Raw genomic sequence first — 288,358 nt, 5'->3', positions numbered from 1 at the left:
ACGAACTATGAACAATGTCGCGAGAGCCGAGGCACCGTCGGGCCCATCAATGTGTCATCGGTCTTTTCAAGTGCATAGTTTCGCGGAAAAGACCTACGTGACCCTGGCTACGAGCGTCTGCAGAACACGTGTGCGGTGGGCCTAGGAAAAGGACAACAGAATGGGACAACGGCCAGAGAGTGTTAGTCGAGAAACAGTGTGCGAGTCGAGAAACAGTGTGCGAGTCGAGAAACAGAGCGCGAGTCGAGCGGAGACGGAGGTTGCGAGTGGCGTTGCCGAGAGAGTGTGGATTGCGCTGTTTTCTGTACGTTTGGTATGAATAGTTCAAGTTAAGCCACAATCGTCTTTTCTGTCTGATTAACATCTCTATTGTCCACTTTTTGTAAACATATTACATCACGATATTACATCAATGTTAAAGCTACTTCGCTGTAATAAATAGAAAATGCGACTTGCCATGTTTCTCCTCCGTAGAGCATAATCGTATATGGTAATATCGTAAATGAAAGCAAAAATAAAAATATGAGCCGCCCGAAGGGCAAAATGATTATCTCCGTTTGACGAACTTTTTTTAAATCTTGGCATCGATAAAGTCCAGCGGTAATTTTAGCATCGGTAAAATTCATCAATGTACAAATGTGTCATAAAATTTTAGCGTTCTTATAATAGTTTATCGACTCTCTACAACTTTGATTTCTATAACTTCTCGTTCAAATGATACGAGTTTAACTTTCATTGTCTACCATGCTATATGTTGAAAGAGAATCAGTGGCAGACTATACTCTGCACATTTACCCTGACATTTGTCAGTCTGTGTTTTCGTTACTTAGTTATTTATCGTTAATTTTACGCGATTCTACTCGATTTTACGGTTACGTGTTTTTCCTTTTGTATCGTTAAAAGTATATCTTACCAAGCAATTTTCATATAAAACACAAGCAATAATTAAGTATTTGAACGATCGAAAATTGAAGTAAATCTTATTCGACTATCAGAAAAGTACAAATAGACACGATAATTTCCCTCGAAAACAGCTATAATATATATAAAATATAAAACTTTATGAATATCGATAATTGCGTGAAATTGATTACAACGTGTTCGCATCTAGCATAATATTTACATAACGACTTGATCGATTTACGGGTTACTATACTTATACCGTGAAAGTTGCGGTTGGAAAATTACCGCTTGGAAAGCAACCAACTCGCATATACCATACGCGATATACGTGTGTAGGTGTTAACAACGCATTAAATGAGTTAGGAACATTTCTCTGTACCTGTCAAATTATATCGCGACTAGTTACAATAATTATTGATTGCGCGAACATTATCCGAATAGAAGAATTTCAAGTATAATTTAAATGTCTTCGAGTCAGATTTGTTTAAGTTAGGCATTTCAGACTTTTACACGAAGTGTCCCTAGCTTTAATTAAAAATATCTCACGAATTGTCCATTTTTTATAACATTTTACCTCAACATCTTTCGACGTGGAACGTTCCAAAGAATCCACATATGTAAAAAAATATATATCGTTTCGTTAAAAAGAACAAAGTTCGTCTTCGTATGTCGTCTATTCCTCTGATAAAAAAGCTAATCACGTCAAATTATGTTCTCCCTCGGAACGATCCAAATTTTATTTGAAATATATCTCGTTAAGTCATTGTTTGCGCGATAACCAAAGTGGCTGCAATTACGTGACCCACCCTGTATACGATATATACGATGGGTTCGTTCGTAGTTGCATCTGATTATTGTCAACAGCACAATAGCAATGTCGTCTTTGGTCTCGTTTTGATCAGGAAAATCGCATCGATGCGTTATTGGAATCTTTGTTCACGGAAGATTTCAAATAAAGAAGTTTCGTCGTTGCATTAATGTCGTTGTCTCGCTGATACGAAAGCGAGAGCGAAAGCGAAAGCGGAAGCGGACCCCACTGTGGGGTTACTGGGTAACTGGAAATACTTTTGAAAGAAATTTCTTTGACGAGTATGCGATGATTATTACTACGATCATCGAACGATATTATACATACTTGTACGAAAGAATATGAAAACTTAGATTTCGAAAATTCAGAACGATGATTAAATTCTCGATAATTTACGGTTCGGTGCGCGTTTACGTGCACGCTACTGTTCTTTCTGACCTACTAAACAAGAAACTTGATAATTTATTAGAACGTTTCGATTATTAGCACTGTTATTTGAAAAATGAAAAGGAATAGAGCGAAGACGGTTGAATAAAACATTAGAAAAATAATTTCACGAAATTGTAGTTTGTCACGATGAGGTAAAATTAAATAAACTGCAATAGCGGAGATGTTAGAGAGCCGCGTTGACTCGGTCGACTGGGGTTCGGATTCGTGGCCAAAGGGCTCACGGCACGGTTCAAGTTCCGGTTGATCATCGGCCGGCATTTCTGCAACTCGATTTATTCGCAATTACGTTGTACTTATTTCAGCGTGGTTCTGGTGGTTCGGAACCCATCTAAAGCTGTAGCTCCCACATGTTTAACCATTTACAAGCTCGTCTTTACTCGCTCCACGTGTGAACGTTTACATTCATACTGGCATACTTAAAGAGACTAAAACCTCCGGCAAAAATGAAAGTATGGACGTACAAGTTGCAAAAAGTAGTTACAAATAATCCTGACAGTCGATGCGACTTTAGATAATATAAAAGAAACTAAGATATTCGCGATACCGACGATGACGTCTTTGTCAATTTATATTCTATACGGTTAATGAATTGAATATCAATAAATTCCACCACTGACGAATCGGTGGTACTTTACGATCGCTCGATCAACCAGAAGAGAAAGTAAAATTTTGTTCCGTGTTCTATGACACGTAGTTGACTCGAACCAAACGTTGTTGGAACAAACAAGTAATAATTATTTATCGCCATTCGAATTACAATTATATTACTTGCTTTTGATGCTACGCACAATTACCCATCGACGATGAGAAGGCGATGTTTAATTCTCCCTGTTCCTTACAAACCAAACTAAATCTACGCGAACCGTGCAAGATCGAGCTGCGAAACTAACATTGAATCAGGAAACAGCCAAAGGGAGTCTCGTCAAAAAGTTCGATCTCGCATTCGACGATTACGCCAGTTTATTTCTTATCATACAAGTCGTACAGTTTCACGAAAAGCAGTTTGAGCGATGTACACGACATGACGTGAACGATTTCACGAGGAAGATAAAGTTCTATAAGTAGTTGGTCCGTCGTAGCCAGCACGCAGACGATCTCGTAGCTCGAATATGGCTCGCATTTCCGAAGGGGGAACCGACTAAAAGGAGGAGAGAATGAAAGAGAGAGAGAGAGAGAAAGAGAGAGAAAGAGCAGAAGACTCGTAGAATTATATTGCCGTAGATAGGATGCAAGAGACCGCCGCATCTCGAGAATACCAATTTGATTTCGCTAGAAACGCCGGAAACGCAGCCGAAAGCTCGTAAAGTATACAAGCAACGTGGTCAACGAACCTTACGTCTTGCCGCTGCAGACTACCGGAAGTACTGTCCGTTACGAAAGGGTCGAGTCGGAGGCGAAGGTACTTAAGGAACGAACGATGACGCATCCCGAGTCCTTTTTCAGGCACTGATGTGGTCGTAAGAAGGATCATGCACGTTGCTCGACTTTTTGTCCCGACTCGAGCATTTTACTAGAATTCGCTAATGAATGCTGACCTTATTACCAACTTATACAAGGTTCCCTTTGTCTACCAAGTAATAGTTTGGTCGATTTTGGAATTCAGCAACTTTTGTGCTCGTTGGTTCGATTAGTTGTAATTTGAGAGTAATTAATACAGAGTTAGTTTAGTTCCGAACTTACAAGTTTGATTATTATTGGCAAATGTTACAACATCGAATTGCTTGCGCGAGAGCCTTTCAGAAGTCAGACTATAAATTAACTTTACTTTTTGTTAATTTCGTTACACGAAAAAAGCCAATCGACGCTTATTATAGTACGAGGTGTGGAGAAACAAACGACTCGATTCCGCAAGTCCATTTATTGCACAGAAATGACACAAACAATAACAAATTTTAAGGTATAAGTTTGAACGAATAGAATCGTTCAAAATGGTCCTTGAACGGCTCATATTATAGCGATATAATGGATTTTGTAATACATAGGCTTTCGAGAATAGAAACTTTGTTTCAGAATAAATATATCTTCGTAATTGCGTAACGCTTGCTTTAGTGAATTTTTCATCGGCATATGTTTGAAACGAAATTGATATAAGAACGAATAGCTCGTCGAGTTCTTTACGTTAAACGGAAAATAAGCGTGCATGTATATTTCTGTTCGGCAACCAACCTCGGCCCCTGTTCCTCGAGAAACACGTACAACCGCAATTTCTCTCGAGCTTCGTTAACAAACGTTGAGTCGTAGTATTTGTCGAGGAGCAAATCACTCGAAATTTTTCATTTCCGTAACATTCGTATTTTTGGCTCGTAAGATGCGTGGCAAATAAATATCCTGAATTGAGTTTACCTAATCGAATCGCATCCGCCCTGGTTATGCGATCGTTCGTAAGTCTAAAAACAAATATCAAGTAATTTGGTTAAATTTCTCTCGCGTCTCGTCGTTCGTTTGAAGATAAAAATAAGAACGTTGTCGGCAAATGTTTGACCAAAAATCGTGTTACGCGTGTACGGGTCGTTAACTTTATTCGCTTTAAATATCTTGCTCTCTAGCCATAACAAAATCATTAGCGTTGCATCGTAGCCCCCTTTATGGGATAGAATTCTGCAAAATGAAAACAACCATTTAGTCAAACAATGTTCAAACGTTGATACGTCCAAGATCCTCGTTACCTATCGAGTCGTCTATTAATCCGACGGTGTTATACCCTGAGCTTCGTAAACGATAAATGTCAAATGTTCTCTCTATGTTCAGCTATAACGTTATGACATCATTCGTTACATACGGTGTACCTTAAGAACGGAAATTTCTATCTGTATAAATAACGCCGAAACGGCGCGAGCGGAGAATTTAGACGAATGATCCGAAGGAGCCATGCAAACCGGAACTTTTCGTCGCCTCCATTTTCCACCGAGAGTTCGATTTAAATCCTTCCTTAGTATACTTAAAACCACATTCGTAACGTTTCGCTGAAACTCGTTACACGCGATAGACAGAAGTAAGTCATTTACATTAGTGAAACAGAAAATCGGTTTCCACTTTAACGGGATTGATTTGCAGTTTGATGTTGGTCGAGCATTTTTAAATCGTTTCGTTTAACGCTACGAATTTAGATGTTTGCACGTTTTAAATACAAGAATTTGGTATATTCAATTTTTCCAGTCATCTTAATTTATGTGCTTCGATGATCGATCTCCGTGTTTTTCTATTTATATGAACGTCTGTTTTCACATTCGGTTAGTAGTTACTTAGAAAGATTGAAATTCGAGAAACTATAGCGTTCTCTTTATAATAAATATATGTATACAATTGCAATTGTCATTCGCAAAGTACTTTATATTTTCATTGAACAACGAAGTATCTATGTTCTACTACCTCCGTTCGTTTTTTTTTCTTTTCTTTGGTATTTCGAACATCGCATAATGTATGCCAGGTATGTAAATATCAAACCGGAATTTGTGTATAGAAAATACACGTTTATTGTATGAAAAATAATTAAAAATATTTTACTCGAAGTATTGCCCATCGCTAGCGATACATTTTTCCCACCTGTCTGGCAATTGGTGGATGCCACGCCAAAAAAACTGTCGCCCTTTTGAGGCAAACCAGTCATCCAGCCATTTTCGTATATTTTCGTAAGAAGCGAAGTGCTGGTCAGAAAGTGCGTGTCCCATCGATGCAAATAAATAGTAATCGGACGGAGCCAAGGTTGGTGAGTAAGCCGCGTGCGAAAGTATTTCCCAACTGAACGCTTCGATCGTTTCCTTGACCGGTTTTGCTGTATGTGATGGTGCATTATCACGAATGCAAAATTACTTTGTGTTGCCTTTTTTGATATTCTGGTCGTTTTTCACGCAAAGCTTCATTCAAATCGATCATTTGTTGTCGGTAGCGCTCGGTATTAACGGTTTCGCCAGGTTTTAACAGCTCATAATAGATCACACCCTTTTGAGCCCACCAAACACAGAGCATTGTCTTACGCCCATAGCGATTTGGTCTTGTAGTCGATGTCGGTGGTTCGCCTGGAGCTACCCATGATCTTTTACGCTTAGGATTCTCAAAATATATCCTTCGATATAGATCGCGACGTTGCGTCGCCTCGCGTGGTTTGTGTTTTAGAAACGCAGTCGCGCACGAGCGTCATGGCACCATTTAGCGTTGCGTGAAATGGTCGACTAAAATTGTGTCTTACGTTTCTTTCTTATCTATGTTAACATAATAATACAAACGCGATTAAAAGTAATCGATTTCTATCGAAATTATTACATTTTTATGACCAATTTCAACGGAAGAATCAACGGAAACTTAAAAATGAAAAAACTCACGATTCAATTAGGAATGGGAGGAAGTTAGCCGGTCGAAGTGAACAAAATATCGATTATGATTCGATAATTCTTTACGATCTGCCAATAGTAAGAATGGTACGTGTTTATGCCAGCAGAATTAACTGAATCGCGTTTAATTAAGGTGCGTCTCCCAACAACGTCGATAACTCGATGACTCGACGGAAAATGTTTTCAAATTCCAATTATTGGATCTCGTTGAAGTTCTGTTTACGAGCACACGCTTAACATTATGTACTCGAATTCGTGTATAATCTGCGACTTCATAGACATATCCAACCCCCGTGATTGTAATTTCCCGTAAATGCTCTTAAACCACTTAATTTGTGGCTTTTCACTTTTCGAATAGCAGTTGTAACATAGAAACGTTATTGTATTATTTTAGACAGTTTGTTCTCTATTGCGATAACTAGCGTCTATGTTATTTAAGCTGCTTTCGAACGAATTAAACTTTGAACGAATTCTCGAAATAAATCTCTATTTAGGTTCCGTTTCTCTAGGTGTATTTAGAAAAAATATAAATTTAGATAAACATCGATACGATACATTAAAAGTTCCATTGTATTTTTTACCAACACCGTTATATCTATAAACTATAGATCCATAGATAACGTCACAGTTACTTCAAAATTATAGGTAAATATTTCTACACCTGCACTCTAATCTAATCTAATAATCGAATCTAATACGTCGAGAATCCTATGTTATATCTTTTCCGTCGCTAATATATCGATTTCATTAGCGGTAATTTGAGAAGAACGTGATTCTAGAACGTGTCCCTGGATACGTTTTCGGTCGAAGGAGCTTCCGGTAGACTCGCGGTCTAGTCAGGCGAAAAAATTTGCAGCACCAAAGAAAAGTAAATATTCTGCTTGTTGGCTGCACTTTGGCGCTGGTCGGCAAAGAAACGGCGAAAAAGAAGAGAGGGGCGGGGAATGGGAACGCTAAAAAGGCTACGCGCGAGCGCATGCAGCTGCAAAAGCGTAACCGTTGGCTCGCAGTAAATCAACCTGTTAAGAAAATGTGATCTGTTTGTAAAAAAGGGCAAGATACGGGAAGACCATTCACAACGGGGACCGACACCCCGTTGAAGTTATATTCCGGCTGTGAAGGGTTGAATCGTCCGTACGCGTACCTGTATTTTCGATTCACCCCTTTGTGCTACGATTACCAACATGCAATCACGCTTATTTCCACGCTTATGTGCACACGAGCTTTACTATTGGCTCGGGCAATATTTTCGTTTACGGCGCGTTCATTCGCCTTCAAAGGCGAAGGATAATGGAATTGCTGTTTCGTCGGGTAAACATTTATCCGGCGGGATATCTCTTGGTCCTGTAATTTTTACAGCGACGTGCCTCTGACTTTGCCTATGGCACGCAACTGCCACGCTTGCCAACTCTTTCTGTTTTCCTCCGGAAATATCGCGGCTTTCTTACCTCCGGAGTAATGTTTGTTCGAGAATGAGCCGTTTCTATGGTAATTTTGCGAATATCAAATAGTCACAATTTTTTAGAAGCGGCTTAGTAACGAGTACTGTATATTCCGTGTCACGCGAGTACTTACAATCATTTAAGTATAATTTTTACAAATCCTGTTAAGTAAATATAATTATCGTTGATCGACAGATAAACAAAGAATCGAAATAAACGATAACGTCGCACGTAAACTATTTTTTGGCTAAAACTTCGCACTACACGTTTATTGGGAATTTTACATATCGTTTCGATATATTTTGTAGCAAATGCCTATGAAAATACGTAGAATATAAAGAAAGACGTTAAACGGTAATCTGCAGCGTATATGTTCCTTGCCTTGCATTTGTAAGGTTTACAACGATCGAAATCAGAATACTTTTTAAATGAATTACCTTCAGACTCAAATACGTAATACGCACGAGCGGAAAGTTGGCTAACGAAACAGTCAACGAGAGACGTACCGTATTTGTTCCTGTTCCGTGATCTATAGATTCAGACGATCGGCGGACGATTCTGTTATACATACTATAAACCAAATAGATCCGAATTTAGCAAATTTTCGAACCTCGGTGATCAAGTACTCGCTTTAATAGTTTTTTTTAAGAAAAAAAAAAAGAAACGCATCGATCGATATTAGTATACAAACATTAGTATATAAACATAGATCGTTTTTAAATTAAGCTGCATGTATATCTCTTCGCGTACATCTCGTACACAGCTTAATTTAAACAAAGAAGAAAAATAGAGGTCACCTTTAAACGTTTCCACTGCCATAGCAACCGCATAATACCATAATACCGTACGATGCACTACTCGAAACCGCTCAATTTTGCCTCATAAAATTTTCCACCATCTATCATTTTGAAGCTATGGTTTGGCCCAGTTGTGAGAAACGCTGTATATTCGACTGCATTGAAAGGGAATTATTTATTTTAAATTTCTGCTGAATAATGGAATGCTGAATTCATTATCTGGACGATTATTGCTCTTAGTCCGACATTAATTGCAGCAATTGAATGGAACATTCGTAAATGGTCAATAAAGAAAGGTATCGTTCATCGATAAAACAGTATTAGCCCTCGTGTATCGACAAAGAGTCTGCAGACACTATTGGTCTTTAACTGAAACGTTTTGTTCCATCTGTTTCATTCAGTGGACACAGTATCGTTCAATTATCATTTCTGCTAGTACTTAACAAAATCGTTCAACACGATCATTGTTAATCGAACGTTCTCATCGTTTATTGTACGTTAATTGCTAAATAATTTTCATGCGAAATTAATTTTTATCGTGTGAATTATTACAAAAAGCCATAAAAAATTTTGCGATCCATTTAATAAATTTTCCATTTATTAGGATTTAGCGAATAAATATCTTGACTTTAAAAAATTTTTAATTATATGGATATATGAAACAGGTTACGCTTATTGATAACATTTATCCTGAAACGACATCTAATTACACAACGAATTAATAAAAAGTGGGTGATATTCATGTCGGAACGCAAGTAACTTTATTAAAAAGAATCGATAGTTTCAAGTTAGCTTCGAATAAATCGCTAATAACGTCTAATAATAATAAGATTTTTAATAAATGAAACATTTCCTTTTAGCATTGGATAAATGTGCGAGATTCGCAACGGTAATCTTAAACGTGACGAATGATACTAAACGTTCAAATAGACTATTTCGTGTCGAATATTGCGCGAATACTTTATCCCGAATATCTTTAAATACGTGTTGAAAGTTTCATCGATCGAACGAAGCAAACAAGGCGAACAAAGCAAACAAGGCGAACAAAGCAAACAAGGCGAACAAAGCAAATCGATTTTAATTTTTCATTTCATTTGTTTATATCCGTCGAAGAGCAAATTTTATTTCTATAACCAAAGTTTATATAATAGTTCGCTAATTCTTCGTGCCGACTAGAATTTCTCGTTCGTATAATAGGAGTTTGCGTTCAGATAAGTAGATTCAATTGGCAGAAGCGCAGTTAATCAAGCATTAATTAGAATTTCCTAATAAATAGAGATTAGATAAATGAAATTCTATCGTATCTCTGATGCTTTTCCTCGGTATGTTCGTTTATTATGATTCTACGTGAAGTACTTGAAATATTCATTTACGAAATTATCGTTTAAGAATTACTTTTTATTAAACCTATTGGAAATAAAACCTATTTAAAACCTTAAAAAATTGTTACGTATCTTCAAAGATAAACCGAATATAAGGATCACCGAACGATGCAAATCGTTTCTTACGCAAACGTTAATGCCAATTTTTTCTTAAAAGCGTTACATGTATATGCCATCCTCTCTACTGTATCTTAAATAATACATCTCCACCCATTGTGTCGACATTTTGTGCTTCTACATGAAATATTTAACGCTTCGATACAGGGCTCCTATTTCGTTCGATTTATGTACATTTACTTGATAACGCTTGTAATAACACGTGTCATTCGCTTAATTCGTTTCTTGACTCGTCGATGTAAAATTGAAATATCGATGTATTCGAAGTGTCGTTTCATTTTGAGAGTGAATTTGTCGTTGATTCGCTATTCGTAAAACCTGTCATTCTCGATATATACGTAAAATTTTTATAGTAACAAGCATTAAAGGTTCAAGATATCCGATAGTTGTCGCGCATATGGCGAAAATCTGTTTTGCGCGATAGCATACCTGGACGAAGAGCTATTAAACTAGCGAAACAAACATTCGGTTTCTCGTCGCTCGACTTCAACAGTGTGTGCGTTATTTGCAGGGGCGAAGCCCGCGTTGGAAAGAGGCTGCAGCAAGTGGCGAGCATTAAAAATAACAATGACGCATAGTTGTAGACGGTGGAGGACGGTGGAGGACGGTTGTCTCCGTAAATTACAGAAATTCGCAAGAGAAGCCGTAAATACTTGGTTATCATACTTGGCGGAAGCATGCAGGGGTATTATACCTACATTCGCGTACATCGTGGCCAGAGATGGCGCCAAGCGTGGATATGGCTTCACCGTTTCCATTCATCGGCCTGGATATCAAATGCAATAGTTCATGCCGCGCTTCCGACTAGGTGGTCGACCAGTCCTCGACCTCTACCTCCTAATCCAGCCACCCACCGTTTCACACCGGTCTCTGGCAGATTTACAGGCGGAGAGGTTTGATATCTGCATCCAAGAGTCCTGGACTAGTTCCACCTGTCTTGGATCTCTGTATACTTTCCGTCAACTTGCGTTTCCGTGAGGGCACCGTTCGAGATGAATCAGCCTCCACTAATCGGACGGATCTTTCGCTCCGTGTTTTCGCTTCTACAACGTAGCGTGGTACGTTTGACAAACGATGTCCTGTTCGACCTTGTCGAAGCGCGGTATCTCGACGCGTAAATAAACAAACGAGTAACGATACAGTACAACGGTACAGTTTTGAGATTACTCGTTCGAGGACAGGTTGTAACACCGAGTTATTTAATATTTCTTACTATTACTAGAAACGTACAGGTGCCGCTGGTGAAATTAATGCGTTATTAATAGTTATTTTATCGAATTTATGTGATAATATTCTCTCGTCCATATGTTTATGATACCGCTTTAATCCCAGTTCTCTATTATAGTTCTAGCAATAGCAGCGGTTTCGATAATACGCTTCCACCAGTGTTCAATTCGCTTATTATACGAATTTTCATACAAGTAAATATATTGTAAGGTGAACGCTGCTCGAAATTAATTTTACAATTGTACAACGTACGTACGACGAAGAAGAAAGAATAAAAAGAGAAAATTCTCTGTCAGAACATAGTTGGGACATACAGGACAAGTTTCTGAACTTTCGTGACGTTTACAACTTTAAGAGAATGACGTACCTTCGTTACCAGATTATAACTTAGACATTGTCTAACATCTGTTTTAATATAGATATTCAATACGTGTAGATGCCATGGTTGCATAAATTCGATTTTGCACTTAATTAATGCTTGAGAGAAACATTAATCCTTAACCTATAGAGATTCGTATTTTTAATATCGTCACGGACAATTGCGATCCTTCAAATTCCTTCATATTCTATTTATCGAATCACCGTGTCATAAAAGTTAATTGAACTGTATGATTTGCGGAGTTTATTTGTTTACCATAGAAGACACACAAATACCGAAGCTTATAATATTCTCGATTACATCGTGGCAGTGAAATAAGAATTCTGTTCACGAATGATCTCACGGATTTTTCGTAATTTTCGTTTACATCGTTACATTTGTAAAATAATTAAATATAAAATAATTTTCTCTATAATATAATACGATACGTAACATCTGTCAAGCATTGGGAAATAAATATCGTTAACACTCGACCATTTCTTGGCTTATTACACCGATGAAATATAGGGGCAATGTGTGCTTGTTATACCCCGGGACAGCCTCCGTACAGGTTCGCAACGTAAGATACCAGGTAGAATAAAATTTGTTATAGATTCGTGGTAAACGTAGCGAATAACGAGCGCTGTAATACAATGTCAATGATCGACTGTGTAGGCACTAAAATTAACCGAGATGCGCCGTTCGTTCGTATCGAAGATCTTTAATTCTGCCAGTTACATCGTTTACCATTTCAACTACTCATTTCCACGGGACACAGAAGCGTGTCGTAGCCGACGACTTCCACTCCGCGAGTCTTTCGAGCTTTCTCGGCGTCCGGAACACAGATCGCGAGACATTCGCCTCAATTTCCACTTCTCAATTTCCGTTTCTCGTTCGAACTTCTTGATTGGTCACTTGGCCGTCGATAGATAAGTAACAGCGGTGGAAGACAAGGGCCAACTTCGATCGACGGCCAGATCACAGCTTCGAATTTCTGCGCCTTCGTGATTATGCCCTTTCCCTTAACCCTCCAACATCATCAAACTAGCTTCGACCAGTAAAACTAATTTTTTGAAAACGTGGCCGACTAGTTTTAGAACTGTGGCTTCGATCGCTTCAACGCGAGTCGTATCTTTTGTTCGAAGGGAATTCGACAAATTCGTGTACCAGGGAATGAGAAATATAAAATATAGATCGAGAATGTGACGTACGTTACCGTGAGTAACCTTAAAGGCACCTCGAGTTTTCGCGTAGAATCACCCCCTTTCCGCTTGTACCACCAGTTACCAACCGCCCTGTACACTGCGTCTCGTTACTTCTCGTAAGGATTCGAACCTTCTACGACTACTTCGGTAAATGAAAAACGATACTTCCAATAACTAATTGTTTCGTTGTAAAACAGTAAAAGTTGATAAAATAATTTCAATCTCGAAGCGACTTTAGAGAGATTATTATCGTACAGTGAACTAGAAAATTATTCGCAAATTCAGGATTTTACAAAAGGTATCGTTCTAGCAAAATTAATATTCGATAGAACAGCCTTTTCGCTTTGTAACTCCAGCATAGTTTTAGTGTAATTCGTTGCTTCGTAAGTACAAATCATCGTTTTCTTTATGATATCTATGCAGGTTTCCTTTACGATTCGGTTTGTTCGGAATCTTAATTATCTCTTTCTAAATAACAACTATTAAAAAGTCCTTTGTGTCGTTTTATTACTTAAACAATTTCTAATATATCTTCGAAAATAATTCTGCGCAAATAATTTTGTAACTCAATGTACGTATATCGCGCTGCATATCGCTATATACTGTCATAGTCATTATTCTTATCGCGTCGTAATTTTCGCTGTACGACGATTTGTTCCTTTCGTATTCTCGAGTAACGTTTCGAGTGCGAGCTATTCGTTTACATGTCCGTTCGATATGAGTAAGAAAATCGAGTTGACGTTTAAGAATGAAACGTCCTGTGCATCGAAACAGCAGTTTGAGTGGCAGAAACGAATTTTGAATCGAAGCTTTCATCAGACTAGTAAACGTTTCACTTCGTTCCGTCTGTATTGAAATAAAGTTAGCAAAACCCTAACCGCCGAGCGAGCTGTCCCAGCCTTCCCGCCCTCAACTTTTCCAGGGTCGATTCGCGTTCACGGGAACCACTCTTAAGTTGTTCGATAACTATACCGAGCTACTTTGAAACTTGCCGCTGCCGTAACTTCATTAACGACAGGTAAATGCTTCGTATTGCTTGGTTACATTTTCAAATATTAAAAGGAAAACGGAGGGAAAAGGGGGGAAGAAAATATGAAATTTCTCTTCCTTAGATCCTGCGGAGATTAAAATACGTGTTTTTAATCTGTACGGTCTCTATCGGTTGAATTGACTTTAGTTCATGGAATCGATAATGGTCAAAATAACGCTGATGATAGAATAAAATTTCTGCCGGTAAGGGAAAGGCGAAGAAGGAAGTATCCGTTCTAACCTACGTGTAATTTCGCGTACTTTGAGAACTATACGTTGTAATTTAAATCAATCATTAGATCTCTCCAATAGTATATTCTAAATAAACAGATCTATATACTTCGATGGAAAGGATTGTAAATATGGTAGGAATATTAAAATACGATTCAGAGTAATCGGGAATAATTTGAAACAATTGAAACGATAGGACCATCGTCGTACAATTAAAATGTAACAACTTTGAATTTTATAGTCGAGTAAGAAAGATCGAGACAACGCTTATTTTCGCCATGTTAAGATTATGTTAAGATTTTATGATAATTCATCAAACGAAGCGTTATTGGTTCACTCGTGCAACGATACAAGGAAAATAATCCGAACGAACGTTGCTTCGGAAAGAATCGATTTTCCATGAAATTTACAGTTTCTAGAATTATTTCGTATTTCACGCGTTGATATGTTATAATGTCGATATGTTCGCTATGTCTGTGATAAACGTAGTATCTCTTACGTTACGCACGATCAGTTCGATCGCATAAACAGAATCACTAGAGATCGTAAAACACGAATGAAAATTTGAAGAGCAGTAAAAGGAAGAGTGGTGGCATTCGAAATGTTTGTCGTGCAATTAATCAGAATGGATAATACGCGAGATCCACTGTAACTTGTCATAATGACGAGCATATTAAGTTAATTATGGTCTTCAAAGTAATCTACGGCTGGCAGAGCATTAACCACGATCCCGGGGGAATCTCCCGAAATGTCAGTACGAAATGTCATACAAGTGTGGCGTTGGTAATCCTCGTCACCGCTTATCCTTTGCCTCTTCAACAAACCCCGAGTCAAAGGTTCCTTTACGTATTCCCGTTCCAGTTATGCACAAAACGATGAAGATCAAATAGAGACGATGTACCGATTCATGATCCGAACGCACGACATTTACGTTGCGCGAATCGCCGTCGAAATCGTAAGGCATTTAGAATATAAGCTGATTAAACGTATATTATAAAATTGTGATCGCTAAGTAGGTCGCCGAATAAAAGCAGCGAAATTTAACGTTTTATCGATGAATTTCGTTAGATCGATGAATTTATTAAAACGTGGTTACAGAATTTATATCTTATTTCTATCTTTATATCGTAATTATCATAGTTGTCGTAATTTTACTACCGTTAAATTCGTCTAGGTTCGATAACTATTCGGGAATTGGAAAAATTACCGATAAAATGTACAGCTTCGTTAGAATCTCCATTTAGATTCGCCATCTGCTGGTAGATTCGGCACCAAAGTTTCCTTCCCATTCTCTCGCTCCAATTGTACACGAAAGAATAGAGATCGAACTTGGTCCGTTACATAAATACTAGCATACTGAAACGTAGAATTCTAGAGGACTACGTTTCAAACAAATTTATTATTCGCGGCTGAAGATCTCCGTACCAAATGATGAACGAACGTTTACTTTGAAATTCATTTCTCGGGACGTGGTTCAAATCAAATATATTTTATGCGTGCAGCACGCTAGATATTCCAACGTACGTGGTACACAATAAATGAAGGTAATTCTTCTCCGAAAGCTAAATAAAAGAGGCAGAGAGGCAAAAATTTTCTGCGCGAACCGTTGTCTCGAAGAAGATCAATTTTTAAGATTTATAGAAGACGCCGTATTCTATCTTTAACTTTGCAGACTGTTTTTAAGCTAAGTGTACGATAGAATATCGAGTACGATAGCAACGATATTGGTTTATAAACTCCCGTCAATTTTAGCATAAGCCTTTTCGAATCTTTTCGAACTGTTTGGTAAAATTAAAAGAAAGGAAAAAAGGAAAAATAAAGAAAATTACAAAATTTACGTAGAAACATATTTACCGTATAAAAATTTACCTTACGCTTAAACAGATGTAGATATATTTAAAATATATTCAAAAAGAACGTATAAGCAAAAGCTCTTTTATTATTACCGTCTTACTATGCGTTATTATGCATAAAACAATGTACCTATATCGAGCAAAGTAATTTTTCTTCCCTCGAGACATTCGCGTTTTACTTTAAAAAAATTTCCCGTTGGTTTACTCTTTGTTCGGAAATCTGTTAAAACGTATCTTTTACGGTGTTTCTGTATTTAATTCGATCCGTAGTTGCGAATACTTTACTTTTAACACAAGATACATTTCCTGGTCTTTGCGATTGTCGGTAATCACATTTACGATCGATGATGAAACGTTCCCAGGAATGCACACTAAAAATCCAAGTAAGTAAGAAAGTGATTCAAGTGCATCGTACGAGCCAATATTCTGTCCAGTTTGTACCGTCTTATGTGCGGTAATGTGCACGGTCTTGGATCTACGGCTTAACTGCTACACGTAGAAGGAAAGTCGTAAAAAATGTTATCTCGGTAAACGAGATAGTAAAGCACTACCGTCGTGTATTTAATGTTTTTGTTATTTTACATCATCTTTATGTCCCCTCTCCCCTTAACTTTACGTCGCGTAATTGCTTCGTTTCTTTGAATAGAAAGAACAGAGAGCAAGTAATTTTCGATCGAACCGAACGAAATGACGAAACGGTCACCAGGCTCCAACACGCGACGAGACAATAAGCAAGCTGCTTCGAGTTTTGTATTAAATTTATTATCACTTTAGTGTACCATTTTTTATCATTATTATTTATCGTTATTCCCGATAACAGATTGTAATTTAACAGCGTATGACATTAGAAACAAAAATTTTGTCCTATAAAAATGAAATGTAGGGCCTGATAGTTTTTGCGATCATCGTACGCCACTTTTGTACCTTAGAAGTCGACGAGCTATGACTTCTATTACGAAAGTATGCATTCTGGACGAGCAAGAAATACGAAGTTGCTTTAGGACGCGGCCATAGATCACGGTTTGTTTGTTGTGGCGTAGTGTGGTGTCGATCGGTTTTGTCGCTGTACATGCAGCTAGGCCGTAGCTTGTACAACGAAAAACCAGTACAAAAGACAGGGTTAAATCGCAAAGATCGATAAAATTGTGAGTATACTATTGTTACTGGTATTAGATCGACGAGAGAGAGATATAGTTGAAGCGCGTTCGTCTTGATTAAATTAATAATCTTCCGTCGCGATGCGCGTACAGGTATGTGTCTGTAGGCATTGGCGTTTTACACCGTATTCGTTAAGTGGTCGCAACGATATAATATTATTTTATCTCTTTATTTGGTACTAAACTGCATCCTTGTTCAGAAGAAAAATTTGCCCCATTCTGGAGAGTTTAATTAACTCGCTTTTATTTCATGTAATAAAATACGCAGACAAGTACATATACTTCTCTTGATGAGATTATCATATTAGAGTTATTTTTCAGCCTCCTAGTGTAAAAATTTTACATCAGGTTGCTTATTTAGTTCGTATTTACTACGTACCGCTAAATATCTCTGCCAACGTAGAAATGTCGTTTAACCGTTCGTACCGTTTACGTTATTTACTATTATTTGTATATAAGCACGTATATACATATATCAGTGTAACGACATTTACGTATTTTGATTTTACTAAATTTTTCTAAATTCTATATTTTACGTAATTGCTTAGCTTTATATGCATTTTCATACAGTGCTCCGCCCCAAGGAACAAAAACGCCAGGTTTTCCATAGGTAGCTTTATAACGCTCTCGTGTGTAACGCACTAGAAGATGCTAGCTGCGAGTTTACTCATCGCCTGTAACAATGCCCTTTTTATTTCCTTTATTCATCGCGTTCTCGATAAATTTATCGCGAATAAGTTACTCCGGGTTAACTCGGACGAGAACAAAGTGCAGTATAATTGCCTAACACATGGCAAACGCGTTCAGTGGATAGAAACTCGTTACGTACACGAAACATCGTGAAATCTTATCGGTACCGTAACGAGACACGATCGTCTTGATTATATTGGCAAAGTTTGAAACGAATCTGAAAATATATATTATACAAGTTATAAAATATTCATCGGAAGCATACACTTGGCAAGATCGCCAAATCATTTCAACGGACGATTATTTATTACTTATTGTCACTGACCATCGATCGTTTGCAGACACGTGTCACAGACAGTGCGCATTTGTCTTTCGTGGAAAATCTGTAGACAACGCGAGACAAAATCCGATTCCACACTCCGCGGATGAAAACCTAATTCTGCGCTGACGGAAAATTGTCCGTAGACGTATATCCGCAGTTAATGGAAAGACATCCAAGGATGGAAAATAAGAGACAACGTCTGGGGATATATGTTGGAAGAACGTAGCGATCGGACAACACACGCAGTTCGATTTAATCTTTAATCGTTTTTACGCTGACAGATTCCTTTTGCTGTGATTTTCTCTTCTTTTGCCGACCTTTCTTTCCTTTCGGCAACGATTCTCGCGTTTCTTTTCATTTTTGGGTCAATTTTTTCTAATAAAATTTCAAAATCACTTTTCACCATCCTTACAAAATTCCTAAATCCTCTTCCAGATTTATCTTAAGACTGTCTTCTAGATTTATTTCTCGTGGCATCACGGCGCACTTCCACGAGTATATACTAGACTAAACGACATTGTTTTCAGATAACCTGCGTACGTTGTCTATCGACTGTCGGCGTACAACAATATACGTAGACTGTCTGCTGACAATGTCCGTCGGCGTGGACGAGGCTCGAGGCTTTAGGTTACGGTTATACTCGATGCGTATTATCTTGGAAATTACAGCCGCACCATTGTAACGCGTATAGGTAAAAGTTGTTCGGAGTGTTAGCGACGATATGTTCAAAGTTATTGAAATCGTCGAACTGTTCTCCACTATCTGTATAATTATTGCCGAACAAATAATTACTGCTGACGAATAGCGTACTAAAATATAAGAATAACGAGTTCGTGCAACCGATATCATATATCATATCGTATTATATCATACCTTAGTACACAGCCATAGAATGACTGTTAAGTATTTAATCTTGTTACGGGTTTTCGTTGCAAATAAATAACGTAAAAATAACTTGTACGGTCTCATACATTTTATGCCGCGATGCGCACACGCATCTTCATCTCCTAAAAACTCAGGGTAAAAAGAAAAATAGAAGAAGAAGGAAAGAACGAATTAAATAATCAAACGGAAGACGATAAAGATTTCTCGGAACGTTGTCCTATTATTGCCACGCCGTTTTTAATACAAATATTGTTATTAAACGCTGTAAAACGAATGATATTGTCATTAGCATAGCAGAAAGAAAGTGAAACTATTCGATCTTTTACCTACTTTATACGCTTCTTTCTTTATTCGCTTTCGATAAACACCTCTTCGATAAATATTCGCGTTATTCCGCTTATACGCCATTCTAGAAAGGATAAGGATCAGCTAATTTCTCCGCTAATGTTCGATCTAAATGCATATTTGTCCCACGAGACTCGAAACAAAATTCCATTGTATTCGTAATTACCGCTACTACAGAATACTACAGAATATATCCTTTTTCTGTATTTCTACGATAACTACGGTTTGGCGAACCACGCTGTACGACGACGAACGAACAAAGCGAAACGATTTTCGTCGTTTCTTCCTCTTCCCTTAATTTGCCTTTTTGCGAAAAGGGAGTAAAAAGGCAGAAAAGGGATAGAAATTGAACGATAGAAGGAATGCAACGATTTAGCTGGTTGATTCGAAGTTTTAAACGTTTTAAATTTATACGTGGTATTTTTATTCGACTAGAACTATTCCAGTAGAACTATTTCAGGGTCATTTTCCTTGTCGCTTAAACACTTTACATTTTTTAAATAATTATCTAAAAATCTAATTGCTCTAGAAGCGATTTTTATTACGATATCGTACGAATCATACGTACTTGCACAACAGCGATCCCCTAATTGTTCCGAGCAATGTGTACGCTATACTTTTTGTTGGGTAAAATTGCTCAGGACGTTCTTCTTTGTCTTTATAGCAGCTGCGCTCTGGAAAAGTTCGTCGCACATTGACTCGTTAGTTCCCTCTTCCTTCTTTCTTCTCTTTTTTCTTCTTTCTTATCGTCGTTTAATCGAAAGAAAGATTATAAATAATTTCTGTAAAAGTCGTTTTCAACGCTAGATTTGTCCCGATCCAGTTAACTACCGGTTACTCGAATACTTTCAAAAATTTCTATTTCTATGGGACGCGATCGCTTCGCAAAAACGCAGAATGCGAGATTTCCCAAGTTTCCATCAATTATTACACGAGTTTTAATTACACTAAGCGAATCGTGACACTGAGGTTCCAAGTATCTTTCGCTCGATATTCGCCAGGACGACTTTTACAGCGACGGGTAAAGGCGATATTCTGCGAGTATTAGACGTTTCAAATATTTACTTTTCTGGCCGCCAGTGGAGCGTGTCACGATTACGGTATTAATCTTCCGTTTATCGCGTGGCACGTCAAAGCGTTCAACGAATTCTCGGTAATTTTTTTGTTTCGCCTGGCTGCGCCTCAATCGCTTGGAAATTAGCGAGTTGAATTACGCGTTCACGAGGCGAACCTCTCGACGTTACGTAAAACTCGCGTTAGTCCGATGGAGCTTACTCGTCCCAAAGAAACTCGCTGCGGAGAACTTTCGAGTTCGTTAGCAACCGACTAGCCGGCATCCCGGTTACATTCTAGCAGTTTGCATAGTTTATGTCTTAACATCCCGTTAACGACCATATTATTGATACATTTTTTCTCATTTCTCGATGAAATAGTTTAAAACGCGAGAAAGTTTCGACCTCACTGTTGATGCTCGTACTTCTGAGAATCCATGTTTCACGTTGAAGTAAAAATTTACACAATTCTACGCCAACTATAGATACTCGTTCGGTTTTCTCGGAGAATGAATCTCGCGAAGAAAGACAGATACATGTACCACCAGTTGATTATACAGAATGACACATTGAAACATTCTATTAAGATCTATTTGCAAGTGTTCTTCCTTTTATAAGGAATAACAAACTTGCTACTTGATCGAATAATATATTCAAAAGATAATAATTATTCAGTCTGCCCTAGTAGATTATACAGAAATAGTTAATCGATCCGAAATACACGGTAGATCCAATAATATTTAAGTAGTAACGATAAGTAAACTGTACGACAAATACAAAGTGAAGGAACATTTTTTCTTATATAATCGACGAGATCTTTATTAGGATATTGAACGTATAAACTGTTTATACGTAGAGATCTAATCTAAGATCTTTACTTCGTTTTTCTTCGAATGTTTCATATTTACATACGAACGGAGATAGAAATAGAAAGTGTTCTGGTGATCGGCGTCACGCTTGATCCGTTAATTGTCTTTCAAACCGGGTGAAAAATTTAAGTTAATCTTCGGCTCGACGGGACCTTTCTGCCGTTTTTACCGTAACCGAATCGATTTTGCAAAACGGAAATCTTGAATCAACGAGCTCCGAGAGTGGAGACGCGTTGGATAACAAGCAGTGTTTTCTTCGATGCTTCGGGTACGTGTATGTATTGTGGCGGAGTAAGTACCGGTATTGCCAGACCAAGGAGACTTTGTTCCTACTGCGAGGTATAACGGGCAACCGGTTGGTCATAGGTTCTGCCAGGGTTTACGTTTCCGCCAGAGAGGTATCGTCGTGCTTTGAATTTTAATTGCCAAGCGTAGGGCTGTCTGTGGATCCGCACGTTCGGCGAACAGAGAGCGTTAACTACGGTCTTGCTTAATTCAGGAACGTTCAGCGATTCTATTCCGTAGAAGTTGGTTCCTTGGTCGTCGTTTGCTTATCGTTTGCTAATCGTTCGCCGTTCCAAGTTGTTTCGTCCCGAGACTTTCCAACGGATTCCGTTCGCTCCCACGATGCTTTCTTCCGATCATGACTATCAAGCGGATAGAAGCAATTTTTTGTTATTCTCTCTCTCTTTGGAACCCTCTCAAGTACTGATTTTTCTAATTTATGTTTTTAATATTTACTTATATTTATCTGTATTTATTCGTAGGGTATCCATTATCTATTCAGCATATTTAGCTATGATACTTTTTAAGTTATTTCAGTTGGTTTTGCGTGATTTTTGGCAGCGATTAATACAAAGATAAATAACCTATGGACGAGTATTCGACGATTGTTGGATTCATGGTAGTTATCTGTAACTCGTTTTAAAGTTTTATCCTATTTACATTTATTGTTATATGCGACGTAAATGATGAAACTGAAACGATCTACACGAAACGCTTGACCGTTATCGCAATACATCGGAGGATTTAGAGATTAAACAAGAATTTAGTTGATTTACCGCTATTTATCGTTCTTATATCGTTTCCATTATTTTATTTTTCTAATAAAGTCTAAAGAGCGAGTGTTTTTAATTGTTTCTCGTGTAACCTGCTTTAACCTGGATTAACCTTGAAGAAATTTTACCATTAAAACGACGTTTAAACTGGTGGAAAATTTATAGTTGTGGTCAATGGAAATATATCGAGCGAAACGATTAAAAATCAGTCTAATGGGAGAATCGATATTTATAACCGTAATCTAACGGTAGAAAAGTGATGTATCACTTTGTAAGTGTCATAGTTATTTTTCTCTGATATTTTGGTTACGAATCGAGCGGAAAGAAAATAAGTTGAAAAGCTTTGGTAAAATAATCGAGGCTATATTTAAAAGTTGTGCGTGCGTTTGCGATCGAAAGGAATTTGATATTTAAGATACTTCGCTTGAAATTCAACCAACTCGATAGCGACAATTTCGCGAAAACGAGCGTTTCAGTAGGGAATAAATTTTCAATTATTGAAAATTAAAGTTTCAATTTAAATTCCCAAATACAATTGGCTTGTTTTTCTATTTTTATTCGGTCGAATCACTACCGTATATGCGGTCAAATTGTCAGAAGGAGTCACATTTCCTTTTACAATTGTGCGTAACGTTTGTGCAACGGTGGTAGTGTGCGGATTTTTTTTCGATGTTTGGTTAATTCGATTGTAATCGATTGAGAACTAGATTTGTACCGTAGATTCTATCGTCGGTTTACGACGCATCAGATTGCCCCAAATCAATCCCTATTTGCAAACATCGTCTTCGTTCTAGCTCACCCTGAAGGCCATTCGATTCATTGGTTTTCGGGCCACGGATTAATCCTGGCTCTCTGTAAGCAGTGATGCATCTGTTAATCCGAGACCCTCTCACTCAATTCAATCATTTCTCTAGCTCGATCCTATCGTGCCGTTATATAATGACACTCCTCCGCCTCTGCTGGATTAAACGCACAAACTGTTAAACCGGATAACCGTTTAAAATAGTTTCCGGTCAACTTGAACGCATATATCCCGATTTCGATTATAGCGTCCGTATTTGATGGAAACGGCGCACTAACGAAATAACCGACTTTCATTTTAATTGCGTTTTCGATTTTCATTTAACAATCGTTGTATTTCTGAGTTATCCTGCCTCTGTGTACATATTTATACACCTATCGTATTCTTTTCTCTGATTTTCCGTATATCAAACGTTTGAAAATAACGGGTGTATAAATAGGAGAATATCAGATTCAATTTCATCGAATTTTTAGTCATGTACCGATCGAGATAAAAATTTCGCAAGCCTGTAATCGTTAACCACCTATTTTCTAAGAGAAGCACAGCTGCAGACTCTGTTGTCGAAAGAAGACCTTGCTGTACGAAGGCGAATTAGAGAGTTTCCGGAATGACGATAACAATAACAAACAGAGCAACTCTTAGTGTACGAAAGTACACGTCACACGATGTTTGATCGCGTACGATGAAGTAAACACGCCAATTATCGTATTTCGTACATTTTGTTTTCCCACGTAATAAACATTTTCAGTACAAAATGGCATGGAAACGATTTATCGAGTGAAATGTTTTTTCGATTTGACAAAAGAGTAATCGAATTGTAGAGTTTTCATTGTCGACGGATGATATTTCCGCTGTCATTATATAGTAGTATAAAGAATTGGGAAAAATATGATTTTCGTTGATTTTCGTTGATTTCCGACGTTGGTTTTTCTGTCACTTGGTGGCTGAAACGAAGTGAATTTAATACGAAATAGTCGAAGAAGAAAATAAGCGATGGATAGATTCAAAGATATAGATATAAATCTTTACTTGATATTAGTTAATATTAGTTACTTGTAATGTTCAAAACACATATTTAATAATAATGTCAAATGCAAAGACAGTTTCGGTATGCGACTGATCGACGACCTATGGAATTTTGAAATTGTTCTTCTACAAAAGACGGGAAAGGAGACTTATCGTGTGTTTCTTACCTAGATAGTCGTTAAATCTGTAGGTATACGTACTAGGTTTTGATTTGGTATTCGTTAGTTTAAATTTCTACAATTCAAAAGGAAAGCAAAAATAAATTGTTGGAAGAAACAGTTCGATAAATACATTTATACGCTATGCAAACGTTATTGGAGCGGAATCTCTGACGACATTTACCATGTTAAATGTTTCGAAATTGAAAATGTCGGATTACGATTGAACGCGTGCCGATATTTTCCAATTTTCACACGGACGCGACTTTAAACGGACATAGTTTTTAAATTTCAGATAAAAATAGAGAACGAAATCGTGCTTGCTTGCGAACGTACACCTACAAGGAAACAAGATGCGTTAAAGTTTATTTGGACACAGCAGCTTCTTCTGCTTTTTGATTTACAGAATTCACATTTATTTGAGACAATTACGACGTTCGAATTTTCTAAATCCGACGTAGTATGAAATAACTTATTCGAATGCAAAAACGAATAACACCGAAATCGATTTCCAAATCGTTCTTCGATATATTTCGAATAATTTGAAGACTATTTGGAGAAGGACGATTACACAGCCTGCTACGAGGTTCCATCGTACACCGTGTTTCGTCGATAAATGACTGCTTATGAGCGAACCATTCGGGAACCTAGTGTTAGAGAAAAAGAGTAGTTTGGTCTGTATGCATCGAAGCTCTTTCGTTAGATGAAATAAAAATTTTTTCCATTTCAAACGCATGAATTGCGCTCGAACCACTGTGTGAATGCATTTTCACGTGATTGGGGAGAAAAATGTAGGTAGAATCCAATCTGAAACGTATTCTGCTGCATCGAAGAGTGAAAAGCTAAAAAATCACGCACCATTGACACCGAGAACATTTAAAAGCAATTATTTCTCGAATAGAGAAATTACGATGAAATAATTTGTAAAAAATGACACCCTGTCACACGAATATGTATATCGTCGTTCTCCAAATAGCGAGTCACCAAAGAGTCGAAATATTATAATTTCAGTTGAAATACTTTCGATACCGTTGATTCTGTCGGCAAATGTTCCAGTCGAATAAAAGTTGAATGGCTCGAGGGCGGGGAGGAGGGGCTGGAGTCATATTTCGATGTTGTTAGTTTTTCTGTAAGGGAGCACGTAAAGATCGCTCTTTGTCTTTTTTTAATGGAATAATATATTTTTTAATACGTCGGTCGATGCAACTTGACATCCTTTATAAAACGAAGAAGAGAATTTTAGGTCCGCGCTATTATTTGTTTCGTTCCGAAGATGATGTACAGCGATCGTTTATGAAAATCCATAAATATTAATATCGTGGATATGGGAATGTACGATTTAAAGTTTAAATACGGTTAACGCGATGTTAACTAGTTAAAATGTTATCATATTTCCAATACTTTAGTTTTTCATTTGCGTTATCGATTAGAGGCGACTGTGATCGATGTTTAATTGAAATCGCTAACATTTTCACCACGTATTGCACCTATATGTATATATGGACGAAATGATACCAGAGAGGCGTTGTTATCTGTAGATCGTGATGCTGCCAGATTTCCGGCATTATCCGGCAACCGTTATCCGTCATCTTAATGCATAACCGGAAGACCGAGGGATGCACCGGCGCGGCTTATAAACGGCGCGATTATTCCTAGCTTCCAACCTAGCTTCTCCACCCCTTTACGATGTCTCATCCCTTAGCCACGATAACCTATTCCTCTCGTCCAGAAGAATGTAACGCCGTTTGCAGGTTAGACTGCCGACCTTTCTAAATACATTCGTTTGAATTTCATGGAACACGACCCGATCGGACGAATACCCTTCGATATCTTTCCCTCTTACTATAATCTACCAAATGAAACCGACGTGCAATGACGTACGTCAAGTGGAATTAATCATTCGATGAACAAAAATCAACGATACTTTCTAGTCTAGTTTCGGAAAAGCTAACGTATATGAAACGAGTTTATTGGCGCGCTCGAATATTACGATAGAAGCTGAACTCGCTAGATGGAATAGTTTATTACGAGTTATTCGATTCAAATGCAACTATCGTTTGCGATCTGTATTGACAATTAAGCAAGTATCAGCAGCCACTGTGCAAGCACATCGAGACAGTTTCTCAAATATTCACGATAATGCAAAGATCGTACGTGATAAAACGCGATAGATAATGATGCGGAAGAGAAGGAAAATGTCGGAACTGTAGTGGAAACTTATTCGTCGCGTTCTGTGTCAGATTTTCACTTTCTTTCGATTACCGAGATACGCTATTTACACGGAAAACGCCTAAACTATTTCGAAATTGTACAAAATGCGATAAAATTGCTTTCCTATTTTTAATAATATATCGAAAAATTTATTCGAAGAGACGCGCAACGACTTCTATATACTATAGTGCTGTACGAAGGAAGATACTACATCGTTTGGAAGAATAGAAGCTGTTTTCAAAAAGCGAATTTGTGCGAGACTCGTTTCGTACCATGAATTTAACGTGTCTGCTTTAAACGTGAAAACGCGATGATGGAGCTTTCGTACAATATGCGAAACTAGTTGAAACAGCTGGAGATCGTATTAGTCGGCTTTATAGCATCTGGTGTAAAAGGCAAGTTAGTTAGTAGTGGTTGGGCTCTTACTTTGCGCGACCAAGCAAAAAAAAAAAAGAAACGCGATAAAAAAAAGAGGTATTCAACGGGTCAAACATTTCTTGGAACGGAGTTTTCCTTAAATTAACTGAACCTCTTTTACAGCATGCCCGGCGTGTCTGACGCTTTATAGCGTTACCAAAGGAAGCCAAGCATTTGTAATTTTCCATCCGGACTCTCCTTTCGCCGAACGAGATTCATCGCGAGGAAACTTTTTCTTGTCCCCTTTAAAATAAAGCCAATTAACGTTTTACATTGAAAGTCGATGTGATTTTTAAAAAGAAACGTTCCGACTCTTTATGAAACGTAATTGTTTCTGGAAGCGACTCCATCGGTGTCGACCGGGGAAAGGAATCGGCCAAGAGCCAAGACAAGAAATCGAGAAGACTTGGAGGTAACGGATCCTCGCCATTTCCTTCATATTTCATCTCGCTCGAATCGAAGTCCGTTACTTAAAACTGGCTACTGATATTTTCAAACGTAGTCGGCACTCGTCTGGCCAGCGGATGGTCGAGATAGGTACGAGATAGGATATTACTAAAAGTACTCGGAAGCAAAAAGCAATCTAGAGCATAGACATCCAGAAAGGTTGTTTAACCCGTTGACCTCGTTAAACGGCCACGAAAAAGTTAAGTGAATTTCTCCCTGTTTCTTCGTCGCTTTTTCCACCTTCTCCCCTCCCTTCTTTCCATTTCTTTCTCCTCTCTTGTCCTTCTATCTCCGACTATCTTTCAAGCTTCAAGGGTCTGCCTCTCGCCCACCAAAGCGAAGCAGTTAGTTAATTAATTAACAAAATTACGCGGACGAATAAAAACGAATACTCGTCGTTGTCGTCGTCGCCGTCGGTTGGAAAATTGCAGGTAGGCAGGCAGACGTCGATCTCGCTCGGTCTATATCGTATGGAATTTCGAGGGCCGATCGAATCGACTCGAACGAGCCGAAGTGGCTCGAACGAAAATGTTCGTCGGCAGTAACGGCTGCTAATTATAAGATGGGATACGAAAGGGCAAGAATACCGTCTCGATGGAAGCCGATAAGATTCGAGTGTTTGCCGTTTCGGGAACACAACTAGTCGATCTTAGTTAACCCGAGCCTGGCTGAGACTGCCAATCCGGATTAACGACCATCTATAAATTACGGATCTTCGAATATCTTTGGCAATGATAGGTTGGCGCCGCCATTAACGCGAACGGGCCGACAGTTCAACTCGACGGAGTTGCGGTTCCCGCTTAATTTCCATGGCCGCTTGAAACTTGGATTGCTCTTTGCTAGATTACGGAAGTTTAGCTGCATTGTTGCACCGTTCCTTCTTATTTTAGCTCGCGCTACAAATTTTCCGTCGAACAATACGGTATGTATAAGTTAGACACTGGCAGAAATTTAATTTTCCTAAGTAGTCGATCGAAATTCATGAAACGGCTAAAGTTTCTTTTATTATCTAAAAGAACCATGGGTTGATAACCATTACCAAAATGAAAAAACAAATGTAAAAAATTTAGATCTTTATTCTTAAATGGATGGTTATCAAGCTAGTTGGGTCCGTTTTGACCGTAGTGACAGTTTTTAGCCTCGTTGACAATTTTTCAAGTGGCAGTTGGTCGATAAAAGGCATTATCAGCGCCGAAACTACGCTGCCATTTAAGGTAATTTAAAGCGATTTAGATATCCGTTTTCTCGAAGGACATACGCGGAGACAAAACGGCCAGCCAAAAATTTCGCGGCAATTTTTGTCGTACATATTCGTGAGTCGTTCGCCCAAGCTTGCTATAAGATGCGCGTGCATGCAACGAGAAACAAAGCAGCATTCCGAACAAATTTTAGTAAATTTTAGTATCGATTTGCTATCAAATTCAAAAGATCGAAAAGTTGTAACGTTATGTTATAGAAAATTACGTAAATTTCCCTTCTGTTGATAATCGATATTGTTGTGAATGTGCTAGCGCTTAAAAAAACAAATTTCATCATCGACACTTTAATAACTAACATTACGATACACGCTAGAGAATAAATTTGATAAATTTCTCAAAACAATCTTCAAAACGATTGTCTTGTTTAGTACAAATTCGTTATAAAGTAATATGAGAATGCGTAGAATCAATCGTATTTAGAGACTCACTTTGTATTCTGCTAAATCTTGAACCACGCAAGATAAAATTGCTTCCCTTCCAACCGGTGCAGTTACATTGGTAATTGGTTCCTTGAAATTCGGATGTAAAAAATAAGAAAATTCAAAGGATTAACGTTTCGATAAAGCAACGATTGGAATAAAATATAGATCAAAATCAACAGAAATTACTGATATATCGATACATTCTCATTCTAATAAGCTACGTATTTGTCGCATTTTGCGGCAAATTAATTATATTTTCGACTAAAAACTAAATAGATATTTAGCTGGAAAATTTGTATACAAATTGGGTTATTTAAAAATAAGGCATTTAAAAATAAGGTAATTTAAAAATAAAAAAAAATAAGGCATCTTTTATCCAAGGAAATGTAGTATGAAAACAACTGCAAAATCTTACTTACGTGTACCTGAGTTTCAAGAACAAAGCTCTTTTTCGTAAAATTTCATCTTCTGAAAATAGTAAAACCCGCTCATCTTATGAAATATTTCAGCGTTTGCGTAATTTGCATATTAGTCGAACATGACATTTTATAAAATAACTAGCGCGATAGAGAAACAGCTGTTTAATGAATTTGGCTAGTTATCAAGGTACATTAAGGGATGAATGAAAATTCCGTAAAGTAAAAGCCGCTTGCAATCGTTACTCGATATTTAAGGGGTTTCGTGTAAAATCGTGTTATACTTTCCATTTTAAATATTTATCGAGTAAATATAAGATCATCCTACGTACAGAACTTCTTCCACAAAGAAAATAAAAACGACGAAGATAAAATTGGATCGCGAGGCTTCCAGTTTTGGTGCAGAAATTCTATTCAATTTACGCAGAATCTTCATCTGGTTACGACTCCTTATTTGACACCCACAAGGTTTTCTTTAGCAAAATAAGAAAACGAATCTTCGACGTTCCACTCAACGTCTGCACTTTGATATCTGTTACGACCGTTCGCGGAGAGACGCGGTCGCGAGGAAAACGCGTCAGCGAGAGGCGTAAATTCTCGCTACGATTCGGTGAATCGACGCCGCGAAGTAGTCGTTCCCCTGTTTCGGTTAAGATAACAGAGGTGGTTGAATGAATATGACACAGTATAGTAAGTTATATTTCACCGTTTATTCCACAACTTATAACGAGGATAGTTACACTGGTGCGTATGTACGAGATGAGTGAGTGACTGATCTGCGGGAGTGTATACCCGCTCGAAGGATGTTGACCGTTCGAAGGATGTAGAATCAGTACTGTACTGGGAGACGATGATGTGTCGGAGGAAAGCTAAGGATGGGTGTGTCTAGCGCACGGGACCATCGGATTTGTTGGAGCCGATGTTATTTAGGAGAGTGAGGGAATAGGCTTCGTTTTTAATTGGTTAAACGAAGGGTCTTAACTGCCCTCGAGAGAAAGTGATTAATGGGGGGAAAGTTGCCGCGTGCGTGACAAAAAAAACAACTTTCCCTTGTCCTGCCGTGATAGACAATAGTGTTTAGAAATTCCTCGGAAACAGATGTTTGTTTGAAGGACCTTAGCAGGCAAGTGACTCGGGTTTATGACGGATGCTTAAGGCTATTGAGGGGTACGCCGTACGGAAGAGCGGACATCTGGTGTCCGTCTGGCCCGCGGTGTGTGACCTGGGCCAGGCAGAGAGTCGCCCGGCGTAACAATATCTACAAAAGAAAAACAAAAAAGAAAATGTGTCGATAGTAGAGTTCGACTGTATGTCTACCATTTTCTAATATCTATGTTATAATTATAACTTATAATTCGTTCGACGATATAGGTGTAATATTCGTGGGCATTCGAATCGCCTCGAATCGTATGAAAAAAGAAATCAAAGTTACGACCTGCTATCTTCATTTATGTGAAGTGAAGTCACTGAAAAAAATAAAATTATATACGCGATCGAATAAAGGAACGTCATGGATGTGATGGAGAAAATGTATGGATCAGAAATAAGCCGGTCATCGCTGCTCGGTTAGTTTGCCATTCGATACCTACCTAAACATGCAAAGCTTTTCAGTTATGTTAGGGAAGTGATACATTTACACTGTACATGAGAGTGTGTGTGTAAGGGTTAGAGGGCGTCAAGGACTCAGTGGAGACAAAAGACTGTTGCCAGATGTTAGAAGAATCTAGGCTAGTCGGTTGGCAACCAGCGTGCGTGCAAGACGTTCTTAGAGAGGAATATAGGTGTACAACTGTTGTATGGGAAATATAGTCAATAATTTGTATTCCCAAATCCTCGAATTTCCTTAACATGGTAGCAGAGCGTGGTTACTAGCTTTGCAAGATATTTAGTGCGTGGTTACTATCTTGCGAGTGAGTTTTCAGTAAAGAAAAAAAACTTTCAGAAAAAAAATATACTTCGAGCACGTAGGAACGCTTGAGTAAGAAAAGAAAAAAAAAGGAATCAATTAAAATGGAGAGATCGGAAATCATGATACCTATATTCGATGGTGAGGATTATGGAATGTGGAAGCAAAGAATCACGATGTTTCTCAAATATAAGGAATGCGAGGTTGTTACAACTAGAATGAAGAACGAAAGAGACGATGAAGACTGGGACAAAAAGGATTTGAAGGCGATTAATATAATTTATAGTGCAATATCGAACAGACAATTGGAGTATGTTAGGGAAGGAAAAACGGCGTATGATATAATAAAAAGGTTCGATGAAATGTACTTGAAAGAGTCGACGGCACTGCAGATCGTATGCAGAAGGAGATTGGAAAACATAAGACTGGAGAACTACAGTGATTCAGCATCATTCTTTAACGATTTCGAAAAATTAATCAATGAATTAAAAAGTGCGGGCGCACAAGTAAGTGAGAGGGAAAAGCTGAATTACATGCTGAATACGTTACCCGAAGAATACAGCTACATAGCGGACATAATAGACGCATTGAAAGAAGAGGATCAAACGGTAGCGTATGTAAAAAATAAAATAGAGGTAGCAGAGAAGAAAAATAAATCCAATCGAGGAGAAAGGCAAACCAACGCCTTTTCTGCAAAAAAGGAAGGATGCTTCAGATGTGGAAGATTAGGACACTTTGCGAGAGAGTGTCAAAATGGCGTCCAAGCGGAAAGCAGTAACGGCTATTGGCATGGGCCAACACGTGGTCGAAACAGAGGAAGAGGGAACAAAGGCAATACGAGCAGAGGACGTGGAAACTTTCATCGTCGATCAACAACCGGCACGGGCGAGCATGGAAACTCAAGAGCAGGCATATGGATAGCAACGGCGCACGCAGCAAACAGCAGTGAGACGAATGAGATAAGTAAGAACGAAATAGTGTGGCTATTAGATAGCGGTTGTACTGATCACATAATTAATAATATAAATTATTTCGATAAATCTATCGACCTAAAAGAACCGGTAAATATATATTTAGGCGATAATAGACCGATAAAAGCGACAAAAGTTGGGAATGTTATAAGTTATTTTGAAGCATTCGGAAAACAAAATGAAATAAATATGAGGAAAGTATTTTACGCGAAAGAAATGTCCGCAAATTTGATTAGTTTAGGTAAACTAACAGACAATAAGAATACGGTTATTTCCAAAGGAAATATTGCGAAAGTAATAGATGAGGATAATAAACTTACAGCTGTAGCGTTCAAAGAAAATGGGACATATAGAATAAAAAGTATATTGAAAGGGAAGAAGCACTTAGTAAACAGCGCCGAACGTAGTGGTATGAGTAAAAAGGAAAGATGGCATAGGATGCTAGGACACGTAAATTTTAAATATTTAGAGATTTTGGGTAAAGAGCAACTAGTGACTGGCATACCGAATGAATTTGAAAAGGAACTTTTGAAATGTAGGGTGTGTATAGAAAGCAAAATGCATAACTTACCTTTCAAAAATAATCGAACTAAGGCTAGGGAAATAATGGAAATTATTCATACGGACGTATGTGGTCCTTTTAAGACCACCGGATTCAATGGAGAAAAATATTTCATTTCATTTATCGATGATTATAGTAAAATAGCTAGGATCTATTGTATAAAATCAAAAGATGAGGTCTTTGATTCTTTCGTACAGTTCGTAAATGAAGCCGAAAATTTAACGGGCAAGAGGTTAAAAATATTAAGATGCGATAATGGTAAAGAATATTTAAATAATCGAATTTATAAGTTTGCTAGGGATAAAGGTATAAGAATAAATAATTGACCAACATACGTACATGAATTAAACGGGACAGCGGAAAGGTATAATAGAACAGTGATGGACATGGCGCGTTGCTTGTTAGCGGAAGCGAAAGTACATAAAAGGTACTGGCCGGAAATAGTTTGTACAGCGGCATACTTGAAAAATCGAATATTAGCGAATACTATAGAAAGAAAGACACCTTTTGAAATATTCTTCGGGAGAAAACCAAGTGTTAAAAATCTACATCTATATGGAAGTAAAGTTTTTGTAAGAAGGCCAGAACAAAAAAGAGTTTCCAAATGGGACAAGAAGGCAGATATGGGAATTCTATTAGGATATAGTGAAGTAGGATACAGAGTCTTATTAGGTGGAAAAATAACAATAGCTAGACATGTAGAGGTCATTGAGACAGACACTAAATGTATCGGTTTTGAGGAAAATTCATTAGAGGCAGATAGAAATGATAGCGAAGATAACTATTCATTGGATGGTATGGATAAGGAAGAGTTAGAAGGTAGGAAAGATGAAAATAATAGTAGTATTGAAAGCTCAAACACTCCTAGGAGATCTACAGGTATTAAGAAAACTCCAGTAAGGTATCCAGAAAAGGAAAATATTTGCGAGATTCATGCAAATTATTGTAAAGTAGATATCCCTCGTACATTTGAGGAGGCGATTGGTTGCGAAAATAATGAAGTTTGGAAACAGGCTATGGATAAGGAAATAGAATGTCTCTATAAGAATAAAACTTGGAAATTGGTAGAAAGGGTAAAAGGCAAAGAAGTATTAGATGTAAAATGGGTTTACACGAAAAAATCAGAGGACAGGTATAAGGCTAGATTAGTGGTAAGGGGATTTCAACAAAGAAACGTAGCCGATGACATATATTCTCCAGTGGCGAGTAATCAGACCTTTAAGATATTGCTATCATATTGTTGTCAAAATGGATTAATAATTGAGCAAATGGATGTAGAAACTGCCTTTTTAAATGGTGAAGTAACCTCGGAGGTATATGTAAATCAACCAAAGGGATATGCGGACGGAACGAATAGAGTTTGTAAATTATCGAAAGCGCTTTATGGGTTAAAAGAAAGTCCGAGGGACTGGTATGAGTGTTTTGATAAGTATGTGACGAGATTAGGTTTTAAAAAGAACAATATAGAGCTGTGCCTATATACTTATGGAGAGGGAGAAAATGTTGTTTATTTGTTAATATACGTAGACGATTTGTTGATTTGTAGTAAAAACAAAGGGAAGATACAAAGTGTAAAAAAAATTATTAACTGATAAATTTGAAATGAAAGATTTAGGTGAAGTAAAAGAATATCTTGGAATAAATATAGAGTATGATTATTTAAAAAAATGAAATGAGATTAAGCCAAAAGAAATACATAGAATCATTAGCAAACAAATATAAATTACATAACAGCAAATTGTACTGTACACCTATGGAGACCAACTTAAAAATTGAAAAAGCTGAGATAAATAGAGAGGACATTGGTTACAAGAATTTAATTGGCGCATTGCTGTATATTAGTGTAAATACCAGACCCGATATAAGTTATAGTGTGAATTATCTGAGTAGATTTCAAGATTGTTGTAACGAGAAACATTTTAAATATGCCTTGCGAATATTGAAATATTTGTACCGGACTAGAGATTTAGGGCTACATTATAAAAGAAATGAAAAATGCAAAACGACAGATTGTTACGTGGACGCTGATTGGGCAGGAGATCATATAGATAGGAAATCGACTTCTGGGTATGTAATTAGATTGTATGGAAATGTAATTGGATGGAAGTCTAAAAAACAAAGGTGTGTGACAAAAGCCTCGACGTATGCAGAGTATGTAGCTCTATCGGAAGCGGTGAGCGAAGTAATGACTATCAGAGAACTAATGAAAATCTTCGATGTAAATGTAGACGATAACCCTGTAAAAATCTATGAGGATAACTCTGGAGTAATGAGTATAGCAAAATACTATACTCTTTTACAAAAAATTCTAAACACATCGAAGTTCATTACCACTACGTTCACGAGTACGTAAAGGAAAATAAGATAAACATAATAAAAGTAAGTACAGAAGAAAACACTGCGGATATTTTTACGAAGGCACTGTGTAGAGAGAAATTTGAAAGGTTTAGGTCATGGATGAATGTAAAATAAGAGAAATGTAAAGAAAGCGATAAATGTAAAATATTTTGTTAATTCGACAAGTATGTAAATAAAATTAAGTGTACAGTATAAATGTAAGGAGGCGTGTTAGGGAAGTGATACATTTACACTGTACATGAGAGTGTGTGTGTAAGGGTTAGAGGGCGTCAAGGACTCAGTGGAGACAAAAGACTGTTGCCAGATGTTAGAAGAATCTAGGCTAGTCGGTTGGCAACCAGCGTGCGTGCAAGACGTTCTTAGAGAGGAATATAGGTGTACAACTGTTGTATGGGAAATATAGTCAATAATTTGTATTCCCAAATCCTCGAATTTCCTTAACATGGTAGCAGAGCGTGGTTACTAGTTTTGCAAGATATTTAGTGCGTGGTTACTATCTTGCGAGTGAGTTTTCAGTAAAGAAAAAAAACTTTCAGAAAAAAAATATACTTCGAGCACGTAGGAACGCTTGAGTAAGAAAAGAAAAAAAAAGGAATCAATTAAAATGGAGAGATCGGAAATCATGATACCTATATTCGATGGTGAGGATTATGGAATGTGGAAGCAAAGAATCACGATGTTTCTCAAATATAAGGAATGCGAGGTTGTTACAACTAGAATGAAGAACGAAAGAGACGATGAAGACTGGGACAAAAAGGATTTGAAGGCGATTAATATAATTTATAGTGCAATATCGAACAGACAATTGGAGTATGTTAGGGAAGGAAAAACGGCGTATGATATAATAAAAAGGTTCGATCAAATGTACTTGAAAGAGTCGACGGCACTGCAGATCGTATGCAGAAGGAGATTGGAAAACATAAGACTGGAGAACTACAGTGATTCAGCATCATTCTTTAACGATTTCGAAAAATTAATCAATGAATTAAAAAGTGCGGGCGCACAAGTAAGTGAGAGAGAAAAGCTGAATTACATGCTGAATACGTTACCCGAAGAATACAGCTACATAGCGGACATAATAGACGCATTGAAAGAAGAGGATCAAACGGTAGCGTATGTAAAAAATAAAATAGAGGTAGCAGAGAAGAAAAATAAATCCAATCGAGGAGAAAGGCAAACCAACGCCTTTTCTGCAAAAAAGGATGCTTCAGATGTGGAAGATTAGGACACTTTGCGAGAGAGTGTCAAAATGGCGTCCAAGCGGAAAGCAGTAACGGCTATTGGCATGGGCCAACACGTGGTCGAAACAGAGGAAGAGGGAACAAAGGCAATACGAGCAGAGGACATGGAAACTTTCATCGTCGATCAACAACCGGCACGGGCGAGCATGGAAACTCAAGAGCAGGCATATGGATAGCAACGGCGCACGCAGCAAACAGCAGTGAGACGAATGAGATAAGTAAGAACGAAATAGTGTGGCTATTAGATAGCGGTTGTACTGATCACATAATTAATAATATAAATTATTTCGATAAATCTATCGACCTAAAAGAACCGGTAAATATATATTTAGGCGATAATAGACCGATAAAAGCGACAAAAGTTGGGAATGTTATAAGTTATTTTGAAGCATTCGGAAAACAAAATGAAATAAATATGAGGAAAGTATTTTACGCGAAAGAAATGTCCGCAAATTTGATTAGTTTAGGTAAACTAACAGACAATAAGAATACGGTTATTTCCAAAGGAAATATTGCGAAAGTAATAGATGAGGATAATAAACTTACAGCTGTAGCGTTCAAAGAAAATGGGACATATAGAATAAAAAGTATATTGAAAGGGAAGAAGCACTTAGTAAACAGCGCCGAACGTAGTGGTATGAGTAAAAAGGAAAGATGGCATAGGATGCTAGGACACGTAAATTTTAAATATTTAGAGATTTTGGGTAAAGAGCAACTAGTGACTGGCATACCGAATGAATTTGAAAAGGAACTTTTGAAATGTAGGGTGTGTATAGAAAGCAAAATGCATAACTTACCTTTCAAAAATAATCGAACTAAGGCTAGGGAAATAATGGAAATTATTCATACGGACGTATGTGGTCCTTTTAAGACCACCGGATTCAATGGAGAAAAATATTTCATTTCATTTATCGATGATTATAGTAAAATAGCTAGGATCTATTGTATAAAATCAAAAGATGAGGTCTTTGATTCTTTCGTACAGTTCGTAAATGAAGCCGAAAATTTAACGGGCAAGAGGTTAAAAATATTAAGATGCGATAATGGTAAAGAATATTTAAATAATCGAATTTATAAGTTTGCTAGGGATAAAGGTATAAGAATAAATAATTGACCAACATACGTACATGAATTAAACGGGACAGCGGAAAGGTATAATAGAACAGTGATGGACATGGCGCGTTGCTTGTTAGCGGAAGCGAAAGTACATAAAAGGTACTGGCCGGAAATAGTTTGTACAGCGGCATACTTGAAAAATCGAATATTAGCGAATACTATAGAAAGAAAGACACCTTTTGAAATATTCTTCGGGAGAAAACCAAGTGTTAAAAATCTACATCTATATGGAAGTAAAGTTTTTGTAAGAAGGCCAGAACAAAAAAGAGTTTCCAAATGGGACAAGAAGGCAGATATGGGAATTCTATTAGGATATAGTGAATTAGGATACAGAGTCTTATTAGGTGGAAAAATAACAATAGCTAGACATGTAGAGGTCATTGAGACAGACACTAAATGTATCGGTTTTGAGGAAAATTCATTAGAGGCAGATAGAAATGATAGCGAAGATAACTATTCATTGGATGGTATGGATAAGGAAGAGTTAGAAGGTAGGAAAGATGAAAATAATAGTAGTATTGAAAGCTCAAACACTCCTAGGAGATCTACAGGTATTAAGAAAACTCCAGTAAGGTATCCAGAAAAGGAAAATATTTGCGAGATTCATGCAAATTATTGTAAAGTAGATATCCCTCGTACATTTGAGGAGGCGATTGGTTGCGAAAATAATGAAGTTTGGAAACAGGCTATGGATAAGGAAATAGAATGTCTCTATAAGAATAAAACTTGGAAATTGGTAGAAAGGGTAAAAGGCAAAGAAGTATTAGATGTAAAATGGGTTTACACGAAAAAATCAGAGGACAGGTATAAGGCTAGATTAGTGGTAAGGGGATTTCAACAAAGAAACGTAGCCGATGACATATATTCTCCAGTGGCGAGTAATCAGACCTTTAAGATATTGCTATCATATTGTTGTCAAAATGGATTAATAATTGAGCAAATGGATGTAGAAACTGCCTTTTTAAATGGTGAAGTAACCTCGGAGGTATATGTAAATCAACCAAAGGGATATGCGGACGGAACGAATAGAGTTTGTAAATTATCGAAAGCGCTTTATGGGTTAAAAGAAAGTCCGAGGGACTGGTATGAGTGTTTTGATAAGTATGTGACGAGATTAGGTTTTAAAAAGAACAATATAGAGCTGTGCCTATATACTTATGGAGAGGGAGAAAATGTTGTTTATTTGTTAATATACGTAGACGATTTGTTGATTTGTAGTAAAAACAAAGGGAAGATACAAAGTGTAAAAAAAATTATTAACTGATAAATTTGAAATGAAAGATTTAGGTGAAGTAAAAGAATATCTTGGAATAAATATAGAGTATGATTATTTAAAAAAATGAAATGAGATTAAGCCAAAAGAAATACATAGAATCATTAGCAAACAAATATAAATTACATAACAGCAAATTGTACTGTACACCTATGGAGACCAACTTAAAAATTGAAAAAGCTGAGATAAATAGAGAGGACATTGGTTACAAGAATTTAATTGGCGCATTGCTGTATATTAGTGTAAATACCAGACCCGATATAAGTTATAGTGTGAATTATCTGAGTAGATTTCAAGATTGTTGTAACGAGAAACATTTTAAATATGCCTTGCGAATATTGAAATATTTGTACCGGACTAGAGATTTAGGGCTACATTATAAAAGAAATGAAAAATGCAAAACGACAGATTGTTACGTGGACGCTGATTGGGCAGGAGATCATATAGATAGGAAATCGACTTCTGGGTATGTAATTAGATTGTATGGAAATGTAATTGGATGGAAGTCTAAAAAACAAAGGTGTGTGACAAAAGCCTCGACGTATGCAGAGTATGTAGCTCTATCGGAAGCGGTGAGCGAAGTAATGACTATCAGAGAACTAATGAAAATCTTCGATGTAAATGTAGACGATAACCCTGTAAAAATCTATGAGGATAACTCTGGAGTAATGAGTATAGCAAAATACTATACTCTTTTACAAAAAATTCTAAACACATCGAAGTTCATTACCACTACGTTCACGAGTACGTAAAGGAAAATAAGATAAACATAATAAAAGTAAGTACAGAAGAAAACACTGCGGATATTTTTACGAAGGCACTGTGTAGAGAGAAATTTGAAAGGTTTAGGTCATGGATGAATGTAAAATAAGAGAAATGTAAAGAAAGCGATAAATGTAAAATATTTTGTTAATTCGACAAGTATGTAAATAAAATTAAGTGTACAGTATAAATGTAAGGAGGCGTGTTAGGGAAGTGATACATTTACACTGTACATGAGAGTGTGTGTGTAAGGGTTAGAGGGCGTCAAGGACTCAGTGGAGACAAAAGACTGTTGCCAGATGTTAGAAGAATCTAGGCTAGTCGGTTGGCAACCAGCGTGCGTGCAAGACGTTCTTAGAGAGGAATATAGGTGTACAACTGTTGTATGGGAAATATAGTCAATAATTTGTATTCCCAAATCCTCGAATTTCCTTAACATGGTAGCAGAGCGTGGTTACTAGTTTTGCAAGATATTTAGTGCGTGGTTACTATCTTGCGAGTGAGTTTTCAGTAAAGAAAAAAAACTTTCAGAAAAAAAATATACTTCGAGCACGTAGGAACGCTTGAGTAAGAAAAGAAAAAAAAAGGAATCAATTAAAATGGAGAGATCGGAAATCATGATACCTATATTCGATGGTGAGGATTATGGAATGTGGAAGCAAAGAATCACGATGTTTCTCAAATATAAGGAATGCGAGGTTGTTACAACTAGAATGAAGAACGAAAGAGACGATGAAGACTGGGACAAAAAGGATTTGAAGGCGATTAATATAATTTATAGTGCAATATCGAACAGACAATTGGAGTATGTTAGGGAAGGAAAAACGGCGTATGATATAATAAAAAGGTTCGATCAAATGTACTTGAAAGAGTCGACGGCACTGCAGATCGTATGCAGAAGGAGATTGGAAAACATAAGACTGGAGAACTACAGTGATTCAGCATCATTCTTTAACGATTTCGAAAAATTAATCAATGAATTAAAAAGTGCGGGCGCACAAGTAAGTGAGAGAGAAAAGCTGAATTACATGCTGAATACGTTACCCGAAGAATACAGCTACATAGCGGACATAATAGACGCATTGAAAGAAGAGGATCAAACGGTAGCGTATGTAAAAAATAAAATAGAGGTAGCAGAGAAGAAAAATAAATCCAATCGAGGAGAAAGGCAAACCAACGCCTTTTCTGCAAAAAAGGATGCTTCAGATGTGGAAGATTAGGACACTTTGCGAGAGAGTGTCAAAATGGCGTCCAAGCGGAAAGCAGTAACGGCTATTGGCATGGGCCAACACGTGGTCGAAACAGAGGAAGAGGGAACAAAGGCAATACGAGCAGAGGACGTGGAAACTTTCATCGTCGATCAACAACCGGCACGGGCGAGCATGGAAACTCAAGAGCAGGCATATGGATAGCAACGGCGCACGCAGCAAACAGCAGTGAGACGAATGAGATAAGTAAGAACGAAATAGTGTGGCTATTAGATAGCGGTTGTACTGATCACATAATTAATAATATAAATTATTTCGATAAATCTATCGACCTAAAAGAACCGGTAAATATATATTTAGGCGATAATAGACCGATAAAAGCGACAAAAGTTGGGAATGTTATAAGTTATTTTGAAGCATTCGGAAAACAAAATGAAATAAATATGAGGAAAGTATTTTACGCGAAAGAAATGTCCGCAAATTTGATTAGTTTAGGTAAACTAACAGACAATAAGAATACGGTTATTTCCAAAGGAAATATTGCGAAAGTAATAGATGAGGATAATAAACTTACAGCTGTAGCGTTCAAAGAAAATGGGACATATAGAATAAAAAGTATATTGAAAGGGAAGAAGCACTTAGTAAACAGCGCCGAACGTAGTGGTATGAGTAAAAAGGAAAGATGGCATAGGATGCTAGGACACGTAAATTTTAAATATTTAGAGATTTTGGGTAAAGAGCAACTAGTGACTGGCATACCGAATGAATTTGAAAAGGAACTTTTGAAATGTAGGGTGTGTATAGAAAGCAAAATGCATAACTTACCTTTCAAAAATAATCGAACTAAGGCTAGGGAAATAATGGAAATTATTCATACGGACGTATGTGGTCCTTTTAAGACCACCGGATTCAATGGAGAAAAATATTTCATTTCATTTATCGATGATTATAGTAAAATAGCTAGGATCTATTGTATAAAATCAAAAGATGAGGTCTTTGATTCTTTCGTACAGTTCGTAAATGAAGCCGAAAATTTAACGGGCAAGAGGTTAAAAATATTAAGATGCGATAATGGTAAAGAATATTTAAATAATCGAATTTATAAGTTTGCTAGGGATAAAGGTATAAGAATAAATAATTGACCAACATACGTACATGAATTAAACGGGACAGCGGAAAGGTATAATAGAACAGTGATGGACATGGCGCGTTGCTTGTTAGCGGAAGCGAAAGTACATAAAAGGTACTGGCCGGAAATAGTTTGTACAGCGGCATACTTGAAAAATCGAATATTAGCGAATACTATAGAAAGAAAGACACCTTTTGAAATATTCTTCGGGAGAAAACCAAGTGTTAAAAATCTACATCTATATGGAAGTAAAGTTTTTGTAAGAAGGCCAGAACAAAAAAGAGTTTCCAAATGGGACAAGAAGGCAGATATGGGAATTCTATTAGGATATAGTGAAGTAGGATACAGAGTCTTATTAGGTGGAAAAATAACAATAGCTAGACATGTAGAGGTCATTGAGACAGACACTAAATGTATCGGTTTTGAGGAAAATTCATTAGAGGCAGATAGAAATGATAGCGAAGATAACTATTCATTGGATGGTATGGATAAGGAAGAGTTAGAAGGTAGGAAAGATGAAAATAATAGTAGTATTGAAAGCTCAAACACTCCTAGGAGATCTACAGGTATTAAGAAAACTCCAGTAAGGTATCCAGAAAAGGAAAATATTTGCGAGATTCATGCAAATTATTGTAAAGTAGATATCCCTCGTACATTTGAGGAGGCGATTGGTTGCGAAAATAATGAAGTTTGGAAACAGGCTATGGATAAGGAAATAGAATGTCTCTATAAGAATAAAACTTGGAAATTGGTAGAAAGGGTAAAAGGCAAAGAAGTATTAGATGTAAAATGGGTTTACACGAAAAAATCAGAGGACAGGTATAAGGCTAGATTAGTGGTAAGGGGATTTCAACAAAGAAACGTAGCCGATGACATATATTCTCCAGTGGCGAGTAATCAGACCTTTAAGATATTGCTATCATATTGTTGTCAAAATGGATTAATAATTGAGCAAATGGATGTAGAAACTGCCTTTTTAAATGGTGAAGTAACCTCGGAGGTATATGTAAATCAACCAAAGGGATATGCGGACGGAACGAATAGAGTTTGTAAATTATCGAAAGCGCTTTATGGGTTAAAAGAAAGTCCGAGGGACTGGTATGAGTGTTTTGATAAGTATGTGACGAGATTAGGTTTTAAAAAGAACAATATAGAGCTGTGCCTATATACTTATGGAGAGGGAGAAAATGTTGTTTATTTGTTAATATACGTAGACGATTTGTTGATTTGTAGTAAAAACAAAGGGAAGATACAAAGTGTAAAAAAAATTATTAACTGATAAATTTGAAATGAAAGATTTAGGTGAAGTAAAAGAATATCTTGGAATAAATATAGAGTATGATTATTTAAAAAAATGAAATGAGATTAAGCCAAAAGAAATACATAGAATCATTAGCAAACAAATATAAATTACATAACAGCAAATTGTACTGTACACCTATGGAGACCAACTTAAAAATTGAAAAAGCTGAGATAAATAGAGAGGACATTGGTTACAAGAATTTAATTGGCGCATTGCTGTATATTAGTGTAAATACCAGACCCGATATAAGTTATAGTGTGAATTATCTGAGTAGATTTCAAGATTGTTGTAACGAGAAACATTTTAAATATGCCTTGCGAATATTGAAATATTTGTACCGGACTAGAGATTTAGGGCTACATTATAAAAGAAATGAAAAATGCAAAACGACAGATTGTTACGTGGACGCTGATTGGGCAGGAGATCATATAGATAGGAAATCGACTTCTGGGTATGTAATTAGATTGTATGGAAATGTAATTGGATGGAAGTCTAAAAAACAAAGGTGTGTGACAAAAGCCTCGACGTATGCAGAGTATGTAGCTCTATCGGAAGCGGTGAGCGAAGTAATGACTATCAGAGAACTAATGAAAATCTTCGATGTAAATGTAGACGATAACCCTGTAAAAATCTATGAGGATAACTCTGGAGTAATGAGTATAGCAAAATACTATACTCTTTTACAAAAAATTCTAAACACATCGAAGTTCATTACCACTACGTTCACGAGTACGTAAAGGAAAATAAGATAAACATAATAAAAGTAAGTACAGAAGAAAACACTGCGGATATTTTTACGAAGGCACTGTGTAGAGAGAAATTTGAAAGGTTTAGGTCATGGATGAATGTAAAATAAGAGAAATGTAAAGAAAGCGATAAATGTAAAATATTTTGTTAATTCGACAAGTATGTAAATAAAATTAAGTGTACAGTATAAATGTAAGGAGGCGTGTTAGGGAAGTGATACATTTACACTGTACATGAGAGTGTGTGTGTAAGGGTTAGAGGGCGTCAAGGACTCAGTGGAGACAAAAGACTGTTGCCAGATGTTAGAAGAATCTAGGCTAGTCGGTTGGCAACCAGCGTGCGTGCAAGACGTTCTTAGAGAGGAATATAGGTGTACAACTGTTGTATGGGAAATATAGTCAATAATTTGTATTCCCAAATCCTCGAATTTCCTTAACATGGTAGCAGAGCGTGGTTACTAGTTTTGCAAGATATTTAGTGCGTGGTTACTATCTTGCGAGTGAGTTTTCAGTAAAGAAAAAAAACTTTCAGAAAAAAAATATACTTCGAGCACGTAGGAACGCTTGAGTAAGAAAAGAAAAAAAAAGGAATCAATTAAAATGGAGAGATCGGAAATCATGATACCTATATTCGATGGTGAGGATTATGGAATGTGGAAGCAAAGAATCACGATGTTTCTCAAATATAAGGAATGCGAGGTTGTTACAACTAGAATGAAGAACGAAAGAGACGATGAAGACTGGGACAAAAAGGATTTGAAGGCGATTAATATAATTTATAGTGCAATATCGAACAGACAATTGGAGTATGTTAGGGAAGGAAAAACGGCGTATGATATAATAAAAAGGTTCGATCAAATGTACTTGAAAGAGTCGACGGCACTGCAGATCGTATGCAGAAGGAGATTGGAAAACATAAGACTGGAGAACTACAGTGATTCAGCATCATTCTTTAACGATTTCGAAAAATTAATCAATGAATTAAAAAGTGCGGGCGCACAAGTAAGTGAGAGAGAAAAGCTGAATTACATGCTGAATACGTTACCCGAAGAATACAGCTACATAGCGGACATAATAGACGCATTGAAAGAAGAGGATCAAACGGTAGCGTATGTAAAAAATAAAATAGAGGTAGCAGAGAAGAAAAATAAATCCAATCGAGGAGAAAGGCAAACCAACGCCTTTTCTGCAAAAAAGGATGCTTCAGATGTGGAAGATTAGGACACTTTGCGAGAGAGTGTCAAAATGGCGTCCAAGCGGAAAGCAGTAACGGCTATTGGCATGGGCCAACACGTGGTCGAAACAGAGGAAGAGGGAACAAAGGCAATACGAGCAGAGGACATGGAAACTTTCATCGTCGATCAACAACCGGCACGGGCGAGCATGGAAACTCAAGAGCAGGCATATGGATAGCAACGGCGCACGCAGCAAACAGCAGTGAGACGAATGAGATAAGTAAGAACGAAATAGTGTGGCTATTAGATAGCGGTTGTACTGATCACATAATTAATAATATAAATTATTTCGATAAATCTATCGACCTAAAAGAACCGGTAAATATATATTTAGGCGATAATAGACCGATAAAAGCGACAAAAGTTGGGAATGTTATAAGTTATTTTGAAGCATTCGGAAAACAAAATGAAATAAATATGAGGAAAGTATTTTACGCGAAAGAAATGTCCGCAAATTTGATTAGTTTAGGTAAACTAACAGACAATAAGAATACGGTTATTTCCAAAGGAAATATTGCGAAAGTAATAGATGAGGATAATAAACTTACAGCTGTAGCGTTCAAAGAAAATGGGACATATAGAATAAAAAGTATATTGAAAGGGAAGAAGCACTTAGTAAACAGCGCCGAACGTAGTGGTATGAGTAAAAAGGAAAGATGGCATAGGATGCTAGGACACGTAAATTTTAAATATTTAGAGATTTTGGGTAAAGAGCAACTAGTGACTGGCATACCGAATGAATTTGAAAAGGAACTTTTGAAATGTAGGGTGTGTATAGAAAGCAAAATGCATAACTTACCTTTCAAAAATAATCGAACTAAGGCTAGGGAAATAATGGAAATTATTCATACGGACGTATGTGGTCCTTTTAAGACCACCGGATTCAATGGAGAAAAATATTTCATTTCATTTATCGATGATTATAGTAAAATAGCTAGGATCTATTGTATAAAATCAAAAGATGAGGTCTTTGATTCTTTCGTACAGTTCGTAAATGAAGCCGAAAATTTAACGGGCAAGAGGTTAAAAATATTAAGATGCGATAATGGTAAAGAATATTTAAATAATCGAATTTATAAGTTTGCTAGGGATAAAGGTATAAGAATAAATAATTGACCAACATACGTACATGAATTAAACGGGACAGCGGAAAGGTATAATAGAACAGTGATGGACATGGCGCGTTGCTTGTTAGCGGAAGCGAAAGTACATAAAAGGTACTGGCCGGAAATAGTTTGTACAGCGGCATACTTGAAAAATCGAATATTAGCGAATACTATAGAAAGAAAGACACCTTTTGAAATATTCTTCGGGAGAAAACCAAGTGTTAAAAATCTACATCTATATGGAAGTAAAGTTTTTGTAAGAAGGCCAGAACAAAAAAGAGTTTCCAAATGGGACAAGAAGGCAGATATGGGAATTCTATTAGGATATAGTGAAGTAGGATACAGAGTCTTATTAGGTGGAAAAATAACAATAGCTAGACATGTAGAGGTCATTGAGACAGACACTAAATGTATCGGTTTTGAGGAAAATTCATTAGAGGCAGATAGAAATGATAGCGAAGATAACTATTCATTGGATGGTATGGATAAGGAAGAGTTAGAAGGTAGGAAAGATGAAAATAATAGTAGTATTGAAAGCTCAAACACTCCTAGGAGATCTACAGGTATTAAGAAAACTCCAGTAAGGTATCCAGAAAAGGAAAATATTTGCGAGATTCATGCAAATTATTGTAAAGTAGATATCCCTCGTACATTTGAGGAGGCGATTGGTTGCGAAAATAATGAAGTTTGGAAACAGGCTATGGATAAGGAAATAGAATGTCTCTATAAGAATAAAACTTGGAAATTGGTAGAAAGGGTAAAAGGCAAAGAAGTATTAGATGTAAAATGGGTTTACACGAAAAAATCAGAGGACAGGTATAAGGCTAGATTAGTGGTAAGGGGATTTCAACAAAGAAACGTAGCCGATGACATATATTCTCCAGTGGCGAGTAATCAGACCTTTAAGATATTGCTATCATATTGTTGTCAAAATGGATTAATAATTGAGCAAATGGATGTAGAAACTGCCTTTTTAAATGGTGAAGTAACCTCGGAGGTATATGTAAATCAACCAAAGGGATATGCGGACGGAACGAATAGAGTTTGTAAATTATCGAAAGCGCTTTATGGGTTAAAAGAAAGTCCGAGGGACTGGTATGAGTGTTTTGATAAGTATGTGACGAGATTAGGTTTTAAAAAGAACAATATAGAGCTGTGCCTATATACTTATGGAGAGGGAGAAAATGTTGTTTATTTGTTAATATACGTAGACGATTTGTTGATTTGTAGTAAAAACAAAGGGAAGATACAAAGTGTAAAAAAAATTATTAACTGATAAATTTGAAATGAAAGATTTAGGTGAAGTAAAAGAATATCTTGGAATAAATATAGAGTATGATTATTTAAAAAAATGAAATGAGATTAAGCCAAAAGAAATACATAGAATCATTAGCAAACAAATATAAATTACATAACAGCAAATTGTACTGTACACCTATGGAGACCAACTTAAAAATTGAAAAAGCTGAGATAAATAGAGAGGACATTGGTTACAAGAATTTAATTGGCGCATTGCTGTATATTAGTGTAAATACCAGACCCGATATAAGTTATAGTGTGAATTATCTGAGTAGATTTCAAGATTGTTGTAACGAGAAACATTTTAAATATGCCTTGCGAATATTGAAATATTTGTACCGGACTAGAGATTTAGGGCTACATTATAAAAGAAATGAAAAATGCAAAACGACAGATTGTTACGTGGACGCTGATTGGGCAGGAGATCATATAGATAGGAAATCGACTTCTGGGTATGTAATTAGATTGTATGGAAATGTAATTGGATGGAAGTCTAAAAAACAAAGGTGTGTGACAAAAGCCTCGACGTATGCAGAGTATGTAGCTCTATCGGAAGCGGTGAGCGAAGTAATGACTATCAGAGAACTAATGAAAATCTTCGATGTAAATGTAGACGATAACCCTGTAAAAATCTATGAGGATAACTCTGGAGTAATGAGTATAGCAAAATACTATACTCTTTTACAAAAAATTCTAAACACATCGAAGTTCATTACCACTACGTTCACGAGTACGTAAAGGAAAATAAGATAAACATAATAAAAGTAAGTACAGAAGAAAACACTGCGGATATTTTTACGAAGGCACTGTGTAGAGAGAAATTTGAAAGGTTTAGGTCATGGATGAATGTAAAATAAGAGAAATGTAAAGAAAGCGATAAATGTAAAATATTTTGTTAATTCGACAAGTATGTAAATAAAATTAAGTGTACAGTATAAATGTAAGGAGGCGTGTTAGGGAAGTGATACATTTACACTGTACATGAGAGTGTGTGTGTAAGGGTTAGAGGGCGTCAAGGACTCAGTGGAGACAAAAGACTGTTGCCAGATGTTAGAAGAATCTAGGCTAGTCGGTTGGCAACCAGCGTGCGTGCAAGACGTTCTTAGAGAGGAATATAGGTGTACAACTGTTGTATGGGAAATATAGTCAATAATTTGTATTCCCAAATCCTCGAATTTCCTTAACATGGTAGCAGAGCGTGGTTACTAGTTTTGCAAGATATTTAGTGCGTGGTTACTATCTTGCGAGTGAGTTTTCAGTAAAGAAAAAAAACTTTCAGAAAAAAAATATACTTCGAGCACGTAGGAACGCTTGAGTAAGAAAAGAAAAAAAAAGGAATCAATTAAAATGGAGAGATCGGAAATCATGATACCTATATTCGATGGTGAGGATTATGGAATGTGGAAGCAAAGAATCACGATGTTTCTCAAATATAAGGAATGCGAGGTTGTTACAACTAGAATGAAGAACGAAAGAGACGATGAAGACTGGGACAAAAAGGATTTGAAGGCGATTAATATAATTTATAGTGCAATATCGAACAGACAATTGGAGTATGTTAGGGAAGGAAAAACGGCGTATGATATAATAAAAAGGTTCGATCAAATGTACTTGAAAGAGTCGACGGCACTGCAGATCGTATGCAGAAGGAGATTGGAAAACATAAGACTGGAGAACTACAGTGATTCAGCATCATTCTTTAACGATTTCGAAAAATTAATCAATGAATTAAAAAGTGCGGGCGCACAAGTAAGTGAGAGAGAAAAGCTGAATTACATGCTGAATACGTTACCCGAAGAATACAGCTACATAGCGGACATAATAGACGCATTGAAAGAAGAGGATCAAACGGTAGCGTATGTAAAAAATAAAATAGAGGTAGCAGAGAAGAAAAATAAATCCAATCGAGGAGAAAGGCAAACCAACGCCTTTTCTGCAAAAAAGGATGCTTCAGATGTGGAAGATTAGGACACTTTGCGAGAGAGTGTCAAAATGGCGTCCAAGCGGAAAGCAGTAACGGCTATTGGCATGGGCCAACACGTGGTCGAAACAGAGGAAGAGGGAACAAAGGCAATACGAGCAGAGGACGTGGAAACTTTCATCGTCGATCAACAACCGGCACGGGCGAGCATGGAAACTCAAGAGCAGGCATATGGATAGCAACGGCGCACGCAGCAAACAGCAGTGAGACGAATGAGATAAGTAAGAACGAAATAGTGTGGCTATTAGATAGCGGTTGTACTGATCACATAATTAATAATATAAATTATTTCGATAAATCTATCGACCTAAAAGAACCGGTAAATATATATTTAGGCGATAATAGACCGATAAAAGCGACAAAAGTTGGGAATGTTATAAGTTATTTTGAAGCATTCGGAAAACAAAATGAAATAAATATGAGGAAAGTATTTTACGCGAAAGAAATGTCCGCAAATTTGATTAGTTTAGGTAAACTAACAGACAATAAGAATACGGTTATTTCCAAAGGAAATATTGCGAAAGTAATAGATGAGGATAATAAACTTACAGCTGTAGCGTTCAAAGAAAATGGGACATATAGAATAAAAAGTATATTGAAAGGGAAGAAGCACTTAGTAAACAGCGCCGAACGTAGTGGTATGAGTAAAAAGGAAAGATGGCATAGGATGCTAGGACACGTAAATTTTAAATATTTAGAGATTTTGGGTAAAGAGCAACTAGTGACTGGCATACCGAATGAATTTGAAAAGGAACTTTTGAAATGTAGGGTGTGTATAGAAAGCAAAATGCATAACTTACCTTTCAAAAATAATCGAACTAAGGCTAGGGAAATAATGGAAATTATTCATACGGACGTATGTGGTCCTTTTAAGACCACCGGATTCAATGGAGAAAAATATTTCATTTCATTTATCGATGATTATAGTAAAATAGCTAGGATCTATTGTATAAAATCAAAAGATGAGGTCTTTGATTCTTTCGTACAGTTCGTAAATGAAGCCGAAAATTTAACGGGCAAGAGGTTAAAAATATTAAGATGCGATAATGGTAAAGAATATTTAAATAATCGAATTTATAAGTTTGCTAGGGATAAAGGTATAAGAATAAATAATTGACCAACATACGTACATGAATTAAACGGGACAGCGGAAAGGTATAATAGAACAGTGATGGACATGGCGCGTTGCTTGTTAGCGGAAGCGAAAGTACATAAAAGGTACTGGCCGGAAATAGTTTGTACAGCGGCATACTTGAAAAATCGAATATTAGCGAATACTATAGAAAGAAAGACACCTTTTGAAATATTCTTCGGGAGAAAACCAAGTGTTAAAAATCTACATCTATATGGAAGTAAAGTTTTTGTAAGAAGGCCAGAACAAAAAAGAGTTTCCAAATGGGACAAGAAGGCAGATATGGGAATTCTATTAGGATATAGTGAAGTAGGATACAGAGTCTTATTAGGTGGAAAAATAACAATAGCTAGACATGTAGAGGTCATTGAGACAGACACTAAATGTATCGGTTTTGAGGAAAATTCATTAGAGGCAGATAGAAATGATAGCGAAGATAACTATTCATTGGATGGTATGGATAAGGAAGAGTTAGAAGGTAGGAAAGATGAAAATAATAGTAGTATTGAAAGCTCAAACACTCCTAGGAGATCTACAGGTATTAAGAAAACTCCAGTAAGGTATCCAGAAAAGGAAAATATTTGCGAGATTCATGCAAATTATTGTAAAGTAGATATCCCTCGTACATTTGAGGAGGCGATTGGTTGCGAAAATAATGAAGTTTGGAAACAGGCTATGGATAAGGAAATAGAATGTCTCTATAAGAATAAAACTTGGAAATTGGTAGAAAGGGTAAAAGGCAAAGAAGTATTAGATGTAAAATGGGTTTACACGAAAAAATCAGAGGACAGGTATAAGGCTAGATTAGTGGTAAGGGGATTTCAACAAAGAAACGTAGCCGATGACATATATTCTCCAGTGGCGAGTAATCAGACCTTTAAGATATTGCTATCATATTGTTGTCAAAATGGATTAATAATTGAGCAAATGGATGTAGAAACTGCCTTTTTAAATGGTGAAGTAACCTCGGAGGTATATGTAAATCAACCAAAGGGATATGCGGACGGAACGAATAGAGTTTGTAAATTATCGAAAGCGCTTTATGGGTTAAAAGAAAGTCCGAGGGACTGGTATGAGTGTTTTGATAAGTATGTGACGAGATTAGGTTTTAAAAAGAACAATATAGAGCTGTGCCTATATACTTATGGAGAGGGAGAAAATGTTGTTTATTTGTTAATATACGTAGACGATTTGTTGATTTGTAGTAAAAACAAAGGGAAGATACAAAGTGTAAAAAAAATTATTAACTGATAAATTTGAAATGAAAGATTTAGGTGAAGTAAAAGAATATCTTGGAATAAATATAGAGTATGATTATTTAAAAAAATGAAATGAGATTAAGCCAAAAGAAATACATAGAATCATTAGCAAACAAATATAAATTACATAACAGCAAATTGTACTGTACACCTATGGAGACCAACTTAAAAATTGAAAAAGCTGAGATAAATAGAGAGGACATTGGTTACAAGAATTTAATTGGCGCATTGCTGTATATTAGTGTAAATACCAGACCCGATATAAGTTATAGTGTGAATTATCTGAGTAGATTTCAAGATTGTTGTAACGAGAAACATTTTAAATATGCCTTGCGAATATTGAAATATTTGTACCGGACTAGAGATTTAGGGCTACATTATAAAAGAAATGAAAAATGCAAAACGACAGATTGTTACGTGGACGCTGATTGGGCAGGAGATCATATAGATAGGAAATCGACTTCTGGGTATGTAATTAGATTGTATGGAAATGTAATTGGATGGAAGTCTAAAAAACAAAGGTGTGTGACAAAAGCCTCGACGTATGCAGAGTATGTAGCTCTATCGGAAGCGGTGAGCGAAGTAATGACTATCAGAGAACTAATGAAAATCTTCGATGTAAATGTAGACGATAACCCTGTAAAAATCTATGAGGATAACTCTGGAGTAATGAGTATAGCAAAATACTATACTCTTTTACAAAAAATTCTAAACACATCGAAGTTCATTACCACTACGTTCACGAGTACGTAAAGGAAAATAAGATAAACATAATAAAAGTAAGTACAGAAGAAAACACTGCGGATATTTTTACGAAGGCACTGTGTAGAGAGAAATTTGAAAGGTTTAGGTCATGGATGAATGTAAAATAAGAGAAATGTAAAGAAAGCGATAAATGTCAAATATTTTGTTAATTCGACAAGTATGTAAATAAAATTAAGTGTACAGTATAAATGTAAGGAGGCGTGTTAGGGAAGTGATACATTTACACTGTACATGAGAGTGTGTGTGTAAGGGTTAGAGGGCGTCAAGGACTCAGTGGAGACAAAAGACTGTTGCCAGATGTTAGAAGAATCTAGGCTAGTCGGTTGGCAACCAGCGTGCGTGCAAGACGTTCTTAGAGAGGAATATAGGTGTACAACTGTTGTATGGGAAATATAGTCAATAATTTGTATTCCCAAATCCTCGAATTTCCTTAACATGGTAGCAGAGCGTGGTTACTAGTTTTGCAAGATATTTAGTGCGTGGTTACTATCTTGCGAGTGAGTTTTCAGTAAAGAAAAAAAACTTTCAGAAAAAAAATATACTTCGAGCACGTAGGAACGCTTGAGTAAGAAAAGAAAAAAAAAGGAATCAATTAAAATGGAGAGATCGGAAATCATGATACCTATATTCGATGGTGAGGATTATGGAATGTGGAAGCAAAGAATCACGATGTTTCTCAAATATAAGGAATGCGAGGTTGTTACAACTAGAATGAAGAACGAAAGAGACGATGAAGACTGGGACAAAAAGGATTTGAAGGCGATTAATATAATTTATAGTGCAATATCGAACAGACAATTGGAGTATGTTAGGGAAGGAAAAACGGCGTATGATATAATAAAAAGGTTCGATCAAATGTACTTGAAAGAGTCGACGGCACTGCAGATCGTATGCAGAAGGAGATTGGAAAACATAAGACTGGAGAACTACAGTGATTCAGCATCATTCTTTAACGATTTCGAAAAATTAATCAATGAATTAAAAAGTGCGGGCGCACAAGTAAGTGAGAGAGAAAAGCTGAATTACATGCTGAATACGTTACCCGAAGAATACAGCTACATAGCGGACATAATAGACGCATTGAAAGAAGAGGATCAAACGGTAGCGTATGTAAAAAATAAAATAGAGGTAGCAGAGAAGAAAAATAAATCCAATCGAGGAGAAAGGCAAACCAACGCCTTTTCTGCAAAAAAGGATGCTTCAGATGTGGAAGATTAGGACACTTTGCGAGAGAGTGTCAAAATGGCGTCCAAGCGGAAAGCAGTAACGGCTATTGGCATGGGCCAACACGTGGTCGAAACAGAGGAAGAGGGAACAAAGGCAATACGAGCAGAGGACATGGAAACTTTCATCGTCGATCAACAACCGGCACGGGCGAGCATGGAAACTCAAGAGCAGGCATATGGATAGCAACGGCGCACGCAGCAAACAGCAGTGAGACGAATGAGATAAGTAAGAACGAAATAGTGTGGCTATTAGATAGCGGTTGTACTGATCACATAATTAATAATATAAATTATTTCGATAAATCTATCGACCTAAAAGAACCGGTAAATATATATTTAGGCGATAATAGACCGATAAAAGCGACAAAAGTTGGGAATGTTATAAGTTATTTTGAAGCATTCGGAAAACAAAATGAAATAAATATGAGGAAAGTATTTTACGCGAAAGAAATGTCCGCAAATTTGATTAGTTTAGGTAAACTAACAGACAATAAGAATACGGTTATTTCCAAAGGAAATATTGCGAAAGTAATAGATGAGGATAATAAACTTACAGCTGTAGCGTTCAAAGAAAATGGGACATATAGAATAAAAAGTATATTGAAAGGGAAGAAGCACTTAGTAAACAGCGCCGAACGTAGTGGTATGAGTAAAAAGGAAAGATGGCATAGGATGCTAGGACACGTAAATTTTAAATATTTAGAGATTTTGGGTAAAGAGCAACTAGTGACTGGCATACCGAATGAATTTGAAAAGGAACTTTTGAAATGTAGGGTGTGTATAGAAAGCAAAATGCATAACTTACCTTTCAAAAATAATCGAACTAAGGCTAGGGAAATAATGGAAATTATTCATACGGACGTATGTGGTCCTTTTAAGACCACCGGATTCAATGGAGAAAAATATTTCATTTCATTTATCGATGATTATAGTAAAATAGCTAGGATCTATTGTATAAAATCAAAAGATGAGGTCTTTGATTCTTTCGTACAGTTCGTAAATGAAGCCGAAAATTTAACGGGCAAGAGGTTAAAAATATTAAGATGCGATAATGGTAAAGAATATTTAAATAATCGAATTTATAAGTTTGCTAGGGATAAAGGTATAAGAATAAATAATTGACCAACATACGTACATGAATTAAACGGGACAGCGGAAAGGTATAATAGAACAGTGATGGACATGGCGCGTTGCTTGTTAGCGGAAGCGAAAGTACATAAAAGGTACTGGCCGGAAATAGTTTGTACAGCGGCATACTTGAAAAATCGAATATTAGCGAATACTATAGAAAGAAAGACACCTTTTGAAATATTCTTCGGGAGAAAACCAAGTGTTAAAAATCTACATCTATATGGAAGTAAAGTTTTTGTAAGAAGGCCAGAACAAAAAAGAGTTTCCAAATGGGACAAGAAGGCAGATATGGGAATTCTATTAGGATATAGTGAAGTAGGATACAGAGTCTTATTAGGTGGAAAAATAACAATAGCTAGACATGTAGAGGTCATTGAGACAGACACTAAATGTATCGGTTTTGAGGAAAATTCATTAGAGGCAGATAGAAATGATAGCGAAGATAACTATTCATTGGATGGTATGGATAAGGAAGAGTTAGAAGGTAGGAAAGATGAAAATAATAGTAGTATTGAAAGCTCAAACACTCCTAGGAGATCTACAGGTATTAAGAAAACTCCAGTAAGGTATCCAGAAAAGGAAAATATTTGCGAGATTCATGCAAATTATTGTAAAGTAGATATCCCTCGTACATTTGAGGAGGCGATTGGTTGCGAAAATAATGAAGTTTGGAAACAGGCTATGGATAAGGAAATAGAATGTCTCTATAAGAATAAAACTTGGAAATTGGTAGAAAGGGTAAAAGGCAAAGAAGTATTAGATGTAAAATGGGTTTACACGAAAAAATCAGAGGACAGGTATAAGGCTAGATTAGTGGTAAGGGGATTTCAACAAAGAAACGTAGCCGATGACATATATTCTCCAGTGGCGAGTAATCAGACCTTTAAGATATTGCTATCATATTGTTGTCAAAATGGATTAATAATTGAGCAAATGGATGTAGAAACTGCCTTTTTAAATGGTGAAGTAACCTCGGAGGTATATGTAAATCAACCAAAGGGATATGCGGACGGAACGAATAGAGTTTGTAAATTATCGAAAGCGCTTTATGGGTTAAAAGAAAGTCCGAGGGACTGGTATGAGTGTTTTGATAAGTATGTGACGAGATTAGGTTTTAAAAAGAACAATATAGAGCTGTGCCTATATACTTATGGAGAGGGAGAAAATGTTGTTTATTTGTTAATATACGTAGACGATTTGTTGATTTGTAGTAAAAACAAAGGGAAGATACAAAGTGTAAAAAAAATTATTAACTGATAAATTTGAAATGAAAGATTTAGGTGAAGTAAAAGAATATCTTGGAATAAATATAGAGTATGATTATTTAAAAAAATGAAATGAGATTAAGCCAAAAGAAATACATAGAATCATTAGCAAACAAATATAAATTACATAACAGCAAATTGTACTGTACACCTATGGAGACCAACTTAAAAATTGAAAAAGCTGAGATAAATAGAGAGGACATTGGTTACAAGAATTTAATTGGCGCATTGCTGTATATTAGTGTAAATACCAGACCCGATATAAGTTATAGTGTGAATTATCTGAGTAGATTTCAAGATTGTTGTAACGAGAAACATTTTAAATATGCCTTGCGAATATTGAAATATTTGTACCGGACTAGAGATTTAGGGCTACATTATAAAAGAAATGAAAAATGCAAAACGACAGATTGTTACGTGGACGCTGATTGGGCAGGAGATCATATAGATAGGAAATCGACTTCTGGGTATGTAATTAGATTGTATGGAAATGTAATTGGATGGAAGTCTAAAAAACAAAGGTGTGTGACAAAAGCCTCGACGTATGCAGAGTATGTAGCTCTATCGGAAGCGGTGAGCGAAGTAATGACTATCAGAGAACTAATGAAAATCTTCGATGTAAATGTAGACGATAACCCTGTAAAAATCTATGAGGATAACTCTGGAGTAATGAGTATAGCAAAATACTATACTCTTTTACAAAAAATTCTAAACACATCGAAGTTCATTACCACTACGTTCACGAGTACGTAAAGGAAAATAAGATAAACATAATAAAAGTAAGTACAGAAGAAAACACTGCGGATATTTTTACGAAGGCACTGTGTAGAGAGAAATTTGAAAGGTTTAGGTCATGGATGAATGTAAAATAAGAGAAATGTAAAGAAAGCGATAAATGTAAAATATTTTGTTAATTCGACAAGTATGTAAATAAAATTAAGTGTACAGTATAAATGTAAGGAGGCGTGTTAGGGAAGTGATACATTTACACTGTACATGAGAGTGTGTGTGTAAGGGTTAGAGGGCGTCAAGGACTCAGTGGAGACAAAAGACTGTTGCCAGATGTTAGAAGAATCTAGGCTAGTCGGTTGGCAACCAGCGTGCGTGCAAGACGTTCTTAGAGAGGAATATAGGTGTACAACTGTTGTATGGGAAATATAGTCAATAATTTGTATTCCCAAATCCTCGAATTTCCTTAACAAGTTAAGTACTTTTTTTTTCGTGGAGGAAACCTTCATAGGCGCCCCGCGCCCTCCGGGGAGAGGGCGCTGGGTAGTGCCGGATTCGTACCGGCTAAAACCTCCACGGTGGCCTGTCCTGACGCCTGAGTCGAGATGCACCCGGGATCTCTCCCGAATTACTACCGGTTACCCCCGGGCGACTATCTCTCCTTTTTTTTGTCGAAGGGAGGCGTCCTGCTCTTCTTGGACCGCTGGGGGGGACCACGCCCCCTAGCGCCTCGCTCCTGCTGCGTCATCCTGGGGACCCCGTCCCCTGACGCCTCTTCCTGGTTCTTTCGCGCTCCTATGGTGGCCGCGGCGGCGCCGGTGGCGGCGTCGCGCCCCTGCGGCGCGTTGTGTTCCTCGGGCGCTGCGATTTCCTGGACGGATCGCGAGCTCGCTCCCGGTTTCTTTCCGCCCGCTCCTTCGCCAGCATGACCTGCTCGCAGTAGGTGCGGATGGCGGCGAACTCCTGGCGCCCTCTGAGCATGGCCGCGACGACCGCTTCGGGGGCTAAGCTCTCGCCGATTTCGAGCCATAGGACGCGTCGTGGTTCCGCCCATGCCGGACAGAACTCCAGCGTGTGTTGCGCCGTGTCCTCCTCTTCCTTGCAGTGGTGACAGACGGATGTCGCCTCTCGCCGAATCCTTAGCAGGTACTCGCCGAACACTCCGTGGCCGGTGAGCACCTGCGTCATCCTGAAGGTCAGCGGCGCTCCGCCTCGATCCCTCCAGGCCTCCCAGTTGGGAAGCACGGCGCGAACGGCCCGGTGCGGCCGCACGGCGTCCTCCTGGATCAGCTGCGAGCGCCATCGTTCCCACGTCTCCTTCTTCGCCTCCTCCCGGATGTTCGGGGCCGGCTGGCTGGCGGTCGATGGCGTCGGGCCCCTCTGGTGTTCGTACACGCGTTCGAGCGCCAGGGCTTACAGCTCGAACGGGGGGATGCCGCCAGCACGGTCGCCGACGCGTACGACGTCGTCCTGTAGCCTCTCGCTATGCGGATAGCGGTCGTCCTCTGCAGTCTCCGCAGCAAGGTCAGGCTGCGGCGACTGGCCGTCAAGCTTCTGGCCCAGACGGGTGCCCCGTAGAGGACTCGGGACCGAACCACTCCCTCGTAGAGTCGGCGGATTCTCGATCCTGCTCCGCCGATGTTCGGTAGGAGGTCGCACAGGGCGTTGGCTGCGGCCGTCGCCTTCGGGACCAGTTGCTCGAAGTGCGGTCCGAAGGTCCATCTGCTGTCGATCGTGAGACCCAGGTACTTCATCTGGCGTTTCACCGGGACCTCTTCTCCGCGGATGTTCGCCGACAGTCCGGGAGGAGGTGTTCCTCTTCGTCGCTGGTCGAAGAACCACAGTGCCTCGGATTTGGCCGGCGACACCGTCAGGCCGAGCCTTCGAATGGCGCGCACCGCGCACCGCGCACGCCACGGCGTCCTCCGTGCGATTCGCCGTGTCGTGCCACCACCGTCCCCCGGCCAGGACCAGGGTGTCGTCGGCGTAGCACACCATGCCTGCTCCCGGGGGCATCGGACATCGGAGGACGGAGTCGTAGGCCGTGATCCAGAGTATCGGTCCCAACACCGACCCCTGCGGAACGCCGCGCTCGATCCCTCTTCTTTCCTCCCCGTTCTTCCCGGCGTAAACGATGTATCTGTCTGTCAGGTACGCTCGGATGATCCCTACCAGGTACGCCGGGACCTCGAAGTGTCACAGGGCTTCCACGATCCTGGCCCAGGGGATCGAGTTGAAGGCGTTGGTGACGTCGAGTGATACCGCTACTGCCACCCCTTCTCGAGAGACCTTGTCCTCGGCCATGGTCTTCACCTTCTTCACCGCGTCCACGGTCGAGCGGCCGCGGCGGAATCCGTATTGGCTGTCGTGCCATCCGGGCGCCCTCTCGGTCATGTGAGCCTCCAGCCGGGCGGCGATGATCCGTTCGAGCATCTTTCCCACCTCGTTTCAGTTAAGTACTGCTTGGAAATCGATGGTTGTCGTCGATCTATGCGAGCATGCAACAGACGTGAAATATAATGCAAAAAAAAATCAGTGAGCAACCTTCGGTCAAAATAGAATCGTCAAAGATGCAATAAGCTTTCATAAAGTTAATGCGACTACCCGTTCTAAAGTTACTGCTGGATTGTTTCCAGAGAATATGAAATAGGACAGTCTGTCATGTTCTTCCGTCAATTAATCTTAAAGCCTTCATTAGAATTTCATGGAAACACAAATATCAGGCCGTGCGTCTACAACCTAGTTGTACAATTTGCAAATTACGTTCCACGGTATGATATTAACGATTTTTGTGGCATCAATCATATTACGGTTAGATTTAGTTTAAACCTAAGACTATATATATGTTTTAATTATAAACTCGTCAATAATACATTTCGCTACATCGCGTTCCAGCTTGAGGAAAGAAAAGGGTGAAATATCGTAATAAATTTTTGTATTCGATACTCTAACTTTAATTACAAGGAACACTCGGATCAATTAATTAAATACAACTACTATAAAATTGACATATTTTCTTCCAAATATCTACCTAGATAAAAATCGATCAAGGATCTAACTAAACTAACGACGCGTTTATCAATAAATATCGCATTGACGGTACATACTGATCCTTTTGGTTGAGAAATTGATCAAACTTGAAATATCAACGGTAGGTATATCGTAGCGACGATCCGAGGACGCCCTTAGATATCATAATATTTTTACTTATTCTTTTACGCGTTTTCTTCTTCTTACTAAGGATAAAATATCACATTTACATTGGCAAGGATCAAATTGACGTCAATTTCTTTTTCGTTGATTCGATGATCGTGAAAATTTTTACTTGACATACAGTACACTAATGATGTTGAAATTTTTCTTTAAATCGAACAACGCGCTAAAATTGGGCAAAATCGATTGAAATCCCTGTACGAAGCGAACGCTATAAAGTTCATAGAAAGTTAATAAGGGTTTGGAATAACGCTAACAAAATGGACTGTGAACTCGAGCACGCCCTACGCGATTCATTCGTATCGTGCATTAGGAGGAAATATCGTCGATCAAAGGTCATTCACTCCGTAGGCGGATACACGGTCAGATACACGGAGATTATTTGCGAAGGGCATAAAACAGCGAAGGGCGTCGTTAAGGGCATCGAAAGGAGAGCAACCACAACCATAGAACGCATAACGTAGATGGCATAGTAATGGGAACATAGGGGAACCATAATTCCATTGTACGTGCCTATCCATCCAAGCTGCTTGCGGGGGGTAACTCTCGCGGGAAATTCGAGCGTATTAAAAGTCTCGATCTAGGCCGGTTTGATAGATCGGCTGTCTCGAAATGGTTACCGACGCCAGTGTCACAGACGAAATTCGAGCAACTGTATATAACAAACCGAAATTCCGAACGCCTTATCGCGTGTAACCGTCCGGTCAGCATCTGTTCTCAGCCGCCTGAGTGGCATTCGATCACTCCAGCCGTTCTCCGAATTTTACACTAAGTATAAACAAAACCTTCTCCCACTCCAACGAATGGAAGAATATAAATGCTCCCTTCAAAATCATCCAGTCAGTCTAATAAAAAAATTCTTAACTAATCCAAGTATCGAAAGTGTATCATCGCGAACCGAAAAAATTGTATAAATTGAGTAAAAAATAAAAAGAACTTAATCTCCTTTTCGGAAATTAACAAGTTCCTTATTTTTACCTTAATTTTACACGACATTTTTGGCGATCCGTGCCAGGATCTATTCACTTCAGTGCAAACGAAATTACGATTTCGGCGTACGCGCATCATTGAAGATCGAAGGATCAACGGACCCAGTGCGAATCTTTGCTACTACGAGGCCCTGCAGCAACTTTCAACGTTCCATTACGGTGAAACTAGACGAGAGGACTACGGTCAGCGCAGAGCAAGCCTACGAATAAGATTCGGAATCTAAAACCAACCAGAGAGGAAACATCCCTGAGACTCCTCAACGGTCATAACTACTACGGTAAGCTGAAAAATCTGGATTCATTTTCACGATACCGTGTGAGAAAACCCAGTTTCTCAAGCGCTTCGAGTCCAAATAGCAACAGTAGTTCAGACTCAATAAGCTCAATTAGAATCATGCCCACATCACGAAAAGACAAAGTCGAAACTATTGAAACCGTTTCTACAAACGGAAGTACGGACAATTCGATTCGTGCCATACTCGACGTAATTCAAAAACAAATTGAAATTCTTGCGCAACGTGTAGAAGAGACACAACGGACGGCCGACAGTGAAAATAAGAAGCGTGCAGCGGAAATAGAACTATTAGGCAAAAATATCTCTAAAATAAAAATAGGACGCGACGCTACTACAGAACTAGGCTCCCTTATTACTATGGACGAATCTGTTGCCGCGAGAGATAGAACTTCCCCACCATGCGTTCCAATTCGAACAGAAGAAGACAACCATCCCTCTTACGAAGACCGTCCACCGCAATTCGCCTCTCCGAGCTTACGGGCCAAAGACGCGATAGTATGTATTCCGCAATTAAACGGCGAAGACAATATCGGAGTAGAAGAATTCATACGCGAAGTACGCGAATTACGAGCCATGTGTAGCGAACCCACGTTACTATTAAAAATGATTAAAATCGGGAAAATCACGGGTAAAGCCGCAATGGCCATCTGCAATATATCGATATACGAATACGGACACCTGTACGATGCCCTAAGACGAAACGTAGCCACCCAAGACTCTGTTAGAGAACATCAAGACCAGCTACGCGAAACGAGACAGCGTCACGACGAAAGTGTGCAAAGTTATATCATCAGGTTCCGCAGAGCACTCAATAAGTTACAATACAGTATAACGAACGAATACCGTGACGAAATTACTAGACGAGCTATGAACGACAGGATTTTAAAAGACTCCGTGATCGATTTTATCCGAGGCCTGAAAGGCGAAATAGGACAATTACTACTCGCCAATCCACCATACAATATCCTTGAAGCCGAAAAGAAAGCCACCGACATCGAGCGATTCTTCAGGGAAGATCGAAATCGACGACTAAAACCAATAGAACGATTACGACTTCCTGAGCAGCAACGACTAACAACCAATAATCCTAATCCGATCACTAAAAAACCAACTCCAACACCCAATCCAATGCCAAGAAGCTTCCGACAAACCGAACAAATACCACTTGCCCAAAGGACACAATTAAAATGCTTCAAATGCAACCAAATCGGACATGTCTCCAGTCAATGTAAAAATTTTCGAACACCCAGCCAATTTCCGAGACCACCAGCAGTCCACAATCTCGAGACACACAAGGAAGAAATAGAGGAACCAATAGACCAGACCTACGAATTAACGCCACAACAGGAAGACTACCCACAGTACTTTTACGATCCGACGGACAGCGACATAAATTCCTCATTGACAGCGGAGCAGGAATTAATATACTCAAGCGAAGATGCGTATTACGACCAAGAATAACAAAAGAACGGAAATTCTCGATGGGACACTCTAAATTTAAAACCAACGAACACGCTTTGATAAAACTATTTGGCAAAACTCTAGAATTATTTGTGGTAGAAGACAACTTTCCAATTATAGAAGACGGCATACTCGGTTTGCCAGCCCTATCTAAATTCAAATTTGAACTCTCGAATCAACAATTAAAACTTGACAATAATATACTTTTATTGCAACAGGAAAACGACGTACCTCCAAAACAAGCAGTGTCAAAAACAGTCTACCTGGAAGGAAAACCGACAACGATATGCTTTATCAATGGTGGTGAGTGCCCAGCCAAAATGACTAATTTTATCGAAAATTCAAATACGTATGATCAAGTCTCCACGTTTAAAGATTTAGTTAGACTTTCGCATATAGAGAAAACCCTCCGTGAACCAATCGAAAAGATATTGCTGTTCTACCTTGACGTATTCAATCTAGAGACCGACTTATTACCATGCACTAATCTTGCTAAACACACAATAACGTTAAAAGAAAATAAAATCATTAACACAAAATCTTACCGACCGCCTGAATGCCATAAAGAAGAAATCAAACGACAAATGGACGAAATGCTACAAAAGAACATTATAGAACCATCTGATTCTCCTTACAATTCACCAGTCTGGGTAGTACCAAAAAAGGCAGACGCCTCAGGGAAACAGAAATGGCGAATTGTAATAGACTTCAGAAAAATAAACGAACTAACTGACCAGGACGCATATCCATTACCTGACATAGACGACATACTATCTCAACTAGGCAACGCAAAATTCTTCTCAGCCCTCGATTTATCCTCCGGATTTCACCAAATCCCAATGGACATAGACTCTAAAAAGTACACAGCATTCTCCACACCACAAGGACACTATCATTACAATAGGATGCCATTCGGTTTAAAGAATGCACCTGCAACATTTCAACGCATGATGGATACCGCGCTAAGAGGACTCATAAATAAACATTGCTTCGTATATTTAGACGACATTATAATATTCGGACAGTCGATTGAAGAGCACAATAGCAACCTCGCGATAGTATTGCAACACCTACGCGAACTCGGACTCAAAATACAGCCGGACAAGTGCGAATTTCTCAAACCAGAATTAGAATATCTTGGACATATAGTAACCGCCGAAGGTGTAAAGCCAAATCCCAAAAAATTAGAAGCCGTTAGCAATTTCAAACAGCCACGTAATCCCACAGACATCAAATCGTTCTTAGGACTAGCAGGTTATTACCGTAAGTTCATCAGAAACTTTTCTAAGATCGCGAAACCATTGACCGAACTTACAAAAAAGGAGACACCATTTCATTGGACAGATAAAACCCAGGAAGCATTCCAGACATTAAAAGACAAACTCTGTTCATCACCCGTACTAAAATTCCCAGACTTTGCGAAACCATTCACATTAACGACTGACGCCAGTAACGAAGGTATAGGTGCAATCTTATCACAGGACGGACATCCATGTTGTTATATCTCGCGAACTCTAAACCCACCGGAACGAAATTATTCCACTACAGAAAAAGAACTTTTAGCAATAGTATGGGCCGTGAAACGCCTCCGACAATATCTGTTAGGACGGAAATTCCTCATCCGAACCGATCACCAAGCACTAAAATGGTTACAGAATTGCAAAGACCCCTCATCACGCTTGATGAGATGGCGATTAAAACTAAAAGAATACGAATACGACATAGGATACACGAAAGGAAAAGATAATACTGCAGCCGACGCACTATCTAGAATACATGTTCTGACCAGACGACGCGAAAATTTGAACATAGAACTCGATAAAAAATATCACGATTGGGAAAAATCTACCGACGCGTTACCCAAAATTCTCAAAATGACTCCGAACCGTAAATCTTTCTATCAATTATCCAAAACAGAGCTAGGAAATTACGACAGAATCGAATGGTTAACTAAATTAAACGAAATTATTCATATAAACGAAAAGATAGGTATAGGCGACGACAGTTTCACAGAGACCGAAAAGAACGCGATCAAACAAATTTTACTATTCCTGAACGACACCGTAAAAGAATTAAATTTTGCATGGGAACCAATTCAAACATATAGCGACGAAGAAATAGACGAATTATTGAAAGAAAATCACGATTTAGTAGGACACCCCGGTATACAAAAGACATACGATCGCATTCGTGAACGGCACAGAGTACCAGATTTGATGAAACGTATACAACAACATATAGAATCATGCGACACCTGTCAAACATCTAAAACTACACGTATCAGACCGCGCGAAGAACCTTGTATCACCGACACACCCCTCGAACCAAACGATAAAATTGCTATGGACTTATTAGGCCCACTGAAAAAGACGAAAAAAGGCAATCAGTACATTCTATCCATACATGACGAATTGACAAAATACTTAATACTCGTACCACTAAAAACTCAGCAAACGGAAACAATTTGGAACGCACTCTTGAATCATTACATTTACATCTTTTCCGCTCCAAAAAAGATATTAACTGACCGCGGACAGAATTTTATATCTAGTTTAATGCAACAGTACGAAGACGCGTTTAAAATCAAACATATCAAAACGACATCCTTGCACCCACAAAGTAACGGATCTTTAGAACGGACACACGCAGTAATAACAGACATGTTAAAATCGATACAGCGAAATTCGGATGAAGAATGGGACGATCAACTTAACTTTGTATGCCTTGCATATAACACAATGATACACGACTCTACTGGTTACACGCCATTCGAACTCACATTCGGACACCAAGCCAATCTTCCCTCCACAATATCCAAGAATCCCCAACGCACATACGCAGACGAAGTCACGTTCCGCAAAAAGGAATGGGACTCTAGACTCCGACACGCTCGCGAAACATTGATCAAAAGTAAACAGCGATATCAGCGCGATCAAAAACGTAAAATTATAAAACCTCAATCAGTTTTCAAAGAAGGAGACTCTGTTTTAATACATAACGATCATAAAAGGCATAAACTTGATGTGGAATGGTTAGGACCGTACACGATTGATAAAGTATGTACTCCATACTATCTGATTCAAGACAAAAAGATACACGGTAATCGTTTAAAACCTTACTTTCCAGGTCGACGCTCCTCTTTGCCGGAATAGTATCCGCGCAAATAAATATTACACCATTAGAAGGAAACTCTGTATTCGTAGAAAACATAGGAAAAGGATATTTATACAGCGACACTGCCAATGTAATAGTAGGATTAGACACTAGCGACATATACGAACAGATAAGCGCAATAGAATCATATAAATTAACAATAGACTCACGTGCAATCAGCAAACAATACGTCGAAGAGTTAGGCGGATTACAAAATCGCATCAATAACCTAAAACAACTCGCAAAACACTTGAAAGCGTTAACACATACCCGGAGCACACGAGGTTTGCTTAACATCATAGGTTCCGTATCGAAAAGTCTGTTCGGGACTCTCGACGATGATGATCTTACGCTCATAAACAAAAATATGGACAAACTATTCGATGATAATAATAAAATCAAGACCATAATAGCTAATCAAACAGCACTTATTAGAAAAATTGTAAACTCAGAAAACCTAAACCACTTAGAGAGATCATATAGTGATATATTAAAATTACAACAGCAGGCAAATATCGATAGATCTATGCTTAAGATGATCATGAAAGTCGACACCGCGATGCAAACTTTACACTTCCAATTAGATGAAATACTTAACGTCATGATATTAGGCAAACAAGGAATAATTAGTCCACAAATACTTGACCCCAATGAATTCATAGAAAATTACGCCAAGGCAATAGGTAGCCAGATGTACAACACCGCGATTTCTGCCAAAACCGAACATTTTCAATTCATACTCGACATCAGTGATCTTAAAATCTTCACAATAGATGACAAAATATTTTTCAAAATCATAGTACCTTTAGTCTCTAACACAGAATGGAACATATTACAGATATATCCTATCCCGAGTAAAAGAAATGGAGTATTTTTGGCTCCAGTAGTCGAACATCAGATATATTTAATCTCAGGTCTTTCATTTATAAACGCTGATATCGAGTATTTCAACAAACTTTGTAAGAATCGAGCCGGAACCACTATATGCAAACAAACACTACCAATCCATGACAGAAATTCAAAAACCGATTGTCGCAGCGAAATAATAAATTTCAAACCACACATTGAACATTGTCAAATAACTGTACTTAAGATTCAAGACATTAGCTTTATACCGCTCAAAACTAGCAACTGTTACATTGCGATACCAGCAAATCCGATAGAAATAGACACAATTTGCCAAACGAAACATACCTTACAAAAACTTGACAAGCCTTCCATCATAAGAGCTAACACTTCTTGCGATATATTGTACAAAGACGAACACATGCGTATAGGCGAAACAAAAAACGAAGTCATATACGAAATCAAAACAAAAACCCTAGCGCTCAAAACAAACGATAGTTTCACTCATCTATTAGATAAACTCGAGCGAGCACCGAAAATAATAGATAATTTACAAGGCTATAAAACAACGATCGATAAAATAGGCGACGAGATAGAAACTCTTAATTTCGAACACAGAATTAAAAATATACAGTATTGGGGACTAACCACGCTCCAGATATTAGGGTACATAGCATTAGGCATACTAGGTATATATGGATTAAACAAAATAGGGGTATTCAAATGCATCAGGAAATGTATACAGAACAAATTATGTATCAATTTATTTTGTTGCCGAAATGAAACTGTAATCAACAGCCACAATGCGACAGCCCCACCAGTACCACTCACCCTGGGCTCAACACCCAACATCTATATTCCAACCAACACATACCACTCAGATGGAGAGGAGGAATCAGCTGTAATTTTCAAGCCACGTCAAGTCCGATTCCACAAAAGTCTTCTGAAGAAAACTTGAGGGATCAAGTTCAATCTAAGAAGGGGGGAATGTCACAGACGAAATTCGAGCAACTGTATATAACAAACCGAAATTCCGAACGCCTTATCGCGTGTGACCGTCCGGTCAGCATCTGTTCTCAGTCGCCTGAGTGGCATTCGATCACTCCAGCCGTTCTCCGAATTTTACACTAAGTATAAACAAAACCTTCTCCCACTCCAACGAATGGAAGAATATAAATGCTCCCTTCAAAATCATCCAGTCAGTCTAATAAAAAAATTCTTAACTAATCCAAGTATCGAAAGTGTATCATCGCGAACCGAAAAAATTGTATAAATTGAGTAAAAAATAAAAAGAACTTAATCTTCTTTTCGGAAATTAACAAGTTCCTTATTTTTACCTTAATTTTACACGACACCAGCGTCGTTTTAGACCGCATCCCCTAAAGAATTCGTTCATGTAGTTGGAAATCGGCTCTTTTTCTTGCTTTTCACTTATTTTTATCAATCAGGTTATTTCCTTTACAGAGACTACTTGGAATTCTGCTTTTTCTACCAGATGGAGCATGAAACACGAGTAAACGTCGAGTAATCACGTAGAATAGAGTAGACTTTACGAGTTTGCTGGTGATTCAGAAAAGTAATTTGTCAAGAACAACGTCTCGAGTTCGTTTCATACACTTTCGTTCACGAGTCGATCGATACATCGAAACATACGTTAGATAAAACAGGATAGTAATAAAATATCGCAAACGATTAATACGATTTTTCCCTATTTTCCTTACAATACAGACAATTGATAAGTATCGATATCATTTCGTACGTAAAATACACGTGAAATATACTAAAATGTGTTTATCCTAGGTGCGCTGAGAAGAAGTCTCCAATGACATATGGACAGTAGTGTAAAAAATATCAGTGATATTACCTTTAACGGTATGCGGATACTTTCTCGTAACATGACAAAGTCGTATCTCTCGAAACGATAAGAAATACAGGAAAATTTTATTTAATAAAATTCGATGGTTTCGAAGTGGCGCATCGTGTGGTATGAAAGTAGGAGGAGCGTTGTAAACATTTCACTTGTATCATTTTGCGTTCCAAACGTTCTTTTTCGTCTGTATAAATAAAAAGGTACCGAGAATCTTTTGTTAATATTTAACACGCATATATTTAACAAAAAATGTCAATGTCAATTAAGTTTTGTTTTATAAAAAAATGTCTTATTCGAAAAGTTGGATATTACTGTATTGATAAATTCAACAAAAAGATCTCGCTGGTTTTCTATAAAATAGCGAATATGACCACATCGATACGAACGAACTACCGCTACGTGTCACGCGTGTGAAGTAATTTAACATATTTTCGGTGCCGGTGATGTACAGACTTTGTTAACTGACAAGTGAATAAGTGTTCTAGTTAAAGTGCAGAAAATGTAATAAACTAGCTTCGTATATCTCACGGGAGAAACGTTTTTGCCTATATCAGAGCGAAACAATGAAAGCTTTTAACGCGTCAAAATATGCAAAATTATTGTTAAAGATACGATATCTCGTTCAAAACACACAATATTTTGTACAATAAATTTCAATTTTACACGTCACTTTATTTAAAACCAAAGAATTTCCAAAAATTAATTTTAGATTATGTTTGGCTATGCAATTTGCGATATGAAAGACATAAAGCAGAAATATATAACATAAATGACTTTTACTAAATATTTTAACAAATTTTATTTTAAAAATTACTCGATTCGTTCGTTTCTAGAACAAGAATATTTAATATAATATCGCGCAATGAAGTTTACATTCTCAATACCAATATAAATAGTTGTTGTAACATTTCTGTAATATCGTGATGTAATATGTTCACAAAGAGTGGACAATAGAGATGTTAATCAGACAGAAAAGACGATTGTGGCTTAACTTGAACTATTCATACCAAACGTACAGAAAACAGCGCAATCCACACTCTCTCGGCAACGCCACTCGCAACCTCCGTCTCCGCTCGACTCGCGCTCTGTTTCTCGACTCGCACACTGTTTCTCGACTAACACTCTCTGGCCGTTGTCCCATTCTGTTGTCCTTTTCCTAGGCCCACCGCACACGTGTTCCGCAGACGCTCGTGGCCAGGGTCACGTAGGTCTTTTCCACGAAACTATGCACTTGAAAAGACCGATGACACATTGATGGGCCCGACGGCGCCTCGGCTCTCGCGACACTGTTCATAGTTCGTCCGATATTTCCCAGGCCTTTCGTCCACGATACTACATTTCTGATATATATTTCATTGTAATTTAATAAAACATATATCGATTATGTTTATAATAACAGCCAGTTGTCATTTTTTATAGAATTTTCGTTCTCATTGAGCGAAATATCAATGAAACGCTTGTACGTTTATTGAGCGCGGAAAGAAAAAGCGGAACAAGGCGACGGTAGTGACTAATGATAAAAGTGCTATTTAAATCGCCGTCAATGCTATGAATCGTTTACATTACTTTCGAGGCGTGTATTTCGTTTTCTAATTTGTATTACATTTAAAGCGTTAATCGAATAAAAGCGGTGCAGCGTGTTCGTTGCAAATGACGTTTCTTCTCCTTCGTCGTTCTCTTCTGCAAAGTCATCAACGGTTGCTTGTTCGTACGAAAAGATTTACGTAATTTGCACACACGTTGATGCTCCCTTTGCAATTACGGAAGATGTGGTTTTCCATCCGTGTTTACGTCTCTATACATATTTCTATGTACACGTATACAGAAGAGTCGATGAATTTTTTAAGATCTAAGATTCACGGTACGTACACGGCAATCACATCTTAACATACACGAGCTGAAACAGAAAGCATCAGATTTCACGGAAACAAGGTGTTATTAACCCCTTCGGACTCTTTCGAAAGTTTCCGCAAACAGTTCACGTAACGTTAATTGCGTCAGAAACATTTCCATTGCCGATTGTGTTTAGTCAATGGCTTTTCGCTTAATTGGAAAACGTACTTCCGAGTGAAGCAATTAATGCCCGTAAATGGGAAAAGTAATCGACCGAGCGAAGGTCGACGTTAAATATTCGTCACTTATTCAATCCCATTGGCTTTCGCATTCTTGCTCGTTCTTTCCCGTTCTTGCCCGTTTTTCCCCTTCTTTCTCCTCGGTGCAATGAACTTTGCCATGTAAATCGAGAGAAACAGATATGAAATAGAAATAAACTCGCCCTTTTGTCAAAAGTATATGGAAAGATTTATGGTCGAAGGTGATTTATCTCGAGATGTACTTTAGGTGGATGGTTTTATTTTTGGTAAATTATTTTCAAGTCCATGAATCAAAGAACGATTCCATGAATCGAATAACAGAGAAAAAAAGCGACGATGAATGTTTCGTTTAATACCTAGCGTGAAAAAGAACGTGTGGTGAATTATTAATAAAACTAATCGCATAAATTACTTCGCGCCCAAAAATAAAAAATCGAACGTTAACGGTCTGACAATTTGATAAAACGTTTTCTATTCGATTTTTCACGATTAACAGTAAAAATAGCAAAAGCTAACGGAGTAAGATTAACGGAAAGAATTTCAGTTTTTTCCTAGTTAAATTAATTTGTAGAAAATTAACTTATATTTGTATTATCGATAATTATTTCATAATCACTCGATGAAATATTTAAATATTATTATCTGTATCTGATTTGAAATTTGATCGATTTTGTTTAGGGGAATTCCATACGTTAAGAAAATTAATTACAATTGCTCCAATAAGGTTGAAAAGCACGTGAAACTAAACGACAGCCTAAATTCTTGCGAAACGTTTAATAGATGTTCGTACGAATCGGTAAATATGTTGGATCTCGCGCTAACGAGCGAAATAAACCAAGAGAAGATAAGGAGAAAGCTCGGAAATTTTAGGGAAGGGAATGCAAGAAAATCAGATTTGCGTGCTTCCGCGAGATTATTTTCGTGGGAATGGGTAGAAATCAGCGGAGTGCCGACGTCGACGTCGACGTCGCGCTTCCTTCCCCTTTATAATGCCGCAAAATAATAAGAATTTCGTCTGCTTAGTCCCGTGGGTGCTTACATTCCTATTTATGACGACAGTATCTCGGCCTCTTTATGCCAGCTACTAGCAAATATGCACGGCTCGATCCCCGAGTTGTCGAGTATTTTCTTCTTCGGACTTCCTTGTCCAACCTTGCGGCAGAGCAACGATAATGGAGACAAAGTTACGCATTCTCCAGTCGATTCGCCCATTCTCGTCTTTTTCATTTTCCGCTTAGCAATGATAGAGGCGCAAACTGCGTAATCACTGTTGGAATACAACGATATCAGTCGCATGCGGATAGAGTGTCTGATCGTACAGATTCTTCCATTCGTTGCCCAGCGCCATCCCCACCAGCGTGCGTTCGTGAGATGCACCACGGCAGTTAGCACGCTTTTTCAAAAGGACGCCGGAAGAAGCGTGAGGATATGGATGGAACATTCTAGACGGGCACGTCGAGAAGCTACTAGAAGGTTCTGTGCCACATGTGACGCCACACAGACACCCACACAGGTCACACTCATTACTGCATAGAGAGTGGGGCTCTAAACCTTTTCAAGGGCCATGGGTCACTAAGCCAGTCTGTGAATAACTAGCCAACTGTCTACATTCCAGAACGCACATTTATAACTCTCGAAATAATTGTTTAATAAATATCACATTGTATTATTTCAACATAAACATTGTGTCTTCCACAGAATATTAATCCTAATTCCAAGATTAAATTCTAACAATCACTCGGGCCGATTTCCTCGGCAAATCACCGTAAAGTACCGAGTCTTTTAAACTTTCAACGGCCTTTAAGGTATTTCGAAAGCTATCCATATACATTTCGCACGCGTTGCTACATCATACACAGTTACGATATATCGCGCGCTCGCTTCGCAAATATTCATTTCTTTCGAAAAGGAAAACGGTCGTCGAGTTTTCGTTCTTCCGTTCTGAATTTATTTACGACATTATCGCGTATTCGATGGATATAGTATAAATATCATTAGTAGTAGGAGTATACTTTTACCATCGCGTATATAAATTTCCTTCAAGACTCGTAAGGTTGAATAACGTATACGTATAGTTGAAGAACTGAATGGTAAATATTGGATATTCCAAAGGCGAAGAAGCTTTCCACCAGAGAAAAAAATAAACTACATTTCCCTTAATATCAACACTTTCGTCATTTATCATTTTTAATATCATGTTCTTTCAATCGCGATCGTGTTTTGTTCGCACGCTACTTTCAACTCGTTCGATTTTATCCAATGTGTACTTCGATAAATTCCCTGTTACATCTCGTTGTCACGTGACTTGAACAGCGTTTAAAGCTTCGTTTGGTTGGCCGTATCGCAACAACAGCGTCCCTTTCATCCTCGCATTTATCTTCCTTGCTCGTAAGTTCGCCGGCGAGCTGCGCGCCTCGCCGCGTCGTCTCTCTTCACATTTCCATTACGATAAGGACCTTAGTAGCTGCGAGGACATGGCATATAGCATAATAACTAGCCATGAACAGCACAACACGCGGCCGCTTTATTTCACCGTTCCTGCAGCCTGAAATATCTCGACCCCCTGAAATCACTTCACACTCGCTTCCAGTAACTCGCGTCCCTCCGGCTTCTCTCTTCACCGGCGGTTCTCCATCCGCCTCTCTCCTATCCGTAGCGGGCTTAATGCGCGTAACGATAACTCATTCGAAACTCGTTCCGTCCGGAGAATGGCTCGCCGGATCGTACAGCCAAACATGAAAATAGAATCTCTGCTCGATTTGTTGTCAACGCGATACCCAGGACACGTGCGTGTTACCGTAAGGTAACGATCGGCGTGAGTTACGCGGCTAGCAACGGACTTACCAGCAAACTTTCACTTACCAGCTTAACAACGACAATCGTTTACACGCTGAAATATCCGCTTCAAATTTTATAAATATACGCTATATCTCAATCTCGATTAATATATGACGCTAGATGCCTTGGTAGTACGGTAAACACGAAAGCGTAAGATCGGCGTGGGACGAGCGTTTTCTTTCTCTTTTCGTATCACGTTCGCTTAACGTATGACACGCGTACTCTATCTTTGTGTTTCTATGTTTACAAACGAGCCACGTAACGATTAATCGATGTGATAGCTCGCAGTAAATACAAAATGCAACTTCTGTTTAATGATAGAAGCGGAAACGAAGCGATTCAGAATCTGATCGAATTCACCGAAGAAAGTAAAATACACGATTGACAAAGTAACACAACGCTCTTAATTAAAACGCGCGGTTGACACGCCGGTAACTTTCGTTTTAAATATAATACGTACCTTCGATTACATCGGGGCAATTATAACTTGTAAATAGTTTATGTTAGATTCTTCGTGAAAGTATTTTAAGATCTCGGCATAGATTCCATTAATGTATTTCCATTCCAGCTTAATAGTTAAGTAGAAGGTTAACGGGTCCTCGAGCCAATTGTGCTCTTCCGAGGGGAAAAGAACTAATACGGAGAAAAATAACGTGGAAGGAGATAACGCGTGGAATTAAAAATTTCTCTCTGTTGTTTCAAAAATTGGGAAATCTTCTAAAGAAACGCTGTGTCGGAAGGGACTCAAAGGTGGTGACTAGGTTAAGTGAAACACTTTGAAGCAAACCGTTTACCTTAGACTAGACCTGGCCAAACTGTGGTCTCCAAAACGATTTTTAGAAACTGGTATGCGAGCAAAATACGAATTTACAAAAATTCAACGATAATACCAAAAATAGATACCTTATTAGCGTAAATTAACTGAATATTATGATTATATCTTAAATATCGTTTTATTCGAAGCGAGACTAACGGGAAATCAGAAATTTTCTTCGATGATCCTCGTATTAAGTATAAATATTATTAATTTTTGAACAGAGAAGAAACGTTCCGTGGAAAAGAATGCCGTTGCCAAATATTTCGCCTTCTTTTTATTTTCAAGCTACGCAAATCGTAATTATGTGTTATTTCGCTTTTCGCGTTAAAAACAAAAATTAAAATCAAAAGAGATAGGATAGGCATGTTACGTGGGATAAAAAATTACTTAAACCATAAGCAACGAGAGAATTTCGTTTGATTTTAAGGAACATTATACGCACTGTTACGAGGCCAGATATATATTAGTCCAAATACGATTGTATTGTACAATTACTAGTAGGTTGAATACATTAGATAAGTAAAAAGAACGACAAGTAAAGAATGCGTAAAATTAAATCATGGAAATTCATCTAATTTTTAACATTGTTCCCTTCGTCCCTCCGCTATATGACACGAGGAATTCGTGTAAAAATTCGTCTTGCGGGATAGAATTACATCGATTTGAGTGCGTTTTGCCCCGATCCTTTTGGCAATCGTCGGGCACACATAGGTACAAGATTTCTTTCTGCCGTTAAGTACGTGAGCAGACGGAACACGCGGAACGCTACACGTGACACGTTATGTTCTCCCGCGTTTCTTCAGCGCACATTCGTACAATACGTTATATGTTCCTCGCTGGCAAATCCTGCTCGGTCGAACGATTTTCATATCGAGGGAAATCGTTTCTTTCACGAATTCCTTTCCGGCTAATGCACCTTTTACAGCTTAAGGGACGACGCGGTGCAGTTAAAGTTCACGACTGAAGCAACTATTCGAGGGTGGCTTCTGCGTGAAACCGAAATCATTAACGGTTAATCGGGCAATATTTCTCTGGACGGTGATTTTCCATCGATCGCGTTCAATTTCGTCGCAACCGATAGAATTCTTTCCTCTTTTACCACTCTTCTTCCGCTTCCCCCAAGGACAGCCCCCTCCCCCCGCCCTCTTTACTCTCTTTCAGAGTGATACACGAAGCGATTTTGGGAAGGGAGACGTGACAAAAAGTTTTAGCTCTGAAAACTGATGCTATATGTATCGGTGAAATTGGATACCGTTATAGTTTTCAATCGAATTAATCACGAGTTAATTTTGGCCATACTATATTTTCCATACATCGGTTGGTATTCTTATATTCACACAAGAGTTCTCTGCATTCGTATCTTTTAGCTGGAAAGCATTAATTCTCGGTATTACGAAATCATAATTTGCGTTCGAAAAAGATATTTCGATTGTAAGTTTTAAAAACCTATCGTACGAAAGACAAAGAAATCGTAAATAGGGCAAGCACGATAAAGTACGAGGCACGTGACATTAGGAGGATATAGATCATCGTTTTGCTAGTTTCGAAATTTGTTGAAAAATACGGAGTTGCTAAATCACGAAATCGTGAACTGTATTTATGAATTTTGATGTCACAGTTGCGTACTATTTGTCAGATTCGGTTCACTTTTGTCGTCGTTAATATTATTTCAGTACAGAAGATTTCGTTCATTCAATTTTTGTGTTTATGCGACTATTGATTTGCATTTTGTATTTGGCAAGATAAATGTTAAGACCGAATTGCTCGGATAAAATAAACAGAGGCGAAGACTTTATTGTATACGCAAACAGCATTTAATTCCAGACTGAACAAACGCTAGATACGAATATACACGTATAAATGTGAAAACACGATAAGAAAATAATGTCACTGAAGAAAAAACGTTAAGTATGATAAGAATCAATGTCTAGTTATATGTATAGGTAATTTTGACTTGAGAACTAGGCGAGATTACGCGGTGGAGTTTTGGTCTTGTAGAAATAGGTAATGGAATAGGGATATGGTATATGTATATACATGCATGCCTAGGTAGATATTACATGATCAATACAGCAGAGTGGGAACTAGTAGTAAGAGGAAAATCATGTAAGACATAGCACATTTCAGAAAAAAAGAGACGAAAATGTAAGAACCGAAGAATGTGTAACGTGATTTTAAAAATTAGAATCCGTAATAACTTACTATTGATCATCGAATGTACAATAATTATTGGCAAGATCAGGACGGTACTATTACTTTCGCTAAGAAAGAAACCAACATCTCCTAGAACATATAAATATTATAGTTGCAAGCTTTAATCGACGAAACGAATGCTGTACTCGTGTATTTGTTCGTTTCTACGGTAAAAGCACAAATGCTTTGTGTCGCTTAATGCGGACCGTTTGCTTTGAAAGTCAGCTTTTATCATTAAAAGAGAGCAAATAATTACTTGAAAATTAGCAGAACATTTCTATATAATGATATTTCAATTCCTTAAATTATCTACGAAATCTTGCAACTGTAATATGATTAATATTAAAAATATTCGAAACTTATCTTATACGCGGATAACGCTAATTATCCGGCTTACAAAGTACCACTTACAAAATATCGATAGATGTATCTAAACCACTCGAAAGTTTTCCACTCGTTCTATCAATCTTCGTATATCTTATCGGAAATCATTTCATTTCTGAATCGCATTAAAAATTCTCCGACTTTCGTGTCAGATATAAAATTCTTAAACGTTTGCGTCGGACAAGTATCTGGCGTATGAATTTTTATCTTATTCGTTCATAATTTATCCAGCAGCACGTTAATTTTTCAATGACACGGCTGCTGCTATACTCGTATGCTGATTATAGAGAAAATGCCGACAGACTGAAATTCGTTCGCTAAGTAACGAGGCTAACTCAAATTTTCCGGAAAGCTCGCAGCTCTGACACAGAGTAACAAGATCGAGTGTAACCAAGTCGAAATCTCTTCATCTGCCGTGTCGACACGCGCTGTCAGTCGTTCCGTTTCGATGCCTCGCCGCTATATATGGAACGAGAAGTTGCCAGACTATCACCAACCCCATCACCTACATCCTCTTCGCGTAGTAAGGATCCTCTTAATTGCATGCGGTAATTATTGTTTACGTGGCAAATACATCAGTGAGCCTCTATATCACAGATGTTTCGCGTAGAATCTTCCTAACTAGTTTTGCCTTTTAATCTCGCCAACAGCCATCTTTCAAATTCTAACCAATTCGATTTTCGCGTAAATCAAATTGCGAAATATGAGGAAATAATGAACGTTAAACGATCATATATATACAGGGTGGTTGGTAACTGGTGGTACAAGCGGAAAGGGGGCGATTCTATGCGAAAAAAGAAGTCGAAAATATAGAATAACAATTTTTCGTTCGAGGCTTCGTTTTCGAGAAAATCGACTTTGAATTTTCGCTCGGCACGCGTGCACTTTATCGCGTCTCGTTATAACGGATCTCACTGTAGATTTTTACAAAAATTTAAAAAAAGAAAAATTAAAAAAAAATTTTTATTCTATATTTTTGAGTTCTTTTTCGCGTAGAATCGCCCCCTTTCCGCTTGTACCACCAGATACCAACCATCCTGCATATTTCGTAAGGCTTGTTTAAATAGCGTATACGGTAGAATTTCGTTTATACCAACACCAATTTTTTCTAATTACCTATGATTCTTCGTTTACAATAGTTCAGATAAATGAACTCAGTTGACAGAAATTCGTTTAATTCTGTTAATTAATTACTAGCTAACTAATTTCGTCCAAATAAATGGAATTCGTATAGACGGAGTTGTAACGCGATAAGAAACAAAGAAAAGAGCTCCTCTGGACCAGCAAATAGCAGACTATAAAAAATGAAAAAGCTCGCTCTCTAAAATAATAATAGTTTTGAAATATCCGAGCGATGCACGTGAAAGCATCGTTTATCGGTGGACATTAAAAGGTACATAAACGCGAAAAAAAAAGAAATAGCGCGATAGGTAAGGTAAGTAGCGATATGGGGATAGCTGCGTCAACGGGAAGAAAAGACACAGAGCCACGTAGAGTAATAAAACGTGCGCCGGAACGACCCCTGGGCTTTCAGCAACACATCTTTATCGGTCTCGCTGGCCGTTCGTGTTCCTTATTCCATCGGTGTTAGCTCGGTTAGCATCATTAGTGACATTAGTGTCTGTTTTGTTGACGCAGTCGGTGTTGGTATTGGCGTACACCTGACGGTTGTGTTCCGAAGCGACGAGTGACCTGTGCAGGTTCGCGGCAATGTAATGGAATAAAAGTGATAGACGAAACGAGATACGACGCGTCCAGAAAGGGAAGAAATTCCAAGCGAAACGACTGCTTTCCAACGATCTACCGACAATGTTAAAAGAGTAGCTATCCTTGACTTATGAGAACACCATTTCCTTCGTCTTACAGAGTTATCGGAGGAATTGAAAGTGCCATATTTTCATCGGTTTCTATGGCTTTTTGACGGAAAGCTTCGAGATCCGGGTATGAAAGAAATATACTTAGAATATCGAAGAATTTCTTGTATCGATCACACATTGCTAGATAAGAAACAGTCACTGTCATGGTTTGATAGTGGAGGCATTTGTTGTATCGTTCGATTTCTTTGAGAAAATTTATGCAGCCGATATTTTATGTACTCAATTCGATAAACGCACAAGTTCGGTCTATTTAATGATCGAACGGTTTAAAAAGTGTTTATTAATCGATATATGTATAGCGAAAACGTTAGATCCCTATTTTTCACATTTTTTTACATAACGGCAAACGATAAGGAAATTAAACGATTGACAGAGTAGCCATAGAAATGGTGTTGACGTTTAAGAAGACGCTCCCGATATTGTGAACGTGAAATCAACAATTTGTCTCCGTTAATAAACAAGTCTGAAGATTAACATAGAAGCGAATTACAGGCGACCGATAACGAAATAAAGCTAAAACAGCAGAAATCATATTTTCTTGGAGCACCGACAGCGAAAGTCAAAGAAAAGAAAGTCTAAGTTTCCTTAGAATCTATAATTTTGTCATCGACATACATACACATATACACAATGGCTTGAGTACAGTTTTCATAAAAAATATTTTTCTTGTGGATTTTATAAAATATTTATAGATGTATTCCGTTGTTGGCTGACTCGCAGCCTCGCGATTACAACGTAATATTTCCTAGCGATATAATTGTACGAACGACAGACGGTATCACGGACATAGAACGCTGCTCGATAACGTATAAAGTGGCACTCATCGAATTCTATAATCGGATATAATCCAAATCAATTACGTAAAATTGCATCCCATTCCTTCCAATAGATTTTATTCCAACTAAGAAATCAATCTGATTTCGAAGATAATATGTCACTGTACGATTTTCGATATGATGGATAATGTTCCATCCTACTTTGAATTCCGTCGTTCGACTGTCGCCCTATATTCCGATTTAGCGTTAATCGTCGCGTTTAAAAACAGCATTCAGATTATAGAACGATACGACATATTTATTCCTAGCTGTTCGGTAACGCCGTCTCTGGAATATAACGAGCATAATATCGAAAGCAACGATGAAAGGGTACGACGCTAAACACTTCAAACTTCGATTAGTATAGTATAAACCAAGGTACTGCTATCGCTTGTTTATACGAATCGAGCATCGTTAACGATGCCACAAATTCGTAATGCGTTAACATATGATGTATGTAAACGATTCAAACGTTCGTATTTTAAAACAGATATATCTATCGCTTATCTCGTAAATTTATGAAAATGATACAAATGCTGAGTTAATCGCTTGTAATTAGGATATATAAACGATTATAGTTTTTTAGTTTCCGACTTGAAAGTGGAAAAGCAATAGTTGCAAAATAGTTGCAGAAAGAAAGATCGTCCTAATGAATTGAAAGATCATTTGCCAGAAAAATAAATGATTTGAAATGAGAATGTAGAACAATTGTCACAAGGTCTGAATATACACTTTAATATAGGACAGATAAATAAACATCCGAGTCACGTATAATTATAGATATCGTTCAAACGTTGCAACGAAATGAATAAAGTTACGATTTCTGAAGCTTGGACGTAGAAACGCGAACAAGTTAGTTTCTCACGAATAATCAGGGAAATAAGTGTGAAAATAAGAACGGTGAGGTAGCGGAAAAAGCGCATGGAAAAAATTTGGAACGTAAGGCCATAAAGTTTTGAGACGTTATAATACGTGCGTTGAGCATTACTGTTAAAGAGCTATAAGGCAGCTCGTCCTGCACCTGCTATGTTGAACGTTATACTTTGTACCATCCTCCCAGTAGTTGACAAGTTATTACACCTACGTTGTATACAAAGTATTATCTCGTATCGTACTTGTAAAATATGGCCTTCCATTATATTAAGAATTTTCCAGCAAGCACTGCTATATACTTGTTTTCCAGTTTGCTGAAATAAAACAATTTAAGTCAGCGAAGAAGACCGAGCTATCGTAGGCTTTCGCGAAATTTATTGCGTAACCATCGACAAAATTTCGTGGAATCTCAGTGTCCTAACTGATGCTAACGATGACGGAAGACCTAAGCGATGTTAACGTTAATTTAACTATCAGAAAACGTATAAAGATTCGCTGTCCAATAATCAAGGATAGATCAAGAAATTGTAATAAATATATAGCGTTGTTGGTAGTAAAATGTCATTTTAACTTTCCAAGATCGTCTGTTCAAAGTTAATGTACGAAATTCGAACAAATTTTGCTTGTTCCAGATAACGGGTAAAATATTTGCATCTTGAAATTTCTAGTGTTTAACGAATATCTAATGACACTTTTAGTATTGCGAAGATTTAATCCTAAATAACGATGCATGAATAAAGGAAAGCTAATTCTTTATAAGGTATATGTCGTAGGAATTTATACCACGTATGTACATGCTTTCCAGACTAATTTAAATTTAGATTAGCAACGAAACTAAACAAGTTTTAGGTATGAGGAAAACGTAAGCCAAGTATACATTTCTTTGAAAATATTCTTGTACGATGTTTTTTTACGAGAAGATACAATTAAATATTCGTACGTGGTTGTAAAGATTAGATAAATATTATATGGACACCTCCACCCCTGCCCTCCCCATAATACTCTTATAGTACTCTTACGACACAAATTCACCCTCTGATACCGTTTGAGAATTCCCCATGCAAGAGAAATTTCCCATACAAGAATTTTTAGATCAGATTCAGTCATTTTTTCTACGGTCAGAAGCTCGGAGCTTAGACCGACGAGCAAAGAATTCTGAAAAAGTTTGAACAAGAAAAATAAATGGTGAAACTGTAGAAACATTGTATCCACGGATTCGATAATTTTTGCATACGTTATATGTAGAATTCGATATTTTCAACGATCTCTTCTATACACATAGAGGGTGGACTAGCTTAGTTTCCGAGATATTGGGGAGAAAGTGCCACTACAGTGTGTTTCTGCCTGTAGCTTGTGCGTGTGTGATAGCATATACGTCAGTATTAGTCGCTGGCGATAAACGAATGATAAAAACTTGAATACATTATCTTATTGTTTAATCGTCGAATTTTATATTATATAATTGATTATAAGATAGAAAGTAATTCGTATATGTTTGCTCTCTTCCATAATATCAGTTTCTGGTTGAAGCTTTATGTATTATTTCTAGACAATTTAGTTTGCCAAATTTTCGCAATTGTATCGAGACAAGACTTGTAAATTAGTATAAACTAACGTAAAGTGAAATAATATTATTTACGATATATGATTTTAATAGGAACGAAAAATAATTTCACGCGTGGCCATTATATCTTTAGAATAATCGTGACAGTTATGCTTAGCTTAATGCATTAATTTCCACTACAATTTAACAACAATAAAATATCGAGCTACGTAAAACGTAAATGTACTTTTTTTTTAAAGAGAATGATAGATATATTAGGCCCCGTATGAGTCATGGTATTTATCTATGTTATTCCAACAATTGAATGCGGATAATCGCTTAAGCACGCTGAGGAAAGGTCTATTAACTTAGACAGTTTGATCGATGGAAAGAGTTAATTGAAAAGATCCTAGAACGAATTTCATTTTAGCAAGTGATATATTTTCTAGCATATATCTTCTATTAAAACAATTGTTCCTTAATTATGTTACTTTTACTTATTACTTAATTGCTTATTGTTATTGTTACTGTTACTTATTGTTATTGTTATTGTTATTATTATTGTTACTTAATTATAGATAAAAGACACCTGTTAATAAATTTGTATATTAAACAGAAAAAACAAACACGGAAAGCGGATCGTGGGAAATTTCAATCTGATCTTCCCTATGAAAATTAAATCGTAATTTCGTAGCTTTCAAAGATAAACGAAGAAATTAGTTTTCAAGTTGGCATATTTACAGGTTAGAATTCTGTGATTGAGAGAAATGTGCCGGAAACACAAAGTGTCGTCGCGACTATCCACTGTTCATCGGATAATGGTAAACATAAAACTAATAAACATCGGCGAGTACGAGGTGGATCAGTTTACGGCTCTCAGAGATGCAATGCATAGCGCAAAAGTCATGCACACGGGATTGCTTGCGGGCTATTGTGTCATACAAGGTGACGTTAACCAGCTTCGTGATTTCCTTGAATATTCATTCGTTCCATACCAAACTAAGCTAGGTACAATGCTTTGATGAATATTGTAAGTGTTTATGCTTTCACTTCAATATTTAAATGATACTGTAACATTTTAACACTAGTATAAATTCATCGACGGTGACAAAAGTTACCTTTCAAGAGCAAGGGCATGTATCGCTTACGTATAAATTAATATTACAATAGGCTATGTATTTTTATCTCGGTGTGTGCGTGCCGAGTAATTTTCGATATTGGATACTTTGTTCTTATTCGGCCTTCGATTAGCTAAGTGTTTTATAATCGATATTTTGAAAGTAAGATAAAACTAAGATAACAGTGCAAAAATTTGTAGAAACTGCTTGCGAGGATCACAAAAAGGGAACGCGATCGATCGCGCATCTAGCCCACCACTTAATCTTCTCCCCTAACACGCATAACTCGGAATCAAGATCTGGAATTAGATAGGAGTAAATGTAATAAAAAAAAAAGAAACACTGGTATCATAATTTGTGAAAGCGATATAAATAGAACGTTGTTATACAGGAAAATAAGATAACTAAGATAACTACAATCTCTATAGGTTTCAAATCAAACGATAATTTTATAACGAAGATTTTAATAATTTCCCGATCGTTCCTCAGATTTGCCGCATTTTATATATGTCGGAGATGAAATAAAAACCGGAGCCTTCCCTATGCAATTTTGAGGAAGCCTTTTAATGCTTTAGCCCAGATTTTATCATCACTGTAATTAAGTAATTGTCATCTGTAATTGTTTGACATTTGTGAAAAGCGAAAGTGGGTTCGAGGTGACAACTGGTCGCTGAACGTAGCCACGGTCACGGGATAAACGTTTTGCCTGACGAAGGTGTGGATCGGTTGTATTGTTCTCCCTAGAAATCACATAGAATTGTACTTTAGAGATGTCGATATAATGGGACACACGTTGTATGAGGAATCAATCTCCAGACAGAAACTGCCTAGCAACGGCGTTTGGATCTTTCTCGATGTTTCCAAGGAGTATATAACAAACTTTTGACAGATATTGCCTAGCAACAACGATTGGAACCTTCTCGATGTTTCCAGCGAGAATATAACAAACAAATGCAGTCGTATTACGAAAAAGATTTTAATCAGGGAGGGATTCGTGTGATCGCCTTGGAAAGTGATACATCGAGTAATTTTTTCCGAGTGATTCAGCAAACGTATTTTTTTTGTGTTATAAAAATTGTTTAAAGTTTTCCCGTTGACCGTGGATTCGTTTGAACCCCGGATCATTGTTTATAGCGTAAATTAAATTCAATATTTGTAAATTTATCAATCGTTAATTTTCATTATTCGTTAAATTAGTAAATCGTAAGATATATTATTCGTTTCTTTTATTGTTCGATAAAACTTATTATTCTTTAATCTAATTAATAATTTAATTTATCATTTGTTAATCAATCATATCATTTACAAAATTCATTATTCATAATATTTGTAAAACCTTGTTTATTCGTGTAAATATATTCTCTGTTTTGTAAAACAATGGCTAATTCAAACGAAGAATCGTTACGCGCCTTAAATCCTAATGTTAACCCGACATCAGAAGTGGGATCAAGCCCAAGTGTCACTTTGGAACAACTCATGAAAATCATGAACCAGATGACTCAGCCTAGGGAGCAAAAGTCGAGTATGGAACCTAAGGATGTAACGTTGTCACGTTTTGATCCTGAAGGCACGGGCGCTGATCCATTCGCGTGGTGCTCGTACACAGATGTGATTTTGAAAGACTATCCGATGCAAGATAGTGTGTTACTTTCTGCTTTAAATCGTGCCCTAAAGGGATCTGCTGCACATTGGCTTTCACAAATAGTGCGCGGTGGAAAACTTTCCTGGCCAACGTTTAAGGAACAATTCCTTTCGCGTTTTGGTGGCACAGAGACAGCCGCCACGGCATTAATAAGGATGTCCAGAGAACGACCGACGGAGACCGAAACTCTAGGAGCTTACGGTAGTCGCCTCCGTTCCATGTTGCAGATAAAGATGCAAGATCTAACGATGCCCGAAGTACTCAATGCCTTAACTCTTTATATGCTAAACTTACAAGATCAACGCTTTCATCGATTAACGCTCGCAAATAATATCAAGACGGAGGAACAATTTTATGCTGAAATGAGAGCTTATCCTTACAACGATCTGCCGGCAACTTTGTTAGGAAATACATCGGAGGAACCTGAAGTTAAACGACGCAAGTTATCGCATTACCGGGTGAAGTGTCATTATTGTGGTACTCTTGGACACAAAATAACGGAGTGTCGCAAGAGGATGCGTAGTGAACAGCGGAAGGATACAAAGGATACAAAGGATACACAACACCAGGAAAGAAACCGTCCAGCTTCATCGTCCAAGGTGGTTTGCTTCAAGTGTCGTGCGGAGGGTCATATCGCACCTGATTGTCCACAACTGCAGAACAGAAAATCCGGCTTCAAGAATGAACGTCGAATCGACTCCTGTGTGGTAGAGCCTCCAGCTGGTAAATTAAGTCATCTGGGTGAGTCGTACCCATTTTATTTCGATTCCGGAGCCGAATGCTCATTAATCAAAGAATCCGTAGCTTCGAAATTTTCTGGCAAACGAACGACTGATGTAGTAATAATGCGAGGCATAGGGAATACTTGTTAACAGTACATCTCAGATTTTATCCACTGTATGTATTAACGGTTTTACATTGGAGATAACTTTTCATGCCCTTTCTGATAATTACTTAAAATACGATATCATGATTGGTCGTGAAATTTTGAGCCAAGGTTTTGACGTGAATGTTACACGAAACAGTGTCGATATTTGTAAGACAAAAATAGTTAACGCTTGTAGCAGAGTCGCGGAAGATGTGATCAACATTAATGAGGTCGACACTGATGTAGTTGGTAACGATAAAGATCGATTGATTTCTGTTCTCGAGAAATACAAAGAGTCATTTATTACGGGTTTTCCGCGGAATCGTGTAAATACGGGTCAATTAGAAATTCGTTTAATTGATCCCAACGTTACCGTGCAACGAAGTCCTTATAGACTCAGTGAGGAGGAGCGGGGAATAGTTCGAGAGAGGATAGGTGAACTGATCCGAGCAAAAATCATAAGACCGAGTAATTCACCATTCGCAAGCCCTTTATTACTTGTTAAAAAAAAGAACGGTTCAGATAGATTATGTGTAGATTACCGAGCATTAAATAAAAACACCGTCGCAGATCGGTACCCTCATCCTCTCATAGCTGATCAGATCGCGAGACTGAGAGGGGCGAAATACTTTATAAGCCTGGATATGGCCAGCGGGTTTCATCAAATTCCTATTCACCCGAATTCGACTGAATATACCGCGTTCGTTACTCCTGATGGTCAATATGAATACATGACGATGCCGTTTGGATTGAAGAATGCACCATCTGTTTTTCAGAGGGCCATTTTCAATGCCTTAGGTGATCTTGCTTATTCATATGTTGTCGTTTATTTGGATGATGTTTTAATTATTGCCGATACGATAGATCAGGCGTTAGAAAGATTAAACACCGTCCTAGATACCCTCGTAAACGCCGGATTCTCTTTCAACTTTTCTAAATGTTCTTTCTTGAAGACGTCAGTACTTTATCTGGGTTATGTGATTCATAACGGAGAAGTCCGACCAAACCCAGGTAAAGTACAAGCCTTGAGCTCTTTGCCCGCACCAACGACTGTTACACAGCTCCGGCAATTCATTGGTTTAGCTTCTTACTTTCGAAAATTTGTTCCTAAATTCTCACAATGAATATTTGTATGCTCTCACTTCCGGTAGCAAGAACATAAATTGGACGGATAAACATGAAAAAATTAGGCAAAAAGTAATTTCTATTCTGACCAATGAGCCGGTGCTAATGATTTTTGACCCCAAATATCCAATAGAACTACATACGGATGCTAGTTCCGAAGGATTTGGGGCTATCCTAATGCATAGGGTCGAAGGTAAAAATAGAGTAGTTGAGTATTAATAGCAAGCGGACTAGCCCTGCGGAATCTAGATATCATTCTTATGAGTTAGAAACGCTGGCAGTGGTAAACGCCATCAAGCATTCTCGTCACTATCTGCACGGTCGGGAATTTCTTGTTGTCACTGATTGTAATTCTCTGAAGGCATCCAGTGACAAGGTACATTTAAATGACAGGGTTTACAGATGGTGGGCTTACCTGCAAACTTTTACCTTTGACATTATGTATCGGGAAGGCAAACGAATGGCTCATGTAGATTTCTTTTCGAGAAATCCCGTAGATCTGCATCATCGTACGATCAACAAAATTGTAGAGAAAGAAATCAATCTATCTGAAATCTCCGATGATTGGTTGTTAGCAGAACAACGTCGCGACCCACAAATCTCTGAGATCGTCCGTAAGTTGCAAAATGAGGAGCTCGCGGAAGATATTGCGAATACGTATGAATTACGGTCTGGTACACTCCATCGGAAAATACAGAGAAAAGGTAGAACTCTTTGCTTGCCCATTGTCCCAAGGGGTTTCAGGTGGTCCGTCATTAATCATGTGCATCAGTCCATTATGCACTTAGGTTGGGATAAAACGCTTGAGAAACTATACGAGTATTACTGGTTTGAAGGAATGGCGAAATATGTTCGCAAATTCGTTGAGAACTGTCATGCTTGTCGAGTTTCGAAGGCTAGTTCAGGTAAAGTACAAGCTGAACTACATCCCATACCTAAGACCAGCATACCCTGGCATACGGTACACATGGATATAACGGGTAAATTAAGTGGTAAGAGTGACTCGAAAGAGTATATCATTGTTTTAGTTGATGCTTTCACGAAATTTGTATACCTGTATCATACTCGTAAATTAGATTCCTTTAATACCATTATAGCACTTAAGTCCGCTATATTTTTATTCGGCAATCCCTGCCGGGTAATTGCAGACCAAGGAAGGTGTTTTACAGGTAAAGATTTCCAAAATTTCTGCCAGAATAGACATATTAGACTTCACTTAATAGCAACTGGTGCGAGTAGGGCCAATGGACAGGTAGAGCGTGTTATGAGTACGCTGAAAAATATGTTAACGACGGTGGAAACGACCGGGCGATCTTGGCAAGACGCGATTGGGGAGATACAACTGGCCTTGAATTGCACTACCAATCGTGTAACCAAATCAAGTCCTCTGGAATTATTAATTGGGAAGGCAGCTAGGCCCTACGGTTTATTGTTGCCTGATAATATTGAGGAAAAGGAAGTAGACATCTTCAATGTAAGGCAACAAGCGATACGGAACATAGAGACTTGCGCCAGTTGTGATAAAGACCGGTTTGACAAAACGAAAGCGAAGATAGTTAGGTTTAATCTCGGTGACTTTGTGTTACGTAAGAACGAGGAGAGAAACCAAACAAAGCTAGATCCGAAATTCAAGGGTCCATTCGTGATAACGGAAGTTTTAGAGGGGGATAGATATATTTTAAAAACTCTAGATGGCAAACGGTCATATAAGGATAGACACGACAAGTTGAGGAAGAGGCCAGATGGTTGTATTCCTGCTGAGTTGGATGTCTGCGGTGATGACAGCGACGGTGATAATAACGATGCGAGCACATTGATCTCTGGGAATCATTAACGCCGCATTGTGGTCATAGTAATATACCCAGTGTAGTGTATGCGCCTTTTTATAATACTCCCAGTGTAGTGTATGCGCCTTTTATAATTCTCCCAGTGTAGTGTGTGCGCCTTTTATAATTCTCTCAGTGTAGTGTATGCGCCTTTTATAATACTCCCAGTGTAGTGCTTGTATTTTTATAATATCCTCACTGGTGCCCTGCGCTTTCTATAATATCCTCACTGGTGCCCTGCGCTTATTATAATATCCTCAATGGTGCCCTGTGCTTTCTATAATATCCTCACTGGTGTCTTGTGCTTTTTGTTATGCATTCAACGTGGTTATGTGATTCAACAAACTGAGATCTTTGTGTGGAGTCGAAAATGATCTGTCGTGTCATTGCGGTCTGACTGGTGATTTACGGAGTGCAACTGGTACTTTAAATACAAACTATAACACTAATTTGAGTTCTTTTTCATTTCCTTGCTTGTCAAATTTTTGAACAGAGCTTGTTGCTGAATTGGACCCTTGACTTATTTGGAACATCTAATCGAATGGTAAATAATATCAGTTACACCGAGTCTAATGTTAAAACTCTGTATTTTAGCTGCACACGAGGACGTGTGATAGTCAGTATGGCCGTGTCGGAGATGAAATAAAAACCGGAGCCTTCCCTATGCAATTTTGAGGAAGCCTTTTAATGCTTTAGCCCAGATTTTATCATAACTGTAATTAAGTAATTGTCATCTGTAATTGTTTGACATTTGTGAAAAGCGAAAGTGGGTTCGAGGTGACAACTGGTCGCTGAACGTAGCCACGGTCACGGGATAAACGTTTTGCCTGACGAAGGTGTGGATCGGTTGTATTGTTCTCCCTAGAAATCACATAGAATTGTACTTTAGAGATGTCGATATAATGGGACACACGTTGTATGAGGAATCAATCTCCAGACAGAAACTGCCTAGCAACGGCGTTTGGACCTTTCTCGATGTTTCCAAGGAGTATATAACAAACTTCTGACAGATATTGCCTAGCAACAACGATTGGAACCTTCTCGATGTTTCCAGCGAGAATATAACAAACAAATGCAGTCGGATTACGAAAAAGATTTTAATCAGAGAGGCATTCGTGTGATCGCCTTGGAAAGTGATACATCGAGTAATTTTTTTTCCGAGTGATTCAGCAAACGTATTTTTTTGTGTTATAAAAATTGTTTAAAGTTTTCCCGTTGACCGTGGATTCGTTTGAACCCCGGATCATTGTTTATAGCGTAAATTAAATTCAATATTTGTAAATTTATCAATCGTTAATTTTCATTATTCGTTAAAATTAGTAAATCGTAAGATATATTATTCGTTTCCTTTATTGTTCGATAAAACTTATTATTCTTTAATCTAATTAATAATTTAATTTATCATTTGTTAATCAATCATATCATTTACAAAATTCATTATTCATAATATTTGTAAAACCTTGTTTATTCGTGTAAATATATTCTCTGTTTTGTAAAACAATGGCTAATTCAAACGAAGAATCGTTACGCGCCTTAAATCCTAATGTTAACCCGACATATAGATATCCCAATACTTATAAACAGAAGTGCAATAAAAAGATAATAGCAAAGAAACGGGTATATAATAAGCAGGTGATTAGATATGTTTGAAAAAATGTAAAATTGCTTAATATCGTAAAGAAATTGCAATCTCAGCTACGACAATTTCAAACTACACAACGTAACAAATCGTTACGAATTGTTATTTTTACAACCGAGTTCGACGCTACTTTCATCAGAGATAAAAATGAATGGATTTTTATTTATTTGAAGCGTGTCTGTCATCTATGCACTTTCTAAATTTATCTGTTAAAACTGAAAATTGCCTGTAGTCATCGGCCTGTAAAACATCGCGAGATAAATTATCATACAACGTATAAATATTTTAAAAAGGCGTATTTCATAGCCATCGACTGATACGAATTTCACACAATAAATTCTCAGCCGTCGACGGCAAATATTTCATGCTACGATTAAGCACGGAGGAAGTTACTTATTTAGTTATTTGGGCGATATAGGGAGGATATTGGCGGTGGATTATAATGGCAATTGATAGCTTTGAAATCTCATTATCAACGTAATAGAATAGCTTTTCCAGGGAAGAATGGTGGATCGTAGACGCGAAGGTGAGGGAGAAAGGAATCCGGTAGAAGGATTTCCTCTATGAATATCTGTGAAAATAGATATTTCAACTATTTAACTATACTTGTTAGTAAACGATATTTTGCACATGGCGATTTTCAACGTTATATACGTTCTTGTATGTTAGAATTGAAAGAATCTATGATCAGATTGAAGATTAACCATAACAAAATAAAAGATTTCGATAAAATAATACGAGACTAAATTATTAATCGCTGCTAGTTTTACTATATCGTTATTGCAACAAGTAATTTGATCGTGTCACTTCTTTCAAATATACAAGGAACGATAACAACTCGTACTTTTCTAAAAAAATATATATATATATATATATATAAGATACATAAAATATACAAAATATAAGTAATGTATATCGTAAAATATATCGATAAGTAAAAATAGAAAGGAAGAAAACAAATACGAAATTTCTCGCATCGAGATATGTACTTACTCGGAACGAACAAGAAGTTGTTGTTGTTACGAGCACGCAGAATGAATCGTCACGAAACACAGTATGCATGCAGAAACGCAATATAACGCAGTTTTCTACCGCGACGCTCGGTAAGGGAACGCGAAGGTAAGAAATGGAGAAGATTATCTTGCGGTTGCGATTACTTTGGCTTCCTTCCGACGTATCGTGTTGTACGTACGGGACACGAAGGAGATGCGACTGTTCGTCGATCAATGCAAAACGTTCTGCGTCGTTTCAAACATTATTGCCAGTCTTTCAAAAATTAACGTCTCCCTAGGGAGAATATTCGAGTAAGAAACGCAACTTCATCCATACCAAATTATCGATCCGTTTCGTGCTTTTACATCGCCGTTTATTTAAAGGACTCGAAGAAAATATGATGCTTCAACGTGATATATTAGTAAGAATTTTTTAGCTTAAAAGAAACATTATATAATAAATATGGCGCATTCGTTATTCCGAAGCGTGTATTCTTATTAAGTCGTTTTCTAGAGACTTAGGTTCGTGTATTTTTCTCGTTGCCTCAGTTTTTACAAAACAGAGAAGAATACATCTACTGCAATTTTTCAATAAAAGAGGCGTCCCCTTTTTGCGTCAATAACATATTTCCTTCTTTAAGTAAAATTGACTACAACGAAAAATTCAAATATCGACCATGTAATAAAGTATGTAATTTACTGCAAAATAACGGAGTTTCTAAATCGTCGAATAACTTGATAGTATATATTTCGCACGACTTTGAAAATTGAAAACAGTTTTTACTTAAATCCTTTACTTTTTCGGTATACGTATATACGTATACGTTTGGCGATTTATGCAACGGTCAGAAACGTGGTTTGATGGCATTTTACGGACTTCTTAGAATTTTACCTTAGCGTCTTTTCCAGACTTTTAAGTTTCAGATATACATATGTATGCCTTTGAACCGAAATAGTCCGAGTTCCGAACTGATCCTTCCCAATCTCTTCAAGTTGCCTGTTTGTCTCAAATTCCGTATCGCGTAGGAACCGCTTTAAACGTGCAAAAAAAAGGAAACGCAAATGAAATCGCATTTTCTGTTATTTCGAGTATGCTTTTCCCATCTATTATAAATAACGAAATACGTTTCTCTGATGAACGAGAAATATTCCACTAAATAAATACCCTATCGATAACCGTGTTTCACGGTGTTATTTCGTACAATACAGAAATCACATTGCATTATCGGTACTTGTTAAAATTTCTCCTTCGAGAATATTCGACTCTTTACACTTGAAATTCTATCCACTCGAGAAAGAACGTCGTAATCGATTGTAATTTCTCAATATCAGGAATTTGAAAATCAGTAACTAACAATTCGTATAGATTATTCGCGTTACGATGAGATACGAATAAAACTATACGAATAAAAGGAGAATAAAAATGTACACGCGTAACTTTTAAATAATACAACGCAAAAGAGCGTGAAAACAGTTTTATTTCTAGCCACACTGTTGGAATACCGGATGCAAAAGTCCCATCAACTGATACGCACATACATGTACAAGCTACTAACTACTAAAAGCGTACTACGTATTCAGAGTATAAAGAGATAAACATCCGTGCTCTCGACCCGCAAACAAAACTTTTACGATAATTCCATGGAGAATTAGTGGTCAAAGAGTCGCGCTACGTTTCCAAGGCTATCGCCTTTACTTAACGTACGTATCTTTGGTAACCCTGCTGCCACATCCCGCTCCTTGGTACTTCCGCTGGCTGTACGCTACACATCCGTTTCCTCGGCGTCATACATACGGCGTCCGCCGCCCTCCCCGGAATCAATGGCAGGTAACTATAACGTTGCGTTACGATCGCGTGATTAATTGAAAATTTAATTAGATGGCGCGGCGATCGGCGATATTCGCGTGGCCGAGTATTCAAATTGAAACGTAGGTTGAAGCGCCGCCATCGAACTTATATTCGACGTTCGCCTTTTCCCAGAGCGCGAGGGATCCGCAAACACAAAGCAGCAGCGGCTGCAGAAAACGTGGAAGCGACGGCCGGTAATGCCAGAGCCGCACTTATTTGTCGGTTTAATTAAACGCACTTCTTTTTCGTTCGACGAGTATTTTCGTTTTCGTTCGACGTTCGGTCCCCTCCTCCTTCTCTCTCTCTCTCTCTCTGTCTGTCTCTCTCCATCTCTCTCCCTCTCTTGGCTTTCGCTGCCTCGTTATCCTTCCTACCCTATTTCATCTCTCCGCCTTCTTACCGTTCGACCCTCTCAAATTCTCCGCCCGTACTGGATTTATATCCCCGTCGGTCGCGGTATTCGTTAGAAGCATTAAGCTTTAATTTCGCTGAGAACTCGTGCCTTCTTTGCTCTTTCTATCTCCTTCCTTCTTTCTCCTCTGCTTTTTCTCTTCGTCATTTCTCTCACTCGTTACCACTCTAGGAATCTACTCGTACCGTATTTTCTTTCCGACGTACATAATCATTTCAGCGTCGCTGTTTACAATATATGGGACCCGTTTGACCAAACTTTGGTTTCCACCTATGTATTCCTAAGTTAACGATAAAACTCGGTTACGAGTAAAGCGTTGCGGTAGACGTTCGAAACGACATAAATTGTAATATATACGTATATCAGTATTTTTCAGGTCAGGTCTTATTATATTTTCTCGAATCTCTCGGAAACTATAGGAGATAGAGAAAGGAATGCCGTCGATGAACAAATTTCGTGCTTTTGAGCGAGAGATATAACCGTGTAACCAGATGTTAAAAAATATCACTTGTCCGAATAACGTATTAAATTCATTCGTCATCCACGAGTCATCCAGGTTTTCCGAAAGATACCTGTCATATAAATTCCATTATGCCCTTTTTCCTCTCTCCCTTTTATGTCTGATTAGAATATCAAAAACTTAATATCGTGGTGAATACAATTGTATTCGGCAAATTGTGTCTTCTTATTGGTCGACCAAAGTACACCGAGGAATAAATTTCTTTATAAAACTATCTCGTGATATATACTTTATTCGCCCTCTTACGCTGTACCGTAAGCATGCTTCATCTGCATGCAGATTAAAAACCTGAAACGAAATAACGTGGTGATGGTTCTAATTTTGTCGTCTGTAAGGACGCCGCATCAGAAAATGTTAAGTAGGAATTGGATTTGTTTCGCGAAGAGGGTGAACATTTCAAGAATGTCGAAAAGAGAGAACAAGGAAATTAAGTAACTGGGTCAAACCCGATAGCGAATGCGTCGTTAACGAGCAGCCAATCGATAACAAGGAAATGTCAAAAAGGTGAAAACGTCTGTCACCTAGTTCTGCACAGGCTGTCATTACTTTTCAGCTGGATAATCCTACGCAATTACTGGCGACGCGGCGGTTCTTCGAAAATACTCGATTCGGAGCGTATCAGTAACTAATTGCATCGAACGATATATCTGATAAAAATAGAAAGCTGACAGGCTGCAGTTTATACAAATCTGAAAAGCCAGATTTATACGTTATTTTCGTATTGGGTTAAGTGTTTTAATATTTAATTGATACAACGATGAAAGGAAAAAAATAAATAAATATTTAAATAAACCGACTAATTATTATTTATTAATTACTTGTTAAAAAATAGTTACATAAATCATTAGGATGGATTGTTGTATCACAATCGATGAAACAATTGTAACAATTGATCGACGATTAATATAGCGTAAATTATTTAATCATAAGTTGTCGATCGCTATTCTTGATATTATGATCGAACGATCGTTTATCGAACAGGTTAATTTGATTTAAACGTGTCAGAATTTGCAACTGTATTCTGTTAAGAAGGAAATCCAAGTATAATCTGTTGGCGGTGATTCGTTGGAATGCAAAATAAGTCCACGACGACTGTATCGTATTCGTGTATTCGTTGATCTAATAATTAGGCGTTGGGAGGAGAATCGGAGAAACGAACGTTGGCACATTAAAACACTGTGATTACGGTAAAGATGGAATAGGAAAAGAGGAGGGGCAGGGAAGGTAGAGAGGGAAAACGAAGAAGAGCAGGTAGGTAAGTAGTTATCACGGTTCCGTGATAAGTGGTAGTCGTCAGACTGCACGGTGCTCGCGCTTTCATAATAATCAAGTCCCTAGAAATGAAAGTACCAACTGCGTTTTCCCGATGCGTCGTACATTTTTGTCACTTTCTCACGAGATCTTCGAGAGAGCTACGGGCAGTCGTATGTCATTCCTCTTTCTCAGTTAATTTTTGGTTGATCGTATTATCTATATAACAACTCGATTTCCCTGACAAGTTTCAAATACGTAAAATGATCTGATAAATCAATTTCTGCGTAGTCCGAATATCAACAAAGATATACGCGAAGATAAATAAAAACTTATTCTCTTAACACGGTTAACCTGGTTTGGCGTTGCCGCTATTATACCTTCGAAAGAAACGCAAAGCGGAAATTTAAGAAAATTTAACACTGAAATATTCACATTTATCAGTTATTTAAAACGAAGAGTTGCTTCACTTTGACGAATAGCGAATACCGTTGAGTCGAAGATGTTCGAATGTTTTATAGATTTTATCTTATTAAATCGACTATGAGTGTCTTTGATATTTATTATATATATATATTATTATTCGATACAATACAAATTCTAAAGTAATTTTTACTTTAGCCGTTTAAACGAAGAATTAGGTATTCTCTCATGGTAGATAGTCGCACCTTTCTTGTAAATGTCAATTTCATAAGACGAAATATTTTTCTAAAAATTTATGCACGGATGCGACGCATCGAAATAACAAACGTACTTTTTTCTCAATTATTCGAATCTATAAATTAAAATGTTAAATATTATTGAATATTATAAATAGAAAATAGTACCGAAGAATGTACGATAAAATATCCAAAGCATAGTAGTAACGATGTCTAGTGATGTAAAATATATCATTATTACGTAAACACGAACTGCATATTCCGAATATTTAACATACAACTAGGGTCTTCAAAAATGTATAGCACTGCATTGTAGACAGTCTAATAAGAATAATGTAGTATCTTATTTCGCGGTGCACTCGACGTATTATATAATTATGTCGATTGCTGATTCTTATACAGATTGACCATAATTTGCAATTATCGATGGTGAAATCGATAAAGCGTGAAATTGAAATTTCAATTCGACCCGATGTTGAACCCTCCTGTACAGATCAGTGCATCGAGAAACTGCGTGAAATTATACGCAGGGTTTTTACGACGGGACCCTGACCCGGCTAGAAAGAAAAAATTAATCTTCTTCCAAGTTGTAAAAATAAAATAGCTTCGCGATCGGCCAGGCAACTAATTTGAAAATGTAACAGCGACGGTGCCAGAACTTTTGTCGGGATCGTAAGATAATTGGGCAGGTTTTCTACGCTTTGGCAAATGAAAATTTCATTCTCGTTCCATGGAAGAATAAAGGTTGACTTTAATTCCCGTAGAAGCGCGTGTGTACGGGCCGCTTAATTATAGCTTGATTAACGTAATCAAAATTGTCGAAGAAAATTCACGTTGAACGATATTTAAAGTAAAATCGAACGTCGATTAATATTTAATATTTATTAATATTATGCAATTAAAATAAAGCTATCACACGTGTGCGACATGTAATACCGTTCTTTATAATGGGCATAACGAACATCGACGATTTAAGACTCGCACGAGCACCGATTTTAGTTCACGTCATACAATTACACTGTACTTCTCCGGCAGAGTTTAAAGATACAGTTCAATTAATTAAACCAAGTCTAATTTAGCTTGATTAAGCTAACGATGTCTAATGTAGTTTAACGTAATTGCTCGAGCAACGGAGACTTCGCTGTCTTTTATTCTATCGATCTTTCATCTCGCACCTCGACCTCCTTCGTGCCAGTCTTCGAACGGTTCCCTAGTAAAATGCGAAAGCCTTATTTGAATATGTATTATCACATTAGCGACGTAGGTCTTCGAAACCCGAATATAATATGTTAATTGACGTTTAAGCGATCTCCGGAACACCACTACTTTGTTCGACTCTCCTTAAATGCTACCAGACTTCTTTCATTTGCTTCAGATGCCACAGGTCTTGGTTACAAATTACAACCTTACTTTAATTACTTTAATTACTTTAATTATCTGCTCTCGTACTCGAAGCACATGTCTACTTTTAAACATCATTTAGTTCCTTCTCAAACGTTTCTCGCGTATTCGTATGATAACGAAATGCTCGAAAACCGACTACGAAATAATTCCTATGACTGTAAACGTTGCTATACACGATTCAAAGATGAACATAGCAGTAGACGAAAGTTATGTAACAACTTTATACGTTTGATGCTGATATTTTAACGGCGGTATACATCCTATATGAGCTGGAATCCTATATGAAATAATCGGAGGTTATAATTTATCTTATCTATCTTATCCATCGAATTATGCGATCTACGAATCTAAAACGGAAGCACTTTTTGACAAGACGTGCAAAAGGCATATTAATGAGCTTGACTGAACGCAGGTCAACCTATCGCGCACCTAGAAGGATATTCGTATCAATCTATATGCATAGATCGTATAAGTACTTGTTCCGTGGAAAACAGTACGCGAATACCCCACAGCTGTGCTCTTCGTATTCGAAGAATATTTTTAATCCGAACGAATTATCAAATTCGTAATGCACATGGTAATAAAACGTATATATTTTTTCTGAATTTTAACTATATACTATTTCCAGTTGATTTGTGACACATCAAACGAGAAGTTTTCTTTAATTCGTAAAAACGTGATGCAACGTTAAGTGAAATGAGTTGTAATATCGAATCGAGTAACCTTGTGCTTTATTAAAAGCCGCGATGTATAACGCAGAAGATAAAGTAAAATGGCCGAGATGCGATATAAAATCTATACATAAAATTCTAGGAAATGTGACATGAATCCAGAAATAAAAAGAATTCGGAGTCTGAAAAGTTGAAGAAAGGTAATGGTAGATACGCTACACGTGCTACTTACGCTTCACTAGGTTTCCGCTTTTCGACCTAATCATTTTGTAAAATGTTGCATATCGCTTGTATAGTAAACACAGAAAATGTAAAGTTCACGAGACATACGACAAAGAGATTAGAGCAAGAGATTGAAATTTGTGCTGTCTTTGGTTGGGCAAAATCATAGAACGTCTGACTCGTTTTCCATTCTCACTATCGTTATCGGTAGTTATTCGACTATCTAATTTAATTTACTTGTATTAGCGCATTTAATGCATTTGATTCAAAGGATAGCATTAATAAAATAGCGAAATCACCGAATAATATTGAATATTTAATTGAAAAAATAATTAGTTGTGTCGTATGTAATGGAAAATGTAGTTGAAAAATACAACGTTGAACGAAGATCGATTCGATGACTATATATTTTATACTTTTTCGTACTTTGAATTCATTCAGAAAACTGAAAACTTGTCTACCATCGCAAAATATACCTACCTTCCTTTAGACGAAACGATAATTTTTCATCCGCCTTGATGGCAATTATGCCGGCAAAAAGGAAAGGCCATATGTATGCGTAATAAAAATTGTACGAAAGAGTAGAGAATGGGGTGGCTGTTGTATCAATGGACTATATCGAATGTACGCCTGCAAGCTGTAGGAAATGAATGGCGAAACGCGAATACAAGATGAATTTCGAAAGATTCGGTCTTAAAAATTGATAGGTTTCAATCACGTACTGTATTTCACAGAGTGTTCTGTCGCTATTGGAGATTGCTTCGCTCGACTACACAGTAACAAAAGATACAGTTATAAAATTTTATTTCTCTGAATATTGGAGAGTGGAGCTATCGAGATAGGAAAATTCCGATGAAAATACTCGATCTTCAAAATCTAATAGATCGATAATTAAGTCGATCGAACGTCCTGTTTTATTTTTTATATTTATCCCATCCTATAAACTCTTTGACCATTTTAAATATCCTGCAACGAATCTAAATTATCGAAAGAGAATATAAACTAACGATAAGATCGGTTGTCGATAAATGCCATTAACTTTTTGGGATATAATAATAAGAGGATTCTTACGTTTCGACCGGTTCGAAACTTTTTCGTAGAACTGCTCGATGAAACCGTTTAATTAGCTTCGAATGCGCGTTTCTTTCAAGGAGAGAGCGAAGAAAATCATAATCGTTTCCTTGCTAATCAATATAGTATACTTGACACTCTCTCGCCAACTAATCGCGAGTAATTATTTTCGTTGCAATTAAAATCGCTTGCCCCGCTGAAATCCAACGTGACTGGTTCTGACAACAACTATTTCGCTGGAACAATATCGATAACTCGCTTAGATCGGTAGAGCGCGAAAGGGAAACGTATTGTTGAAATTTAATTAAAACCAATTTCGAGCACCACTCAAAGGCGAGTGGTCTTACATTGACTCTAACCATATTCGGCCAAGAGCCTCTGTTGTCCGCTAACGATGGCAAAAAACGAGATCTAGTGGCTAATTAGCAGACCTTCGGTCGTTCGGAAAAAACCGATGTATAAGCCGGATTTCTCGTGTAAACTTTAATATTTCTCCAGGTCAAGAAGAATAAAACCGATATTCTCTCTGAAAAATTATAGGGGACGTCGAATATTTCATTTAACACGATCTTCCATTTAATACGCGTCGCTTAAAATATTATTTGCTGCGCGCTACTAATTAACCGCTAACTGAATCAATCGAAATAATTTAGGGTAGGCGAAATTTCGAAGAAGTAGAATTATACCGATGCTGACACGAGAAATGCGATTAAATAGAAATAAATAGAAAAATAATAGACACGAATTCAATAGGTATAGTAATCATTTTATGCGAATTTCGTCTATAGAGCATTGTGCTTTACAGCTTTGTCTTTAAAATAATGGAGCTCGCGGCAGCTACGTAAGAAATCTTCCAATTAGTTTGAGTGGCACATGCAGGCCTAAATTCTTGACGATTAAACGTGAAAGATTAATTCGATGAAAATAAAGATAAATCTTTCCGTTGTTATTTTTTGAAAAGAGAAATTTAGCTTCCTAAAAGACTTTCCCACAAATTTCTAAATATTTTCTCCAAAGTACTGCTTTTCTCTACACATATATACTTAATGGTATATTATTAATAATTATTTCAAATAATTTATTCGAATGTGAAACACAGTGAAGTTACTTTCTCTATGTTATTGTTACAATCAGAATAATCGATTAATTGAAACGATTAATTGTTTCAAATTGCTATTTTTTTGCTTTATTTCAAATAAAATGTGCCCGAACATGGTTACATCGTATCCCGATTCATATCATTTTCAACAACGCTATGAACATCGACGTTCTCGTTAAAAATGCAGCCGATTCAACTGCAACGGTACAAATAACGTATAAAAGTTTCCATCGTTTCCACGAAGAGCGTTCTAAACTTTAGAGCCACAATGTACACGTATAATACCGCGAGAAATTAACTCGCGAAGCTCCTACAGTATTTTCAGCGAACTAACAAACAGCGAGCTTAAACCGAAATCGAAACAAATCATTCGCCAATTTGTATCGACGCTCGACCATGAAACGCCAATTTTCGTGGTTACGCAAGTAGTTACTTGCCCGCCCTTTCGCGTCTAAGCTACACGCGAATGCGTGTCATGCACCTGTACGAGAGAATTTCGGTGAACAGCGCATTTTTTTTTTTTTTTTTTTGTTGGAAAGTATTAGCAACGGCCTGTTTTTCGAACGACCATCGATCCGGGGCGTCGAAGCTGCGTCGAAGCTGCGTCGAAGCTGCGTCGAACAGAATGAGGCAGGCACAGTCTTGCGTAACGAACTGAGCCACGCCGGCACAAATAATGGAGGTTTTGTTTGGCGAACGGGGTAATTCGTTTATCTCCTTTTTCCAGCAATCCAGCGGCCGAACAACGCTGGGCTCCGGTACAGAAACAGAGCAGGGGGATTGTCCAGCTTCGAATCAAACGGAATTACGTGCATTCGTTTCATCTGATCGTAAACAGTTACGTGTTAACAACGCATGTTTGTCGGAAGCGGCGGAAGAGAAAAAGATAAAGATGAAAGGAGAGATCCGGAGAATCGATAGATAGTTGAGCCAATTGAACAAAGAAATGAACGATCGACGAAGAGAATCGTTCGCGAGAAGGGAAAAAGTAATGGATTGATAAAGCAAAGATAGGAACGTTGGAAGGAAAAATGAGGTAGAGATATATTGTATAAATTGTTGCGAGCAGCTACGCGACGATTCAATCGGGATACGATTAGTTTTATTTTAAATAAATTTTTTACGCATCGATCGTTTCAACCGGAAGTTAAATATACAGTCACGTTCGTTCAAGTCTTCGTAGACTTAAAAGAAGAGTCACTTTTTATTTAAATAAAGAATATATAACATACAATATGTTTATATATATAAACAATATATATAACAATAATATGTTTATTTCCTAACGTATGCAGGAATAATAAAGCCATTGTTAAAATGTTCCAACGTTGAAGAGAAATTTTGTAGCCTTTTATTTTAATAAAGGCAGTCTTTTGTACGCTCAAAAGTTCTACTTTTTTGTTCCATGTTTTAAAATTATAAACGACGAAAGTTAATCCTGTTTTTCTTAAATAAGAAGACTAATAGACAGAACAAAAGTGTCTGTTGACTAATAACAAAGGTTTGAAGAATCGAATAATTATTAGAATAACGTGTACGAATACTTTTGGAGAAAGAAATAATACGAAGTTTAAAATATAGAATTTAATCGTCTCTTATTTCTCTTCCTTCGAGTAAATTTATTGGAAAGAAGAAAGATACGCTTTGCGTATAGAAGAGATTCGGCGAAATAATTGTAAACTTAAGAAACAACAGGTCAATGGTAACATTTACAGATAGAAATATACCAATGACAAATACTTGGTGTACGATACTACGTTGATGAAGAAAATACTGTTATACATTTAGTTAAGTCCTACATATTTTATTTAATATCACTGCCTTTTATCTGTATATCCTATTTTATAATAAAACGATGAAAGAATAATAATACACGTTATAAAATCACTTTGTTAGACAAAATCAATGCTTTTATTTCTATTTTGTGATAGTAACAAATATATAGCGTATACTTATAATTTCGTTATACTTTAAAGTATAATCTTCGTTGTAATATATATAATTTTGTATACAACGGAAACAAACGATTATTATTTATGAATATTATAAAAAACAGATCGGCGTGCTTAACGGTACAAGTTCTTGAAAATTAAATAAAATTATTGAAAAAGAATAGTTGAAATGTAAATTTATAGCGTCGTTTAAAATAAAATTTTCCGTTAGTCCAGAAATAATTTGAAATAACATTGTAAATTAAATTTTCTATAGAAATTTCTTTGAGTCTTGTATTGTACATTAACGAGTTTTCATCTTGAATCAACAAGCGAACCTTCACGGCGTGCTACATATTAACGTGTTCGATATTATACGTAAGTGCTCCAACTATTCGCAACCATCAAAGATACTATCAAAGTTATTGGTATTCTATTATGGTCGTGACAGCAGTTTCATTACAAAGCTTACCAAACTCGAATATTTCCATTGATATTAGCGATTGTTACACAAACTAAGCTTTAAATTACATATATTTTGCATCGGTATATATCACACACATTTTCGGCGTAATTATTTCATAAAGCTAAGATTGTATTAATAAAACACAGGCTCGTGAACATGTTCGGACATTTGTTCCGAAATACCTTTAAAGAATAACCCGTATAACGTCCGATAATAAGGAAAATAGTAATTAAACGATAGAAAATCACAAAACACAGAAACATTTACTCGTTCGTTCGTTAATAAATATACGAACCTTGCTAACGATAAGACTAAGACTCGCTAACCGAAGAATCATCGCACAACATCTAAGACGTTCGCAATCGCTCGTCGCATCGTATCATCCAGCGCGTACGTCGTAATTTCATAGAAACGAAGTCCTTGACGACGACGGTTACGAAGCGATAAGAATATCGCTAATCCTTTTATTCCGGAGAAGACCGTTTTATATTATAATCTGTACGCGTTTCACTATGTAGTCGACGGTGCTTCACAAAATGTCACTCTGCAGCTGTGATTAATATGCGGTTTATTGGTGAATTGCAGTCATGTGTGCGCCCTTGGTAGCATATTCATGCACCCGTGACTGTGAGGTAGTTGCAAAGCGGTTCGAATTTCTCTCTCCATCTCTCTCCCTTTCGTTTTGTCCCTGGCTCCTTCCTCGCTCTGTCATCCGACTGTCTCTCTTTCCGTTTTCTACATACACGAGGGCACTGGTGTGTGTACGCGTACGTCGCGTCGTATCGTTTTGGACGTAGCACGGACATTTGCTGACTGGCGTTTGGTCGAGATTACCCGGTCCAAACCCACGGTTTTCCTCTCTCTCTCTTCTCTCTCTCTCTCTCTCTCTCTCTTTGAATTACAGCAAGTCCAATTTACAAGCATCGGTACGAAACGAATGCAAAAATGAATTGGACGTCATGAGCGACTGACCAGCCGAGGACCGATGCGAAAAAAGGGACACAATGCGGCGCGCGAGCAGTCCGAGAGAGAATCCTGGCCACGTACTACCCGCTAGTTTCTAGATTGGCATATGTATATCGTTAACGTCTTCTTCGCTTTAGTACTATTTGAGAGGATAATATCGTTGCTTACGCATTATTACGTCATCTTTGTTGAAGAATGTTGGAAATAATTATTATCGTTGAGATAACCAAGATATTCATGCTACATACGAAGGAAAAGATAATTGAGACACGTTGATTGCTAAAATGGTGTTAAATTCAAATCTTTAACAATGTCGTCTTGTTTCGTTGATAATGAATTATCAGGCGATACTATGAAATTTATGAGTTCATATTGGTAAGAGTTAGTAGCGACTGTTGAGCGTTATATCCGGAAACTCAGAGGGTTTCGTTTATGCCACGGTCAAGAACAGTCGCTGTTTTTGAGAAATAAAATTTTAACTCGGACGGTACGTGAGAAATTTAACCTATTTTCAACAGTATGTTTTTTCAACTTCTTCGCCTCACTTTGTCCATAGTTTAATAGCCGAAACCTTGTCATAACAGCCCGTTTCATTAACTTTGTAAAGCTGTTTTTCCGTAGCGAGCGTGTCCTCTTATATTCATTTCAAGATAACGTCTCTGGCCGAAATCATTAAAGAAGACATTTCCTTTTTATGAATTACGGACACCGCGAAACGTGCGGAAAAGGCGGTCTGCTGTCTTATCTGCGAGACAAAATAGGTCTGTGAGCCATTCGAAAGGATGGATACGTTAGCGCGTCGCGAATTACGAGCACTATGAACAGCGTGCCGAATTCTTTCTAATTTAGAGTCAGCAGCTATTACACGAGTCTCGAGGATCGAACCTTTATAATAGTTTACTTCGATCAGTTGCATAGGAATTTGTTGCCTATTTGAATATAGATTTGTTCCTTAATTGGCAATTAGTTCTTTGTCTTGCGTTCGAAGGATTGTACGTAATTCGCACTCTATTTCAATTGTCTCAAGTTTTCAGCGAAAATAATTTAATTTTCTTTCTTTAATGAAATTTATATCCGACATTTTGTACTATGCATGAGGAAAGTTTTTCTTATACCTGCTTTTAATTAAAATTATACTTACAGTCTATCCAAGTGCGTATAATAACATAACACGCTCCTTTTTCGTATTTATATGAAATATAACATGTACATATATCCTCGCATTTATATGAAAAATAGTTCCGACTTGTTAGCGGAATTAATTCACTTTACAGAAATAGACGCGCGTTATAGCAGCCGAGCGGATCGAATTTGTTTTGACAACATAGCTAATGTTCAAGCGCTTGTAATCGTATTCGTGATCGCGATCCACTCGTGTAACAATGTTGTCGCGACCTATCAACTAAGTGGCGATCAGTCGGGTTGCAACAGTTCGGTTGAGATCGCGAACCTTGAACGATATTAACGTTCAAGAAGGAGGTAGATTAAAGATGTCTGTTAAGCTGGTGTTTAGTAGGTTTGTTTGAACTGTTTATTTGGTATAAACGGAAGATATACCGATGACACAGAAATCCTAGCTCCCGACGTCGATCCAGCGAAGCTTCGGACAAATTACAATCACGGCTTAACGAAATAGCAGTCTTGTCGAGAACATGGAAAATTGAAGTTAACGTCGTCAAGTCAGTATATATTACAATTTACAATTCGAATTAGAACTTGTCTGGCAGTTATTTGTTATTTGTATAAATTGTTATTACGTAAAACGAATGTGTCGAAACGAATCTGAACGTACGTCTGCCCTATATGGAGAATGACGCGTGACTGAAATTTAAAGATTATCGAAAAATGGCAGAACACGATAGCATGACGAATCTTAAACGCAGTCTGGTATATACCGAATCCCATACGAACTGTCTGGCAACGAACCTGATAGATCTTCCTAACGAAGACTACCAACTAGGTTTAATTAAAATAACAAATTAATATACAATAAATCTGCATCGCTTCGTGACACGCCACTGGGCGTTGCACACATTTAGTGCCACGTGTCGTATATCAAAGTTGATGATTAATATCTTCGCTCGATAGATTGCACAGGAAGGAAGTGGACGAAAAAAGAAACTTTACACAAACGTTACGAACATGTTGTTACACTCGTCAGAACGAAATTGCTTGCCCTATATCTATTATCTATTTTCTATTAATAGACATTGTTCTATTCATTCATTATTCATTCATTCATTGTTCTATTCATTATTCTTAGAATTGTTCGGATCGTTAAGTAAGGATTAACATATGCGTTACTCTATACGGACTATGTTTTTTATGAGTAACGATGATATTTCTATATCTAAATATTTTGGATCGTATGTACACGCAATAATAGATGGTAATAGTAAATGGAAACTATAAAATACATACGCGCGTATAGAATCTTAATAAACGAACGCAAATAACTCTTTCGCTGTTTTCACAGCTACGATACATGCATTATCGTACGAAACATAGAAGCAGCAATTCGGGACAATTAGTAAGGAACGAGGGCAGATGTAAATTGGATATCGTGAGTGACCGATCAATTAGAAATGGATTACGGAACGCTAAAAGAGGAAGCAATAGCGCAACTAAAATGTGGACAAAGAAAGTATTAAATTATTTAACCGTGTCTCGGAAATGACCGCTAGATTATCGAACACCTAAAATAAAAATCTAAAATGAAACGAATTAGAATAAGATCGAACAGAATAAAATCAGTACGATAGGATACAATCATCGAATAAAGACTAGAGGGAAAATTCGTGAGTCATATTGATGCATACGTATTAAATAGATGAATATAACACTAACGATAACAACAACAACAACAACATCGCCAACAACAACAACACCAACAACAACGACAACAACAATAACAATAATAACAGTAATAATAATAAGTCACATTTCCTTTACCTTTTACGAGAAAATAGTTTCAAAGTTCATTACGCTGTTAATTAGCGTCGTAACGATTATAACATTTGTTTGTATATTTGGTTTTGAAATTAAACATATTTTTTTGTTCTTTTCAAAATTTGACAAATATTTCTCGTAATAATATTATGGCATCGGAGGCACTAAAACATTGCTTGTCCTAATAATTGTATCTTTGACTTTCGTAAAATTTCGTCAATTTGTCAGCTATTTTTAAAAGAGTTATAGATCTGGTCCTAACAGGTTGTCTTTAGTTTCGATCCTATCGTACTAAAATTCTTCCGTTTGGCGGTAAAGTGAGCACACGTATCATGATTTTCTCCTCTGATCTTCAAACATAATTAAATATGATTTAAGCGACAAGTTTAAGGCAAATTTGAAACTTCCCTGTTGAAATGTTCAAATTCAAAGGTAACTGTAGTAATTATCAAGCTCACAAACGCGAAACGCGTAACATCGTTTCTCCTTTGTTGTTTCTATTTGTTACGTTGAATGAATTAATGTTGCAATGGTACACGAGTTTGGTGAAAATTTAAAGAGAATAGCGACACGAGTAGGTTAAATACAGAGGAAAAGCTGTACAACACGCAACGACGCACATACCGGGGAAACTGCACGCATTCGATATTCTAATGTTCCGTCGTGTCGACGACGCGACGATTCGAATCCGTGTATATTTTTCGCCGGCTGTACTTTCACAGGTATTTGGTATATGGAACTGGAACGATTCTGACTCGCCAAGAATCGACGCGAAACAAACGCGAAGGTAAGTTGGCGGCGGAAATGGATTTGCAACGAATTGCAATAGAAACGATCGTAATAACAACGATCGTCTGATTACCTTGTAGCACGACGAAGAAAAAATAGCGGACGGTAGATGTACATTCTCGAAGATGAAGGTGTGTTTGCGAACAAACAGAATCCGAACACGATAGCCTATTTAATTTACATATTTACGTATGTCATGCGCAGGTGGTTACAAGGATGAATCAAATTACATGGTGTCGCACTTGAAATAACGATAATCGCATTAAATAATTTCGCAGCATCAAATTAAACGGGAGGAATTCGAATTAATTATCGGCGATGGTCGCGTGTAGAGTGTCACGCGATGAATGTAATAAATAAAATGTACGCCAGTGAAATTTATAGATGATACGAAGGAATGTATCGTTATAACATTATGTAGATGGTATTAAGTGGTAACGAAATACGGTGAATATAATTATCGCGAAGAATACGATCGACGCCATGAATTGTGATTCTTCTCCATTTTTTATTATTTACAATCGCATCAAACATTGTCGTAGATTATTGGCAACTTAATAGAATGCAAAATTTACGTCGAATCGCAAGTTATTGTACATATAATCGTACATTTAACTCGTTCACAATTATTATACGATTATCAATTAACTAAACGATAAATGTATCGTTTTGGGTGAAACTGGTGTCAAATTTTGGTTCAATACCTATACATGGAAAGCGATACAGATGCAAAGTGTACGGTCTCTAAAATAATTACATAAATTTTAAATTGACGCTGTTTCCATGATATTAAAAATTATAACGAATTAAAAGTCAACGTTAAATAGTAAAATACGGAAGGTTCGAAGGAGTTCGCAAAAATGGAGATAATACATCGTATTATGTCAGTGTAAAGGGCTATTTTACCGCTGTCAGAAATACATACAACGTAGGAAATATGTTATAATGTATAAATACGATTAATTTCGACATTCGCAGAATTCAATAATCGTAAAATCACCAACAGATTTTCAAACCAAGTCAAAGGCAATACGAACAATGGAACGATGTTATAGAACGATAATACCGAATTCCAATGAAACAATGCCGAAAATTTGCCCACTAATCGTCGTTTATACCCCATATTTGTAGCCTGTGTGGTTTATGCTTTCACGTGTGTACACGTGTACGTGTATAACCCATTATTTTGCATTTCAGCAATAATTATTAGTATACGAAACGGTAGTCTGGAAATATACGTACATACACGCGGTTCTGTAACCTACGTGTTATAAAATTATAAGAACGAAGAGAACGTGATTATAAAAATAATAACGAATAACGTTGAAAAATTGAGTACAACTATGAAAATCGATAATATATCAACTATGCTCTTTCGATCAAACCTTAAAAAATAACTTCCTTATCTAAACTTTCTCAAGAACGTATAAAAAGTTTTCAATCTTAGGCTAAAAATATATCTGCAGATAATATTTAACTAATAACAGTATATAAGCACTATTACGAAATTCTCGTTTCGTTCTCTAGATTTCTTATAGACTGAATCGTTCAGTCACGAAATTAATTATTTGTTTCATTTCGTCAAGACGCAAGCTGTATCCATAAAAAATTTGTTTAAACTGTTGAAATACTCATGAGCCACTATATCGTACGTATATATACATATATATATAAATATGCATACAGATCTGTATTATCATTTCGATGCACGTGCTTTTTTAAAACCGTTTGATATGATTTAAAAACAGTTTCACGAGAACCGTGAGCACCTTTGACTCTTGTAAACCGTCTTTTCTAACACGAATATTCCAGGTTGTACTTAAGTCACGCATCGCCAGAGTTCGAGACGTGATAAGTTTGCAAAAGGGAATTTCTCCAACTGATGTGCAAGTTATGGTACTTTCCAACTGGTAAACTTGGCAGATTATACAATAACTTTATGATTACTATTACGTAGATTATTAATCAATTTCCCTGCCTCGAGTAACCAAATTCTCCTACCATTAATTTCATCCAGAAAATGTTTATCGAGGAAATACAAATATCCATTAAATTCGTAAAGTTTACAAACCACTGCTGACAATAAATTCATGTACTACTGTTTATTTTAAATACTCTTATAAATACTCTTTAACGTTATAGTTTCAAAATATTTGAGACAAAGTGCGAGGTAATACCGATTATGAGATAAACGTTCTTTATACAAGTTATACGTATAGTAGACCTTCCATTGCACGAGCTAATAGAGGGAAGAATTTTCGCGCAATGGTACAAGAAGTGTTTAGCACTGAATTTTGTATACAATAATCGAGATAGTGAAACGTGAAACGAAATATAACTGTATAAAATAAATATAAAATCGAGAACAATCTATTTTGCTCGATTCTACTTATTTTTTACGGAATATAAAAAGCATCGAAATGGATTGCAAATTTTTGTGGCAACTAAATTACAATTTTTTCAGTACCGTTAATTTCGCTATCGATTGACAAAGAATTAATCTTGGCTAATTAATTCACGAACGAGACAGTGGATGTTCCGACCGACGAACTATCAGCGATACAAAGGAACGTTCTCCGAACGATGCGAAGTTTTCCGTTTCCTGTCGCCAACAGGACAAGACTGCTGTAAGAACAAGCATTTACTATCACATGGTAATATCAGCTCGTTCCCGCATTTCGTTTTGCTTTTTCTTTTACTGTGACATTTACGGCAAAATTTGAAACATACCAGTATGATTTTTACGATACTTTGTTCATGACAGGGAAAAATATAACGAATGTTTTGTAATAATAAGCGCAGAGCACCGTTTTACGAAAACTAGCAGCGATTTGTTTTACACCATTGTGAATCTCAACCTTCCGATATTATCCCGGCAACCTTCTGGACATTCAAAGTATTAAAAAAGGACGGCAACGTAAGCGTTACAAGCTTTGCCTTTTCCGTTCTTCCCTCGTTCTCTTTCCTGCGGTACCTAAACAATTTTGTGCGACGCTTCGCAGGTCAAGGAACTCTTTATTGCAACAGGACGGTATGAAAATAGACAGGAGTGGCTGTCAATAAATCGAAATACTATATTACGCACACTGTAACGCACGTTGAAGTTTAGTCAATGACGCGTTGCAAATTTATTTGTTGACATTTAGTTAAAGAAATGGAGGAAAAGCTGTTTAGCGAGGGTTTGGTACGATGGGAGGAGCGGAGGGTGAGTGTCGGTCCAGCAGAGTCGCCGCAACGTACAACTCTCATTTGGCTTCTATTGTCCGGGTATTGCTGAGCCCGGATATCGGCTACAACACATACCGGTTGATTGTAACATCAAAATCTACACTTTTCTTCATTGCCGATATTGTTTCCACTCGAAAAAAATATAGTCGTAATGCTTTTCCATCTACGCCAGCTTATTGGGAACTTATTTTGCAAACTAGTTGGAAAAAAATGTTGCCTTCGACTTTTATCATTTTGTAGCCGATCAACGCTTCATCGAAATTCATACTTAGTACTCCGTAACATTGTTATAATTCAAAAGTTATTTCCCACGTATCTAGTTACGACAGCTACGCACTGACCATCCACTTATAACGATTATTAGTTTGTTATAAGTTTTGGATTAATATATTCGTTCGCGTACGTCCGAGATGCAAGTCGTATGAATCTCTAAAACGCAAATTAAACGTTACGAAATACTGAAAAATAAGTTTTCGATTTTTTAACTTTTAACTCTAAACGTTACGTTTCTAAGAATCGATATTCGTGTTTCGAAAGTTATTAATTTTCTCTGTGAGCTGAAATTCAGAATCAATATCGCGTCTGTTTCGAAAATACGATACGAAATAATAATCATATTTGTGAGTATCGCTAAATTATTATATTATTTGATCTTATATTAAAAAGGTATGAGGTAACACGGGGAAAAATAGACGGTATTTCAGGTAAATCAAACGCTTTTAGCAGTATATTATTTAACTGTTTAGTTTGCGTGATGTCTTAAATGCTGTCTAGCTCGCGTTCTCAAAATTCTTGTGTTCCACCTTTCCAATTTAATACGTTTCCAACGATACGCGCAGTTAAAACGGAACTCCTCTACTACATGTATTATATAAGATCATGCATGCTTATATAGCGAGACTAATATACAATGAAGCGCATCTCGTGGCTCGTAAATCAATCACTGTAGCCGAGAACTATTTTTCTTTCTACTGAAATTTCCTTACGAGATTTATGAGCACTGCCACCCGTACCAGTATTATCTACATACAAGGTCAGCCAGAGCTAGCGGGGGTTAGTTGATTTAAATCACTCTATTCGAACGTCCACTCTGCTTCATCTGCATTTAAACAGTTATGCAGAAGTTTGCATGCGTGTATTCACGTACGCCACAATTTTCATCCTATTTTACAATATGCATGGTATTTCATATTCCCCGGACCGTTTATAAAAATATTTCCAACTAATTTCCAACCACGGAACTAGAATAACGTCGAATTGAAATTCAAAGGCCAGTTTAATATTTCGCCGCGTGTTTTCAGAGGAGTTGATAAGCTGACAAATTGCGAGAAAAACGTTGGTCGATATTCTTGGCTCGTTTATCGAATCTCGTTTTGTCCGTAGTCCGAAAACGAATTAACTATGCATTATATTTTTATGAAAATTTGATCATCTAATTCTAATTGATAGGATATTTGTTAACTTTCAAAATATTCTTTTCCATTCCGGTTTACGTTATGACCACTTTTATACTCGTATCGAGAATCATATCGTTTTTTCGAATCGGACAAGTAAAATGACCGAAACATCGGAGAACTCTCTTTTTAAAAGACTATTCCAAATTGAAACGTAAATAAATGTGTGGTGTAAAAAGTGTATATCAAAAAATTTTACTTTGCATTCCGGATTACGATGTCCCTTTGATAAAAGCATCCTTTTCGACGATCACGTATTCGGCCGTGAATCGATAGCGAACAATTTTAGTACGTAAACCAATCGGTTTGTATCATCCTCAATGATGCACTAATTCCCTAGACACGTGGTTCAGCTCTGATCGAAACAGAAAGGACCGAGGCAGTATTCATCGACCGATCAACCGTTAACGATCAGATCGAATGCTCAAATTTCCAGAAGTTAACTAACCGTAAAAAGGAGGGAAACCCTACTATTAACCCTACTATTATACATTTAACCGAAATTAGTTGAAAATTTTAGATACGTCAATTTAAAGGAGCAACAGTGCTCGGTAGAATATTAATGTCTAAACTGGAAAATTTCAAGATGCAAAAACGTATAGAACGATGGTAGTAGTATATTCCTTCTTTCTCTTGTTAGGTATTTTGACGTTTTTGTCAATTTCTCTCGATTTCTTTCTATCTTCGATTATATTTTGATTTTTCTCTCTTACTGCACAGCCATTGCCTTTGTAGTTTTATTTCTCTCTTCTCGCCTATTTTACTCTCTAAAGCATCCCTTCTTCTTTCTACTTCTGTTGTTGATAGGTCATTTCTTTGGTAAAATTCTCTCCTTTCTTCTTGTCACTTCGTCATCGTGCTACTCTCTCTTTCTATCTCTTTCAGACGTTCCTTTAATATTTCACTATCTGACTCTTCTACTCTAATTTTGTTTCATCTTATGACTAAAAAGAAATATTTTAATATAAAATAGTTAAAAGATGAAAGAACCTGTTAGGCATAAAGATATAATTAACGAAGTTTTATAGGAGCCAAAGATACATACTTTCTGTTAAAAGACATACTTTCCATGCTATGCGAAGGGTGTAGAAAAAACAGATAATTCTTTAATCTCAAAATCACATAAGAAAATAATTTTGGTCACATGAGATTAATTGACATCGTATTTGATTTTTTAAACGATTTCACTGTAAAAAGTGAAAGGTCCGAATTTTTGTATATCTCATTAAATTAATAATAAAAATTTATTATACCCACGAAGCCACATTTAATAGATAATCGTCGATATCGTAAGATTACGATATTTCATTTATCTGTGTTGTTATAGAGAAGTCTCTCTCTCTCTCTCTCTCTCTCTCCCTGTTTTATGTTATAATATCGTTAGAAAGTCGACCCTCGACGATATCGATATCTTGCATAATCAGAAAACTGTATCGTATAAAGGTGTCAGGAGTGGGATACCAATTCGATCTTTGGTTGCAGATCCGGTACTCTAGAAATTAGCGAAGAAACTCTAGAACCCGATAGAGAAGCAGTTTGGACCCGCTGGGAAGAACAGCGTCGGTTGCAATAAGAGTGGTAGGTGGCCGTGGACGTTGCCCGTTCGGAGGCACGAACGTCGATGGATGGAAGAAAGATCGAGGACAGGAATCACGAGATTGAAACCTGTTGGACGCCTGTTGGAAGTCAAGACAGCTGCAGAAGGATTGCTGGAAAAGGGAAAAGGTTCAGGGATACGGGAAAAGGACGACGTAGCGGGTACACGTGCAATTTCGTCAACTGCTTCCTCGCTTGTCAAATTCGTTCTGAACCGCGGGACGCTCGTCGCGAATCCTTCGAAAGAAGAACTCGTTTTAATCCACGAGAGCGAAGGTCGGTTGAAAGATGTTGATGCGACGAACGCTGGCGAAGAATGGGAGAATCGTGTCATCCGAAGAGTGGTGTCAGCGAACCTCGGGAGGAGAAAGTTGGGACTCTGAAATCGGTGAATGTCGGGGCCGCTGGAACGTGGATTCGCTTCGGAGCTCCGGGGCGGCCACTCGCGAGTACGAACGAGCTCTGATTGTGGCGGTCCTATGAAGAAGCCTGAATAATACAGAAGCAAATCTCCTTCCGGGTCAGCGCGATCACGAAGAACGCGCCTGTAGAACGTTGCTCTGAGCAAGACGCGAGCAGAGTGTAAGAGTGCTTTTGGGGGAAATACACATTCTTAGACCGACTGTTGCACAGAGGGGAAGAGAGGACTCCGCAGTCTGGGCCAAGAAGAGGGCGTCTCGTTGGAAAAGGCTAGAGACTAAGCAGAGGGTGGCCGATCAGCCGGTGTTCCATAATTGCACCGCCGATGGGATTCTGGTGGCGGTTTGCGAGGGAAAGAAGGTTTCACGAAACAAAAAGTTCAAAATTGAAAAAGCAAAGTGAAGGCGAGAATGCAAATTAGTCATTCGGAGGATAGAGAAATTTCGGATACGGATACCGATGTCTCGCGGGGGACTTTTACGCGGTTTCGCCCTGGGACTTTGGACGAATTTCGAGGCGTTGGTTGTCTGTAAAAAGCGACGCAGGTAAATAGTAAAGTACCTGTTCGAGGTACAAGGAATATTCGTTGCATCTGGCCGCTGAGATGCAAAGTTGCCGATAAACAGAATAAAGTTGCCGCGATCGACTCGCCCGCCTTTTCACGAGAGGGGGCAATGACGCAAGCATGTGACAGCCACAGTGTGGAACACGAGTATTTGACAGTCGCTGTGTGGAATGCCATTGCCAACGCGAACCGCGTTCGAAAGTTCGAATTGCGCGCACGTGTTTCGATCTCGTCTTAATCAGAAAACTGCATGAACGTTAATCCATTGTATAAAGATGCAAATAAAGCAAGTTATGCCACGGGCACGCAACAATATAAATATAGTTTATGTACCATGATACGAACAATGAAAACCAATATTGCTGGTAATAAAGTTTCGTTGCTGACTACTTAATAATAAAGCTAATCCGCTTTGTGTACACAGCTGACCACCTTTATCCTAGTTAGTTACTCAGTTTTATGAATACCGCAGATTTATTATCTATTCATCGACCTTGATTTAGATTTTCTTTCATCTAATGATCAATTCGTTTTTCAATTGGAGTATTCTATTCTTACCAATTTTCGTTAATTCTCGTCGCAGCATAAAAATTGTTTTAATCCGTGTAATCGCAATTACATTGCCTAACTGCACAATCGACACACGTATTATTTTTATATTAATAATTCGATTCGTTTCGATTTGAGTAAAAGATATTAACTTTTTTCAAAGATATACAAGATTTTATAAATAATAGACGCAAGAAGTTACAAAAATAAGGATAAAAATAGAAAATCTGATACATACCGATTAAGTCGAGAGCATCGTTGGCTTATATGAATACGAGAAGACCTGTTGTTGCGATGAGATGTAAGTGGACGACGAAGCGATATCAATTAATGGTTCGGAAACACCTTAAGATCGATTGGTGGTTACTGACCAGGTAGCCTGCGCTCGGTATCAAAGAAAAATCTAACGAGAATCTATATCGATATAATTTTTCGCAGCGAATCTCGCAGTGTTAAAAATTCAGAAAGAATATCCTTTCGATCTTATCGGATATTTTTATTCTATTCATTTTCTTCTTGATCGTAATGGCAAAGTATAAATAAAGGAAGATTATATAATATAATAATGGATGAAATCAATAATTTCGAAAATGAAACTCATTTATATCTACATCTATTTTTTGATAGATTTAATTGCGTAATTAAAATCAGTCGCTTCTTTTTATACCTTTTGCCTTTTAAATAAATTTGATAATTTATAAATGGAGGTAAAATAACGGAAATTTTATATTAATTCCGGCGTAATGGTTTGTGAGTAATTTCTTACTAATAACTGGGAAATAATCCTTTCAAAGACAATTTAAAAAACGTAAATGAATATCATAAAGAGAAGAAAACGGAGAAGGTTAATTAATCATTTTTATCGCTCTTTTACAATCATTGCTTGATTCTTCTCTTATCTTGTCCTTATTCGATACTTTATCTATCCAATTTCCATAAGTAGATCTTTTCCAGAGGAAAAATGGGATCCGCATAAATTATGAAATAAAAGTAAAAAATGTACATCGATGGATTAATTCAGACTGAAATCTATTTTCGATTCAATTTGTCAACTCGATTAAATTCCTACGTTTAATTCTCGGATCACTTTATTAATACCATATTTCTCCGCGTGTATTTACTGTATAAATTCTTAGAATATATTATTAATTAAATATAACAAAACTTATTTCCCGTATGCCTGTACGAAAAGAAGATAAGAACAGTTCTACGTGAGAATCTATGGAGAAATATTCAGCGTTCGATAAATCGCTAATTGCCAATTAATTAGTTATCTATTATCCATACACTGGCACGATTGATTCTGTTTCGACGATTCGTACGAGTCGTATTCCCTTCTTTCCCAGAATCAAAGGTTAATTAACCTTTATCGTTGACAATATCGCTACTAATTCCACTCTTCGATTTCATATTGTGCCCGATATCGTCTATCTGGCATTGTTCTTAAATACGGTATCAAGCGCAGAGAGGCGTGACGGTGAATTCGATCGAGCTTTCAGGCGCAAATTGTTAAATTTTCACTCGATCATCGAGCCTATTGTCAAACATCGGCGTGCGGATGTAAGCATATAAACCGTCACGGACTGGACATTGTTTAGACACCGACGAAAACTGCCACGGCGCAAAACAGAATATCGAAAAATGTAATTCGAATGATAGCGAACAGCTTTTGTTTCTTATTTTCAAATGATATTTTCCATTCATGAAATAGTAAATCGAAAACGAATATATTATATCCTTTCTACTCAGTTTGGCGATTTATTTACTTCGGGCATTGAAATAATTGTTTCAGAAAACCGTGGAATATTTCTGCTTGTTCGATCGCACAGCATGCGTGTAATCTTTAATTAACTGCGAATAATAGTAACTGTGGCATTACTAATGGTTCCACTCTTTGATTTCGCTTGTATCGTGTACAACGTTATATCGCGTAACGTATTTTGCGAAATCAACATTTAAAGCGGCACAATTAGAACCATTATTATTATTATTATTATTATTATTGTTATTATTATTATTATTATTATTATGTAACGCGAAGTTACAGAATGAGCATTGATCGATGTAACTGTAGGAAAGATAGAGGGATTACGGTAGTATTCCCATATTAAAGATATAATTGGAGAAGTAATTGGAATTCTGCAATGTGTATTGTAACAAAGTATTTAATAAAATATGCATTATTTAAAAATTGATTTGAATGCGGATAATGATGATTTCCAGATACACGTTACCTAAATACACGTCTAAAATGCAATGAAGAAAAAATTCGCTAAATTCGCTTTATAAAGTGACTTTATTCTATGGAGCTATTCTAGAGATATTTGACGAGATTTCGACTGAAATACCCGGTCTAGTTTCTAGATAATATGCGTGTTACATTTGTACGCTTGTATAATCGATTGGGAAAGACGCCACTTCCCGAACGAAAGTACGTCTACTGTCAGCATAGAAGATACGTTGATAGCCTGGATATTTTATAGAATAAAGAATAGATTATATATTTCAAACGATATATATTTTTCTTTTTTTTAATTAGAGAGCATCGAGATTATTGCGAAAAAGATGGCCAACGTAGCGAATACGAAACAGAATTCTTTGAAGAAGAAAAACCCAGTAAAAATAATATATAAAATCCTTTACTAACGGTGAGAACTAAGTAGATACTTACAATTACGATTCGATATGAACGACGCTATAATATACGATAGTAAAACCATCCCTTCGTCAAATTCGTTTTCATTAAATTTCTTAATAACCGTTTCTCCAAATAACGACGAACGGTACTACTTAAATTTGAAAAATCCTACAAACAGAAGATCGTAGAGAAGATGATGCAAAAGAAATTGCAAAATATTAAAAATCGCAACGACGTGAAATGAAAAAATCAAGAAGATGGTTAAATTGATACTTGGTTTCTCTTTCATCGTTCCCTTTTCCAAATGGAAAGATCGATTGGCTCTATTCGAGTAGATATCCGAAAGATTTAGGACATGTTTGAAACGCAGCTCGCACAAAGTTTCCTTTTTCGCTGGGACATAACCTCGGAAGCCCAAGGGAACTTCATGGAGAAAACGCCCTGCCCTAAGTGATGGAGTGGCGCAACAGACCGGGGTCAGTAAATACTCCTATACAGATAACCCAATTGCGGCTGCTTGCTTCGAGAAAATCTATCATTATCCTTCAATAATCCTTCTTGTCGTTCACGACTCAATTAAATTGGATAAACGATGATGGGCTTGCAAGCTTTATACTTGTTTAGCATATCATCGAGCGTAATCGTACGCGATACGAACATCTTTTACATCTTATTTTTACTCTTGCGTTAACGTGTTACGGATAATATTGCCAATATCGATCATAAATTTTTTATATTGTAACTAGATTTTATGAGTTTTCTTATTGAATCAATCGAATTGACTATTACGTAGCGTAGATTATTGCCTAGGTAAACCTTGAGGAACGATCTTGTTATCAAAAACATTCTTCAGCTTCTCGAAATCGTTGATTTTTAAATTGTAAGTTAAATAATGTTCTTTCGAATCAGCGTAAATACTTCCGCCGACTTGATTCAAGCAGTGATATTTAAAATCGACGCGACGTTTTAACGAACAAAGCTAAGCCACGTGTACTTCAATTACGATATACTATAGCCAATCTTTTAATGGACCATTTGGGCATATTACAACAAATTTTGCTACTAGTCGTTCGTTTTGTCTCGTGATGTGTATACTTTGGTAAAATTCAACCGGGCCTCGGTCTTCTTCCACGGTAATTTACCTACGAATAATATTAATAAATCGACAAGTCACATGTCGTAGATTATAGACTTCTTGTTCGTAATTTCGTAATTTTTCATCAAACGAGACAATCAAATAATTTATAATTTGTAAAATTTACTTATGAAATTTCATTTATTTCGTTATTAAACTTGTGAACGCGTTATGCAGGATATTTGTCATATCGATATTAGTGACTTGTAACTTGCGATTTCGAAACTTTCCATTAACAATATTAATTCGATCGTACGGCAGGACTCTGCCGACGTATATCACAAATTCGATGCTTTTCATCGCCGCTTTTATCGTCTATGTATTATTTCATTCGCGTCATACGTGCCTTATAATAACATATAAAATTCCAAATAAAATAAAATTTGCGAAAGTTTCAGATTTTTATATCGAATTAATTATATGGCGTTGTATACGGCACTTATATCGTAACTTGCATGCCTTGTTTTTTCGCAAATTGCCTACATATGACAAACAATGGAATAGTTGATGGTTGTTGAGTTTCCAGAGGTTCGCTACTATGCAATTATGGTTTATTAATTTGAGAAACAAAGTAACAAGACTGGTTACAGAGGAAAAAGGAAGTTAAGTTCGTAAGGAGCATTAGCGCTAGAAAATAATTACTAGCCTTCGTCTATATTTTATACAAAGTGTCTCAAAGTTTCACGCAGCACTAAGGTATCGTGTTACCAATTATACTGTGCTATCATAGTTACTAATGATATCATTACCACCAACGCAGAAAAACGCAAGGAAATGTTTTTTATGGCGTTAGAACATCCTTTACGCTGCCTCGATCTACAACTTTCTTGCGAACTGCAAATTTATGTACTCGTTCCCCTTTAAGAGGTTGAAATTTTATAACTTTCATGCCGCACGGTATGTATTATGCGCAACCTTATACGAGTAGACATAAATATTTCGACGAAAACAGCGAAATTGTTCGAACTCGCCTTAAACATTCAATTAAAAATAAATGTAATATCGTGATGTAATATGTTTACAAAGAGTGGACAATAGAGATGTTAATCAGACAGAAAAAGACGATTGTTGATTAACTTGAACTATTCATACCAAACGTACAGAAAACAGCGCAATCCACACTCTCTCGGCAACGCCACTAGCAAACTCTGTCTCCGCTCAACTCGCACTCGGCTTCTCGACTCGCACTCTGGCCGTTGTCGCATCCTATTGCCTTTTTCCTAGGCCCACCGCACACGTGTTCTGCAGACGCTCGTAGCCAGGGTCACGTAGGTCTTTTCCACGAAACTATGCACTTGAAAAGACCGATGGGCCCGACGGCGCCTCGGCTCTCGCGACATTGTTCATAGTTCGCCCGATATTTCTTAGGCCTTTCGTCCACGATACTACATAAATAATAATCACTAGCTATTACTCGCGAAGGACTGTGCAAATAAGTAAACGAATAGCGAAATAGATAATTTTGTATCGTGGAATAATCGTAAAAGATAAATACGATCATTTGGAATCTCAGATATCTACTCACATACATTGTACCGTGTAAAATGTATTAGTTGTATCGATCATCGAAATTGAAAATGTCAACCGAGTGTCTAAAACTTATATAACGTATTATTCGATGGCAAGAACAAGTGGAAAAATCTGTAACATTTGAGAAGTGGTATAAACATAGAAAAGATAATGAAATATTTTTATTTGTACTTGAAGTAAAAGTCGAACCTTTCGGATTAAAAGAAATTAGTCGTTCGATTATTTAATTCGTTCAACGATAAAATTCGCTACTGATAGCAATATTCTCTTAACGTACGTTCTACTTTCGATTACATAGTACGTTACTACAAACCCTTTACAATGTCCTATTCGTCGTTTGATGTATCAATTGGAAAATCGTTAACAAGGATTTTAATCCAATACAATAAATAAACAAAACATTGTTTATAAAAATTCATCGCTTGCAGAATCTGCGTACTAATAAGAAAAGCGTGTAATAGACGTGGCACGATCGATTAATTATACGAACATAATTATACTAAATACAGATAATCCAAGTAATTTCGTTGTTAACTATTGCAACAGGCAGACTGTTATCCTAGTCGTCTGAAGATTAATCTGGAAACCAAGATCCTTCTCAAAGGATTTAATTACAGATGTAACACCTAAGGATAATCGTTTAACGCGTAGTTATATTTGCAAATTTCTATACGACGGTGTTCCTTCGCATTACACTAACGTAGATACGAAACGACTCTTTATCGATCATTTACGAGATTTCATGATAAAATCGAATTAGTTACAAAAACATGTCACTCTTTACCGCGCGAAGATGAACAAAAATATAAAAATATATCAAAACTTCTAACCTTTCCGGACAATCCGATACTTTGCTACTAAGAAACGATTACCCTTGTCGTTGCATTTTTCATACCGTTTTGCGTAATAACACGCAACCCTGTTGCATTTGTCGATATCATACTAACAAAAGATTTATTACGGAAAGTTGCGCTTAAAAAACAGGGATGTTTAAAAAGCACTCGCAATTTCCTGTCCGCGTGAAAAATTCAATGTTTTATTTTCTTCTTTGTCTCTCAAGTATGGATCGATCGAAGCGGATCGGTCCCGCCAGGAAACATTACGTGGCTCGTGTCAGACAGAGAGACGCGATACGGTCCTGAGAACGCATCGGCCCCGTGCATATCTCCGTTAACCACGCTTTTCTCTTTCCGTCTTTTGTCGCGATATTCGCGAAGCGGTGTTAACAAAAATTAATGATCCGGCGTGGCGCTTAAAAATTTTTACAAACCGTAACTAAAACGAACGTGAATGCATGCGAAGAGACGTACGAACGATTCGAACGGTCGGCTATTTATTCACCGATACATGCTTCCACTTTAATTCGATATGCTGCTGCAAGCTTCAATTTCATAGATGAAGATTCTGATTAAAGAACGGAAAAGGGATGAAACTGGCGGCGGTCGCTCTTGCCTTTTGCTCGTTGCTCGATCGAGGCTAATAAAATCGAAATGTAGTTGGTTAAGGTCGTTAATTAAGCAACGAGTACCCTGTCGTTAATAGTAGGGGACATTGAAATTGATATTCGAACGAATAGCGTTCGTTATTTTTATGTTAGAACAGTGGAATTACGTGCTCGCGTGAAAAGATGAAATATCACCTGATCATACTATTGATTAAATTCTGCTGTTAAGTCTGTTAATGGAATTAAAGCACTATTCAGTGTTAAAATGTTATAAAGCATAAATTTTTAGTTTAGCTATTACCATGCTGTACTATCAATTTTTACTATTATTATATTTATATTATAGAATAGAGTTATTTGGACTTTTTAAGAATGGCACAGGAATCACGGATTTTATAATTAACAATTTCATGGATTTCTAAAACTCAAGACTTTCGCGAACCACATATGTAGGACATTAGAGCTCTCAACTCGAAGAACTCGAAGAACTGAGAAAACTTTGACATATCAGGATTGTTAGAAATTTTGTGGAATCGTTGTAAATAAAGCAACGTTGTTGCTTTTGTTAAATACGTTTTGTTATCCACGAGTAAGCAAATAAAATCAAAAAGTAAAATAAAAATCGAGCTATTAGAACTGCGTGAGAACCTCGATATTTACGAAAATGATTTTCGTAAAGTACGAGCATGCGCTTGCGGTAATACCGTGTCACACTCGAGAATAGCCAGATCCTTATAAAGTATATCAGTCGATAGAGAGACTTTTTATTCCTACGTTTTAATGCTCTTTTGATGCCGACAAGGGCGGACTTTTTTCAAAGGACGAACAAAGGAATTCGTAATTCACGTTGGCTAGCTCGCGCTATGCCACTGACTTCCGGACACTCCCACCTATCATTCAAACAGACGTTTTACGCGGGGTATGGGCATCCGTTTTAAAAGCAACTATACTTCCGAGTTTCGTTATAAGGTATACGGTTTTATGTGCACGATAACGTGTACCAACATTCTGCATTTATACTTGTCGGGTTAACATTAGGATTTAAGGCGTGTAACGATTCTTCGTTTGAATTAGCCATTGTTTTACAAGACAGAGAATATATTTACACGAATAAACAAGGTTTTACCAATATTATGAATAATGAATTTTTATAAATGATATGATTGATTAACAAATGATAAATTAAATTATTAATTAGATTAAAGAATAATAAGTTTTATCGAACAATAAAAGAAACGAATAATATATCTTACGATTTACTAATTTAACGAATAATGAAAATTAACGATTGATAAATTTACAAATATTGAATTTAATTTACGCTACAAACAATGATCCGGGGTTCAAACGAATCCACGGTCAACGGGAAAACTTTAAACAATTTTTATAACACAAAAAAAATACGTTTGCTGAATCACTCGGAAAAAATTACTCGATGTATCACTTTCCAAGGCGATCACACGAAACCCTCCCTGATTAAAATCTTTTTCGTAATACGACTGCATTTGTTTGTTATATTCTCGCTGGAAACATCGAGAAGGTTCCAATCGTTGTTGCTAGGCAATATCTGTCAAAAGTTTGTTATATACTCCTTGGAAACATCGAGAAAGATCCAAACGCCGTTGCTAGGCAGTTTCTGTCTGGAGATTGATTCCTCATACAACGTGTGTCCCATTATATCGACATCTCTAAAGTACAATTCTATGTGATTTCTAGGGAGAACAAAACAACCAATCCACACCTTCGTCAGGCAAAACGTTTATCCCGTGACCGTGGCTACGTTCAGCGACCAGTTGTCACCTCGAACCCACTTTCGCTTTTCACAAATGTCAAACAATTACAGATGACAATTACTTAATTACAGTTATGATAAAATCTGGGCTAAAGCATTAAAAGGCCTCCTCAAAATTGCATAGGGAAGGCTCCGGTTTTCATTTCATCTCCGACACGGCCATATTGACTATCACACGTCCTCGTGTGCAGCTAAAATACAGAGTTTTAACATTAGACTCGGTGTAACTGATATTATTTACCATTCGATTAGATGTTCCAAATAAGTCAAGGGTCCAATTCAGCAACAAGCTCTGTTCAAAAATTTGACAAGCAAGGAAATGAAAAAGAACTCAAATTAGTGTTATAGTTTGTATTCAAAGTGCCAGTTGCACTCCGTAAATCACCAGTCAGACCGCAATGACACGACAGATCATTTTCGACTCCACACAAAGATCTCAGTTTGTTGAATCGCATAACCACGTTGGATGCATAACAAAAAGCACAAGACACCAGTGAGGATATTATAGAAAGCACAGGGCACCATTGAGGATATTATAATAAGCGCAGGGCACCAGTGAGGATATTATAGAAAGCGCAGGGCACCAGTGAGGATATTATAAAAATACAAGCACTACACTGGGAGTATTATAAAAGGCGCATACACTACACTGAGAGAATTATAAAAGGCGCACACACTACACTGGGAGAATTATAAAAGGCGCATACACTACACTGGGAGTATTATAAAAAGGCGCATACACTACACTGGGTATATTACTATGACCACAATGCGGCGTTAATGATTCCCAGAGATCAATGTGCTCGCATCGTTATTATCACCGTCGCTGTCATCACCGCAGACATCCAACTCAGCAGGAATACAACCATCTGGCCTCTTCCTCAACTTGTCGTGTCTATCCTTATATGACCGTTTGCCATCTAGAGTTTTTAAAATATATCTATCCCCCTCTAAAACTTCCGTTATCACGAATGGACCCTTGAATTTCGGATCTAGCTTTGTTTGGTTTCTCTCCTCGTTCTTACGTAACACAAAGTCACCGAGATTAAACCTAACTATCTTCGCTTTCGTTTTGTCAAACCGGTCTTTATCACAACTGGCGCAAGTCTCTATGTTCCGTATCGCTTGTTGCCTTACATTGAAGATGTCTACTTCCTTTTCCTCAATATTATCAGGCAACAATAAACCGTAGGGCCTAGCTGCCTTCCCAATTAATAATTCCAGAGGACTTGATTTGGTTACACGATTGGTAGTGCAATTCAAGGCCAGTTGTATCTCCCCAATCGCGTCTTGCCAAGATCGCCCGGTCGTTTCCACCGTCGTTAACATATTTTTCAGCGTACTCATAACACGCTCTACCTGTCCATTGGCCCTACTCGCACCAGTTGCTATTAAGTGAAGTCTAATATGTCTATTCTGGCAGAAATTTTGGAAATCTTTACCCGTAAAACACCTTCCTTGGTCTGCAATTACCCGGCAGGGATTGCCGAATAAAAATATAGCGGACTTAAGTGCTATAATGGTATTAAAGGAATCTAATTTACGAGTATGATACAGGTATACAAATTTCGTGAAAGCATCAACTAAAACAATGATATACTCTTTCGAGTCACTCTTACCACTTAATTTACCCGTTATATCCATGTGTACCGTATGCCAGGGTATGCTGGTCTTAGGTATGGGATGTAGTTCAGCTTGTACTTTACCCGAACTAGCCTTCGAAACTCGACAAGCATGACAGTTCTCAACGAATTTGCGAACATATTTCGCCATTCCTTCAAACCAGTAATACTCGTATAGTTTCTCAAGCGTTTTATCCCAACCTAAGTGCATAATAGACTGATGCACATGATTAATGACGGACCACCTGAAACCCCTTGGGACAATGGGCAAGCAAAGAGTTCTACCTTTTCTCTGTATTTTCCGATGGAGTGTACCAGACCGTAATTCATACGTATTCGCAATATCTTCCGCGAGCTCTTCATTTTGCAACTTACGGACGATCTCAGAGATTTGTGGGTCGCGACGTTGTTCTGCTAACAACCAATCATCGGAGATTTCAGATAGATTGATTTCTTTCTCTACAATTTTGTTGATCGTACGGTGATCCAGATCTACGGGATTTCTCGAAAAGAAATCTACATGAGCCATTCGTTTGCCTTCCCGATACATAATGTCAAAGGTAAAAGTTTGCAGGTAAGCCCACCATCTGTAAACCCTGTCATTTAAATGTACCTTGTCACTGGATGCCTTCAGAGAATTACAATCAGTGACAACAAGAAATTCCCGACCGTGCAGATAGTGACGAAAATGCTTGATGGCGTTTACCACTGCCAGCGTTTCTAACTCATAAGAATGATATCTAGATTCCGCAGGGCTAGTCCGCTTGCTATTAATACTCAACTACTCTATTTTTACCTTCGACCCTATGCATTAGGATAGCCCCAAATCCTTCGGAACTAGCATCCGTATGTAGTTCTATTGGATATTTGGGGTCAAAAATCATTAGCACCGGCTCATTGGTCAGAATAGAAATTACTTTTTGCCTAATTTTTTCATGTTTATCCGTCCAATTTATGTTCTTGCTACCGGAAGTGAGAGCATACAAATATTCATTGTGAGAATTTAGGAACAAATTTTCGAAAGTAAGAAGCTAAACCAATGAATTGCCGGAGCTGTGTAACAGTCGTTGGTGCGGGCAAAGAGCTCAAGGCTTGTACTTTACCTGGGTTTGGTCGGACTTCTCCGTTATGAATCACATAACCCAGATAAAGTACTGACGTCTTCAAGAAAGAACATTTAGAAAAGTTGAAAGAGAATCCGGCGTTTACGAGGGTATCTAGGACGGTGTTTAATCTTTCTAACGCCTGATCTATCGTATCGGCAATAATTAAAACATCATCCAAATAAACGACAACATATGAATAAGCAAGATCACCTAAGGCATTGAAAATGGCCCTCTGAAAAACAGACGGTGCATTCTTCAATCCAAACGGCATCGTCATGTATTCATATTGACCATCAGGAGTAACGAACGCGGTATATTCAGTCGAATTCGGGTGAATAGGAATTTGATGAAACCCGCTGGCCATATCCAGGCTTATAAAGTATTTCGCCCCTCTCAGTCTCGCGATCTGATCAGCTATGAGAGGAAGAGGGTACCGATCCGCGACGGTGTTTTTATTTAATGCTCGGTAATCTACACATAATCTATCTGAACCGTTCTTTTTTTTAACAAGTAATAAAGGGCTTGCGAATGGTGAATTACTCGGTCTTATGATTTTTGCTCGGATCAGTTCACCTATCCTCTCTCGAACTATTCCCCGCTCCTCCTCACTGAGTCTATAAGGTCTTCGTTGCACGGTAACGTTGGGATCAATTAAACGAATTTCTAATTGACCCGTATTTACACGATTCCGCGGAAAACCCGTAATAAATGACTCTTTGTATTTCTCGAGAACAGAAATCAATCGATCTTTATCGTTACCAACTACATCAGTGTCGACCTCATTAATGTTGATCACATCTTCCGCGACTCTGCTACAAGCGTTAACTATTTTTGTCTTACAAATATCGACACTGTTTCGTGTAACATTCACGTCAAAACCTTGGCTCAAAATTTCACGACCAATCATGATATCGTATTTTAAGTAATTATCAGAAGGGCATGAAAAGTTATCTCCAATGTAAAACCGTTAATACATACAGTGGATAAAATCTGAGATGTACTGTTAACACAAGTATTCCCTATGCCTCGCATTATTACTACATCAGTCGTTCGTTTGCCAGAAAATTTCGAAGCTACGGATTCTTTGATTAATGAGCATTCGGCTCCGGAATCGAAATAAAATGGGTACGACTTACCCAGATGACTTAATTTACCAGCTGGAGGCTCTACCACACAGGAGTCGACTCGACGTTCATTCTTGAAGCCGGATTTTCTGTTCTGCAGTTGTGGACAATCAGGTGCGATATGACCCTCCGCACGACACTTGAAGCAAACCACCTTGGACGATGAAGCTGGACGGTTTCTTTCCTGGTGTTGTGTATCCTTTGTATCCTTTGTATCCTTCCGCTGTTCACTACGCATCCTCTTGCGACACTCCGTTATTTTGTGTCCAAGAGTACCACAATAATGACACTTCACCCGGTAATGCGATAACTTGCGTCGTTTAACTTCAGGTTCCTCCGATGTATTTCCTAACAAAGTTGCCGGCAGATCGTTGTAAGGATAAGCTCTCATTTCATCATAACATTGTTCTTCCGTCTTGATATTATTTGCGAGCGTTAATCGATGAAAGCGTTGATCTTGTAAGTTTAGCATATAAAGAGTTAAGGCATTGAGTACTTCGGGCATCGTTAGATCTTGCATCTTTATCTGCAACATGGAACGGAGGCGACTACCGTAAGCTCCTAGAGTTTCGGTCTCCGTCGGTCGTTCTCTGGACATCCTTATTAATGCCGTGGCGGCTGTCTCTGTGCCACCAAAACGCGAAAGGAATTGTTCCTTAAACGTTGGCCAGGAAAGTTTTCCACCGCGCACTATTTGTGAAAGCCAATGTGCAGCAGATCCCTTTAGGGCACGATTTAAAGCAGAAAGTAACACACTATCTTGCATCGGATAGTCTTTCAAAATCACATCTGTGTATGAGCACCACGCGAATGGATCAGCGCCCGTGCCTTCAGGATCAAAACGTGACAACGTTACATCCTTAGGTTCCATACTCGACTTTTGCTCCCTAGGCTGAGTCATCTGGTTCATGATTTTCATGAGTTGTTCCAAAGTGACACTTGGGCTTGATCCCACTTCTGATGTCGGGTTAACATTAGGATTTAAGGCGCGTAACGATTCTTCGTTTGAATTAGCCATTGTTTTACAAAACAGAGAATATATTTACACGAATAAACAAGGTTTTACAAATATTATGAATAATGAATTTTGTAAATGATATGATTGATTAACAAATGATAAATTAAATTATTAATTAGATTAAAGAATAATAAGTTTTATCGAACAATAAAAGAAACGAATAATATATCTTACGATTTACTAATTTAACGAATAATGAAAATTAACGATTGATAAATTTACAAATATTGAATTTAATTTACGCTATAAACAATGATCCGGGGTTCAAACGAATCCACGGTCAACGGGAAAACTTTAAACAATTTTTATAACACAAAAAAAATACGTTTGCTGAATCACTCGGAAAAAATTACTCGATGTATCACTTTCCAAGGCGATCACACGAATCCCTCCCTGATTAAAATCTTTTTCGTAATACGACTGCATTTGTTTGTTGTATTCTCGCTGGAAACATCGAGAAGGTTCCAATCGTTGTTGCTAGGCAATATCTGTCTGGAGATTGATTCCTCATACAACGTGTGTCCCATTATATCGACATCTCTAAAGTACAATTCTATGTGATTTCTAGGGAGAATAATACAACCAATCCACACCTTCGTCAGGCAAAACGTTTATCCCGTGACCGTGGCTACGTTCAGCGACCAGTTGTCACCTCGAACCCACTTTCGCTTTTCACAAATGTCAAACAATTACAGATGACAATTATTTAATTACAGTTATGATAAAATCTGGGCTAAAGCATTAAAAGGCCTCCTCAAAATTGCATAGGGAAGGCTCCGGTTTTCATTTCATCTCCGACATACTTATATTGGTCTTACTTAACGCTACTTTTAATGTATCTAATCGCTTCCTATGCTTCCTGATAATATTTCCTATCCGCTTTTCTTCGTTTCTTCTTCGCCATTCTTCGCAGATATAATTTTAGTCTAAATCATATTTGAGGCTATTATCGACGTTATCGTCGAAATTATAATCGACCATTCCAAATCTTTAGCAATGCGGATGTTCACGCAAATTCACACTTTTATGAACGCAATCAAGGAAACGGTACGTGAGCAGAGATTTGTTCCATTCTCTAAACCTTAAAATTTTGGATATTTTTTTTTAGATCTTACGTAGACTGTAAGTCTTTATCGTAAATATAGTTGTATGGAATAAAAGTAACGACGTAAAACTTATTTCGTTCAAATGCAACATTATACATTAATGGTACACTTTAATAACGTTTTCGTGTGTTTTCACGTAATTTTTAATTATATGCGAAATATTCAAAGAGACGTAGGAGGAGGACATTCTGTACGTGTTTATCGTGTAAGGATAATAAAGGAAATTGAACGTTAGTTAGCCAGTACAAAAATAGGTATAATTAGGAAGCCGGTATAACGAGCTTAAAAACTGAAATATTTTCCATATTTTTTTAGGTAACTAACTGAAACGGGTCTTTCCTTACGGAGGCTAATTACGAGTGTAGCGTATTTATATAGTAAGGATTTAGTATCAAAAAGTTTGAAAGCTTGGAACAAGATTTTATTACTTTCTAGAAGGAAAACGTATATTCGACCAACATACATACGTGCGATTGCGTGCTGTATGTATTTACGTATAATAATTAACAAGTAGCGTTACGAACGGATTACTAGTTAATAATCGTTAAGTATAAAAGCTACTATTTTGCTATCTTTTTTCTATATATTTTCTACAATTACCTTCAGCTGTTCTACTACTATTTTGTTATTGAAAATTGTTTTTCTATAAAAACCGAGAAACGTGACTTGTGATTTTCGTTTTTCTACTCTTCGTACGTGAAAGTTCTTAGCTCACAGTGAACGTTTCATTCAAAATTCATACTTTAATTGGTAATAGCAAACGAACGATGTTCCCTCATTATTCCATACACTTCGATTCTACGTTATACGTTGAAAATGGTAACTGCTATTTATCCGATTTGGCAAAAATGAAACGGCAGTTCTGGTGGAATCGAAGTCGAGCATCCAACGTAAGATATAAATATTTTAGGCGCGAGTTGTTCCGCTAGAAAATGGCGATTGTGGATTAACAGGTCGGTAATCGAGAAAAGTCCTCGTGATATTGAGACACGACGTGCATTTAGACTCACGGCGCGGTAGCTAACGACGTTTAACGGTAAACTCGTAGTTGTACAGTTGATTTCGCGTAATGCCACGTTAGCCGCAATATGGAAATCCGCGCTGCGTGAGGATAATACCCTGTCATATTGTGAGTGCCGCATAATATCATATTGCAAAACATTACAACGCAGGTGTGTGCATGTAGGTGAAACACGTTGTCGGGCTATTCAACCAATCTCTTCGCTATCCCTCTCTCTTCTTCCCTCTTATTTCCTTCCGTCGGAATTTTTGCTTTCCCCTTATTAATCGCGGCAACCTTCTTGCCGTCGCGTTAATAATTACCACCTGGCTGACCACGTGGTTTTGTTTCGGATTCTACTTAGCTTTTCCTTTGAAACTCGAATTATGATTCGAAAAGGGAAAGAGAGAAGGTAAAACACGGAGCTGAAGAAGCGACGCTCCGGCCGGCCCGTGAAATAAAAGGATCTCTTTTGAACAATTAGCTTCCGGCAGATATAAATATTGAGACAGCATTAACCGAAGAACTTTCTTTAGCATCGCGCGAAATATAATCAAAGGAAGGGAAATTGAAGGAGACTCGCGCCAGGGATGAATACTGCTTTCTGTCGTTTCCATGTAAATAAAAGATAAATTAGCATACGATCTAGTTATAGTTATAACGTTAATTAAAGAACTTGAATGGATAACGTTCGCTTTTTTTTTTTGATATTTTACATTCGTCTCGGATCGGTCAGTACATCGTATAATGCAATACAAAATTTGCGCGGTAAAAGTAGAATTAGAATTACGAACACAATTTAATCTATTCGTTTTAAAGTTGAAAAATTTGAGAAAAGGATATGGTTGATTAAAAGAATGACGTTGTTGCAGCATACGATTTTAATTACCATTGAGATATGACTTTTAATCGCACGTATTTCTTATTGTCGTTTATTCTATTTATATCGCTATTTCATTGTTCGTCTTTATCGTTACTACTCGGTGATTGAAATTTCTAGCGCTCTAATCGATACGAACTACTATGTATTTGATTGATTTGTTGTAACAGATACAAAAGGAAGCAGTATCAGTTACGGTCCGGTTAAATTAATTCTGAGAATCCTACACATGTAACGTGCTCTAATTACTACAAATAATATTATTAGAATAGATTATTAAATCGTCCAAATTAATTAACTTATTGACAGATTTAACAATCACATTTAAACACTGCTGACGCGATTCAACGATGTAATATCACATTAATCGAGCGATTCGAACAATGAAAATTCATGGAATCGTCAAATCGTTACAGTTAGATGATACAGTTATACTGTACATGTGAATGTGTGCGTAAGCGTCAGAGGGCGTCCAGGTCTCAGTTGAGACAAAAGACGATTGGAGCCTGTTAGAAGAATCTAGAAGAGTCGGTTGACAACAAGCGTGCGTGCAAGAAGGTTATCGAGGTCTTCGGAGTGTAATATATAAGTATAGCTGTTGTGTGCGAAATAAAGTGAACTATTTGTATTTCCGAATCCTCTCTATACCTTAACAATTTCGTAAAAGTTCGTATATACGCGTGCAATTAATAACGATGAATATTGTATCGAATACTAACTATGTAATATAAATTATAGTTGAAACAATTGAATTCCCTTTTTTTAAAAAACCGAAACGATAGAACGTACAGGTCAACTCGGAACTTCTGAAACGTAATTGCATTTTACCAATATAATCAATCGAAAGTTAAACTATTTTAATCTTCGGCAGTACAATGCTGTTCGTTTTCGTCGAATGCGAACTTGGAGATTACGAAGCGATCGTGAGTACAGACAGATCGATCGTAATCTGACTACGAACTTCTGTATTCGTCGCATAAATCTAGCTTATCTACCAAGCCGCGGTACAGTCTCCACGCCTTCTTGTCCGGCTAGTTTTTGTTTTAACCCGATACGTTCATCCCTTTCTCCGACGATACATACAAACACTTGTCTTTTAACTTTTACTATCTGTTATATACATCGGCCAAAGAAAAGAAGTACTACTACTACTACAAATACTAAAAGCGAGCGTAGTGACAAAGTAGTAACAAGAATGGCTTCCCGGGCTCTGGATAGTCCAGAGGATGGGGAGTCATTGGTACTTGCCCTCTTCTATGGCAGTTTGCCGGTCCTCTTCGGCTCGTAACCTCTTCTTTCTTCGGGCGCAATGCCCGCTGAAGTTTCATGTAAGCTCGAGACTTTCAAAATCGCAAACCAAAAAATAAAGTATAAAGGTGAAATAAAAACATAAATCGCGGAAGCTGATCCGAGTGCACATGGATGAACAACGATCATATAGCGATCGTTGTCCGTTTGCATTTGCATGCTCGAGCAATATTAAAGTTCGTTTCGAAAACTACTCGCGATCACGACCGCGAAATTAAAAAAATCGACGGGCAAAGCCAGAGACGATGACATGTTTCATTGGTGCCAGCTATACCGTCGATTATTCGAATGAAATTCCCTGAAACAGGTTGGTCACTCGAAAACGCGTCTAACCGATCAGAGGTTCACCTCCACAGCGTGGTTACGCTTAATCGTGTAGCTAATATTACCACGAATTGTGATTGTATTGATACGTCTCCACATTTTTCGTATCTTAAGTTGTAGCGAATGAGAAAAACGACGCAATTCCACAGCCTAACCACACACATACACAATATGGAAAATACGTCGTGCACGATACCCTAACACATGGTCAGCAGCTGAGAAATTTTTGCATTAATTATAGTCATCGTGCCCAATGTCTTTTTCCCATTCAAGTAACACCTGAGCACGTGAATGACATCCTGACAATGGGCACGGCAATTGTTAAATCTGAAAATCCTAATCTAAAAGCATGATTAGTTTGTCTCATTTGTATTTAACGGACTAACGTCCTTTGATTTTACATTTTATTACTTCGTTTTGGATTATAATAACTCTGCTTTATTAATTTAATAAATTACTGAAATTTTAATATTATCAAAAAAGTAACATTAATTGAAAAAAGACTAAGACTCGATGAAATAGAATAATTGTCTCTAAATGCATTACCAAGATAGAAATAATCTTCGGCAATCTCTTCGTCAAAGCACATTTCCAAAAATGCAGAAACAGTGTTACGACCGTTCGCGGAGAGACGCGGTCGCGAGAAAAACGCGTCAGCGAGAGGCGTAAATTCTCGCTACGATTCGGTGAATCGACGCCGCGAAGTAGTCGTTCCCCTGTTTCGGTTAAGATAACAGAGGTGGTTAAATGAATATGACACAGTAGTAAGTTATATTTCACCGTTTATTCCAACAACTTATAACGAAGACAGTTACGCTGATGCGTATGTACGAGATGAGTGAGTGACTGATCTGCGGGTGTGTATACCCGGTGGAAGGACGTTGACCGTTCGAAGGATGTAAAATCAGTACTGTCTTGGGAGACGATGCTGTGTCGGAGGAAAGCTAAGGATGGGTGTGTCTAGCGCACGGGACCATCGGATTTGTTCGTGACGATTTTAGTTAGGAGAGTGAGGGAGTAGGCTTCGTCGTTAATTGGTTAAACGAAGGGTCTTAACCGCCCTCGAGAGAAAGTGGTTAGTGGGAGGAAAGTTGCAGCGTACGTGAGAAAAACTAACTTTCCATTTTCAGCTGTGGTAGACAATAGTCTCTAGAAATTCCTCGGAACCAGATGTTTGTTTCGTTTGAAGGACCTTTTCTAGGAAATCTATGAGATTTATGGAAGGTACTTGAAACTATGGAGGATACGCTGCGAGTATCCGAAGACATCTGGTTGCCATATTGCCCGCGGTGTGTGGCCTGGGCTAGGTAGAGTGTTACGCGACGTAACAAACAGTGTTCAAAATTATTGCTTTGTTTCAAAAATCTGCCTGTCGCGAAGTTTCTTCTTGCACATAAAATTTCACAGATTCTTGTACGGAAAAGAAATAAATTTTAATTCATATTTTAAATTCTACTTACGTTTATAGTATCTGAAGTCAAACAAAAGAATGTGATATATTACAATTAATATTGTCACAAAATGAATGTATCGTTTATTGCATGTATCGTCATTATCATTGAGTAAAAATAGCATCTTTCATTCCAACGAAATCGGAGGGCATCCGATTTTTCCTTCGGTACCTATTATTTATACTAAAATTCATTGCTTAAGATTAAGTGTATTTATGTCATACAAGTATATTCGTCTAGATATTTGCCTTTTGCAAATATTTATACTGAATACTATTATACATATTTGTCAGTACCACGAATATATTCTCAAATTTATATGTTTAAACTAATTATTAAAAAATTAATGATTATAATCGCGATGTGTAAGAAGACCTATCCTGAACTAATAAATAAAGCTATGAAAAAAAATGTTACTACTCACGGGTGTAAAAAATACCCGCGGTCACTATGCTCGCAAAAAATTCCACATAATACAACCAGTCACCCGTGCCGATTCGGACCTTTCATCCTACGACATGATTGAGTGACCGGAGGAACAAAAACGCATGCGACTCACCATTAGAAGCGGAGAAGCGGAAAACGTTCCCATCGACACTGCATTATCTCAGCAAATATCATTTCAAGGACTAACATCAGGCAGGAACTGTCGAAAATCCAATGGTGGAAATGGAGGTTATGAAAAATCTGTTACAAAACAAAACACGATAAGTGATCGCTGATTATTTGGAATGTTGGAGATTGTGAAAAATGGAAATTTATTACACTCGTAACATTAGTAATAATAAAGATTGAAATTCTAATAAACATCCATAAATGTAAAAACTTAAACTCTAATATAAAAGTTTAAAATCTAGAAATCAGAAGTCTAACGATTTTTTAAATATATTAGTCATTTGTTTTATAATTTGGTATTAAGACTTTAACACTTTTTTTATTTTAATAGAAGAATAATCTTAGAAAACCCTAACCTATGAAATTTTGAATCAAATTGTATTTCTTAATCAATAGTATTCAAAGCAAAATATACAGAATACACATAATTCAAGTAAGATATGTGAAGTTACTTACATTCTTGGCTTTTGAGCCACCGTTGGAGTATTCCTAAAAAGACAAAGAAATTCAAGCTGTGATATGTCTATAACAAAACAGAAAATATCATTAATATTGTTAATACACAATAATAAGCATGGAAATTTAACAACAATAAAGACTAAACTCTAATAAGTATATAAATTGAAACTCTAATATAAAAGTTTGAGAATAAAACATTCACTGATTTTTGATACGTATCAGACAGTTTTATTGTACCTTAATGTTAAGATTTTAAGACTTTATTTCAATTAAAAAGGACATTTACAGCTTTCTAAATTATCAATCGTTTTATTGTATAATTAACAATATTTCAAAAAAAATATAATAAATAGAACAAATTGAAATACAATATGTAAAACTACTTACATTCTTGAGCTCCTGCAGAGGCTTTGTTTTCTTGATGCACTGACTCTAGTATCGAAAAAGAATGTTCAAAAGAATATAAAATAAGACCACATTACCACGACCGCAAAAATTATAACCGGCGAACAAGAGCTCTAATGTCGCGTGGAAAATTGTTTGATAAAATTTTACTACTTTCGCGTGTGATTATTTAATTGAATTTAATCAAAACGACCGTGATTTGAAAATATTGAAAAATACTTTTGCGGAGCAAACACTGACTCTACAAACCGCATTGCACGCGGTCACAAATATTCCCTAAAAATAAAGTTGTTTATGGGTGGGGTGGGGTGGAATGGGGAGTAGAAAAGAAGCGAAATATTGTTTCGATGTTTTTCTTCTTTTCTCTATCGAACGTTTATTTAGAAAATACTGCTACTTTTCTTTTACGTATGAAAAATATTAATTTAAAATTATAAGATATTCCTCGATATCGAACAAATGTTTTTACGAGTACCATGAATGCAATGTAAGCATTTGCAAGAATTATACTATGAATGTTCGTTACTAGAATATGAGATATACACTCCACTAATACACTATAATCCCGCGTTATAAACAGTTGAAAATATTTGCAAGAATTCGAAAGTTCACAACTAAATATACTTAAATAATACTACAGAAACGCATGCGAAATCTTGTTTTAAAGTACTTGAGTTTAGTTGCGCGTCACCTCTATCAAAGGAACATATGTTACGAAGTTAAACGATGGTAGAAAATATAGTAATGAATAATGCGAAAAATACACTAATGAAAGTAATAAAGAACCGATGCCACCAATAGGTTTTAATACGTTACAAACCTGACGCAACGTTATCCACGTTATCGGTACGAAATGAGACGACTAAATGACTCCTTGTACCTTAGTTTCGCATAGCAACTTCCAAAGTGGCGATGGAAGGGGGGACACACGAGCCGGTGGCACAAGCAGCTAAGCAGTTAACGATTACACGTTACTAGACAAAGAAATGTATACATCAACAAAAACATTCCTATTCTACGGAGAACTTCCTTTCGAATTACGCAGCAGGAATCTTTCGAATTGCGCAGCACGACTCTTTCTCTACACCGATATTTACAAACATCGTACAATAATTCGTAGCCCTACTGGCAACATCACAGACACATTTGTCTAACTTATTACCTTAGTTACTTTATAATCTTAATTTCGTTAAAGAAAGCAAGATTGAAACAACAGCATGCAGAAAATGAAAAATTACTTAAAATTACCGGTCGGAAATGACCCGCAGAAGAAGGGTTAAGCGCTTTTTAAGTGCGTATTCGCTGTTAATACTAATATAAAAATAATAAAAGAGGAAAGTTATTTATTCCTAAGCGAAAAATGTGGCAAGAGAATAATTTTCTCACGATTAAAAATTTGAAGTCCATTGATATTTTCTCTATAACATTTTTATTATCACGACATAGTATCTGAAATTTTGACCAATCCAATGATTTTTATTCTTAGAAATATCTTGAATACGGAGAATTAAGAAATGTACAGTGAAGGATGTAAATAATGAAAATAAATTATGGCGGAGGAATCAACGAAGGAAAGTTATTTCGCTAATTATTATACGAATGAATATTCAAAATGTCGCGCAACGACTACTAAACTATTTAATAAGCACTAACCTTACAGGGCTAGTCAAATGACTGGTTTAAAGATCTAATTTAAAATTGTACATTTATCGTTATTTCTTTTGTTCATCTAAGTTTAGATGAATTCTTATATTCTCCGATTAATTGATTTCTCAACTTTTAAAACCAGTTATGTGACCGGGCCTGATGACATTAGTGTCAAAAGCCAGCCTGAAATTTTATTCAATTTCTGATCTTCGGCTGATTTTCAGTATTTTGCCACCGACCTTTCACCAGCAATTAGATTTGACAAACAAAATGCAATGTAAGACTTGCCAACGTTTAGGCCATGTGGCTTCTAACTGCAACAGACTGCCGCAGCGTTAAATTCAACGATAAATTATGATCCAGAGGAACGTATTAATCCAGATTCCAGAGGATAATACAAATCAACCTTGTTGCGTGTGGTGTAAAAATTTTGATCATCCTGTTCACATCAAGATTGCTCTCAACGCTTATTATTAGTGTTAAAATGCCGATAGCAAAAGAGAATTTGGAATATTAACGAAGACCGAAACAAATAAATACGATTCGTTCGTGAAACAAGTGATTCAAAAATTACTTGCAGTCAAATTCCATCGAATAATAACTAGATAATTGTCCTAACCTCTGTATTCCCTTATTTCATCGCGATATATTTGATGGCTAAATATGAACCACAACCCTAATACTGTCCTTGGAGAAACGGCTAAATACTACAATACAAAGCTCAAACTCTAAACTTATAGGGGAAATCTTCACGTTTATACCGCAGCAACATAGCTCAATAGTGAACCGGCTCCTCTCACTTCACTAAATAATAGGGCGACGGTCCCCTAGACGAGTCAAGTAACTCGGCGGTAAGAACAGAGCATCGCTTGCAGCATTCAAGATTTTCAAGAAGCCAATATGAAGCTAAATTTGTATATCCATTATTAAGAGGGGGGGGGGGTTAAAGTTTATTCGTACAAAAAAAGGCGTGTTTTGTGAATTTTTTCTGACGATACAGTTAAAATTTCTTTTTTAAAAGCAATAGTACATTAAAGTATGACATTCGAAGAATATTGCATAAAATTTTCGTTTGGGTCTGCAATTTTATCAAGATAAAGAGACCAAAGAGATAAAAGTATGTCAAGAGTAATATATTACAGATATGGTGAGGAAATTCGGTCTTGAGGATGCGGAAATTGCAACTACCCCATTGAAAGCAAAGTTGTTTTGATAACAACCCGAAGGAAAGTCATTGGTTATTCGCCAAAAGGGGCTGACGTTACTGTTACGCCATGCGGCTTACCATAGGTCATATTCTTAACTGTCGATCGCAGCACTATAATGTCGCAGACGGATCGTCGCGTCTGCCCGGCAAACAAACATTGTAGTGGCAAGCGCATGGTTCATTAAGCAGGGCGACTTCCAGAAACGTCGACTCGTGGCCGTTATTTTACCTCGCGTAAAAGAATGTGGCGTGATCCGAACGTAGTGGGGGTCGCCTTCCAGAAAAAACGAAAAAAAATCGAAAGGCGTTCAGAACTTTTCGAGAAGTCGAACCGTCAACACATCTCATATGTCGCGCATTATTTATCAACCAAACGCAGTTACATTTTTTTTTGTTCCATTTATATCTTTCTAGTTAATAAGTTGTTGAAATAAACATTATTTGTGTTAATTCCGTGGAATTTCATTGAACTACCCTTATTATCATAATCGAAATAAGGGGATCGATCAGTTCGTGGCGTCGATTATTTAATCGTAACGGGAACTTACAACTCTCGTTGACGTGCTATCTCGCGATCGCGTCTCTCCGCGAACGGTCGAAACAGTTACCTTAAGGGAACGTCTAACATTGGTCTGTGTTTCAGGGATATTGGTGATGATATAACAGGATATGTCGACTCCGACTGGCGGGGGGGGGTGTGATGTTGATGATAGAAAATCCAGAACTGGCTTCATATTCAAACTATCGAATGGTGCTATATCATGGGAATCTAGAAAGCAAAAAAGTGTAGCAATTTCCAGCACCAAAGCAGAATACATGGCGCTAACAGAAGCCACTAGAGAAGCCGTATACTTGCGACGATTTCTATGCAAGTTTGATATGATGGCTGAAGAAAGAGCAACCGAAATATATTGTGACAACCTGAGTACAGCCAAATTAGTCCAAAATCCAGTATTCCATGGTCGCACGAAACATATAGACATCCGCCATCAATATATTCGTAAGATTTTCCAAAAAGGAATCATTGGAATTCACTATATGTTAATTTACTAACGAAAAGCTTGGGCAAGCCAAGTGCTCATATAATGACCATTGGTTTGACGAGCATTCGAATTCCGATGAGAGGGGGTGTTGAAAATTACAACGTGAGTTCGTGCTCGCCATCCATATGCAGATGCGTTAATTATAAGAAATAGTAACTAAAGGGTGATCCTAGTTACATTCGATTAATTTAATCGATATGCTTAAGATGCCTTTTTGTTTTTATCCCTAGTTTTTGTAAGCGCGTGCAATAACGGTTTTTTGGCTCAGAACAGTGTGATAGATTTATCCATTCAATAAAATAATAACTATTGTCATCTTACCTCTGAGTATAGAAATAACGACAAAAAGTCATGTCTTCGATTTTGTAAACAGCAAATTTACAAATATCTATCTTTCTGCAAAAGTTGATGATTTCTGACGCACAATGGTGAATGGATTTCTTATCGTGTATGGCTTGTGTTTGTTTGCACATTGTAATTCCTATTTTTATATTGGACTTTTGATCGAGGTATTCATTATCAACGCTCATGTATGTATATTGTTGTGTAAAAAATATTGGATGTTCAACTACTGGTGCCAGAAATGCATGGCTTCTTTTGGTTGGTATGAGGTATACTCGCACTATATCCCATGCCGAATCTGTTAGCAAAGGTACAATTATTTTAAAGAAAACATTACTTGTGACAGCGAATACAGTTAGCCTTGATATATCTAGAATGAATTAATAATTTTTGTATTTCGTTTCTATTGCTGTGTTATACAGGTGATGTCATAATGCTTTCTTATAATTTTCGATAAACAGTACATATTTATAGCGTTGAATATTTCATCGAATGGAATCTGTTAGTAGTCTCTCTTTAGTGGTATTCATCATATACTCGTCAAGTTCTACTCTTACTTCATCGGTTAATTTAATACTGTCGTATTTTATAATTTTGCGTATGAGCGCGATTTGATTTGCAACTATAGTTTTTAATTCGCTTCGTCTCTTCTTCGATCATTTTCATTCGATCATTCAATTATCATTGTTAATTTAACGCTAGCTATCGCCACTATAATACGAATGGCCTGTATACATATTAAATAAATTATAATAAATAACTTATTATTTTTAAATACACCTTGTCTTATTTATTTACACTTTCCTTTGTCTTACGACCTACATCCGCCTTGACTTACGCATTGTTACGTAAAATTCGTGATATAAAAGGAGAAGCTGAGCAATAGCTTAACTTGACTGTCCTTGAAATAAAGTAAAACTCGAGCGAGAACGTAAAATATTTATTGCGGGCGATCGCAACCGCGGGTTCGACCTTTTCGCAATCTACTAGTGATAAAAAGTTCGCGTACAACGCAAATAGCGTGCAAAAGAACGGTATAGAGCATAGAGCGTAGGGTATAGCAGCGTCGCAGAAAAAGAAAAATCAACAGCTTACGAACAACGATACAAATGATCATGGAAGTGCGTTTCTGCTCCCCGGTGTGTTCGGACTATGACGATTTGTCTTTCTGATCTTTCCGACTCGACTGTCGCACCGTTGACTCGACCGTCGGCCTTAAATTGTTTCGCATTTTCTAGAGAACGGACGCTTGAAACTACGTGCTTGCGGTACATTCGATAGCCAGGACAGAGGGATTATTCGTGAGCCTGTTTTCGCCCTGCGAGACGAGAAAATTATTCCCTGATGCAATTGTACGCGGTTTTATGTAACTTTGATTCTATGCGTGAACGATATTTAGCACAGAGGAGACGGATTAAGATAGGTTCCCATAGGTTCCCACGTAGCTAAAATAAAGCAAAAGTGCGCGAAATTAACGGATGACAATGGACAAATTTCTTGGACGATCTACGTTTATTACGGAATGGTTGGCTGCGAGAACCGATATCTATAACATTTAAGTTGTCCGAGAGAGTTTCACGATAAAGGAACAGATCTCTGCCGATACTCTCTATCTAACTATCGTAGCAGATCTGCGTACTTTTGCAAGGTTCTCCCAATTAATACAAATTTCTAACTACCGTAAAATCGAGATATTATACGTCGTAAAGCAAAGATGAGGACAGTGGCGATGACCTCGGAAACGCGAAAAATATCTCAGAAGATAGAATTTTGATGACGCAAACAACAAATGTTCGTGATGGTTTTCCCAATAGCGATTCTGATTCCCCCTTGACGTGTCTGCTCAACGCTACTTCCGGCATCGTGATAACCACCGTAAGACCTAGGACGCCATTACAGCCTCCATTACATCGTATATGTCCTTCTCGCTGTTGATGAAAATCCTATTTGTTAAATTAGACGTTTTCTCGCTTTTAGACAAAGTAAACCGCGTTTCTCACAGATGTTCGACAGATGGTGATGATGCGATATAGTACAACAAAGTGAAATTTTACGCGCGTGAATCTAGCAGGATTATAATATAACAGGAGCACAACAAAGTGGAAACTTGTAATGAACAAGGAAGAACATACTGCCAAAGAAACTCTTTTTCTCCATTTTCTTTCGTGGAATTATATTTCACTTGCGAGTATTATAGCATGTCTGCCTTTGATACAAAAGTCATAAAAGGTTTACGTATCTACACGTATATTTACACTGTATGAACGAGCATTACAAGCATGCATTATCGACAAATAGATCCACGTTCGAGATAAGAGTTCCTCGTTGATTCTTTCTCATGGTATAAATAACGAGAAATTATCAGGAAGTATGTAATAACGTTACAGTAAAACTACTCGTATTTGTTAATTTTACACGCATGTATAACAGCTACAACGATAATCTTCGTTAAATCTCTCGTCGTTCGTCCAGTCGTATAATGACCGTCGGGTCGAGCCTGGGACGCTACTCCAGTCGCCGACGGGGCCTGGGGGCTCCGAAACCCCTGTGTCGTAATTTTCTTTCCTTTATTAACTTTATCCTTATTTTTAACTTAAGAATGCCCTTTTTCGTAGCCGGTCGTCATAATATCTCACAGTAAACCTTCCAAATATATCTCCTCATAAACCAACAAGACTCGCCAAGTCGTCAACAATCGACGTCCTTATTCTGTTTTGCTAATAGAATTTTTTTGGTTTTTGCAAGCGACTATCGTGCTAATTTATGAGCAATCGCTTTCTCCGCAATGTTTGCATTTTCCGAAGCTTCTGTTTGTGCAGCAGCTCTAGTGTTTTGTTCTCATGTTTTTGTTCGAGTTATTCTAGTTGGTGCATCAATATCAACAGCAAGTTTTGGACTGTTCATGCCTGCCTGTTCAAATGCCTCAATTCTTTTTTTTACAGATACCTTGATATATTGATCCAATAGAGAATTCGATTTATACGTGTTTCTTATTTCCTGGAATCCTGTAATTGTATTCTTTTCCCTCGGAGATGGTTTTGTTGGAGTATTAAGTATCGAATCTTCGCTCGATGTCATAGATCTGTTCTGCCGTTTTTGTCGTTTTTTAATTCCTTGTTTCTTAATATTTGCTTTAGACTTTTTCGCTTCAGGGGATGACTCATCTTCTGTGAGTAATTCATCAAACTCTTTGTTTGTCATCGTTTCTTTTATCTGCTGCATCTTATCCTGCAATGTTATTGACGACGATGATGTAAATTTAGGTTCATTATTTTTTCCTATACTACTAGTCAAGTTTTTATTAATTACTACAGTTTCGTTTAATTTTATTGGTGATAAAGATTCTAATCTAATCTTCTGCGTACAAGTAGAATTGATGTCCATCGTGGAATTCATAAGAGAAGTAAATATCTCAAGTGCATTCTCGCACATTGAAAGTTCTTCAATATCATTTCCTGTTGGTGCGATTACTGTATCATCAATAGTATTAGAATTTTTACTCTCCGTGTTTTCACTCTGTGAAAAAATTCTCTTTATATTACTATTTCTTGTTGTCATTGAAGACTTTAATGGTTCCATCTTTTCTGGCTGTATTGCATCTTCCACTATAAAAAGATGATCCTGTGAATGTATCTGTGAAGTACCAGCGATCCTCCTTGAAATTGTTTCGCTTAAAACATTCTTTTCTGTTTTACTATGTTTTGTAGGACCTTGTGTGTTTTTTTCATCTGAACTACTTCTACCCCTTTCATTTTTTTTAGATCGGTTTCCACATTTCCTCTAAAAATTTAGAATGTATTTAACAACGTTATAATAGTATCTATATGTCGGATTTGCACTGGGAGTAGGGTTGTGGGCGTCAAATGAATCTTCTCGAGAATTAGCCATTGGTACAGTACACACAGGTGTAGTTTATTGCAATGATAGAATAATTACAGTCTTGACAATTGATCACGGCGGTTCGGCACTCGCGACACTAGTGACGATGGTCTCAGGCACAATAACGAATCCGCGGCCAACGGGATGACAAAAGAACGTACTCACAAAGTCTAAGTCTGGTTCTTTGTTAGTAAAACGTGAAATAACCACTGATCGCGAAGATGTTACTCTTTAATCGATGAGATCGCGAGCGAGAATGCCTTTCCCGTTCCGATGATGCCGCAGAGGAAAACTATCACGGGGTGTGTCTAAGGACACGAGATCATCGGATCCGTCGGGTATAGCCCTCGTTCCGAAAGTAAGGGAAATTGGCGTCGCTGTCAATTGGTCAGTTTGGGACAAAGACTGTCTGTCCGTTTGGAAAATCTTAATTGCCGGCAAAACCCAGGTTTTATAGCGGGCCCTCGGGCTAACTGGACCTGTGCTGTGTACGTGCCTCAACATCAGGTATTCATTCTCCGAAGGAACCGTTGGAATGTTTTACTGTCAAGTACCTCTGTTGGTATTTCTTTTAATGAGGGTCATACTATAATTCCACACCTCTGTTAGGCGAAGCGCCCGTCCCGTTGACCGCGGCTACGTTCGGCGACGGATGGTCGCCTTGAGCCCAAGTTTATTATCACAAATCGCAAACAAGTACAATTGGGCAGGATGACGGCAAATTGTTTAATTACGACTGTAAACTTCAATTACAGTTTTACGGATTTTCCCGAAGTTCCAAAGGGAAGGCTCTGGTGTCCTTTCATCTCCGACATGTATATTCGATATATCTTTGGTAATCATTGCTTTAATCTCATTTTTTGATCTAGTACTCATATTTAAAATCTACAAATAAATTCTTTATAAGTATTTAATATATATGTCGGAGAAGCGTCAGGAGTAGGGTTGTGGACGTTTGATAAATCTTCATTGGAATTGGCCATCGTTGGGTTATAACGAAGGTACGGTCTGTTAATACGAGTATGGATACTACCGACTTGACAATCAACCGTGGCGGTTGGACACTCGCGATACTAGTGATGTTGGTCTTTGGTTCAATAACGAATCCGCGGTCAACGGGATGATAGATGTACGTGCTCACAAAAATCTAAGTTGGACTCTTTGCGAAAACGTGGAATATCCACCGAGCGTACAGACTCTAAGTAACTCGCTAATACGACCTCACGAGAGAATGACTCTCCGTCGCGATGATGCTGCAGAGGAAAGCTATGATGGGGCGTGTCCGAGGACACGAGATCATCGGATTCGTCGAGGATAGCCTTCGTTCAGAAGGTGAGGGAATTTGGCGTTGCTACTAATTGGTCAATTTCCATATCGGTGGTTAGAAAAAGATGCTAGCCGCCCTCGAGGGAAAGTTGCTAGTGGGAGACGCCGTTTGTTGAAAAATAGGGCTCTCCTATCTTCCCGTAGCTGGGACAAAGACTGTTTGTTTGAAGGACTTTAGTCAACTAAATTCTAAGATTTATGACGGGCCCTCAGCCTAGCTGAACATGTACTGCGGAAACGCATCTACATCTGGCAATCATCTTACTCGAAGAATAGGGTCTGCGTGTGGCGAGCTACGGGACAGAAACCGTTTACTGTCGCGTGCCGCCACAAATATTTCTTTTAAGGAGAGCTATGGATTTACTCCATATCTTTGTTAGACAAAGGATTCATCCCCTGAGCGCGGCTACGCTCGGCGACTGGCTGTCGCCTCGAGCCCAAGCTCACTATCACAACTCGCGAACAACTACAATCGGATTGAGTAACTACAATTGTTTAATCACAGCTATAGTGAACTCTAGATTACAATGTTGCGGGATTATCCAAAATTCCAAAGGCTCCGGTGTTCTTTTCATCTCCGACATATACATTAAACTACACTTTTTAATAATACATACCATAATTTAATATTGTGGTTGAAATTATGACATATATAAAATTAATACAAACACTTAACTTAGAAACATATGTAAATTATATAAAAAAAAATATTTATATGGAACAATAGTAAAATAATGGAGTAACGTTGAGAATAAAATCTAGTTTAATTATACATATATATCCTTTTAACAATTCCGTTCTTATCAATTTTATTAAATTTACAGTGAAGCTTACAATTACACTGATGTCAATGAATATTAACGTATATGTTTATTATTACACCAAATAAAAATGAAAGTAGTCTAATGAAAAATACAATATACTTTAATGGACATAAAACTAGTAAATAGCGAAGCATTTATTAATATTATTATACAGTACTATATTATATTATTATAATATTTATTAATATTTTCTTACCTTTTACGTTTGCACAAAAACTATGAAATTTTAAATATAAACATTTATGACAGAGATAAAGCAAGTCACAGAAATTAGCGTCTTTCAATGGCAAAATGCGTTCAAGGAAGTGAAATGATAATCTCCGTTTCGCGTCACAAGCGGAATTGTGCCAGTTTTGGTCCTTGAAAGTACATGTAGCGGCACATGAGCTAGAGGACAATTCAAATCATGTTGTTGTTTTTTTGCCTTGGAGTATCAATATCGTTAGGACATACATAATGTAATAGTAAATAAACTCCAGGCAAAACAATGTCGCCGTTACGTGCTACTGTCGAATGAAGACGAATTTGAATTTTCCGACTCTCCCCCGACCAGTTTAACTACAGTTTAACTACACCAGTTTAAACGGATTCAAATATATTTAGAATAAATAAAATAAATAAGAATAAACATAAATACCGTCGAGAGGCGCGCGTACAAATATATTCGCGAAGCTAGGGTATGATCACTCGCGAAAAACTCGATAACTATAACTCGGATAATGTCTCGGATAATAACTCGTAGATATTGATCGATAATTCGTATATACTCTGTATATACTAACTCTCTCCTGATCGCGTCCGTTTATTTATATTGGGGGAGGGGGGGGGGAGTCAGAAAATTTGAATTCATCTTAGATCGACGGTTGCCCATAACGGTGACTTTGCTTTGTTCGGAGTTTACCTATCGATATTTTTCGCCACGTCCTATGACTCATGTGCCGCTGCATCACCCCCTACCAGTGATAACGTGATTATTAGGTCATATTCGTAAAAAAATTATTTACACTATTCTCGCAAGTCGTCGCAATTTTAAAAGTTGAACATATACAATATATTCTGTGTCCGACAATTTACGGTTCTTACACGAAACCTGCCTGAAACCAATCGCGAAAACGTACTCTTCGCGCAGACCGCGTAACGTACTCATTCCTGGTGTTTTCTTCCGCTATTCGATTGTTCTTGTTTGCATCGCTTTCGTCGCGGGCGTTCGCTTAACCTACCGGAATCAGTACGTTACGAGATTCGGCGGTTTTTTCCTCTAAATCGTCCGGTACTACAAACGCGGGTTTTAATCGGTCTATGGACACGTCGCGATTACTTATTTTAATAATATAATTTTTTTCATCCCTTTTTACAACTTTAAACGGCCCGTTGTGCCGCGGCTGTAAAGAGCCTTGCGTTATAGCGCAAGAAAACATACAGCGATGATTCTAGTTCTTTAAAAATGAAAATATTCTTTTCGCCATGACGCGTCACTGGGTATGGCCTGACCTTCTCCATCCGTTCTTTTAGCCGGTTCGCGTATTCCGAGTTGGCCCGCTGCTTGGTTGCTAAGAAACATTCCGCCGACAATCGTATGCCGGTGCCGTAAGTCATGTCGGCTGCCGTTGCATTTAGGCCCTCCTTTATCTCGGTTTGAATGCCTAATAGTACTATCGGCAGAATTTCGACCCAGTTGTTCGTATCGTGTCACTCGATTGCCGCTTTCAGTTGTCTGTGTAGGCGCGGGATGATAGGCCGTCGTGCCTAAGTGCTTGACACCGAGCAACCGGCATAACTCCTCAAACAGTCGCGATTCAAATTGTGGTCTTTGGTCGGTCGTTATTTTTAAGGGGACGCCGAAACGAGCTATGCAAGTCGAAAGGAGGGCCGAGGCAACGGGTGGCGCTTCCATATCAGCAATGGAAACGGCTTCGGGCCAACACGAAAAACGATCGATACTCGTTAGACAATATCGACAACCTCGCGAATATTGCATGACGATAATGTCTAAGTATATGTGTTCGAACCGGTCTGCTAACGTTCTTAACGTTCCGACGTGTGAGGATACATGCCTGGTGACTTTGCACCTTTGACACGGTATACATTGTCGCGTCCACGTTCGACAATCATTATTGATGGACGGCCAGACGAAACGCGTCGTCACCAATTTTTTCGTAGCTCGTATCCCCGGATGGGAAAGCCCATGCAGCGACTGAAATACAGTGCGTCGTAACGATTCCGGTACGTATGGTCGCAGGATTTCGCACGTACCTTATTGCGCGGATAAACACATATGTCGGCACCAGTGCCCACTAAAACCGAAATGTTTGTCAGCTTTTCCTTGACGCAGATGCGGCGGATTTCCAAGCCGTCGTCGTATGCCGCGTTTACGGACGGCTGGTCGCATTTCCCTATTTCCAATTGCACGGGGATCGACATTTTCGCGCGCGTTCTCGTAATGTCTGGTTATAATAGCACAGGCCGGAATCGTACGTTCTTTCTCGCGACCTCGATCTACTCCGACTTTTCAATCTCGATCGCCGACGCGAATAATGGTTGATACTCGTCGCACACATCTGAGCCATCAGTTGGTTCATCTGATCGCTTAACGTGTTGAAAACGGCGAGCCATGCTTGCTTCGATGCTTCATTTTGCGCTGGTGGATCGGTTATTATTGCGACTTTCTTTTGTTCGGAGTTTACCTATCGATATGTTTCGTTCATCAAGGCGGAGTCCGTGTTGCAAGGCACAACAACAACATGAGTCGCTCTCGATCCGCCTCGTCCTATGACTCTACCGACTATCTACCGAGTATTGATCAGTTACTCACAAGTTATCAGCGAGCGATTATACACTGTCTGAGCGAATCCGTTAGTGCGAGTGTCTTTGCGAACATTATCTGTTCTTATTTATTTAATCATTTTAAAATATACTTGACGGTTTCTACAACGGGCAATCTCGTCTAATAAATCTCACGATCAACCATCCTCTACACACAAGTCCTCTAAATACATAACGACTTTTCAGTTCAATTTGGATCATTGCATTTAACGCCATCTATTCTCCCGGGCGCGTCATTTTTCTCTAGAATTTAAATTGCATCCGATGTAATTTGATTAGTCGAACAATTATCAATTTCCATAATTGTATCTTCACGTAAAATAATTTTCTGTTAGCGTCCGCGGTTGTAAAAATAACGATCAGGTATTGAGATATTTATACAATGGTATACTAACTGTTACGTCGCCTAAAACATTTGCACTCCAGCCCTCGCGACCGGACAACGTCCATTCGACTAAGGTAAACTCGTTCCTATTATTAAAATCAAATATGGTCCAAGCTGAACCGATCAGCACATCGCGGCGGAGACGAAGCGCCTTAGTCAGCCGATTTGCAACCACGAAGCGTCAACTCGACGAATATGAAGCGTCTGGACGGGTAGACAAGAACTTTTTAATAGCTTGCCGTAAATCGTTCGACGAGAATGGGAGGAAGATCAGCGCGGTTAAAGATGAATTAGAAGCGTTAGATGAGGGGGAAATTGCTCGTGCAGATTCTTTATCGCAAGATCGTCTGGAGATTGAAATACGGATCCTAAATCTCTTTGACCAAATACCAGCAATAACCGCTTCGCCAACAAAAACACGCGATACATGCGGAAAACCGGAGCCGACACCAATCACTTTACCAGAGGTCCGCTTGCCCCAATTTGACGGTGCCTATTTCTACGACACGTTCTCATCCACAGTGGACCGCAATGAAAATTTAACAAAGGTCCAAAAGTCCCAACATCTACGCTCATCTATAACTGGACGGACCGCACGAAGTATCCAATCATGGGAACTCACAGAGGCCAATTACTCCATCGCGCTTAACACCTTGAAGGAGAAATTTAATTGTTCCCTCAGGATCTGTATGCGTCATTGGGAATTGATGCGCAGTTATCCCGAAATCAAAAAGGAAACTCCAGAAGCCATAGAGAATTTGCTAGAAACCGTCAACGTTAATCTCAAAGCGCTCGAAAAATTAAGACAACCTGTAACATCAGATGTAGTGTTTATCGAGTTGCTCGCGTCGAAATTACCTTCGGCCAGCATGCATAAATGGCAACGCACGTTTCAAAACCAACAAGTGCCATCCTATCAACATCTGATGGATTTTCTCAAAACGGAAATCAACTCCTCTCTAAAGCAAAGGAAACAAAAGGGTCAACCCACAAACATCATCGTCACCGACAAAACACACCGCATGGGCGAACCTTTACCACAACCAGCAGGACGCTGGTGTGTCCGACCTGCAACGGACTCCACGAACTCAGATATTATAAGGTCTTCAAAGCCAAATCGGCTACAAAACGTTTTCAATTCATAAAAGAAGGCATCGCTATGTACAAACTGTCTAGGCAGAGGACACTCGAGGACACAGTGTACAGCGAGTTCGTGTCATATCTGCGGGCAACGACACCATACTGACCTAAACCGACAACAAACACAGGCAGTTTCACGGTCGTCGAGCGGTTAGTCGTCGGGCAGCCGTTCATCGAGCGGTCGGTCGTCGGGCAGTCGTTCATCGCACAAACGATCCTCTAATGGACAATCGCCATCTGGATCATCGAAGTCGAGTTCGTTCCACCATGCGTGACGGACATCCGAATCTTCACAGAAACGTACACCTTCGGCTCCAAGAGATACGAAAGTTCATGCTTCGTATGAGTCACGCCCATCACGGACCAAGGGCACCGTCTCAAACTCCTCGTCTAAATCCCAACCGGAGCAAAACTGACTAAAGAAGCAGACCACAAAAAGGGGGGCCGAGTTGACAAACACATCTCCAAACGTCACACTGCATCATGATCTGCTGGTCACAGCACAGATCGATGTGCTAGACAAAAGAGCATTACCAATCCGAGCCGAGCTAGACATTGGATATAGTATGAATTTCATGACTGAGAAATTCGCAAACTCCCTCGGCATGAAACGAAGGAGATGTTCGTGTTGGGTAGATGATACATTTATACTGTACATGTGAATGTGTGTGTAAGCATTAGAGGGTGTCCAGGTCTTAATAGAGACAAAAGACTGTTGCCAGATGTTAGAAGAATCTGGAAGAGTCGGTTGAGAACAAGCGTGCGTGCAACAAGGTTGTCGAGGTCTTCAGAGTGTAAGATATGTGCATAGCTGCTGTGTGTGAAATAAAGTAAACTATTTGTATTTCCGAATCCTTTCTTTACCTTAACAGTTCGGTCCCAATCGGCGCCCTCGACGACTTGACTACAGTCGCTAGGAGCCAGATAACGGCAACCATTGTTTCTATGGATGGCAAATATGAATGTACAGCAACGTTCTTAATAATCCCAACAATATCGTCGTTAGTCCCAGACCAATCGATCGGTCCGCCATCCAGATACCCAAAAATCTAAGATTAGCCGACCCAGCATTCTACATACCAAGCCCAATCGAAATATTATTAAGTTCGAGACCAACTTTAGCATCATTATGTGTCGGGCAGAGCAAAATATCCCACTCCATGGATACTGAGTTGTGTTTGCAAAAGGTTCGATTCGGTTGGGTTATCGGGGGGAGCCCACCCGCTCAATCGATGTACACACTCGTTTCACGCTACCACAACCGACATATAAGCGGATCTCGCACGATTTTGGGAAATCGATGAAGGACCATCCACCATACATTTATCGGAATCGAAATTGCAATGTGAAGAGCATTTCCGCAACCATGTCCAACGCAACAAGGAAGGGCGATACATCGTCGCCCTGCCATTCAACGAGAAGCTTCCCACGCTTGGGACGTTAAGGTCCGTTGCAATGAGTAGACTCGCCTCTCTTTATCGCCGATTCCAACGCGACAAGCAATTCGAAGCCGTGTATAGTATGGTGATCCAAGAGTATGCAGACTTGGATCACATGACGAAGATTACGCACAACCGTCCCTCAAACAATTGTTATTATTTGCCGCATCACTTCAACAACGCCCCCCCCCCATTTTATGTGATCAACCGCCGTGGAGGTCGTTGGCGGCCCTTCATATTCGCTTTCTCGTTGTACCATTCCGCAAGACTTTCACTACGCGGTACGGCTCAAGGAACTTTGACTGCAACTTCAGCCCAGGACCACCCTACGTCCTCTCGACCTTCACTAGATCCCCTGTCTTGTATGTTGTCGCCTTCTTGCGCCTCTTGTTAAACGTCCTTCGCCAACAAGAGGCCAGATTGATATCTCGTATTCGCACTACCTCAAATTTGCTCGTAGCCGCCTTATTCTCGCTTTTCCTTCGCGTCTTAGAACTAGGCCTTGTCTGTTCGACTCTATAGTTTGCACGATACTCTGTACATTCTACGAAAACTTCATCGCAACCACCCGTGTTGTTTCCACCCGACGTTACCGCGATTATGTTCATCGCAACCGGCTCATCTCCCTCTGCCTATCGAAGATCGAGGGCCGAGGATGCCGAGAGCCCGTAAAAGGCCTGAGGCCATTCTTATCAAAGTAGGAGAGGGTAAGGAATGGCTGCAAGTTTACAAAGAGTTAATGGTAGCGAAGGACATCCTAAAGGAAAGATCTGGTATACGAAAAACAAGAGTTGATGATATTTTGATAGAGATGAGGACTGACAGCGATGTGGAAATTGCTGCCAATAAGCTAAATGAGCTCATAGGCGATAAGGTGCGAGCGACGCCTTTACAGGATAAGGTGTCGACCGAGATCAAGGAGGTGAATCCCCTGGTGAGTAGGGAGGAACTTGTTGAGGCCCTGATAAAGGAGCTCAAAATTAAAGATGGTGGAGAGGTGGAAGTGCAGATGATACGAAGGGCGCCATGGACACGCAATCGGCGATTATCGTCCTGCCAAAAGCGTATATCGACAATAGTGGCAATAACATCAAGATCAGGGTCAAGAATTGCCACACTCGAGGTAGAACTCTGGAAAAATACATTAGAAACAACAACCTCAATATATTATCCACAGGAAGACCGACATATTGGCCGACAGACCTGAGCAAAATCCCTGACCTACTCAGTTTTGCAGTTACAAGGAGACTAAACGCAAATAAACTAAAAATAACACCCAGTCTCGAGCTTAGCTCCGATCATACACGCATAATAATTGCATACAGATACAAACCAATACTTTATAGCAATCCAGAGACACCACGCAACAAAACCACCAAATGGCAAACTTTTAAAGAAATAATCGAGAGCAAAACCAACTGCAACATCCCATTGGAAACACCCGAACGCATCGAACAGGCAGTGACAACATTGACAGAAACTATCCAAGAAGCAGCATGGGCAACCACTATACCTGAAGCAACCAACAGACAAACAAAAATAATTCCAGCAGACATACTTGAAAAAATTAGAGAAAAAAGAAAAGCGAAAGCAAAATGGCAAAAACACAGAACAAAAGAAAAAAAACACCTAAACAAACTCACAAAAGAAACAAAAAACAAAATAAAAGAGCACAACAACAACGAGTTCACAAAGTTCATCGAGTCACTATCTGCTCACGAGAACTACAACTACTAGCTATGGAAAGCCACAAAAAGAATAAAGAAGACAACAAAAATGGTACCAGCAATCAGAAGAGCAGACAACACATGGGCAAGAAGCAACGAAGAGCAAGCTGAAGAATTTTCCAACTACCTGTACAACACATTTACACCACATAATATCAACAACAGCAACACTCCACTATACAGCAAATGCACAGGCTCATTAACGAAATAATACTAGCATTAGAAAACAAACAATACTGTACAGCCCTCTTATATGGACATAGAGAAAGCATTTGACAAAATAAACCACGAAAGCCTATTACAAACAATCAGGAAACAATTCCCGGAGCAAATATACCAGTTAAGAAAATCTTACTTAAGCAGCAGGACCTTCGTAATAAAAATCAAGGACACATACTCGGAAGTTAAAGACATCAAGGCAGGGATTCCGGACGGAAGCGTCTTAGGACCAATACTATACACACTATACACGGCCAACATACCAACAACTACCAATAGCAAAATACTGCCAATAACAAATTACTACAAGAACATGTCACAAAAATAGAAAAGTGGCTGCAAGATAAACAAATAACAGCAAACCCCGATAAATGCAACCATATTACATTCACACTGCGAAAACAGGCACCACCAAACATCCTACTGAAGGGCACGCACATACCGCAAACAAGGCAAGTCAAATACCTAGGACTCCACCTAGAAACACAACTCACATGGAAACAGCATACAAAATCAATAATAGACAAAATACAGACAACAAGGAGACAAATGCATTGGCTAACAAGTCGAAAATCCAAATTAAGCATAAAAAATAAATTAAAAATATACAAAACGATCATAAAACCAATCTGGACGTAAGGAATACCACTATGGGGGACAGCAGCAATGAGCCATATAAACAAAATAGAGACAGTACAAGCTAAAATTCTTAGAACAATAGTATAAAACGCCCCGTGGTACGTTAGAAACGAGGATATACGGAAGGACCTGGGAATACCAACGGACAAAGAGGAAATTAACAGACACGCAGGAAAATATAAAGAAAGAATAGGAAACCAAACCGACTAGCTGTGGAAATGATCAACACATGGATAGAAGATTGAAAAGGAAACACCCAGCAGACCTCATAAAGGACACAACCTAACAAACACGAAGATGGTATCCCACTGGGGGTAGCCACCCACATGATAATCTAACAGCTAAAAAGTTCTACCAAATGTCCAAACTGGAAAAATTGTGAATGTAATCAATAAAATAAAAAAAACCTGTGATCTGAGTTTAGCCATACATCTCCTAAAAGGATTAAGAGATTTTTTAACAAATTCCCAAAATAACAGTGAATTTTAAAATAAGGATAACGGAAATACATAAACATCTTGTTAATAACGACGTGGGTATACAGATAGGAACTAATATCTGGAGAATATATGTGACGGGATGATAGATCTACTTGCGCGATACACTAACTCAAGCGTGTAACACTCACGAACCGTAAGGCGTTACTCCCCGTCGATGAGATCGCAAAAAGAATGCATCTCCGTCCCGATGATGCCACCGAGGAAAACTATGATGGGGTGTGTCTAAGGACGCGAGATCATCGGATTCGTAGAGGGCAACCTTCGTTTAGAAAGTAAGGGAAATTGGCGTTGCTGCTAATTGGTCAATTTCTATATCGGTGGTTAGAAAGAGATGCTAGCTGCCCTCGAGAGAAAGTTTCTAGTGGGAGACGTCGTTCGTTGAAAAATAGGTATCCTGTATCTTCTCGTAGTTGGGACAAAGACTGTTTGTCTGTTTGAAGGACTTTAGTTGACTAAATCTTAGGATTTATAACGGGCCCTCGAGCTAGCCGAACATGTACTTCGGAGACGCATCGACATCTGGCAGTCATCTTACTCGAAGAATAGGGTCTGCGTGTGGCGAGCCACGGGACAGAAACCGTTGGAATGTTTACTGTCGCGTGTCGCCACGAATATTTCCTTTAAGGAGAGCTATAGAATTACTCCATACCTTTGTTAGACCCCGTTTGTTCATCCCGTGACCGCGGCTACGTTCGGCGACTGACTGTCGCCTCGAGCCCAAGCTCATTATCACAACTCTCGAACAATTACAATCGGATTGAATAACTACAATTGTCTAGATTACAATGTTGCGGGATTATCCAAAATTCCAAAGGCTCTGGTGTTCTTTCATCTCCGTCAAATATATATTTTTTATGTATCTTCAAACACAAAGTAGAATATCGAGCATTTTTCTGTGGATTGTAAAATGATCAACTGTGGTTGATAAATTAATAAATTGTAAAAATTTGTCGATTTGTACTACGATGTGCGGAGTGTGAATAGTAACGATAGTGAACACACAATTGAATACCCAAACGACGTACTCCTGAGCTTTATACTTATTTTTATGTGGGTCCAATCTTTATCGATTCCATACGGGCATCGACCGCTCTGGGATATTTGAAATATAGGTAGTGTCTGTGATGAGCACCTGTGTGGAGCAGTCGTAGAGAGGACGAAGCTGTCAGCGTGGTCGAAATCTCCGGGAAAACCGGAGAATTCGGTCAAGGAAGTTAGCCAATGAAGGGATAGTGCCTGTAAAAGATAGTGGGTGTAAAAGTAGCGGAATTCGGTCCTGAAAGGACGTGACAAGTGAAATAAAATCACGTGTGAGTTTGTGATGGTGTGAAAGCCATATTGGAACACGTGACAACAGTGCCTCAGCACGAGCTACCAGGGGAACTACACGGACACAACCATACTGGTATGCGCGCCGAAAATGCGTCCTGCCGGCCATATGAAAGTGATAGTGACTGGTGGCAGTGGCAGGCGCGGGTATGAGTGTTCATTTTGCGCGCCTAGTGGGAACAAAGGACACAATTTTAGAGGAGGAGAAAGAGGCGGATGAAACCATGAGAAGAGGGGACGAAGCGAAGTTGGCTGCTGAGCCTATACACGTTAGCTCCAGACGTACGAGGAAGACGGTGGGGTTTGAGGAGGGGTCCTTCCGCTCCTCACTGAACACGGGGAGCCTACGGACCGAGCAAATTTCGGAGGAAGAAGAGACCTGCTCTGTCGGAGCGCCCCGCGCGAAGAAGAGAAAGGCCAACGGATCTCCATATCTTTCCACGGAACTGGCCGTCGAGATGAGGACATTTACTACGGCGGACAGGCGAGCGGAACTGCTCCGTCCCGCTTCCGAGGTAACCAAGGTTGTCGAAACATCTCGCAACCTCAACGACACACACGTGGAGATGCTGAGAGAAGCGGCGAGGTCAATCGCCGCTGGCGCAACAGAGATTGTGAAAAAGATGGACACCGCACCTGGCGCCTTCCCGATCATGGAAGGGCGCATAGCGGCATTAGAGGCGGAGAACGAGGCGCTCCGAAAAGTGCTGGCCTCGCGCTCCACGGAAGAGCAGAACGGCGGGACAGCGCGTCTCGCCGCGATCGAACGCAAAATGGAGGAGCTAGGCCCATTGCTGATCCAGCTGATGGAGGAACGCCTCCAAAACATGGAAAGAAGAAGGGAAATGGAGGTCGTCTCCGAGGAGACCACGAGAAGGGTGGAGCCTGGCGTTCCGCACACTCCGGCGTCCAAGGAAGGACAAGCGGTTGCTATGGAATGGCAGACCGTTGAAAGAGGAAGAGACAAAAAGAAGGAGCTGGCAGGGAAACAACCGACAAAGAGAACTCCGGGGACAGGGGCGAAGAGCACGAGGAAAGCCCCGGAGAGAGAATTGGAGAACGTACAAGGAGCGGGAGACAAGCTGCCTCCCCCAAACACACCGCGATCATCGGCGGTAACGAGCACGCTGAAGGACAATCAGGCCAATCTTACGCGGAAGTGTCGACCGCGGCCCAGGACAAGGTCCCTGTGGCCGAGGTCGGCATCAGAGTGGCAAGGATACGTAAAACTATGACCGAAGACGTCGTTCTGGAGGTCTCCGAGGACCAGAAGTGGGAGAAGGCCGGTCGCCTTCTGTCGCAGACCCTGGATCCGAGCAAGGTCCTCGTGGCGTCACCCTTGCGACACGCGGAAGCAAGCGTGATCTGCGGTGGCACGTGACAACGAAAAGGGCTCGCCGCTGCAGGGAATGCCCCACTCAAAGCCCGCGAGGAAGGAGGCTGGCACGGAGGAAGCCATGGAAACTTTAGGTGATTGAGAAAATGCGCATTCTTCAGACCAACTTGGAACTGTCCAGACGATCGCAAGACCTGCTCTACCAAACCATTCCGGAAAGCACTGTAGCGGCACGTGAGCAGGACAAGTCAAATCCTGTTGTTGTTTTGCTTCGGAGTATCAAGACCGTTAGGTCACAAGTATTGTAAGGAGTAATGAACTCCGCTACTTACAACCGTCAAACGCAGTCGAGTTCAAATTTTCCGGCTGTCCCCTGACCAGTATAAATAAGCAGACGCAATCACGAGCGTGAGAGTTCATCGAACAGAGTCGAAGCATTTTGACGCTTAAACAGGCATCGCACAGATCTACGAAGTTTCTCTGAGTGTTTCACGGGTATTTATTCCGTGACACAAAATTATACCAGCGGACTCGTAATTTGTCTGTAATTAACTATTTGATTGAAGATATATTTAACGGATTGCGACGGCAATAATTCGTCTACGTTATTTCGCTACATCAAAACAGATCTATCCTCCACATTGGTGACCCCGAGGTGATCTGAGTGATAGAAATAATCGGGAGAGTGCCGACAAGACTTCGAACTACGCGAGTATTAGAGTGTTCGAGATGACGACTACCGACAAGAACGAGCTCGCTAACGTGGACGCGGTAAACGCTCAGCTCCGCATACCACCGTCCTGGGCGGACGATGTAGAGCTATGGTTTAATGTGTTGGAGGCACAGTTCAAAGACGCCCAGATTACGAGCGAGGAGGCCAAATATAATGCTGCCATCTCGAATATCGATAAACCTCATGTCCGACTCATCCGCGACATCTTAGTCAATCCACCGGAGAGCGAGCAGTACGAATTCCTCAAAAAGGAACTCATTAAGAGCTGGGCGAGTCAGACGCCCGACGCCTACGCAAAATAATAGAGAACGAACTACTAGGCGACAGGACGCCTTCTCAATTTTATCGGGACCAGAAAAGCCTCGCCACCCCTGCAACATCGGACGAACTCATCCTAACTCTCTGGGAAGGCCGACTCCCGGTGCACGTGCAGCGCGCGCGCACGCTGACTTCTTTCTCTCGCAACGCGCTGTATATGGACGTTTCGTGTTCTAAGTGAATCCGTCAAGCCAAGAAGACGAGTTATCGAGCTCCAGTTCGACCTCTAACTCGTCTACGAAACTACTATGTTGACTCGTCGACGCTCGACACCTTTATGTGTTTAAAGATCGATATGGAAATTGGAATTCACCATCTCATGATGCAATTTGGTGACTTCTGTATGTGAAACGGAGCTATCGAATTCCAGCCCGTGCTTGTCTACGCATCCACTTTGTTATTATGTCGTTATAGATGTTTAACGTCTTTATGCGTTTAAACAACTACAGAAAAATTCGAATTTCGAACGTTGGAAAAATTCGAACGTTGGAGATTCTAGTATGTGGAAAGAAGGATCGTCGTGGAATAAGTAACGAATAAAAATGTGCAGAAATCATTTAATTGAAATCATTTTCATTTAAATTTTTGGTTGTAGTAATGCAGAGAAAAAAAGTAAATATTGTTTTAATATAGGGGGAAAGTATTTGTAGAGTGCTAGCAATATTTTTAGTAGTTTTAGTTTTATCTATTTGTGGAACGCTTTTATTAGTACTAGTATGTCGTGTTTCGTTTTTCTTTTAATAAGGATATCACTTTTCACGTGTATGAAATCTTATGTGAGTCGGTTTAATCGCTCCGCGTGAGGTGATAAATGCATTCTCATCGAAATGTTATCCTAACGTTATCAAATCGAAGGTCGAACGCGAAATCTAGCGCGTAGTCAAGTTATCTTCGATCAAGGAACTTGAAACGAAAGTCTGACATTCTATGATCGTATTGGATTTTAATTAATGTTCGCTAATGGAATTTCTGTATTTATTACCAAATCGTATTTTGATATACCAGAATTATGAAAACTATATAGAACGATGCAAGAATTACACTGTTATGTAGACTAAAAATTATGTAAGAATAATTAGCTGTCCTGTTTAGGTTATACGATTCTTTCATCTCAATATCGATCTTTTTTACTTTCCTCCGACCTAAACTATAGTACTTCTCATTCCCCCCTTTCACGATGAAGTTTTTATAATGGGAAGTTACTCGAATTAATAAAACACTCCATTTACAAGAATTATTTCGAAAATGTAAACTATCGTTGAATCGAATCGATTTAATATATAGTGTATAGCGTACAATAATCTTGTTATGCCAGAGTTTATAGTTTCTTGCTAGTTCATATATATATATTTATTTATTTATTTGAGTTCGTGACAAGAGAGTATAGGCAATTAGAGGGATCAGTAATAGCATATATAGATATTTAGTATAGGAGAGATAAAGAACAAAGGAGTAAAAATAGGGCTGTAGACTGATGAAGAAATTGGAAAAGAAGAAGAAGGACAGTGCGAAGATAAAGTGCGTAGCTAATTAACTAGGTAAATTAGATAAAAAGGTAAAGATTTGTGCAATAAATAATAGATAGACGTATACACATAATGGTTAGTAGTTGGATAACGTTCGAATACGTTAGATTGAATAGACAATAGCAAAATAATAAAATAGCAAAATAGCAAAATAGCAAAATAAATGTAATAGCAAGATAAGGGTAAAATAAGGTTGTGCATTAAGATAAGCAGTAAAGAAAATAATTAGAAAACGAGTTCATCTTACGACATATGGTGTACAATCAAAGTTATACAACTTTCTCAAACAATTTAATAATGCTTTCTGTTCTACAAAATGTATGTTACTAATAATTCTTTACTGAAATTGTATCGTATCGCATCGCATCGTATCGCATCGCATCGCATCGTATCGTATCGTATCGTATCGTATCGTATCGTATCGTATCGTATCGTATCGTATCGTATTGTATAGTATTTCCTTATTACATCGAGGCTTGCGCATATTACAATCAATCATTTTTGAGTATGTACACGAGCACGCTGGATGTATTTTGTTTCTGCTTTAATTTATTCCTTGAAGCTAAATCAATCTTCGTATAATAAATTAAGAAGAATTCGTACAGTAAATTCATTCATCTTATATTCTTTATCGAAATAATGAACTAAATTGAGAAAGACAAAGGAAAACGGTTGAGAGAATAGGGAGAAGAAGTAGAAGAACACGAGAAAATCACTGACTCGAGGCTGGCTGTTACAGAAAAAAGGAAACGGGATCGAATGAATGGGGCGTTAGCCTATAGCGGTATACGTGAGAATAGCGAACACAATCAGTAATGACGTTATTGATACAAATTTTAGCACCGACATACTTTCTTCTATATCTATCATGTCGCTTGTCATTTTTCAAAAATAATACAAGGTCGTTAACCTGAGTAAAGCATTGCGAAGATTTCAATTAGATGTCGCCGTTTGTTAAAAAGTTATTGTCACATTGAAAAGTTTATATTACAATTATTTGATATTTCGATACAGTAGGATCAATATACATATATACATATATACATTGATTATTATAATTGAATATAATAATATTATACTTTATCATATATATGATAACAGTGATGCAAATCGAATTTTAAGTTAATCAAGAATCAGCTTGTATTTCAATGTAAATAATGTGCGAAAAATGATGTACTTTCGTTTAAACATTTTTTAAATAATAAGTTTTTAACGAACGGCGACACTCGAACAAAAGCTTTGTAACACTGCTCGGGTTGATGACCTTGACGACATGTCAAAGAATCATGGACATGTTTTGCGAACATTTACCAATAATAATGATAAAAATTCGCTGCATTTATTTATATATCTATTATATATTTATATCTACCTAAGGTAGATAATTGCTTTACTAAGATTACAGGAATTACGGTTGTTTACGTACTACTGCCCATTTCGGAATTAGCCACGTTCGAGCATAGAATCATTGACAAATTTTCAAAGCCGATTTTCTCGAGAACGAAGCGTCACATAAGAAAACTTGTATTCTATATGTCCTTCTTATTTCTGCATAAAGAATCGCCTCGTGTTATTATCAATTATTATTAATCACGTTATTCGGCCGAATCCTCTGTCGTATATACATATATGTATGTATTTACATGTGACATGTGAAAATAAGAAAAATGTTAAAAATTTAAAATAAGAAAAATAAATTAGTCGTGGAATTTGTAACATGTGAATAAATGTCTAGCGAAATGAACTAGTAAATTGAAAGCAATCGTATTAATCGTATCGTTTGCATTTTCAATTGTTCAGATTAAATGTAAAATCATATAGGAAATCCAATAATAACGTCTATAAGTTGTCAAATGTTGCTCATCCACGATGTTTCACGCTGCGTATCTGAAATTTCATGGAAACGCGTATTGCTATCAGACATTCCGATTTTGCAATCGCCTCTTCCAAAGCCTGCAAATCACTTTCGAGGTCATCTCGCGGATTTGCAATGAACGAACGGTACGTATTTCCTAACCTAGAAAAATATTCTGTAAACACTCGGTCGATTAAAATTTCTTCCTTCGAAACTTCAAATTCTGGATACTAGATAGATGGGAAAAAAATAAAAATGTAATGGCAACTATTACGCGATACATGCGATAGAGATAGCCTAGCCTCGTTGTATGTATCTCGTGTTAACGTAACCTTTAAGCACCGACTTGAGAATATGGCAATGCAAGATAAAAGTAGAGTTACCGTTGGAAACATTACGAAAGTCATTTTCATTAAGAAGTTTCATACGATTCTTGTATCTATCTCTATATCTTAAAGTTTTAAGGTAACGAGTAGTTTCTCCGTTAATAGAATAGAAAATACAAGATACAGGTAAAATCTATCGACAGTGGCGGCGACGGGTCTGTCCACGACAGTGGTAATCGCAACTCGAGATTGCGCAAGTTCCTTCTCGATCTTATCACGACCGCAAACTATATACTGTACATGTGTATACATTACACGTGCAATACGTATACGAATACGCGTACGCATACACGGACTGTCATGACTATATGTACAAATACATATGATCTACATACGTATGCGCGTATGTATGCACGTACAAGTAAACGAACGAACTAAGTAAATGTTATAAAGACTATGTTAAAGAGAAATTGGCATTAACAGAGAATGTTTTTTAAAATTATAACGTAACGTAGGATTGGATAAAATTTGGTAGGTATTTTCGGCGAGTATCAAAAAGGAGTGAGCAAACATTTTGTTATAAAGAGATTAAATGTTAAAATGTAAAATTAAATGTTGAAATAATTATTAAATGGTAAATGAATGGAATTTCGAAGAAAAATTAAATTGTCAAATATTTATTTTAGATTAAGTCAATGTTTATAAGCCATCTTGTACAATTAAGGTTATTAAGAATATGTTAAACTTTTAAAACAACTCGACTCTTATTGTGATACACAGCTTATCCATTATACATTCTAAACGCACCTATCAACGCACATTTAAATACAACTAATTCGTAAATAATGATTTCTGATATAACTTGTTTGGTTTTAAAAAGCAATAGAAATACAAAGAAAAATAAGAAACAAAGACATCTATATTCGTATTATCCAAATATAAAGAGTCAATATATTGAAATTATTATGGAAAAGTTGATATCTTTTGTTTGGCTGAAAAATAGTTGTTGACAATACCGATATTACATATTATCTAGTCTCTGCGCATGCATGCATACGTTTTAAAGTTAATTATTTGAATAATTTCCTTCTAGTTGGAAATCTAGTTGGAAGAAAAATTTGCAAATGCCGTTACCGTTTGGTCAACGTAATAAAACGTAATAAAACGTAATAAAAATGATTAAAGTTCGTTATTATAATATCGAAATGTACAGGTTGTTTTGCAAAATTTTCTTATTAAAACTGAATATTATTTACATATAGAATATATACATACTATATAATATCGAAACGAATATTTCTTAATTAATCTTGGTCCTGTTTGTTTAAACGGTATTCGATATTTTTGTGAAAACGACGTAATTCCAGATACAGCTAACTTGAACGATGAGAAAGCGTGAAATACTTTAGATTCAAATATATAGCACAGCTGATATTTCAGAGTATTTGTCTTTGTTTATTTTGCGATTTTATCAGAGGTAGAAGGAGTATTGAGGTAGAAGGAGACATCCAAATATATGTTTGCCCCGACGCACACAGGGATATGAAAACGGTAACGCGATATGACAATGTCGATATAGAATGCAGTTTATGCAGTGGGAATAGGTATGCGCGCATACGTGCAATGTGCGCATTACGAAGACAAATCCGTGTCGCGCGAATGGCTTTCGTCGGGTATACGTAGTCGCACACGACACGTACATGAAAAGAGAAAAAGAGAAAAATAGAGATAGGGAGAAGGAGCGTGTACTGGAAACTCCCTGGATCCTTGAGACGTGGATAGGCCTAGTGAGACTTATGAATATTGATGAACCTTTCCCGACGTACTTACTGGCCCGACCGCACCTCGATCATTTGTTGCTACTCGACGGCAATCTTCCTCTTTTCTTCCTCCTATTTGTTTTCACAAAGTAAGTTCTTCGAGCATGCCGCGTACTTATTGCTAGCTACACTTATTCCTCCGCTCATCTACTTTCTTATCCAATCGACTTACGACGATTGTAAACGTACCGCCCCGTGTATTATAAATATTGCCAACAGAGAAGCGTTAAATACGAACGTGCTTCGGTTGCACACGATGATCGTTAATACGAATCCCTTTTAAATCTGTTTGTTTCCCATTGCCAATTTGCTATTAGCATTTAAATGTTTTTGGTGAAAATAAATTAGCCTGAATGATTTTTTAAATTAATCAACCTAACCCCAAGGGGTTCTGGAGGACAATTCTTCGATCTCATCTATATGACGATGAACGATGCGTTTGGAAATATGCAGGATAATAAATCTGTATTTTTGATTCAGCAGATACGCGACTGTAAATGCAATTAGGCGGTGATGTGGACAAGTCGAGGGGAAAGTAACGCAGAAACGCAACATTCCTTTACGTTCCAGTAGAAACGTAAGATACGCGACGTTATAATTAGTTTTTATTTATTTTGGGGTTAGGTTGACAGGACTTGACAGGATTGGACAGGATTTGACAGCATTTGACAGCATTTGACAGCATTTGACAACATTTGACAGGATTTGCCAACATTTGACAGCATTTGACAACATTTGACAACATTTGACAGCATTTGACATCATTTCACAGCATTTGACAGCATTTGACAGCATTTGACAACATTTGACAGGATTTGCCAACATTTGACAACATTTGACAACATTTGACAGGATTTGCCAACATTTGACAGCATTTGACAACATTTGACAGCATTTAACAGCATTTGACAGCATTTGACAGCATTTGACAGCATTTGACAACATTTGACAGGATTTGCCAACATTTGACAGGATTTGCCAACATTTGACAGGATTTGCCAGCATTTGACAACATTTGACAACATTTGACAACATTTGACAGGATTTGCCAACATTTGACAGCATTTGACAACATTTGACAGCATTTGACAGCATTTGACAGCATTTGACAGCATTTGACAGCATTTTACAGCATCTGACAGCATTTGACAGCATTTGACAGCATTTGACAGCATTTGACAGCACCTGACAGTATTTGACAGCATTTGACAGGATTTTACAGGACGCGTGATATAACCTGGAAAAGAAAATTGCGAATCGAAATATTATGATTTACATTTACTTATTTCTATATGAAATAACTTTTTTGTCCAGTTGTAACTCGCGTCTTGCCACACCCTATATATATTTTATATATACATCGGATTTTCCTTTTAAATAAATCATACAACAATAGGGTAGAGGCTGCGAATGTTACGCTATCTGTATATAATGGGAATCATGGGAAGGCGATCTAACTAAGCTATTAGGCGCCGCTACCGATCGTTTTCTATCGGCATCGGCGGTGTGAATTTTGCCGAAGCGCGAAACCAATTGGACGCGATCTCGTTGAGCCAGGCGAAAACAAAATGCGGTACTGTACTTACACGAGACGACGGTAGCTGGCTATTGCAGCCGATGCCAAAGCGAACCGGTTTCCCGATGCTGCTGAAAAATGCTTCTCGACCGGCTATAATAATTTTAATTGACACTCAGACCAGACCGCTGAGTATCCTCGATCGGCATGCATGTACATATAACCTCGTATAAAGTGTCGTATCCAGCAAATGAAAAATGGGCATTGTTCGTATTTTTATGTAATCTTGGTCGTCTTATCTAGAACGTTTTTATGTTTTTCCACCGCTTTCGATCGCTCGCCGATCAACTATCGTAGAATATATCGTAATACAAGATCGATCGCGAAAGCAACGTATTTGAAATTCACGTTGATTATAATTTTTCTTAAAATGATCTTTAGCTGTGAAAGATAAATCCTATCGAATATGTTACATTTTGGCTCGATCGCGGATAACAGTTTTATCTTTAGCGCTGTACAACGCCGATAATATATTAATTATAAAAATCTTGATTGTAGCAAGTATTTTGAAATTTGTTTGGTATTTCGATTTCGATTTCGATTTCGATTAATCGTCGTCCGTAAGTAAAAGGAGAAATCGGAGAATGCTGAGAATGGGTAAAATAAGAGAAAAGAGGAAAAAGAAGAAACGAGAAAACGAGAAAACGAGAAAACGAGAAAAAGGTATATGCGATTAAGGTTAGAAGGCGCGTTCATAAGCGCGCAGCCATGGAAAATATTCCTGTGAAGTTGTTACGTAGGAACGTATGCGCGTTCAACGAGATATTAAGCGTGTACGTATGTATATGCAGTTAGGCCTACTCGAGCTGACTGGCCCGGGTGAAAGGAAAACCCGCGCCTACCTTGCAAGTGAAGCACAGAGAGGGGGCAGAGAGATTCCACGTCGAATCTAGTACTTTTTGTACTTACGTGGAACGCGATTGCAAGGAAAGCTTCTATGAAATACCTTAGTATGCTCATTGTGTAACGTACAGTCTTTGTAAACGTGCAATTATCGCACGTTATCGTTCGGTAGAAGCAGCAAGACAATCGATCGTATGAAATTTTTCGACTCGCTCGCATGTTTCTCCTTGCTCGCAGCTTTAGCGTGTACTTTCTAAGTTGAGTAAAAGTGTTTCTTCTATCGTATTTAATTCTTCTATCGTATTCATTATTAAATAATTCGATTGTTAAAACGTCTGCTATAATTTTAAATATAAATGTTAGTTTCTCACTAAACTATCGACTCAAATATCGACTAGGCTATAAATTTATAAAATGTTGTTTCCTAGCAACCGAGTCTAGCGATTCTCTCGTAGTAAGTCTCTCGGTAACTTTACCATACAATCTGATAAAGTAACTTTAATTTAGATACGCCGATATTTTGTTATTTTGACGTAACAGAAAAATACGTAGGTGAATTAGAAAAAGGATTACATAGGATTACAAAGGATTGCATTGTGCGATACCGTTTGTACCGACATTTGCTTAAAGAAGCGTACGTTTCGAATACGTCAATTCTTTTTACTTTGACATGGCAGAAAAAAATATGTGAAAAAAGTTATATGCGTTCTGTGTACGTAATTTTTGTATTAATTTTTTTATTCATTTTTGTATTCATTTTTGTTCACGGGACGAACGCATTCGTTCGTTTTATATAAATTTGAGTTTGACAGTTTGTCTGATTTATGCACTTCGTAACTCGTTGCGCACGTATATCCTTCTTTGATGTCCGTTTAGAGAGGGAGATATTACGTCGCCGATACGCATTTCCGCGAAACATGGCGTTTTTTTTGGTAATTAAAATTTGTCTCTTGGACCCAACCAATTAATCCGATAGTTTTTAACGATTATAAGAGAATCAATGTTAATAATAAGTTGCATTTGTTGCAAATGTTAATAATAAGTAACGTAGCATTTACGAAAGAAGACGCGTTTCAGTCGCTCGAACGTAAATTAACTTTTGTTCGCGCCAGCGTCGATTAAGAGAAGAGGTACGGGAGGAGGTTGTAACCCTTTTTTCTTTACCTTTTTTTTAAATTTACCCTTTAAAAAGATACATTTGAGGGAAAACTAAACTAAACATTTTTGTTTATATTTCAAAGACCATTTAAAGAATGTTTCTACGAAGGAGGCCTGCGGAAGCTTTAGTCCGACACTGTCTTTGCGTCATTCTGTAAGTTATGAAAATCATTCTGCAGCGTAACGTTAAAACGACGCGAAACGTTAACGATAATCTCTAACGAAAAGTCTGGACGTGGAACGAACGGTGGATGTGCTCAACGATAACGTCTTACTTGGCCCGCGTATTATCAGCATTGACAAGACTAATGTAATAGGAAAACAAACGTGGCTCGTCGTACTTGCTTCTTTCATGGTCATTCTGAATCTTAATCGGGGCCTACGGTATATACATATGTACGACCCGCTCGAAATAGAGCCGGCGTCGTGTACTCTTAAGGTCATCGATCCCTCTTCCGCGTCACCTGCCATCCTCGTATCTTTTATCTAGGCATGAACCTAACATCGATCGATAAGCAAATCGAAAATACCGTAATTATGCGATTTCCTAACTTTTCCCAATTTCCACTTTTTATATTTTCAAATTCGATTTTATGGCGAACGAAGCGTTGTATGAAAAGAAATTCTCTTTTGTATTATCGATTTATTCCCTTTTATTATCGTTTCTATTCGTTCATCGCGAATCATACAGACCCTTGTCGATCGTGCGACATACGATTACATAATCGTGCCGATTAGGGGCAAAATTTTGTTTGCCCTGTAATCGAAAATCGATTCTCGGATATAAAAACACCGATGAATTTTTCAAATTAGCGACAGAAAGTATAGCCAGAAGCTTACTTTTTTTCCAAAGCTTTATTCTATTACCAAATGGACAAGTGAATCGGCAGAGTTCGAGAAACTAACGTACTTTTTAATACACGTTTATAATTCGCATAAAGAGAACGGAGTAGGTACCTGTGGAATACTGATAATCGATACACTCGATCGATAACGAATCTTTGTATATTTACAACCGTAGATGAAATATGAACGTCGTAATTACGCTATAGGACGATTCAGCAACGTTATTCGTTCCACTTGAACGTATTAAAGTTACTTTTTTTTACTAAAGCTTTTACTATCGTTTACTTACTATCGTCCAGTTATAAATAACGTTAAATTCAAAATTCAAGGATTTTATGGTATATCGAAGTATATAGTTATATATAAAAATAATAATAACAAGTATACAAAAATAATTTTATTTCCTTTTGTTAATTATCATATAGGAAAATTTGCATCGTTTGTATGTCTATACACTGTACACTGTACACTGTACACATAAAATACATGTACATATACGGATGGTTTTTGAAGAATGCGTAACTATACGAAACATTTTTCAAGGATCATTTTTCCAGTAGAATGGTAAATTGTGCGATACTGTGCAACGTAACGATAACTTGTATCAAGGATTTATAAATAATTGCGTACGGAAAATCAATCTGCAAGTGAAATAGTAGTACTGTTAATAATATTATACCGCTTTTACCGTATAAAATATTCGATTAGAACGAGGCGGCTGGCTAAGGACGCGATCATGCCGCTCTCTGAGCGGCGGACGCTGAGCGGCGAACGCTAAGCGGCAAAATTGGCATGTGAAACGGTGGCGTTGACTGTATCGTCGCTCCTTCTGCTGCTTACCGTTTACCTCTCTGTATGATCACGGTGTTGGCGGTTCTGCAGTTGGCATCTTTTTCCGCCAAACGTTCGTAAGGCCGAATTTTCATAACCGTCCATTTCCGTGAACAGCGATCCTCGTTTACGGCTTTAGCGACCCAAAATACCCCCGAAAAGACACATCCGAATGAAAAATTGTCCATTCCGTGAGAGAATAATAATTCTTCGTCGCCAAATTAAAACATGTACGCAGATAATCGGACTAAGGTAAAAAAACGACGTGTTTTAACCACTTGACTAATTAACTGCCATTCTTATATCTTGATATATATATATCGATATTTACGAATCGAAACTATACGATATCCGATACCATATCGATAATATGCGTAATACGTATGATATATCTGATAAAATATATACCCGTTCTCGTTGGTTCGTTGCGTTTTATTATACAAAGTCTTCGCTATATTCTTCTATATCGCTATATTCGCTTCGCTAATAAAAGAAAAATTTATATTAGAAGAAAAATATATGAACATTGTATGTAGAGTGTTGGGACAAAGAACAAGTTTCGAAGTCTGCGGATAGAAGCGAAACGGAGAACTTGGAAAATAGGCTGGAAAATAGAGAGAGAGAGAGAGAGAGAGAGAGAGAGAGAGAGAGTGACAGGAACGAGAACGTTTTCTCAAGTTCTCGATAAAGGTAAAACGTTATGAGACTGCGTTCGTCCAAATATACGAAAAAAAGTGCAATCCTGGTGCATCGTGGTGGATGGCGTGGTTAAAGTAGGGAGAAAAGACCTTGAGTCGCGTCACGTGACCACGAAGCTGCATGGGAGTTGGGTAGGGCGGTTGCAGAGGGCCTTGACCTTACCGTCGGCGTCGCAGCCATAGTTGTAACTACCATCGTCGTGGCCTTTGCGAACATCCGAGAAGAGGCCGATATAGCCGCGTGACGCTTCATTTTCCTACGGTTTAATTCTTCCCGTTCTCCCGCTCGTTGGTTACACCAAAATTTCCACTCTTCCACGATATCCTACCGACTAGTAGTTACCGCTGTACGAAGCAATGTCGTCCGTTCGTCGAACAGATGTTTTTAAAAACTTTACGAGTCACAAGTTAGTAGTATGAAAAATATATACAAGATCGTATACTTGAGATTTCAAGTGTATAATCTAACTTTACGTAACGTAACGTAACGTAACGAAAATAGAATTAAATTTTATGCGAACAAAATTATGTATAAAATTGGTAATTTATATAGAAATAAAATGAAATTTTCCCCCGAGTCGCATAGCTTTATGCGAAATTCAACGCGCGAGCGAAAATTTATTAATTAATTAATAAAAAGCATAGAAAATTAGCTAGAAAATTAAATAGAAAAATAGTCGGTCGTAGTATGTTTTACAATGTTTCTTGTCGCTTTCTCGCTTTCTCGCTTCATTTAGCGAATAGTTCTTACGGTATATGATGCATATTACGTTACGAAGGAAAGAAAAGACTTGTATCATGAGTATTTCTGGAATATGTTCAAGGACTGAACGGTAATTGCAAAAGAAATAAGGTAATACGAAATTTATCGGTAATATGAAATTTAGCATATACGCGTAGTTAGGAAAGTTATTTTCTTTTTATCGTACGATTCGGTCCGTCCTATCCGCCACAGTCCGAAAACTATATTTTCTGAAACTGTATTTAAAGATAATATCTTCCGTAGAAAATGACAAAACCGAAACAATGTTTTTTTCTCCTTTCGTATCTAATTAATAAATAATCTCGTATAAAGATATATTATACGTTTTTGTGTGTGTGTGTGCGTGTGTGTGTTTGAACGATATCGCAAATTTCTTCGCATCTTGGATAAATATTTGGTCACTGTGATTTACAATACTCGATTTACAAAGTAACCATGGTAGTTTTTAGTAGGTATTAAGATTAAGCGATTTGGAACGAATTAACGACGAATTGGAGGTAACGTTTAAGCGATAGCGTTTTTCACGAGAAATCAGCGTATTATAAATTTGCGTCTGTTGAAAGACGTAGCAACGTGTTGCCTGGACATACGTAATTAACGGTATTGACGCATCCAGAGTATCACGCGCATCCACGTTCTGTAACGGACAAAGAACGGAATTTCGTATAATAATTTTTGTTTTCCCTTGCTCGGTGCATTATATCGTGTTGCATGATCGCCGAGTTACAAACAAAAGATACGAGTACGAAGCGCGTTTATGTTTCCGCGCGAAGGTCGATCGATGGTTCTGCGGGACCGGAAGTGAACGGGATGAATAATGTACGCGCTCACAAACTCTAAGTCGGACTCTTTGTTAATAAAACGCCTAATATTCACTGGCCGTAAGGCGTTACTCTTTTCGTCGATGAGATCGCAAGAAAGAATGAGTTTCCGTCCCGATGATGCCACAGAGGAAAACCATAATGGGGTGTGTCTAAGGACATGAGGATTCGTCGAGGATAACCTTCGTTTATCAAGTAAGGGAAATTGGCGTTGCTGATAATTGGTCAATCTCCATATCGGTGGTTAGAAAAAAATGCTAGCCGCTCTCGAAGGAAAGTTGCTAGTGGGAGACGCCGCTCGTTGAAAAATATGTCTCCCCTATCTTCCCGTAGTTGGGACAAAGACTGTTTGTCTGTTTGAAGGACTTTAGTTAACTATACCTTAAGATTTATAACGGGCCCTCGAGCTAGCCGAACATGTACTGCGGAGACGCATCGACATCTGGCAATCATCTTACTCGAAGAATAGGGTCTGCGTGTGACGAGCCACGGGACAGAAACCGTTGGAATGTTTACTGTCGCGTGTCGCCACGAATATTTCTTTTAAGGAGAGCTATAGAATTACTCCATACCTTTGTTAGGCAAAGCGTTCATCCCGTGACCGCGGCTACGTTCGGCAACTGACTGTCGCCTCGAGCCCAAGCTCACTATCACCAATCTCGAACAATTACAATCGGATTGAATAACTACAATTGTTCAGTTACAGCTATAGTAGACTCTAGGTTACAATGTTGCGGGATTATCCAAAATTCCAAAGGCTCCGGTGTTCTTTCATCTCCGACATATATAAATTTTCGTCAATATTGTACTTAAATTCTTGAATATTGATCGCATACGGTCGATAGTATTATCAATACCTGGTGTTATGTCGCGTAAAACATCTGCACTCCATCCCTCGCTGCTGAACAGCCAACGGTCCACGTACCGTCATTCAGGCCCTCAATAAATCTAAGGACCCACCACAATCCTTTAACTTCTAACTTCATTGTTTCAACACATGTTTTTCAGTTAATCTGTTTGTCCTGGAGGATTTTCAAATTCTAGAAGTTGTTCAGTTTATGGCTGGTATTTAGAAAAGTTCTTGGGTTTATTATGTGCTCTTAAAAATTACGGAGAAAGCGGGTAGTGACCTAACAAAAAATGCGGTTATTCGCCTGACAGAAAATCCGGGTTTTCGCTTAAACAATGTCACCAACTAGCAACATTGGTAGGGGGGTTCCTTTCCCTCTTATCTCTCATTAACATTGACTAGAACCAATGGACATCGCAGATCGTCGCCCTCACCTTACTAACGAAAAGTGTGAGCAACGAATCCGGTCTCTCCGTTCAAAAAACCACACCCACACCGAGCTTTCCTCCGTAATTGCATGAGAGCGGAAAGTCAGTCAGTTCAATTGCTATCAGTTCTGCCCGAGCAGTCGAATTATGCAGACGTAAAAACTAGTGCCTCCGTAAGCGCGACAAGAGTGAAAGAAAAGGGACCGAACCAATCGATGATGGAAAACACCCAAAAGATGCCAACAATAAGAATACTAAACAAAGGAGAAACATACGCTATAAACAGGGCAGTAGACCAACAGAGCCCAAATAAACCAACAAGTTAAGTACAGAACTGCTCAAATACAAACGAAATAGAGATGGAAATAATACAAAAAGACGACGAAAAGAACAACATCAACAAGGATCTACCACAACATAACGAAAGCTGGAAGACTGTAACTCCCAGCAAAAAAAAAAAAAAAAATACAAACACAAACGATAGGAGGACTACAGAAACAGAAAAACAACAATGGCTACAATAAATTCCTACACAAAACTCCTTCAGCTCGCTGACAGAAGAAATGGACACAGGCCCTACAGAAAAACCAAGAACACACCCCCAAGCCACCACCAATCTACATAGACGCTAAAATAATAGACCCCCTCATTGACCTGCTAAACAGCACGGCAGGAAAAGAAAACTACACCATTAAACAGATCAAACTGGATCAAGTAAAAGTACAAACTAATACCCCAGAAACCTATAGGAAAGTGACAAAAGCGCTAAAGGAAAGAAACGCTGGGTATCATACTTACCAACCCAAATCTGACAAAAGCTACAAAGCAGTAATCAGAGGTTTACACCCTAAAACAAATACAAACAAAACATGCGAGGAAGTGGCCAAGAGCGGAGCCAATATATCGAATATATAAAATAGCGCGCGTTACTATACGACACGCGTTATAACTGCTATATCGTATCGCAAACTCGCATATCGCTCAGCCGTTTTCCGACACAACGATAATAGACCATGTTTAAAGAAACGTACGCATGATGGCTGGATCGTCGGTGAAGATGCGCGCAACGAGCAGCAGACGACAAGGTAGGCACGCAAACCGATCTCGACCTGTTCCTCTGGATCGTCCGAGAAGCAGGCAACGTCTCTTCGTCGCTGTCGCTTTCCGTCACCGAATTCCCATTTCCAGCGCAACTCTCCCTTCCCCCTTTGCTTCGCTTGCTCGAGAAATTCTTCTTCTCTATGCCGACGGTCGTCGACGAGGTCGAGCTCACCGACAACGAGACTGCCGACACGTTCGTCGACGAGCCGCTCGTCAACGAGACTCCTCGCAAACGAGACACCAGCTTTATGTCCAAGCACAACATCTTTCCACTCTCTCTTCTCTTTCCTCTTTAATTTCCCCCTTTAAATAGTTTTCCCGCCATCTTTACCGATGCACAGTTTCCGTTTCCGTTTCCACGATCTCGTAATTGCTCGAAACAGCACTTTTCTTCTACTCGAAATGTTCACCTTTAATCCGATCCGGTAAAAAACGTCCGTCTTATTATACGCGAGATATTAACGTGTACAGCGTCATTTTCCTACCAAAGCCACAGCAACGACAGAAAATCGTAGAAAGCACGTCGTACACTTTCGTCGTGTGCGAAAACTTAGCACACTGCAACCTTCCGATAATACGTCGATACCGTAGCTTCCCCCGTAGCTCTGTTACGTTCTTTGCCTCTTTCAAATCGATCGCTGTATTAGATACGTTACAAACGATTACTATGTTCAACGACGAACAATACCAACTTAACCACCGATTTACGCTAAGAAGATCGTAGATTTACCATTTGCAAAGGAAAAAGAACGTTTGTTAATTTCTGAATTCTAGTTTCTTCTTTGCTTCGTCTCGTTTACTAAAATCAGCCAGTCAAGATATTATCTTCGTATCGATGTCGTAGAATGTAAATACTTTTTGTAAGAGCGTACAAAATATCGAGCAGAGGGCAAACGGATAAACGAATACATTGTTCAGAGATGTCGAATCGATCCGATTCGAGGATCGTTTCCGAAATTTCATTATTTAATTAGAAAGAAAGAGAAGGTCGATCGATAACCAGATTCGAATTCCCTTGCCTCGAATCCGTATTTCCAGAAACAGAGTCGGAATTACTCTGTCAACACCTTACCACGGCCAGTATTCCGTTCGCATAATTATAATAATTTCTCGGTTCATCCTCATTAAGAGCTACAACGAATTCCAATACTTGGCCAGCGTAACTGTAGCCACCAACTGTTGCAACGGCTACGAAAAGTATTTGTACGCCCTTCTAAGTATTACAGCATTTACTATTTTATTACTATTTAATTGCGCTCGAATATACAAAGTTTCGTATCTTTACTCGTTTAGTCGTATGTATTTTCATACGACAGCGAGAAATTTATTTTCCAAAAACGAATTCGAACGCTACAAAGCGAGCGTTAGCGAGTTTTACATTTCATTCCGATTTATACGTAGATGCTGAATTTTGTATATACGTAGCTGGAAAATCGCTCGAGGGCGAAAGATGCGACAATTCCGAACAAAAGTAGCAAAGTAGTAGCAAAAGTAGCAAATGTAACAAGAAATCTGGATAACAGTCTAAACTACAGCCTTAAACAGAGATCTCCGAGTATATAACGAACTTGATACCATCGCTAGTTATCCGTTGAAAGCTTCGAGGTTCGTAGCATTGGTGCCAAGTTGCGTGATTTATTACCATCGACAAACCACCTTTTTTAAACATGCTGGCTGCCGGACGCGCGCGGACATCGATATCATTGACCGAGTTTCCCTGTTCCGCAGGTCTCTAACCCTTTTGAAGATCGTGGCTACATAATGGAAAAGAGTACCGACGACACTGACCGAGTCCCTTTGCCTTTGCTCTCCTCTCACTTTTTGCTTAACCAGATCTTTCACGTTGAACGAAGCGGCAGTCGATAGGTTGATTTTAATAATCAGACTTCACTTCCTCTCTCTCTCTCTCTCCCTTTCACTCAGCTTTGGCACGTTGAAGCTCGGTTATCGCGCCTGGATTGTAAGCGCCCTCCTCCTCCTCCTCCTCCTCCACAAAAAAAATGCGTCCGATTATTCGATGTAGGAAAGTAAGAGAGATAAAAAAAAATGTACTTCTATTATCGATAATTGACAAGAGAGATCTTTTTCTCACAGTTTAAAAGATATTCGATGCTGAATCGGTTAATATAATTTCTGCCTTTCCACTTCTTCAACCCTACGATTTTTCTCAACGCGGGATCGAGCGTTCGCTTGACTGTAAAAAATTTCATTTTCAATTCGATTAATTTTATTTATCGATCGTTATCGACGATAGAGACGTGCGCGTGTTTTAAGAACGAACGAAGAAAGAACGTTTTAAGGAACGATATTACTTCGGTATTCACGATATCGATATCAATAATTTTCACTTTTCGTTATTAATTTCCCAACTATTTCAAATGACACCGTATAATTCGCAAAAATATCGATCGTCTTGCAACAACAAAGCGTCGATCCCTTCGTTTTTTCTCCCCTTTCTCGTAAAAAAAATCTTCAAAGTATCAAACGGGCATATACTCGTTGGTTAAATACACAAAAATTCAAATCTTTCGTTTACGAATTTCGTAACGTTCTATGCAGTTTCGTTCACACTGCGAAAAGTGCCAAGATCTTCGGGCAATCGTTTTCAATACCTATTTTACGATGCCCTTTTCGTCCCATTGCGACCACCGTCACCATTATTTGATCGTCGAACGACTCTAAAACGAATCGATCTCACATTATCTTCCAATGGAAAGGCTTTCTTACAGCCTCATACCCGTCACATAGCCACCAAACAGTTTCATTATCGATGATTCTCACGGTCGATCATCGACGATCAACGGTTCGTTCGAGCGTAATAGCTGCACATAGCCACTGTCGTCGAGTTCGTGTCCGGACGACCTTGATCTCGGCCGTCGTCGATTCAGCCTACGTATCGTATCGATGGGAAAAAGAAAAACGAAAAGGCGCGGATAGAAAACGCGAGTGAAACGATAACACACGGTAGCAGTGACGTTACCGCGTCGGTAAGCACGAAATCGATAAATTGTGACGAATCGATCGAGTATCGGATGGATGAAAAATCGAAGAATTTGCCACGGGTCTCCAACCCCTACTGACAGAGTCAGGACACGACCCTTTCCGAACGAGGATGCAGCGAGTCACGATCAGAGAGCAAGTACTCTTACTAACACGGCGACTCGACGACTGGCGCCACGTCGTCGAGCTCATTGGCTCTCTTTCGCGACCCTCCTCTGACGCCCTCCGCCCCTCACCAAAGAGATCTATCTCGTACGCTTTCTGTCTTACCGCGGTGGCTTCGTTCCTTTTCTGTTCGCGACCTGTACGTGCGTGCTCTCTCTATGCATACGCCTGTCTCCTTCTACCCTACCAACCGACCTACGTGACGGCGCGGCGACGCGGCGACGCCGCACCGCAACGCGCTCTCTCCCTCGCGTTTTATATCGGCCAAACTTTTTATCCTCCTCGAATTCTGCGCTTTACACATTTTTCCAGCATTACATATAGATTGAATTAAAAAAGTTGCTTAAAAATTATACCGCTATTACTATACTATGCTATGCTATGCTATGCTATGCTATGCTATGCTATGCTATGCTATGCTATGCTATGCTATGCTATGCTACGCTATGCTACGCTATGCTACGCTACGCTATGCTATGCTATGCTATGCTATGCTATGCTATGCTACGCTATGTGGAAATAACATTTTTAAAAACATCTATATACTTTGTCAATAATATAATTCGCATAGTATAATTCTTAAGGCATTGTAGCGCGAGATTCTTCTGCACTTACGACAGATCTAAAAGCGAAGCGATCCATAGAACTTATATAATATGCAAAAATATCGAAATTATCCAAAGTATACAAATTATTAGATGAAATAATTTTCTATCTAGATTACATCTTTTTAATTATATTCGGCAAAATATACAATGTTATAAATATTCGATATTGCTTATTTTATTATTAATAAGCCCAATAAGCCGAACGAGCTTGAAACCAACATTTTAACTGTTTTATTATGTTTATTTTTAATATAACATAGAAACAAACTAACTTTAAGTTATAAGATCAAATAAATTATTTTCGAACAATTTTCCACTTTAGTCGACTGCTTCAAACGAGTTATGATAACGAATAATACGGATATTTTCTTCTGCCTATTTCTTTCATTTTTTCCCTTACTCTAGTTAATTGATACTGTACTTGTTACTGCAATAGCAGGTATTATGGTGTTGTTTTTGCGAATATAGTTCTATGTATTAATTAGCCAATTAATATCGGAGAATAATTGGAGATAAGATCGAAATAAGATTGCGCTTCAGGGTATAATTTGTTTAATCTGGAATATAAAAATATTAGATATATGTATGCATACTTGATTTGCAAGTTGCTATTTTTTTAAACATTTTCGTTGCCAATAACAATACGTATATATTAATAATCAGATACTATGTATATTATTATTACTTACTACTTTAGATGAATGATGAACGATAGTTTGGTTTATTCATTGAGTAAGCTCGGTGGTTTAGTTCATTATTCTTTACCTTCGGCGTACACAGTTATTGTTTGCACCGAAGGGTGGCGTTAAATACTCCGTCCTAATCAATCGATCCAAGCGTTCAATGACGGCCATTTGATAAAACAATTCTCTCTGCGGTTAAGATATTTTTGCAAAAGCATTCTAGTTTCTTTTATACCAATCGTAAGATATCGAAAATCATTTATCTCTCCTAATTAATTCCTTACCTACAGTTAAACTAATAATTTATGATAATTACTCTATTCATTTATATCAATTTATTCATAGAATGTATTCATGGAATCAAGGGAGCAAGTGCAATTTAGATCAAAGCCAACCAGTTTTCATCATCCATTGATGCGTGCTACCATTGGTAAGTCGCATGGTTTCGTTTCTTCGACGATAAGTTCAATGTTCATGTATAATTATTTGGAACCACATGCTGTACCTATTCTAATTGATAAATTTCAATACATACGCCGTGAGACACCGTGGAATGCGTGCGTTTTAGCCTTAATTATTCGTAAGATAGATTAGTCTATGTTAAGAGCATTGTGAGCTCATCGTGTACAATGATACTTATCCATCTTGCAAGGAAAATTAAAATTCTATTCTCTTTTTCTGCCGAAACACGCGTCCATTGATTTTTCCGAAAGATCGCAAACTCGTTCGTTCGTGCCGTGATTTTTATTTGATTTTCCGATTGATTGCAGATTCTCTTTGGCTTCTGCCTACTTTTAGGGGCACATACAGCGTCAGTAGCTTCATTTTCTTTCTCTCGTCCCAGGTTAGACAAATGTGTCTTTGATGCCGAATGCAAACCAGTGGGGCTACGAATTATCGTACGATGTTTATAAAGATCGATGTAATCATTGTGTGAGATATAGATATTGCGCGATGTATCCTTTGTTTGAAATTTGGAAAGATTCGTGTAAGATCGTTTTGTGTAGATCGTTTGACTTTCCGTATCTGCTTGTATCTCCGTCATCCTTCCCACCACGCCACTTTGGAAGCTGCTCAGCGAAACTAAGGTGCGACGAGTCCATTCAGTCGTCTTCTTTTCTATCGATAACATGGATCACGTTGCGTCAGGTTTGTAACCTATTCTAACCTATTAGCGGCGTCACTTCTTCATTACTGTCATTACTATATTTTTTACTATCGTTTATATCTCGTTATTAATATCGTTTAATCAATCCACGTTTATTTAACGATTTGTCGAACATTCAGATAATGAAATTAGGTGGTTTTCTGAAATTTTTTGTTTGTATCTCTCTTTAATCGTCTATTTACAAAATGATACTGTTACTGGTAGCTTGTATCGTAAGCTTTCGTAATAAAATCGTTATTGATCGTTTGATCGTATTTTCATGTAATTATTTTATACATTTCTAGTTTGTTTTTGTGCAGGTTATCGATCGATGGCAGGGATAATATAGAAGTAACAGGAATATTAATATATGGACGCAACGACGATCAACGATCAGTCTGATGAATTTTCATGGAAATCTGGTAACGTTTAATTTATTTTAACTAAGACAGCTGTGTATGAACGGTTCTATTGCCTTTTTATTCGAGCATGGGTAACATTTGATATACAATTTATGTCTACTTTAAAATATACTTGATACATATTTCATAATAGATCGTTTCGTAATTATTTGGAATATTAAAATGAAAGTAAATACGATTAAACAAATCACTTTTTTTCATTCAAATATATGAAATCATTCTCTTATTTCAAACGAACTTGTAACAAATTATTTTATTGTTTCAATGTAATTCATAATGTAGAATCCTTGATAATTTAACGATAGCTTCGTGTAGACAGTTTGAAACATAGAAATCTTAACAATAATGGCTTTAACTATATCGATAGGTATTGTAACACACTAGGTATTGGTATATCGAATTCAAATTATTTTTCTATATTACGTGAATTTGCTATAGTTTCGGTCATATATTGCAACTTTGTAACTTGTGTCTTTTTCATAGAGGTGGCGCGCAAATAGACTGAAATACTTCAAAGCAAGACTTCGCGCGCGTTTCTCTAGCATTCTTTAAGCATTCTTTTAGTTGTGAACTTTTGAATTCTTGGAAATATTTTCGGATATTTATAACACGCGACCGTTGTGTGTTAACTATGTTTCGTGTTCTAATAACGAACATTCGTGGTATGATTCTCGCAAATGAAATGATCGATTCCCTATTTCGGTTAGGACAATAGAGGTGGTTATATGAAGTATTACACTGAGATAACGGTTTACAATTCGCACTTTATTCCAACAATTTTGTAGAGAAGATAGTTGAGCTGGTGCGTATAGATAAGTGAAGTAGGTGACTGATCTAAGGGTGGAAACCCGGTCAAGAGATGTCGACTGTTCTAAAGATGGAAAATCAGTAAAGTTCGGTGACGATGCTATTGTCACGTAAAATAACAAAATAAAAAAGGAATTTGAGGTAAAAAAATAAAAAAAGAAAACTTTATTTTTTTTCTAACATCAATACACTTTACAATCTACTTCCGAACTCTAGACGTGACTTTCTAAGACTGACTCTTACGATTTTACTTTCAATCGGATTCGATTACTTTCTTTTGTCATCCCTCAACATCCCTACCGTCCATGCATTTGCTAGGCGTCCGCGATCGTTGCCACGTGCTCTTTCTTCTAGAACCTTCGGTGGAAGGACCGTTGGGATGTTGATGGTTCATTAGGCACTTCAGCGATATACATTGTCGCCGAGTGCCGCCACATCTTTATCTCTATCTCTATCGTCAGTCCGTCGGATTTGAAGTATGCCGGTCGTGACACTATGGCGGAGGAAGGCTAGCGATGGGTGTGTCTAGCGCACGGGACCATCGGATTTGTAGATGACAGTTTTGACTAGGAAAGTGAGGGCAATAGTCATTGCTTCTGATTGGATGAGAAAAAGGTTGGTGGGCAAGGAAATGTTCCAACCGCCCCGGAGAGAAAGTTGCTAGCCGGAGACACCGAACGTGAGAAAAACCAACTTTCCCGTATCATTCCGTAGTAGACAATAAATTTAAGGAACACTTGAAATAAAAGAACTATGAAAATGCCAAGATTTATGGTGGGTCCTGAAGACTATTGAGGGTACGCAGTAACGATGCGTAGACAACTGGCTGTCATGTTGCCCGCGGATTGGGGCCTGGTTTGTGTACAGAGTCACCGGACGTAACATTATGTATTAACGATATAAACGATATCTTATGTTTTGTTGTAGACATATCACAGCTTCAACTTTTCCGTCTTCTTTGGGAATATTCTAACAGTGACTCAGAAGCCAAGAACGTAAGTATCTTTACATATCGTACTTTAATTATGTCTATTCTGTATATTTTGTATATTTTGTATATTTTGTATATTTTGTATATTTTGTATATTTTGTATATTTTGTATATTTTGTATATTTTGCTTTGAACGCTATTAATTAGGGAATACAATTTGATTAAAAACTTGGGAGGTTAGGATCTTCTCGGGTTATTCTTCTATTAAAATAAAAAGAGTGTTAGTTAAAGTCTTAATATCGAAGTGTAAAACAAATAACTAACATATTTCAGGAATTATTCTAGATTTTAAACTTTCATATCAGAGTTTCAGTTTTTGTACTTATCTAAGTTTATTAGCATTTCAATCTTTATTATTAGCAAAGTTACAAATTCAATAAACTTGCATTTTTCATTATCTCCAGCTTTCCAAATAATCAGCAGTCATTCATCGTGTTTTGTTCTGCTGGGATAGCACGGCAGTTCGATGGCGTAACGCTTCTGTTCCTCTGTTCCTCCTAACGGTGAGTCGCATGCATTTCTGTTCCTCCGGTCACTCAATCGTGTGATAGGATGGAAAGATGCGAATCGGCGTGGGGTTGTATTACGTAGAACTTTTTGCGAGCATAATGACCGCGGATATTTTTTAAACTCGTGAGTAGTAACATTTTTCTCAAATCTTTATTTATTAGTTCAGGATAGGTCTTCTCGCACATCGCGATTATAATAATTAGTTTTTTAATAGTTAGTTGAAACATGTACATTTGAGAATATACTCGTGGTACTTATAAATATGTATATTAATATTCGGTAGAAATAGACAAGTATCGACACGAATATACCTGTGTCACATAAATATGTCGGAGATGAAAGAACACCGGAGCCTTTGGAATTTTGGATAATCCCGCAACATTGTAACCTAGAGTCTACTATAGCTGTAACTGAACAATTGTAGTTATTCAATCCGATTGTAATTGTTCGAGATTGGTGATAGTGAGCTTGGGCTCGAGGCGACAGTCAGTTGCCGAACGTAGCCGCGGTCACGGGATGAACGCTTTGCCTAACAAAGGTATGGAGTAATTCTATAGCTCTCCTTAAAAGAAATATTCGTGGCGACACGCGACAGTAAACATTCCAACGGTTTCTGTCCCGTGGCTCGCCACACGCAGACCCTATGCTTCGAGTTTTACGTTACGTTTTAGATTATAATGTATATAATATACAAAGGAAATTATAAAAGTGGGGCAAATAACTGGTAATTACACTTAATAAATTAGTTATAGTATACATTAAAAAAATTTTACTTACCAGAAAAACAACATGTCAACTCTAGAAAATAATTTTTAATTTTCGAAATATCAATGTATATGTTTGACATATCAGATCAATATGGCTCCGAAATATGTTACACGGAATTGTTCATTTTCATTTGTTTGTTCCAATAAAAGCGCTAATATCTGGAGAAAAATCCTATGTATTTAGAAATTAACAGAAATGTTAAGTGAACTGTTATTTTGCCCGCATTGTATTTTTTACATGTAATGCCTGTTACACGTTTTATCTTTAACATAGTAAACTCATTATTTACTCGAGATTTATTCCTAGCGCACCAATATTTTTCAATAGAGCGATGCAAAGTTTTACTGTATCTCGGATCATCACAAGTTAATCAAAATCTTGAGGATTCGATTTCACCGGCTCAAAGTGACTTTTGCAGGCAAAAGAAATTGTTCCTCGGATACTTTAATATTTTTTACTAAATTTCATCAAAAAAAGAGTTTTATTTGCTAATAGAAGATAACTATGTTTTGGTACTCCTACAGAACAGTATCACAACATTCGCTAAAATTACAAATATTGTACAGTATATTCACTACAAGGCTAATTAAAATAGCTTGTAATCCAACATATAAGAATGCTACTTGCAAAGTATCTTTGCTAGTAACAGTTTAAAGTAGAGAGATATTCCTAAAAAATCATATATTTTATACATATATGTACGTAGTATATACAGTGGATATAACTATCTTTCTGAATTTATAAAATAACAGTATATAATAATAAATAATAATAATAATATAATATAATAATAATAAAAAAATAATATAATAATAAATAAAAATAACATAATAATAATAAATTTATAGAATAACAATATTCCAATATTTATATTTTTCCTTGTTGCAATTTTGTAAACCGTCAAAGCGTTTACAACAGAAATTCCCAGAAGGAATTGAATGCCAAGTTTTCTGTACCATTTGATTCCTTTTCTAATTGTGGTGGCATAAGAAACCATTTGATCGGAATAATCTATACCACACTTTCCTTCGTTATATTCGACGACAGCTAGCGGTTTTAATGTAGCGAACAAGCGAAACGAAAGATCATTCTTGAGACCACCACTTGAGCGATTCGCATTACTAAAATATCGATAGGAGCACCTAGCAGAGAACGCTTGGTACTGCTGTACGCGTGGCCTGACGCAGATTTTTTTGAAAACACGCGTGGCAGTCAATGTGTTAATAAACTATTAAACTACATGTCGTGAAGAAGTATCCCCTTTATGAACATTTATTAATAGCTCTAGAGTTGATAATATTAGCTTGAGGAAGTTCTGTATGTACGTGTAATTGATAGTACTCGCGTACACCTGTGCGTGTAAAACGTTTCAAGTTAATAAAGAGAACATGATACACGTGGAATAGGTATGAATAAAAATTACAAGAAGCCGGAGAATATTCTAAAACATATGCCATGATAAAATATAAATTGTAAAGAGTTATAGATCATGTTATTATATATTAAAATTATGCTTAACAAGCAGATATTAGCGTAAATATGACGCTGCGTTAATTAAATCCAACAATATTGAGAAAAGAACAAATTGAACAATACCTAGAAATAATTTAGAAAAACACTGTTAGATCAATTTCAAATTGGGTTTTCTTTACTCGATGTCAAACTTAACTCTTATTCGTCTTTTGCATAAACTCTTTTCGTGATATGAAACTTTAGAGTTGACATGCTGCTGGTATTAATTGCACACGCAGAATAAGATTTTCCAAATTGAACCGAAACGATTTAGACAGAAAAATGTAATACTTTCAATACTCATAACAATTATTTATGCATTCCGCATATAAACCTACCGAATATTTATTACTTACTTTTAGCTCAAAAATATTTGATATACTACTACCAAGCAAATATTAGATTGAAGAGGAAATCATACATGAAAGATGTCACTTTTTTTAATAAAAAGTTCGTTCTCATCAAAGTTTCTGGCAATTTATTACATACCTGTATACAAAGTGGATTACTTTGTAACACAACTGGAAAGTAACTTTCTTTAGTAATGATTTGCGTAATAAATTACGCAAAAAGTAAAAAGAAGATTATATTTTAAATCATATTCTAAGAATAACTGTATTTTAAACGTGATTTCAAAAGAATTTTGAATTTAAAAATTCGTCAAAAGTACATACGTACTTACTACTTCGACACGATCTAGGCTAATTATGTGTTCTAATGTTTATACATCTTGATAGTAGCTGTATTCAAAGAGCGCGTCGAATCTTTTTATAGTATTTGCCTTTTGATGTATTAAAAGTATCATTAGAGATATTCTTCTTATTATCGCAAATATGTATTGTTCTGCTCATTGCATCGACAAGTGAACGGATTTTAAGCTTCCTATTCTTTTACATTTTCAATATTTCCAGAGTTATTTGTTTTCAGAATAAAAAAATATTAATTCCTGCCACTTTTGAGAGAAATTGTTTAGAAGTGTATCCTGTTTATCTCGAATCGCTCAAATATATCGGGGAAAAAATGAATGATACAAAAATCGAATGACATCGAAAGGGATATACTATTATATTCGTGTGTATTTACTTTGCGTGTATTGTCTTAACATGAAATCTCTTGCGTGTTAAAATATTTCAGTGGATATCTCCATTTTTTGTTACATAATCACGCAGCTGACGTTCAGACATCTCTAAAATACTAGAAACTTGCGTCTTTCGCACCATCCGCTATCGTAATAGAAACTTTCAAATTCGACAGAGCAATACAAAGCACGCGAAAAGTGACTGACCAAAAAAGAACTGAATGTTTTGACGACATTACGAAACTGCAGCCTTGTATTTCAGCAATATCATACCAGCAATAACAAATTTTGAGAAATATCTTTATGTTCTATTCCTGTGGCGTACTTTGGATAACGCTAATCCCGGCGACACACTAAATTTTGAAATCCATACGACTGATTCTACAGAAGCGGGGATTCTACAGCAGCGATTTCGCTTGCACAGTTGTTCATTTAATTTATGAATTGTAAGAAACCTCAAGTATAGTGATATTGCTATATAGTGATATTGCTACAAAAGCGACTAGACAAATAGAGAGCTACATGTGATTTTATCGTATTTTTTTAACCCTTTCGCTTCGGCAATCCAGTCCGCCGAAGTACTGTCACTGAACGGAAACGCGCGCCAGAAATACGCACAGTGTGCGTGGCTACTGTATATACGTTTTCCTAAGTCTTAAATAATAATAATTCTTGTAAGAACCGTATACGAAATATCGTTTCACTGTCAATGGATTTAGTAGATTTTTTAGCACGAAACAATATACGATTTTGATGTTGTTTCAAGAACGAGTAACTTAAAGAAGTGATTAATCCAGTATGTCAATAAAATCAAGGGAAAATGTTCTGTCGATAACGAAAAAATATATTAATGACCACAGATAGCATTTGTATATGCATCATTTTTGTCAAATTTTGTCTTCCAAACACAACTTTTTAATATTCCTATTTTATCTACTTTTGCTAAAATACATTAAACACATTTCAATACTAAACTAAAGATCTTTAAACTTAAAAATGACTTTTGCTTATTCCCATGTCACAAACAATTGGCTTTAATAATTATCGATCAATACTCTCTTATTCGTAAGCACATCAGCATATTCGATCCATGCAAATTCACGTAAAATGTTACTACTTCCTGCCTTTCGTTACATGTATCTTAATAAATTGTATCTTATTAAATCTTAATAAATATGAGTCTTAATAAAAAGAAGTTACTTTTTACGTAGACCAAACCTAGTTCTATTATTAAGCGCGTAAGCAGATAAGATGAAGATCAAATAGAGGCAAAGCTAAAAAATAACGACTATATAACGACGATGTATCACTTTCCAAGGCGATCACACGAATGAATATCTGATGAAAATCTTTTTCGCTATACGACTGCATTTGTTTGTTATATGCTCGCTGGAGACATCGAGAAGGTTCCAATCGTTGTTGCTAGGCAATTTCTGTCAAAAGTTTGTTGTATACTCTTTGGAAACATCGAGAAAGATCCAAACGCCGATACTAGGCAGACTTTTGCAGGCAAAAGAAATTGTTCCTCGGATACTTTAATATTTTTTACTAAATTTCATCAAAAATAGAATTTTATTTGCTAATAGAAGATAACTATGTTTTGGTACCGCCGCTTCGAGCTTTTTACAATCCACTAGCGATAAAAAGTTCGCGTACAAGGTAACTAGCGGGCAAAAGAACGGTATAAAGCATAGAGTATAGAGTATATTAGCGTATCTCGCTTAGCGTAGCTAAGCATAGAGTATCTCGCGAATTATTACACAACAGTGATAATAAGGCAAATCTAATAAAATTTACTTCTCATTAAAAAGTCGTACCAAAACAATTATTTATTAATTGGTTTATGTATTAATTCTTAAGAAGATACATATAAATAAGAAAAAATGGTAAAATTTGAGTAGTATAATAAAAGTAATATATGCCTATGATCATTCTAAAGTATAAAAAGTGAAATAGTCTTACGTTCATTGGTATATTTTAAGAACACATACATCTTTTAACGATAGTTGCAATGTAACATCATTTTTATATTACACGCAAGGTATGGCAAGTATTCCTGCTCTAAGGCACAATTTGAAATCAACAACATTCAATTTAACAAATTATAACTTCTATTCGTTTTCCATCATGGAATAACGCGGTGGTGTCTTCCATATTGCACTGGACGTGCGTTGTAATCTACTCCTATCTATATTTTCAAACATTTCAGTTAAATCTGGTGTGCACATTCTTCTATCAAAGAATTTATAGACTGCTTTCTTCGGAATTTATCGTTGCATTGCAAGTTCATTTTCGCGTATGTACGCTAAAATTGATAAAAATTCCAGTACTCCATGCATTATAATGTTTATTAACTCATTAAGTAAAACAACACTTACATTGCGCCTAATGTGGAATTGTACGACTTGGTCTGGCTTCATCGTCCGATGTGTCGTCGTCAGGTCGTCAGGTGGATCTTACTGTTTGGAGCTATATTTTGGATAAAATATCGAATGAATAATAGCTTGTGTTTTTATAACAGAAGAATACTTTGATACTGTTTGTAATGTTACCTGCAATGTCATCATCCGAGTCTCCTTCTTTTGTTTCGCTAATAAGATTTTTTTTGCTTTTTCGACAGATCTTCGTGCCAGTTTTTGAACAATGGCTTTTTCTGAAATTTTTTCTTTTTCAAAGGCCTCGATTCTCCTTCTTACGGGCACATTTTTCTTCATTTCATTTTGAATGTCCTGTTTCGTCATGTTTCTATTAGACATTTCCCTTTCACGGGATGGCTCATCTTCTGCGAATAATTCTTCGAACTCGGTGAGTCCAATAGCTTGATTCAGCTGCTGAATCTCCTCCTGCAGAGTTATTGGCGACCGTGATGTAAATTTAGGTTCATTATTTTTTCCTATACTACTAGCCAAGTTTTTATTAATTACTACCGTTTCGTTTGATTTTATTGGTGATAAAGGTTCTACAATTGCGGTAGCGTCCATCATCTTCTGCGTATAAGTAGAATTGATGTCCATCGTGGAATTCATAAGAGGAGTAAATTTCTCAAGTGCATCCTCGCACATTGAAGGATCTTCAATATCATTTCTTGCTGATGGAATTACTGTATCATCAATAATATTAGAATATTTACCCTTCGTGTTTTCACTCCGTGAAAAAGTTCTCTTTATATTACTATCTCTTGTTGTCATTGAAGACTTTAATGGTTCAATCCTTTCTGGCTGTATTGCATCTTCTTTTGAAATTGTTTCGCTTAAAACATTCTTTTTTGTTTTACTATGTTTTGTAGGACCTTTTGTGTTTTTTTCATCTGAACTACTTCTAGCACTTTCCTTTTTTTTAGGTCGGCCTCCACGTTTCCTCTAAAAATTTAGAATATATTTAACAACGTTATAGTAGTATTTATATACACAATGTACATACAATTATATAAGCAATTAGATTTTGACGTATTAATTAACCGATATCAAACATTATTGGGTACTACATATAAGGGTTAGTATTGATTAGTAACATAAGATAAGATAAGATTAGTAACATAAGATTAAAAGTATTAAATTTCATCATAATATGACACAAACATTTACATTACTGTCATCATCAAGAGATAGCCTTCGTAATTTTGTAACAAGTGACGTTGACTGCTGCTTTTTAATATTAATTGCAGCTTTTATTGCAGCCTTTCTTTTTGTTCGGTCAATTGTTGTTTCCAGCACATCCCCAGTTTTTACATCTTTATTTTCTGTTTTATCATGTACTGCTGAATCTGTTACTGTATTATCAGTATTGATAATATCATTTTCTGGGATAGTCTCTTTACGGCGACAACCTTTTTCCTTCAAAACTTTCGGCCTCTTTGTAGTTGAAGGGCCAGGGACTGATTTGGTAATCATTTCATTAATCTCCTTCTTTGATCCAGTATCCATATTTAAAATCTACGAATAAATGATATGTATTTAATATATACATTAAACTATACTTTTTAATAATACATACCATAATTTAATATTATGGTTGAAATTATGACGTATATAGCAATTAATACATACACATGTGTTTAGTTCTATTAACTTAGAAGCACATGTAAATTAAAAAAAAAAATATATATATATGAAACAATAATAAAATAATGAAGTAACATTGAGAATAGAATCTAGTTTAATTACACATATATACCCTTTTAACAATTCCGTTCTTATAAATTTTATTAAATTTACAGTGAAGCTTACAATTACACTAATGCCAATGAATATTAACGTATGCGTTTATTATTACACTAAATAAAAATGAAAGTAATGCAATGAAAAATACAATACACTTTAATGGAAATAAAATAAGTAAATAGCAAAGTATTTATTAATATTATTATATAGCATTATATTATATTATTATAATATTTATTAATATTTACTTACGTTTTACGTTTGCACAAAAACTATAAAATTTTAAATATAAAGAGAGATTTATAACAGAGATAAAGCAAGTCACAGAAATTAGTGTCTTTCAATGGCAAAAATGCGTTAAAGAAAGTGAAACGATAATCTCCGTTCGCGTCACAAGCGGAACTGTGCCGGTTTTGCTCCTTGAAAGTACACGCAGCGGTACATGAGCTAGAGAACATTTCAAATCATGTTGTTGTTTTTTTGCTTCGGAGTATCAAGATCGTTAGGACATACATAATATATTAATAAATAAACTCCGGGCAAAACAATGTCGCCGTTACGTTACCGTCGAACCGTCGAACAAAGACGAATTTGAATTCTCCGACTCTCCCCCGACCTGTTTATACTACACCAGTTTAAACGGACGCAATCGTAAAGAGTTCACGAGAGTTATGGATCAGTATCTACGAGTATCTACCGTCTTTGCGAACATTATCTATAATTATTTATTTAATCATTTGAAAATATACTTGAAGGTTTCAACAACGAGCAATCTTGTCTAATAAATCTCACGATCAACCATCCTCTACACACAAGTCCTCTGAAAACATAATCCTCTAAAACATAATCCTCTGCAAACATAATTATTAAATAAAAATCAAATATATCTTATTTAAATTACTATTAAATGCAATTTAATTATTATATTATTAACTAAGCAAATTTAATTTTAATTTAAAAAAAAATATATATATATAAGCTAAAATTAAGCTTATAGGTTCATACCCTATCGATAAGTTTAAAAAAATTTTTATATAATTAATATATTTAATATACATATATATATACATGATATAATTTTTAATTAAAATTTTATTAAATGTAAATATATTTAAATAAATTATATATATATAATTATATTATATATGTAGTATCGTGGACGAAAGGCCTGGGAAATATCGGGCGAACTATGAACAATGTCGCGAGAGCCGAGGCGCCGTCGGGCCCATCAATGTGTCATCGGTCTTTTCAAGTGCATAGTTTCGTGGAAAAGACCTACGTGACCCTGGCTACGAGCGTCTGCAGAACAAGTGTGCGGTGGGCCTAGGAAAAGGACAACGGAATGCGACAACGGCCAGAGAGTGTCAGTCGAGAAACAGAGCGCGAGTCGAAAAGCAGAGTGCGAGTCGAGAAACAGAGCGCGAGTCGAAAAGCAGAGTGCGAGTCGAGAACGAGAGTGCGAGTCGAGGAGCCGAGTGCGAGTCGAGCGGAGACGGAGGTTGCGAGTGGCGTTGCCGAGAGAGTGTGGATTGCGCTGTTTTCTGTACGTTTGGTGTGAATAGTTCAAGTTAAGCCACAATCGTCTTTTCTGTCTGATTAACATCTCTATTGTCCACTTTTTGTGAACATATTACATCACGATATTACATATATGTATTATTAATAAATATAATATTTATAATATATTAAAATATAATTTTAAAAATAAAAATTTTAATTTTACAAATTAAACATAATTAATATTTTATTAATCTAAATAATCTTATTTCAAATAATAATAATAATAATAATATGATAATTTAAATTATTTATTAAATAATTTTATTAAAATTATATTTATATACATATATATTAAATAAGAATAAATTTTATATCTATTATTAAATATAAATTATTCAAATTTTTATTAAAAAATCTTTTTAAAAATTTATTTTTAATTTATATAATTATTACTAATATTAAATAAATAACAATGTATGTCGCTCTTGTGTGAGTAAGTCTGTGTTCTAAAGCCTAGACCAAGGTAAAGCAAAAACTGGGTAGGTCGAGTTTGCCGCCAAGACACAAAAACGCGGGTGCTCGGCAAAAATAAAATAAGCCGATGAGTCACTGGTCAATAAAATAAACTCGATCATTACAAACGACAATTTTCCCTAACAATAAATAATGTCAATGTTTTGTGTGTATTTATTATACAATTACATTATTTATATAAATGTCTCTTATGGTGTACAATTACATATATTTGAATAATGTAGGAAATATTGCTCTTTTTATTTTTACATTCCAACTGTACGAACAGTTTTGTTTTCCACTATACATACATACATGTATCTTAAATGTTATACATACTTTGCATGTATCATATTTGATGTATGATGTGTTCATAAAGATCTTGTTAAGACAGCTTGTTAAAATTGTACTTACAAATCTAATTGTACTCTACAAAATTGTACATACAATCATATCTATTAATCATTCTTACAAATCCTCTAAAAACATAACGACTTTTCAGTTCAATTTGAATCGTTGCGTTCAACGCCATCAGGGTGTCCTGCATAACGCGGGCATCCGACTAGGTGCTGATACCACATACAAGAACAAGTCGAATATGTGAAATAAAGCTTTTTAGCTTAAGGTCCCGTTTTGAAAAAAATACAGTTTGAACATGTTCGGTTGGCAATTGGCTTATTATTTTTCTCTCAAACAATGCGTTGTGTGAAAAAATTGTATTCCATATTTTTTTGTTATCTACTACTTAATTAAAAATTGATTGTAATAATAATTTATTGACGAATTATTTGAAATATGTTATCATGGTGTATATCCTGTGGAATTGACAAAACATACCTTTATGATTTTGTGAATCGATACGAGTAACAATAAATTTAAATTTGACGAATCAAAAAATTAAATATTTTAATTCTTATTTTATTATTCTAAAACAAAGTAGTCTACAGATATTTTTAACACTTCTACCCTTACGTGTCACACGTTATTAAAGTATACCATTGATACTGACACGTATATACGTTCGTTAAAAATATAAATTGGTACAAATCATTAGAAATACAATTTTCCAACTTGGTATCTTTCTTCGAAGATGGAGAATTCCAAATATTTTATTCCCATTTGTATTACTACGTAATTACAATTATATACTAATATATAATACGCGAGATATTGAACAGAAATAATAGAACCTTTCATTTGCAGTCACACAGCCATGTTATGTTTGTCTGACCAAATATGTATTAATCATGTGCAGAAATTACTGACGTCAAACTAATATTTCTATGCTGTTGTGATTCATTAGGTAATCAATTGCTTAGTCGAATCAGTTTGCCAAAGCCAACCATTGGAATAAGTAATTAGTTTTGTTGATTAAGAGCAAATTTAATTCGTATATTTACTCATTTTTGCACCATGTTACTATTTCTATTCACAATATAAAACTGTTATTCTATCGCATTGTTATTGCTACAATGTGGTTTCATCATTTCGTTCTGTTCATATTCATTTGAATAGCGAGAATTTTCAGAGATAAATACAGACGTATAAACAATAACACAGATTACAACGATAAAAATTGAATATCATGGGATTTATGGAAACGAAAGAAATGTTTTCGCATGCGAAATTATATTATTGTATATATGGTAGCTTTTATGTTATCATAAATATGACTGTTCTAGAAATATGAATTCTCTCTTTATTTCTGTCACGACATATGTACAGTGTTTATTTGTGTATTAACTATTCCGATAAATAAAAAGATTTATTACATGATTTTACAAAATTTGTTAAAATTGATTAAGAAGTTACTTTCAAGAAGTAATATTTACATAATTGTAAATTGAACCCTATGTTTAACAAAATTAGGCATTCTTAAGTATTTGTTATTGTAAATTACTATTATGCTTCGCCAAGTGTGATTGGCTATTTCTGGAACACAGCGTCCATCGATGTCTTCAATGAAAGAACATAAGTTTAATAACCTAACTTATCGACGAAATAAATCCCTGGCCCCCGGGTACCGTGTTAGGAAGCTTCCGTGGTAATTCTTTTAAAAGCAATTAACGAGTGATCTGTTCGCGAATTATTGTATTGTATTATATATTATGTGGCATCATGATATCATAAGGAATACAAGTCACTATGATTTCTTCGTACTATTTCACAGATGGAGTGTGCAAATTTGACTTTACAATGAACAAAGTCAAACGTGACAATGACAAAATTGTATGTGGCAAAACTGGATACCTCAATGTTATACAGTGTGTCAAGAAAGTGTTTGTTGTCATCTTATGTCTTTGGGAGGTAATTCTACACCTTCGGATTTGCGAAGATCTGTTGAAAAAGAGGATCACAAAATTGACCTCGAGCATTCTATTGCACGTATTGCGTGTTTGTGCGCGTATTTATCCATCGATGTATTGCAAAGAACAGTTTGTCCAATAGGGGTTTCACACGCAGCAGTGGGAAAAATAATACTCTCACCCTGAGAGAATTGACCGGCGAGGGCGCAGCAGAGGCCATGGAAGCGCTTCGGTGAGGTGCGCTAGGTCCGTCGCAAATCTGCCCGGCAGGGGAACCGGATTGTCTGGCACGGCGGCTCCGGCGACGAGGCGCGGTGTAACGTGGCCGCATATCGCTCCATTAGGGGGTGTATTGAGCGCGGAGGGGGTGTATCCCTCACACCAGTTCCCGGGCTCCTCTAGATCGCTGCCGGGACGGTCATCGTGGAGGTTTTAGTCCGTTGGCGTCTGCCACTACCACGCCGCTTTTTCCCAGAAGCGACCTGGTGTCCGTGCGGATTTCCTCCACGTTAATAAAAAAAAAAAAAAAAAAAAAGTGGGAAAAATAATACGCCAAAAAGGTGTACGTTATAAGGTTCGCCGTGTGCGAAATTATGTCGTTTGACGAATATTCGATGGTTAGCCGCTAAGAAAATTATAACGCAATCCTTGGAAATATCTTGTTTACGGATGAGAGCGATTCTTCCGATAGCAATATTCTCGATCGTCAGACTGCCAGGATTTAGGCTTGTGAAAGTTCTCACATTATGATACAATGATACAGAGATTCAAGCAGGCTCCAGCAAGTTTGATTTATTATTATATTATTTATATATATATACACATATATATATATGTATATATGTATATATGTATATATATATACATGTATATATATATATATATATATATATATATATATATATGTATATGTCGGGTTAACATTAGAATTTAAGGCGTGTAACGATTCTTCGTTTGAATTAGCCATCGTTTTATGAAACAGAGATTATATTTACGCGAATATACAAGATTTTACAAAATATTATGAGTATTGAGTTTAATGAATGATAAGATTAACAAATGATAAGTTTAACTAATGATTCCAAACGAATCCACGGTCAACGGGATAACTCTATACTATGCGTAGAATAATTTAAACACAAAAAAAATACGATTGCTGAGGCACTCGGTAAATTGCTCGATGTATCACTTTCCAAGGCGATCACACGAATGAATATCTGATGAAAATCTTTTTCGCTGTACCACTGCATTTTGTTCGTTATATGCTCGCTGGAGGCATCGAGAAGCTTCCAATCGCCGCTGCTAGGCAGACTCTGCCAAGAATTTGTTGTATACTCTTTGGAAGCATCGAGAAAGATCCAAACGTCGTTGCTAGGCAGCCTCTGTCTGGAGTCTGATTCCTAATACAACGTGTGTCCCGTTCTATCGACATCTCCAAAGTACAATTCTATGTGATTTCTAGGGAGAACAATACAACCGATCCACACCTTCGTCAGGCAAAACGTTTATCCCGTGACCGCGGCTACGCTCGGCGACCAGCTGCCACCTCGAACCCACCCTCGCCATCACATATATCGAACAATTACAAATGACAACAATTGCTTAATTACAGCTATGACAAAATCCAGGCTAAAGCACCAGAAGACTCTCGCAAAATTGCAAAGGGAAGGCTCCGGTTTTCCTTTCATCTCCGACACGTTCTTTTGTGATCCCGTTGGCCGCGGATTCGTTGTCGGGCCTGAGACCATCGTCACTAGTGTCGCGAGTGCCAATTGTCGTGATCAATTGTCAAGACTGTAATAACTCTATTATTATAATAAACTACACCTGCGTGTACCGTACCAATGGTTAATTCCCGTGAAGATTCATTTGACGCCCACAACCCTACTCCCAGTGCTAATCCGACATACATATTAATATTTTTAAATATTTTTTTTTAATATTAAAAAATTTTTTAAATTTCCCTAATATTTTCAATATTATTCTCTAAATGTATAAGCTATTTAAATTAAACAAGTTCATCTTTCTCTTTATTTAATTTAAATATAAATTAGTAATAATATACATATAAATTAGTAACCCCAACCTAACCCCAACGACCGACACCCTCGAACTATTACAGACGCAACAACGCACGTCCTTCGAACACTAACAACAATATCAGAAACAACCGCCAAGATCGAAGATCGCTACCTCCATCGCAGAATTTTTTGAATTCTACAAGACAAAATATCACGTGTAACTATTGCAAAAAACCCGGGCATCTAGTGAAAGACTGTTACAAATTTAAAGCCCGAGTAGATGCCGGATTAATCGTACCCTATGCTTCGAGACCATCGGGAAACCAAACACGTCCTTCGGGAGAATGGGGCGAGCCACGAAGGAACGATACGCCGAATCGCCCAAGAGTACAGGCGGCAACCAGGCGACCGGCGCCGACGGCAACAAACACAACAAGGACAGCCACCCCCGCGAGATCGACTCCACCACCCATAACGAGAGACAGAGCGAACGCAATGCCGACCATAAGATCGAACGAACAACCACTAAATATTGTGGGGGAGTCATCCCACAACCAAACGAGGTCACAGACAGAGAATCCAGAATCTCAAGGCAAAAGGAAAAGAGTGAAGCACAAGCAACCGGCGAAGGAAAATCATCAGGAGTTGAATTCAGATTCGGAAGGCGACCTCTCCGAATTATTTCAATAAAATTTAACGATTCCCCAACGACCCCAACTGCACGAATAGATTCCCCAGATCTAAAGACTAAGACGAGTTTATTATTAGACTCTGGATCGGAAATCAACATTATCAAGGAACCTGCTATACTCGATTCAGCCATCATCGACGAAAAGGAATCAATCGAAGTGCGAGGAATTACGGCAACGAGCCTGGTCTTCTTAGGGCAGACGGTAATACAGGTTGCGGGCCATCCGGTTGTTTTTCATGTAGTCGATGATTCATTGCTAATCGATCAAGACGGAATCCTAGGATCCGAATTTTTTGCAGGTTGTAAAGCTCGTTTAGATTATGAGGAAAAACATATCAAGTGGGGAAATATTTATATTCCCTTCGATACTAAAGAAAAAATAATTATACCGAAGCGAAGTTCAATAACGTGTTCGATTAATATCGCTAATCCAGAGATAAAAGAGGGATTTATTCCAAGAATCGAGCCGAACAAGGGAATCTATTTTGGTAATGCAGTTGTGAGGAATCATAAAGGAAAAGGTTACATAAGAGTAATAAATACTACTTCGAGAGATTACGTATTTACAACACCAACGATGGTAATTAAAGAATTTGAAAATCCCCCCCCCCCCGCCACCCGCTTCCTAGGACAGCGTGCAATACAGTTCTAAGATCGGAGGAAAGTAGATACGATAAAATAAATGAGTTACTACGACTCGAACATTTGAACGAAGAAGAAAAGGAAAATGCTAAAAAATTGATTCGTAATAATCAAGATAGGTTTCATATTCCAGGAGATACATTGGAAGCAACCGAAGTTCTGGAACATAGGATAATTACAACGGATAATATACCCATCAATACTAAACAGTATCGATATCCACCAATACATCGAGAAGAAATAAATCGACAGGTCCAAGAACTACTAGATACGGACGTAGTGGAACCATCAATATCTCCATATAACTCCCCGTTATGGATTGTGCCCAAAAACCCGATTCGCAAGGAAATAAGCGCTGGAGATTAGTCATCGATTATAGAAAATTGAACGATAAAACGATTGGCGATGCCTTCCCACTACCCAACATTACAGAAATATTGGATCAATTAGGAAGTGCAAAATATTTTTCCACGTTTGACTTGGCATCGGGCTTTCACCAGATCCGTATGTCACAGGAAGATGCCCACAAAACTGCATTTTCGACACCATACGGGCATTTTCAATTCAAAAGAATGCCCTTTGGATTAAAAGATGCCCCAGCAACATTTCAACGTTTGATGAATTCAATATTATCTGGTCTGCAAGGAATAGAACTATTCGTCTATCTGGATGACATAGTGATTTATTCCGCGTCTCTCCAAGAACACGAAATTAAATTTAATAAATTAATGGAAAGACTGAGGAAAGCTAAATTACGATTACAACCTGATAAGTGCGAATTTTTACGACACGAGGTGAATTATTTAGGACATGTAATTAGTGAGGATGGCGTGAAACCCGACCCAAAGAAAGTCGAAGCCGTATCAAAATTTCCACGACCAAAGAGGGCGAAAAATATCAAACAATTTCTGGGACTAGCAGGATATTACAGAAGATTTATACCCCGATTTCCCCAAGGTCGCGAAACCATTGACACAACTATTAAAGAAAGACACTCCCTTTAAATGGACAGAAAATCAAGAAAACGCATTCAATAATTTAAAGACAGCGTTAGTGACGAAACCCATCCTGCAATATCCAGACTTTTCTAAACCCTTTAACCTTACTACAGACGCATCAGGATATGCAATAAGCGGTTTACTGAGTCAAGGGCCAATCGGAAAGGATTTGCCGATTGCGTATGCCTCAAGGCTATTAAATCCCGCCGAACAAAACTACTCTACCATAGAAAAGGAGTGTCTGGCAATTGTTTACAGCGCAATGCACCTCCGACCGTATCTTTACGGAAGAAAGTTTACCATCGTAACCGATCATAAACCTTTAGTGTGGATGCATTCTATCAAAGATCCTACTTCAAGAATTTGGAAATGGAAATTAAAGTTATCGGACTTCGAATTTGATATTATATACAAAGAAGGCAGGGCGAACGCAAACGCAGACGCATTATCTAGGAACCCTCCGGAAGTTTGTTTACCAATCAGAAAGAGAGAGGAAGTCTCACCGATTCGCTATCCTGTCTCAAAAAGATTCGGAATAGATACGTCAATCGAAGACTCTCCCATATCCGAAGCTAAACCACACGTCTTGCCTCAATCCAGTGATTCTAAAAATCAAGGAAAGGGTTTTACCCGAAAACATTTTACAATAGAAGAAACCCCCATAAAATATTTAGACCAAGCATTAGCAGAAATCGATGTAAGTACAGATAGAGAAATAACCAATCGAGAAAAAGAAGGCACGGATACAACAAGCGAAAAAGAGACCTCCACTGTAATTCCAGAACTAATTCAACAACGAGAAAAGGACACGAGACCTACGATAATTGCGGAACTAAGAATTTCAGAAACCCGAGACTCAATTGCGAGAGTAAATGACCATAAAGTAGTATTTATAGATATACATGGCAATCTGATAGATAAAGGAGCCTTAGAAATGAAGGAAACGGGAAAATTACCTCGTTATGAAGATTTAATGTTAGAAAAAGCAAGATTGAATTACGATTCTGGAAAATACATTGTATTCCTACCGATAAAGGAAAATAGAAATATTCCAATAACACCAGAAAATTTATTAAACTCGCTAAGATCTCTATTAGACGCAGTAAATGAAAAACAGTTAACTTCGTTCAGCATTAGCAAAGGAAACTTGGAGGAAATACCCTGGCGATATACAATCAGAAAATTAAAGGAAATATTTATGGAAAAAACCTTAACCATCACCATTTGCACTGGGGAAGTAATTACCCCATCTGTGGAAGCGCGGAACAACATAATACGAGAAAAACATGAATCAAGCGTAGCAGGACACAAAGGAATAACAAAAACTTATCAAAGAATACGACAACATTACTATTGGGAAAATATGAAAAAGGAAATTCAAGATTACGTAAGAACATGTAAGGAATGTCAATTGAAGAAACTCACAAGAATAAAAGCAAAGCAACCAATGGTATTTACAGACACACCAGGTAAAGCGTTCGATAAGGTTAGTATGGATATTATAGGTCCATTACCAAAAACCCAAAAGGGAAACGAATATATATTAACTATCCAAGACTTATTAACAAAATACTCAATTGGGATTCCACTAGGAGGAATCTCTTCAGCCGAGATAGCGGACGTTTTTGTAAAGCGATTTATTTGTCGTTTCGGGTCACCGAGAGCTATTCTCACTGATCAAGGAACGAACTTTACATCCTCATTAATGAAGAAAGTAGCAAAGAGATTCCGCATCAAACAATATACCACGACGGCATATCATCCACAAAGTAACGGTTCAATCGAAAGATCTCACCACGTGCTGATAGAATATCTCAAATTATACATTGAAAATTCCAAAAATTGGGACGAATGGGTAGAATTAGCTATGTTTTCCTATAATACCTCTGTACACGAAGGAACGAAATTCTCCCCGCACGAATTAGTTTTTGGACATCTAGCCAGAGAACCCACTGGTGAAGTAATAATCGAAGAGAACATGGAACCAACTTACGCAGAATATCTCGAAGATCTGTTCGATAAAATTAACACCGTACAACGAATGGCAAGAGAAAATTTGATAAAATCCAAACTAAGATCAAAAGAATATTACGACCGACGAATCAACCCCCAAGATTTTAAAATTGGAGATTCGATATATTTACTAAAAGAACCCAGTAAAGGAAAATTCTCCGATCAATATACTGGACCATACAAAGTGCTAGAAATCTTGCAGAACCAAAACGTCAAGATCGAAGTAAAAGGGATTCGGCGAACGGTGCATTTAAACAAGTTAAAACTAGCGCATAATCGAAATAAGCAATGAATAAAGCGATTTCAGTGGGCAACGTAGTGCGGTAGTATATGTTATAGTGCTGTTCGTCGAATAATACAGATATCGAACACCTAAAAGGAAAAAGGAAAATTATTATACGTGTTTCAATTATTGCTTAAATATAAAACGTGTTAACTCAATGAACAATTAACTAGTGAAAGTGAAAGTTACCTTGTGAACAAGTGATCAACATACAAGAAAGTGTACGTGCAAGTATAGGTTATGGATCGTTGTTCGTGGAACACAATGTATGACAGCTACCTAAAATAAGTGAATAAATTAGTTTCAATTGTCTCGGTGCAAAATACAAGGTTACTAAATGTTATGACTATATTATGGATAAATCAAAAGGAGGTGTAACACTGTTCGTCGAATAATACAGATAGCGAAAACCTAAAAAGAAAAAGGGAAAATTATTATGTGTACTCCAATTATTGTTTGAATATACAACATGTCGATTCAATAAATAATTAAAAGAGGGGAAGTGAAAGTTACCTTGTAAACAAGTAATCATCATACAAGAAGGTCTACATGCAAAATAGGTTATGGCTCCCTGCTTGCGGAACACCATGTACCAGCTGAAAATAAACGAACGAATTAACTTCAATTGCCTTAATGCAAAGAGCAGCATCGCTAAATGTTATAACGGTGCTGTGGAGGCATGGCACTGTTTGTCGAATGACACAGATAGCGGAAACTTGGAAAAAGAAAAGAAGTTTATTACGAGTGTTCCAATTACTGTTTGAATGTAAAACGTGTTAGTTCAACGAATAACGAAAACAGTGAAAGTGCAACTTACCTCATGAACAATCAATCACCATACAAGGAAGTGTACATGCATGGATTTCGCAGATTAACAAGAAGAAATAAAATAGCTGATAAATATAGAAAGTGGTTAGAAAATAATTAAGATAGATTAATTGAGAGTTAGTAATAAATATAACCGAAGTAAAAGGATATTTTATTATGTATTAATCTACGTAGTATTGTTATATTATTATATCTAACATGTAGAAATGGATTTTGTACGCATATATGTATATAATTCCAATCCAAGTAGTATTCATAATATTTATTTTCACTGATAACAAGTACGTAAAACCTAAAATAAAACAAAGGTTTTAACAATAAAAAAAAACAAAAAAAAGAAAAAGGGGAAGAAGAAAAAAAAAGAAGAAAAAAAGGAAAGAAAAAATATAATATATATAAATACAAAATTTTCTTTTTCTATAAAAGGTTATTCCTATTTCTGATAAACTCGAGAAATGAAAACATTATACCATGATACACTGACGCAAAGATACACCACACAGAAGAAACTAATAGAGAACGCCTTAAGCTTGGCAAACTTACCGCCCGACGAATTTGCATACACCATAACCAGAACCCAGGACACATGGCTTTGATTGTTATTTAATAAGGTTTTGGGTTTATAAAATAACGATTCACTTAGATTCGTTTTCTCCAATATATTTCAGTCTTATAACACGTCTTACCACACAGGAATCTCCAAGTCAATAGAACAACGTGGTCGACTTCTAAAACAAAAGAGCGTCGTTAGAAGTCGTACCAACTTAGCTTGTAGTAAGCAGCGATCGTACCAACTTAACATTTCTCAACACTCCCCTTTGATCGCTAGTTTCTACAAGCCCCATAGCTTTGGTAAATTGCTGAGTCTTAATCCTATTTAGGCCTTTGGTGAGAATGTCAGCCACATTGTCAGGACTAGGTACATAAGTATAATCTAGTATCCCCCTCGATACGCAGTTCTTAACGTAAAAGTAACGCACTTGGACGTGCTTAGAACTCTCAGCAACTATTTCGTCCTTTGACCATGAAATAGCTCCGATATTATCGCAGAATATCTTGCAGGGGCGAGGGCAATATGACAGTTGACCCAATTCCTTTAACAGTAAAGAAATCCACACTGTTTCCCTTGCTGCTTCCTGCATTGCCACAAATTCCGCTTCGCACGTCGATTGAGCTATAATCGGTTGTTTTTTGGATAGCCAGGATATCGCACCACCAGCGAGTATGAACACATACCCGCTCCTGGATTTCCTGTCTACCGTACAACCCGCAAAACACCTTCAGAGGTTGCCCGGTCCTTTGGTATACTAACTTCAAGTCTTTGGTCTTTAGTAAATATCTGAATACCCGCTTCACTGCTTTCCAATCGGATACAGTCGGATTCGCGCATCTTTGGCTTAGTTTCCCTATTGCACACGCAACATCAGGACGACTTACAGTAGCTACATACATTATGTGCCCCACAGCTTGTTCATATAATTTACTGTCGAAAGGCTCATCACGTTCAATATCAAAACCAGCCTCACATTCTCTAGCTAGCGGTGTCGACACTCCCACCACCCCAACCTCACGAGTAATGTCAAACAGATCCAGCATTTGACCTATCTGTACAGATTGATCGAATACTACAGTGGTGCTGTTTGGCTTACTCAGGTGGATGGACAGAAATTGAGTGTCTACACCTAGCATTCTAACATCTAATTTGTCCTTAATCCTAGTTTTGAATATCTCAATCCACTCATTCGTCCCAAACACAAGGATGTCGTCCACATACACAGCTACAATAAATTTTTTAGACGCATCCACATACACACATGGACCACTCACGCATGGGTTCAGACTCATACCTCTTAAAATGCTATCGATGTGTCTAAACCACATTCTTCCAGCTTGCTTCAGTCCATACAGGCTCTTTTTGAGCTTACACACAAATTTAGTTCTGTCTTTACCTGGAACTCTAAAGAGTTCTGGTTGCTCCATGTATATATCCTCATCCAGAGGGCTGTTGAGATACGCACATTCCACATCGATGTGCTCGTAAACCCACTCATTTTCCGCACATAGAGCAAGCAGAATTCTTAGAGTTCTGCCTTTTACTATTGGACTAAAGGTTTCTGAATAATCTACTCCAGGCCTCTGCCAGAATCCCCGAGCTACTAGCCTAGCCTTATACCTATCAGGGTCTCTCTTTATCACAAGCACCCACTTACAGTCTATAACGTTTTTATTTAAGGGTCTTTGCACAATGTCCCACACATCTTTACTTTTTAGATTGTCTAGTTCCTTCCTTATTGCATCAGTCCATTTTTGAGCGTCTGGCCCCCTCAGGGCTTCATACACATTCACAGGTACACACACGTTTTGAGCTTTACAAACAGTCGCAGTGTGAGCACAACAATCACATATTCTTGGTTTGTGTAGTCTTGCCGACCTCCTCGGCACAAACGGTACACTCACAGTATTCACTGGATTGTCCTCACACGTTAAACTGTCCATAAAGTAGTCGGTTTCCCCTTCGTCGTTTTCTCCGTCACTCTGTGTCTCGACGTCAGTTTGACCGGCTTCTCCCCTATGTTCAAAGGTTTCTACATCCCATATCCATTCCGAGGACTTATCCTTTATATGGTTCGTTTCCGCCTTAGCGCTCTTGTAGGGAAACGTGTTCTCCTCGAACCTGACATGACAGGATATTATCACCTTTTGGATCTTCGGTAGGTAAATTCTATAACCTTTGACCTGTCTGTCATATCCCACAAATATCCTCTCATCCGCTCTGCTCTCGAATTTTCCTCCGCTTGGACTCTTTAGATACCAGACTCTGCATCCAAACACTCTCAGTCTGTTTATCTCCCCTTGGAGGTCACATCCCTTACCCTTCCATAATTCCAGTGGGATCTTGTCTCCGATGGCAGCGGATGGGCATAGGTTTCTTATGTGGCATGCCGTGTTCACAGCCTCCCCCCACAGATAGTCAGGGAGTCCAGATTGGATGAGTAAACATCTGGACATCTCGACCAGGGTTCTGTTCGCTCGTTCGGAGACCCCATTTTGTTCAGGGTTTCTAGGAACAGTTTTCCTGTGTAAGATGCCTTTCTCCTTCAGGTAGTTCTCGAAGTTTTCTCCTGTGTACTCACCCCCGTTATCTGTTTGAAGGGCACTTATCTTGGATTGGTGTAAAGCCTCCACCTCCGCCTGGTACTCCTTGAAGCACTTGAGTACTTCATTCTTCCTACTGATGATTCTGACGTGCATGAAACGAGAAAAATCATCTGTGAACGTTACGAAATAATTACCTCCGCCAAGCGACTTGCATTGCGTTCTGCCAGTAATATCGCTGTGAACTATTTCTAAAGGACGTTCACACATGTGGTGGGCTGTCTTCGGAAATGGTACTTTTGTCATTTTCCCTTTCACGCAGACCCCGCATGGTTCCTCATGTATCCTAGAGCCCTCCTTCACGTTCCTCACAGGGATCTTTCTCATCGCGTCCCCATGTAGATGACCTAACCTCTCATGCCATGACACGATACCTTTGTACGCCTTAGCTTCAATAACCTCGGCGTGGTCGTCATCATTTCCAGGTTCTTCTTGATCGTTCTCCATGGAAACGTTTGCTACATGCCTCTCAGGTGGTATTGTCTCTAGGTAGTACACGTTGTCTCCTACCTTTGAGTTAAATACCACATCCCCATCATCATGTGTGCCGACGGCCTCATCCTTCGTACACACTGTGGTGACGCCTTTCACTGCCAATTGCCTGATCGAGATTAGATTTACATCTAATTCAGGCACCCACAGGGCGTTCGACAAGGATAGACTCCACCCGCCACAGGCTTTGGTCATCTTCACGACGATCGTGCCTTTTCCCTTGACTTCCAGGTACCCCTTACCAATCCGGATCTGTTCAGTCGCAGGCACGAAGTCCACGAACCGATACCTATCCGGGGTCATATGGTTTGAGGCTCCCGAGTCAAGATAGCTGATCCTGTCCCTTTCCACGTGGTTGATAGATGATAAAGCCAGTGTGGAGATAAGTCCCTTGGATCTCGGTTTATCTTCCGATCCTTCCTCCACTTTGTTTTCTGGGTCTTTCTCTTCCTCGTCTTCTTTTCCCTCATGGCAGTTGTACGATATGTGGCCTCGTTTTCCACATTTATAGCATTTTTTATCCTTTGGGTTTTTGTGCTTTTTCTTAGCGCCATCTTGATTTTGTTGGGGCTTGGTCTTCGATTGTTTGCAAGCCGCCATTGCACTGTTCTTCTCGGAGGAACCCATGGCCGCTTCCATTCTCCTTTCCTCAAGTAGGAGATCGGATTTCACGACCCTCGAGGTTAGATTCTTATCGAGTCTTACCGTCCTAAGATATGTCGTGTAGTTTGGGTCCGCCACGAGGCCGGCTAAGATGAAACGCGCCATCATGTGGTCTTCGATTCTTAAACCTGCGTTTAATCCTAACTGGATTAATACCGCAATTACAATGCGCGTTCAAAGATAAAATTTTCTTTTTACTTAGTCGCGGCTCTCTTTTCTTGACCGAAAAACTAAAGACACCGAAGCGCAAAATACTATACAAAATTTCTAAAGATAAGCGCAATAACGAACGTAGTAACAATGAACACAAAGAGTGAACAAAATAATTATGAACCGTAATAACGAAGATCGCAATAATAATGAACAAAGAATAATGAACGGTAATAACAATGATCACTATAATAATGAGCGAAGAATAATGAACGAAGAATAATGAACGTAATAAGAATGTTCACCGGAATAATAATGAGCAATGAACGTAATAAGAATGTTCACCAGAATAATAATGAGCAATGGACGTAATAAGAATGTTCACCGGAATAATAATGAGCCCTGCTCTACGTTGCTTTGCTTATTTATGCCATCCCCCACGGGGTGGTGGTCCGCTGGGGGTACGCTTATGATTGTTTTTGCGATTTTGATGTTTTTCCCTTTCTTGTTGTTTCCCTAGGTTTCAGTGATCGACGTTCGAACAATGTTTGCGGAGGCATTTCCATCAGAGGTTCCTTATTATTATTATTTTTTTCCTTTTAAATGTCTTTTGCTTTTATGTATGATATATATATATATTTTTTAAATGTGATATCTATTTTATGTTTGTTAAATATATGTATTTTTAATTTTATATTTCCCCCTTTTTAATTAATTATATATATATATATATATGTGTCGGGTTTACATTAGAATTAGGGTTAGGGGCGTGAATCATCTTACTCGAAGAATAGGGTCTGCGTGTGGCGAGCCACGGGACAGAAACCGTTGGAATGTTTACTGTCGCGTGTCGCCACGAATATTTCTTTTAAGGAGAGCTATAGAATTACTCCATACCTTTGTTAAACAAAGCGTTCATCCCGTAACGGCGGCTACGTTCGGCGACTGACTGTCGCCTCGAGCCCAAGCTCATTATCACAACTCTCGAACAATTACAATCGGATTGAATAACTACAATTGTTCAATTACAGACTCCGGTGTTCTTTCATCTCCGACATATATATATTTTTTACATTTGTAGTTGCGCACAGATTTTATTAAAGAAAAGTGTTAACAATGTGTTTTCATGATTTATTTCTCGCGACTGACTTCCATTAATCCCTAATATTCCAGTCGCCATACGCGTGTAAATCTAACATGGCTGCTCATAAATGTCATCAGTAAAGTTGTGGTGACGGGTCTTTAGTTTTGCTTGATATCGAAGTAATTTTCCGTCTGCCGCTCGTTTTTCATTATTCTACCGCAATTAGAACATTTATTTATTAATATTGTTTTAAAGTGACAAAAGTATTGTTCGTGTGAATATACGTATAAATATATATATATATATATATATATATATTTATTTATGTTGTGTGTCATTTTAATATGGCTAATGTTTTGTAATTCTTCGATTGCGTTATTTATTGTTTTGAGTAGTTTATTTTATAGAGTATTCGATAATATAAAACATACGCGCACACGTACATATATATATATATATATATATATATATATATATATATATATATATATATATATATATATATATATATATATATATATATATATATATATATATATATATATATATATATATATATATATATATATATATACGTATTCATATGCATATTTCTCCTGGCAGTGTAGTATTCATACGAAATGAAATGTCAATTATTTATTTATCCTTTACCGGAATGTAGGCTAGTTTTAAGTATGTATCTTAGATTATCGATTTGAATCAATAATGTAGAATGCGCATACATTAATAGTAGTTTAGTTTAGAATATAATTTATATATTTATATATAGACATGCATGTTCCGTAATATAGTTCTTATTTTATAATTCTTTACCGGAATGTAGGCTAGTTTAAAGTATGTATCTTAGATTATCGGTTTGATAGAATTCGCACCTATATATATATTTCTGACAATGTAACCTTCATTTCTTTAATAATACAATATTGTATGTTTTATGTATTCGTTAAACTATTAGTTTTTGACTTCATGTATACTTATATTTCATAAATTGATAATATTGTATTTATTGCATAGTATTGGAAGCACTGTCTCTAATATTTACTAGGTTATTACATGTTCGGCATATATGTTTATACTTATATGTAACTCTCCAAATTGATTGATTGAAATATATTTATATATATATATATTCCTGGCGTTTCAATTATTTTCCCCTTTTGTAGTTATTCTTATTTCCTGGTTTATTTAGAATTGTGTGTATATGTATTTTGTTTATTGGTTGGATCCGTTAATCGCCCTCGTTTTGTTAATCCTTCCTTTCGTTTCGTAGTGCCGTGTGTTCGTTTGTGCATTCAAATCCTTATTCGCGTGTTTTGTATAGAATGGTTTTCTTGTTCTTGTTACGGCGCGTGCGGAGCGCGGACGTGACACCCCCGCCCTTGGAGTTCAAATTTCCAAAGGAAATTTGACTGATGGTATCTCTGAGTTCGCTCAAGGCGGACGTAGATGTCGTTGGTAGTTGAGTGACTACCGGTGTTATCGATATCCCTTGAGGTTGTGCTGTTTGATCATCGATATTTCGTCTTCTTTTGAGGTATAGTAGCGGGTGGGTGACTGAGCCGCATATTGCTCCTAATAGGGCGATTCCACATTCGTAAGTTTCACGTAACTGGTATCCGTGTGCGGCTATATCTATTATTGTTTTGATTAGTTTAAATATTGCGAGTATTCCAAATATTGCTGCACTGACAGTTCCAAATTCCATAAAACCAGTCCATAAGCTTGATACGGTATTTTTCGCTATTGTCGTTAATGTGTTTTGTCCATCATTCCCAGGATGTTTACTGTTCCAGGGACGATTGTTTTTCCTGTTGCTCCTCTGGCCAATGCGTTCAAGACTGCAGATTTTCTGCCGGGAACATGACGTGGTCCCGTAGTGCATCGAGGTCTTTTGGGTATACATTCCGCTCGTGGCCAACGACGATGGTGCTGAATATCGCCACGTTTGGCGCACGTCCGGGCGGAGTTCCTGTGGTGCGATTCCTTTGCCAAACGGGTAGTTCCGAGTAGCATTTTGTTGTATGTCGTACCTTTACTTGTACCGGAATGCATTTGACTATATGGACCGCTTCTCCTGCGATCAAAGCCATGTGTCCTGGGTTTTGGTTATGGTGTATGCAAATTCGTCGGGCGGTAAGTTTGCCAAGCTTAAAGCGTTCTCTATTAGTTTCTTCTGTGTGGTGTATCTTTGCGTCAGTGTATCATGGTATAATGTTTTCATTTCTCGAGTTTATCAGAAATAGGAATAACCTTTTATAGAAAAAGAAAATTTTATATTTATATATATTATATTTTTTTCTTTCCTTTTTTTTCTTCTTTTTTTTCTTCTTCCCCTTTTTCTTTTTTTTGTTTTTTTTTATTGTTAAAACCTTTGTTTTATTTTAGGTTTTACGTACTTGTTATCAGTGAAAATAAATGTTATGAATACTACTTGGATTGTAATTATATACATATATGCGTACGTATTGGTAAGTAGTATAAATGAGATTTGTTTTATTGTTATAAATATATAAGTATATATCATCAATAGGAATAAATATCACAAATGTACCTTGTTTTCGAGTATATATATATATATATATATATGTGCGTGCAATGGTAAATATGACGGCTTATTTTTATGAGTCACCTGCATTATCAATGGAAGTGAATGTTATAAATATCGCCTACTTTACAACATGCGTGTATATATATATAGTGGTGAACATAAGTGAAAATTATATGCATAGTTATAAATGTTGTTTGTTTACAGGTGGATAGCATCAGTATTTGGTTTCGTGAGTGGCGTACAAATACTTTACAGTTCCACTGTGTGGATTGCTATTCATGTTCTTCCATCCGTCGTTCAGAAAATGGTTGATGAGTTCGCCATCAGTTCTGTACACACATATAAAAATAGTTAATGTATATATGTAGTATCGTGAGTGAGAGGCCTGGGAGTTGGCGGGTGAACCGCGTGGAATGTCGCGAGAGCCGAGGCGTTTGTTTTTGATCGCGTAGTTTTGGAAAGAGGAGACCTACGTGATCTTGGCCACGAGCGGTTGCCAAGGGACGGGAAAAAAGGAATCAACAAACAGAGTTTGCGAGTGGCGTTGCCGAGAGAGTGTTGATTGCATTTTGTGAAAGTCGAGTCGTTATCTAATTATTTAGTTGTGCTGTTTTCTGTACGATTGGTGTGAATAGTTCGGGTTGAACAACAATCGTCTTTTTCTGTCCGATTAACATCTGTATCATCCATTCCTTGTAAATATATTATATCACGATATTACATTTTGGGGGGCTCGTCCGGGATTGGACAAGACAGAAAACGAAACGGTTTAACAGAGCTATTCGAGCTAGTTGTGAATTTACCGGTACGCGGTGCGATAAAAGACGATATCGTTGACTGTTTAAGTTTGTGTAGTGTGAAAAATGGCAAACGTTGGGGACGAACGATTGTCGGGTGAAGAGGGTTCGACGCTGGAGTAGCTGAGGAGTAAGCTCGCGCGAATGAACCTCCCTATATCTGGTGCGAGGTCAGTGCTGATTGCAAGGCTGAATCGGGCGTGTAGGGCTGGACAATCGTATCCTAAGGGATCGACGGGCGGTGAAGAGCTAACCGGTCAACGAGATTTAGGAAATGTACAGAGAGCTGAGCGTGATTGTAACGAAGATGAAAATTTTGAGAAAATGAATACGAAGGAGTTGAAGGAGTGCCTCGCTAGTTTGGGTTTAAAAACGACGGGAAGAAAAGTAGAATTACGCGCACGGCTACAAGCGGCCATGGATGGTAATGACATATCGTCGGAAGAAGAAAGCGACGACGAAAGTGAGTATGAAGATGACAAAAAAAACGCAAGAGGATACAAGAGAGGTACGCGAAGGATGTATCAGGACCGTGATGAATATTGTCGAAGGGCATGTGTTGGTTCGACACTGAGTTTTAGAGACGTCGAAGATGCATTAGACTCGTTTAGTGGCAACAAAGGTGAAAATGTCGAACGATGGTTCGAGTCGTTCGAGGAAGTCGCTGATACGTGCATGTGGTCGGATGGGCAGAAGGCAGTCTACGCGAGGAAGCTGCTGAAGGGATCAGCGAAAATATTTGCGAGCTTCGAGTGTCATGCCAGGACTTGGCATGAGTTGAAGAGGGGGCTAGTGAAAGAATTTTCGAGGAAAGTCAACAGTAGGCAAGTACATCAGAAACTTGAAGAAACAAAAAAGGAGAGTGATGAAGCATGTTTGGCTTACATGTACCGCATGCTCGAAATAGCCAACCATGTGGACATAGAGGAGGAAGCAAAGGTGGAATACATAGTGGATGGAATAATAGACGACGAGAACAATAAGGCTATATTGTACGGCGCTACGTCAATCAAAGAGTTGAGGAAGAGGTTAGTGATGTACGGAGAGCAGAAGAGTCGCAGAGTAAAGTCGATTGTGAAGCCGGCTAAAACCCAGAAGAACGGGAAGCCCAGTCAATCTGTAGATGCAATGAAGAAAAGAAGATGCTTCATTTGCGGTAGTGAGGATCATCTAAGTGTTAAGTGTCCGGAGAGGGGAGAAGGTGTTAGGTGTTCCGAGTGCAGCGGATTTGGACATATTGCAGCGAGGTGTACGGCACGACCGAAAGAGACTTGCGTAGTGTCAAGATCCGAAAAGGGGAAGTATGTGAAGGAAGTGGCGATAGATGATTGTAGGTTTGTGGCACTAGTGGATACGGGTAGTGATCTCACGTTCATTCGATCAGGCGAGTATGCGAGGTTAGGGTCACCACCGCTAGGTAAATGCACGCTTAAGTTCGACGGTGTTGGTTCCGCTGGCAATGAGACCTGGGGTGAATTCACCAAGGTAATGACGGTTGATGGGTGTAAACTGCCAATCACTTTGCACGTTGCTTCAAACAAAATATTGACGAAGCACGGCCTGTTGTTAGGCACTGATTTTCTGGATCAGGTAGAGTTACGGGTTAAACGAGGCGAAGTGACTTTCTTGCGGCTTGACGAACAGACGACCAAAGACGTGCCGGATGTGTTTAGAGTTAACGTGGTAGAACAGACCGACGAAACAGACCTAACACACGTACGGGAACCGCATTATCGTGAAGCGATTCGCGATATCGTTAGGGGGTATAGGCCGGAGAAAAAGCGGGACGTTGGGATAACGGCAAAAATCGTTTTAAAGAGTGACAAACCTGTGGTTCGAAGGCCGCGAAGATTGGCGCCTTCGGAGAAAAAAGAGGTGGACGAGTTGATGGAATTATGGACAAATGAAGGCATAATAAAACCGTCAAACTCAGAATATGCAAGTCCCATAGTTGTAGTTAGAAAGAAAGATGGTTCTATCAGAGTCTGTGTTGCTTTTCGCGAGCTTAATGAACTTATTGAGTGTCCACATTTCCCATTGCCTTTAATTGATGATATTTTAGATGCATTGCAAGGTACTCAGTTTTTCACAACGTTGGATTTAAAGAATGGTTTTTTTCACGTGTGTTTAGACAAAGACAGCCGAAAATATACATCTTTCGTTACGCCATCGGGGCAATATGAATTTTTGAAGTTGCCGTTTGGTTTAAAGATTTCACCCATTGTGTTCCAGAAGTATATTTCGATGATCTTTAAGGAACTAGTAGGTAAAGGTATTGTTATCGTGTATATGGATGACATTATTATTCTTGCAAAGAATTTAGAGGAGGCGTGGGAACGTTTGCAAATGGTCATAGAGTTAGCTGAGCAGTATGGGCTAATTATAAACTGGGGAAAATGTCGTTTTCTGCAGCAGGAAATTGAATATTTGGGGTATATAGTCTCAAAAAATACCATAAGGCCGTCCACACATAAATCTAGGGCAGTAGCAAACTTTCCCAAGCCAACATCTGTTAAAAAGGTTCAGAGTTTTTTGGGACTTACGGGGTACTTTCGAAAATTTATTAGGGGATACGCGAAGATTGCTAAGCCTTTGACGGATTTGTTGAAAAAGGAGGTAAAATTTCAGTTCGGCGATCGAGAAGTAGAGGCCTTTGAAATCTTGAAAACAGCGCTTGTCAACGAACCAGTGTTAAAGTTGTATAGAATGGGCGCGGAGACTGAGTTGCATACAGACGCGTCCGCAGAGGGTTACGGAGCAATTTTAATGCAACTAGATCTGGACGATGGAAAATTCCATCCGGTCTACTTTGCCAGCGGAAAAACAACTCCCGCCGAGGCAAAGTACACCAGTTACGAACTGGAAGTAATAGCAATTGTAAAAGCGTTGAACAAGTTTAGAATATATCTGTTAGGTATGCCGTTTACTATCGTCACGGATTGCCAAGCGTTTGCTATGACAATGAAAAAGAAAGATTTGTGTGTGCGTGTAGCCAGATGGGCCTTGTTACTAGACGAGTTTAAGTATCAGGTGTGTCATAGGCCAGGTAAAAGCATGCAGCATGTGGATGCTCTGAGTAGAAACCCCCTGCCGAGCACTATGTATGTAACGGAAAGTGAAGACGGGCTGATTGCACGGTTGAGAAGTGCACAGAACAAGGACGTTGAAGTCCGTAGGATTTTAGACGCCGCAACGTGCAATCAGGTCGATGGGTATGTAATACGGAACAATATTTTGTATAAAGAGTGTAAGGATGATGTGTTAATAGTAGTATCGAAGGCTATGCAGGTTCAGGTAGTCAGGCAGGCGCACGAGCGTGGGCATTTTGGGGTCACCAAAACAGAAGCTATAGTCAAGAAGGACTTTTGGTTTAAGGGGCTACGTGAAAAGGTCGAGCATGTGGTATCTAACTGTCTCGATTGTATCCTAGCCGAACGAAAATTGGGCAAGCAAGAGGGATATCTAAATCCGTTAGACAAAGGTGACACACCGTTAGACACTTACCATATTGACCATGTGGGCCCTATGACAGCTACAAAGAAAAGATACGCACACATCTTTGTAGTAGTGGATGCGTTCACGAAGTTTACGTGGCTTTATCCTACTAGATCTACTGATACCGCGGATGTTATCGATCGACTGAAGAAGCAAGCGGCTGTTTTTGGGAACCCACGACGAATTATCTCTGATCGGGGAACAGCGTTCACATCCAACGCGTTCCAAGAGTATTGCGAAGAAGAAAATATAAAGCATTTATTAGTCACGACGGGGGCGCCGAGGGGGAACGGGCAGGTAGAGAGGGTAAACAGGACACTCATACCTTTACTAACTAAACTGACTGCCCCTAAACCCGATGATTGGTATAAACATGTCGACCAAGTACAGAAATACCTGAATTTTACATTAAACAGGAGCACGGGAAAAACTCCTTTCCAGCTACTTGTCGGGGTCGAGATGCAAACTAAAGAAGACCCACAGATCCGAAAATTGGTTGAAGAAGAATGGGTGGTGGAATTCGAAGAGCAACGTCGTGAACTGCGTGAGGACGCGAAAAAGAAAATTGCTGCTACTCAAGAGGAAAATCGGAGGCACTACAACAAAAGAAGAAAAGGTGCGAAACAGTACCTAAGTGGAGAGTTGGTGGCCATAAAGAGAACGCAGTTTGGCCCAGGATTAAAACTGGGAGGAAGATTTTGGGGTCCGTACCGGATTGTGCGAGCAATGCGGAATGATCGCTACATTGCGGAGAAGGTAGGAGAGCATGAGGGGCCAAAACGGTCATCAACTACTGCTGATTTTCTGAAACCTTGGGTCATAAACGCCGAAAGTGACGCATCTGATGACAGCGAGATAGAAGGCAACATCTGAGGGCAGATGTTATTGCAGGATGGCCGAGTGTAGTATCGTGAGTGAGAGGTCTGGGAGTTGGCGGGTGAACCGCGTGGAATGTCGCGAGAGCCGAGGCGTTTGTTTTTTGGTCGCGTAGTTTTGGAAAGAGGAGACCTACGTGATCTTGGCCACGTGATCTTCTGTACGTTTGGTGTGAATAGTTCAGGTTGAACAACAATCGTCTTTTTCTGTCCGATTAACATCTGTATCATCCATTCCTTGTAAATATATTATATCACAATATTACATATATATATTATTTATTTTTTTTTATATATATAATTTTCGTTTGGATCTGTTCCTTTGTACGAATACTGTATCCCTGTATATAATATAATATATATAATATGTTATAATTATGTTAGTTGTTATTTATTATATATATTTTCCTTAACTCTCTGCCCCTTTTTCTTGTTTTTTTTTTTTTTTTTTTTAGTACCTAACATTGCTATTATGATGCTGTATTGTATTGCATTGGCTGTTATTTGTATGTGCGCGCGACGAATTTTTCAACATGGTCGCTCGCGTGTCTCTTTGGTATGGCGTTGGTTTAATGTCAACAGTAACGTGTTGTTGAAATAACTAATTAATTGTTAATCACTATAATTTTATTTAGTAGTGTTTTGTAATATTGTTTTGTGTTTCGTGATATTGTGTGTGTCAATACCGTGTGCTACTTTAATGCGATAGCATGGATTGTATTGTTACCGAATTTCAATAGTCATTGTTTCGATTATACGTGACTTGCATTTATGTAAGTCTCGTTTAATTTAGTTAATGTTTTGTGCATTGTGTTACCAGTTATTTCGTGTAGCATAACTTCATTCCTTTGCACCGAGTTCAGTCATGTCTTGTCGTTAATATTTAGTTAGTCTATCTTGATTAATATATATATTTAACAAATATTTAAGAAACAATGGCGGGTGTAGTGGAATCGTTGGACGAAGAAATGGTTTTGACATTGTCGGAAAAGCTTAAAGCATGGGATGCGAACTTTCGCGATATGAGTGCAAAACTCGCCGAATTACAAAGCGGCTTATTCGAACTTAAAACAAGAACCTAAAACACCCGTATCGCCGCCGACAACGCAACAAGAGACGGTCCAGCCGAGAGGACATACCCAGCCAATTAAGCTAAAAGATGCGATCGAATCGGTGCCAGTGTTTGACGGATATCGACCATCGGTATTCCACTTTTTAAGAGCTTGTGAGCGCGCGCGAAATATGGTTCCCAGATATCAAGAACCTCAATTGGTAAAATTGTTAGTAAATAAGCTCCGTGGACACGCGCTCCTCGACATCGAAGACACAGAATTAATGAGTCTAAACGATTTCGGAAACAAATTAAAGGATCTATTCGGCCCAAAGAAATCTCTTAACGAATATAAAGGGGAATTAGGAACGATATTTCAACGACCCGGGGAAGACATATTACATTATATGGATCGCGTTAGAAATCTTAGATTGGCAATAATGGACGGAGAAAGAGGCGACTACGGCATCATATCCCCCGATATCCAAGATACTATAGATTGGGAAACGAAAGAAGCTTTCGTTAAAGGACTTCCGAACGAGGTATATGTGCGAATAAAAATAGCAGGGTACCATACTTTAGAAGATGCGTATCGTCAAGCCGTCAAAGCAACACACGAATTGAAACAAATAACCGATAGAACGCGACCCCAACGACCGACACCCTCGAACTATTACAGACGCGACAACGCACATCCTTCGAACACTAACAACAATATCAGGAACAACCACCAAGATCGAAGATCGCTACATCCATCGCAGAATTTTTTGAATTCTACAAGACAAAATATCACGTGTAACTATTGCAAAAAAACCCGGGCATCTAGTGAAAGACTGTTACAAATTTAAAGCCCGAGTAGATGCCGGATTAATCGTACCCTATGCTTCGAGACCATCAGGAAACCAAACACGTCCTTCGGGAGAATGGGGCGAGCCACGAAGGAACGATACGCCGAATCGCCCAAGAGTACAGGCGGCAACCAGGCGACCGGCGCCGACGGCAACAAACACAACAAGGACAGCCACCCCCGCGAGATCGACTCCACCACCCATAACGAGAGACAGAGCGAACGCAATGCCGACCATAAGATCGAACGAACAACCACTAAATATTGTGGGGGAGTCATCCCACAACCAAACGAGGTCACAGACAGAGAATCCAGAATCTCAAGGCAAAAGGAAAAGAGTGAAGCACAAGCAACCGGCGAAGGAAAATCATCAGGAGTTGAATTCAGATTCGGAAGGCGACCTCTCCGAATTATTTCAATAAAATTTAACGATTCCCCAACGACCCCAACTGCACGAATAGATTCCCCAGATCTAAAGACTAAGACGAGTTTATTATTAGACTCTGGATCGGAAATCAACATTATCAAGGAACCTGCTATACTCGATTCAGCCATCATCGACGAAAAGGAATCAATCGAAGTGCGAGGAATTACGGCAACGAGCCTGGTCTTCTTAGGGCAGACGGTAATACAGGTTGCGGGCCATCCGGTTGTTTTTCATGTAGTCGATGATTCATTGCTAATCGATCAAGACGGAATCCTAGGATCCGAATTTTTTGCAGGTTGTAAAGCTCGTTTAGATTATGAGGAAAAACATATCAAGTGGGGAAATATTTATATTCCCTTCGATACTAAAGAAAAAATAATTATACCGAAGCGAAGTTCAATAACGTGTTCGATTAATATCGCTAATCCAGAGATAAAAGAGGGATTTATTCCAAGAATCGAGCCGAACAAGGGAATCTATTTTGGTAATGCAGTTGTGAGGAATCATAAAGGAAAAGGTTACATAAGAGTAATAAATACTACTTCGAGAGATTACGTATTTACAACACCAACGATGGTAATTAAAGAATTTGAAAATCCCCCCCCCCCCCGCCACCCGCTTCCTAGGACAGCGTGCAATACAGTTCTAAGATCGGAGGAAAGTAGATACGATAAAATAAATGAGTTACTACGACTCGAACATTTGAACGAAGAAGAAAAGGAAAATGCTAAAAAATTGATTCGTAATAATCAAGATAGGTTTCATATTCCAGGAGATACATTGGAAGCAACCGAAGTTCTGGAACATAGGATAATTACAACGGATAATATACCCATCAATACTAAACAGTATCGATATCCACCAATACATCGAGAAGAAATAAATCGACAGGTCCAAGAACTACTAGATACGGACGTAGTGGAACCATCAATATCTCCATATAACTCCCCGTTATGGATTGTGCCCAAAAACCCGATTCGCAAGGAAATAAGCGCTGGAGATTAGTCATCGATTATAGAAAATTGAACGATAAAACGATTGGCGATGCCTTCCCACTACCCAACATTACAGAAATATTGGATCAATTAGGAAGTGCAAAATATTTTTCCACGTTTGACTTGGCATCGGGCTTTCACCAGATCCGTATGTCACAGGAAGATGCCCACAAAACTGCATTTTCGACACCATACGGGCATTTTCAATTCAAAAGAATGCCCTTTGGATTAAAAGATGCCCCAGCAACATTTCAACGTTTGATGAATTCAATATTATCTGGTCTGCAAGGAATAGAACTATTCGTCTATCTGGATGACATAGTGATTTATTCCGCGTCTCTCCAAGAACACGAAATTAAATTTAATAAATTAATGGAAAGACTGAGGAAAGCTAAATTACGATTACAACCTGATAAGTGCGAATTTTTACGACACGAGGTGAATTATTTAGGACATGTAATTAGTGAGGATGGCGTGAAACCCGACCCAAAGAAAGTCGAAGCCGTATCAAAATTTCCACGACCAAAGAGGGCGAAAAATATCAAACAATTTCTGGGACTAGCAGGATATTACAGAAGATTTATACCCCGATTTCCCCAAGGTCGCGAAACCATTGACACAACTATTAAAGAAAGACACTCCCTTTAAATGGACAGAAAATCAAGAAAACGCATTCAATAATTTAAAGACAGCGTTAGTGACGAAACCCATCCTGCAATATCCAGACTTTTCTAAACCCTTTAACCTTACTACAGACGCATCAGGATATGCAATAAGCGGTTTACTGAGTCAAGGGCCAATCGGAAAGGATTTGCCGATTGCGTATGCCTCAAGGCTATTAAATCCCGCCGAACAAAACTACTCTACCATAGAAAAGGAGTGTCTGGCAATTGTTTACAGCGCAATGCACCTCCGACCGTATCTTTACGGAAGAAAGTTTACCATCGTAACCGATCATAAACCTTTAGTGTGGATGCATTCTATCAAAGATCCTACTTCAAGAATTTGGAAATGGAAATTAAAGTTATCGGACTTCGAATTTGATATTATATACAAAGAAGGCAGGGCGAACGCAAACGCAGACGCATTATCTAGGAACCCTCCGGAAGTTTGTTTACCAATCAGAAAGAGAGAGGAAGTCTCACCGATTCGCTATCCTGTCTCAAAAAGATTCGGAATAGATACGTCAATCGAAGACTCTCCCATATCCGAAGCTAAACCACACGTCTTGCCTCAATCCAGTGATTCTAAAAATCAAGGAAAGGGTTTTACCCGAAAACATTTTACAATAGAAGAAACCCCCATAAAATATTTAGACCAAGCATTAGCAGAAATCGATGTAAGTACAGATAGAGAAATAACCAATCGAGAAAAAGAAGGCACGGATACAACAAGCGAAAAAGAGACCTCCACTGTAATTCCAGAACTAATTCAACAACGAGAAAAGGACACGAGACCTACGATAATTGCGGAACTAAGAATTTCAGAAACCCGAGACTCAATTGCGAGAGTAAATGACCATAAAGTAGTATTTATAGATATACATGGCAATCTGATAGATAAAGGAGCCTTAGAAATGAAGGAAACGGGAAAATTACCTCGTTATGAAGATTTAATGTTAGAAAAAGCAAGATTGAATTACGATTCTGGAAAATACATTGTATTCCTACCGATAAAGGAAAATAGAAATATTCCAATAACACCAAAAAATTTATTAAACTCGCTAAGATCTCTATTAGACGCAGTAAATGAAAAACAGTTAACTTCGTTCAGCATTAGCAAAGGAAACTTGGAGGAAATACCCTGGCGATATACAATCAGAAAATTAAAGGAAATATTTATGGAAAAAACCTTAACCATCACCATTTGCACTGGGGAAGTAATTACCCCATCTGTGGAAGCGCGGAACAACATAATACGAGAAAAACATGAATCAAGCGTAGCAGGACACAAAGGAATAACAAAAACTTATCAAAGAATACGACAACATTACTATTGGGAAAATATGAAAAAGGAAATTCAAGATTACGTAAGAACATGTAAGGAATGTCAATTGAAGAAACTCACAAGAATAAAAGCAAAGCAACCAATGGTACTTACAGACACACCAGGTAAAGCGTTCGATAAGGTTAGTATGGATATTATAGGTCCATTACCAAAAACCCAAAAGGGAACCGAATATATATTAACTATCCAAGACTTATTAACAAAATACTCAATTGGGATTCCACTAGGAGGAATCTCTTCAGCCGAGATAGCGGACGTTTTTGTAAAGCGATTTATTTGTCGTTTCGGGTCACCGAGAGCTATTCTCACTGATCAAGGAACGAACTTTACATCCTCATTAATGAAGAAAGTAGCAAAGAGATTCCGCATCAAACAATATACCACGACGGCATATCATCCACAAAGTAACGGTTCAATCGAAAGATCTCACCACGTGCTGATAGAATATCTCAAATTATACATTGAAAATTCCAAAAATTGGGACGAATGGGTAGAATTAGCTATGTTTTCCTATAATACCTCTGTACACGAAGGAACGAAATTCTCCCCGCACGAATTAGTTTTTGGACATCTAGCCAGAGAACCTACTGGTGAAGTAATAATCGAAGAGAACATGGAACCAACTTACGCAGAATATCTCGAAGATCTGTTCGATAAAATTAACACCGTACAACGAATGGCAAGAGAAAATTTGATAAAATCCAAACTAAGATCAAAAGAATATTGCGACCGACGAATCAACCCCCAAGATTTTAAAATAGGAGATTCGATATATTTACTAAAAGAACCCAGTAAAGGAAAATTCTCCGATCAATATACTGGACCATACAAAGTGCTAGAAATCTTGCAGAACCAAAACGTCAAGGTCGAAGTAAAAGGGATTCGGCGAACGGTGCATTTAAACAAGTTAAAACTAGCGCATAATCGAAATAAGCAATGAATAAAGCGATTTCAGTGGGCAACGTAGTGCGGTAGTATATGTTATAGTGCTGTTCGTCGAATAATACAGATATCGAACACCTAAAAGGAAAAAGGAAAATTATTATACGTGTTTCAATTATTGCTTAAATATAAAACGTGTTAACTCAATGAACAATTAACTAGTGAAAGTGAAAGTTACCTTGTGAACAAGTGATCAACATACAAGAAAGTGTACGTGCAAGTATAGGTTATGGATCGTTGTTCGTGGAACACAATGTATGACAGCTACCTAAAATAAGTGAATAAATTAGTTTCAATTGTCTCGGTGCAAAATACAAGGTTACTAAATGTTATAACTATATTATGGATAAATCAAAAGGAGGTGTAACACTGTTCGTCGAATAATACAGATAGCGAAAACCTAAAAAGAAAAAGGGAAAATTATTATGTGTACTCCAATTATTGTTTGAATATACAACATGTCGATTCAATAAATAATTAAAAGAGGGGAAGTGAAAGTTACCTTGTAAACAAGTAATCATCATACAAGAAGGTCTACATGCAAAATAGGTTATGGCTCCCTGCTTGCGGAACACCATGTACCAGCTGAAAATAAACGAACGAATTAACTTCAATTGCCTTAATGCAAAGAGCAGCATCGCTAAATGTTATAACGGTGCTGTGGAGGCGTGGCACTGTTTGTCGAATGACACAGATAGCGGAAACTTGGAAAAAGAAAAGAAGTTTATTACGAGTGTTCCAATTACTGTTTGAATGTAAAACGTGTTAGTTCAACGAATAACGAAAACAGTGAAAGTGCAACTTACCTCATGAACAATCAATCACCATACAAGGAAGTGTACATGCATGGATTTCGCAGATTAACAAGAAGAAATAAAATAGCTGATAAATATAGAAAGTGGTTAGAAAATAATTAAGATAGATTAATTGAGAGTTAGTAATAAATATAACCGAAGTAAAAGGATATTTTATTATGTATTAATCTACGTAGTATTGTTATATTATTATATCTAACATGTAGAAATGGATTTTGTACGCATATATGTATATAATTCCAATCCAAGTAGTATTCATAATATTTATTTTCACTGATAACAAGTACGTAAAACCTAAAATAAAACAAAGGTTTTAACAATAAAAAAAAACAAAAAAAAAAGAAAAAGGGGAAGAAGAAAAAAAAAGAAGAAAAAAAGGAAAGAAAAAATATAATATATATAAATACAAAATTTTCTTTTTCTATAAAAGATTATTCCTATTTCTGATAAACTCGAGAAATGAAAACATTATACCATGATACACTGACGCAAAGATACACCACACAGAAGAAACTAATAGAGAACGCCTTAAGCTTGGCAAACTTACCGCCCGACGAATTTGCATACACCATAACCAGAACCCAGGACACATGGCTTTGATTGTTATTTAATAAGGTTTTGGGTTTATAAAATAACGATTCACTTAGATTCGTTTTCTCCAATATATTTCAGTCTTATAACACGTCTTACCACACAGGAATCTCCAAGTCAATAGAACAACGTGGTCGACTTCTAAAACAAAAGAGCGTCGTTAGAAGTCGTACCAACTTAGCTTGTAGTAAGCAGCGATCGTACCAACTTAACATTTCTCAACACTCCCCTTTGATCGCTAGTTTCTACAAGCCCCATAGCTTTGGTAAATTGCTGAGTCTTAATCCTATTTAGGCCTTTGGTGAGAATGTCAGCCACATTGTCAGGACTAGGTACATAAGTATAATCTAGTATCCCCCTCGATACGCAGTTCTTAACGTAAAAGTAACGCACTTGGACGTGCTTAGAACTCTCAGCAACTATTTCGTCCTTTGACCATGAAATAGCTCCGATATTATCGCAGAATATCTTGCAGGGGCGAGGGCAATATGTCAGTTGACCCAATTCCTTTAACAGTAAAGAAATCCACACTGTTTCCCTTGCTGCTTCCTGCATTGCCACAAATTCCGCTTCGCACGTCGATTGAGCTATAATCGGTTGTTTTTTGGATAGCCAGGATATCGCACCACCAGCGAGTATGAACACATACCCGCTCCTGGATTTCCTGTCTACCGTACAACCCGCAAAACACCTTCAGAGGTTGCCCGGTCCTTTGGTATACTAACTTCAAGTCTTTGGTCTTTAGTAAATATCTGAATACCCGCTTCACTGCTTTCCAATCGGATACAGTCGGATTCGCGCATCTTTGGCTTAGTTTCCCTATTGCACACGCAACATCAGGACGACTTACAGTAGCTACATACATTATGTGCCCCACAGCTTGTTCATATAATTTACTGTCGAAAGGCTCATCACGTTCAATATCAAAACCAGCCTCACATTCTCTAGCTAGCGGTGTCGACACTCCCACCACCCCAACCTCACGAGTAATGTCAAACAGATCCAGCATTTGACCTATCTGTACAGATTGATCGAATACTACAGTGGTGCTGTTTGGCTTACTCAGGTGGATGGACAGAAATTGAGTGTCTACACCTAGCATTCTAACATCTAATTTGTCCTTAATCCTAGTTTTGAATATCTCAATCCACTCATTCGTCCCAAACACAAGGATGTCGTCCACATACACAGCTACAATAAATTTTTTAGACGCATCCACATACACACATGGACCACTCACGCATGGGTTCAGACTCATACCTCTTAAAATGCTATCGATGTGTCTAAACCACATTCTTCCAGCTTGCTTCAGTCCATACAGGCTCTTTTTGAGCTTACACACAAATTTAGTTCTGTCTTTACCTGGAACTCTAAAGAGTTCTGGTTGCTCCATGTATATATCCTCATCCAGAGGGCTGTTGAGATACGCACATTCCACATCGATGTGCTCGTAAACCCACTCATTTTCCGCACATAGAGCAAGCAGAATTCTTAGAGTTCTGCCTTTTACTATTGGACTAAAGGTTTCTGAATAATCTACTCCAGGCCTCTGCCAGAATCCCCGAGCTACTAGCCTAGCCTTATACCTATCAGGGTCTCTCTTTATCACAAGCACCCACTTACAGTCTATAACGTTTTTATTTAAGGGTCTTTGCACAATGTCCCACACATCTTTACTTTTTAGATTGTCTAGTTCCTTCCTTATTGCATCAGTCCATTTTTGAGCGTCTGGCCCCCTCAGGGCTTCATACACATTCACAGGTACACACACGTTTTGAGCTTTACAAACAGTCGCAGTGTGAGCACAACAATCACATATTCTTGGTTTGTGTAGTCTTGCCGACCTCCTCGGCACAAACGGTACACTCACAATATTCACTGGATTGTCCTCACACGTTAAACTGTCCATAAAGTAGTCGGTTTCCCCTTCGTCGTTTTCTCCGTCACTCTGTGTCTCGACGTCAGTTTGACCGGCTTCTCCCCTATGTTCAAAGGTTTCTACATCCCATATCCATTCCGAGGACTTATCCTTTATATGGTTCGTTTCCGCCTTAGCGCTCTTGTAGGGAAACGTGTTCTCCTCGAACCTGACATGACAGGATATTATCACCTTTTGGATCTTCGGTAGGTAAATTCTATAACCTTTGACCTGTCTGTCATATCCCACAAATATCCCCTCATCCGCTCTGCTCTCGAATTTTCCTCCGCTTGGACTCTTTAGATACCAGACTCTGCATCCAAACACTCTCAGTCTGTTTATCTCCCCTTGGAGGTCACATCCCTTACCCTTCCATAATTCCAGTGGGATCTTGTCTCCGATGGCAGCGGATGGGCATAGGTTTCTTATGTGGCATGCCGTGTTCACAGCCTCCCCCCACAGATAGTCAGGGAGTCCAGATTGGATGAGTAAACATCTGGACATCTCGACCAGGGTTCTGTTCGCTCGTTCGGAGACCCCATTTTGTTCAGGGTTTCTAGGAACAGTTTTCCTGTGTAAGATGCCTTTCTCCTTCAGGTAGTTCTCGAAGTTTTCTCCTGTGTACTCACCCCCGTTATCTGTTTGAAGGGCACTTATCTTGGATTGGTGTAAAGCCTCCACCTCCGCCTGGTACTCCTTGAAGCACTTGAGTACTTCATTCTTCCTACTGATGATTCTGACGTGCATGAAACGAGAAAAATCATCTGTGAACGTTACGAAATAATTACCTCCGCCCAGCGACTTGCATTGCGTTCTGCCACTAATATCGCTGTGAACTATTTCTAAAGGACGTTGACACATGTGGTGGGCTGTCTTCGGAAATGGTACTTTTGTCATTTTCCCTTTCACGCAGACCCCGCATGGTTCCTCATGTATCCTAGAGCCTTCCTCACAGGGATCTTTCTCATCGCGTCCCCATGTAGATGACCTAACCTCTCATGCCATGACACGATACCTTTGTACGCCTTAGCTTCAATAACCTCGGCGTGGTCGTCATCATTTCCAGGTTCTTCTTGATCGTTCTCCATGGAAACGTTTGCTACATGCCTCTCAGGTGGTATTGTCTCTAGGTAGTACACGTTGTCTCCTACCTTTGAGTTAAATACCACATCCCCATCATCATGTGTGCCGACGGCCTCATCCTTCGTACACACTGTGGTGACGCCTTTCACTGCCAATTGCCTGATCGAGATTAGATTTACATCTAATTCAGGCACCCACAGGGCGTTCGACAAGGATAGACTCCACCCGCCACAGGCTTTGGTCATCTTCACGACGATCGTGCCTTTTCCCTTGACTTCCAGGTACCCCTTACCAATCCGGATCTGTTCAGTCGCAGGCACGAAGTCCACGAACCGATACCTATCCGGGGTCATATGGTTTGAGGCTCCCGAGTCAAGATAGCTGATCCTGTCCCTTTCCACGTGGTTGATAGATGATAAAGCCAGTGTGGAGATAAGTCCCTTGGATCTCGGTTTATCTTCCGATCCTTTCTCCACTTTGTTTTCTGGGTCTTTCTCTTCCTTGTCTTCTTTTCCCTCATGGCAGTTGTACGATATGTGGCCTCGTTTTCCACATTTATAGCATTTTTTATCCTTTGGGTTTTTGTGCTTTTTCTTAGCGCCATCTTGATTTTGTTGGGGCTTGGTCTTCGATTGTTTGCTAGCCGCCATTGCACTGTTCTTCTCGGAGGGACCCATGGCCGCTTCCATTCTCCTTTCCTCAAGTAGGAGATCGGATTTCACGACCCTCGAGGTTAGATTCTTATCGAGTCTTACCGTCCTAAGATATGTCGTGTAGTTTGGGTCCGCCACGAGGCCGGCTAAGATGAAACACGCCATCATGTGGTCTTCGATTCTTAAACCTGCGTTGGAAATTTTTTCGCACAGATCGTATATCTTTCCGCAGTATTTTGCGACGTCCATATCGGGGTTTTTTCTATGGTACCCAGTTCCCGTATGCATAGGACAGTGTCCATCGACGTGGACCTTCCATGGACGTCCTCTAGCGCCTTCCAACAATCCCTCGCTGTCTTCAAGGATTTAATTTCTCCGATATATTCGGGGCGAATATGTCGGAAAAGATATGCACGTGCCATGTTATCCTTCCTCATGCATTCTGGGTCCAGCCTTTGCGCTTCCGTAAATCCTGGTTCTATTGCCTCCCAGCAACCCAGGAAAATTAGCGAGGCTTCCGTCATTGTCTTCCAATACTCGTAATTCCCCTTTCTTAGGACCGGCTTCATATCGCTGTCCACATCACTTACTTTGTCGTGATCGGCCATGGCGTGGTCTCTTCTCGGATTGTCTTAGAAAACACAAAAAACTCAAAAAAATAATACCGTTTTTCCCCGCAGTTTACTGCTCTGGGCCCATAACCTGTTATTTAATAAGGTTTTGGGTTTATAAAGTAACGATTCACTTAGATTCGTTTTCTCCAATATATTTCAGTCTTATCACACGTCTTACCACACAGGAATCTCCAAGTCAATAGAACAACGTGGTCGACTTCTAAGACAAAAGAGCGTCGTTAGAAGTCGTACCAACTTAGCTTGTAGTAAGCAGCGATCATACCAACTTAACATTTCTCAACATTGATTGCAGGAGAAGCGGTCCATATAGTCAAATGCATTCCGATACAAGTAAAGGTACGACATACAACAAAATGCTACTCGGAACTGCCCGTTTGGCAAAGGAATCGCACCACAGGAACTCCGCCCGGACGTGCGCCAAACGTGGCAATATTCAGCACCATCGTCGTTGGCCACGAGCGGAATGTATACCCAAAAGACCTCGATGCACTACGGGACCACGTCATGTTCCCGGCAGAAAATCTGCAGTCTTGAACGCATTGGCCAGAGGAGCAACAGGAAAAACAATCGTCCCTGGAACAGTAAACATCCTGGGAATGATGGACAAAACACATTAACGACAATAGCGAAAAATACCGTATCAAGCTTATGGACTGGTTTTATGGAATTTGGAACTGTCAGTGCAGCAATATTTGGAATACTCGCAATATTTAAACTAATCAAAACAATAATAGATATAGCCGCACACGGATACCAGTTACGTGAAACTTACGAATGTGGAATCGCCCTATTAGGAGCAATATGCGGCTCAGTCACCCACCCGCTACTATACCTCAAAAGAAGACGAAATATCGATGATCAAACAGCACAACCTCAAGGGATATCGATAACACCGGTAGTCACTCAACTACCAACGACATCTACGTCCGCCTTGAGCGAACTCAGAGATACCATCAGTCAAATTTCCTTTGGAAATTTGAACTCCAAGGGCGGGGATATCACGTCCGCGCTCCGCACGCGCCGTAACAAGAACAAGAAAACCATTCTATACAAAACACGCGAATAAGGATTTGAATGCACAAACGAACACACGGCACTACGAAACGAAAGGAAGGATTAACAAAACGAGGGCGATTAACGGATCCAACCAATAAACAAAATACATATACACACAATTCTAAATAAACCAGGAAATAAGAATAACTACAAAAGGGGAAAATAATTGAAACGCCAGGAATATATATATATATATATAAATATATTTCAATCAATCAATTTGGAGAGTTACATATAAGTATAAACATATATGCCGAACATGTAATAACCTAGTAAATATTAGAGACAGTGCTTCCAATACTATGCAATAAATACAATATTATCAATTTATGAAATATAAGTATACATGAAGTCAAAAACTAATAGTTTAACGAATACATAAAACATACAATATTGTATTATTAAAGAAATGAAGGTTACATTGTCAGAAATATATATATAGGTGCGAATTCTATCAAACCGATAATCTAAGATACATACTTTAAACTAGCCTACATTCCGGTAAAGAATTATAAAATAAGAACTATATTACGGAACATGCATGTCTATATATAAATATGTAAATTATATTCTAAACTAAACTACTATTAATGTATGCGCATTCTACATTATTGATTCAAATCGATAATCTAAGATACATACTTAAAACTAGCCTACATTCCGGTAAAGGATAAATAAATAATTGACATTTCATTTCGTATGAATACTACACTGCCACGAGAAATATGCATATGAATACGTATATATATATATATATATGTACGTGTGCGCGTATGTTTTATATTATCGAATACTCTATAAAATAAACTACTCAAAACAATAAATAACGCAATCGAAGAATTACAAAACATTAGCCATATTAAAATGACACACAACATAAATATATATATATATATATATATATATATATATTTATACGTATATTCACACGAACAATACTTTTGTCACTTTAAAACAATATTAATAAATAAATGTTCTAATTGCGGTGGAATAAGGAAAAACGAGCGGCAGACGGAAAATTACTTCGATATCAAGCAAAACTAAAGACCCGTCACTATAACTTTACTGATGACATTTATGAGCAGCCATGTTAGATTTACACGCTTATGGCGACTGGAATATTAGGGATTAATGGAAGTCAGTCGCGAGAAATAAATCATGAAAACACATTGTTAACACTTTTCTTTAATAAAATCTGTGCGCAACTACAAATGTAAAAAATATATGTCGGAGATGAAAGGAAAGCCGAAGCCTTTCCTTGGAAATTTTGGGAACATCCTCTAGTACCTTAGCCTAGATTTTATTATAGTTGTAATTGCTTAAGATTTGTAATAAGCGAGATTGGGTTCCAGGTGACAATCGGTCGCTGAACGTAGCCACGGTCACGGGATGGATGTTTTATCTAACGGAGGTTTGGAGTGGTTGTATGTGTTTTCCGAGAAATGTGGTTGTGGCGGCATGCGGCCTCGAGAGCGGGCCTAGCCACGTGTGATGTTGCCTCGGAGGTGCCGATGCAATGGGACATACATTGTATTAGTAATCAAAACTCCAGGCAGAAACTGCCTAGCAACGGCGTTTGGAACTTTCTCGATGCTTCCAACGAGTGTGCCTAGCAACGGCGTTTGGAACCTTCTCGATGCTTCCAAACGGGTATAGAAAACAAAATGCAATTGTACAGGGAGAAAAATCTCCACGAGGCTGGCATTCTTGCGATTGCCTTGGAGAGTGATACATCGAGCATTTTCGACGATCGCATTTGCGTCTAAGTTAGTTTCGCTTAGTAAGGAGTTATCCCGGTGACCGTGGATTCGTTTGAACTCAAACATTGCTAATAGTATTATTTAATTTAATTATTCGTAGATCGTATTATTCATTAGGCTTAGTGTTTGTTAGACTTATTATTAGTTGTACTTATTATTTGTTGAGCTTAGTGATAGACCTGTATATACGTGTAAATAAAATCTCGGCTTTGTGAAACGATGGCTAGTCCACACGAAGAGTCGTCGCGCGCCCAAAATTCGAATCGTGATCCGACATATATATATGTCGGAGATGAAAGAACACCGGAGTCTGTAATTGAACAATTGTAGTTATTCAATCCGATTGTAATTGTTCGAGAGTTGTGATAATGAGCTTGGGCTCGAGGCGACAGTCAGTCGCCGAACGTAGCCGCCGTTACGGGATGAACGCTTTGTTTAACAAAGGTATGGAGTAATTCTATAGCTCTCCTTAAAAGAAATATTCGTGGCGACACGCGACAGTAAACATTCCAACGGTTTCTGTCCCGTGGCTCGCCACACGCAGACCCTATTCTTCGAGTAAGATGAATGCCAGATGTCGATGCGTCTCCGCAGTACATGTTCGGCTAGCCCGAGGGCCCGTTATAAATCTTAAGGTTTAGTTAACTAAAGCCCTTCAAACAGACAAACAGTCTTTGTCCCAACTACGGGAAGATAGGGGAGACATATTTTTCAACGAGCGGCGTCTCCCACTAGCAACTTTCCCTCGAGGGCGGCTAGCATCTTTTTCTAACCACCGATATGGAGATTGACCAATTAGCAGCAACGCCAATTTGCCTTACTTTCTGAACGAAGGCTTTTCTCGACGAACCCGATGATCTCGTATCCTTAGACACACCCCATTATAGTTTTCCTCTGTGGCATCATCGGGACGGGAAAGGCATTCTCGCTCGCGATCTCATTGATGAAAGGAGTAACTCTTTACGATCAGTGAATATTACGCGTCCGACTTCGATTTTGTGAGTACGTTCATCTATCATCCCGTCGACCACGGATTCGTTATTGAACCTAGGATCATTGTCATTAGTTTCTCGAGTACCTAACTACCACGGTTACTTGTCCGGTTCTGTAATAATCGTATTTGCACTAGTCAATGTCTTCTCTATTGCATAACGACAACGTGTAACCCAAACGAAGATTCGTTTCACGCCCCTAACCCTAATTCTAATGTAAACCCGACATATATAATAATTCTATATTGAAGAAAATATGAAATTAACATGATACATACATTACTACATAAGTTATATATAAAATATGTATATTATACCCTTGCCTACTGACTGATATGAATTTCTTTCGGTCTCGAATGCGTTAAAAGAGAGCGCAAAGAAGTCGAAATTACTTATTGCAATTAGTAAAACGACCTGAGTGGCAGACAGATACAAGAAAGAAGGAATATTATATTAGCGGAATTTTTATAGCAATTATATAGGGTTTCGATCGCATAATTAATCAGTATCAACTTACCAGTCTTTAACGGAAGGACAAAAAGAAGAGCAGACGGCACACAGACCGCAATCATGATCATTTTCAAGTAGAATCTCAAACTGCCGTACATCTTCGAAAACTTCGTTAGTCGTAAAGGATCAAAGGATGATGTCCGCGCTGCGGAAAATAGATGAGAAGCGGCTATTTCAACAACCACCGTGTAAGTACTGCACTAGCCAGAAGTATCTGCGACAGAAATCAGGATACACTCGTTTTCGCATGGTTGGATCAATTTCGCGTGGGACTAACCTGATTGGACCTAACGCGGGATAATTGCTCAACTCACGACCTTAACCAGCCCGCTTGATTCTCTGTAAATGCTTGAAATTGACGCTTGGATTCTTTCCAGATTAACTAGCTTTGCCCCTCCCACCCTTTATCTATTTTCTTAGATCGACTTAGACTGCCACAACATATTATCTTTCTTCTTTTCTTTTCTTTTCTTTCCTTTTGATCTTTTAAAGCCCTAAATCGCTGGCTATTTTGTATACTATATATTTTGTACACTCAATTACTCTGTAAGTCATAAGTACATATGTTTTACAACGTTATTTGTCATATTTCAGTTAAAATCCAGAAAAGCCAGAAATATATTTTCAGCAGATTTTAACGCTCCCCTGGCAAAGATCTCAAAAACGAGTTGTGGCACAATTTAAAGCGACAAATAGCATCGCGTGTCTCGTTGTGGTAACACACGGTTCGCCAGTTTTTTTTTTTTTTTTTGATATCGGTGACTGCCATATTCTCTTGAGTTTCTAAATCGTAAAGATTCTTTCCCCAGGGATTGGTCAACTGTGTATGTCCCCATGCGACGTAACTTGCTTAAGGAACACGAGCCGGTGATATGCAGGCAACGTATAATTGAATATCATTCGCTCTGAAACGCTGAAGTAATGACCAGTGCAGTGGTCCAGTGGTCATATTGAATGCCGCTGGATATATCAGCATTTGGCGACCTAACCCAGAGAAGCAGGAAATATGAAGCCACCGAATACCAATTAACTTCGTAGTTGCACGGTTCACATACCATCATTTCTGAATATGCGAGGACAGTCCTCTTATTGTGCTTTTAATTCTTTTATTTGTTTCATTTTCAGCAAATATACTGGTTTTTTAAATTAAGCTTCTTTTTATACAGAGTTACAGATTATATTAATTTTATATAGAATATATTTAAGAAAGATATTTAATTTTTTGCTAGTTAAGTATTGATCGATTAAGTTACTGTACCTTTGTTCCGATAAATGCGTGCCATTTCCTCGAATCTAATATCATAGCAAATGCCAATACCTATTTTGCAGCCCTTCACATCGAATGTCGTTAGGGAGTTACCTGGACTGAGTGAATCACTCTCTCGAAAAGTAATCTTATTAGGAATGTCGATGTCGAATAGATGTACCTAATAACATAAAAATGTAGTCGCTAATTCTATTGCTGCAACTTTTGTAATTTAATATCAAAGTTACCAACTCCTAAACTTTAATTATTTTTTATTTAATAACTGACAGCGTTTTTATCACTTTCTTTTATTAAAAAATCTTATCATTTAATAATGTTTAAAAAGGAGAAAAAATAAGTATTTTCGTATGTGAAAAATTTATACAACAACAAACATATTACAACAAAAATGGGCGTTTCCCGTATCATAACGTATTTTATAAACCGTAAATTATAGAATTGGTTATAGTATACGTATGTACATATGTATATTCCTAAATTATTCCTAGATAGAGTCACTTTCTTCACCCCAATATTTTCAAATTCAAAGCCATAAAGGAATATATTACTTACCTTTCGGTGTTTTGCTATCAAAGTTCCATCGGGACCCCAAATAGTACAGGTATTGTACAATTTATCGCCCTCTATTTCAGGCATCGTACCACCAACTACATAGATGTTGTTTTCTTTAGCTGCGTTCGATGAAGCAACGCTCGTTTCACCATCAGGAATACTCTCGGCGTATTTTGGAAAGTACTCTGCATTGCAATATTTCAATTAATGAAAAATAACTGTCTTTTGTTCCAACCATAAATTAAATTGAAATGTTTGTCAGTTTTTTATTTTCTAAATTATCAAAATAACTAAGTTTTATATTTCGACTTAATTAAGTATGCAATTACTTAGCTAATAGTATATATAATAAATTGTTTCTACAGGTTCAAAGTGAAAAATGAATATTTAGAAATATTTAATTACGACAATGCTATTTGTGTTAGCATCAGTGGCTTGTTACTCAACGACTTTGCTAGTACTTTTTGAAACATAAAGTTAGTTTTCAATTAACACTTATACTAGAGGCGGAATTATAAATGCAAAATAATTGATAATACTAATTTATAAGTACCTAATTATTAGTATCTTAAAAAATATATTTATACAAAAATCACGATAATCATGAAAATGGGGAAATCCTATATCCTCGACTCAATTCACAATTTATTTTGTATATTAATTAGATTTATGACGGATGAAACGAGAGGGAGAGTTGCGCGTTTCGTCCCGGGACTACCGGTGGACTCGTCAGTAAGGCTATGCCCGGTAGTCCCTGCCTTAGACGTAGAGGGAGTCTCGCTAGGTGCGGTATTTATATCAATCGCTCGTATATTCGACCGCTAGCGAGTTAGACAGACAGACTCGTTGTCGTCGTAGCCCTCTAGTGTTGGCGGTTGGTACCCGCGGATCGCCCGGGAGGTGTTGCGCCGCGTTGATGCCTCGACCTGTCGGCGTCCTGTTGATACCGATCCGCCACAGATTCCGCGCTCATCAGTACGTACTCACTGGCGACATCGAGAAAATGTATCGGCAATTCCTCGTACGACCAGAGGATCGGAAATATCAAAGGATATTATGGCGCAGCGCGAGTGGAGAAACAGAAACATATGAGCTTAACACCGTAATACTCTTATCATAGAAATAGAAGCAGTCCTCAATTCCCGCCCGCTAACTCCTATCTCCACCGATCCAAATGATCTCCTAGCCCTCACTCCCGGACATTTCCTCATTGGCGATTCATTAATGTGCTTACGTGATCGAGATTTCAGGGACATTCCATCGAACCGACTCTCCAAATGGCAGCATATCCAACAGCTTAAACAACATTTTTGGAACCGCTGGCATAAGGAGTATTTGAACGAGCTAACCAACCGCAATAAATGGAGCAAGGTTGGACACAGCATCCAAAAGGGCACAATCGTCATCCTCAGAGAGGACAACGTTCCCTCCATGCATTGGCCTCTGGGCCGAGTTATCAAGGTTCATCCAGGTGCCGATGGTGTTGTCACGTAAAATAACAAAATAAAAAAGGAATTTGAGGTAAAAAAATAAAAAAAGAAAACTTTATTTTTTTTCTAACATCAATACACTTTACAATCTACGTCCGAACTCCAGGCGTGACTTTCTAAGACTGACTCTTATGATTTTACTTTCGATCGGATCGGATTACTTTCTTTTGTCATCCCTCAACATCCCCACCGTCCATGCATTTGCTAGGCGTCCGCGATCGTTGCCACGTGCTCTTTCTTCTAGAACCTTCGGTGGAAGGACCGTTGGGATGTTGATGGTTCATTCATGATGGTTCAGCGATATACATTGTCGCCGAGTGCCGCCACATCTTTATCTCTATCGTCAGTCCGTCGGATTTGAAGTATGCCGGTCGTGACATGCTCTTCGGGCCACACGTTTTATGATACAAGACCAGCAAAATGATCAATGTGTAATTTTACATATCTTACATTTTTTTCCAAATGAAATATTGTTTTTATTAAACGTTTAAAACCTCAGGCAACATTTATTTCATCTGATTTCAGTTTTACAAATATATATCTATAATACATATCTGTATAAATTACGGTCTGGTTTTATCAAACAGGGACCGACACTCGCTAGGGAAAACTGCCCAAAAATTGAATGGTAAAAACCAATATGAAAGACAACAAATTTCTCGTTCTGCGGAACAAATAGAAATGAGCAGAGTATCTTTATCTTTATCTGAGACATTCAAAGCGTATCACGCATACGCTAAACCTGAAGAAAACTTTCTTGTCTTCCATGTTCATTTTTCCCTTTCCATTTCCGAACGGTTTCTTCTATATTTATTTATATGTTCGTGATTGATGCTATTGACAACATACAACTAAGGGGAAATACGAATAGTAATAGATAGATGTATAATTCATTATGCAATTTTATAGAATTAAATCTTATTTATCTTCAGATATAAAAACTATATTTACCAGCTGAAACACTAACGCATATGCAGTATAATATAATCTACTTAACAATCTCGTTTTAGTTATAATATGTGATTAATTCTTTTGCTATTTCGCTATAAACAGTTTCTTGTGCATACAATATTTTTTTATAGTATTCTAATATATTGTTAGATATTGTAAAGAAAGTAAAATACAGTTATTGAAGTTTGGGAACATTCAATGTTAACCTTGTTTCAAAAAATAATCTTTCGAATGAATGGGGAATAGATTTTTAGTATTATAGTTGGTATAATGTCATCATTGTTTACAATGTGTTAGAGTTAAAGAAATGAGACAAATTAATATTTCAGAAGCAAATTCAATATTTAAATGATGTTATTTTAAAATGGCAGATGATATGAATGTTCTTTTTATACGAGGAAATGGAAACGTATGTATGGTAATGGAAACGTAATGGTTTTAACATTATTTTAGTACAAGATTTTAGCATAATAGTAATTAACAGTATCCACTACCTTTTAGTCAATTTTTGAAAAATGACATATATGATAATTTGCAATAGTTTGATAATAAAATACTTGTATCAATATTAATAACGTATAATTTGCTATCTCAAAAGGATACAGACACAGCCAATGATAATGTTTGGGATGATAGTGCATTAATAGAAGCATATGATAAAGCAATAAATTTAGCAAAAGAAGAAGTTATCAAGCGAATGGGAATGGATGTTGGAAATTCTCAACCGAAAGAAGACCTACAAAATCTTAAGCAGCCTAAACACGCAAGTAAATTACACAAGGTTGTGATTTTGATAGAATATTACAAATTTGATACAGAATATTATTAAATATATTGATTAAGAAGCAAATTATTTTATTTTGCTATTTACTTATATTTATTTGTATACACATCTTTTCTCTATAGAAATGGATCATAGGAGCACCTTATCGTGCAATATACTCAGAGGATGGAGAAATTTATGAAGCTATAATATCAAAAATTTACGAAAACAATGGCACGTGTGTTGTAAAATTTGTAGGTAATACCTTTAGCATGATGGTTATGTCAATTAAGAAATGTACTAAAAATACATATATATATATGAAGTAAAGGCTTTCGCATAGTCTATCGCAGTGTCATTCAGCAGGTCCTTAACTGGGCAGGAGTACCTGTCAATGTCTATGGGGAGACCCGTGGGATATAGGGTCATGAACCATAAACATGCATGTTACTTATTGTTCATTATTAGCTGCTTGGAATATAATTCTCCTCATTAGACGAGTGATTATTACTACATATATCAAGGCAAACATTTATACATATACATTTATGCATGGGAAATTCTAATACATTGCCTGTAAGGACAGTAACTGAATGGCATTCAGTAATTCTATTAAATGACAAAAATTTTTTTTACTCTGTGTTTAGGCTATGGTAATACAGAGAAAGTCGAGTTGAGTTCTCTTTTAGAATCAGAAGGTTTGCAAAGTCAAATAGCACAACGAAAGAAAGCTTTGGAAGAGAAATTCAATGAAGAGAACGATGAGACTTGTGAGACTAATTTTTCTACAAATGTAAATTCGAAAAAATATAATGTAGAAAAAATGGATTGTGACTCTGAGGAAGCAAATGCGTATAAACATCACTTCATACCGGGACCATCTTTCAATTCGATGACTGATATAATGCCACCTGCACCTCCTTTACCACCACAATTAATGGCCAAGTAAGTACAATTTAAAAATTCTAATGGAATGCTGAATACTTCTAATATTAATAAGTAATTTGGAATAAGTTTAACATTTTATTTGGAAAAAAAATACGAAATTTTAATAAAATGTACTAGATTACCAGATAATGATACAGACGCACTTTCAAGTATGTTGATGTCATGGTATATTAGTGGTTATATGGTATATTACACAGGTAATTATTTCATATAAGTATTTTATTGTATATTAAATTTTCAATGGACTATGTTATTTCTTTTGTAGGTTATTATCATGGTTTGAAACAAGCAAGAAACAATCAAGAGAACAGGAAGAACTGTTGATTATATCAATTTTTTCAATAACAATATAACAATAATATAAGATATAATAAAATATAAAACTCATTGTATTTATTTACTTCAATTATTTGAAATAAAGAACAGCTTTATTTTCATATAAGACTTTAAGACTTTTTTAAAAATAATTACTAAGATAAGAAAACATAAAAAACATATTTTTGATAAAATACACTCACATATATATGTCGGGTTATCATTAGCATTTAAGGCGCGTAATGATCCTTCGTTTGAATTAGCCATTGTTTTACGAAACAGAGAATATATTTACGCGAATAAACAAGATTTTACAAAATATTATGAATAATGAGTTTAATAAATAATAAGATTAACAAACGATAAGTTTAACTAATAATTAGATTAAAGATTAATAAGTTTAACGAACAATAAGAGGAACGAATAATATGTCTTACGAATAATGAATTTAACGTATAATGAGATTAACGATTGATAGGTTTCACGAATAATGAATTTAATTAACGCTATTAACAATGTTCCGGGGTTCAAACGAATCCACGGTCAACGGGATAACTCTTTACTATGTGTAGAATAATTTTAAACACAAAATACAATTGCTGAGACACTCGGTAAATTGCTCGATGTATCACTTTCCAAGGCGATCACACGAATGAATATCTGATGAAAATCTTTTTCGCTATACGACTGCATTTGTTTGTTATATGCTCGCTGGAAACATCGAGAAGGTTCCAATCGTTGTTGCTAGGCAATTTCTGTCAAAAGTTTGTTGTATACTCTTTGGAAACATCGAGAAAGATTCAAACGCCGTTACTAGGCAGTTTCTGTCTGGAGATTGATTCCTAATACAACGTGTGTCCCATTATATCGACATCTCTAAAGTACAATTCTATGTGATTTCTAGGGAGAACAATACAACCGATCCACACCTTCGTCAGGCAAAACGTTTATCCCGTGACCGTGGCTACGTTCGGCGACCAGTTGTCACCTCGAACCCACTTTCGCTTTCACAAATATCAAACAATTACAAATGACAATTGCTTAATTACAGTTATGATAAAATCTAGGCTAAAGCATTAGAAGGCTTCCTCAAAATTGCAAAGGGAAGGCTCCGGTTTTCCTTTCATCTCCGACATATATAATACAAGGATATAATACAACCGAATATTTTAAACTTAGCCTATAGCGCGTGCACGCACACACACGCACACACATGACACACATGACACACATGCGCGCACACACATGCGCGCATACACACATGCACACACATGCGAATGATTTCTCGAACGATAATCCATTTATTTATATTTTTCAATATCTGTCCTTACGATTGCGTATTTATTTGTTCCACGTATCATATTTATCTATTTGCATAACTGTAGGTGACATTTTTTTAAACAATTTTGCTAATATTTCATAACTTTTTAATTCATATTTCAAAGTGGTAACAGGTGTTTCTTTCTTTTCAAGTCTCCTCCATATCGGGCTTATTTCTAGTAGCCACGCTTGCTTACAAAGCAATTTTATATCTGCACAAGAATATCTTTCAGTACATTTTACTATGTGGTTTACAATGTCTGTATTTTCTAATAAGTGGTTGCTAAGGTATAATTTGAATATACCAAGTCGAGCAACTTCATTGGGTAATGATACGTATATTTGCTTTTCGAGACGCCTGAGTAAAGCTGCATCAATGTCCCTAATAACATATTTACAATGAATATTATCGTTCTATTATACTAATAATAATGAAGGAATACTTCAAACAACACAATAACATATTTGGAATTTGGAGAAATATTACGATATTTTCTACTTAGAAAACATTGAAATAACGTGATATACGTACCAAGGGGAATTAGTTGTAGCCAGAAGAACTACATTAGAATTCTCATTAGACACTAATCCATCCAATCTAGAAAGAAGTTCTGATCTGAATCTCTTTGCAGGTTCAGACAATATACAGTCTCCTTTATTTGTGGCGATCCAGTCAATCTCGTCGATAAAAATAATTGTAGGCGAATGACTATAGGCAAATTCAAATAAAACCTGTTCAGTTTAACAAATGTATTATTCATTAAATATTATATTCGAAATTCCTTAAATTCATTGCCTCATCACGAATATGATATCATTTCGTTTTCCAAACAACTATTCTATTTATATATAAATGACGAAAAATAAAATCAAATCTTTTTATACCTAGAATCTCTCCTTCATAGACAAAGGAACAAAGAAACTTACATAGACAAAGCAACTTACACGTATATACTTCTCGGAATCGCCTCTCCATTTGCTGACCAATGAGCTGGCAGTTATGTTAAAAAAGGTGCAATGGCATTCTGTCGCGACTGCCTTCGCTAACATCGTTTTCCCTGTTTTGTATATTTCTTGTAAACACGTACAGAAATGAAAAGAATGCGAGTATCTTTCCTGTACCAGGTGGGCCGTACAGCAAAATACCTTTCCAGGGGGAAAACGGGCCATCAAAAAAGATAGGATACTTAAGGGCATACACAACGGCCTCCTTAACAGCGGTTTTACATTCTTCTAGGCCTATAACGTCATCCCAATGTACATTTAATTTGTTTACTATGATCTCCTGTGACGATACAAAGATAAAATGGCGTCTTCTCTATATTAAGTAAGTGTTACGTAATTTGGTATTTGAAGCGTTACTGAAATCACGTCATCGTCGATATACGTTGAACGGTTTATCGACGGGAATTTTATCGTTTAAAAGCTTTACGATACGTATATTAATCGAAAATAACTTACGCATGAGATGTCCTCAGCAATCTTTCGTAATTCCGGATTATCTGAATAAAGCTTTTCAATGCATTTCAATATCTTCGATTGCATGGATTGTTCCATTGGGACGTTAAATAGCTCTTCTGATGAACGTCCATCACTCTCATTGGGAAATATCGACGTCACTGTCATTCCGAGATTAATATGATTCGTATTGTCATCAGTTATCTTCTGCTGTAGATTCGTCTCTTTCACAGGCTCACTTCTCGCTTGTTTACTAACAGATTTGGCTTTTGTCTCAATACTTCTACAAACACTGGATCATATTGTAATACGATACGTTGAATACGATACGTTGAATACGATACGTTGAATACGATACGTTGAATACGATACGTTGAATACGATACGTTGAATACGATACGTTGAATACGATACGTTGAATACGATACGTTGAATACCGTTTAATATCGTTAAATAATTTAAATTCTTACGTTTTGCTTGCATTTGTCACTTCCCTCGTCATTTCCCTTCCAGTTATTTTCTTACACAATATGGGATATTTTTGAAATTTCATCTTGTAATAATTTTCATACTCTGCAACGATAATTTCCAAATCGATGTTGTCGCAGACCCGATGTTCGGGAGATAGACGAGCTTCCCGGAATAATACATCGCTAATGTCTATATACCTAAAGAAATGTAGTTTTTAATTAATTATAGTTTTTAACCGATTAAAAATATTTTTCGCAATGACTGAACACTATAAGATAACCATCAAACAACTGTTTTATCTCTAGGTAATACAGGCAAAAGAATGTATTTACTATATAAATCCTCGAAGATAATTTCTTGTCTTCTGCTCTTTAATTTCCAATTTTTAGATGGATAAGAATAATTTGAATTTATATTTCATATATTTGTTTATAACTAGTTAATCTACATTATCGATTGAGTTATTCTTAACTACTGAATTACCGATGTCGAATTTTCAAATTTGGTTTCGCCTTCTCTTTCCACGATGTCCACTGATTTCTATTTCGATTGGTCACTGACACTATTCAAGAGAATTGGAACTAGGAATATATTTTAATTATAATATACTCACCCATTGTGTTCCAAATAATAACATACAAGGTATAATATGTTCCGATGACGTTCCGAAATACGACTCTCCTCCTAATATAATTATTTTTTCATTACAATAATATAAGTTTTTTCATGTAATTTTTTGTTACATTTGCGAATTCAACGAGTTACACATGATTTTTCATGAAACACGAACGTTAAAAATATTTGATACAGCCTAATTATAAAAATTGTTAGAAGCAAAAGTCATAGATACTATGTGCGAGTATCGCATGAAACGAACAGCTATTAAGAGAACTGCAGCAATATTACAAATCAAATAACAAAACACACTCGTCTGTGACGTGGAAATTCTAAAATCTAAAATCTAAAATCTAGAATATTCCTTACCTTTTTTCGCAGATTATAAAATATCTTATTCATACTACCTTGCATCGATAAATCACCGTTCATAGTGACACTTTCAAATCGCCTATCGTTTCTCAATGGATACGAGAATTTCCGTTTATTACTTTAAAAACAACCCGTCCATTACGTTTCTCTTAAAAAATTCTTTCAACTCCGTTGAAAACCGAGCATCAAACAAGAGACAAACGATTTGTTGCCATGGAAATGTTTGGTTCACACATAAGCAACGCACAAATATAATGATAGAATAGCTGAGTGTGTGTACTGTATAGTAAGATGGATGCAACATGGAAATAGAAAGAGAACACCATGTATAGATACTTCCTGTCCTTGTTTAATCAGGCATGCACACTAGTGGACACTGACGCTGCTCGTATACCCCTGTTACATATTTCCTGTACAAGTGCGCGTCATTAGACAAGGACGGAACATCCTCTCTCTACTTCTCTATCGCGTTTTTAGTTCGCTCACGCGCTCTGTACTTATATCTATTACATTTCCACCATAAGCAGCGGCCGTGCAGTGACTTACAAAAGTTCCGAACGGTTCCATCCTGGGCGGACGGTTAATTGCGTTCGGTACTTCGAGGCAGGAAGGTGAGTACAGAATCGCTCCTCTTAGTACTCTTATTAGAAGTGTTATCATCGAATATAAGTTTTTTCAATAAATTCTTATCGTTTTACAATCTTTCTAGAATACAATGACGTCACCAATCGATCATTTTCGCGAATTTATTGTAAATTAATTGGGGGAATATCTGGAGTTCTTTATCGGTTTCGACTGTAAAATCAGCAACTATTCGCATTTTTCATTCATAATTGTGACGTTTTCGACTCTTCCGTTGCCAAGACCCTCTTGAGAGATTTTTGGCACGTTCCATCACCCTTGTTAAACGAGTGCACATTGGTGGATATATTGATTTTAAAAACCAATACGTGAACGAGGTTTATTATCTCACTGGGACAAAGAAATCCGTTTTATTCGCGAATTTTCCGTGTTCCTTCTTAATTTTCGTGAGTGTCTGGCGCGGAGCATTATTTGAATGAACTTTTCATCGTTCAGATTATATTTCGTTTAAAAAGATTGAAATTGATGTCGAGAAGAAATGAAACAAGGTGCTCGGGCATTCCATCGTTTCCCGGGGAAAGAGAAATATGAAAAAAACGGTCGTTCTTCCTTCTGCCATTTTCGTCCATTACCAAAATGGTATGACCCAAATGTCCCGGGTCGTGAATCAATCAAGCGAATTTTGAATAATTTTTGAATAATATTCAGTTAATAATTTGTGAAACAAATTAATTTCATTTTATCGTTGGAAACAAATTAGTTGGATTTTTCTTTCTTTAGCAGTTTTCGCCGGAGTTGACCTGACGTGCTACTTCAGTTTCCATCTTCGCTTCTCGAAACTTCCAACGTCCTTGGTGTTGGAGTCTCCTTGCCCAGGTGAGTACATAGCTTCTAGATACTCGTCGCTGTTCATCCTTACGAGCCTCTCGAGCTTTAGTTGTCAATTGTTATCGTTAACGGAAGAGAAGCTCGCGACAGATGTTATCGAACAAATCGTTTATTCTCGAAAAGTTCGAACTTGTTCGTTGCGTTTGAATATATATGGACGGACTCCATTTTTCATGACATCTTCATGATTTGTCATGTCGTGAGTATAGCTTCTGACTACCATATGTTTGTGATTTATGTGAAATTTGACCACTATACCGTGATAGAAAAATATTCCCAATGAATTATAAATATTTTACATTGTGAATTATAAATATTTGTTACAAATTATATCGTACTTGAGGTGAAAATGAACCATATATCTGCTTATGGAATACGAGGTAGTAAATCATTCGAAACATAATAACGATTAATTAAGCACATATACAATAACGTTTACGAATGAATATTGCGAATTATTGTATGGCTTTAATGCGGTATTTAATGTTTTGATTGCAGTCTTTGAAATGGTATCATAGGTGTTGATATAATATCGCGCGAAAAAGGAAAGACCAGTGGTTAATATTGCAGGTGCACCAGTGCGTTGCGCTCGTCGAGGGTGGTTTTGACGCTGGTGCCGAGAAAAGGCGCAGAACGTGTTCGATCGACCCGCGAACGTAGCCTGTGCTCATACTGCGACAGAGTTCGTTTCAGTTAGGCTCAGTCGCTGTTTGTCCGTCGACAGCGTATAGTCGCGTCGGCCTACGATTCCTTTTTTCTTCTTGTTTCTTGCGAACTCTCTCGCAACAGCCGTTCTATACGTACGCCGCCAGTATATCGCGTGATCATCGTTCCCGTTGCTTCCCTTACCCTCTCACGTCCTTCGAAGAAGACCTCCCTTTGGTTTTTCCTTGTTTGGAGGGAATTCATCGCTCGGACACATGGACTGCGAAGCACGAGGGTTGATCGAGGCATCAGCGTGATGTACTTTTCAGGTTTCATATTTTCTCTATGAGACTTTCTAAGGAGAATTTGGAAGATATACATTTTTAGGAAATAAAGGTTTTTATGGAGTCATCGATAGGTTAGAATTTAATTAACTCTCTTATAACAGGTATTCCAATTTTTTAATATATAAATTTAGTTTCCTCTATGGTGTTAGAGAACATAATGCGGGCATTTTATGATATAACGAATATATTCGTATATATTTTAGTTTATTCATTCGTCAAATTTCCCTAGTAGGCCGGCCTGCAGCTCACATGCAGCACTTAGTAAAAATTTGTTTTGTTAGAGGTTGGCCATTCTTCTTGCTATAAAAATATCGTGAAGTCATATTATATGATAAAGCACCTTCTGAAAGCTAGATGCTCGATAACGAGCCTAATGATTCTCGGTAGTTTGTAATGTCAAGCTTTAAATTGGCGAGATCGCTCTGCTGTCAAACCGCCGTCCAGCGACGACCACATTCTTTAACCACGTTCAAGGGGTATATCACGCTACAGAAACCATCAAAGGGTTTGCAAGTTAGTTGCCTTTTAGAAGTGGGGCAGTTGGTTGTTACATGTAATTCGTAGTTGCTGGCTGTTCTCCTTAGTCGCCATACATCATAGAGACGACAGTTATAGTCGCCAGTTGTCCTTGCTAATGGTTGCTTGTTGTCGCTAGTTAGTTCTCGTTATCGTTATGTATTCCATCAATCACGCGAAATTTAACGTATGGGAATTTATTCTTCTTTATTCTTTCTGTAGGGAGATTTTTTAAGACAAGGAAAATATAGAATATTTTAAGACGACGGTAAGGTTTGAATTTAAGTAACTGTTTTATGATACAACAAAGTGGAAAAACGATTTAATTTTATAAAGTTTAAGGTAATTTTTTAAAAAACTTCGAATTTAAAAGATTCAAATAGATATCTTAAACATAATTAAACCCTCCATATCGTAAGAAATTAAATGAAATTGCGCAAGAAAGTTAATACATTTAATGTATTATTTTAAACATTTATTTAAAAACATTTATTTAAAATTTAAGTGCAGGCGTTGACGCGCGCGCGCCATTCGAAGCATTTGTCAGATCGTTACATCTGCGGTAAAAGTTGCAACTACGAAGAAGCTTAACATATGGTGCGTCTCAAGATGACAGTAAAAAGTATTAAGAGATTTTTCGAGATTTTTTCTTTTAAGTTTCCAAGTACTTTTTCTATTTAACTTCTTTTTTTTGCATTTTCTCACAATATTCGATAAATAGAGACGAAATATGACAGTTCTTAGTTCGGGGATTTATTGGTTCGAAAGTTACTTCAAAAGTGTTTCTGGAGTTCCTGCGGTTAATACTTTTAAACTACTGAGTACGACTTATTCCGTATGGCTGGACAAATCTTTGTTGATACTGTAAGCGTAACTGGTCCGGATATTGTCTTGTGGAGATAGAAAAATACACGAAGTATTGATTGAACTACATATTTTTTTAATTCTTTTTTAATTCTTTTAGTTCTTCATATATTGATAATAGAACGATATTCCGCTACTTTGAGCACAATATAGTAATGTTTAAATAAATAATAAAATTTACGCATTTCGTCTTCATGCGTCGATAAGAAAATGCAAAAATGTTAAAGAAAGATGATGCGCAGACGCGAAGTTTAGTCAGCAATAATATTTAAAACCTCTAAAATATATTGTACACATTTATTTGCAAATAAGCTCAATGAAATTAAACTGTAACTGTGTTTCCAATAATGTCTTCGATGTATTGCTCGCCATTATGTCGGATTAACAACTCTAAGTGATCGACCTTAATCACTAAATGGCGGCCGTGATTCAGTGGTATAGCTTTACATATGACGGACATCGCAGGCGCTTATAAGACGTCTATTGTGAAACGTTTCCAATAGCACCGTTTATGTGATGGTGAAATCTGAATATATATATATATCGCTGAAATATATATCGCTTATCACTTGAGTCTGACACGATCGTTTTTAAATAGAATCACAATTTTTTATTCTTTACAAAATCAGTCTATAAAGATTATGTGCAAATAAAATAGATAAATAGATAAATGGTTGTACAAACTTATAAAACAGATATTACAAGTATATCTAAATAAATGATATATTTATAAATTGTAATATTTGATCTAAAGTTTAAATAAATAAAAGAGATACTCGTGACTTACAATAAAAGTATTTTTTTTTCAATTTTTAAACAAAGCAAAAGTGGATAACAATTTTTCAAAATGTAAAAATCAACACAATGGTTGGTTTCTTTAATTAATCAATAACGTTTAAAGTTAATTAATGTCCAGAGTGGTTTGTACATTTTGTATTTCGCCGTATTTCAACGTTCGATGTGTAAATAAAACTTGATGCCTGAAATATCGAAAAAATAATTAAATCCGATCGTTCCGTCGAATTTGCAAATTGTATACTCGTGTAAAATCGAGTGCGCTTGTGTATGCTGATACGAAAAGTGGTAGTATATTTTTCTTTTTTCGATTATCGTTATCACTTTTTGTGTGGAAAAATTAATTCCGTGAAATGGAAGTGCAATCAATACGGCTTATCACGAAATAATAGCACAACGACGGTACATATTGGTATTGACGTCAGCTTCACAAAATTTCTCGAGTATCTCGGTCGACTATTTGGGTTAAGAATTCATTTTCAAGGTCCTACAAGCACGAGTATCTTATGGATATGAAATTTTCAGTGTACATTTTAATAACCATATTTCATATTGCATGCTGCGGTCCAAGAAAAATTCGCAGTTAATATTCTGCTAATCCCTGCTGCTTTTAAAGACCATAAGTAAGGTCCGTAAGGTCGTCCGTAAGGTTTAAAAGATTTCGAGTACATTTGTATTACGTATTTTATCTTCTAATTTTTAAAGAGAGGGTCGTGTTTAATTAATTGAAAATGACGAAACTGTAATGGGACATTATTATCAAATATTAAACGTGGTTCCATTGGGTACTTTTATGGTCTTTGCGAGATATATATGCATTATACGTTGCTATTAGCAACGCGTAGCGATGAACAATGGAGAGCAGTACCTTCGTTATCTCGTCTCGGTTGTGTACATATCAGTAATGCACAGTACTCGTACTAAATATCTTACAAATTCCATACAGATTTTCAGATTAGTTTCGAATAATACCAACACGACCATGATAGTCACAGTACAGTATTAAATAGTGCCACTATGCATAATACACTCCTAAAATGTTTCTACAAATATATTTGTCCGAATATTTTTGTCAGCTACTATATCCTAACCACGATTTATTAAACAATATATAGATTTAAAAAAGAATATATAACGACATTACTTGTTTAGGCTAGATTGGTTTAACTTGTATAGTTTTAATAATTGTGTAAGATCAAACAAGAACTTATCGTTAGTTTGGCGAGATTTGATTACACGAAGCAACATAATTGCTTTGAAACTCAGGACAGAAAACAATGTCAACCGGTAGACGCGTTTGTCTGGTGAACGTGTAACGCGTGAATAATAGATAGCGACAATCACGCGAACGCTAGTTACAGCTGACTTGGCTTACATTGTAGCATTCAAACTAGAGTATACGAGCCGTAAGCGCTATTGAAAGTTCAAAGGCCGACTAGTGAGCTTCATCCTATCTCATTTTTTAATCAGGCGATGGATCGACGAATCGTATTGATTTCGAGGATTATTATAGTTCTGTGGGAATTTTAAAGCGTGGTTTGTCTAATCTTGTCTCGTTAGCTACAGACTCTTTGGCGAGCAGCCTGAAACTTGATCCAGTTTCGAGAAAATGAAAAATTCGTTTCTTCTCTTTGCTTCCCTGTTCCTTCTTTCCTCCTTTTTCCCTTTTTACATCGCGTTAAGGCCCGTTAAATAATATTGACTGCCGTGGACGCTGGCTGAGAAGTGCACTTTATAACTAGCTTTAAAATTACTGACGTCGATGAGGACAAAGGTAAGTTAGAGGGTCATTTATCTGAGCTGGTGTTATTCGACCTGAACTCCGCAGCTTTTCAGAGCTTCTTTCGTTTTTCTTTTAAGAGCAGAGATGTTAACTGGTCTTTTGTTACGTGTAAGAAGTATGTACTAAAGCTTATTTAGCACCAATTGGTTGCTCAAAGTCGAGATATACATACCTATATTATATTAATACGTTACAGAAGATTAGGCGTTAGTTAGCTTATGAGAATTTATAGTGTGTCACAGATCACAAAAGCAGAATGACTACTTTTTCATAAACGATATATGTATATGAATTGAAAGTTTAACTATTACGCCACATACTTCTCTCGATAAACGTCGTCGAATGCATATTGTTAAGGAATATTAGCCATTTGAATTCAATAGTTTCGAAGATACTAATGCTTCCGTGAAGTTTTTGCAGGCTGTTAATGTTTTATTGAGATACTACAAATTTTGAATAACTTCGATTAGAAATAAAAATCACATTACATTAACGCGTAGAATGTAACGTAACGTAGATAATGTAAATATAAATTATATTACAAGGAAATAATACGGGTAAGTAATGTGAAACATTCTGGTTAAAATTGCATCCTTTGAAGGCTAGGACACACAGTACTTACGAAGTAGATTAAGTACCAAATGGGGTACTTAAGAAAATTCATGTTGTCATTGTTTAATAAACATCTTTAGCTAATAGCCTTCTGCAAAAGCTGGTTTAAGTTATGCTAACTTATTCCTTATTAATTGCAATTATATTGTTCGTATCTCCTAGAGGATTAACAATCCATTTTTATAATGGATAATAAAAGTAAATTTCTATTAGGTTGTCCCAAGTTTCTTTCGTTTTATAAAGAAATGACAGATGCACAACATATTTTGTTTTATGTTATTCTATATTATTTTATATTAAATTGGAAAAAGGTGGATCACACGTAATTCAATAAAATAATATAAAACGAAAAATGTTGTACATCTATTACTTTCTTATAAAACGAAAGAAACTTTTGGAACAACCTAATATTTCTCTACTACGATGCTTCTACAGTGCTAAAATATTTGATAAAAATGTTAAGAAATTCTAATATTGATTTAAGCGTATCGATTTATCCACTCTTCATATTTGATCAAACAGAAATTGTTAATTATGATTTACACTTAAAAGCGGATTGCATATTATGAGAATAAATTATCAAATTCATCTCTAATATACACATTAGAGAATCATTCATAGCCGCAATCCTGTTTACCGCTAACATTCCTGGTACTCAATAATTCATTAGGTGACTGCTTTAGCCGCACAGAATACACCTGTAAATAATTAATCGCCATTAATATTCCATCGACTTTTGAAAATCCCTCATGTGATCTATTTCATGCGATGAGAATACGTATAAATTGAGATTGCGATCGACCATCCTCAGTCGGATAAATCGAGTGATTCAAATTATAACACAAAAAAAAGTTAAAACTAGTTACATTATCTTTTTCAATTTTTATGTATTATTTGGCGGAAGAAACCTTGGTAATTGATAAGTAAAGTTCACCTCCTTAATGTTAATGATTTTAATATGTTATTAAGCTCAAAGTTCTAAGGAATTTTCTATATATATATATACATATACATAACTGTGTGCGTATATATATAATATACGTATAACAACCAAAGTTCAGCTCTCAAGTGTACGCAAAACTTTTATGTTCATTTTACGCTATACCAGTATGTTTCATGAATTTGTTTGCTAACAGTATCGAAACAAATAACAAGCAGAGGACGAGCTATACATGAATTGTTTTGCCAGCGTGTACGCTCCCAATATTTTCTATTTGAGAAAACATACTTGTTGCTATTGCAACTACAAATATTTTTACAGTCGACGCTTTTGCCGTGAATCATTGGCTAACATGTAAAATCGAGAAAAAACATGGTTTATTGTGATGGAAATGTGGAAAACCGCAAAACCGATATAGAAGGGAAAATAAAGGAAAGGAAGGTAGGGATAAGTAGAAGCTTGGGGCCAAGTTTAATTCACTGAAACCGAGCTGCTTGTATTATCACAAAACAAAATTGCCTGTACGTCATTTTCGTACTCTCGTCCTCGCGAAAATGGTTTCGCTTGTTAAGGAAAAACGAAGAGACAGGGAAGAGAGGAAAAAGCAGACGGAGAGCGCTTTTAAAAAGCTGGCGAAACGTGTGTTACCACAACGAGACACACGATGCTATTTGTCGCTTTAAATTGTGCCGCAACTCGTTTTTGAGATCTTTGCCAGGGGCGCGTTAAAACATGCTGAAAATATATTTCTGGCTTTTCTGGGGTTTACTGAAATACGACAAATAACGTTGTAAAACATATGTACTTATGACTTACAGAGTAATTGAGTGTACAAAATATATAGTATACAAAATAGCCAGCGATTTAGGGCTTTAAAAGATCAAAAGGAAAGAAAAGAAAAGAAAAGAAGAAAGATAATATGTTGTGGCAGTCTAAGTCGATCTAAGAAAATAGATAAAGGGAGGGAGGGGCAAAGCTAGTTAATCTGGAAAGAATCCAAGCGTCAATTTCAAGCATTTACAGAGAATCAAGCGGTCTGGTTAAAGTCGTGAGTTGAGCAATTATCCCGCCTTAGGTTCAATCAGGTTAGTCCCACGCGAAATTGATCCAACCATGCGAAAACGAGTGTATTCTGATTTCTGTCGCAGATACTTCTGGCTAGAGCAGTACCTACACGGTGGTTGTTGAAATAGCCGCTTCTCATCTATTTTCCGCAGCGCGGACATCATCCTTTGATCCCTTACGACTAACGAAGTTTTCGAAGATGTACGGCAGTTTGAGATTCTACTTGAAAATGATCATGATTGCGGTCTGTGTGCCGTCTGCTCTTCTTTTTGTCCTTCCGTTAAAGACTGGTAAGTTGATACTGATTAATTATGCGATCGAAACCATATATAATGGCTACAAAAATGCCGCTAATATAATATTCCTTCTTTCTTGTATCTGTCTGCCTCTCAGGTCGTTTTACTAATTACAATAAGTAATTTCGACTTCTTTGCGCTCTCTTTTAACTCATTGAAACTTGATCCAGTTTCGAGAAAATGAAAAATTCGTTTCTTCTCTTTGCTTCCCTGTTCCTTCTTTCCTCCTTTTTCCCTTTTTACATCGCTTTGTTTTACATCGCAATTTACATTTATTTGTAAAGTTTGAATCTCCTCGATATTGAAGATGTTGAAGCTGCAAGTATGTATTTCATTTTAATCCATTCGAGACCGAGATTTAATTGTAAGACGATACCTAGGTGTCGGTACGATCTGAATGTTTAGTTGGAATGATTCTGTGTTTTACTCTCTCCAGGGTATCCTTTTCATACTTTGATTTTAAATCGATGACAATCTTAAATAGTATGCCTCATATTTTTAAAATATAAAATTATATACTATGTTATTCTATAATGTATTATGTACAGTTATATATATATATAATAATAATTCTATATTGAAGAAAATATGAAATTAACATGATATATACATTACTACATATGTAATTTCGACCAATTGCGGGGAGACGTAATCGCGAGGAGAGACGTCAACGGGGGTCGTAAATCCCCGTTACGACTGTAGCAGTCGACACCACGAATTGATCGATCCCCTGATTTCCGTTGAGATAATAAGGGGCGATTGAGTTTGTATAACCCTGTGATTCACAGAGTTATAAATTATATATGTCCAACACTTAGACTACACTGATGCCGAAATAAATAGTTAACAACTTGTCGCACAACGATGCGATAGATATGTGCGCTAGAGCAGGGCTCTTATACTGGAAATTAGTGTATTAATGGACTTAGCACTATGATGTATTTAGGAGAGAAGATGTATGTTCGACCACACCGAGAACCGACAAAGATTTGCGGGAAGTATGCGACTCTCGCGCTATGTGCAGACTGCCGCGTTAGGCGTTAGTTTTTAGACTGACTGTCGCTCTTTTTTTAATACGGAAGAAAAGTTCGGTGTGGGTGTGCCCCTGTGCCTAAAGAACACGGATTCGTTGTTCCCAATTTCGTTAGGAAAAGTGAGGGTAACGAACCGAGGTGTCGATTGGTCATGACCTGCATTACTGCTCGAAGGGATGAGTAGGGAGTCTCCTACCATCGTGGTGGATAGATGACTGTGTGCGTGAGAAAACCTAGCTTGTTTTATTACAGGGCTATTCGGATTTTCCTCATGGGTGCATACCCGCTTTCTCCGTGTTTTAAGTGCGACTAATAAACCCAAGGACCTCTCTAAAAAACCAGATGTGCGTCGAAAATACTTTTAGGCTTAAGAAATTCTTCAGGACAAACGGATTGACGACACATGGCGAAACAATACAGGAAAGTGAAAGTTATGGTGGGCCCTTAGGTTTATTGAGGGTCGAAGTGACGTTACGCAGGTCGGTTGTTGTCCGGTCGCGCGGGCTGGCGTGCAGATGTTTTAGGCGGCGTAACAACATAAGTTATATATAAAATATGTATATTATACCCTTGCCTACTGACTGATATGAATTTCTTTCGGTCTCGAATGCGTTAAAAGAGAGCGCAAAGAAGTCGAAATTACTTATTGTAATTAGTAAAACGACCTGAGAGGCAGACAGATACAAGAAAGAAGGAATATTATATTAGCGGCATTATTATGTTTTTGCTCTCTTTAAGTCTTTCATCGAGACAGACAATCTACAGGTATTAATCGACCAATTTATCCAAGCTGATAACTTCGAATTGATGTTTATATATAAGAAGTGTTATGTGTTAATCTGTCTAAATGTTTAAAAGGTGTTATAAATTAAATGTTGTTAAACGATACGTAATTGCCTTTTGATCGTAAATTTTACTATCAAGGGGTCTTTTATGTATGCGTAATCATTGTGAATTATAACAATTTATGTGATCGATATTAAAGGTGTTTAAAAGCATGTATTTTTTTCTATATTATTATTCTCCTATATTATTATCCTATATTATTATAGCATTCCTATATTATTATAATATCCAATTACATGTTGATACACAAGATATACAGATTATTATTTATAACGTTTTAGTTTTTTTAATCGAGTCATTCATTTAGTACAAATGATAAGAAATTAGTAATAATTCACAAAAAAAGGATATCGTAGTAGAAATATTATAAAAAAACATTTTCTGTTTTAGTGTAGAGTTACTCCTTCTTACAGACAGTGTCGTACAAATCTGTACGTCTCTGAGAAAATGTAGGTATCCGAGCCCTTACTTCCTCAACAACTTTTAGATCTGATAGAAAAAAGAAACATACGAAGTAATAAGTAATGCTTACTAATAAATTCAACAAATACAGAGGAAGATGGCTAAATCGATAAATTAACGAGACTAAAAATTAATTACATCATGGATCTCTCGCTTTTAATTTTAAGCTGTAAATTACCGATATCGGTGACTGCCATATTCTCTTGAATATATTTCCAAATCGTAAAGAATCTTTCCCCATGGATTGGTCAACTGTGTATGTCCGCATGCGACGTAACTTGCTTAACGAACACGAGCCGGTGATATGCAGGCAACGTATAATTGATTATCATTCGCTCTGGAACGCTGAAGTAATGACCAGTGCAATGGTCCAGTGGTCATATTGAATGCCGCTGGATATATCAGCATTTGGCAACCTAACCCAGAGAAGCAGGAAATATGAAGCCACCGAATACCAATTAACTTCGTAGTTGCACGGTTCACATTCCATCATTTCTGAATATGCGAGGACAGTCCTCTTATTGTGCTTTTAATTCTTTTATTTGTTTCATTTTCAGCAAATATACTGGTTTTTTAAATTAAGCTTCTTTTTATACAGAGTTACAGATTATATTAATTTTATATAGAATATATTTAAGAAAGATATTTAATTTTTTGCTAGTTAAGTATTGATCGATTAAGTTACTGTACCTTTGTTCCGATAAATGCGTGCCATTTCCTCGAATCTAATATCATAGCAAATGCCAATACCTATTTTGCAGCCCTCCACATCGAACGTCGTTAGGGAGTTACCAGGACTGAGTGAATCACTCTCTCGAAAAGTAATCTTATTAGGAATGTCGATGTCGAATAGATGTACCTAATAACATAAAAATGTAGTCGCTAATTCTATTGCTGCAACTTTTGTAATTTAATATCAAAGTTACCAACTCCTAAACTTCAATTACTTTTTATTTAATAACTGACAGCGTTTTTATCACTTTCTTTTATTAAAAAATCTTATCATTTAATAATGTTTAAAAAGGAGAAAAAATAAGTATTTTCGTATGTGAAAAATTTATACAACAACAAACACATTACAACAAAAATGGGCGTTTCCCGTATCATAACGTATTTTATAAACCGTAAATTATAGAATTGGTTATAGTATACGTATGTACATATGTATATTCCTAAATTATTCCTAGATAGAGTCACTTTCTTCACCCCAATATTTTCAAATTCAAAGCCATAAAGGAATATATTACTTACCTTTCGGTGTTTTGCTATCAAAGTTCCATCGGGACCCCAAATAGTACAGGTATTGTACAATTTATCGCCCTCTATTTCAGGCATCGTACCACCAACTACATAGATGTTGTTTTCTTTAGCTGCGTTCGATGAAGCAACGCTCGTTTCACCATCAGGAATACTCTCGGCGTATTTTGGAAAGTACTCTGCATTGCAATATTTCAATTAATGAAAAATAACTGTCTTTTGTTCCAACCATAAATTAAATTGAAATGTTTGTCAGTTTTTTATTTTCTAAATTATTAAAATAACTAAGTTTTATATTTCGACTTAATTAAATATGCAATTACTTAGCTAATAGTATATATAATAAATTGTTTCTACAGGTTCAAAATGAAAAATGAATATTTAGAAATATTTAATTACGACAATGCTATTTGTGTTAGCATCAGTGGCTTGTTACTCAACGACTTTGCTAGTACTTTTTGAAACATAAAGTTAGTTTTCAATTAACACTTATACTAGAGGCGGAATTATAAATGCAAAATAATTGATAATACTAATTTATACGTACCTAATTATTAGTATGTTAAAAAATATATTTATACAAAAATCACGATAATCATGAAAATGGGGAAATCCTATATTCTCGAATCAATTCACAATTTATTTTGTATATTAATTAGATTCCGCGCTCATCAGTACGTACTCACTGGCGACATCGAGAAAATGTATCGGCAATTCCTCGTACGACCAGAGGATCGGAAATATCAAAGGATATTATGGCGCAGCGCGAGTGGAGAAACAGAAACATATGAGCTTAACACCGTAATATTCTTATCATAGAAATAGAAGCAGTCCTCAATTCCCGCCCGCTAACTCCTATCTCCACCGATCCAAATGATCTCCTAGCCCTCACTCATTTTAAATTAAATTATTATTATTAAATTATAATTAAATTATTAATATAACAATTAAAATTTTATATTTTCACGTGAGTTTCTTTAGATAATTATTATCAACATGATGACTAACTCTTACGGATTAATACGTGTCTGTAGGGCAATCCGGAGGACTTGATCGGCTTTTTACTTCGAAAGTTGAGTAATCGGTGTCGCTTTCTTACGCATCTTTGAACTGTATAAATGTTTTAAAATTGTTTGATCCAGAATGTACCACACCGGACAATCAAGAAGGCAGGTGCCTTGACTACAGAAAATGTAAACCTCTGCAAGAAATATGGCAGATACAGTACCGTACAGCCACCGATTTTTATAGACGATCAGTGTGCAGATACCAGGGCAATGTTACGATCGTTTGCTGTCCGAACGATCCAAACAAAGAGAAGAGAGAAATTTTAATAAAAACTGTGTACAAGTATAAGGCTTTGCGACCACCATACTGTGGTTTTAGCAACGTCTCTCATACCAGGCTGGTCGATGGTAAACCAGCTGAACTTGGTACGTTTTATGTCTTTCTTTCCGATTAATAATAAGCCATTTACTGCAAAGAATGAACTTTAAAGGCATTAAACAGCACATCAATGTACATTTCAATTAGACTAAATAATAATGCTATGTGACCCTATGATTTCATCGGTAGTAACTTTACTTATTAACTTGAATTATTTCTTTCTTTTACTTCATGTTAGGAAGAGTATCTTTTTGCTTGAAATAAAAAATTGATATAGGAGTAATAATATGGATAGAGATCAAAAACTGTTAGGGCAGAAATTACACGTTTGAACTTTATAGTTCAGTATAGTTCAAATAGAAATTATATAGAATTATTTAATAATTTGTATTTCACTGGAATAAAAATTTAATTTCTGTCTTTATCAAATCTCTATTTCAGAGTATTTGTACGTATGTACTTATCGTCTGCTGTATGATCGAATATCGAATAGGTAATAATCGTTGTTACTCGTTACGTGAGAAAAAATTATGTATATTCACAACTATGACTATTGCATTTTAGGCGCTTGGCCATGGATCGCTGCATTAGGTTTTCGTAATCCCCGACACCCAGACAAACCACTATGGAAGTGCGGAGGTTCCCTGATATCGGCTAGGCATGTTTTGACCGCAGCACATTGTGCACATATGGATGGAATAGAAAACATACGCAATCATAATATTGCCATTCTTAGATTGGCGGAGGAGGTGCCATTTTCGAGTAAGTCCTCAAATATATATATATGTATATATATATATATATGCTATTGAGTATTACTGAAGTATCATATCCTGAAATTTCTTACTGTACACATATATTGTGTCATAAAGCGTGTACAATTCTTTCTCATACTTTTGGTCATTCGTTTCCTGCATTTTCATTTATTTTTTTATTTTTCAGGGTACGTATATCCCATTTGTACGAAAGAGCCCCTACGAAAGAGCAACTTCGTCGGCTATAACCCCCTTGTTGCTGGATGGGGAGCGTTAAGATATAGTAAGTGATATCAATTTTATAATAAAATTAAACAGTTCCAGTCTTAAATATCTTTCTTATTTTCTTCGTAGGACGACCACGACGTAATGCATTAATGGTAGTACAAATGCCAGTGATTAAGAACGCCGAATGCAAAATAGCTTGTTCCAAATTTCCTAATGCACCTGATATCACTGATGGTATAATATGCGCCGAACATGCTCAGGGTGGAAAGGATTCTTGTACGGTAATTAAGTTACAGAGTTACTACAAACTATACGGTATCTGAAGACACGTCAATTCGAATTAACATCAAATCGACGTCTTAAACATTAGAAATAATAGATAAACACAATTCAATAGTTTTGCCCACTTCTCACACCTCATTATGGTATTTAATCTAATTTCCTTCTAATCTTAGTTTTGCTCAAAATACATATAACATGTACATTATAAATTGGAGTATTTCAATACACAAATCAATAGAAGATTATTACTGTATATAAGTATAATTTCAATACAATTCGATCGATATATTTCAGTATCTTTGATTAAAAATTTAACGATCCTTTCAGGCTGACCGCGGCGGACCACTGCTGATACAACATGAATTAACCTCGTATTTAATAGGTATTGTGTCTTATGCTTATAAGTGCGGCACAGCTGGCTATCCCAGCGTTTACACTAGGGTCACATCGTACCTTGACTTCATTCTCCAAGCGATGCAATAATATGATATTACTGTTCCATAAATATCATTGTGTAAAAAACCTAAAGTTGGATTTTCTTATTGTGGAGATCAGAAACAGCACAAATTTGCATTGTTTTGTACGTTACAAATTATAGGCTTAAAATGTACGAAATGTAACTTTGAAACGACACTAATTTTCTACGCACGATAAACCTCCACGACTTAGGTATGTAAAGATGATAAACGTATATTAATTCTATTAATTTGGTAATAATAAACCAACTTTCTGAGAAGTTCTGTAAATTTCGTTTCTGTTGTATCAAGAGAATAATGGAATATTCCACTTAGATCGTATACTTCTTGTATGTACATACAAAATTTTCCGGCTAATCTAAAACACTTCATAAGATAGAGAGATTCTGGAGATTCGGACACAGAGAGTGCATAAAATACAAGATAAGTCTCGTGTCTTTCAAAATTATTTTTTATTCGCTAAAAACGTCCTGTGTACTCATGCAATCACATGCAACCTCGAAACTTCGCTTATTTTTTATCACTTTCCAATTCAATACACTGTTTCTGCATTTTTGACTATATGTAAGAGAAATTTCCATTCAGCCAAAGGTGTACTTACAAATTATAGATTCCTATACGACTCTCGGTAAAAATTTATCCGCACTCCAGATAGTTAAAATTTCTGTCGACCGTATTGATCCATCTGCACTCTTCGTATGACGTCAATATCTGTTCAGTGCTGCTGCGTAGGTTTCATTATGTTACGTCAATTCGTTTGTGACCGTTGCGCGAGTAATGGCGCTTTGCAATGGCGATTTGCAGGAAAACAGTGCAGGATGCTGTGATTCGTTTCTTGTGGTCGGAGGTTATGTTTGATGCCTATATTTATCAAAGATTTAATGCACATTATGGAGAAAGTGTTTTGTCACGAAGTGTGTTTGAATGGGCACAAAAGTTCAAAGAAGATCGCACAAGTGTTATGAAAAAACAGCTGGACGCCCGTCCACATCCACGATGACAACATTGAACGTGCTCATGAACTTATGCTCTATGGAATAGACGAGTGAAGCTGGATAATGTGGCAAATCATTTGCAAATCAGCCACGGCTCTGCTTATGCAATAGTGCACGACAGATTTGGGTTTTAAAAAGTTTGTGCGAGATGGATGCCGAGAAAGCTGATGAAAAGGTGAAGACGACGATGCATTCGTGGTTCGCAGCTCATCCCAAAACATTTTTTAATGAGAAAATACGAAGGTCCTTCAGCAAATGGACAAAGTGTATACAGAAATTGAGTGATTATGTCAAAAAATGATGTATTTCTTTTTTGACAATTGCTTAAAATAAATTCTACACCGACAGAGCGGGTAACTTTTTACTCAGCCTCGTAAGACACTTAAATTTCCAATCTATTATGATGAATAAAAGAGCTTATACTATTAAATCTAATTGTATTTTGTTGCATGAGAGTACACGTGTATGTGATGTACATTACCTTTATATCCCCTTGAACGCTTCAATATTGCGCATATATACTATATTTTGTGCAGCTTCTATAAAATTTTGTATGTTTGTTTAGGCTGCTAATCCAGAGGCTGGAGTACAAAGAAGTGGCACAACGATGTGGGCTGATGACATTTATAATTATCAAGGAATCACCCCTACATTCGCTCAGGTATATATCGTTGACTATAATGTATTTAACATATATGATTGTTAGAATATTAATAATTAATTTTTAATTCTATCAGAATTTTAATGAAACTGTCCCTTGGGAAGGAAGAACTGATACCTTGATATCACGGTTTGTTCATCCTATATGTACGACAAATTTTAGAACATTATATAACGAAGAACCAGATCGTCGTGGCCATGTGATGTGAATAAAAGGACTTGAATTTGATGATATTTTTATAATGTTAGATAACATAACTAAGTATCTTCACAGTAAGATAGGATGACATGGTTTACATGATCTTAATGTTGTTCACTTGAGTGATGATATTATAAGGAAAAGTGTAATATCACAGGTAAGATGATTCATAATTTAGAACTACTAACTCATGTATGTATTAAAAATTAAAGAAATATATTAAATTTTATAGGATGTTTATGTTTAGTAACCAGTAATTCAGAGATCGGTATTCATGGTTACTATAACGAGGCTGTAGAAACGCACCCTTTCTTCTTTGCAAATGGTCCTGTATTTATGTCTAAGCCGAAACTGGAACCTCTGAATAATTTAGATTTATTCTTGTTATTTTCTAAAATACTTATCTACAGTATACCATAAGGAATGATACCGTATCGCACCTAATCAAGTGCCTTAAGAAACATCAACAGGATATCACAGTAATCCCTTATCGACTGATATGTAAGTAAAAGTTATGTGTCATTGTTATACACAGTTATGTGTTAGTGTTATACACAGTTATTTATCATTTTCTATTAATTCAGTTGTAGCCACTACAATATCTATGACACTGGTAGTAATTATAAGAACAATAATGATGTTCTATAAGAGGAAATGATGATTAGGAGCAAAAAGTTACAGGTAAGTCAAAGTATATGTTATTTGCCATTTGAAAAGAAAGTTACTAACTTAGAATTTTTTGATAAATAATAATTGTGCAAAATATATTGGATTTCAAATTTGTCAAAAATTGAAATTTAAGAAGCATTGTAATAATATAACATTAATATTTTGATTTTTCAGGAGATATCATGCGGTGGATGGATAATATGTAAAAAATATTAAGCAGTATATGAATTTTCATATTGCGTAGAGATAACAAAATGAATTTTAAAAAATGTCGACATGGTAATAAGAAATAGCATCATGACAAAGAATATATAAAGACAGTTTCATTTTTTATAAATAAAAATTTGTTGTTCCAGATTTTGAAATATAGTGAAACGTTTAATTAGTATCTTAATATCTTCAAATAATTATTATTTTAGAATCAATTGTAATTGTATCATACGTACTTTTGAATTCGTGCAAGAACATATGTAATTTTGAAGTAGTTATTATTAGGAAATTGTTAGATGCGAACAGTATGCGAAATGTTAGTATGCAGTGTAATAATTATCAATCAAAACACAAGAATTAAATTCTTGAGGAAAAAATTTCCGGAATTTCTTATTTACACGATTATAAAGAAATCCATAATAAAAAGGAGCTGCTTTCTAATACTTCTCTTCCTTGTAATGCCTATGTTAATGATAACGAGGTTCGACTTTTTGTTTTTAGAGGGATACTGGAAAATTTGAAAGTACAGTACCATTGGGAAGAAAATCACGATATTGAAAACGATATTTGCAAGTAAATTTCCAAAAAATCTGTTTTCAAATTTTCGCTTTCTATTTCACATTAAAAGAAAGGGAGGGCTGCCTTCTTTTTCTGCAAGACAAAACAAACATTCTGAATCTCGTATCAATGAATGATGTCAATAAGTTATTTTTCTTTTCAGATTGAACAATATTCCAGATTTATTCATAATTTCATACTACGCGAAGAATAGACTTTCATAGGTATATAAAGGAAATATTAAGTATAGGAAAACTCTTTTTCGTTGTAGGTGACATATGCTTCACGGTTGAACACACATAAATGAAAAAGTACTCTTATGGAGAGAAAGAATTGATACCTTCGATTGACATTAGATAATGTATATAAACTTATGAACAATCACTATCAGTTTGTATTTTAGGTGCACACGCAGATTTGTTGGAGTTCTTATAAAATGTACTTCCTGTACGAACGTTTTATTCTTTCAAATTTTACGATACTATGTCTCATATAATAACTATATGGATTAAACGTAATATAAATGATCCGAAAATAGACTCGAACGACATTAATTGTCTTTCTATTTATACCAATATCGAAAATACAAGTAAAGCTGGAGCAATAGTATGCAAGAGTGGACTATTTATTATTTTAAACCAAATCATAGCATATTCAGAATGCACAGTATTATTATGAAATGTAAATGAATCAGTTGTAAACGAACGATTTTACTGTAAAATCGTTGCCTCCTTTTTTTCATCTGAAATATAGCAGCAATGAGTACATTCTTTTAATATATAATAAAACGAGATATCTTTATAAAGTTACATATGTCATCACTGGTAACTGTTATCTCGTATGACACCAAATATACCGTTAGTATGGAATGATATTTTTATGAAGATATACTTTAATGATAGATTTTATGAATGAAACGTTATATAAGAAAAATTATCTCTTGTTATTCTATGAAGTGTAGTAGCTAATGAAGATTAATTTTACGAAGTATTAGAGCAAAAGAGAATTAAAAAATTAAAAAGATCTAAATAAGATTGTTCGTGTGGCTTAATTATCTCAATTCTGGTACACCACTTGTTACATTCTAACTAATTAGTGCTAAACAATAACTTGCAAATATTAAAGATATTAACACCTTAATATTAACACCTAAAGGTTTTCAGGAAATTTTATAATATTTGATTATTGTATATCTAGTCATTGATTGATAAAATTTCTTGTATAAGCATAGATCGAGGTTGACGTCATACGCAGATTGCATTACAGGTATCGTTTTAATTTATTTTATGGCTAGAATCATTTGAATATTATACGAATAATTATTTCCATTCGAACGATTAATAAATCACGTACCTATAAAAGATATATTATGAAAAAGACGTGACGAAACAAAAAAATATTGGAAATTCCGTTGTCATTAGATCAATTATTTTTGCAATGATTTTTATTTCCATGTAATGACATATGAAATGGGTAATTCATTAACATCTCCTCGAATCGAATATAATTCGTTACACTTCACAACGATTCAAATAATGGACGGGAAATATATAATAACTTTCCTGTCCTTGCGTTAAAATAGTACTGTACAAATCAGATGATACAGGAAATACCCAAAAAACCCAATTACATCCACATTGCATGACAGCACACTTGCAATGGATTTTTGTGATTTCAATGTCACAGACAATGACACAACTAATCAGAACACGTTTGAGGCTATAGACATTGAAATTACCGCGTGTTTAATACGTTTAAAGCATAAATCTAAATTTCACGCGATTATTTCTTTGTACATTGTGAAACTCTTAAATTATCTTAATCGAATAAATAATCCTAATGTAATAAAACATCTTGAAATAGACCTAGATATCTGAAACAGAAACTCGAAGGATAAGAAATCCTAAAAGGTACTAATCCTAAAATAACAAACTCCTAAATAATAAACAAGTGATAAAACCTGTTATAAATAATAAAGCTTACCTGGAATAATCAAATCCTAACTAATCGAAAATAAAATAAGGCAAGCAATTCTTAATCTTTCAAGTAATTTTTCCGAAAACACAGAAAGATAGAGAAATTAAAAAGACGCAGCACAAATTGCAGCACAATGAAAGTTTCAGAGCGATGAATACGATCGTATTAAACTAAATAATTTTCAAAAGTGAAATTACACTGAAACGTATATCGATGATATTTGTCATTTCTACGATCTGTTTCGCTTGATCGTGCTTCTTTTCTGATGTAAATTCAATTTATAATACGAACTAAGTTTCCTTTATTATTATTAGTCCTGCGTCTTTTTAATTCGTCACTTCTTTTATTTCAGAACAATGACGGGCTCCAAGATGCTGTTCGGATGTTTGGCGTTAATTGCTTTTCTGCATCCATTAGTTCACGTTTGTACTTCGAGTAGTACAGCTCAAGGTTTGTACTTCGAGTTGTCTTTTTCCATGCACTTCAAATTCCAATACGATCTGGTCACGTGGCCTTCGTACAATTTCGAAATTTTACCTGTTTGGTAATCGTCAATGAAAAAAGAAGTTATGCGTGACCTCAACACATTGAAACAATTTTTATGATTTTTTATTTGCCGGTTGGTCAGCAAGTTAATGGAAAAATTTCACTTAACTATTCGCGTTAATTTCTTCGGTTTAACTTTTGGGAAATGCTTCGTTAGCTTCGGGAATATTCCAACGATTCGTTTTACGTACAAAATAAGCATGATAAATATTACTTCACGGTAATGAAAACTATTGGCGTAATACCTAAGATAAAGATGCAGAGACATTCTTAGAATTTCTAATGACACCTTTATAGATTTCTCGTTTAATATCGCTACTACATTTGAGTCACTTTTACCTAACGGTGTCACATAGTCTCGTTGGAAATTTGTCAAATTCCTTAAAATGATCACTGAAAATTTTCCTAAATTTCCAAGAATTTATTTATCACGAGGTAAAGAAAATGTGTATTAGAAAGATGAGATCGAAGGTTTACCATTTTTTCAATTATGGCGAACGCAATATGTAATCAATGAAAATTTTATATTTTCACGTTGAAAGTTTCTTCAGATAATTATTATCCAGATGATGACTAACTCTTACGAATTAATGCGTTTCTGTAGGATAATCCGGTAGACTTGATCCGCTTTTTATATCGAAAGTTGAGCAATCGGTGACGCGTTCTTATACACCGAACCGCGAAAAGCAAAATTTCATATGATCTCACCAATTTCGGATGTCAATCAAATCAGTCAAATCAGTCAAATAATAAGTTCGCGTTAATATACACGTTCGATTTTTGAAAAGCTTGTTCAATTTAATAAGAGTCTTGGTAACAGGCTTATGTTTTTAGACCTAATTGGTTGTTTTCATTTACAAGTACCTCGTGTTAAAGTACTCATAAAATGACATTAAAATCAGAAAACTAATAACTGAAAGATTATCATTTTTCCTCTGTGGTAGTTTACATATAACATAATGCAACTAACATGTCACGATTAATGCAAAATAAATAAATTACTAATATAGACATTTTTTTAGTAATTTGTATAATCGTGAAACGAATTGGACTTTCTAAAGGCAAATATTAAAGGAAACATGGAATTGATGCCAAATCTATCACAAATATTATTTATACTACTTATTTGCGCAGTTTGAAGCGAATCAAATTGATGAAGGTTTCTTTGTTACATGTTAATTTACATTTTAAAAGACATAACAGGCACGCTAATTAGTTTGCTTAAGATACTTTCGAGATACCAAGTTAGACGCGTTTCCATGAAATCATATCAATTTTACGATGATATTTTTCTATCAAGCATGCAATTATAACCGTATTGTTGATTAGTGCATACAATTATCCATGTACATTCGTCTTTCCGAGTACCGCGCTTCAATATTGCTAATTTCAAATTCGTACATTAATGTTCGTAAATGCTTGAAAATGCTATATAACTGTATCAGCTTCTGTTAAAAACATTTTATAGTAAAATCTCTATAAATTTGTAATATTTTTTAGACAATTTGAATTCATTATATTATACATCATACATTCTAGTCATTTCTAATTAAGTTACTTTTGCGATGTTTAATTACATTTTATGTATATTCTTATAACTCTCTCTGTTACGGCGCGTACGATGGTCCGTGCGCCGTCTGAAACTTTATACTATATACTGATCTACTACATACTATATCCTATAAACTGAATCCTTTGACGTAATCTTAATAGCTTGAAGGAATCTCTAACCCTGTAAGTGTTTTCGGTTTATGGATGGTCCTTAGAACAATGCTTAGGTTTATTGCGCACTCTTACAAATAACGGAGAAAGCGGGTAGTTATTTTTCCAATAAACAATGTCACCCACGAGCCAGGTTGGTAGGAGGCTTCCTCCTCCTATCTTCATTCATTAACGTTGGCTATAATCAATGGGCACCCTCACTTTCCTAACGAAAAGTGTGGACAACGAATCCGCGTTCTTCGTTCAGAAAGCACACCCACACTGAGATTTCCTCTCGTGGCGGCACACGAGAACGCAAATCTCACCACTCGAAACCAACTAGTGTCGGGCGACGGCAGCGCAGTGGTTAGCGCCATAGAGTACAAACGTTCGGATCCCGGGTTCAAATCCCGGCGCCTCGTACTTTTCCAAAGTCCGATTTTTCTTCCACGACATCTAAATAAGAAGGAAATACAGCAGTACTACACCCCGGCAAGCGACATCTACAGCCAGCAGGCTACAATAATCACGGATATATGAAGGAAGACGGAGAAAAAGAAGAAAAAAAGTGTGTTTCGTCCAGAGCCTGCTAGTGGACTCATCGGTAAGGCTTACCTAGCAGGCTCATGCCTTAGACACAATGGAAGGAGGGGGAAACAAAGCTATGTACATGGCAGAGACATTGAAGACGGATTCCTCCCTCCCACGGCCGGACACTGTATCCAAGGCCGGTCGGATCTCCTACCCTCTCTTGCGACGTATCCCAGTGGAGCGGCCCCACTCTTAATCTAGTTTGGTGGGAAAGGTTCGCGTACACACCGTGTGTAAGAACTATTAAAAACCACACAGTGTATCGCGACTACCTTTCTACTACTTAACCCAAGTCCTATATTATCAGTCTTAGGTCCGAGGCGGCTCCTGTCACGTAAAGTTGGTACTTGGGTGGTAGTAAGAAGGCTGAGTCGTAACCCAACTACTTATTATTTTCCTTTATAAAACTTTATTATAAACACTTACAAAATAACACCGAACCGGAGAATAGGGGTTGTATGAGTACAGCAACTAGAAGAGGAACAAGAACTGCCCGAGCTGGGTGAAGTCTCGGTTTATATACGTTTTGGTTTTAGGATGTTGAGGGGCTAGGTGTAGGTTATGATGGGGACCGAGGACGACGCCGGGAGAAGACGACGACGACCGGGAGAGAACCGCCGCCGCCCGCCGCCGCCGCGATGGCGCTTGAAGGAGATGGACAAGGAGATGCTGCGGGCGGCCACTATCGTGTCCGCCTGGAGCTGGGACGCCCGACGGACGACCGAGCAGGGAGGCATCGACGAGGAAGCGGAGGAGCTCCGAAGATACATGACCGCGGCGTGCGACGCCTCGATGCCGCGCTCCGTCCCGGAGGGTGGACGAGACCAGGGAACGTACTGGTGGACCCCGGAGATCGCCGAGATGCGAGAAAACTGCGTGCGTGCCCGCAGAAGATTCCTAAGGGCCCGTCGTCGCAGACTGACGCGCGACGAGGAGGAGATTTCCCGTTTCTACGAGGAGTACAGAGAGGCGAGGCGGACTCTTCAGCGGGAGATCAAGACCGCGAAATCCCGGTGCTGGACGGAGCTGATCGAGGAGGTCGAATCCGACGCGTGCGGACGGCCGTACAAAGTGGTCACCAAGAAGCTGCGACCTTCGGCGCCCCCGCTGTCCTCGGACATGGACCCGACGCTGTTGGACAACGTCATCGGGACGCTGTTCCCGCCGGAAGACACGGACGCGAGCCGACCGGCGCCATCCTCCCCCTCCGTCGACGACGACGAGGAGGCGGCGACGACGACCGCGACGGGATGGAGCGAGGAGCTGCGAGTCAGCGACAAGGAACTCTTCGAAGCAGCCAGGAGGACGGCGTCCCGCGACGTGGCGCCAGGCCCCGACGGAATACCGGGCCGAGCGTGGGCGGAGTCGATCGTCACCATGGCTCCACGCCTGCGACACCTGTTCGACAGATGCCTGGAGGAGGGCGCCTACCCCCGGACATGGCGGACGGCCAGGCTGGTGCTACTACGGAAGGAGGGCCGCCCGCCGGACTCGCCGTCCGCGTACAGGCCGATATGCCTGCTGGACGAGGTGGGCAAGATGCTGGAGAGGATCGTCGCCGCCCGGCTGGAGGCTCACATGACCCAGAGGACGCCCGGATGGCACGACAGCCAGTACGGATTCCGCCGCGGCCGCTCGACCGTGGACGCGGTGAAGAGGCTGAGGACCATGGCCGAGGACAAGGTCTCCCGAGAAGGGGTGGCGGTGGCGGTGTCGCTCGACGTCACGAACGCCTTCAACTCCATCCCCTGGGCCAGGATCGTGGAAGCCCTGCGACACTTCGAGGTCCCGGCGTATCTGGTGGGGATCGTCCGCGCGTACCTTTCCGACAGATACATCGTCTACGCCGGAAGGAACGGGGAAGAAAGAAGACGGATCGAGCGCGGCGTTCCGCAGGGGTCGGTGTTGGGACCGATACTCTGGATCACGGCCTACGACTCGGTCCTCCGATGTCCGATGCCCCCCGGGGCTGGAATGGTGTGCTACGCCGACGACACCCTGGTCCTGGCCGGGGGACGATGGTGGCAGGACACGGCGAACCGCACGGAGGACGCCGTGGCGTGCGCGATGGGCGCCATTCGGAGGCTCGGCCTGACGGTGTCGCCGACCAAGTCCGAGGCGCTGTGGTTCTTCGACCGGCGACGAAGAGGAACACCTCCCCCAGGATCGACGGTGAACATCGGCGGAGAAGAGGTCCCGGTGAGACGCCAGATGAGGTACCTGGGTCTCACGATCGACAGCGGATGGACCTTCGGACCGCACTTCGAGCAACTGGTCCCGAAGGCGACGGCCGCGGCCAACGCCCTGTGCGACCTCCTACCGAACATCGGCGGAGCAGGATCGAGAATCCGCCGACTCTACGAGGGAGTGGTTCGGTCCCGAGTCCTCTACGGGGCACCCGTCTGGGCCAGAAGCTTGACGGCCAGTCGCCGCAGCCTGACCTTGCTGCGGAGACTGCAGAGGACGACCGCTATCCGCATAGCGAGAGGCTACAGGACGACATCGTACGCGTCGGCGACCGTGCTAGCGGCGTCCCCGCCGTTCGAGCTGCAAGCCCTGGCGCTCGAACGCGTATACGAACACCAGAAGAGGAACCCGGCGCCATCGACCTCTGGCCAACCGGCCTCGAACATCCGGGAGGAGGCGAAGAAGGAGGTCTGGGAACGATGGCGCTTGCAGCTGATCCAGGAGGACGCCGTGCGGCCGCACCGGGCCGTTCGCGCCGTGCTTCCCAACTGGGAGACGTGGAGGGATCGAGGCGGAGCACCGCTGACCTTCAGGATGACGCAGGTGCTCACCGGCCACGGAGTATTCGGCGAGTACCTGCTAAGGATTCGGCGAGAGGCGACGTCCGTCTGCCACCATTGCGAGGAAGAGGAGGACACGGCGCAGCACACGCTGGAGTTCTGTCCGGCGTGGGCGGAACCACGACGCGTCCTACGGCTCGAAATCGGCGAGAGCTTAGCCCCAGAAGCGGTCGTCGCAGCCATGCTCAGAGGGCGCCAGGAGTACGCCGCTGTCCGCACCTACTGCGAGCAGGTCATGCTGGCGAAGGAGCGGGCGGAAAGAATCAGGGAACGAGCTCGCGACCCGTCCAGCACATCGCAGCGGCCTAGGAATACCACGCGCCACAGGGGCGCGACGCCACCACCGGCGCCGCCGCGCCCTCCGTAGGAGCGCGTGGAAACCAGGAAGAGGCTTCAGGGGACGGGGTTCCCAGGACGAAGCAGAAGAAGCGAGGCGCTAGGGGGCGTGCCCCCCCCCCTAGCGGTCCAAGAAGAACAGGACGCCTCCCTTCGACGAAAGGAGAGATAGACGCCCGGGGGTAACCGGTAGTAATTCGGGAGAGATCCCGGGAGCATCTCGACTCAGGTGTCAGGACAGGCCACCGTGGAGTTTTAGTCGGTAAGAGTCCGACACTACCCGCTAGCGGGCGTTCATGAGGATTTCTCCACGTAAAAAAAAAAAAAAAAAAAGGTGTAGGTTATGATGTAGAAAAGTGTCCGAAGGTCGGGGGTCCATATCCTATCTCTGATGTGGACGGAGGTGCGTCACAGCCTTGGTGTATGCTATGATGGTAAGGTGGTGATGTGTCCAAAAGTGTCCGAAGATCGGGTGTCGATGTATTATCACTGATGTAGGTTGAGATTTGATTGATGTCACATACCCCCCTCTTTAGATTGATTTTGGTTCTCCAAAATCTTAGTGTTTCCTCAGTATGGAGCGATGGAATTGGACTCTGACTGGTTCGACTTGTACTTGTTCTTCTTCGTCGTGGTATATGCTTTTGCTATTTCAACCTGTGAAGGTTGTTGGCTGGTTAAATTTCGACTACGATTAATAGGGATAATTTGCTAAGTTTGACGAAATGCCGCAGTATCACGTGTTGAATCTTTTGTAGACTTTCTAACAGCCTGTGATATAGAATGAGTTAGTGGTCTTTGAGTAATGGTTTTATACTATCTTGTTGTTTCTTTATAGTTTCATTGTTATCCAGTTGTTCCTTTGATACTTGCATTTCTTTGTTTTGTTTAGCAACTTCTAAAGCCTTTTCAGCATCTACAACTGGTTCTTCTTCAACCAGTACAACTGTGCTTTCCTCTATAGTTCGTGTTTTTGTGTCATTTAGTAAACTTTTCAATTCAATTTCCACAGTATCTGGAGCTTTAGATACCGACTGACTGTCATCTTCTGCATTTTCAATGCCCCAATCATCAAAGATATCCTGAATGACACTTCTTTTGTTAGTTATGCGCACTTTATCTGCTTCACTTATAGATTTATTCCTTCCTTCTGTATTAGCAACATGTATAAGTACGACAATTTTATTATGAATAATTTTCTTTTCTAAATTAATTTTATGTGAACTATCAAAAGATCAATCTTGCCATTTCCATTTGTTGTTTCTTGTTATTCTTTTCTTTAATATCAATGTCATCTGCAGTTTCTAGATCACTAATTACTCCTGAGGTAATAGGAGTTATAGAATCGTTTCTTGTCTTTATATGATTTAATATGTCATAATTGTATTTCTGGCTACAATTTTCAGAAACTTCTTGGGCCACAATTTCTGTTGAAATTACTTCTATAATTGTTCCATCACTTTCTCGTGCTTAACCTATCGAATTAAATTCTTCATTTACAATTTCAGCGTTCTTCATTCCTTTTTGTTCTGCAGAAACATTTTTTTTTCTTCATTGGAATTTACAACAGCATCCTTTTCATGTACAGTTAAAACAATATTTTCTTCTGTACTTTCATTCATATCATTAATATATAGTAGTTTCTACAGTCAGTACCATTACTTCTGAACTACTATCAACTAGTTCAGACAAATCTGTGTCTGTATCCGTGACATGCAATGTTTGGGCTTTATCATCAAAAGTTTCATCAAGTGTTTTAATTAATACTTGACACTGAGCATTAGTAACACTAACTGTATCTATATTTAACACTGTACAAACGTTGTGTTTCTCAATGTTTTGTTCACCCTCATTTGTATTAAATATTTCAACATCGTTCGTACTTTCTTTATCTAAAGATGTGTCACCTGCATATCTTGAATGATCTCCAATCTCAGTTGTATTCTCTGCTTGCTCTTCTTGAAATTTCTCATCTTTTTTTTTTTTTATATATTGATCATCAATTTGTGGGTCCTTATTTATTATTTCTTATTCTACTTCATTAATCGCAGCGTTCTTTATGCTCTCTGTCTCACTACTTTCCTTACTTTAAAAATTTTTTTTTGTTTTTATTTAAATCTGTTACATCACATTTATTTACTACTAAACCATCTTGAATTGTATTATCTGTACATTCCTGTGACTTATTTTTTTTTTTTTTGATTTTCTGGAATATCATGCACATTCTTTATAATATCAGTCGTTGATTCTGATATTAATGAAGAAGATACATCTACTTTTATCGATGATTCTACTTTATTAATGTCACTGTGCACTTCATCTAGTTGTTCCATAGTAAAACATCAAGATTGTTACAATTACTTAAGAAGTCATGGATTGTTATTTAAATATTTACTGCACTTTTCCATCAATGTAACCCTTTATGGCAGTTTGACATTCTACAGAACACCAATGCTGTATCAGTTTATATTTTTCTTCATCATGAAGTTTTATTATATCACCTAATTCTTCCTGATGTTTTTTTTTCTTTTTTTTCAATTTTCAAATAAGAGTGTGTTTTCTATGTGAATCTTTTAATTCTTGGTTCGCGTCGAGTAAACGATTATTAACATCTTTGGAAAGTTTTTGGACGTTTTCCAGTTCTTTTCTAAGAAAATTATTTTGTTCGTTCATATCTTTTACTTTACCTTCAATTTCTACCCTACGCAATATTTCAAATTTATTTTCATTGACAAGGATCATTTTTCTTATTTTTCAAAATCCAGTTTCAATTTATTAGTTTCTTCTTCATATTTATATCCAAAATCACCCACTTTTTCATATTCACCCTTTAGTTCGTCTAGTTCACATTGAAGGGCAGATTATTTGTCCTTGTGGTTCAAGAACTACATTTTATCTCTTTTGCATCTTTAGCTCCAGCTTCACGTTCCTCCATTGAATTACTAACACATGAATTAAGTTTGGCCTTTTTTTTTTTTTTGTTCCAGCAAGTCAACTTCATATTTGTGACTTATGTTATTTCTTCTAATTTTATTGTTAGTTCTTCAATTTGTATTCCAAAAGATTGAACTCTTTTTACGTGCGTGTGTGTTTTTTTTTTTTTTGTAACTCGTCGAGTTGCAATTCTAATTTTTGCACTTCCTCCTTCATGTCCTCTATGTGCTTCTCGAACTCTTGTGTCGTCCTGTCTTTGTCGGAACATTGTCGGAGCGAGTTGATGCTCGGGATCGTAATTAAATTTTTGGTCGTTAGCAGTAATAAGCTCACGTAACTTCACTTTTGATCTTGTTTGGTCTTGATTGTGTTTTCGTGGTGCTTGTGGTGTTCTAAAAGTAATCGTCACGTTGCTTGCATTTTTAGTGCACATTGATACACTGCACTCTGCACAGGCAATGCTTTTGTTGTCATGAAATCTCTCTAACTTTTCAGTAACAAAACCTTTTATTTTATTATTTAATTTTGGATCATGCGCCCCTGGTGGAGATACATTATGTGTTCTCTTTACCTTTATTATGCACACGTTTTCCTTTTGCTCTCAATTTTTCGATCATCTTGTGCTGTTCTATATATTGTGTTCTTATGTTCTTCGCATATAAATCCTGTCGATCGATTTTATCTTTCAGTTGAGGTAAATGTTTAATTCTTTACCTGTGATTATGATGAACAACCTCAGCGTATTTCCGTTCTCTCTTTTTTTTTTTTTTATGGATTTCTTGATAATCTTTTAGAAGTTGCTCGTTATATTTGGAAAGCTTTCTCACTTCGTCTTCAGCTGTTTCCTAACGGGATTTTTCTTCTTCAAGTTTTTCTGTAATCATTTTTTCTAAACTTCTCCAATTATTCTGTTCTTCTTCGAGTAATTCATTACGTTTCGGTATCTGGCTATCTTTTCCTTTAAAACATTTAATTTTATCAGAGAGTTCTCCTATTTTCAAACTTGCTTCATTTAAGGTAACTTTATGAATTTCCGATTGATGCTTTAACATTTGATGTAAGTCTTCTATTGCTGTTTCACGTTCTTTCAACTGTTCATTAAATTCGTTGTTTAGCATATCCACTCGAGAAATTTCGAGTTCCTGAGCATCGTTTCTTCTTTTAGAAATTTGGCTTATTTTCTCTCGCCTGCTGCTACATGTTGCTGTCATTTTATCAACTTCTTTCTTCTTTTTTTTCTTTTTTTTTTTTGAACTTAAAATCTTGATTTAAGGTTTGTGTTTCACTATATGATTTATTATTATTAACTAGTTCAACATTATTCTCAGTAGATTTTTTTCGCGTGATTTTTATACTTATTTAAATAGTTTAACATGAGCAAATGCATCGTACGTCAGATATACCATTTTTAATAAATTGTCGCCTTTACAACTCGAGTTACCTCTGAACGAGTCGCATGATTGATCAATAAGCCATGAGTAATTATGCAAATTCAGTTTTTTTTCATCTATCTATCTGAATATTATAACAAAGACTTTACATTGAATATTTTATTAAAATTGTAAGTTTTTCATAAACGCTTCAAAATCCACAGTCTATTGATCAACTCCAGTATCCTTTCTCTTTCTCCTCACTAAAATAGATAAATTCCTAATGTAGTTTGTGGATAATATTCTTTTTTTTTTTTTTTCTAAAGCAAATCACATTTATCATCTGATATATTTTTTGAAATAATTTCTGTCTGTACATTTTCTTCTTTTTCCTTACTCCTCTTTCTCTCTCTAATGAATTCTTTTTATTCCGTAAAATAGTTTTTGTATATTCAATTTTGTTAAGTGCAATCCTTATTTCTGATAACTTAGTTTTATTAGATAATTCTTGTGAATCTTCTACTACATCTTCCATATCATTTTGAGTGCGGCTTCTACCTTCAGTAAATTTAATATCTTGAACCGTATCATTAATTTCAATAGCTCTTTCGGTATCAAGTAAATCGCACTTATTATTTAATATACCTTTTGAATTGACTTCTGTCTCTGCAGTTTCTTCTTTTGTATCTTCTTCGAGTTTTCTTTGTTCTTCTAATCCACCCTTCTCATTTTCTAGGATCTTCCTTGTATCTTCATCTTTTTTAACTTCGACTTTATCCGATCTCCTAGGTCTGCCTCTATGTTTCGCTTCATCAGTTGCTATTACACCCGTTACTGCATTATCATTTTCTACAGATTTATACCTATCGCTATCACTAGCTGTGTTCGTTAAAAGAACTTCCCTCCGTTGACGAGTATCAGTTGTTTCGTTTTCACTATCTGAAATTGATTTTTGTTTAACACCTCTTTTTTCTTCTTTGGCAAATTTATTTTCTACATTTTCCGATGCCTTTTGTTTATTAATTATTTCAGACTTGTCTTCGATTAATTTCGTCTTTAAAGCGCTTCGCAAAATTTTATTTGTGTTTGATTGTCTGGTTTGATTATAAACAATTTCTTCAAATTTTGGCGAAGTAGCAGGCTTTGCAGCAACATTATAACGACTGCTCCGTTTACTACTATCTAATATAGATGGAGATGGATTCTTGTCATCTTTATTCTCTAAAGACTTCTCTTGTGTATTAGCATCTAAATTTCTCGACATAAGATCTGCTGAAGTTTTTGATTCTGTAGTGTCACACGCATTTTTCGCTGTCATCATTTGGTCTTCTTCTATAAGCAAATGTTCATTATTGTAAGCATTATCTCTTGCTTTTTGTATGGATTCTAATGATATATTTTGTTCAACGTTGTCTATTGATTTTGTATCATTTTCAGCAGTTGATTTACTAACTGCTTCTAATTCCTTCGTTTCAATTTGGTTTTCTTTATTTGTATCGCCGTCCAAAATATTTCTCATTGAAATATTATCCTTCTTGTTATGATCTTTTTCTGCTTCTCCTAAACTTTTACTTTTTTTGTCAAACCATTCTTGTAAATTTTGAGTATCTTGTGACGAAGATGGTGACAAATCATTATACAATACTGCAATATCTTCTTTCCTTCGTTTCACACACTCTTTCTGGTATTCTGTTGAGCTATTGACATCAAACATTAAGTCTGTTTTAATGAAAATATAATCCTGTGAAGCGGTGTCAATTGATACTTTCTTTTCATAAGAATTTTCTACATCAGACTGCAATTCTTTTGAAAATTCTTTCAAAACCATTTCTTCATTTCCTACAGTAACGTCTGTTTTCTCCAAGCTTTTGTTCAAATTATTAGAAACTAAACTACCCTGATAACTCCGACTAGTCGCTGCTTTAATAGTCTCCTTTAACAGTTTTCTTAACTTGATTTCGTTCTGCTTCTGCATAGCGTCTAGTATGGCCCGAATACTTGGATCCACACCAGTAGCCATAGGGCTAACAGAAGATGTGTCTTCTGATTTTTTGCTCATAGTGGTTATTGTACTGTTGTTGGAGTCTGTACTAGCGAAGCTATTGCGACGAGTACGATAATATTTAAAAGAATCCAGTTCTTTACCTGAATATTCTTCTTTTCGTGACCAGTTTCAGTTTTGGTGATGACCGTAGTCCGCTTTCCGTAGAAGTCCTTTCACGCAAAGTGAGCTGATCTGCAGTCGATCGCATCCGAAATGCGTAATTTCGTTTTCTTGAAGTTGATGGATCCTGGCACGGATCGCCAAAATGTCACGTAAAATGGATACTTGGGTTGCGAGAGAAAAGAAAGCTGAGTCGTAGCCCAACTATTAATTCTCTTTTATCGAACTTTATTATGACTTTGGCACTTACAGTAGAATAACGTTGAACAGAGAAAGGGGTGTTGTACAAGAACAGCAACTAGAACGAGAACTCCCCGGGCTGGATGAAGTCTCGGCTTATATACACTGGCTTGGGGATGTTGGGGGGTTTGGTGTGGATTCCAAGGAGTCCGAAAGTCGGGGTTGGGGCCTTATCTCTGATGGGGACTAAGATGCGTCGCGACGTTGGCGTCCGACAGTCGGGAGTCGATGTCTTTTCTCTGAGAGGTAATTGGTGTCACACGGTCAACGGGACGAACTCTCCATCTAACAAAGGCATTAAGTAATCCTATAGCTCTCCTTAAAAGAAAGATTTGTAGCGGCACATGGCAGTAAACATTCCAACGGTTTCTGTCCCGTAGCTCGCCACACGCAGATCCTATTCTCCGGGCAGGATGTTTACCAGATGTCGACGCGTCTCCACAGTACGTGATCGGCTAGCCCGAGGATCGTCATAAACACTAATATCTAGTTACCTAAAATCCTTCAACAGATACACAGTCTTTGTCCCAGTTACGGGAAGACAGGAGAGACCTATTTTTCCACGAACGACGTCTCCCACTAGCAACCCTCCCTCAAGGGCGGCTAGCATCCTTTTCTAACTACCGATATGGAGATTGGCCAATTAGCAGCAACGTCAATTTCCCTTACTTTCCGAACGTAGGATGTCCCCGACGAATCCGATGATCTCGTGTCCTTAGACACACCCCGTCATATTTTTCCTCTGGGGTATCACCGGGTCGGAAAGTCTCTCTCTCTTGCAGTCTCATCGACAAAAAAGAATTAACTCCTTACGGTCAGCGAATATTAACACAGAATCCGACTTAGATTTTTTGCGAGTGCGTACGACTACCGTCCCGTTGTCCGCGGATTCGTTATTGAACCTAGGATCATTGTCATTAGTCTCTCGAATATCTAATAACCACGGTTACTTGTCCGGTTCTATGGTAATCGTATTTGCACTAGTCAATGTCTTCTCTATTGCATAACGACAACGTGTAACCCAAACGAAGATTCGTTTCACGCCCCTAACCCTAATTCTAATGTAAACCCGACGTATATATATATATATAAATAAATAATTATAAATTAATATTACCTATTATTAATAATAATTTAATTATATATCTCAAGATAATAAAATATTTATAATTTATATTAATTTTTATATATAAATATTTAATTATATATAATACATTTTTTTCAATTTAAAGTTAAAATATTTATATTTATATTTTAATTTTTTTATAAAATTAAATATATGTATAGAGATTTTAAAATCAATATATTTAAAATTAATAATTATATATTAATATATACTTATATACAAGATAATTCAATTATTATCAATTTTATTAAAAAATTTTATTTTATTACGTTAAATATTTATAAATTATTTTAATTTAATTATCTAATTAAATTATTATTAATTAATTATAATAGGAATATTTATAATAGTATTGTTAATTTTTTATTTTTATATTTTAAAATATATATATAATGTACGTATCCATTATGTATTTCCAATGTACTTACAGCAGATACTCACAGGAAAAACCAACGAGACTAATAATAAAATCAATGAATTAGAAAAAAAGAGCTATAGACAAATATCTTATAATATACCGTGGCATAATCTGCAATTTATTATAAAATAATTGATCCGAGCAGTATCAATCATAAAAGAAGATGGCTGAATATGATAGACACTGTCGAATACTAATCAAATATAATCATTTAGTTAATCTTTAAGATTTAAGTTAAGATATATCTTTGAGGAATCAATAAGTGTTTCGCTAATAGCCTAATAGATCTCTTGATAGATCAAACGAAGAAATACCTAACCGCGATTACAGCCAATTGGTACATATTATTCGATACATAATTAATATTTGTATCACGTACAGCGATGCAAGTGGTATTGAAGAAAATAGCCATTTTATGTTACAACTATAACGAGTAAATTTACTCGTTTAACTTGAGAGGAATTAAAAAGGTACCTGACTTTTAAATAAGCATTAAATAAGAAATTTAAATATCGCAGACGGTGATGTAGGTGTTATTCAAGAAAAGAGAACATTTTATTTTGTAATTAGCACGAGTAAATGAACGAATATCGATAATATAATATAATGATTAATATGAATTTTATCTGGCTGATTATTTAAATACCATAACATATTTCACAGTAACGTCATCGACTGCCGTTAGGCTCTTTTCCCTTTTTGTTCAAACTAATTGATAGTCGAAAACTAGTATCAAGGAGGTGTGAATTTAGTCTTAGTTTGTAGAAACTATTAAAATGATAAAAATGGATAGCGTATTAAATCGTCGAAGGCGCCAATTTACGATAAAAATTAAGAAATTGTTCAATTTGATTTTGTTATAATGGAAAACCCGTCCTTTGCTATGTCAAGAGATCGTTAACGTTTGATTGACATCTCGACACCTTGTCAAGATATATAAGGAACGCGGAAGTCGCGCGCGAGCTCTTTCGTGCCTGAAATTCCGGACAGTGAACATCCAAGAAGAATTTAAATATAAGGTAAATAAAAAAAATATCAAATAACAACATTGTAACTAGTAATTTATAACGTCTAAGCCATTAATTTACAATACTTGAGAAATTAATTTATAATATTTAAGCTATTAATTTATAACATATAAGCCATTAATATATAACATATAAGCAATTAATTTATAACGTCTAAACTATTAATTTATAACATTTGTTGAGATATGTATAATTTTCTGTGTTGGACTGGGTTAAATGTGTAGTAGAGATACTTGTATGTGAATATTAGCGTGTGGATGTATGTGTGTGCGCGGCGTCTTGAAAACAGATGAATGTAAACTGTTCAGTCGGTTAACAGTCGGGTATAGAAGAAAGTGCTGAGACGCGTGCAAGTGTGTATCGATGAATATATAAGAAATCGTCCATGAAATAAATATATTACTATTTTAAAATTAATCCTCAGTATAAATTTAGTGTTCTTATAACATTATTTCGACTTCAAAGATCCACAATTCTCAACAACATTTGTGCTATTAATTTATAACATTTAAGTTATTAATTTACAACATCTAAGCCATTAATTTACAACATTTGAACTGTTATTTTATACATTTAAGTTATTAATTTATAACATTTAGGCTATTAATTTACAACATCTTAGCCATTAATTTACAATACTTGAACTATTATTTTATACATTTAAGCCATTAATTTATAACATTTAAACTATTAATTTATAACATTTAAGCCATTAATTTATAACATTTAAGCTATTAATTTTCAACATCTAAGCCAATAATGTACAACATTTAAACTGTTATTTTACACATTTAAACTATTAATTTATAACATTTAAGCTATTCATTTATACCTTCTAAGCCATTAATTTATAACATTTAAGCCATTAATCTAAAACAATTACATCATTAATTCTTAACAGTTATACCAATAATTTATAACAACATTTTCCCATTAATTCAATGTAATTATGCTCTTAATTTATAACAGTTGTACCCTTAATCGGAAGTAACTCTACATTCATTGATTTTAATCAATACCATAAATTCGTAGTGAGTGAATTAAAGATTTATTTTGCTTTATTGTATTAACGAAATCTATCAAGCCTTTGAAGTGCTATTTCATTTCCATATAGCATTATATTTTAACTCTGAATACAGTATTCAATTTCCAATTTCACTATTTCGTATAAAATCTGTGGTAACACAGAATGTCGATGTATGTAACGATATATGGTATAACGTTATAACGTATTACTTTACATGATATAACTTTATAACGTATTACGTTATATGGTATGACGTTATAACGTATTACGTTATATGGGATGACGTTATAACGTATTACGTTATATGGGATGACGGTATAACGTATTACGTTATATGGGATGACGTTATAACGTATTAGGTTATATGTTATAACGTTATAACGTAATACGTTATATGGTATGACGTTATAACGTATTACGTTATATGGTATGACGTTATAACGTATTACGTTACATGGTATGACGTTAGAACGTATTACGTTATATTTTATAACGTTATAACGTAATACGTTGTATGCTATGACGTTATAACGTATAACGTTATATGCTATAACTTTATAACGTAATACGTTATATGGTATGACGTTATAACGTATTACGTTATATGGGATGACGTTATAACGCATTACGTTATATGGTTATAACGTTATAACGTAATACGTTATATGGTATGACGTTATAAAGTATTACGTTATATGGGATGACGTTATATCGTAATACATCATATGGTATGCCGTTATAACGTATTAGGTTAAATGGTATGACGTTATAACGTATTACGTTATATGGGATGACGTTATAACGTATTACTTTATATGTTTGTAGTATCGTGGACGAAAGGCCTGGGCAATATCGGACGAACTATGAACAGTATCGCGAGAGCCGAGGCGCCGTCGGGCCCACCAATGTGTCATCGGTCTTTTCAAGTGCATAGTTTCGTGGAAAAGACCTACGTGACCCTGGCCACGAGCGTCTGCGGAACACGTGTGCGGTGGGCCTAGGAAAAGGACAACAGAATGCGACAACGGCCAGAGTGTTAGTCGAGAAACAGAGTGCGAGCGGAGGAGCCGAGTGCGAGTCGAGCGGAGAGAGTTTGCGAGTGGCGTTGCCGAGAGAGTGTGGATTGCGCTGTGTTCTGTACGTTTGGTATGAATAGTTCAAGTTAAGCCACAATCGTCTTTTCTGTCTGATTAACATCTCTATTGTCCACTCTTTGTAAACATATTACATAACGATATTACATATTTTTGGGGGCTCAGCCGGGATTGGACAAGACAGAAAACGAAACGGTTTAACAGAGCTATTCGAGCTAGTTGTGAATTTACCGGTACGCGGTGCGGTAAAAGACGATATCGTTGACTGTTTAAGTTTGTGTAGTGTGAAAAATGGCAAACGTCGGGGACGAACGATTGTCGGGTGAAGAGGGTTCGACGCTGGAGGAGCTGAGGAATAAGCTCGCGCGAATGAACCTCCCTATATCGGGTGCGAGGTCAGTGCTGATTGCAAGGCTGAATCGGGCGTGTAGGGCTGGACAATCGTATCGTAAGGGATCTACGGGCGGTGAAGAGCTAACCGGTCAACGAGATTTAGAAAATGTACAGAGAGCTGAGCGTGATTGTAACGAAGATGAAGATGTTGAGAAAATGAATACGAAGGAGTTGAAGGAGCGCCTCGCTAGTTTGGGTTTAAAAACGACGGGAAGAAAAGTAGAATTACGCGCACGGCTACAAGCGGCCATGAATGGTAACGACATATCGTCGGAAGAAGAAAGCGACGACGAAAGTGAGGATGAAGATGACAAGAAAAACGCAAGAGGATACAAGAGAGATACGCGAAGGGTGTATCAGGACCGTGACGAATGTTGTCGAAGGGCATGTGTTGGTTCGACACTGAGTTTTAGAGACGTCGAAGATGCATTAGAGTCGTTTAGTGGCAACAGAGGTGAAAATGTCGAACGATGGTTCGAGTCGTTCGAGGAAGTCGCTGATACGTGCATGTGGTCGGATGTGCAGAAGGCAGTCTACGCAAGGAAGCTGCTGAAGGGATCAGCGAAAATATTTGCGAGCTTCGAGTGTCATGCCAGGACTTGGCATGAGTTGAAGAGGGGGCTAGTGAAAGAATTTTCGAGGAAAGTCAACAGTAGGCAGGTTCATCAGAAACTTGAAGAAACAAAAAAGGAGAGTGATGAAGCATGTTTGGCTTACATGTACCGCATGCTCGAAATAGCCAGCCATGTGGACATGGAGGAGGAAGCAAAGGTGGAATACATAGTGGATGGAATAATAGACGACGAGAACAATAAGGCTGTATTGTACGGCGCTACGTCAATCAAAGAGTTGAGGAAGAGGTTAGTGATGTACGAAGAGCAGAAGAGTCGCAGAGCAAAGTCGATTGTGAAGCCGGCTAAAACCCAGAAGAACGGGAAGCCCAGTCAATCTGTAGATGCAATGAAGAAAAGAAGATGCTTCATTTGCGGTAGTGAGGATCATCTAAGTGTTAAGTGTCCGGAGAGGGGAGCAGGTGTTAGGTGTTTCAAGTGCAGCGGATTTGGACATATTGCAGCGAGGTGTACGGCACGACCGAAAGAGACTTGCGTAGTGTCAAGATCCGAAAAGGGGAAGTATGTGAAGGAAGTGGCGATAGATGAATATAGGTTTGTGGCACTAGTGGATACGGGTAGTGATCTCACGTTCATTCGATCAGACGAGTATGCGAGGTTAGGGTCACCACCGCTAGGTAAATGCAAGCTCAAGTTCGACGGTTTTGGTTCCGCTGGCAATGAGACCTGGGGTGAATTCATTAAGGTAATGACGGTTGATGGGTGTAAACTGCCAATCACTTTGCACGTTGTCTCAAACAAAATATTGACGAAGCACGGCCTGTTGTTAGGCACTGATTTTCTGGATCAGGTAGAGTTACGGGTTAAACGAGGCGAAGTGACTTTCTTGCGGCTTGACGAACAGACTAACAAAGACGTGTCGGATGTGTTTAGAGTTAACGTGGTAGAACAGACCGACGAAACAGACCTAACACATGTACAGGAACCGCATTATCGTGAAGCGATTCGAGATATCGTTAGGGGGTATAGGCCGGAGAAGAAGCGACACGTCGGAATAACCGCAAAAGTAGTTTTGGAAAGCGACAAGCCGGTAGCGCGAAGACCGCGAAGACTGGCGCCGTCGGAAAGAAAGGAAGAAGATGATTTGATGGAAGCGTGGACAAACGAGGGTGTCATCAAATCGTCAGACTCGGAGTATGCGAGTCCGATAGGTGTAGTTAGAAAGAAAGATTTGTGTGTGCGTGTAGCTAGATGGGCCTTGTTACTAGGCGAGTTTAAGTATCAGGTGTGTCATCGGCCGGGGAAAAGTATGCAGCATGTAGATGCTCCGAGTAGGAACCCCCTGCCGAGCACTATGTATGTAACGGAGAGTGAAGACGGGCTGATTGCACGGTTGAGAAGGGCACAGAACAAGGACATTGAAGTCCGTAGGATTTTGGACGCCGCAACGTGCAGTCAGGCCGACGGATATGTGCTAAGAAACGATATTCTGTATAAGGAGTGTGAGGACGATGTGCTAATAGTAGTACCGAAGGCGATGCAGACGCAAGTGGTCAGGCAAGCGCACGAGCGTGGGCATTTCGGGGTTACCAAAACCGAAGCTATGGTCAAGAAGGACTTCTGGTTCAAGGGGTTGCGCGAGAAGGTCGAACGCGTGGTATCCAACTGTCTCGACTGTATCCTAGCCGAACGGAAGTTAGGCAGGCAAGAGGGATATCTTAATCCGCTGGACAAAGGCGACACGCCGTTAGATACTTACCATATTGACCATGTGGGCCCCATGACAGCTACAAAGAAGAGATACGCGCACATCTTTGTAGTGGTGGATGCGTTCACGAAGTTCACGTGGCTTTATCCCACTAGGTCTACTAATACCGCGGATGTTGTCGACCGACTGAAGAAGCAAGCGGCTATTTTTGGGAATCCGCGGCGAATCATCTCCGATCGGGGAACAGCGTTCACGTCCAACACTTTCCGAGAGTATTGCGAAGGAGAAAACATAAAGCATTCATTAATCACGACAGGGGCATCGAGGGAGAACGGGCAGGTAGAGAGGATAAGCAGGACTCTCATACCATTACTAACTAAACTGACTGCCCCTAAACCCGATGACTGGTATAAGCATGTTGACCAGGTTCAGAAACACCTAAATTCCACCGTAAACAGAAGCACAGGGAAGACTCCTTTCCAGCTACTGGTTGGGGTCGAAATGCAAGTCATGGAAGAGGCGAAGATTAGAAAGCTGATCGACGAAGAGTGGGCCGCGAGGTTTGAAGAACAACGTCGCGAGCTACGTGAGGACGCGAAGAGGAAGATCGCCGCAACTCAAGAGGAGAATCGTCGAAGTTACAATAAAAGAAGAAAGAGCGCGAAGCAGTATCAAAGGGGGGACCTTGTCGCCATAAAGAGAACGCAGTTCGGCGCAGGGTTAAAACTCGGGGGCAGATTTTTAGGTCCGTACCGGGTCGCGCGAGCCATGCGGAATGACCGCTACACTGTGGAGAAAGTGGGGGAGCATGAGGGGCCCGCGCACACCTCGACGACTGCAGATTTCATGAAGCCTTGGGTCCTGAACGCCGAAGATGACGCATCAGACGATAGCGAGGGCGAGCGCAACATCTGAGGGCAGATGTTATTGCAGGATGGCCGAATGTAGTATCGTGGACGAAAGGCCTGGACAATATCGGACGAACTATGAACAGTGTCGCGAGAGCCGAGGCGCCGTCGGGCCCACCAATGTGTCATCGGTCTTTTCAAGTGCATAGTTTCGTGGAAAAGACCTACGTGACCCTGGCCACGAGCGTCTGCGGAACACGTGTGCGGTGGGCCTAGGAAAAGGACAACAGAATGCGACAACGGCCAGAGTGTTAGTCGAGAAACAGAGTGCGAGCGGAGGAGCCGAGTGCGAGTCGAGCGGAGAGAGTTTGCGAGTGGCGTTGCCGAGAGAGTGTGGATTGCGCTGTGTTCTGTACGTTTGGTACGAATAGTTCAAGTTAAGCCACAATCGTCTTTTCTGTCTGATTAACATCTCTATTGTCCACTCTTTGTAAACATATTACATCACGATATTACATGTTATAACGTTATAACGTTATAACGTATTATGTTATATGGTATGACGGTATAACGTATTATGTTATATGGTATGACGTTATAACTTATTACGTTATATGGGATGACGTTATAACGTATTGCGTTATATGGGACGACCTGTTTCTGTCTGGAGATTGATTCCTAATACAACGTGTGTCCCATTATATCAGCATCTCTAAAGTACAATTCTATGTGATTTCTAGGGAGAACAATACAACCGATCCACACCTTCGTCAGGCAAAACGTTTATCCCGTGACCGTGGCTACGTTCGGCGACCAGTTGTCACCTCGAACCCACTTTCGCTTTCACAAATGTCAAACAATTACAAATGACAATTGCTTAATTACAGTTATGATAAAATCTAGGCTAAAGCATTAGAAGGCTTCCTCAAAATTGCAAAGGGAAGGCTCCGGTTTTCCTTTCATCTCCGACATATATAATAATCTGTTAATAGCAGCGTTCTCTTCAAGTTAACTACCCTCATTATCCCAAAAGAAATAAGGGATTGAACGATTCGTGGCGTCGATTAGTCAATCGTAACGGGAATTTACGACTCCCGTTGGCGCACTTCCTCGAGATCGCGTCTCCCCACGAACGTGCGAATTTACATATTTAACAATATATATATGGCGGGTTAATGTTGAAATTTTGGGTGTTTGGGCGTTAATTTTAGTTTCTTTACATTTTTTCCTTTAGGAATACCTGCACTTTATCATTTATGGAAGTTTTGTTAACAGAAACGAAAAATTTAGAAAAGATATGTATAATCAAGGAATCTCAGGATAGCACACTTAGACTGCAGATTTTTCTGTATGCAAAAGTAAGTCAAAGAAAGAGGATGAAGTTTTCTTGTATAAGGCTTTGTTTCTGCTTAAGCTAGCTTACAATCAAATACGTTCAGTGTGACAGAGTATCGACAACTATTTCAAACTTTAGCTTTAAATACAAAAAGTTTACGCGCAAAAATAAGCTGAAGAAAAGAAAAATGTTTTTTTTCTTGTTTGATGTCTTATCCTGTCTGGCGGTATGGAATTATTCTGGAAAAGCCTGTATATGTACAGAGTATATAAAAAATACACTTATTTGACCGGACCACCCTAATTCTACAACTCTGGATGATACAGTTTTACAAACGTCTACTCATCGCGAGGACCAACTTGCCAACTTTTCAAAATAAGCTGTGAGTCGCAATTGAACCGTTTTCTGGAGAAATGACGTTGAAATTCCATTGGGTCTTACATCGAGATTATTCGCAACAAGTTTATATTTCGCTGTCAGGTAGAAAGTAAGCAATGTGACATTAATGAGAAAACAACAAGTTTTCGTTAGCAGGTGGGATAGCCCGTGATAAACAGAATGGAGCAATCAGCGTGATTTCACATTATTACAGAATTATCTACTGCGTGAAAAAAGACTTTCAAACAAAGATTCTGATTTTATTAGCTTTCTTTTAGGATAAATAGAAAATAAAATTTGTAAATAACAATTAATCTCATTATTTTAAATAATATATTTAAACTTGTTGAAATTGCAAATAATTTATTTCTGTCTTTTAACATTTAAACAATTATTTAAATGAAAATTTATTTAATAGTGCCCAGTATTGCGCGCAACACATTTTTGGAACAACGAACAATTCGATAGTCGGTAATAGAGATAGATGGCAAAATAATTGGATTTATTGATAAAATGAGGATTAAATTGATTAAAAAAAGTAAATTGATTAAAATGTATACAAATCCTACATATACAAGAATAATATCTTGCACATCATGGTATCCAAATATACTTTCCCAGTAAAGTTCCATTTGATCCTCGTGCTAAGTAGCATACGGTGCCAGCAAACGTCAATTTTTACAAAATTTTGCATGAATCAATCGATCCAGAGGCTCCGATCCTCCGAAATCACGCTAGTGGACACTTATACGCCCTGACACTTTTTATACATGCTGTACATAAAAATATATGTATCGAAACTGTTGTTATTTCTATACTCAGAGGTAAGATCAGAGTAGTTATTATTTTATTGAATGGATAAATCTATTACACCGTTCTGAGCCAAAAAAAGCCTTTATTGCACACGCTTACAAAAACTAGGGATAAAAACAAAAAAGCATCTTAAGCCTATCGATTAAATCTATCGATTGTAACTAGCATCATCCTCTAGTTACTATTTCTTATCACTAACGCATCTGCATATGGATGGCGAGCACGAACTCACGTTGTCATTTTCAACAGAAACTTTGATACAAAGTACGCAGATTTGTGTATAAATACATTACGGTTGAAAAATTGTTGAATATTTACTACTGTATCTGTTATACTTGATCGTTAACACCTATTTTTTTCGCCTGCCTAACTTACTATCCTCAAAACGTTATCAGATTATACATTTTGTTCGGCTGATAAAATGGAATTTCTTGGAATTTAGAGCTCCCTTTACATTCACTTGTTATTGTACGAGTATTTTGCTCGTTCACCAGCCGTTCACTCATTTTATTTCGCAATCGTGACAATTTGATGCTGCTTCTCCACTCTGTATAACGTGTTACCTACAAACACCGATATGTATATAATCTGATGCATTAATTACTATACGATACACCATGAGAACGTTAATACACGCAAAACGAAATAGATAAACAGTATCTGCTAAAATTATAGCTATAATATATAATATAATATATAATATAATATAATATAATATAATATATT

At 37.6% G+C, this 288,358-nt stretch overlaps 3 protein-coding genes, 9 long non-coding RNA genes and 1 pseudogene across 24 annotated transcripts; 4 read left to right on the top strand and 9 right to left on the bottom strand.

The window, feature by feature from the left end:
* Positions 1-16,686: 16,686 nt before the first annotated feature.
* LOC143304628 (uncharacterized) lies at positions 16,687-19,048 on the bottom strand. Its single transcript, XR_013061303.1, has 2 exons — positions 18,289-19,048; positions 16,687-18,194 (listed from the first exon to the last, which is right to left on the bottom strand). It is a non-coding gene; the product is annotated as an uncharacterized LOC143304628 (long non-coding RNA).
* Positions 19,049-58,464: 39,416 nt separating this feature from the next.
* Positions 58,465-137,700, bottom strand: LOC143304621 (uncharacterized). Its single transcript, XR_013061297.1, has 4 exons — positions 136,850-137,700; positions 136,460-136,492; positions 135,948-136,075; positions 58,465-59,857 (listed from the first exon to the last, which is right to left on the bottom strand). It is a non-coding gene; the product is annotated as an uncharacterized LOC143304621 (long non-coding RNA).
* A 6,069-nt stretch (positions 137,701-143,769) lies between these two features.
* Positions 143,770-149,556, bottom strand: LOC143304612 (uncharacterized; annotated as a pseudogene).
* An 18,869-nt stretch (positions 149,557-168,425) lies between these two features.
* Positions 168,426-174,264, bottom strand: LOC143304620 (uncharacterized). Its single transcript, XR_013061296.1, has 2 exons — positions 170,514-174,264; positions 168,426-170,314 (listed from the first exon to the last, which is right to left on the bottom strand). It is a non-coding gene; the product is annotated as an uncharacterized LOC143304620 (long non-coding RNA).
* A 9-nt stretch (positions 174,265-174,273) lies between these two features.
* LOC143304619 (uncharacterized) lies at positions 174,274-182,959 on the top strand. 4 transcript variants are annotated; one of them, XR_013061295.1, is made up of 6 exons: positions 175,066-175,149; positions 179,967-180,051; positions 180,392-180,543; positions 180,629-180,770; positions 181,089-181,190; positions 182,925-182,959. It is a non-coding gene; the product is annotated as an uncharacterized LOC143304619 (long non-coding RNA). The 4 variants fall into 4 exon arrangements; XR_013061294.1 differs by lacking the exon at positions 182,925-182,959 and having other exon boundaries at positions 174,274-175,149; positions 180,392-180,520; positions 181,089-181,322; XR_013061292.1 differs by lacking the exon at positions 182,925-182,959 and having other exon boundaries at positions 174,274-175,149; positions 181,089-181,322.
* Positions 182,960-182,966: 7 nt separating this feature from the next.
* Positions 182,967-184,285, top strand: LOC143304618 (uncharacterized). Its single transcript, XR_013061291.1, has 3 exons — positions 182,967-182,992; positions 183,393-183,621; positions 183,782-184,285. It is a non-coding gene; the product is annotated as an uncharacterized LOC143304618 (long non-coding RNA).
* Positions 184,286-188,957: 4,672 nt separating this feature from the next.
* On the bottom strand, positions 188,958-190,849 carry LOC143304613 (uncharacterized). The gene is made up of 4 exons (XM_076627123.1): positions 190,441-190,849; positions 189,409-190,215; positions 189,235-189,325; positions 188,958-189,161 (listed from the first exon to the last, which is right to left on the bottom strand). Exons 1-3 carry the CDS (start codon positions 190,777-190,779, stop codon positions 189,302-189,304), a joined length of 1,170 nt encoding a protein of 389 aa, XP_076483238.1. The 5' UTR covers positions 190,780-190,849; the 3' UTR covers positions 188,958-189,161; positions 189,235-189,301.
* A 10,062-nt stretch (positions 190,850-200,911) lies between these two features.
* LOC143304615 (uncharacterized) lies at positions 200,912-204,258 on the bottom strand. Of its 3 annotated transcripts, none has more exons than XR_013061290.1 (4): positions 203,355-204,258; positions 202,497-202,579; positions 202,173-202,394; positions 200,912-202,072 (listed from the first exon to the last, which is right to left on the bottom strand). It is a non-coding gene; the product is annotated as an uncharacterized LOC143304615 (long non-coding RNA). The 3 variants fall into 3 exon arrangements; XR_013061289.1 differs by having other exon boundaries at positions 202,173-202,262; XR_013061288.1 differs by having other exon boundaries at positions 202,173-202,579.
* Positions 204,259-221,297: 17,039 nt separating this feature from the next.
* On the bottom strand, positions 221,298-224,213 carry LOC143304622 (uncharacterized). Its single transcript, XR_013061298.1, has 4 exons — positions 223,703-224,213; positions 222,843-222,925; positions 222,519-222,608; positions 221,298-222,418 (listed from the first exon to the last, which is right to left on the bottom strand). It is a non-coding gene; the product is annotated as an uncharacterized LOC143304622 (long non-coding RNA).
* An 11,811-nt stretch (positions 224,214-236,024) lies between these two features.
* On the top strand, positions 236,025-239,167 carry LOC117163875 (survival motor neuron protein-like). 6 transcript variants are annotated; one of them, XM_076627116.1, is made up of 6 exons: positions 236,025-236,093; positions 237,212-237,394; positions 237,520-237,634; positions 238,024-238,321; positions 238,442-238,521; positions 238,590-239,167. In XM_076627116.1, exons 1-6 carry the CDS (start codon positions 236,064-236,066, stop codon positions 238,646-238,648), a joined length of 765 nt encoding a protein of 254 aa, XP_076483231.1. In that variant the 5' UTR covers positions 236,025-236,063; the 3' UTR covers positions 238,649-239,167. The 6 variants fall into 6 exon arrangements, with proteins under 6 accessions (XP_076483231.1, XP_076483233.1, XP_076483234.1 ...); XM_076627118.1 differs by lacking the exon at positions 236,025-236,093 and adding an exon at positions 236,321-236,532; XM_076627119.1 differs by lacking the exon at positions 236,025-236,093 and adding an exon at positions 236,321-236,545.
* A 1,530-nt stretch (positions 239,168-240,697) lies between these two features.
* On the bottom strand, positions 240,698-242,564 carry LOC117163876 (uncharacterized). The gene is made up of 4 exons (XM_076627120.1): positions 242,502-242,564; positions 241,888-242,085; positions 241,421-241,709; positions 240,698-241,244 (listed from the first exon to the last, which is right to left on the bottom strand). Exons 2-4 carry the CDS (start codon positions 241,968-241,970, stop codon positions 240,963-240,965), a joined length of 654 nt encoding a protein of 217 aa, XP_076483235.1. The 5' UTR covers positions 241,971-242,085; positions 242,502-242,564; the 3' UTR covers positions 240,698-240,962.
* An 11,657-nt stretch (positions 242,565-254,221) lies between these two features.
* Positions 254,222-255,508, bottom strand: LOC143304609 (uncharacterized). Its single transcript, XR_013061287.1, has 2 exons — positions 254,729-255,508; positions 254,222-254,577 (listed from the first exon to the last, which is right to left on the bottom strand). It is a non-coding gene; the product is annotated as an uncharacterized LOC143304609 (long non-coding RNA).
* A 4,036-nt stretch (positions 255,509-259,544) lies between these two features.
* LOC143304608 (uncharacterized) lies at positions 259,545-262,108 on the top strand. 3 transcript variants are annotated; one of them, XR_013061286.1, is made up of 7 exons: positions 259,545-259,662; positions 259,739-260,282; positions 260,495-260,590; positions 260,667-260,945; positions 261,021-261,289; positions 261,373-261,469; positions 261,632-262,108. It is a non-coding gene; the product is annotated as an uncharacterized LOC143304608 (long non-coding RNA). The 3 variants fall into 3 exon arrangements; XR_013061284.1 differs by lacking the exon at positions 259,545-259,662 and having other exon boundaries at positions 259,959-260,282; XR_013061285.1 differs by lacking the exon at positions 259,545-259,662 and having other exon boundaries at positions 259,959-260,302.
* Positions 262,109-288,358: the final 26,250 nt, after the last annotated feature.

Source organism: Bombus vancouverensis, unplaced genomic scaffold (genome assembly GCF_051014615.1).
Source record: "Bombus vancouverensis nearcticus unplaced genomic scaffold, iyBomVanc1_principal scaffold0043, whole genome shotgun sequence".
NCBI classification, from domain to species: domain Eukaryota; kingdom Metazoa; phylum Arthropoda; class Insecta; order Hymenoptera; family Apidae; genus Bombus; species Bombus vancouverensis.
The sequence above is the reverse complement of the archived record's forward strand: the minus strand, read 5'-3'. Positions and strand labels throughout refer to the sequence as shown.

Coding starts and splice junctions, on each gene's coding strand:
- LOC117163876 (XM_076627120.1), bottom strand. CDS start 241,970: ATGAAATTTCAAAAATATCCCATATTGTGTAAGAAAATAACTGGAAGG. Junction 241,710..241,887: donor GTGACAAATGCAAGCAAAAC/GTAAGAATTTAA, acceptor AATATGATCCAG/TGTTTGTAGAAGTATTGAGA. Junction 241,245..241,420: donor TTGCTGAGGACATCTCATGC/GTAAGTTATTTT, acceptor GTATCGTCACAG/GAGATCATAGTAAACAAATT.
- LOC117163875 (XM_076627114.1), top strand. CDS start 236,978: ATGGCAGATGATATGAATGTTCTTTTTATACGAGGAAATGGAAACGTA. Junction 237,395..237,519: donor ACGCAAGTAAATTACACAAG/GTTGTGATTTTG, acceptor TTTTCTCTATAG/AAATGGATCATAGGAGCACC. Junction 237,635..238,023: donor GTGTGTTGTAAAATTTGTAG/GTAATACCTTTA, acceptor CTCTGTGTTTAG/GCTATGGTAATACAGAGAAA.
- LOC143304613 (XM_076627123.1), bottom strand. CDS start 190,779: ATGGATACTGGATCAAAGAAGGAGATTAATGAAATGATTACCAAATCA. Junction 190,216..190,440: donor CTCTTGATGATGACAGTAAT/GTAAATGTTTGT, acceptor CTAAATTTTTAG/AGGAAACGTGGAGGCCGACC. Junction 189,326..189,408: donor CTCGGATGATGACATTGCAG/GTAACATTACAA, acceptor TCCAAAATATAG/CTCCAAACAGTAAGATCCAC.